Below are 282,265 nucleotides of genomic sequence, written 5' to 3'. Positions count from 1 at the left end.
AGCCGAAAGCACCAGCCTGAAGATGACGAGTGAGACCTCGTCGAAACGTCGCCCAGACACCCCGACTCTTACACGGGAAGACACCCGAAGACACCAAAACCTACATATATATATATATATATATATATATGCAGGTTTTGGTGTCTTCGGGTGTCTTCCCGTGAACGTTGGAGGCTATACACCACACCCCTCTACAGTATTTATAGGAACTCAAACACCAGACTCTGCTCTGTTCCAGTAACAAGAAGCCGAAAGCACCAGCCTGAAGATGACGAGTGAGACCTCGTCGAAACGTCGCACAGACACCCCGACTCTTACACGGGAAGACACCCGAAGACACCAAAACCTGCATATATATATATATATATATATATATATATATGCAGGTTTTGGTGTCTTCGGGTGTCTTCCCGTGTAAGAGTCGGGGTGTCTGTGCGACGTTTCGACGAGGTCTCACTCGTCATATATATATATATATATATATATAAATTGGGTGCATTCTTCTGACCTTGGATCAAACCTATGCTTCCAGGTGCCATAAGAAAGCTGCAGAGATAGCGCAGGATAGTGCGCACCCTGGAAATGATCTCTTTCAGCTTCTGCCTTCTGGAAGAAGGGACAGGGTTATAAAGACTAGGACTAGCCGCCTGAGAAACAGTTTCTATCCAAATGTGATTTTGGTTTTAAACACAGTGTAAGGTAGTCTCTGTGGGAGTATATTGTATTTAATTATGGGGTATCAGAGTTTTTAGGGGGTTAAGCAGGCTGGGATAGCTGGGATAGCAGGCTTGTTGGTTTCTGAATGTCTGATGTAGATTTTTTCAATTTCGTTGTTCTGTATGGGACAATGACAATAAAAGATTATCGTATCGTATATGCAATAAACATCTCCCATTATTCTTTAAATTCGTTGTCGGCTCTTCCTCGTTAGTTTCATTGTCAGCTTTGCCATTTCAGCATATTCCATTAATTTAACTTACCAATCTTCTTCTTCTTTCCAATGTTGTGCTAACAGTGTCCGTGCGGCCGTAGTTGCACACATAAATAAGTTCTTTCGTGATCTTGGTATGTCCGTTCCTGTAATACTTAATAGGAAAGCTTCTAGGTTTTTTTTTAACAAAGGCTATTTTAAACATTATTTTCATTTCACTGTAAATCATTTCCCAATATTTCTTTACAATTTTACAATCCCACCACATGTGAAAGGAAGTCCCCTCTGTTACTTCAAATGGCATTCCTCCCCGCCATCTTAGAGGAACCAAATGTATTTCCTGAGCCCTAAGGTCTCATCTGGGGACGCGGGTGGCGCTGTGGGTTAAACCACAGAGCCTAGGACTTGCCGATCAGAAGGTCGCGGTTCGAATCCCCGCGACGGGTGAGCTCCCGTTGCTTGGTCCCTGCTCCTGCCCACCTAGCAGTTCGAAAGCACATCAAGTGTGTTACGGAAAAATTCTGGGTGCGGGGTTACTCTGCCACCCAGCTCATCGGACTAAGTCCGTGGGTCCCTGCGGAAGAAAATGAGCTCAGCCGGACGCAGGAGCAAACTGCAGAAGATCCAAGTTTATTGCGCAACAGGTTCAAGGCGAGATTGAACAGCGAGAAAGGGGTGGCATGAACTTTTGAGATTTCCCTCCATGTCCCAGAATACAGTGCATGAAACGTCACGAATACATTATGGGAAGGTTGGGTTTCACAAGTTACATCATGAATATACTTTACACGTCATGAATACATTATGAAAAGGTGGGATTACATTAATTAGCATTTTCGGATGAGGGAGGGGGGATATGCGGAGCGGGAAATATACATAGATACACATTTATTGAGTACCGGTGGTGGCAAGACAATGGGCCAGGAATATACATCGTCTGTCACCTAGTATTGCCCGAAGGAAGGATTTGCAAAACTATCTGACAGGATTAAGAAGTTCCTGCGTACGTGACCTGCCGCTTTGGGGATTATGGAAGTAGGGACAGCATCATGGAGTCCAAGGGGAACTGAGTTGAATGGCACCGAGAACGAGCAGATCAGAACCACGGCTGATTTTATATCAATTTTTGAAGATTTCAGTGATTTCTAAGCCACTCTGTACTAGAGAGCAAAAGCAGAAACAGAGTGGATACATTGTAACAGGATTTTGACAGTATTACTTGAGAGATTATGGAGGACAGGGGAGGGGTGATGGAGTCCTAGAGAAATTGAGCAAATATATTGTAGTGAAGAAGACATTGCCCCCCCCCCCGTTCCGTATCAGTCCCCCATTCGGAGATAGATTTGCATTAAAGTTCTGTAAGAACTTGCAAATCTTTTCTCCGCACCCTAAATCTCGGTGAATGGGATGTGTGGCTTTATGCAAACCTGAAAGGGACTTGCAAGCCATGCCTCTTACGGTCATTTGCAAGTATATCAGTGCAGGTAGCTGCATATAGGGTATTATATAAAGAACATCTCTTGTATTTTGTTGCTAAATTACTTGTGGCATTCTCAATAGTGTTTTATGCTTTGCACCTAACAGGAAGGTCTAATTGACTGAAAAATGCAGTTGGTGTTTTGTCCTTCGCCATTTTTTGTGTGTTTCTCAGGTGTCAAGCTAGCTCTTTTGTGGTCTCACTGACATAGTGCTACAGCAACACATCCTGTCTGTTGAATCCCCTCAGGGCTTTCATTTAACCATGTCGCCTGGCATTCACCATAGCTGGCACAGGTTTGGGCATCTCTGAGGGAGATGTCTTCGCCTTGGCCTTTAGCTATGGGATTTTATTATAGGCTGTGGTTTTGCACGCATGGGGGTTGCTCACTTGCACTTAAAGGACCAAAAGGCTAATTGCAGCCTGGATACACGTGTCCAATTCAAACTGAGTCCAATTTGAATTTATCTTGCCCCATGGTTCTCAACTCTTCAAACCAATCTGTTAAAAGAAAACCATTCTTAACAAGGGCAGTTGTCCAAATAAGTCAATTTAAGTCTATAAGGAATCATTCCTGCTAAACCAAAGCATATCCACCTTCATGTTTCTTAGAAGCTTCTCCTTGGTAAAGCAAGTTTTAGCACATTTTTAAAATGGGTAGGGAAGGTTGGCATAGTGCCAGGTGGGACAACGAATTGTGGTTATCTAAACATTGGACTACACAATAGTGTGAGCTATTAGAAAGTATAAAATGCATGAGAATTCTCCACTGGTGTGTAAGGAATAAGATATTAAACATAAAAACAGTTACACACAATAAATTGCCCCCCTTTGTGGAAATCACACTGTCAGACACATTTCAACATTCTTACATAATAACACATAATACAAAACAAAATAATTAAATATCTGTTGCATATCTTGACACCATTGTGATCTTTTACGTATGTATCTTTTGAATCTTGGAGCAGAGGCTTGAGGTTCAAGTGAAAAGATGTCCTTGTAAGTCAACTCCACCCCCCTTTGTCAGGCCCACTTCCCCAGCAGTCTCTGTTGTCTGTTGTTGCTGGTCTTGCGATGGCGAAGTAATGAGTTGAGGGGTTGTTGCTGCTTTTCATCATTGCACATCTGTAGAAGTGATATCCTGTAAGGGGGCAGGGTTTTGGGGTGACTTAAAAACACAGTTAGACAAGGAAAGGGCAAAAGGTAAAAGGGATGTCCTCCAGTTTCCATGGGAAGCTGCAAATAATAACAATCTTAGTGGATTAAACATTTTATTCATTATCACATTTTCATATAATTACTGTGATTTTCTGCTAAGTTTGTTTGCTTTCCTTCACTTAATTTTTGTTGTTGTTCTTTTCATATTATAAAATAAAAAATTACTCCACATGTATAGAAAGAGAACTGAAAAAAATACAAAGGTTAAAAAATAAAAAAGAAAGCAAAAAATTAGATTACCAGTTAGATGAAAATGGACTTGACACAAAGACATCAGATTCAGAAAATAACTATTATTAAATAGTACAAAGATATTATCAAAACCACACATATTACTACTGGACTGGAAAAAATGGAAAAACAATGAGGAAAACTTAAAATTCACCATGTGCTATTCAATAAAAGAACTTCGTGAGACTGACTTTCAACATGTGATGAACATGTCCCCCAAAGTAAAACACAAACACACAAAAATGAGCTATGAGGAACCAAAAATAAATAAATGCTAAGACACACAATTAATAAGTAACCTGAAGTAATCTGTTTTGGCATTCTAACATCCCAAATGAAAATAAAAGTGTTTCTTGATGTGACATCAGCTGTAATGTTAATAGCGGAATACTGGGAAATGAGTTAATACCAATAAAATGAATGGCAATTTAAAGTTGTGCAGGTACCTTGCACTAGCCAAAATGACAGAATTAGTAAGAAATGCTCAGGCCAAAGGTAAACAAGTACCATTCCACAAACAATGTTTGGTTGTGCTTCGATTAACTTCATAGACATCATGGAGAAACTGATTAAATAAATGAAAACAGATTATTTGTAACTTAAAAAAAATGTCAAAGGCACAAAGAGATAGAGGTCACTAATACAGCAGGGATTCAGACTTGTTTCACAGAACAGAAAGAAAGTTGCTGTGGGAGGAAAAGGGACAAACACTTTGTTATCGGGGTTCACATATCCTGTTAAAAGGGAAAATTATTTCATGTGAAAAGCCTGTCAGGAAATGCTGTTCCTAAAATTCCCAATCAGGGGGGAATGCTTTGATATTTACCTGTGAAAAGAATTTTGCATGTTAAGATTTGGAACCTGGAAAGCTCTTGGCTTTTGATGGGCTAGTTTTTTGTTTTTTTTTGTTTTTTTTTTTTTGTAGCCTTTTGTCTTAAGTAGCCCTTGGAGCAAAGACAGATTAAGGGTGATTTCCCTCAATGGTTCTGACTTTTCTTTTACATTTGGAAGAAACCTCCTCTCCCTCCTTACAGTCCCCCCTCCCCGTCCTCTCTCTCTCTCTTCTTTAGCTGATCTAGCCTCTGTGCATGTGCAGAGTTCATGTCTCAGCAAACCTTTTGTACTATTGAAAATGTTGCATCCTTTGGCTAAATTAACATTTGAATAAGGGAAGGGAAGGGTATGGAGTAGATTTTGAAAACAGGGTTTGATTTTAAACAAAAAAGAGAAACTCAGCAATTTAAGTATTTACCAAAGCTAGCGATTTCGGCCCAAGCAAACGAGACTGCTTCCTTTATGTACAGGAAAGGGCTAATATCCCTCTGGCCATTCGCGGAACAATCAACCGCTCTCTTATTTATGAGTAAAAATGGCCAGAGAGTTAGAATTCATAGGAATTTTTTTTTTTTTTAAAACATTCTCAGTCATTTCGGCCTTACCATTTGCAGACAAATGGATTGGTCAAGGCTAATTCTACTTGATTATCCATTTGTATGTGCTTAAACTTTGAGTAGACTTTTAAGTCTGATTTTTGTAAATAATAGACAAAATGATAAACACTGTAATCACTTAAATGCTTGATATCACCAGTTCTGCTTCAAACATCATGGCTTTCACCTCTCATCACACCTTTTAAAAAACAAAGAGCCAACCTGGGCTGAATTTCAACTCATCAGCCACAAATTGGGAAAGTTGAAAGGGACCTGGGGTCATCTAGTCCAACCCTAAAATACAGGGTTCATAGCAAGATTTGTACTACCAGAAACACACACATACCTATAGAAATTATCTTTAAAGGAAGATTGAAGTTAACATTTTCCTAAGATAGGGAGAGGATCTTTTATAAAGCAAAGTTAATTCAATTGATATAACCACTCACAAATAATTACAACAGCCATAGATTTGACAATTTTGTTGAACTTGCAGAGCAATAGTAAGCCTAATCTATGCCCCCCCTTGCAGTTTCCTTTAAAGGAAGCTTACTCAGGAGTAAATTTACCTGGCACAGAATAAGAAGGAGAAGGAGGGGAAAAAAAAACCCTGAAAGAGACAGAATGAAACAGGGGGGGGGGCATTTTCTAAGAAAAGAGGCCGGGAAGTCTTATAGAGACTGATATCAGGAGCCTTACAATAACTCTTCTGTCCAACCAAATCAAAGTTAAAACTGGACTCAGATATTTTCTTAGAAGGAACACCATACTTTCATAGGCATATGCTTAATGAAATACATACACTGCATTTTAGCTTGAGAGCAGTTGGCTCAACTAGGCTTTTGCAGCAGAAACATTAGGTTATCAGCACCTTCCAAAATAAGACTGTAGACTCGCAATCTCAAAAGTTGGGGCAAAGCAAGAGGTGGGGTAAACATTTGCACACTTCATTCTCATTTTCTCTTATTTAGGACTGCTAAGATCCAGCATGACTTCCTTAGATTTAAATTTTGAAGCAAGCTTGCAGTTTAAACTATGCACACTTAAGAAAGGCAGTCTGCCAGAGACAGAAGGAACAGACAACACACATAACGGACAACATGTAAACATACATATTCTCATATATGTATTAACAGACAACACACATAACAGACAACATGTAAACATATATATTCTCATCCTTTAGTTGGTTATTGCAAGGAGATGGGCCACTACCTTTGGCTTCATTAAGTGAAATTAGTAGGAAGGTCCCACATGGTTTTATGAGCCTCCTTGCCTCTTCAAACACACCACCAGGTAATCAGACTGGTAGGGCTCACAACGCTTGGTTGACTGGGTACCCCTTTATAGATGCATGCGTTGCTGTTGTTGCTTTTTTGCTTTTTGCTTTTTTTTTTGGGGGGGGGGTGTGTCTGGGATAGAGAAGGGGAAAAAAAGAGGGGTTGATTAGGATTGGTATGTCTAGGGGTTTGGTACGCTTAGTACAGGGACGTATAGTAAAGAGGAGAAGGGGCTTCTAGTTGCCTGGCAACTTCCTTAGTGGGTTTTAGAGAGCTCTAGCTATCCGGTTCCTTGCGTTCCATTTCCTATTTCCTTATTTCCTTATTTCCTATAACCTGGGGTCTCTTTCCACTCTGCCGGTCCTGCCCAATTCCTCATGGGCTATCCCTCCTGGCAACCTCCTACCTATCGTCACATCTCAGGAAAAGGGGCCCTACTGGACGCCCGCGCCATGCAGTGCCAGATCAGGTGGTCCCTGGATAGAATTTCGGGTCGAAAATCCCCCTTGCTTTTGGAAGCGGGCTCACGCACGGTTACGTGGCACCGACCAGTGCGGCTGGGATTGGGATAGAAAGCAAGACCACTTCCCGCCCCCTTGCCGGGCGCTAGAGAAGTTCGGAAAGAGAGCCCCAACCCCTTGCTTTCAACTGGGATGTCCGTTGCGGAGAGTCGGCTATCTTTCAAGTCGGCTCTCTCCGTCTTACTTTCGGACTCCCAATTGGTGCGGCTGGCTGGGGGGTTCAGAGAAAGAGATAGAGCTCAGAGCCCCCCCCTTTTCGGGCTGAGCAGTGGTCCACGGTCTCTCTCGTTAACCGGACCAAGAGAAAGGTAAGAAGGAGCGATAGGGAGGAGGGCAGAGATTCAGTTGCCAGGAGATTCCACCCCCTTCCCACCAGTGCACTGGATTTTCCTTTTTCCTTATACTCACGCGTCTTCTATGATGATCCCGGGATCGATGAATAAGCCGGCTGGATCCCTCTTTTGCTCCCCGGCTGAACTCCTAGGGCTTTCGATTACCGCCCAGAAGATGGCTGGGGGTCCAAAAGGATCTTCCCAGGCAAAATGGCCTGGAGCCGGCTGAAGATTTCGGGGCCCCCAGTCAGCAGCTTGGGAGAACCACAAGCCCCACGTTGGGCGCCAACTGTTACGGAAAAATTCTGGGTGCGGGGTTACTCTGCCACCCAGCTCATCGGACTAAGTCCGTGGGTCCCTGCGGAAGAAAATGAGCTCAGCCGGACGCAGGAGCAAACTGCAGAAGATCCAAGTTTATTGCGCAACAGGTTCAAGGCGAGATTGAACAGCGAGAAAGGGGTGGCATGAACTTTTGAGATTTCCCTCCATGTCCCAGAATACAGTGCATGAAACGTCACGAATACATTATGGGAAGGTTGGGTTTCACAAGTTACATCATGAATATACTTTACACGTCATGAATACATTATGAAAAGGTGGGATTACATTAATTAGCATTTTCGGATGAGGGAGGGGGGATATGCGGAGCGGGAAATATACATAGATACACATTTATTGAGTACCGGTGGTGGCAAGACAATGGGCCAGGAATATACATCGTCTGTCACCTAGTATTGCCCGAAGGAAGGATTTGCAAAACTATCTGACAGGATTAAGAAGTTCCTGCGTACGTGACCTGCCGCTTTGGGGATTATGGAAGTAGGGACAGCATCATGGAGTCCAAGGGGAACTGAGTTGAATGGCACCGAGAACGAGCAGATCAGAACCACGGCTGATTTTATATCAATTTTTGAAGATTTCAGTGATTTCTAAGCCACTCTGTACTAGAGAGCAAAAGCAGAAACAGAGTGGATACATTGTAACAGGATTTTGACAGTATTACTTGAGAGATTATGGAGGACAGGGGAGGGGTGATGGAGTCCTAGAGAAATTGAGCAAATATATTGTAGTGAAGAAGACATTGCCCCCCCCCCCGTTCCGTATCAAGTGCAAGTAGATAAATAGGTACCACTCCGGCGGGGAGGTAAACGGTGTTTCCATGCGCTGCTCTGGTTCGCCAGAAGCGGCTTAGTCCTGCTGGCCACATGACCCGGAAGCTGTACGCCGGCTCCCTCGGCCAATAAAGCAAGATGAGCGCCACAACCTCAGAGTCGGTCACGACTGAACCTAATGGTCAGGGGTCCCTTTACCTTTAAGGTCCCATCTGCAACATGCATTTGAAACGCTCTTGCCCCACTTTGAGAGTCGCAGTTCCCCCTAAAGTATCCTGGGAACTGTAGTTTGCTAAGGGTTGCCACGAGATCTTTCATAAAACTACTGTTCTCCTCGCCCTGTCAAAACAAGGAATTTGCATGGCGTAAATCTGAAACCTTATTCCCAATTCTTCTGTTCACTGATGCCCACAAAATCTGTGTTGATCTTTGCAGTACAACTTTGACACAATCATGATTTTGTTGGGGTGCGCCCTCCCCCCCTTCTACTTCTGGAACGACCCAAATAAACGTCTGAATCCCGTCCAGTCCTGTTTTCCAAACTCTTCTGATATGTTTCTTCTTCCAAGGTTTCTTTTTTAACACAAAATCAAAACAAGGTCGGAAGGAACCCGGAAGCTCCGATTAAAAAAAGGGAAGCAGGCTGCTCTACACTTTTTGTAACTCTATGTTCTGATCCCGCGGCGGCGGGTTGCGCGACCTCTCCGCTTGTTTCTGCTCGGATCTCGCGAGAGCGCGACGTCCGATCTCGCCGAACGCTTCACGCCTGCCTCCAGTCGCGCGATATTGTAGCCTCAAGCCCCGCGAGATCCTGTTTCAGACGCCTCCTTTGGAGATCCTAGGGTAAAGAGTCATGCGCAGCCCAGTATTCTGTCTCCAACAGGGGTCAGCCATTGTGGTTCCTCACCCCTTGGCAGGAAAGGGGTTATTTTTTTAAATTGCCCTCTTTCTGCTTTGGGGGTATTTTGTGTTCAAATTGGATGTGTGTTTTGTTTACAGCCCTTTCCTTTAAATACTGCTTAGTACAACAACAACAACAACAACAACAACAACAACAACAACAACAACAATAATAATAATAATAATAATAATTTATTTTTACCCTGCCCATCTGGCTGGGCTTCCCCAGCCACTCTGGGCGGCTACCAACAAAATATTAAAATACCGTAATACATCAGACATTAAAAGCTTCCCTAAACATTGGCACTGGCAACGAGAAATGGGGTGCAAATAATTAGTAAAGTTTCTGTGGTCCAATTCATTTATTTATATTTTTCAGAAAATAAAATCTCAAAGCGGTTTGCAGCACATTAAAACAAGTCAGTAAAAAGGATCAAATTGAGAAATAAAAAAGACACACAGACATATACATATATGTTGTTGTTTAGTCATGTCCAACTCTTCGTGGCCCCCTGGACCAGAGCACGCCAGGCACTCCTGTCTTCCACTGCCTCCCGCAGTTTGGTCAAACTCATGCTGGTAGCTTCGAGAACACTGTCCCACCATCTCGTCCTCTGTCGTCCCCTTCTCCTTGTGCTCTCCATCTTTCCCGACATCAGGGTCTTTTGCAGGGAGTCTTCTCTTCTCATGAGGTGGCCAAAGTCTTGGAGCCTCAGCTTCAGGATCTGTCCTTCCAGTGAGCACTCAGGGCTGATTTCCTTCAGAATGGAGAGGTTTGATCTTCTTGCAGTCCATGGGACTCTCAAGAGTCTCCTCCAGCACCAGAATTCAAAAGCATCCATTCTTCGGCCATCAGCCTTCTTTATGGTCCAGCTCTCACTTCCATACATCACTACTGGGAAAACCATATATATATTTAAAATCCCTGAGCTCCTTTTATTCTAGAAAGTAGTTCATAAAATTATACCCGACACAGAGGAAGTGTTTAGAGAAAAGTTTCTCCTCCGTCTCTCGCAACACCAGAACATGCAGACAGCCGGCAAAGCTGAATGTTGGAAGGTTCAGGGCAGATAAACGGAAGGATGTGCTTATTTGAGCAGCGCGTGGTTAGAACTACGGAACTCCCTGCCTCAGGAGAGGACGGAGCGATGGCCACCAACCTGGGTGGCTTTAAAAGAGCAGTGCAGGAATTTGTGGAGGAAAACGGTTTCCAGCCACAATGGCTATGCTTTGGCACCATCTGAACACCAAATGCATTTGAACACCAATTGCTGGCAACCACAGGAGGGCTCGGGGCAGGGCCGGATTTTGATGAAGAGAGGCCCTTGGCTACTCCACTTGTGAGGCCCCTCCCAACCCCCCACCCTCACGACTAGAAGAAAATGGAAGAGTGTTATTGTTATGTACTGAAGTTCTCACCCTGGGCCAGCAGGGGGATACTGTAGATAGTTTTCACTCAGGTCCACGTATGCAAATAAGGGATCGAAAGTGACATTCAGTGATTGGATAGTTACAGAAAGTTGTTACAGTTACGTTGTACTGGAGCTCTGTATAAGCAGGCTGGCTGAACCCTTCAGTTCTGTTCTGACCTGTGAATAAACAAGAGCTGTTTGGAGAATCACTGTGTCATCTGATATGTTCACCCACAACTTATCAGTTATAAACAAAATTGAGTGAAGCCAAGGATGACAACAGATATTTAAAATTCTGCAATTCCCAATTTCTCCTCTAAAGGACATCGGACAACTTCATCAAAATTTGTTTGTCTTAAGTTTGTCACTTTCACTGTACAGTGGTACCTTGGTTTGCAACCATTTTGGATTACAACCACGTCAAACCTGGAAGTGTGTGTCCCTTTTTTTGGATTACAACCCTCTTTTTTGGATTAAAACCCTGATTTTTTTTTTTTTAGGCCCCATTGGCGAAAGCGCGCCTTGGGTTACAACCTGTTTTGGTTTACAACTGGACCTCCGGAACGGATTATGGTTGTAAACCAAGGTACCACTGTACACAATGCTCAGTGCAGACAACCTCTCTTGAGACATCGTGGCGCTTAATTCATTTTTTATTCGTTTGAGTCTTGAAAAACTCCTCTCTCCTGAGCAGTTGGTGACCATAAAGCTAAGAAACAGCCGCAACATTGCTTCCACATTAGGAAAGGCCATCTGAATTTTCCCCTTGTATATCATTTGATAAAGTTCTGTAGGAGACAGAGAGTGCTTTGCTGTGAGCCTATGGCTTTGTCTCACGTACAGGTGAAAGTGCAAAAGTTCATCAATAAGTTTCACGTCCATATCTTCTGGGTCTGCTTCCATCAACAGTTCAACACCATGCTGAATTTCTTGCTTAGATGCTATCGGAATAGCAAGAAAGGAAAAACAATTGTGCAACATCACTGTACACAGCACTTCTTTTTCAATTGGCTTCACGTGCATCTAATATAGGAATAAAGGATTTTATCCTAAACTTATCTCTTGAAGAAAGTGCATCTAAGGCCCTAGGCTTCAGCCTACTTAAAGGTAAAGGGACCCCTGACCGTTAGGTCCAGTCGTGACCAACTCTGGGGTTGCAGCACTCATCTTGCTTTACTGGCTGAGGGAGCCAGTGTACAGCTTCCGGGTCATGTGGCAGCATGACTAAGCCGCTTCTGGCGAACCAGAGCAGCGCACGGAAGCGCCGTTTACCTTCCTGCCGGAGCGGTACCTATTTATCTACTTGCACTTTGACGTGCTTTCGAACTGCTTGGTTGGCAGGAGCAGGGACCGAGCAACGGGAGCTCACCCCGTCACAGGGGTTCGAACCGCCAACCTTCTGATCGGCAAGTCCTAGGCTCTGTGGTTTAACCCACAGCGCCACCCGCGTCCCTTCAGCCTACTTAGCCTATACAGAAATCCTAGCACTGCTTGCGGGTTTCCCTTTTGGGGTATCCTGCAGGGACAGGATCCTGGACTAGATGGGCCCGATCCACCAGGTTCGACTTTTCTTTTTAAGGCTGCATACGCACAAGCAGAATAGCCTCCGCTATTCAGAAGGGGCGTGGGGTTCTCCTCTGCAGATCAATCCTCTTCATGCTTTTCTGGGGTCAGCAAGGTCTCTGCCAAGTGGGAACGTTAACCCAGATGAAGAGCCTTAATCTGTCATAGCGAATAGCCACCCATGACTGTGAAGCCTTTGCCTGAAGCTGATTTGCACTGAAAGCCATAACCCCATCTTAGGACAACGGATTCATTGAGTCAATTGTGCCTCGAATAATATTCCCTTTGTTTGCTCTGAGTCTACAGCCTGTCCGTTTCTTTGGGTGACATTTAGCATTTAGAGAACGAAAGTATTTTAACATTTTGCTGAAAGCCGCCCAGAGTGGCTGGGGAAACCCAGCCAGATGGACAGGGTATAAATAAATCATCATCATCATCATCATCATCATCATAGACTTTCCTCCACTGGAGCAACAAAGCGAGAGCATATCTGAGCTTGCACCAAGTGCTGTTCCCTATTACTTAGAGCTTCCTGCTCTAAAGCCACAGAGTCTGGGTTCAAGACTGTACCCCTCCGCTTCATCTAGCATTTCTTATATTTTAAAAGTTGCCCCCCGTCCCACAAATATGTTCCCAAGGAGGCCTACAATAAAAGATTTAATAAAATAGAATATTACAATACTTTAAACCACAACAGACTGGAAACAGCTCCCTCCAAAATTGGATTCTGGCGAAAAACGGCCTTATAAAATACTATTTCACAATAGTACAATTACACGGACACCTTCTCAGCTTACAAGACTGTTGTTTCATGCAGAAGAATATTCCAAACTGGGGAGAAGGAGCAACTTGACAGCATTTTTCTGCAAGGGCAATTGCATTACAGGAAGCAGAGGCAAAGTTGCAATCCCTGCCTTCCTCCCCCCCCCCCCCAGGTGTGTGGCAGGTAAAACTCACCTGTTACGGCCCTTTCTATTTCTGTGCTAGGAGAAAGGGCTGCACCACTAGCTCATGATCAGTGATGTGGGATTTCTTGAAAACTCTGAATTGTATTCCCCCCATAAAATGTTCCTATGCAAATCACAAAAATTGTCTGGTGCGCTAGAGAGCGGCTTAATCTAGCGTTGTATTTAGTAAACAAAGCCAAAAAAAAATAAATGCTGAAACTGCCAAGTTTTTGCCTATTTGCAATTGGCAGCTGTTTGTGGTTACCAGTGTACTTGCGAAACAGAAAACAAAGCGTTGGGAAATCTTCAACTCCTCATTGCTGTTCCAAATACAAGGAACTGCTGGGGGGGGGGGACAGAGTAGCAAACCTGTTGTAATAAATAATCCATCATAAAAGATACTGCATCACATTCTTCATTAAATTATCTTTCCGTTGATATATAATTTTATGGTATTGCTCCAAAAAAAGTGGTGTTATGAGCCATGATTGCCAAAACAAGATTACACCTGATTGGCTCTCTAAACTCTCCTTTTTCTGGTTATTTGGCTATAACGTTTGATAGGATACAGATAGCTGAACAAACTTTGTTGCATTACACTCTTCATTAAATTATCTTTCCACTGATATATCATTTGATGGTATTACTCCAAAAGAAAGTGGCGTTATGAGCCATCAAACGTCGGAAATACACTTTCTCCAAAAGGGTTTCCACAATTTTGGCCAATGGGTGTAGGTCTTAAAAGGACAGTGCTTTGGCCTTAAATGCAGTGCGTAGCAGAATTGTGGAACTCCCTGCTACAGCTTTGAAAGAGGATGAGACAAATTCCTGGAGGAGGAGAGAGCTATGGCTGGCAACTAGCCAACATGCCTATGTTCTCTGCAGTCGCTTCTGAATATCAATTGCTGTGTTACGGTAAAATCTGGGTGCGAGGCTGCTCTGCCACCCAGCTCATCGGACTAAGTCCGCGGGTCCCTGCGGAGGAAAATGAGCTCAGCCGGAGACAGGAGCAAGATGCAGAAGATCCAAGTTTATTGCGCAACAGGTTCAAGGCGAGATTGAACCCCGAGGAAGGGGTGACATGAACTTTTAAAACTTCCCTCCATGTCCCAGGATACAGTGCAAAATACATCCCGGTTACATCATGAATACATTAAGGAGAGGTTGGGTTACACAGGATTAACATATGGAGGAAGGAGGGGGGAATATGCAGAGCTGGAGATATGCGCAGATAAGTACATCCTGAGTACCGGTGATGGTCCAGGTATGCATAGTCTGCCACCTGGCACTGCCCGGAGGAAAGGCTTGGCAGAGTGATTTGACGGGATTAGGGTCTTCCTGTGTGTACGTGACACCTCGCTTGAGGGATTATGGTGGACAGTGAAGGTGTCATGGAGTCCTAGGGAAATTAAGCAGATTGGCATCAAAAGCAAGAAAATTGGTGCTACGGTTGATTTTCTATGGATTTTTATAGATTTTGGTCCTCTGCAGGAGCGAGCGCATGGTTCTGATTGGGTAGAACATTCCCATTCAAGAGATACAAAACATTAGTACACACGGTTTACCAATGGAAACAATGGGCGTAGGGAAGGGAGAAAGGCACTTTTATTTATGGGGCTTGGGGTTAAATGTGGTGCTGGTGTAACAGTGTGGGGGCTGAGGGGTCCATGTAGGGCCGGGTGCCCTTGAGGTCATCGTCTCGGACCCTCTGGTGACCGGCAGAAGGGGTGAAGAAGACATGCCCCCCCTTCCGTATCAGCTGGAAGCCACAAGAAGGGAGAGCGACTCCTGTGTTCAGGTCCTGCACTGGACTTTATCAACGACTTGGATGATGGACTCAAGGGCATCCTGATCAAATTTGCAGATGACACCAAACTGGGAGGGGTGGCTAACACCCCAGAGGACAGGATCACACTTCAAAACGACCTTGACAGATTAGAGAACTGGGCCAAAACAAACAAGATGAATTTTAACAGGGAGAAATGTAAAGTATTGCACTTGGGCAAAAAAAATGAGAGGCACAAATACAAGATGGGGGACACCTGGCTTGAGAGCAGTACATGTGAAAAGGATCTAGGAGTCTTGGTTGACCACAAACTTGACATGAGCCAACAGTGTGACGCGGCAGCTAAAAAAGCCAATGCAATTCTGGGCTGCATCAATAGGAGTATAGCATCTAGATCAAGGGAAGTAATAGTGCCACTGTATTCTGCTCTGGTCAGACCTCACCTGGAGTACTGTGTCCAGTTCTGGGCACCACAATTCAAGAAGGACACTGACCAACTGGAACGTGTCCAGAGGAGGGCAACCAAAATGGTCAAAGGCCTGGAAACGATGCCTTATGAGGAACGGCTAAGGGAGCTGGGCATGTTTAGCCTGGAGAAGAGGAGGTTAAGGGGTGATATGATAGCCATGTTCAAAGATATAAAAGGATGTCACATAGAGGAGGGAGAAAGGTTGTTTTCTGCTGCTCCAGAGAAGCGGACACGGAGCAATGGATCCAAACTACAAGAAAGAAGATTCCACCTAAACATTAGGAAGAACTTCCTGACAGTAAGAGCTGTTTGACAGTGGAATTTGCTGCCAAGGAGTGTGGTGGAGTCTCCTACTTTGGAGGTCTTTAAGCAGAGGCTTGACAATCATATGTCAGGAGTGCTCTGATGTTGTTTCCTGCTTGGCAGCGGGTTGGACTCGATGTCTCTTGTGGTCTCTTCCAACTCTATGATTCTATGATTCTATGGACTGATCCAGCAGGCTCTTATGTTCTTAAATCAGCCTTCACCAAACTGGTGCCTGCCATGTTTTGGACTACAAAACCCATCAGAGCCAGGGAGTTGGACTGCGCTCGCTCAGGATGATGGGAATTGTAGTCCAAAACGCGGAGGACGCCGTTTTCATGTGCTTTGAAATCATACTTTAATTGGAAAAAATATTTGGCGGGGGAAAGGGCGGGCAGGGAGGAGAAAAGCAACCCTCTGTAAGTTTACTTTTAACAGAACAATAACCAACATTGCAGTACAGTGGATGCTCGGGTTGCGAGCATGATCTGTGTGGGAAGCATGTTCGCAACCCGCAGCGTCCACAACCCGCAGTGCCACGTCTGCACACACGCGGGTTGCGATTCGGCGCTTCTGCACAAGCGCCAAAACCCAGAAGTAACCCGTTCCAGTACTTCCGGGTAAGGCACAGCGCGCAACCTGAAATGGCGCAACCCGAAGCGTCTGTAACCCGAGGTATGACTGTATATCCATCTTAGTTTACAAGACAGTATACGCCGTCCAAATGTCTGAAAAGGTGTCCCAGTGAAAGCGCTGTTTATAGAAAGTGCGTTAAGGTCTTTATGCTGCTGCGTAATAGATACAGTGGTACCTCGAGTTAAGTACATAATTCGTTCCGGAGGTCCATTTTTAACCTGAAACTGTTCATAACCTGAAGCACCACTTTAGCTAATGGGGCCTCCTGCTGCCGCTGCGCCACCAGAGCACGATTTCTGTTCTCATCCTGAAGCAAAGTTCTTAACCCGAGGTACTATTTCTGGGTAAGCAGAGTCCGTAACCTGAAGCGTATGTAACTTGAAGCGTATGTAACCTGAGGTACCACTGTACTGGGTATTTTATCCTCCCAAGCTCGAAGTAGCGACCATAAGGGCTTGGGAAAATCCATTTTTGTCCTTCGCGGATGCCGGGATGGCAAACCCTGCCTGCGACGAAAGTACATGCTGTTGCTCTTATAATCCCGGGGGCCTTGTGTGCTCTCACTGCGGGCCAGGGAAGGCTCTGGCATCTTGGAAAAAGGAGGGTCAGAGACGTCCTTGAGCAGCTCAGCTTGGCCTAAGCTCTTTACCTTGCTTCCTACGACAAATACTAGCTCATCCCCCTGGCCCCCAGAGCGTCTCCCCCATCAGACCCTCAAAGTTCGGAGCAGAACGGAGAGGTCTTTGACTCTGGCTGACTGACACTCTGGCCCCGAAGTCTCTCACGGTGGGGCCCCCCAAGAAGACCACTATAGACGGAGAAACCCCAGGAAGGTCCCGTGGGCGGTCAGGTCAAAGGATGCGTTGAAACGAGGGATGCGGAGATTCAACTGGTCTCCAGGCTGCAGGTGGAAAACCCCTAAGAGGAGGAGGAAGAGAAGGGTCAGGCAGAGACACAGTGGGGCGGAAACCCCTTCCTCTCAAAGGCCTCTCGTTCCCCTGGCAGCGGCTCCTGACAGGGCCTCATCCTGCTGAATTTGACGCTAGCAAATTGTCTTGCAGGATTGGTAGGAATAGGGGCTTTGGAGTATTTCAATTTCAGTAATAATAATAATAATATTTGTACCCCACCTCATATACTAGGTTGCCCCATATATACTGTATATGGGAACTAAAAATAAAGTCTGTACAGTGGTACCTCGGGTTAAGTACTTAATTTGTTCCGGAGGTCTGTTCTTAACCTGAAACTGTTCTTAACCTGAAGCACCACTTTAGCTAATGGGGCCTCCTGCTGCTGCCGCGCCGCCAGAGCACGATTTCTGTTCTTATCCTGAAGCACTATTTCTGGATTAGCGGATTATTATTTGTACCCCGCCCATCTGGCTGTGTTTCCCCAGCCACTCTGGGCGGCTTCCAACAAAGATTAGAAATACATTAAAATGTCACACATTAAAAACTTCCCTGAACAGGGCTGCCTTCAGATGTCTTCTAAATGTCAAGTACGGTAGTTGTTTATCTCTTTGACATCTGACGGCAGGGCGTTCCACAGGGCGGGGGCCACCACCGAGAAGGCCCCTGTAGCTTTGCTTCTCGCAGCGAGGGAACCGCCAGAAGGCCCCCGGAGCTGGACCTCAGTGTCCGGGCAGAACGATGGGGGTGGAGACGCTCCTTCAGGTCTACTGGGCTGCTTAAGGGCTTTAAATGTCAGCACCAACACTTTGAATTGTGCTTGGAAACGTCCTGGGAGCCAGGACCGGTGTTATATGGTCTCGGCAGCCACTCCCAGTCACCAGTCTAGCTGCCGCATTCTGGATTAGTTGTAGTTTCCGGGTCACCTTCAAAGGTAGCCCCACATAGAGCGCATGGCAGTAGTCCAAGCAGGAGATAACCAGAGCATGCACCAGTCCGCGGGCAGTAGGTGTTATTGAGCGTCATTAATTCCCATGGAATATACAAAAGTTGGCCCTGCTTCCCACCCCATCCCCAGTCTGGCCTTTGACAGCTAACTTGCCGAGGTTCAACAGGTCAAGCTCCGGCCCAGCAGGAAGATGCCGGGTGGGGTTTCTGCCCAGGAGAGAGGGGGCAACTTGAAACCGTTCAACGCCAACACCCCATGTATCCTCAGCAAATCCCACTCCCCTTTGTTATAAGAACTCTAAGGTCTCAAATATAAATTAAATGTTCATAAATGTACGAGGCAAACACATACATAAGTATATAAACCATGTGTCTGAAATAGTATCAGAGAGCAATCCTGAAGCCATTTTGACTCTCCCAATGACCTCAAATATTCCTCCGCAGTAAGGGAGGCAAATGGGGAAAGCCTTCCCTTTGTCTTTTTGGCTCACAAATCCTGTCTTAAGGGCATATTTGTGTATGAATAGGGTGAGCCTGTGACCTGGATTCAGGAGCTAAAGTTTTAACTGTCACAAAAGAATGGCCAGGCTGCCCATGTAAAGCAATCAGGGTCCATTATCAGGTACCCTGTCAGACAGGATTTCTGCTGAAGACCGCCTCCTTCTGTGATGCATATATGATGTTTTGTGGGGTGGTCTTGGGCTACAGGGTGGGCAATTTCTAGAGTCTATATAAGTGCTTGCACACCATTGTTCGGGGTCCCTGCTGCCTCCTGCGTGTGGTGAGTGGGGACCCCTTTGCAACAGTTAAAAAAGATCAGGCTTACTAGCCGCTTTGCTTCCCAATATACTCTGGTTGGCCTCTGTTATTTCCTCCTACCAATAGGAGGGCTCTGAAATACCCCATAAATGAAAGGGAGCAGTTTTTCCCCTATAACAATGTTCTTGAGTACCATAAAGCCCTGTGGAATACACAAAGGTTGCCCCCCCCCCTGTCCCCAGTCTGGCCTTTGACAGCTGACTGACTTGCTGAGGTTCAACAGGTGAAGCCCCAGAAAATGACGCCAACACCCCAACCCAAATCCCGCTCCCCTTTCAAGGGAACCCAGGAGTCCTGGAGAGCAGCTCTCCCTCCCGCCAGCCAGGTCTGATTCTCCTCTCACCTCCACTATAGCAGCTGTTGAAGGCCTTTTCTGGGTTTGGAGGCATGCTCTGGACGCAGCGGAACAGGATTTGGCCGGGCTTGCCGGGAGCTTTCCGCCACAGCACCTGCCCCATAGTAAAGGTGGGGTCATGGAACAGCACCTAGGGGGAAGAAAAGGGGTGTGTGGGTCGGTTTCGCTGGCCCAGCGGCGAAGGAGGGCAAAAGGCAGCGGGGTGTAATCCGGACACTTCCTGAAGGGTGCTCAACATCGCTCTCCCCACACACAAATCTTTCCCGCAGCATCTGTGTGGTGCTGTGGGCCAAATTTCTTCCCATCACACATATATTTACAAATAAAGCTGTGTTCGGTGGATGAAAGGACATATGATTTTTGACACGATTGAGAATTGCATAGCCAGTGAAGGAGAACTTTAAAGTGTTCAAAAGGCGGAAAATACGAAAACAATGAGAAGAGGCACGACTGAAGATTTGGAGATATGCTCCAGAGGTCCAGACTATCAGGAGCCCAGAAAAATTAATAATTACAATTTGGACTTTTAAAATTTTAGTTTCTTGTTTTTCATTGGATTATGATGTGGATATGTTGATTGGCTGTTTTTACTGGAAAATCAATAAAAATTGTTTTTTTAAAAAATGTCTTCCCATCACATGTGTACAATTTTTATCCAGTTTTCAGAAGGACAGAAGGGCATTACGATATACAGTGTCGAAAGCCTTCGTCAGGTCAATTAACGCCATACACAGGGGTTGGTTTTGCTCTCTGCATTTTTCTTGAAGCTGTCGAGTGGTGAAAATCATGTCATTGTGAAAACCGTGTTTATGACTGGCAGAATCCGAGACCAGGGAGAAGAGTTGGTGAAAGAAGACTTGAAGAAATTTAAAGACTATTTACAGAAATATTGTAAAATTAATGAATGTTAGAAGGATGTTGGAAAGAAACTAAGGGGTTTCCAGCTGTAATGCTTTAGGAGATACGGGAAAAAAAGGTTTATAAATGGGTAAAAGCTTAATGGTAAGGATTTGCTAACAAAATTGAAGTGGAATACAAAGAAGGGAGGTATGAGGAGGTCTGGGGAAATAAGCGTAAGGAAGATATGTTATGGAAAACTATTTGTTTTTTAATTGTTTTTATGTTGTATTTTGTTTCTTGTTTTTTCATTTTCATTGTTATATTTTAAAAACTTTAATAAATATCTTTTTTTAAAAAAAAGAAAACCGTGTTTATGGAAGACAATCTTACTCAGCTACGAGTGATCGCCAAAGAAGAAGAAAAAGACAAATTTTATCAATTTCCTTATCGATTTCATTTATAGAACACCTTCATCTTCCAAGGTGGGGTACCTGGTTCTCCTCCCACCCACCCCCAGTTCCCCCCCACAACAACGCTTGCGAGGAAGGTTGGGCTAACACAGTGCTTTCCAAATCTGTGTGTCGCATGGACTGCAAGAAGATCCAACCTCTCCATTCTGAAGGAAATCAGCCCTGAGTGCTCACTGGAAGGACAGATCCTGAGGCTGAGGCTCCAAGACTTTGGCCACCTCAGGAGAAGAGAAGACTCCCTGGAAAAGACCCTGATGTTGGGAAAGATGGAGGGCACAAGGAGAAGGGGACGACAGAGGACGAGATGGTGGGACAGTGTTCTCGAAGCTACCAGCATGAGTCTGACCAAACTGTGGCAGTGGAAGACAGGAGTGCCTGGCGTGCTCTGGTCCAGGGGGTCACGAAGAGGCGGACACGACAGTGGCGTAGCGTGGGGGGTGCCAGGGGGGCCGGCCGCACCGGGCGCAACATCTGAGGGGGGGGCGCACTTGCTGCCTCCGGAGTCGCCGAAGAGCCTCGGGCGCAGGCTGTAGTGGAGCCGCATGTCTCGCGGAACCGACAAGCTGTGCGCGCGTCCGGGCTGAAGGCGCCCGGCAGGCAGCGGCTCTCAGCGCTCGCCGCGGAGGACGCGCCAGGCAGCCCCTCCTCACAGCCCCGCCTCTGCCGGTGCTGCTGCAGCTGCTGGGCCGTTGCATTTTCCTCGCCTCTCTGCCCCCCTCCTCCTCCGGGAAAGCGGCGTCGTTTGGGCGGCAGCGCCAGCGGCAACTCGCAGGTTAGGGGTTGGGGGGTGCAAATTACTTGCCTTGCCCCGGGTTAGGGGGCGCAAATTACTTGCGTTGCCCCGGGTGCTGACAACTCACGCTACGCCGCTGGGACACGACTAAACGACTAAACAACAACAAAGAATTGGCAACTGGCCCAAGACCACCCAGGAAGCTTCATGGCTACGCAGGGATCCGAACCCTGCTCCTGGTCTAAACTGACTGGATGGCAGCGACTCTCCAGGGTGGCAGCTCAGTCAGTAGATAGCTCAGTCCTTAGGGTTTGAGACTCTGAATCTCAAGGTCGTGGGTTTGAATCCCACATTGGGCAAAATATTCCTGCAAGGCACGTGGTTGGACTGGATGACGCTCGTGGTCCTTTCCAATGTTGCAAGTCTACGATTCTATGAAATGCCACCGGGGCCTGAAATGATGGTTCGGTCACTGAGCTACGTACCACAGCCCAGTAGAAGAGGGTGCATTTGTGTGATGAGGCCTCCTCCTTCCCAGCCCTACCTAATCCGGGTGGCCCCCACCACTGGCAAACTAGGGTCAGGATCCTGCCCTGCCCTCTTACCTGGCTGTAAACGAAATAAAGCCCCATGTGCCTCACCACCACGTCCCGTCCGCTGAGCTCCAGGGCTCGGCCTTGCTGGAGGAAAGGCTCCCACCATATTTCTGTGGCAAATCCATCTTCTAAAATGCGGGCGACAGGGAAAAGATTATTACCCTGCCATCCCATTTAAAACTCACCCGTGGCAGTCCATCCCCCCCCCCAAATGAGTTGCCAACCTTTTGTTTTCCTTTACGCACGACTCCTGGGTCGCTTCCCAAGCCACGCAGACATTCAAAGGGTAAAGCTTTCCCCATAAACTAAATCTTTGAGTTAACACAAGCGCACCACCCCTTCTTTTCCAAGTGGGGCACTACCCCTGTCTGGTCGTTCCCTTGCCCCATCCTCTGAAATTAGGTTGGGGGGGGAAATGGGGGTTGGTTTTTATAGCCCATCTCTCCATCAAGGAGATCCCCTGTTCGTTGTCAATAGCTGGAGGCAGGAACTAGTAAAATATGAGGCATATTTTTGTTTTCTGTTGCAACAGAGTCTCCCCCCCCCTCTTTGCAAGGAGGTGAGGACCCAGAATGTTATGTACTGAAGTTCTCACCCTGGGCCAGCAGGGGGATACTGTAGATAGTTATGCAAATGAAGGATCGAAAGTGACGTTCAGTGATTGGATAGTTTGTATGCAAATGAAGGATCGAAAGTGACGTTCAGTGATTGGATAGTTTTAGAAAGTTGCTACAGTTACGTTGTTCTGTTCTGGCCTTTGAATAAACAAGAGCTTCTTTGAAGAATCGCTGTGTCGTCTGATATGTTCGCCCACAACTTAACACAGAACAAAAGCTGTGTAACCACCTTTAAAAGCTTCAGAAATTGCCCCAACCCCTTAGCCAAAGATCACAGAAAAAGCATCATTATGTCACAGAAAAGAAACGGTCTACAACAATAAATTTGAGAGATACTTGATCATGAGTGCCGATTGCTTTATCCTGGCCATTCTTTTGAAAAGGTAAATAAGTATTTCTCGACAGACCTACCCCATTCATCTATTTACACAGGATTTGAAGGGTTTTGCAAGTGAAAAGGACTATTGGGAAAGCTTCCCCCTCCACACAAAATACCGTATTTTTCGCTCCATAAGATACACTTTTTTCTTCCTAAAAAGTAAGGGGAAATGTCTGCACGTCTTATGGAGCAAATGTGTGGTCCCTGGAGCTGAATTGCCCAGGGGCGAAAAGCAGATCATGTTTTGTTTTGTTTTTAGAAAGAGGGAGGGGGGTGTTGAAAGGAAGCCGCTGATCGGCAAGTGATTGGGAGCGAGATAAGGGACTCTAGCAATAAAGGAGGCTGCCTGGGAGGGGGGAGGTAAAGATAGCGAACTTGCAAGGAGAGGAGACAGGAAGAATAGAGCAACAAGGAGAGAAATTGGAAGAAAAGGAGGAACAGACACTAAGGCAAACAAGAGGGAAGGGAGTGTTGAAAGGAAGCCTCTGATCAGTAAGATATTTAACAATACTTTCCACCATGTTACGCTAACTCGCCTGTAATTTGCCCCTCGATCTTTTTTTAGGGAAGCTTTTAATATCTGAAGGACTATTGTATTTTAATATTTTGTTGGAAGCTGCCCGGAGTGGCTGGGGAAACCCAGCCAGATGGGCAGGGTATAAATAGATTATCTATTATTATTATTATTATTATTATTATTATTATTATTATTAATTTGGTGTTATATTAGCTACTTCCAGCTAATATAATCTGCAGGCTAATCTGAGGGAAAAGTTACATATTTTTTGTTAGAAGATCAGCAATTTCATGTTTGAGGTCTTTTGAGAGTTATTGCCACCCAAACCCAATAATTTGACAGTTTTTATTTTGTCTGTTCCACCAGGAACTTCATCTCTTGCCACCACTATCTTTTGCAGCGCCTCTGTGCAGGATTTATACGAGACTATCCGTACATTATTCAGATTTATTAATTGTTCTGTGATGCCACGTGAATGCCATTTAGAGAGCAACTCTTGCGCGAGGCTCAAACAAAAATGGCATGAAAAGTTAAAGGAATTTCAGCATGTGTTGGTCGTAAATGAAGCAGCCAGTCCACCCCAAATCTTTTGCAGGCTCAAAGAGTCTTGGAATCGGAACAGCGCACAAGCACAAAACGATCACGATTGCAACAAATAAGAAACCTGGAAGGAGAATTGCAGCAGCTGAGCCAGGAAATAATTATAAACAACGGATCAGTGTTTTTTGAACTGCGAGACTAAAGGGTGATGGTGATAGAGAATGCATTTTCGGGGGATTTTAAAAGTTAAGGATGGCGGCTTTCTGCAGTCTCGTGTCGTTAAAAGAAAACGCGAGAGGAAGGAATTAGAGAGGACTGCACGTTTTTATACTGTGATAAGAATTTTAAAGTCTTAGATATATAATAAATGTTCATAAATGTACCAACCAAGCACGTACATAGATCAGCACAGGAAGGCCAACCTGGAACCATTTTTGACTCCCAAACTGACCAAATGTTTTCTCTGCAAGGTCAAACTGGAAAAGCCTCCCCATTGCCTTTTCCTTCACAAATCCTGTCTTAAGGGTATGTCTGTCTGTGTTTGAATAGGGTGAGCCTGTGACCTGGCTCAGGAACTAAGTATTTATCATTACAAAAGACTGGCCAGGCTCCCCAGGGTATCCAATCAAGTGAACATTAATAGGTAATCTGTCAGACGAGATAAACAACGCACTCAGATTTCTGCTGTAGACCGCCTCTTCTGTGATGTATGTATGATGTATGGAGGGGTGGTCTGGAGCGACAGGGCGGGCAATTTAAAGTGTCTATATAAGGCCTTGCGCATCATTGTTCGAGGTCCTCCTACTTTCCTGCGTGTGAGGGGAGCATCATGTTGCAACAGTTTAATAAAGATCAGGCTTATGAGCTGCTTTGCTTCTCCATATTCTCTGGTTGGCCTCTGTTATTTTCTCCTACCAATAGGGAACCCACGTAAGGACTCTGTATGGGCTCTTGGATACCCCATAAGGGAAAAAGGGCAGACAATACACAGAACAACCAGAAGACACACATTCCACACAAATCTTAACAACAGTCAGAAGATTGAATGACAAAGCCACACACAGATCCATGGAAGAGAGAGACCAAAACTCACCACTGTTGGAATGTCGGAGGGGAGCTAAATGCAGGACGGACTGCTTTCCTGGAAGGTAATAATAATAATAATAATAATAATAATAATAATAATAATAATAAACATTTTTACTATTTATATGCCGCCCATCTGACTGGATTTCCCCAGCCATTCCAGGCAGCTTCCAGCAAACTTTAAAAACACAATAAAGCATCAAAAATTAAAACCTTCTCTGTACAAGGCTGCCTTCAAATGTCTACAGAAGGTCTATTTATTTATCTCCTTGACATCTGACAGGAGGGCGCCACCACCGAGAGGGCCCTCTGCCTGGTTCCCCGTAACTTCACTTCCCGCAGGGAGGGAACCGCCAGAAGGCCCTCGGAGCTGGACCTCAGTGTCCGGGCAGAACGATGGAGGCGGAGACACTCTTTCAGGTATACAGGGCAAAATGTACACACCGCTTGATTGTAAGGAAAAATAACCACATATGTTGAAGTGGTTTATGAAAAGATTGCAACCGTGCTTTAAAGGACACAGAAGTCATAATGCTAAAATAGATTAAAATCACCTCCGCCTTCTAAGCATCTGGGCAAGCTTATCTAGATGATGAATGTTTTTAGCACGTTTGATGTTCTCTCTCTGCTCAGCCATGTCTCCTCAGGAGGGAGCTCTGGATTATTTAAATACGGTATCACTTTCACTTCCCCTCCAACTTCACTTGTGCTTCCTCTCCAGCCTTCCTCTCCTTGCTCTGTGGGGCTGAAAACAAGAAACAGGAAGGCGGAGACCCGGCTTGGCCACCTGTCTAGCCAGCTGTGACCCTCACTGTGTTGTTGCGCACAGGTGTCTGTAAAGCTGGGAGAGTGCGCCCAAATATAGAATAAATATTCATCAAATATAGAGTAAATATTCATCAATGCACACATATCTAAATATACGAACCATGTGTCTGAAAGAGTAAAAGGTAAAGGTACCCCTGCCCGTACGGGCCAGTCGTGACCGACTCTGGGGTTGCGTGCTCATCTCGCTTAAGAGGCCGGGAGCCAGCGCTGTCCGGAGACACTTCCAGGTCACGTGGCCAGCGTGACGAAGCTGCTCTGGCGAGCCAGCACCAGCGCAGCACACGGAAACGCCGTTTACCTTCCCGCTATAAAGGGGTACCTATTTATCTACTTGCAGTTAGGGGTGCTTTCGAACTGCTAGGTGGGCAGGAGCTGGGACCAAACGACGGGAGCTCACCCCATCACGGGGATTCGAACCGCTGACCATACGACCGGCAAGTCCTAGGCACTGAGGTTTTACCCACAGCGCCACCCGCGTCCCTTGTCTGAAAGAGTACAGGAGAGCAATCCTGAAGCCATTTGGACTCTCCCAAATTGAACTCAAATATTCCTCTGCGGTAAGGGGGGCAAATGGGGAAAGCCTTCCCATTGCCTTTTCGCTTGCAAATCCTGTCTGAAGGACGCATTCGTGTATGAATAGGGTGAGCCTGTGACCTGGACTCAGGAACCAAAGTATTAACCATCACAAAACAAGGGCCAAATCTCACAATGGCCTACTTACTGCGGGGACGTGGGGAGTCCTGGGGGGTTCTCCCAGTATCCCTTCTCCTCCTCCTCCTCCTTTCCAGATGTGTGGGAGACCTCTCCGGAAGATCTCCAGGACTCTGAAACCAAACCGGAGAGGAATGGCGTTAACTTGGGTGTTTGGCTTAAAAAGAGTGCTGTTTTGCCTTCAACCATCCTGTCAGTTCCCACGGCCGTGTCCTTTTCGGTGTGGTTGTGTTCAGGTGAGGAGCAAGTGCAAAGAGGGGAGTAGCAATGGGTACCACCCACCGAAATGTCACCACAATAAGGACCTCTAGGTCTGACATGACATCGCCAGATTTGACTGGCTGCCTCCAGGGGGGCAGGCTTCAGTCTCCAGGTGTGTGGTGCTAATAATAATAATAATAATAATAATAATAATCAGAGACATCACCTTGCCAACAAAGGTCTGTACAGTGGTACCTCGTGTTACATATGCTTCAGGTTACATATGCTTAAAGTTACAGACTCCACTAACCCAGAAATAGTACCTCAGGTTAAGAACTTTGCTTCAGGATGAGAACAGAAATCGTGCTCCGGCGGCACGGCGGCAGCAGGAGGCCCCATTAGTTAAAGTGGTGCTTCAGGTTAAGAACTGACCTCCGGAACGAATTAAGTACGTAACCAGAGGTACCACTGTATAGTTGATTTTCCCAGTAGTGATGTATGGAAGTGAGAGCTGGACCATAAAGAAGGCAGATCGCTGAAGAAGGGATGCTTTTGAATTCTGGTGCTGGAGGAGACTCTGGAGAGTCCCATGGACTGCAAGAAGATCCAACCTCTCCATTCTGAAGGAAATCAGCCCTGAGTGCTCACTGGAAGGACAGATCCTGAAGCTGAGGCTCCAAGACTTTGGCCACCTCATGAGAAGAGAAGACTCCCTGGAAAAGACCCTGATGTTGGGAAAGATGGAGGGCACAAGGAGAAGGGGACGACAGAGGACGAGATGGTGGGATAGTGTTCTTGAAGTGACCAGCATGAGTTTGACCAAACTGCGGGAGGCAGTGGAAGACAGGAGGGCCTGGCGTGCTCTGGTCCAGGGGGGTCACAAAGAGTCGGACACCACTAAACGACTAAAGAACAACAACAACATGCACACATCTTGCAAGTTTCAGCCAGGCATGAAATTATACTACAGTCATACCTCATGTTACGTCCGCTTCATGTTATGTTCCGGGTTTTGCTGCTTGCGCATGTGCAGACGCGCAAAACGACGTCATGCGCATGCGCAGACGAGGCGTATCACAACCAGCGCGTGCGCAGACGTGCCGCTGCGGGTTGAGTTCTTTTCATGTTGAGAACAGGCCTCCAGAATGGATCCTGTTTGCAACCAGAGGTACCACTATACAGTGGTACCTCGGTTTACAAACTTAATCTGTTCTGGAAGTCCGTTCTCAAACCGAAACTGTTTTTAAACTGAGGCGCGCTTTCCCTAATGAGGGCTCCAGCTGCCGATGCCCTTCTGTCGTTCGGTTTCCATTCTTAGACCGAGGTAAAGTTCACAAGCCGGGACACTACTTCCGGTTTTGCAGAGTTTGTAAACCAAATAGTGCGTAAACAGGACTGTTCTTAAACCGAGGCACCACTGTACAGACATTCTGGGCAGGTCTGCCCTCCTTCCCAATTAACCTCCATCTCCAGGACCTGCCCTATTGATCAGTTTGGGGCCCTGAAGTTTCAGGGTCTGGGATGCTCCATCCTGACTTGGCGATCCTATTGGCTTTTTTCAGCCGTCTATCCGTTCCCCCCCACAAAAATAAAATAAAATATCCAGGTGAGAGAAGGCAAACCCTTTCTAATTTTAAAACAGGCCTTAAAATCTGGCTTTAAAAAAACCAAACCGTAGCCTTTGTGAGCTAATTAAGTTTTGCAAAAGTGGTTGTTGTCTTTTCCCCAGCTAGATTGTGTGTTTTCTTCTGTAGCATGCCAGTTTTTAAGGGACGCGGGTGGCGCTGTGGGTAAAACCTCAGTGCCTAGGACTTGCCGATCGTATGGTCGGCGGTTCAAATCCCCGCGGCGGGGTGCGCTCCCATCTTTCGGTCCCAGCTCCTGCCCACCTAGCAGTTCGAAAGCACGTCAAAGTGCAAGTAGGTAAATAGGTACCGCCTTAGAGCAGGAAGGTAAACGGCGTTTCCATGTGCTGCGCTGGTGCTGGCTTGCCAGCTGCAGCTTCGTCACGCTGGCCACGTGACCCGGAAGTGTCTGCGGACAGCGCTGGCTCCCGGCCTCTAAAGTGAGATGAGCACACAACCCTAGAGTCGGACACGACTGGCCCTTACGGGCAGGGGTACCTTTACCTTTTTATGCCAGTTTTTACAAAGACACTCTGCGGGGGTCCTCTCCCAATTAACCTCCGTCTCCAGAGGCTGCCCCCCCATGACATCACCAGGGGCAGTTTAGGGACCTGACGTCTCAAGGTCTTGCAACGCTCCTGAACTGGCAACCCTACTCCACACACACGACAAACAGCCCCAACCCCTCCCCACCGCAAAAGCGCCAACATTACTGTTTCCACATCGGCGGTGACTGAGGATGTGTAACATACTGTTTTTTTCATGAAGGGTTTTCCCGCATGAAGAGGAAATCCGGATGATGGTAAATAAAAAGCACAGGCTGGCATCTTGAGAGCAACAAAGGCAAAACGAAAGAAAAACTCTGTGCATGAGCAACACTGATCCCACAATAAGCCTCTGTCTGTCTGCGTCCTTTCTTTCTTCCTTCCCCACAGCAGCAAAACAAGGCTTTTAAAAGCACATTTTAAAAAGCGGCCGCCATGTTTCTAAGAGCAAAAAAAGAGGACACATTTGTCGACTTCTACTTTTAGCTATGGATCGCGACGACGGCTCTCGCCGTGAAAAAGAGGACATTGGCAATCCTAAGTCTGCAGACTCGCTTGAGAGAAGGGTTGCCAGCTTTCTGCCTCGCTTCACTGGCTATGCTCCTGTGCTTTTAGCAGCACAGTTCTCTGACGTGCAAAGGAAAATGGCTTGTGCAATTTTCCCAGGCGTGAAGATGATGGAAAGGCAGGTGAATCGGCTTAATTTCTGCATGTCGGGGTTTGGATAAGAGCGCAGCAGCAGGACCAGTCGGGGGAAGTTGGCAACCTGCTTTAGAGGAGGCACACCTAAGAGCAGTTTCCTGGTCTCAGGATGGAGGGAGAGGCAACCGGGGACTTGTAGCCTTCAGGTTACGGGAACACCTGCTTCCGTCTTCACACAGACAATGTTTTCTGTGTGTGTGTGTTTATTCCCCTTTTTCCAGCGAACTACAGAACAGGAAGTTCAAAAGGGAAGGAGGTAAGATGCGATAAGGGATGGGGTGAGAAGGCAGGCCTACCTCATCTGTACTTTCTGCAACAATATGCATGCTCTCTGAAATTCGGGCCTCTCCAAATTTTGCAGAGCTGTTTGGAATCTTTGCAAAAATGCACCTACTGGGGTAAAGGGTGCGTAAAAACAGGTATAATTTGGTGAGAATCACATGCAAAAATGCATGGAAGAATATTGGGAGAAATTTACACCCCTTTGTCCTGACTTCTCTTGGCACTTGAGGCGTATATTTTTACGACCCACCTTATTTGTGTGATTATTTAAACTGTTTCTAATGTTGTGAGCCGCCCTGGGACCTTAAGGTGAAGGGCAGCTGGTTAATAATAAGAATAAATGATAGGAATAACGATAATAATGACAGCATAGTTGTAATTCTTGATGAATCTCCACGAGGACTAAAATAAATAAGCCGCAGACAGATCAGGGAATGAAACTTAAGACTTGAAACGTGAAAAACTGAGAGAAACAGAATGGATAAAATTCCTCATCTCTGCCCCCCCCCCCAAGGAGAATCTAGTGGAGGGGGGAGGTGACTGGAAGACCGGATTCCTGGGTCCTCTCTGCAAGTTTGCAGTCAGTGTCAGTCACGGAGTCCAAGCCCCAAACCCAATCTTGAAATATGTGGCAGAACAACAACAGTGCCCTTGAGCATGTGCAGAGTGCATTCTCCTCACCCACGCACACATATTAGGAGGCAGGCCACCTACAGCTTGTGAGGAAAGCAGCTTGGAAGAAAGAACTGAAGCCCTCACTCTGCACATGCTCAGAGGGATCTTTCCCTCTTTTATTTACTTCTGACAGCAAGAGCTGTTCCTATAATTGACATATTCCTGGAGGATGATGCTATCTTCTCTCTCCCTTTCCCCAGAATCAGGCATGTCCAAAGTCCGTTTCGGGGGCTTAAATCGGCCTGCCGGTCAATTTAATCCGGCCATTGCAGCAGTTTGTTTCCTGGATTAAAATCCTAAAAAAATTTAAACAACTTTGGGGCAAAATCCTAAAAAACATCAAGAACAGCTTCAATCCTAAAAAAAAGCTTAAGAACTTTGGGGCAAAATCCTAAAAAACATCAAGAACAGCTTCAATCCTAAAAAAAGCTTAACAGCTTTGGTCGGCCCTCACGGCCCTTCACTTCATCAAATCTGGCCCTCTTTGAAAAAAGTTTGGACACCACAGCGCAGTTTCTGGGAATATGTGCCTTCATTTCTGCCCAGACTGGATTTGCGCCCAGTTGGGATTTGAGGAAAACCCCAACAGAATAAAATGTAAGCTTTTGCTGGGAAAAAGAAAGAAATCTGGTTTGCGGGGGGGGGGGGAGGGAACAGGAGGGAAAGGAATGTTTTGGGGAAGGTTTTTAAAACCGAAATTCAATAAATCCACGCCATTTTGCAGGGTTGGGTTGGAAAGTTGGTTCTTCGAAGCCGAGGAACTCCGAAGTTCCCAAAATTTCACAAGGCCATTGTAACACAGAGCTTTTCCATTCTCTCTTTTATTACCGGTATATCAAAATGTTATTAAATTTAAAACACTCATTTTAACATCCTGATAATATCGACGACTTCCCTTCTTCTCTTTCTGTGGTTCGTTTTGCATATCATAAAGCCCTGCATATTTTACAAAAACTAAACCATTCAGTATTCCATTATTAGAGCCACCTAAACTTATTTACACGGTTGGATTTATCTTAATGCTGACAACGTTTTCTGGTGTACACAATTTCCCCCCATATATTCAATAAACATTTGCCAAGCTCTTTCATTCTCCTTCCTCCTGCCCTCAAGCAGAAATCCCTCTTGCCCTCATCCTGTTAAGATACTCTGCCTTGACAGATTCCTGCAGAAATCACCGAATTGTAGAATTGGAAGGGGACCATCGTGGTCATCTAGACCAACCCGCTGCGAGGCAGGAATCTGCAGGAATTGAACCCACAACCTTGGCAACATGCTCAAAACAACAGAGCTCTCCAGAATTCAAAGATCACATCGCTTCTGGCCTTCCGTGGGCCTCGCCTCTCGCCCAGACATTTAGGTCAAAAACAAGCAGACAAAACCAAACCATGGTGTGTGGAAGGCACTCTGCCCATGCTCAGAAGAACTCTTTGCTCCTTGGCGGTTCCCCAGGCACTGAGAAGTTTGCTCCTCAAGCTGAAAATATGAACAGATCCTGGGGAGAGCTTGCTCGGTGGAGCACAGGACAGGTTGTGGGTTCGAATCTTGCATTGGGCAAAAAGATTCCTGCATTGCAAGGGGGTTGGACTAGATGACTCCCAGGTTCCCTTCCATCAGAATCCATTTCCCCTCGTGGCCAGTACCCACCCACCACCTCCCTTCTTGCTGTGCCCCTTTCCGGCTCCCCCCTGCGCCCGTCTCGACTCCCGCTTACCTGGCATGGCCTGGGGGCATCCTCGCCCCCCACCGTCCCGTGAATGGCGGATCGCACCTCCCCTCGCAGCTGTGACAGCTCTCCGCGCAGAGTTTCCAGGCGCCATTGGGTGCAGATCAAAGCGAGCAGGCAGGCCAGGAAGCCCACCCCCAGGAAACACCCACCCACCCAGACCACGGCGGGCAGAGAGGGGTGCTGTTCAGAGGACCCTCGCTGTGACCTTGTCTTTGCCATATGGGTGGCCTGGAAATATAGCCAGACAGTCCCTGCTCTCCAAAAATGGCCTGGCAGGTCCAAAATTGGTGACCCCCTTGACTTCACGCGCCCCAGAGCCGCAGGATTCCTGTGCCCAGATTCTCAGGGGCAGAACCTAGGAAATCTGCGCCCTCTACTGCTCCTTTTCTTGGAAAACCTGGGCTGGCCTTTGGGGGGAAAAGCACACACAAAAACCATCCCTCCTCTTAAGGAGACCCTTTTTGCCTGCCAGGGTCCCCTGGGCACGAAAACATCCCCATTGCATGCCCTCCAAACGCAATATACCCCCCTGGTCTGCCCTAGCTTCTTCGTCCCCAAAGGACACCTGCTGCCAGTTCAGCTGAAATTCAGCCTCTGCCCATCTGATACCCGAATTCTGGGCACTCTCAAAAGCCAGCCCTCCCTGTGCCCGGCGTCCACTGGGGGCTCAAGGCGACGGGGTGCCAATCCTCCACACCCACACCCAGTCTCCCTACCTCCGGCAGCGCTGGCATGCATCAGCATTTGGCCGTCTCTGCCTCTTGTTCCGTCGGGCGGGATCTGAAGCTGTGCCAAGAGCAGCCGAGAGGGTTGTGCAAGATTTTGAGGAAGCAGGCTCACAGACTGCTGCCTTCGGCGCCCAGCGTGGAGAAAGGCCAAGAGGCAGCTCTCTCTGGGTCGTCCGGCACCCAGATCTCAGAGTAGGGTAGTGTGTTGGCACTGCTTGGCACCCTCCCATGCCAGTTTCTCAAAGGGATTCCTTTTCTTTGCAAGGAGCCTCACGGCAAAACTGCAAGGTAGGCCACATTGGCACCATGCCTTTAAAGCGCTGTGGTGCCACCTGAAGCCGTCACGGCTAGTTCTGGGAACTGTAGTTTCCTGAAGTTAGAGGGTGAAGGGACAGGATGCCCAAATCCTGTCTGTGAAATCACCCCAGGCTTCAATAATCACACCAGGCCTCAAAACTGTCCAGAATTCCTTTTGTCTTCTAAAAATCCAAAACAGCTTTTCTCTGCACTATCACAAGATGCTGTGCATAGGCAAAATGTTACAGTGGTGCCTCGCAAGACGAAAAGAATCCGTTCTGTGATTCTCTTCGCCTAGCGGTTTTTTCGTCTTGCGAAGCAAGCCCATTGACGGATTAGCGGATTAGCGCTATTAGCGGCTTTTAGCGGCTTATCAGCTTATCGGATCAGCTGATAAGCGGCTTAGCGGCTTAGAAAAAGGGGGGGAGGGAAAAAAACCCGCAGGAACTCGCAAGACATTGTCGTCTTGCGAAGCAAGCCCATAGGAGATTCGTTTTGCAAAGCACCTCCAAAACGGAAAACTGTTTCGTCTAGCGAGTTTTCCGTCTCGCGAGGCATTCGTCTTGTGGGGCACCACTGTACTTTTAAAGGCTAATGAATAGCCTCTGTCAATGCCAAGAATACTCAGGCCTGAGAAACGAATCTTATCTCATTCTAGTTGCAACATCTCTGGACATGCTGAACCGCTCTCATTCCCCCTCCCTGGGAAGGGCGCCAAGAGTCCAAGAGTCCCAAGACAGGCGCTTTCTGTTCATGCTCAGAGGAACTCGAGGCAGGACTCTGGAAGAAGGAGGAGAAAGGGGGAGGGAACTGGAAGCGTATATATGCTTGTGCACATGACTGTGAACTCGTGCATGCTTTTTGTGACTTATCACACTTGCTCCTTCTACCAGTTCATGGACGGTAGAAATCAAAGCTTTTTCTCCGAAACTATTCCTTGAGTGTCTGTTGACTCCCACTTCCCTTTCCCGGGCGCAATATTTTCCCCACCCGAGGGCAAAGCTTCATAAGGCTACATGGGGCACCCCCAGCTTCCCTTCACAGAGCTACAATTCCCAGAGTGGTTTGACAACAAGTCCCTCTTCTCCAGGAACTGTGAGGGGGGACGACGGGGGTCTCCGAAAAACTCCGGCGCCCTCAGCAAAACTACGACTCCCAGGATTCCTTGTGTTATGTACTGAAGTTCTCACCCTGGGCCAGCGGGGGGATACTGTAGATAGTTATGCAAATGAAGGATCGAAAAGTGACGTTCGGTGATTGGATAGTTTTGTATGCAAATGAAGGATCGAAAAGTGACATTCAGTGATTGGATAGTTTTAGAAAATGGCAACAGTTGCATTGTTCTGGAGCTCTATATAAGCAGGCTGGCTGAGCCCTTCAGTTCAGTTCTGTTCTGGCATCTGAATAAAGAAGAGCTGTTTAAAGAATCGCTGTGTTGTCTGACATGTTCGCCCACAACTTAACACCTTGGGGGTGGGGGGGGGGAGCCATGGCTGTTTTTTAACAGTCCATTCCCAGGGAACTCTAGGAGCTGTGAGGGGAGGGGAAAGGGTTTCCTCCCAATTCTCAGCGCCCTCATTAAACTACAACTCCCACGATTCTTTGTGGCGTTTAAAGGCACCGAATGTGGGGTTTGAATGCGGATTACGAGAGAGTGAGAGGCTCAATGTAGGTGGGTGGGGAGGGGCAGGGTGAACGTTGCCCCGTGAAGGGCTGGGCACAGACGCAATTAATAAACGCCTATTAGTAGGCGGGCAGAAAATCCAGTGGTAATGAAAGAGGAAAGGGAAAGGAAAGGTAGCCTCCGGGGCGGCAAGACCCTGCAGACCCACTGGGTGCAAAGATCAGCAGAAGAGGCCCTCTTGGTAGCTGCAGCTCAGAACAGGGCCTTCTCTTTAAAAATATATATATTATTGGTTTTACATACACTGTAATCACATTATGTAACACCGTCTCCTCTTACTTTATCTTTTTGCCTCAACTGAGCCTGGCGGCTTCCCTCCCTCCCTCCCGTCTGACGGTTTACAAAATTAAACTTGGCATCTTTACATTTCGCTTTGTTTCCTATCCTTGTTATATCGCTACCGAAAATATTGTATTACTCAACCCCGGATAGGTAGCAATTTCATCTTACAAATCTTCAGATAACCCTGCTAGTGATGGTAATTGCTGACAGTTGTCTTTCACATATAATATAAAGAAAGAAAGAAAATCTTTAATTAAAAAAAGAAAAAATATATAATATAAATTTGTTCCAGTCCTTTTGGAATGCTTGGTCTTGCTGCTTGCGAATTCTTCCCGTCAGTTTCGCCAGTTCGCCAGTACCTCTCTACCCATTATCCCCAGTAAAAAAGCCTCTTCTTTTTTTTTAACAAAAGTGTTTTCTTTAGCTCATTATATTATATATATTTCCCAGAAAGCTTTTACCTCTTTATGTGTCCACCACAAAAGTATCTTCCTTTTCCTTACATTTCCAACAGTCATTTTTTGTTCTGTACATTTTGGCCAATTTAACTGGTGTTAAATACCACCTGTACGCCATTTTCATAACATTCTCCTTAAGTGTATGGCATGCCAAGACAGGGCCTTCTCCGTGGTGGCTCCTAAGCTTCAAAACTCCCTCCCCACCATCGCTGCTCAGGATTTGGCAAAGGCTGAAGGCGCCCCTCTTTCCATCTTGGCCTTTGACCCCAGAGATCCTCAGCCTTTGAGGGTCTCAGGGGGCCTGGCGTGTTTTGGTCCATGGGGTCACGAAGAGTCGGACACGACTAAATGACTAAAGAACAACAAACAACAAGACGGCTGAGCTGGCTGTAGAGTGTTACAAGAATTATAAGGTCTCAAATATAGAATAAATATTCATAAATGCGCACATATCTAAATATATGAACCATGTGTCTGAAATGGTACGGGGGAGCAATCCTGAAGCCATTTGGACTCTCCCAATGACCTCAAATATTCCTCTGCGGTAAGGGAGGCAAATGGGGAAAGCCTTCCCGTTGTCTTTTCGCTTTCAAATCCTGTCTTAAGGGCGTATTTGTGTAGGAATAGGGTGAGCCTGTGACCTGAACTCAGGAACTAAAGTATTAACCACCACAAAAGAATGGCCAGGCTGCCCTGGTAATGCAGTCAGTGACCATTATCAGGTACCCTGGCAGGCAAGATTTCTGCTGTAGACCGCCTCCGTCTGTGATGTATGCATGATGTCTTGGGCTACAGGGTGGGCAATTTCTAGAGTCTATATAAAGGGTTGCGCACCATTGTTCAGGGTTCTCCTCCTGAGTGAGGACCCTGTTGCAACAGTTCCTTGAAAAAAGATCAGGCTTACGAGCCGCTTTGCTTCTTAATATACTCTGGTTGGCGTCTGTTATTTTCTCCTACTGATAGGTAACCCACTTAAGGACTCTATATGGGCTCCGGAATACCCCATAAGGGAAAGGGGCAGTTTTTTCTTTAAACAAGAGTAAATAATGCACTCAGGTTTATCCGGAAGAGTTCCTTTCCCCCCACTTGTGGAACAAAGATAGGGTATTCCACCCCTTCGCCATCCTCCAAACCGCCATCACCATCAGGGCAGTTTAACAACAAAGAGGCGTCATCTGGCAGGACAGAGTCTCAAAAGAAGAGTCACAAAGAAAGGTGTTGTAATAAACATACCGGTAAATCTGCCCTTATTCCCTTATGGGGGACACAGGAGCCCTTATAGAGTCCTTTGCAGGTTCTCCATCGGTCGGAGAAAAGAACAGAGGCCAACCAGAGAATATCGAGAAGCAAAGCAGCTCGTAAGCCTGATCTTTATTGATCTGTTGCAACAGGGTGCTCCCCTCACACGCAGGAAAGGAGGAGGGCCCAGAACAAAGGTGTTCCTGCCCTTATATAGACATTTTAAATTGCCCACCCTGGAGTCCAAGACCACCCCCTGAAACATCATACCTACATCACAGAAAGGGTGGTCTACAACAGAAATCTGAGTGTGTTGTTTACCTCCTGTCTGGCAGGTTACCTGTTAATGCTCACTTGATTGGATACCCTGAGGAGCCTGGCCAGTCTTTTGTAGTGACAAATAGTTCCTGAGCCAGGTCACAGGCTCACCCTATTCATAGGCAGACATACCCTTAAGACAGGATTTGTGAAGGGAAAGACAATGGGGAGGCTTTTCAATTTTCCCTGACCTTGCAGAGAAATCATTTGGTCAGTTTGGGAGTCAAAATGGTTTCCGGGCTGTTTTCCTGTGCTGCTTCAGACATGTGGCTTATATATAACCTTAATTTTTTTTATTTCAGTGTGTTCTCCCGAGCCCATGTTCTCAGCATGTTCCTACAGAATGGAAGACGGCAAGATCCCCACCAAGGCGCTCTATGGAGAGCTGGCTTCAGACGCCAGGCCTGTTGCCAGACCAACTCCACATTCCAAAGATGTAAATGGGGAGACTTCTGGGTTAGCGCCTCCGGCAATGGCGGATTTCCTCTGACAAGGAGGAATCCGCTTCGTGAGAACTAGGGTCTGGACCGCCGCGGCGAGGCGGAGACCCACTAAAACCACAGGCGGGAGAAGCCTGTGGATGTGGGATTCGGCTGGCACCTTTTGCGCCTCCCCTACTCGCGGGGAAACCCGGTTTCGGGGATCCGGAGCAACGTGGGGTGAATGGTGCGGTGCTTTGAATCGACTGCTTTTTTCACGGAGTGAAGCCACTTTGCTGTTGCCGGAGAGCGCTGACTTTTTCCTGTGGGCAATTGGATTTTAAACAACTGGCCGTGAGTAGAACGGAAAATTGGATTAAGAAACTTTTTAATTTGGCATCGAAGCGGGAAGGTCTAAACAGGAAGTCCACCTTCCGCTTTTGTAAATAGATTGAAGCAAAGACATTGCAAGCTAGAGCCTGGAAAGTTGTTTGTAAAGGACTAGGTCACCAGGTTGATGGACTAGATGGATGGGACAGAAAGGACTGACAAAACCCGAGACCAGGAAGAAGAGACGACGGATGAAGATTGGAAGAAAGTTTTAAAAATTCATCTAGAAAATCATTGTAAAATTAATGAGTATTAGAAAAATGTTGGAATGAAACTATTTGGCTTTAGTAGAAATGTTAAAAAGAATTATGTATAAATATGTTTTGTTAAAAAGAATTAAGTATAAATAAGATTTAAGTTTTAAGCTTTAGGGTTTTTTATGGTAAGATAAGGTTAAAATAGATTAAGGCAATTCAATGACAGAATATTGTGAAAGATGGAAAGGATTTGCTGAGATAATTAATAACTAGAATACAAAAAAGGGAAGTGTGAGGAAGTCGATGAAACAAGTTAATGAAAGATAAAGATTTGGTAATATTGGATTTGCTTTTTAATTTTTTGTTTATTTTTGTTTTTTGATTCTGATGTATTGTGTGTTTTTTTATTTTTTGACTTTTGTTTTTATTGACTTATATTGTTTAATATTTCTTTTTGCCTATCTTTTTTTCTTTTCTTCTTTCTTGTTTTTTTCTTTCTTTTTCTGTAATTTTAAATTCTCAATAAATATCATAAAAAAACAAAGATGCAAATGGGACAACCAAGGCCGGAAACATCAGCCCCGCTGCGTGGGAAACCCTTGTGGACGACTGGAGACAACCGACCATGAATCCTCCCTGTTGCCCCCTGAAACGTGGGGCTCTGTAATGAGGCGGCGACATGGAATTGCGGCATTTGGAAGGGCCTCAGAGCGCCACCTAGTCCAACCCCCTGCAATGCCCTCTGCCCATGCTCTATAGCACTTGGAAGCTCCAAATCGTGTGGGTCTGAGGCATTTGGAACAAGCTCATTCTATTTGAGTGGTGTCCAAATTTTTTTCAAAGAGGGCCAACCAAAGTTGTTGGCCTTTTTTTAGGATTGGAGTTGTTGAACTTTTTTTAGGGTTTTACCCCAGGAAATAAACAGCCACAGGGGGCGGATTAGGCCCCCAAAACGGACTTTGGCCTGGGGGGGTGAGGTCTGAGAACTAAGCTATGTGTGTTTGTGTGCCCCACTTTGCGACTGAAAAGGAAATACACATGTTCATATTATTTTTTTTAAGAAGGCTTTTCTTCTGTTATTAACAGGTCATTAAAACCCCAGCCCCTCCCACTGCCCCAGGTATGAACAGGTAATGTAACAGCAGCATCTCTTTCCATTCAACAGGATCAGGCCCTCCTCCCCTATCCAAGTCCGGAACTGGCTAGCAGAGATTATACTGTATATCTATCTATCTGCAGGGACAGGGACGTCAACCTATGTGTTGTCCTTTGAAAAATCCCCTTTTGCTCTCCGCGGCCAATGGGAAGCTTCTTTGAATCCCATTGGCCCTCGACTGGCTGGAATGGGCGGGATCCACCAAAGCAGGCCGCTTCCTGTTCCTGTGTGTGTCTATGTCGCCTCCTGCTGGCCGCTGCCCGAATTGCAGTCTCTATGTACAAGATGTGCCTCTAAACTTTGCGTTATATACTGCGCATGGCATGAAGCAGTATATATGTCAGAAGGGCTGAAGCTGGCAGGGTCCTCAGCAGCGACTCTTTCTCTCCATGCTAGCAGGACGGCTTTTCAAACAATCGAAGAATTGCAGAGGTTTTTTTTGGGGGGGGGTCATCTAGCCCAACCCACGGCAAATGTCCAGCAGCTTCCAAGAAACAAAATCGGAAAACGAAACGGAAAACAAAGCAGAATAACATAGGGAACACGAGGCGTCGTAAATTTAGGAAGGCACAGATCCCGGCAAAGGCAGAAGTGTAGCAGCGAAAAATACAATTCCCAGAAGGAAAGGCAGCAACCGTCTAGGGAGCCCATGCAAATGACCCAGTTCCTCTTTCCTTTCTCTCTTTTTGGTTTGTGGCTTCTGTTTTCAAAGAGTTGGAAGGGACCCCCAAGGGTCATCCAGACCAACCCCCTGCAATGCGACGCAGGAATCACAAATCGCAACGGCTGAGGCCCACCTGTTCGCAACAACGGGATCCCAAGCCTGGGACGGGTGGCATGCCGGCGTCTGGCCGCAGCGGGGCCAGCAGCTTTTCCGCGCCGCAAAAATGCACCAAGGCGTCTTTAACGGGAAGTTCCAGATCGGGAGCGGAGGGGGAACGAATCGTCGGCGCTGCTCCGATCTGGGAGCCGGGAAGGCCGAAAGACTGAACGCAGGGAGTCCTACAACCGTAGAAGTGAAAGGGACCCTGGGGGTCATCCAGTCCAACTCCGTACAACGCAGGAATCGAGTCCGTAGCGGCTCCTGCCCCCTTCCTCTCTGAACCCCCACATCCAGCTCCCCGAAGGGCGAGGGCGCACCATCCAGCTCCTCCCTCTCGACGGATCCCCAGAGCCCCTCGTCTCAGTGGACTTGGAAGAGACCGAAGTAGGTGAGGTAACGGTCAGCCTTGAGGCGGACATTGGCAATGGTGCGGACGCGGATGGACTCGTCAGGCCGGAGCAGGACCAGGCCGGAGACTTGGCAGACGCGAAGTTCGGGGTCCTGGGGCCCAGAGCTGGTGGGGGGGAACTGCTCCAGGCAGCGCAGGGCCAGCTCGCCGTCTAACATGATGTCCAGCTTCATGTAGATGGTCTTCCCTTCGTTGAAATGGACCTGGCAAGGGGTGACAGGGAGAATAAGCTCAGAATCGCAGAATTGTCTGGGACCCCCAAAGGCCATCCAGCCCAACCCCCCTGCAATGAAGGAATCTCAGCTAAAGAATCCCTCGCAGGCAGCCGCCTGAACTCTTGCCAGAGTGGTGCATACTCTGGTTATCTCCTCCTTGGAGATAAAATTGAGGTGGAATCCTGACAAGACGGAAGTACTGTTCTTGGGGGACAGGAGGCGGGTGTGGGGGACTCCCTGGTCCAGAATGGGGTAACTGTGCTCCTGAAGGACCAGGTGCGCAGCCTGGGAGACATTTTGGACTCACCGCTGTCCATGGAGGCGCAGGTTAATTCTGTGTCCAGGGCAGCTGTTTATCAGCTCCATCTGGTACGCAGGATGAGACCCCACCTGCCCGCAGACTGTCTGGCCAGAGTGGCGCATGCTCTGGTTATTTCCCGCTTGGACTACTGCAATGCACTCTGCGTGGGGCTACCTTTGAAGGTGACCCGGAAACTACAACTAATCCAGAATGCGGCAGCTAGACTGGTGACTGGGAGTGGCTGCCGAGACCACATAACACCGGTCCTGAGAGATCTGCATTGGCTCCCAGTACATTTCCGAGCACAATTCAAAGTGTTAGTGCTGACCTTGAAAGCCCTAAACGGCCTCAAAGACCCAGTATACTTGAAGGAGCGTCTCCACCCCCATCGTCCAGCCCAGACACTGAGGTCCAGCTCCGAGGGCCTTCTGGCGGTTCCCTTACTGAGAGAAGCCAAGTTACAGGGAACCAGGGAGAGGGCCTTCTCGGTGGTGGCACCCGCCTTGTGGAACGCCCTCCCAGCAGATGTCAATGAAATAAGCAGCTATCTTGTCTTTAAAAGACATCTGAAGGCAGCCCTGTTTAGGGAAGTTTTTTAAATTTAATGCTGTATTGTTTTTAACACTCAATTGGGAGCCGCCCAGAGTGGCTGGGGAAACTCGGCCAAATAGGCAGGATATAAATAATAAATTGTTGTTGTTGTTATTTCCCAAACCTCTGAGTTCAGCTGACCCCTAGATCGGCTTAACCTACACCTTTCACCGGCCCAACCCAAATCCTCGCGAACTCGCAACAAGAAAGAAGTCAAGAAATGTCAGTACAGTGGTACCTCGGGTTAAGTACTTAATTCGTTCCGGAGGTCCGTTCTTAACCTGAAACTGTTCTTAACCTGAAGCACCACTTTAGCTAATGGGGCGTCCTGCTGCCGCTGCACGATTTCTGTTCTCATCCTGAAGCAAAGTTCTTAACCCGAGGTACTATTTCTGGGTTAGCAGAGTCTGTAACCTGAAGCGTCTGTAACCCGAGGTACCACTGTATTTACAATTCACATTAATCACCCGTCGCCGTTAGCTAGCAATAATAAAATGTGTATTTAAAAAAGAAGGTCAAAAGAATGACGACGCTGTATTATTATTTTTTAATCTCACCTAAAGAGATGGGATACGGAGGGTCCTTGTTGGCCAGACAGGGGCACTCTGTACATGCTCGTGCCCTTTATTGCCGAGACCTGTAACCCCCCTTTTGACCTCTAGACCTTTATTTGCCCCTACGCAGCCCACCAACCCCGGGGAGATCAATACTGACAACTTTGGGAAATGTTCTTTCTCCCTCTTCCCCCCGCCCCCCAAGAACCAAAGTTCATCATTTCCCAGGATGCCTTGCTCTTTTTACCCACAAGTCTCCGCTTCCTCCCCCCTGAGAACACCGAAACCACCTGGACCCTCCCTGGCCCCAGATTACCTTTCACGCCCTCACCTGGCAGTACAGGTAATATAGGCCCCTCTTGGCCACTTTGAATTCGCCCCGGCTGCTGTCGTAACGGAGGGGACTCGTCGTGTTGAGTTTAGCTTCCACCCACCCGCGGATGGTCCCATCAGCATCTATGGGGCAGGGTGGGGGGAGAAGGAAACAGTTGAGGAGTTTGTGGCTGGCAAAGCATCTCTCCAAATTGCCCCCCTTTGCCTCGCTACCCCGGTTAGATTACCCAGCGGGGTCCTGATTTTGAAAAATTTGATAAAATATCTACAGTAGTTTTTGCTATGTGAATGGTGCCATGCGCGCACACACGTGTATATGTATGTATGTAACAACTACATACAGGGACATGGGTGGCGCTGTGGGTTAAACCACAGAGCCTAGGACTTGCCGATCAGAAGGTCGGCGGTTCGAATCCCCGCGACGGGGTGAGCTCCTGTTGCTCTGTCCCTGCTCCTGCCAACCTAGCAGCTCAAAAGCACATCAAATAGATCAATAGGTACCACTCCAGCGGGAAGGTCAAAGGCATTTCCGTGCATTGCTCTGGTTCGCCAGAAGCGGCTTCGTCATGCTGGCCACATGACCCGGAAGCTGTACGCCGGCTCCCTCGGCCAGTAAAGCAAGATGAGTGCCGCAACCCCAGAGTCGGCCACAACTGGACCTAATGGTCAGGGGTCCCTTTACCTTTTTTAACAACTGCATATATAAAAAATAAGAACGGATCCACGTGGATCCTCAGGATTTTTGCATTGGGTCACCCCAAATTCACCATCAGATCACATGTCTGTGGCCACAGAATGAACCGCAAAAATCATGCATCCACTGTTTCGTTCAGAATATATATTTTTTCTTGTTTTCCTCCTCTAAAAACTAGGTGCATCTTATGGAGCGAAAAATACGGTAGAACATTTGTGGATATTTAAAAAACTACACACACACACATTCACAGCCGTACATTTAAAGTGCCTTGATACCCCTCTGAACGGCCGTGGCTTCCCCCACAGAACCCTGGGAGTTGTAGTTTGCCAAAGGCGCTGTGATACAATTATCAGAGAGGTTTAGCAGTTAATCCCTCTTCCCAGGGAATTATAGCTCTGCGTGGGGAACAGGATCTCCTATCAACTCTCAGCACCATTAACAAACTACAGCTCCCAGAAACCTTTGGGGGAAGCCATGACTGTTTAAAGTGGCCTGGACGCTGCTTAGGGCCCTCGTATTTAAGGGACCACCTCTCCTGGTCTGCCCCAAAGAGGACCTTAAGGTCCATATATAATCATAGTTTAGAGGGTCCTGAGGAAGTCAGACTATCCTCCACCAGGGCCAGGGCCTTCTCAGTGGTGGCTCCGACCTGGTGGAATGCTCTGTCCCATGAGACCAGAGCCCTGCAGGATTTAACCTCCTTCCGCCAGGCCTGTAAGACAGAGCTATTCCACCTGGCCTTTAATTTGAATCCAGCCTGATATTTTATTTCCCTTCTCTTCCCTCCCCTTCCCCTTTTATGAAGATCACCTGCTCTGAGACCCCACAGCTAATTCTCCCCTTGCCTCCTCGCTGGCCCAAGTAGGACCAATTCAGCCAGCTAGCCCTGGGGATTATCTGACTGATTTTTGAATTTTATTGTTATTCATGTTTTTATAGTGTATTTTATGCTGCTTTTATAATTAAGTGTTTTAAACTGTTTTAAATTTGTTGTTAGCTTCCCTGAGCCCAGTTTTTGAACCAGAAAGGGCAGGGTATAAATAAAAAAATATTATTATTATCATTATTATTATTATTAGGGTGCGGACAGGGTCTCAGAAGCCTTCCCCTCTTCTCCCCACCCAGCCATTAAAGAAGCCCCAGCAGAAGAAGTGTTACCTGCCTGGATCCCAGCTCGTCCTTCTGTGGGCTGCACTGAAATAATAAAAATAAAAGACGGGGGTCAGGCAGGACTCCTGGGTCCCCTAGGGGATCGCGAGAAGGTTACTGAGGGTGCGAGAAGCACCGTTTGGCGAGAAAGAAGACCCCCCCCAAACCAAAGCAGTCCCTCCTAAATAAAAGCAGGGGGGGCTGTGGGAAGGGTCCCTATTTCTTCCCCCGACGGGTGGGCTGAGTGGGGCCAGATCTGGGCGCAAGGCGCAAGGGAGCGTGCCACATGTTCTCTCACCTTCGTAGTGCGCAGCTGAGACAGTGCTGGGTCTCCGAGGCCGGGAGCGCTTGCCTTTGGCTGCTGTGAAATGGGGAGAAATAATAATAATAATAATAATAATAATAATAATAATAATAATAATAACAATAATAAATTATTTATACCCTGCCCCACTGGTTTCCCCAGCCACTGTGGGCGGCTTCCAACAAAACACTAAAATACAATAACCTATTAAACATTAAAAGCTTCCCTAAACAGGGCTGCCTTCAGACGTCTTCTAAAAGTTTGGTAGTTATTCTTCTCTTTGACATCTGGTGGGAGGGTGTTCCACAGGGTGGGCGCCACTACCGAGAAGGCCCTCTGCCTGGTTCCCTGTAACTTGGCTTCTCGCAGCGAGGGAACCGCCAGAAGGCCCTCGGAGCTGGACCTCAGCGTCCGGGCAGAATGATGGGGGTGGAGACGCTCCTTCAGATATACTGGGCCTTTGAGGCCGTTTAGAGCTTTCAAGGTCAGCACCAACACTTTGAATTGTACTCGGAAACGTACTGGGAGCCAGTGTAGGTCTTTCAGGACCAGTGTTATGTGGTCTCGGCGGCCGCTCCAAGTCACCAGTCTAGCTGCCGCATTCTGGATTAGTTGCATTTTCCAGGTCACCTTCAAAGGTAGCCCCACATAGAGCACATTGCAGTAGTCCAAGCGGGAGATAACCAGAGCATGCACCACTTTGGCCAGACAGTCTGCAGGCAGGGAGGGTCTCATCCTGCGTACCAGATGGAGCTGGCAGACAGCTGCCCTGGATACAGAACTGACCTGCACCTCCATTGACAGCTGTGAGTCCAAAATGACTCCCAGGCTGCGCTCCTGGTCCTTCAGGGGCACAGTTGCCCCATTCAGGACCAGGGAGTCCTCCACACCCGCCCACCTCCTGTCCCCCAAAAAACAGTACTTCTGTCTTGTCAGGATTCAACCTCAATCTGTTAGCCGCCATCCATCCTCCAACCGCCTCCAGACACTCACACAGGACCTTCACCGCCTTCACTGGTTCTGATTTAAAAGAGAGGTAGAGCTCGGTAGGGGACGTGGGTGGCGCTGTGGGTTAAACCACAGAGCCTAGGACTTGCCAATCAGAAGGTTGGCGGTTTCAATCCCCGCGACGGGGTGAGCTCCCGTTGCTCAGTCCCTGCTCCTGCCAACCTAGCAGTTCAAAAGCACCTCAAATTGCAAGTAGATATATAGGTACTGCTCCGGCAGGAAGGTAAACAGCGCTTCCGTGTGCTGCTCTGGTTCGCCAGGAGCGGCTTAGTCCTGCTGGCCACATGACCCGGAAGCTGTACTCCGGCTCCCTTGGCCAATAAATCGAGATGAGCGCCGCAACCCCAGAGTCGGCCACGACTGGACCTAATGGTCAGGGGTCCCTTTACCTTTACCTTAGAGCTGGATTGAGCCTTGCTAGGTCAATAAGCACAGCTGTGAATGCACGATTCCAGCCAGCGCCTAGTTATAGGATGGCGGAGAGAGTTGCGGATTCCGGGAACTGTAGTTTACTGGGCGTTGCTAGGAGACCCCTCCTGTTCCCCTCAGAGAGCTACGAATCCCAGAGTTCCCAGCGAAGAGGGACTGGTTTTTATGCCACTCTGGAAACTGTAGTTCCAGCAGGGGAACAGGGGTCACCTTATGTCTCTCAGCAACCTTAACAAACTACATCTCCCTGTATGCCACAACTGCAGCAAGGATTTTGTTAGCTAAGAATTGGAAAACACAAGAAGTTCCAACAGTGGAAGAATGGCAGATGAAGATGGATGATGGACTTTTCGGGGCTAGCTGACCTGACTGGAAGAGTCGGCGACCAGAAGGAGGAGGAGGACCAGGAGGAATGGATGAAATTTAAAGACTATTTAGTTAAATATGTTAAGATAATTTAATTGGAGAAGCTTGCAATTATCCGATAGGCTTAGGATTTAAATATGTAATGTTAGGAATTAATACGTTTAAATTAGAAAGAAAGAAAGATGTTAAGTGATTAAGTTAATTTTATGAGAAAATTGGTTTTGGAAAACTGTTAAAATGAGATACACTGAAATTCAACTAGAGGGAAGCAAGGAAGTCACTTAACAATGTTAAGATTGGTTTAATTACGGTTGAGATTTTTGTTTGTTTGTCTGTTTGTTTAAATTTTTTGGAAAATCAATTAAAAAACATTGAAACAAACAAACTACATCTCCCAGGATTCTTTGGGGGGAGGTGGGGGAGTCCTGGCTGTTTAAAGTGGCGTAGTGCTTCTTTCAGAAGTCCAGTGTGAATGCGGCCTATTTCAGCCTTCGCCGTCCCGTCTCCCCTTGACTTCACCCCCCCCCCCGAGGTGAACTCCATTGTTTTTCAAAACAGGTGGGTTTGAGACCTGTCCCCGACCCTCGCCTGGTTTCGCTGGCCTGCTGAAGCCGTTCCTGGGATGTGAAGGCTTTGCCCCAGAACCCCCTCCAGCCCCAGATGCCCAGCCACGTTGGACTACAACTCCCATCGTCACTGCACGGCGGTGCTAGCTGGGGGGCGGCTGGGAGTTGCAGTCTGAAACATCCCCAAATCAGCACAGACTGTGGAAACTTCACACTGGACTTCAGGCATCTGGCATTGTGTGTCTCCCCGTTCTTCCTCCAGACTCTGGGTCCTTGGTTTCCAAATGAGATGCAAAAGCTGCTCTCATCAGAAAAGAGATTTGGGTGGTGTTGGTCCACTGTGCTTCATTAAGTCCAGGGTCAATGCAGCCGTCTACCAGGAGATTTTGGAGCACTTCATGCTTCCTTCCGCAGACGAGCTTTATGGGGATGCTGACTTCATTTTCCAGCAGGACTTGGCACCTGCCCACACTGCCAAAAGTACCAAAACCTGGTGCAATGCCCATGGGATTACTGTGCTTGATTGGCCAGCAAACTCGCCTGACCTGAACCTTATAGTGAATCTATGGGGCAGTGCCAAGAGACAGATGAGAGACATGAGACCGAGCAATGCAGAAGAGCTGAAGGCTGCTATTGAAGCTTCCTGGTCTTCCATAACACCTCAGCAGTGCCACAGGCTGATAGCATCCATGCCACGCCGCACTGAGGCAGTAATTGATGCAAAAGGGGCCCAAACCAAGTACTGAGTACATATGCATGCTTCTACTTCTCAGAGGTCCAATATTGCTCTATTTGAAGTCCTTGTTTTGCTGATTTCATTTAATATTCTAATTTTCTGAGATTATTAATTTGGGGTTTTCATCAGCTGTATGCCATAAACATCACAATTATAACAAATAAAGGCTTGACATATCTCGCTTTGCATGTCATGAGTCGATCTCATATATTAGTTTCACCTTTTAAGTTGAATTACTGAAATAAACGAACTTTTCCACAATATTCTAATTTTTCGAGTTTCACCTGTACAACTCCCACATTCCCTGGCCTATCAGGGGCCTCGCCTGCTCCCCTCCCCGTCCACTCCATTGAGGAAGGCGGCGACACTCACCCTGTCTCCTCTGCCGCAGCGCCCCCTGCTGGGCAAAATGGTGCAGGAACTTGCCTTGGCTGCTCCAGCCGGTAGACAGCACCACCTAGAGGGAGAGAAGGACAATGCAAGACAGAGGGCAGGCAAAATTACAGGTACAGTATACAGTGGTGCCTTGGTTCTCAAACACCTTGGTTCTCAAACTCCGAAAACCCGGAAGTAAGTGTTCCGGTTTTCGAACGTTTTTCAGAAGCCGAACGTCCGATGCGGCTGTCGGCTATCGTTTCAGGGGCGCCCACACCAATCAGAAGCTGCGCCTTGGTTTTCAAACATTTCAGAAGTCAAACAGACTTCCGGAACGGATTAAGTTTGGCACTTTTGGTTTTGCTATTTATTTCGGGGGGGGGGGGGTTAGGCTTTTTTGGTTAATTTGTTTTTTGGGACTGTGTGGAAGCCAGTTCAGCTACTGACTGATCGATTGTGCGACTGCGGAAATGGGTAAAAGCCCCGCCCCATCCAAACAATGACCATCATCAGTGCAGGTAAGGGGAACAAAATTATTTAAATTTTTATCATCTACAATACTGTCTTATTTATTTTATAGTACAGTACATTGATTATTGCTTTCGTTTTATGGATCCATGGTCTCGTTAGATGGTAAAATTCATGGGAGAGAGAGCCACATACCGGGTCCAGCTCTTCGGCGTCATCCTCGGACAGCAGCTCCTGAGGACCAAAGGGAAAGAAAAGTGAAATAAAAAAGTAAGGTCATATACCGTATTTTTCACCCTATAGGACACACCGTCCCATAAGGCGCACCTAGTTTTTTGGGGGGAAATAAAGGGGAAAAAATTATTCCCCCCCCAGGCGCGGGGCTGGGGCAGCCCGAGCTTCCCCCAACCCCAGCCCCCAAACAGGCAGCTCTCTGCAAGCCGTGGGAGCCCAGCGCGGGCTCCCGCTGCTTGGGGAGAGGTCCGCGAAGCCTGGAGAGCGAGAGGGGTCGGTGCGCACCGACCGCTCTCACTCTCCAGGATTCAGCGAAAGCCTGCATTCGCCCCATAGGACGCACACACATTTCCCCTTCATTTTTGGAGGGGAAAAAGTGCGTCCTATAGGGCGAAAAATACGGTGTGTATACACACACACACACACACACACACACATATATATATATATATATATATACACACACACACACACACACACACACACACAGATATATACAGTGGTACCTCTCGGGTTACATACACTTCAGGTTACAGAATCTGCTAACCCAGAAATAGTGCTTCAGGTTAAGAACTTTGCTTCAGGATGAGAACAGAAATCGTGCAGCGGTGACGCAGCGGCAGCAGCAGGAGGCCCCATTAGCTAAAGTGGTGCTTCAGGTTAAGAACAGTTTCAGGTTAAGAACGGACCTCCGGAACGAATTAAGTACTTAACCCGAGGTACCACTGTATAATAAATGTTCCTAAATGTACCAACCAAGTGCATACATAGATGTGTGGATCGCATGTCTGGAGCAGTACAGGAAGACCGCCCTGAAACCATTTTCACTTCCAAACTGACCAAACGTTTTCTCTGCAAGGAGGGAGGAGGTGGGGGGAGCCTCCCCCTTGTCTTTTCCTTCACAAATCCTGACTTAAGGGTATGTCTGTCTGTGTTTGAATAGGGTGAGCCTGTGACCTGGCTCAGGAACGAAGTATTTGTCATTACAAAAGACTGGCCAGGCTCCCCAGGGTATCCAATCAAGTGAGCATTAACAGCTAACCTGCCGGACAGGAGATAAACAACGCATTCAGATTTCTGCTGTAGACCACCTCTTCTGTGATGTAGGTATGATGTTTCTGGGGTGGTCTTGGACTCCAGGGCGGGCAATTTAAAATTTCTATATAAGGGCGGGCACACCTTGGTTTGGGGTCTCACTCCTTCTCCTGCGTGTGAAGGGGGCACCCTGTTGCAACAGATCAATAAAGATCAGGCTTACGAGCTGCTTTTCTTTATTGCAATAAAGAAAAATCGGCCCTTATTCCCTTATGGGGGACACAGGAGCCCTTATAGAGTCCTTTGTAGGTTCTCCATCGGTCGGAGAAAATAACAGAGGCCGACCAGAGAATACTGAGAAGCAAAGCAGCTCGTAAGCCTGATCTTTATTGATCTGTTGCAATAGGGTGCTCCCCTCTCACGCAGGAAAGGAGGACTCAGAACCAAGGTGTGCCCACACTTATATAGACATTTAAATTGCCTACCCTGGAGTCCAAGACCACCCCTCCATACATCATAGATACATCACAGAAAAGGTGGTCTACAACAGAAATTTGAGTGTCGTTTTTCCTGTCTGACAGGTTATCTGATAATGCCTTATCTGATTGCCTTTCCTGGTAGTCTGCCCATTCCTTTGAGATGGTGATTACCCAATTCCTGAGACAAATGGAAGGTTGCTTCACCCCCTCCCTCCTTGCAGAGAAAACATTTGGTCAGTTGGGGAGTCAAAATGGTTTCAGGGCGGTTTTCCTGTGCTGCTCCAGACATGTGGTCCCCATATCTATGCACGTGCTTGTTTGGTACATTTATGAACATTATTTTTTTTTATTTCAATATATAACCCTACAGATTTAACTCAGGGATGTTAAGAAGATAGCGATGCAAAGTTCCAGGCTGATTTATTGCTCCGTACCTGTGGGAGAGGACGGTTTTGGGAAGGGTTCAAAAATGCAGCCCTGAGATGTAAATTTTTTTTTGAGAGCAGGGAGTTCAGCCTGGAGATGGTTGCCCCGGAAACCCAGAAAACATGTCTCTCCCAACATCCCGGCTGCTAACGCCTTTCTTAAAAGTTGCATTTCAGATCCTCCTCTCTGCTGTCAGGGGGAACATCAGGAAGGGGGGAAATAGCGGGGTGGGGAGTACATTTGGGGGAGAGGAGGTGTGAGAACGGCCAGTCACCGTTTCAGGAACATCGGAAACCATCTGATATTGAGCTCAGCGCTGTCGAGTCTGCAGAACAGACACGCTCAAATTTAAAGAAATGGGAGTGCCTGATCACTTCACTTGTCTCCTGAGAAATCTCTATGTGGGACAAGAAGCCGCAGTTAGAACTAGAAATGGAACAACTGACTGGTTCAAAATTGGGAAAGGAGTACGGCAAGGCTGTATATTGTCTCCCTGCTTATTTAACTTATATGCAGAATTCATCAGGCGAAAGGCTGGGCTGGATGAATCCCAAGCCGGAATTAAGATTGCCGGAAGAAACATCAACAACCTCAGATGTGCAGATGACACAACCTTGATGGCAGAAAGTGAGGAGGAATTAAAGAACCTTTTAATGAGGGTGAAAGAGGAGAGCACAAAATATGGTCTGAAGCTCAACATCAAAAAACCGAAGATCATGGGCACTGGTCCCATCACCTCCTGGCAAACAGAAGGGGAAGAAATGGAGGCAGTGAGAGATTTTACCTTCTTGGGCTCCATGATCACTGCAGATGGTGACAGCAGCCACGAAATTAAAAGACGCCTGCTTCTTGGGAGAAAAGCGATGACAAACCTAGACAGCATCTTAAAAAGCACACATCACCTTGCCGACAAAAGTCCGTATAGTTAAAGCCATGGTTTTCCCAGCAGTGATGTATGGAAGTGAGAGCTGGATCATAAAGAAGGCTGATTGCCGAAGAATGGATGCTTTTGAATTCTGGTGCTGGAAGAGACTCTTGAGAGTCCCATGGACTGCAAGAAGATCAAACCTCTCCATTCTAAAGGAAATCAGCCCTGAGTGCTCACTGGAAGGGCAGATCCTGAAGCTGAGGCTCCAAGACTTTGGCCACCTCATGAGAAGAGAAGACTCCCTGGAAAAGACCCTGATGTTGGGAAAGATGGAGGGCACAAGGAGAAGGGGATGACGGAGGACGAGATGGTTGGACAGTGTTCTCGAAGCTACCAGCATGAGTTTGACCAAACTGCGGGAGGCAGTGGAAGACAGGAGGGCCTGGCGTGCTCTGGTCCAGGGGGTCACGAAGAGTTGGACATGACTAAACGACTAAACGACAACTCAGGAAGGCCTGTTAATTTTACTCTGAGTCGGGCTAGCTTTGCCGCCACTCCAAATTTCTGACGCAGGGTTGTGCACAGCCCACACCTGTCGCCACTCAGCACTCAGAGCATGCTCAGAGGTACCCTTGCAAGTGCCAATGCCACGATTTGCCCGAGGGAATCTCAGGACAAAAAACAGCAGCGTCCTTCATCAGTCAATTAAAACATTTCTACTCCAGTATGGCTAGAAAAATAACACAGTAAAGACAAGCACTGTGTGAAATGTATGTTTTCTTATCGCATCCACGCAAACCTGTCTCTTAATTTTCAGAATGTAGATTCATCTTCATCCCATTAGAAAAAAGAAAAGTTTCCAAAGAACCAGTCAACTGCATTAACTCAGTAGGTCATTCTTGCAAAGTACTACCAGATGAGGCTTCGTAGGATGTGACCTTTGACCTGGAGAAGAATGTCCGTCCGTCCGTCCCCATCTCATGGGCGGAGGATGAGCAAGACGCAATTGCTCTATTTTAAAGTAAAACAACTCTGCGCATGCTCAGAAGCTCTCTCTCATTTGCCATGACGCATCAAGCATACAGAAGAGAAAACATTAAACAATGATTTGAGCTGCTCCTTTTATCATCAGGACAGTTAAACTATTGGGATTCCAAGAGGCAGGGAATGGCCACCAACTTAGAATCGGGAGAATTGTAGAGTTGGAAAGGGACCCTGAGGGTCATCTAGTCTGAAATATAAAAATTAAGGTCTTATATATATATAATAAATGTACCAAGCAAACACGCACATAAATATATAAACCACATGTCTGAAGCAGCACAGGAAAACAGCCTGGAAACCATTTTGACTCCCAAACTGACCAAATGATTTCTCTGCAAGGTCAAAGGAAAATGGAAAAGCCTCCCCATTGTCTTTTCCTTCACAAATCCTGTCTTAAGGGTATGTCTGTGTATGAATAGGGTAAGCCTGTGACCTGGCTCAGGAACTCAGTATTTGTCATTACAAAAGACTGGCCAGGCTCCTCAGGGTATCCAATCAAGTAAGCATTAACAGGTAACTTGCCAGACAGGAGGTAAACAATGCACTCAGATTTCTGTTGTAGACCGCCCTTTCTGTGATGTAGGTATGATGTGTCTGGGGGTGGTCTCGGACACCAAGGCGGGCAATTTAAAATGTCTATATAAGGGCGGGCACACCTTGGTTTGGGGTCTCACTCCTTCTCCTGCGTGTGAAGGGGGCACCCTGTTGCAACAGATCAATAAAGATCAGGCTTACAAACTGCTTTGCTTCTCAATATTCTCTGGTTGGCCTCTGTTCTTTTCTCCGACCGATGGAGAACCTGCAAAGGACTCTATAAGGGCTCTTGTGTCCCCCATAAAGGAATAAGGGCAGATTTTCATTTATTACAAGTCCAGGAATCTCAGCAAAAGCATCCATAACAGATGGCCACCCAACCTCTGCTTAAAAACCGCCAAGGAAGGAGAGAACCCACCACACTGCAAGGGAATCCATCCCTCCATCAAATGGCTCTTGCTGTCAGAAAATTCTTCCCGATGTTTCGTTGGAATCTCTTTTCTTGCAACTTGGACGGATTTAAAAAGAGGATCGGGCAAATTCATGGAGGAGGGGAAGGCTATGGGGTGGGGTGGGGGGCTTCTGGGCCCCACCGTGGAAGGCAGCAATCGTTTTGCATACTAGTTGCTGGAAACCACAGGAGGGAAGAGAGTTCGAATCCTGGACGTTTCCCACAATGGGCATCTGGCTGGCTGCTGTGAGAGCAGGGTGCTGGCCCAGATGGGTCTGATCCTGCAGCCAGGCTATTTGCATGTGCAGACAGGTGGGAGGGCTGCAAAGGAGTCCTGGGGCTTCAGCACGGCCTCTGCGTTTTCGAGGACTCTGCTGGGCCTCGTTCGCGTCTAACAGATGGGAGCACTCAGCGATGGCTTTTTGTTTTTATTTGCAAAGGCCTGGGAAGGGAGCGATCGGGAGGTTGCTACGGAGAGGCAGCCAGGACAGGCCGGCCTCCAGCCTCAGGGGGGCCAGCCCAGCTGTTGGGCGTGTGGGTCCAGCGGGTGGGGTGGGGAAAAGGTGCACCAGAGGCTTCACCTCTCAACCACACGTCACACCCCACTCGTTTGGGGGTTTCGGCTCCATTTCCACAAAACCGCTGCTCCAATCCAGCCTGACTGTTTTATGACTAGTCCATGGCAGAACCATCTGGAGGGCACAAGGTCGTCAAAGGATCCCGGCTGCCTCAAAGAGATTTACTCGGTTTTCAGAGCATGCAGTTCTGGCAAGATCCAGGTTCGAATCTCGGGCCAACGACTGAGTCACTTGGGTGGGCTCGGCCAAGCTGTGAAGGCTCTCCGCTTTCCCCACCTGAAAGGCGGGCTGGGGCCGGGGAGATCTCTCTCGGGTGGCCTCTCCCCACCCGAATCCGACCCCATCCTCACGCTCGGCAGGATTTCTCTGCAGCAAACCCCTGGCAGCGTTAAAACAGAGCCATTTGCACAGGGAACCCGAATGGGAGGCGTCCAGATTCGCATCTGGAACCCTGGTCTCTCCCAGGCCCTACTCCGGTACTCTAACCACTACCCCACCCTGCCTCTCTAAGTAAACGCATCTGTTGTTTCAAACATGGCATGTTAAAGGGGGTCCCCTGCTTTTGCCCGGTTTCTCTCCCCAACGCACCAGCATGCTGAGAAGAGGCTGCACCGGATGAATTCCCGCCTGCAGCGCAGCGGTTTCTGAAAGGTGCGGGAACGTGACCCACTTAGAGCTATTTAAAGGACTTGGAGGAAGTGTTATGCCCACTCTGCAGACCATAATAACTACTGGGCTGCTTCCCACAGCCCAGGGCTCAGCAGGGGTTGGCAGGCATGTGGCGGTCTGTGGTCAGGCGTTGCGTGCCCGCAAGGCGGCAAACAGTGTGCTTTGCCTCAGGGGTCTAGGAATGTTTCCCAGCCATGCAGGGCTGTGCACTGTTTACTGGCTGGGTACAGACCAGCCTGCTCTGCCAACCGGGCACCCTCCAGAGGGGAGTCGTAGCCCCAACCCATCTGGAGGGCGCCTGCTTGGCAGAGGCTGGTCTAGATCTTATGCCCATTGTTCTGCTCTGACCCTGGAGGTGCAGGCAGCCTCGTGACCATTTCCAGAGGGATCAGCTGCAGAGGGATCAGTTAGTGCCGGGGCTCCCAAAATGGGCAGCATCACCCGGGCGGCAGTGGGATTGCCAAGGGGCAAAGGGGGCAGGCGTGGGGCACCGAAGTTGTAAATGACTTCCACCAGCTGGAATCACTGGGTCAAATTAATCACCGCAGTTCAAGAGTTTTAATTGGGTTGCAATCAATCGTTGCTGTTTGGAATCTGAGAATTGCAGAGTTGGGGGGGGCAATAGTCCCCCAAAAAGTTTGGTACCCACTGAGTTAATTTCTTCCTCTCCCACGACAGGATTGGAAATAGCAGAGCAAAGCTAAGAAGGTTGTGCCTTATCGCTAGCTGTCAAACGCTTATCTTGGGCATATTTGAGGTTTGCGTTTGAACTCTTGCCTCGCCTGGCCTCTTGGCCTCACTGTTTACAATCTCCCTCCTCCCTTCCATTTATTTATATACAGGACTGTAGAGCTGGAAGGGACTTCCAAAGATCATCCAGCTCAACCCTCTGCAATGCCATTCAGAATCACTCTTTGATTAACTTCCTGCAACCATAAATCTGCTCACCTTCAAAGAGTCACACGTGTGTGTGTGTGTGTGTGGGTGGGTGGATGTTGTTGGCAGATACGCATCCTGCAAGGCAGGCGCCCCTCCCCTCTGCCTCGGGTCTCATGCGTTTACAGCAGGTGGCCGGATAATCGCCGACTTAAAGTGCGCACAGCGGAGCGCATTCCTCAGCCCTCCCGGACGCACGCCCTGCGCTGCTTTCGCCCAGCCCTGGGTGCGCCTTAGGGGTGCTGCTGGCTGCACCTAAGAGTGCCTTCCCTCCCGCTACTCCCCGCCCGTCCGCCTCGCCGCCCTCGGTGCGAATCTCTCTGCAACTCTGCGATCTGGGGGGGGCCCGAGTTGGGTCCCCCCCTCCTCCTCCCCAAGAACCTTTCCGTGCGCCTCGCTGGCATTACGCGCGGCTTGGAACCTTGCGCGCTGGCCGTGCGCCCCTCACCTGTGGCACCGCGGCGGCGGGCGGCGCTTCTTGCTGGGCGGCGCGGGCGCTGGATCGGGGCCAGGCGGCCAGCAGGAGGCTGAGCGAGGCCAGCAGCAACGCCGAGCCGGAGGCCAGCGCCAGCGCCAGCAGCACCAGGCGGGCGGGCGGCTCCCGGGCCCGGCGGCGCCTCCCCATGGCCGGGGCAGGAGAGGGCGGACCAGGCCGGCGGCGGCGACGGCGAACGGCGATTGCAAGCGCGGAAGCGACCGGGCGCGGAGAGGCGGTGCCGGAGGACGAGCAGGAGGCGGCGGCGGCGGCTGCAGCAACAGCGAGGCCGTCGAGGGGAGGCCGCGCTCGGCCGCCTGCCAGCAGCAGCCCCGGCGGCGAGAGGCCGAGGCGGAGCAGCAGCACCAAAACAGCAGCATCCGGACAGGAAACGCCCGCCGGAGCTGCGGCGCGCCGAGGGCGGAGCAGGCCCGGCCGGGGGCGCCGGCACAGGAAGCCGCGGCCGCCGCCTACTGCTCCAAGCGCGCGAAGTAGAGCCTCCAGCTTCGGTGGCAGTCTATCTTAGGGAAGGGAGACGAAGCCCAGGGGCCGGTGATGCTGGTGGAAAACTATGGACTGCTTGCCTGGCTGCTTTCCCGGCCCAGCTTGGCAGCTTTTGGATAGCCGAATGGATAGGCTGGAATGATCTGCTGGGGACCACGCAGCAGTGAGTTCCGCAAGTTAACGCGTCCCGAAGAAGGAGAGCGCGCGCGCGAGTGTCGCCCTCTTTTTTCCGCAAAAAAAGTTTTTATTGGTTTTCACATTATAAACAAACTAACACATAAGACAAACATAAATCATAACCTTATGGAAAATCACACTTATTGGAAATTACACTTATTAACATTGTTCAGTGACTTCCTCGCTTTCCCTTGGTTGAATTTCATTGCATGTCCTTTTAACGGTTTCCCAAATCACAGTTCTTATGGAATTTAACTTAAACATTAACATCCTTAGACCTTCACATTATGAAATTAAACATATTAATTTGACACTTAACATAAATAAAATCCTAAGGCAATTAAATGTCTGCAAGCTGTTTTCAGCTAATGTAACTTAACATATTTAACTAAGTAATCATTAAATTTAATCCATTCTTCCTGGATTCTTCCAGTCAGGTCGGCTAGCTCCGAAAAATCCATTATCTTCATCTGCCATTCTTCCACCGTTGGTCATTCTTGGGTTTTCCACTTTTTAGCTAACAGAATACGCGCAGCAGTTGTGGCATACAAAAATAGTTGAACATCTTTCTTGGGCAGTTCCAAGCCTGTTATTTCAAGAAGAAAGGCCTCTGGTTTCTTTATAAATGTATATTTCAACATTTTTTTTCAATTCATTATAAAGCTTGGCAGCTTCTGGATAGCCGAAGCTGGCGGGCTGGAATGAACTGCTGGGGACCACGGAGCAGGGAGTTTCGCAGGTTAACGCATCTCGAAGAAGGAGATCGCTTGCCCGAGTGTCGCCCTCTTGGTTGTGTGTAACTCCCGCACCTCTACCCAACACGTACTGTACTTAGATTGCCTGGGGGTGGTTTGCGAGGATGTAGCTTCACACGTTACGGGTTTGGGGTTTTTTTAGCGGCTGGGGTGGGACGTCAATTGAACAAACCCGGGGTTTCTGCCCAAGCGTGTGATCTCACAGGACTTGGGAATCAACGATCGTGCCTTTCCCCGCTCCACTTTTTTTCAAGGTGTAGGTTTAAAGTTGAGGCGTCGACACGTGTTAGCTATGGGCGTGTGAACGTCGCGGAATAAAGCACGGGTCACATCGGAAACAGCGAGGAGTCTTGTAACACCTTGAAGGCGGAACCGCTTAGTGGTGGCAATAGCTTTCGAGGAATACAGTCTGTCCCATGCGGGAAGTGTTACCACGTGTGTACACACACACACGTGTTGCATGGAGGGGAGGTTGTCAACAGTGATGTCAGAGGGGAATGAAATGTCGTGATCGGAACCCGATTACGTCACTTTCCTATGCATCCTGCGAAGTGAGGATTTGGAGTTGCAAATGTTACAAATTATCCTACTTCTCGGTTGAATCTTTCTCTGGGGGCGGACAGCGTGGAAAAAATTAATTCATTTTTAAAAAATGCTTTTATTTCGGATTTTTTAAAAAAATGCACAATTCCTGCGCTAGCACGAACCTAACCCGGGTCAACCCGCGGCTCGGTTCAGACGAGCATCAACCCAGGAGAGAGATCCCAGCTTGAAAAGGAGCAAAATAAAATAAAATCAAGCAGGCAATTTCTTGCTTTCACTTCTGCCCAACTCTAGCAAAAAGACGGAGACATCCCGTGCAAAGGGAGCTTGCAAAAAAAATGTCTTTTGCTCCGGATGTTGCAAATGGTTATTTAACAAAAAACCCCGCAGCTTCTCCTTTGCTCAGCGTGCAAACCAGAAGGAAGTGAGTCCGGTTTCCTCGCACGGCATCCCTGTCTGGAAAGAACGGGGGCATCTGGGTCAACACGTGTCGGCGTGTTCACACGTGCATAGGTGCATCTTCCCCTTTTTTTTAAAACCGCTTTTGTGGTTTCGTCTCCCTTTGCCCTCCCCCCACCCGCCACTTAAGGTAGCGTGGCCGAGCGGTCTAAGGCGCTGGATTTAGGCTCCAGTCTCTCCGGGGACGTGGGTTCGAATCCCACCGCTGCCAGATGTTTTTCGCAGGGTTTTGCTGAGTCGGCGGCGCTTCCCAGGCTTGGAGGGGGGGGGGAAGGCAGCTCGCTGTTTTCCTGGCTGGCTCCTCCTCCCTCCACCTCCGTCGCATTCTTTTCCCCTTCTGCAAAAGGAAAAAAGGAAAGGGGAAAAAAGCACAGGCGATCCTTCCATTTCTGGCTCCCGGCAGCCTCTTTAATCCCAGCAAGCGTTGGTGGTATAGTGGTGAGCATAGCTGCCTTCCAAGCAGTTGACCCGGGTTCGATTCCCGGCCAACGCAGCAGATTTTTAAATTTTTATTTTATGTTTTTTTTAAAAAAATCCACTGCTCCCGTAACCTTGCTGTTGATTTTTTGCAAAATGCAAACGCCCCGCACCCTCCCGAGATGCAAACAAGGATAATCGAGGTTCCCACACGCTTCAATGAAACAATTGGGGGGGGTGCTTATCTATTGTTAAGGAAATGCTAATAATAATAATAATAATAATAATAATAATAATAATAATACCCCTCTTCCCATCGCACCCGCAGACCCCCTGATGCAGCAGAACTAAGCTCGTTTGGCCCAGGATGCAACTTGCCAAAAAGGCACACCATGCAGCCCAATATTATGGTTGCACAGAGTTGGGACACCCAGCGGTCATCTAGTCCAACCCCTTGCGATTCAAGAATCCCAACTAGACCATCCATGACAGATGGGCAGACAACTTCTGCTTAAAAACCTCCCAGGACCATTTGCTCCACTGCCCAGCTGCTCTTAACTGGCAGGAAAAAGTCTTCCAGGTGTTCCCTTTTTACATTTTAAGTGCTGATTTTTAAAAAATTGGTTTTCACATATTGCATTACAATACCAAAGCCAACACTATTTCCTCCCCATCCCCCCATCCATTTCTATTTCCTCAATATTTCCTCATATTCTTCTTTTCTCCTTCCTCCCACTTCCCTCCACCCCCTCGATTTCCTCCACACTACACAATTTACAATAATCTTTGCATTCTGCAATCTTCTCAAATCATCTATATATTCTTTCCTTACTAATTTTTCCTTAGTAATCTTTCCTTACTAATTTTTCTTCCATCCATCACTTCACATTTTAATCTAGGCATATTAGCGTATCTTTTTTAAAGCAATATTTTTTGCCAGATATTCATCAAAACATTTCCACTCCTTTTTACGTTTTTGATTCGACTGATTTCTGATTATAGCAGTGGATTTTGCCGAAATTAAATATTCATTTAGTTTAAAAATCCATTCCTGTCATTTAGTCACATTGAGTCAAAGGTCTCCCTGTCATTTAGTCGCCTTTCTTGCAACCTGAATTGAGAAAGGAGACCATTGGGCACGAGAGCATTTCAGAGTACAAAAAGGACTCTGCCCTCAGGAGCTTACAATCCGCAATTCAACAAGGGAGGTTGCAGAGCAGGGATCAATTGGGAACCGGCCGGAGCGATAGACACTTTGTTGGACTTCTGCGACCACTGGTTGCGGCCACCATGGCTAACGGTTAGCGAGTTTTTGCGCATGGATGTCCACAAATCCCTGTCTAATAGGAATTATAAGAGGGTCATGTTGAGCCAGGGGGCGTTGAAAACAAGAAGAAGGAATCTGATCGCCGGATTTCAGGCAGGGTGTCGTGTGATCAGAGTGACAAGAATGGTTTGGGGCAGAAGACTGAGGGGGGAAAACCACCCCATGTTAGATTATTTGTGTTCCGGGATAGACCGCTCCTGACTTTGAATTCATGGATTCGAAGTTAAATCCTTTGAAGACAGAGGTCCTCTGGCTGGGAAGGGACGATATGGGATTTGGGGGGGGGGGGCAACTCCCATCTCTTGCAGGGGTGCAATTAGTGCCAGCACCGTCCGTTAAGAGTTTGGGTGTAATCTTCGACACCTCCCTTTCCATGGAGGCGCAGATTGCAGCTATAACAAAGGCGGCACTTTTCCATCTCCGCCAAGCTAAGCAGTTGGCTCCTTACCTCGCTCGCCCTGACCTAGCCACTGTGATCCATGCGACGGTCACCTCCAGACTGGATTATTGTAACTCGCTCTACGTGGGGCTGCCCTTGAGACTGACCCAGAAACTCCAGCGGGTGCAGAATGCCGCAGCGAGACTCCTTACAGGGTCCTCGCTGCGAGATCACATTCACCCAGTGCTATACCAGCTGCACTGGCTCCCAGTGGGGTACAGGATCAGGTTTAAGGTGCTGGTTCAAAGCCCTATACGGCCTAGGACCCTCGTACCTACGGGACCGCCTCTCCTGGTATGTCCCACAGAGGAACTTACGGTCTTCAAACAAAAACATCCTGGAGGTCCCTGGCCACAGAGAGGTTAGGCTGGCCTCAACCAGAGCCAGGGCCTTTTCAGCTGTGGCCCCGACTTGGTGGAACGCTCTGCCACAAGAGATTAGGACCTTGAGGGACTTGACATCTTTCCGCAGGGCCTGCAAGACAGAGCTATTCCACCAGGCCTTTGGCCAGGGCACAGCCTGACTCCCTCCTTTGGCAATCTTCACAGAACTTTAGCCTAATGGTTGCCATCAATTTGAGTTGAATTAATTTTATAATGAAATGATTTTAGAATGTTGTACTATTTTATTGTTGTTAGCCGCCCTGAGCCCGGGTTTGGCTGGGGAGGGCGGGATATAAATAAAATTTATTATTATTAGCCTTCCTCAATGAAGGTGTTCAACTCGCTTTTAAAGGCTGCCAGCTCTTGTGCGTATATGATGTTACCGCAAACTCCTAAACAGAACAAGCATGTTAGGAGGAGACAAGCCCAGAGGAATTGGTTTGCAAAGAGATGCGACAGGCACCCTCCTTAGAAAGTGCACGACTCTGCTTATCTGGGCCAGGAGTTAAAGAGATGCTCCAATCTCTCCCAGCGTAGGGATGAAGGGAAATTCGCCACACTCAGGGGCACATGCTGATAGAAAGGAGCAGGGACTTACACAGAGACGCAACAAGCAGCCTCTTCCTTTTGGGGGCCCTTTGTCCTCACAGAAACCATCCTTTATTTAGAATGATTGCCTAGCCTCCTTTATACCCTATACTTGGGGTTCGTCCCATCCTTTTCTCAAAAAGAGCCTGCAGCCGCCTCCAGTTCTTCTATGTTACTTCTGGACCTGATTTCTTAACAAAATAAAAAATATTGGGTTTTTGCACAATTATAGCAAATATCACATAACAAGGCAACAAACAAAAACAAAAAAGTACATCAGAGGAAAAAACAATACGAGAAACATTATCCTACCCACCACCATAACAAATAAACAATAAAAACGAACTTAATCCTTTAAAGGCCCAACTTTATTTACATATTGGTTGACTTCCTCTAGTCTTCCTTTCTGAGTTTCCTTGTATCTGCATGTAACAGCTTTCCAACATTGTTATTAAACAAAAATATTTCCGATTGTAATCTATCTTATTCACTTTTCTTCCTGTTCTGAATTCCATTTATTTAATTGAACCCTAATTTAATCCTAGGCCTATGTGGTACTTTCAAGTGATTTCTAATTTTTTTATATTACAATATTTATTCAAATAATCCTTAAATTTCTTCCAATCTTCTTGATATTCCTCTTCTTTCTGGTCGCGGATTCTTCCAGTCAGGTCAGCTAGCTCCGAGTAATCCATCATCTTCATCTGGACCTCATTTCTTGGCGCTCTCTTCTGAACGCACAAACACAATTTGCTGAACCTAAGGCCAAACAGCTCCGGAAGTTCTGCAAACGCCATCTTGGAAGTCACGATAACCATACAGTTAATTGTTAGTTCTTGTAACCATGAGCCAATGTAAGTTTATATCCCCTTGTTTTGATATGAAGGATAACATCAAAGTCAGCCAATTAGCTTGTCTAGGGTCTTGGGGAACTGGGCTCTGAGCCCAGAGAGAGGAACTATCTGTTACATTTGGGTTTTTGCCAGCAATGCCCTCATCTGGGCAGGTACAGCAATGGGAAGTTCTGGCCAAAGGACATATTATGGTGCTCTGTGCATAATGTACAGATGTTTGCTTTGTCTGTCCCGAGTCTACAAAAACTGGGAAACTTGGCAGGCCGATTTGCTGGTAGATAAAGCACTAGATAATGCGGGTGGTGCTGTGGGTTAAACCACAGAGCCTAGGACTTGCCGATCAGAAGGTTGGCGGTTCAAATCCTCGTGACGGGGTGAGCTCCCATTGCTCGGTCCCATTAGCTAAAGTGGTGCTTCAGGTTAAGAACAGTTTCAGGTTAAGAACGGACTTCCGGAACAAATTAAGTACTTAACCTGAGGTACCACTGTATATGCAGAAAAGGAAATTTGATATAAGAGGGGAACGTATGCCCCTCCACCACTGCTTGGCACCCTCCCATGCCAAATAATAAATAATAATAATATTTTATACCCCGCCCATCTGGCTGGGTTTCCCCAGCCACTCTGGGCGGCTTCCAACAAAACATTAAAATACAATTACCTATTAAATATTAAAAGCTTCCCTAAACAGGGCTGCCTTCAGATGTCTTCTGAATGTCAGGTAGTTGTTTATCTCTTTGACATCTGATGGGAGGGCGTTCCACAGGGCGGGTGCCACCACCGAGAAGGCCCTCTGCCTGGTTCCCTGTGACTTGGCTTCTCACAGGGAGGGAACTGCCAGAAGGCCCTCGGAGCTGGACCTCAGTCTCCAGGCTGGACGATGGGGGTGGAGACACTCCTTCAGGTATACAGTGTACCTCGGGTTAAGTACTTAATTTGTTCCAGAGGTCCGTTCTTAACCTGAAACTGTTCTTAACCTGAAGGACCACTTTAGCTAATGGGGCCTCCTGCTGCTGCCACACCGCCGGAGCACAATTTATGTTCTCATCCTGAAGCAAAGTTCTTAACCCGAGGTACTATTTCTGGGTTAGAGGAGTCTGTAACCTGAAGCATCTGTAACCCGAGGTACCACTGTACAGCTAAAGTGGTGCTTCAGGTTAAGAACAGTTTCAGGTTAAGAACAGACCTCCAGAACGAATTAAGTTCTTAGCCCAAGGTACCACCGTACAGCACTCCAGGGAGACATTTCCAGGAAACTGGGGAAGAATTGAACGTCCTCCTCCAGAACACGAGAGATAAGTTCCGCTTCTCGGTCGCCAGGTCAGCAATATCTTTGCCATGCCACCCACCAGGCCCAAAACACTTCCCTCTTCCTTGGAACAGGGATGATCTCAAGAGATCACTTTTAGGCTGATCACGAGTTAACTGTTGTGTACATTGACCTCTCGAGCCGGGAGCCTTAAAATAGGACTTTGTGGAAGCAAATTGTCAGAAAAAGACTAGAGAAATGCCAGCTGTGTGTTTTGCAACAGCTTGGGGTTTTTTTTGGGGGGGGGCACATTATTCAGGAAAGTTTTTAATGTGTGACATTTTGATGTATTTTTAATCTTTGTTGGAAGCTGCCCAGAGTGGCTGGGGATACCCACCTATATGGGCGGGGTACAAATAAATAATAATAATAATAATAATAATAATAATAATAATAATAATAATAATAATAATAATATCAAATCACAGAACAGGAGCTGAGGCCACCCCCCCAAAAAAACCCTACACACAACTCAACTGGAATGCGAAAACCTAAAAAATATCCTATATGCCACAGCAGGTAGCCCTGGAATCATATTTTGGATTGTAACAGTTTTCCCTCCTCTATTCAAAGTGCAGAAGTGGGAGGGAGAGGGAATCTGTGGTTCTTCAGGTGTTGGGAAACTACAACTCCCATCATCGTCGGTCACTGGCCCCTGTTGGCCGGGGTGGATGGGACTGGGAATCCAGTGCCACCAGTAAAGCCACACGGTCATTTTATAACGCTTGGTAGAAGGATAAAGGGACGCGGGTGGCGCTGTGGGTTAAACCACAGAGCCTAGGGCTTGCCGATCAGAAGGTCGGTGGTTCGAATCCCCGCAATGACGGGGTGAGCTCCCGTTGCTCGGTCCCTGCTCCTGCCCACCTAGCAGTTCGAAAGCACGTCAAAGTAGTACCTCGGGTTAAGAACTTTGCTTCAGGATGAGAACAGAAATCGTGCTCTGGCGGCGCAGCAGCAGCAGCAGGAAGCCCAATTAGCTAAAGTGGTGCTTCAGGTTAAGAACAGTTTCAGGTTAAGAATGGACTTCCGGAACAAATTAAGTACTTAACCTGAGGTACCACTGTATATGCAGAAAAGGAAATTTGATATAAGAGGGGAACGTATGGCCCTCCACCACTGCTTGGCACCCTCCCATGCCAAATAATAAATAATAATAATTTATTTATACTCCGCATATCTGGCTGGGTTTCCCCAGCCACTCTGGGCGGCTTCCAACAAACTATTAAAATAGAATAGTCTGTCAAACGTTAAAAGCTTCCCTAAACAGGGCTGCCTTCAGATGTCTTCTACAAGTCTGGTAGTTGTTTTTCTCTTTGACATCTGGTGCATTCCACAAGGCAGGTGGCACTACCGAGAAGACCAGAGATGGAAACTGACTGCATCAGATCATTCTCTCCTCGAGATTACAGTAATTCTTCCCCAATATAACATACACAGTTCAGCTCTATGCATGAAGAAGCCCGTGAAGACATGCGCAACTTAAAAAGAATCTGACAAAGGCACAAAGCTGGGAGTTTTTAAAAATTATTTTATTTTTTTTCTTTCAGAAAGTTACAGAGTTTTTGAGCTCACAAGAAAAAGCAAGGATTCCAAAACACCCAACAAAATGACAACGGTTCAATTGCCGTGTCCCCGCTCCAGAGGCATACGCGACGAGAGCCAGGGAACAGTTCTGAACTTCCAAACATGCTTTGAAAAAAGGGAGGCAAGTATCAGCCCCCCGACAAAAGTATAAGACTTAAAAACAACTTCTCTCCAGAGGTTCTTAATCATCGGATCTTCCCCTCCCCTCGACCCCCCCCTCCCGCAGAAAAGTGAACACGTTAATGCAATGCACTTTAACCAAGAAACTTTCTCTAAGGTTTTTAAACATAAATAATTCCTGACGGACACGTACGGAAAAAGGTACTATTATCGCCGAAGCTGGAAAGCTGACGGGAGTCGCCGCAGCTTCCAAATCTCGCGTTTTCGCCTCTCCCGAAGCACGGTTTGCGAGAGGTCGCCGGATGGGCTCCGTCTCGCTGGGGGGGGAGGGCTGCGTCCCCAACCCCCCTTCACATGTGAGCTACTCTCCCCCCCTCCGAAACAGGGTCCGTGTTTGCCGATTTCACTAGGTAGTCTATGCGCTTATTTACAGTATTTTCTTTTTAAAGATAAAAACGACAAGAGAACGGAGATCAAAACGTTCTCTGTGGGTTTGCGGGATGAAGAGAGAGAAATAGAGAGAGAGAGATAGGTATTAGCATTGCAGAATTTCCTTCTGCGCCTGTGTGTTTTTTTCCAGGCCCCTTGCAAATAGGAGGTTGCCAGGAGCTCCCGGAGGTTTCCTCCCGAAAGGTTCCGAACGTTTCATCCAATCGCGCCACTCGGAGGTCACCCGCCCACCGGTCTCCGTGGCGACAGGCGCCGCCCGCTCTCAGTTGTCCTCGTCGCTGTCGTCCGGGCTGATGGCCGGGCTGGTGAGGCTGTAGGTGGGCGACGTGGGGCTGTAGCCGGGGGAGGTGGGCGAGTAGGTGGAGCCCTTCGGAGACGTGGGCGAGTAGGTGGGCGAGGTGGGGCTGTACTTCGGGGAGGTGGGCGAGTAGGTGGGGCTGGTCGGGCTGTACTTGGGGGAGGTCGGGGTGTAGACGGGCGAGGTGGGCGAATAGGTGGGGCTGGTCGGGCTGTACTTGGGGGTGGTGGGGCTGTAGGTGGGCGACGTCGGGCTGTACTTGGGCGACGTCGGGCTGTACTTGGGCGACGTCGGGCTGTACTTGGGGCTGGTTGGGGTGTACTCTGGGGAGCTGGGGCTGTAGGATGGGCTGGTCGGGGTGTACTTGGGGCTGGTGGGGCTGTAGCTGGGCGAGCTGGGGCTGTAGCTGGGCGAGGAGGGGGTGTATGTGGGCGACTGCGGGGTGTAGCGGGGGCTGGAGGGGGAGTAGCTGGGCGAGGTGGGGCTGTAGGAGGGGCTGGTCGGGGAGTAGCTGGGCGAGGTGGGGCTGTAGTTTGGAGACGTCGGGGTGTAGTTCGGAGACGTCGGGCTGTAGCTGGGCGATGTGGGGCTGTAGCTGGGCGAAGTTGGGGTGTAGTTTGGAGACGTCGGGCTGTAGTTGGGGCTGGTTGGAGAGTAACTGGGCGACGTGGGGCTGTAGCTGGGCGATGTGGGGCTGTAGCTGGGGCTTGTCGGAGAGTAACTGGGGGATGTGGGGCTGTAGCTGGGGCTGGTCGGAGAATAGCTAGGGGACGTGGGGCTGTAGCTGGGGCTGGTCGGGGAGTAACTGGGCGACGTGGGGCTGTAGCTGGGGCTGGTTGGAGAATAGCTAGGGGACGTGGGGCTGTAGCTGGGGCTGGTGGGGCTGTAGCTGGGCGACGTGGGGCTGTAGCTGGGGCTGGTCGGAGAGTAACTGGGCGACGTGGGGCTGTAGCTGGGGCTGGTGGGGCTGTAATTGGGGCTGGTGGGGGAGTACGACGGAGAGGTCGGGCTGTAGGAAGGCGACGTGGGGCTGTAGCTGGGGCTCTGCGGTGTGTAGGCTCCTGGGGAACGAGGCTCGTAGGCAGGAGACGTCGGGGAGTAGCTGGGAGACATAGCGCCACCTAGAGGAAGGGAAGAGGAACAGCCGTCAGTCCAGGATCCCGGTCTGTTTGTTTTGGATTTGATATCCCGCTTTATCACTACCCGAAGGAGTCTCAAAGCGGCTAACATTCTCCTTTCCCTTCCTCCCCCACAACAAACACTCTGTGAGGTGCGTGGGGCTGAGAGATTTCAGAGAAATGTGACTAGCCCAAGGTCACCCAGCAGCTGCATGTGGAGGAGTGGGGAAGCGAACCCGGTTCACCAGATTACGAGCCCACCGCTCTTAACCACTACACCACACTGGCTCCTTACACACACTGTTTTCCTGACAGCGCACTGGAAGAATGAATTCTCTCGCTCACCTGGTGATGGGATGTACGGGCTGGAGGGTCCTGGAGATCCAGGGGACCCCGGGGTGGGCGACCAGGCGGGAGAATAGCCGGGGCTGAAGCCGCTGGCGTCGGAGGCGGCGCTGGGAGAAAAGCCGGCTGCCCCCGGAGTCATTCCGCTACCTGCACAACCGAGGAAGGAAAAGGGGAGTAAGAAACAGGTCCCATGTCGGAGAAAAGAGTTGCACCGAAAAGTTCAGGTCTGGGCAACTTGTACTACTGCCAAAGTCCTGAGTAACTGCTGGCTGCGGTGGCAATTATCGCAACCCTGCTTTGGAAACTGAAGTGGCAAGCGCAGCCTATAAACAGAAATAATAAATATGGAACCACGTGGTCTTTTTCCCTTTCTGCCTGGGTTTTGACGCCATTAGCAGTTGGGAGTTTGTCTTCAAAGGCCAAACTGCAGTGTGTGTGTGTGTGTGTGTGTGTATGTTTGTGGACCGGGACTATCCATCATTTGCTGTACATAACACCCCCAACAGCCTGTACACACATGACGTTTCCTGCAGGTTATTTCCCTGCCTTTTGCAGTTGGGGGTGCAAGGCCACACGATGCACGTACGCAGCTGAGGAACCGAATCTCCAGTTTAGGAGCCCAGCCAATGTTTGCAAAGCAATGAAAGGTCAAACACACAGAGTTCATCTATGTGCCTTTTCCCCCCCTTCATTTGGCAGGAGAAAGAACATCGCAAGAAACCCACAAAACCTCTTGGGAGAATATGCAGGTCTCCTTACTTCCCCTAATTTGCGATTTCCCACAGCACGGTCCCAGAGATCCTGGGAAGTAGAGATCCCAAAGCAGGGAAGATTTAGCATCATGGGTTGGGAGAACTGGACGTGAGCCAGAGATACCCAGATCCAAATCCCCAATTCAAGCCATGAAAGCTTACTGGCCAACGGCCCGGCCTACACAACAGGGAAGTTGGGACATTAAAACTGGTGCACATCAAAAACAAATGCATGTTGTTCTTGAGCAACTTGGAACAGAAAGCAATATTCCAACCATCTGGGTCAAGCTCAAACCTGCAGCTAATAATTCCAAGAGGGGGCATTTGTGTAGGCGGAATACCTCCCTCCCCGATACGTACCAACGCTAGGAGACCATGCCCCATAGGCTGGTGTTGCGCCTTGGTTCCAGGGGGTCATGGCGGGTGACATTCCTCCCATGGGGCTGGGAGCAGACCCAAAGAACATGCCGGTAGCTGTAAGGAACGGAATGGAGTTAGAGAGGAGAGGAAATCGGCCCCAACAGAGACCCTCTTGCCTTCACTTACCTAAATCTACTGCCCTAAACTCTCGCTTTTACCCTTTGCTTTTTAATCTGCAGAATCCTGCCCTCTCAAACACATATTTCTAAAAGGAAGATGCCCCGCTTTCCTCGACTTTCAGCCTCACGAGCCTGAGCACACCTCCCTCGCCCCAAAGGAAACGGCTGTGAAGCAAAGCGTCGCACGCTTTCAGCTGCCGAGACACGGGCGTCTGTTTCAGGGAAGCGAAGAATTCCTTCAAGGGAGGAAACGGACGCTTGGAGTCACCCGCCCATGTCTGCCTCGCTCCTCTCTACTTAAGTCCTCTGTGGTGCTTGCTTGCGCATACCCTGTTGTGCCAACTCCCAGAATCCCCTGCTCCGCCCGCGTGAAACCTGCCTCTTCCCTCTCAAGAGGACCCCAGATTCCCAGGCCTGCCGCTGCCTCCTTGCTCCCGGACCGGCAAGCACGGCAGGTTGACTTACGTCCGCCCACGCCGAGCCCCGGGATGTTGGTGGGGATCTCCATGCCGTATTTGCACTTTTCGGCGTCCAAGAGGAGGTCGAAGCAGCCGGTGCCCGCCGGTGCCAGCTGGCCCAGCATGATGTTCTCTGAGACGCCCTTCATGGGGTCGCTTTCGCCGTGGGCAGCCGCTTCCATCAGCACGTCAACCTGCAGGGGGCAGCGGAGGGCAGGGCGAGTCAAAGGGTGGCCCGCTAGCCGCCCCAAGTGGCGGGAGGGGGAAATTCTGTTAGAATTCCTGCTCCGTGATTGCAGTCATGGGATTGTTGTCTAGCACATGGCGGGGTATGTTTTGACTCCACAAAGTGGGAAGTGACGGAGACTGGATGTTTGTGTTACAGTGGTACCTCTGGTTACATACGCTTCAGGTTACAGACTCTGCTAACCCAGAAACAGTGCTTCAGGTTAAGAACTTTGCTTCAGGGTGAGAACAGAAATCGTGCTCCGGCAGCAGGAGGCCCCATTAGCTGAAGTGGTGCTTCAGGTTAAGAACAGTTTCAGGTTAAGAACGGACCTCCGGAACGAATTAAGTACTTAACCCGAGGTACCAGTGTACTGTGTTCCGTGAAGTGGGACTGTTGTCCTTTGTTCTTTCTCTTTGCTGTCTGATGCTAGAGAGAGAGGGAGCCGTGTTGCAGTGCTCCGTGTGTGTTTATATGTAAATAAAGTAGATTAGCCAAAATGCTGAGTTGCTGAGGTCTGTCACGCAAGATGAACAGACTCTGTGGATCCCTAAGTGTGCCGATGCCTGTTGGCATCGGTCGCTGTGATGTTTGGGCAGAACAAAGCTTTTGAAGCTCCTGAACAATCGGCCAGGAGGGAGAGAACATGCCAGTCGGGCATGTGTCTCTGCCAGGGTCCTACTCGAGTGTAGGCCGAACCCCTGACAAATTCCTGGCCCTTTCCCTCCCCCAGAAAACTCACCGTCTCTTCGAAGGAGCACTTCATGAGGGGCCCGGTGTCCTGTCGGTTGACGCCGTGCCGGGTGATGGCCATCAAGTGGCCGCGGCAGGTCATGGTGTCGCAAAGCAGCGCCAAGTGGCGGTAGTTGACGTAGGAGCCGTCGAAGGAGATGACGTGGTACAGCTCCCTCTCCAGGGCTTTCCTGACGGCCTCGATGCCCAGCACCTGCAAGGGCGAGGAGAGGCAGGCTGCCACAGTTGCAAAGAGGGGGCCCCCAAAACTGCGCTCCCAGATCCCCTCCCTTAAATCTTCACCTCGGAGGGAGCGCCTTCTCCCTTTCTCTCTCACACACACAAACACAAGATCGCCTTGCCCCATTATGAGCCAACTCGGCCACGTCAATCGGTGGAATTGGCACTGTGCAGGTGGCACCTGATCCCCGTTCCACATGCGCAAAAGAACCATCTTTTAGTGCGCTTCGCAACTCCCTGCCTGTTAACTGCCTTTCACTACACTGCCTTCCAAAGGCTTTCCAGTTTAGATAAGCCTAGCCAGAAAGCTGGTGCGAGAGCAAATCTGCTTTCGATCCACTGTTATTTTAAACACCTTAAATTACTGTTAATTTTGCTCTGCAATTATGTCAACCTTGCATCTTTTCTGTGAACCGTTTTCGAAGTTGTTATTGTTGCTTTTGCAGTAAAGTGGTTGTTATAAGAATTTTAATATAGAATATTCTCAATAAATAGCCTCAAATAAGTATTCATTAATGCACACGTATCTAAATATACGAACCACGTGTCTGAAATAGTATGGGAGAATAATCCTGAACCCATTTTGATTTCTCCCAATGACCTCAAATATTCCTCTGCAGTAAGGGAGGCAAATGGGGAAAGCCTTCCCATTGACTTTTTGGCTCACAAATCCTGTCTTAAGGGCATATTTGTGTAGGAATAGGGTGAGCCTGTGACCTGGATTCAGGAACTAACGTATTAACCACACCACAAGAGAATGGCCAGGCTGCCCAGGTAATGCAATCAGTGACCATTATCAGGTATCCTGGCAGACAAGATTTCTGCTGTAGAATGCCTCCTTCTGTGATGTATGCATGATGTCTTGGGCTACAGGGTGGGCAATTTCAAGCGTCTATATAACAGCTTGCGCACCATTGTTCAGGGTTCCTCCTCTTTCCTGCGTGTGGTGAGCGGGGGACCCTGTTGCAACAGTTTAATAAAGACCAGGCTTACTAGCTGCTTTGCTTCTCAATATACTCTGGTTGGCCTCTGTTGTTTTCTCCTACCGATAGGGAACCCACGTAAGGACTCTTGGACACACCATAAGGGAAAGGGGGCAGTTTTTCTTCTAAGAAGAATAAATAACTGCACCCAGTTCTATCAGGCTTACTAGCCACTTTGCTTCTCAATATTCTCTGCTTGATCTCTGTTATTTCCTCCAACTGATAGGGAACCCTCAAGGTCTCTATACAGGCTCCACAATACCCCACAAGGGAAAAGGAGTTTTTTTTCTTGTAACATGCCGCATGCATCATATAAAATTAATAAATGAATGAACATGCCCTATTGCAGAGGAAGGGCTGCTCCCCCCAACCCACCTCTCGCGAGAAACCCCAGAACGAGCCCCCTCCTAGCCGTATATCCCCGCCCGGGTACCCACCGTGAAGATCTCCACAATGTCGTTGGAGGTCGTGCGCACAGGGTCCACGTCTTTCTCGCTGAGCACCCGCATGAGGCTGACGCCGTCTGTCTCCAGAATCCACTCCTGCAAGGCCTTGAACTCCCCGTCCTCCGTGATTATGATCTTCTTTTTGTTGTCCGTCTGGGGCAGGTGCATGTAGACCTAGGGTGGGAGATAGAGGGCAAAAAGGGGGGGTCAGGGTGCGCTCGGAGTGAGCCCCTCATCATGCCTAGGTGGGGAGGGGATTGTGGCAGCCAGCTAGGATCTCCCGAGTGCGAATCCCGCCGCCCAGGCTCACCTTGCTGATCTGCTCGATGCCCTGAAGTGTCATGTCCGTCAGCATGTTGGACTCAATGCAGCGGAGGAAGACGTCGTCGTCCATCTTGTCCACAACTTCCTCCTCCTATAAGCCGCGCAAGAGGGAGGGGAGGAGGCAGAAAGGGTCAGCCCTGTTGTGTTCTCAGGACCCCCAACCCTGCCCCGGAAAGGCTGCCAGGAGCCTGAGGAGCCACTTTGCACCAGCGTGAGTGCATTTGCGTTTTGCGGGAGCTGTCTCCGGGTGTGTTTTTCGCACAAAAAGCAGTGTATCGAAAAAAGAGTCACAGAGCAATAGCAATAGGTCTGCCCGCCCTTATCCCCCTTGCCAGATCCAGGCCTCGCAGGCCTTGGCAAGGCAGAGACACTGCCATTTGCAGCTGGAGTGGCTTGGGTGCGACTCTGGAGAAGGGCAATCTCCTCGACCAGCCCGTGGGATAAACGTAGGACCCACTGGGCATGTGGCATGCCACTAACCTCGACAGATACTCTCATGTATTTCTGATTATGTAACAGGGCCTTCTGTGGCTTTCCCAGTTCCCTCGATAATAATAATTTATTATTTGTACCCCACCCATTTGGCCTCCTTCCTTCCTTCCATCCTGCTATCACAGTCTCCATTCTTTGATTTTGGGTGGCTCTCTAGTACAGGGGTCTGCAAACTTTTTCAGCAGGGGGCCAGTCCACTGTCTCTCAGACTTTGTGGAGGGCAGGACTATTTTTGGGGTGTGTGTGTGGAATGAATGAACGCATTCCTATGCCCCACAAATAATCCAGAAATGCATTTTAAATAAAAGCAGACATTCTACTCATGTAAAAACACGCTGATTCCTGAACCGTCCATGGCCCGGATTGAGAAGACGATTGGGCTGGATCCGTCCCCTGGGCCTTAGTTTGCCTACTCATGCTCTAGTAGTATTAACTAGATAAAGGGGCGTGGGTGGCGCTGTGGTCTAAACCACAGAGCCTCTCGGTCTTGCCGATTGGAAGGTCGGTAGTTTGAATCTGCTCTACGGGGGTGAGCTTGCGTGGCTCTGTCCCAGCTCCTGCCAACCTACCACCCCACAGTCGAATTCGACTGGACTTAACGGTCCAGGGGTCTTTTACTTCTTACCTATTAGCTAGATGTATGCCTTATTACTTAAAAAATTGTATTTTTGCTGAATGAAGATACGTACAGGGAGCTGTCAGAGAAGAGGAAGGGGCAGTATGAGAGGCAAGTCAGAGGTGTTTTTCTCATGGTGTGTGACTGATTAAGAGGGACTAAGAGGTGGGAGGATTCAGATAAGATTAAAACGCTGACTGAGGGCTACACAGATATATTTATAATTTTGTGTTTTATGAAGATCATTACTGTTGATCATTAATGCATCTTACTTTTTCACTTCTGTTTGATATATTATTTTTCATTACTCTGTTTTGCTTAGTTTGAGTTTTATGGTATTATCAGGTTCAAAACCTTTAATAAAGTAGATTTAAAAGGCTTCATTCAAAGCCATCTTCTACCAGGACCACCCCCCCCTCACCTCTTGCATCTTGTTTTCGTCGCTGTTCATAATCCGGATGCGCAGCACCAACTTCTCTGCATTGTCATCGTTGAAAATGCAGTTGAGGTCGTCCCCAAAGCCTGAAAAGGGAGGAGGGAAGCAAGGTTGACCTCCTGGGCTGAAGATCAAACCGAAACACCTTCTCTAGAATGGGGCTTTTGGGGGGGGCGGGACCCAATCCCAACTCTGCCCTCTCCTTCTCACCAGCATTGATCTTCTCGGCGATCTGCTCCATGGTGAGCTTGCGGTCGGTCATGTGCTTGCGGTCCAGCTCCACGCGCAGCAGCCAGGGGGAGATGCGGGTGACGTCAAAGTCGGGCATCTCGTAGTAGACGTTCACCCACTCCTGGTCCTCGGCCACCACCGTGTTCTGCGGGTTGGGGTCGTAGTAGATGGCGGTGTTGGCAGTCACCTTGCGGAGGGTCGTGTGCTCCAGGCGGCACAGGATGTCCTGGGAAGAAGACAGACCCCCGGGAGAGTAGGGGGCAGGGGAGAGAATGGGGTGAAGACGCCTGGCCATGAGAGAGCCAAGTCTTCCCCTCCAGCCAACCACAGAGGTGCCCCTTCCCACTCAATGCATTTTTTAGGGGAAAAAGCAAGTTATGTGTGTAACAAGCTAAACTTTGGCCGTCTCCTGCAATCCATCAGTTAACCTGCTGGGATCCGAGAGCGAGGGGTCAGGCCCACAGGGAAGCCTCGCTGCCCACGAAACAGCAAATGGATAAAGGGGACCGCACAGAGCTTAGCGATGCTTCGAAATCCGTTGTGCTTAAGATGAGCATCCACAGAAATAAACTTGTACCGATAATAAAAACACATTCTATTTTATTGGGCTGTTTCGGAATGATTCCCCCAACTCTGCTTCTTTCTCTGCTTATGGTAACAATGTATTTCCACCTGTAATGTGGATTCAAACCTGTAGGAGTACGTTTTTATTGATGTAAAGGTAAAGGGTAAAGGGACCCATGACCATTAGGTCCAGTCGTGACCGACTCTGGAGTTGTGGTGCTCATCTCGCTTTATTGGCTGAGGGAGCCGGCGTACAGCTTCCGGGTCATGTGGCCAGCAGGACTACGCCGCTTCTGGAGAACCAGAGCAGCGCACGGAAACGGCGTTTACCTTCCTGCCTGAGTGGTACCTATTTATCTACTTGCACTTGGACGTGCTTTCGAACTGCTAGGTTGGCAGGAGCAGGGACCGAGCAACGGGAGCTCACCCCATCGCGGGGATTCGAACCGCCGACCTTCTGATCGGCACGTCCTAGGCTCTGTGGTTTAACCCACAGCACCACCTGCGTCCCCCTTTTATTGATGTAGACCATTAAAAAATATTTTTTGGGTGACACGGCGGTACTAACAAGTTTCAGCAACTACTAAAGGAACAGGAAGGTTTGCAGCTTCTGCTGGAAAGGGACCCAGGAGCAGAAGGAAAAGACCATGAACGTGAGTGTGGACTTGTTTGAGAAAAAGGCCTTTGGAGAGGCTACAAGGGATGTGAAAAATTTTCAGCCAACAGGCAGGGTCTCCTTTTGCAACACCCCACTCCTTCCCTGCCTTTTCTCCCCATGACCCCTTACCTTGGCCCTCTCGGCATCTCGGGCCGACTGCCCCAGCAGGAAGACGGTCAGCGAGGGGGTCTTGGGCTTCTTGGAGATGTTGATCAGCTCCTTGAGTCGGGGGACGCCCAGGGTGACGTTCTTGGCCGAGACACCGGCGTAGTGGAAGGTGTTCAGGGTCATCTGAGTGGCCGGCTCGCCCAGGGACTGGGCAGCCAGCGCCCCCACCATCTCGCCAGGGTGAGCCTGCGGGAGGATGGGCAAAGAGGGAATGAGCAGCTGCTGACCTCAAGGGGCCGTCCAGCCATGGCTTTATATGGCAATTAATCCAGAATGCTGCAGCTAGACTGGTGACTGGGAGCGGCCGCCGGGACCACATAACACCGGTTCTGAGAGATCTGCATTGCCTCCCAGGACGTTTCCGAGCACGATTCAAAGTGTTGGTGCTGACCTTGAAAGCCCTAAACGGCCTCAAAGGCCCAGTAGACCTGAAGGAGCGTCTCCACCCCCATTGTTCTGCCCAGACACTGAGATCCAGCGCCGAGGGCCTTCTGGCGGTTCCCTCATTGCGAGAAGTGAGGCTACAGGGAACCAGACAGAGGGCCTTCTCGGTAGTGGCGCCCGCCCTGTGGAACGCCCTCCCATCAGATGTCAAAGAGATAAATAATTACCTGACATTCAGAAGACATCTTAAGGCAGCCCTGTTCAGGGAAGTTTTTTAATATGTAACGCTGTACTGTTTTTAACACTGGGAGCCGCCCAGAGTGGCTGGGGAAACTCAGACAGATGGGTGGGGTATAAATAATAAATTATTATTATTATTATTATTATTATTATTATTATTATTATTATTATTATTATTATTATTATTATTATTATGTCAGGACCTGGCAGTCCAGGGTTCCAATCCCCACCCAGCCAAGAAGCCCATTGGGTGGACGTGGGCCAGTCAATCACTCACTCTCAGCTTAACCTATCTTCTAGGGGTTGTTGTGCGGTTAAAATGGAGAGGAGAACCTAGCAGTGATATTCTTATGGTGTGGCCACACGGAGACCCTTTTGGATCGTTTTTCATTAACCACAGTTTAGCGTTACGCCTAAACCCTAAACCACGGTTAACCTAAACTATGTTCAAACAAGCTGCAAAGCAGGGTGGATAAATATCAATTTTTAAAAACATATATATTAAAAAATGGATTTTTTAAAATTTAAATTAAATGCTTTTGGAAGGAATTTTTTTTCTAAAGATAGTTTTATATTTAAGTTACATTATAGTCCAAAGGCTATTCATCAGGAAATAAGGATTTGTTTTAAGTTTATGTGTGCTAAAACACAGTCTTAAGTTTTTTAAAAATAAAAAAAATGTTTAACCACATCAGTTAGCAAACATGGATACATATGCTGTAATATTATTGCTTTAGTTAAATAAAATTTTTAAATTGTAATTAAGGAAATGATTATTTTTCTCCTTCCAATAAAGTACAGCAGAAAAGCTGTCCGAATATAAACTTATTAAACCTCACAATAATTTCACTGTCTATGTATTTCTAATAGCATATGCAAATCAGTAATTTTTGATACAACTGCAAAAACTACTCTGAAAATTTATTATTCCAAAAACGAAACCTTCATCTGGCTGCAAATATTAAGATTATACCGGTAAACATGAGTCTTCCTGTAAAAACTGATTTAAATCAAGTCTTGCTGACGAGTGATTTAAATTGATGTGATTTAAATCAAACCCACCCTGCTGCAAAGCCTTGAATTTCAAACATAGCTTGGCTATAAATCTGAAAACGATCTTGTTCAACTGGTTTGGGTTATGTCCCTCAAGAGTCCCTTTAAAAACATTTAAATTTTTCCCCAGGAGGGAACCAAACATCCAGGACGGTACCCTGCCAGGTACTCACAATGGCCTGGTTGAATTTGGACTCGATCTCTCCCAGCAGCCAGTCAAAGGCTTCCCCGCTGAGGCGGAACTCCTCAATCATGCGCCGGCTGCAGAGCGTGGAGCGCAGGTGGATGTTGAAGAGGAGCGTGGCGTTCTCCTGCGCCTGCTTGCTGAGGGGGTCGTCCCCGTTCACAATCACCAGTTTCTTGCTCAGCTCCTTGACGCCTGTCGCAGGAAGCAGAGAAGGGCAGGAGGGGGTGAGCTGAGAGATTGCGGCTCGCTTGTTCTCGGCAAGTTAATATATCCCGGCCTTGTTCCAGCCGCGTTCTACACCTTTCCCCCCTCTCCCGGGAGACCCGGCTGAATTATTCACGTCGGAAAAGCGTCACTGGATTCGGCAGCGCGGCAAGAAAGGAGCCTGGCCGCAGATGTCCCCTGGCAGGCTGGTGTGTGTGTGTGTGTGTGTGTGTGTGTGTGTGTGTGTGAGATCCACCCCTCCCTGCCAAACTCACCATCCACCACCTTGATAGGATGAAGGTCAGAGGGAAGGCGTGTGTTGATGTGGAAGATCTTCTGCGCGTTCCAAATCATGCGCAGCAAGTTGCATGGGAGAACCACCTGTGTGGGAATAGAGAGTTAGGAACTGGGCACTGCCAGGTGCCGCCATCAACCAACGCTGCCCCCTCCATCACCAGCAAGACTCCTCCTTTTAACCTCTTGTTGCTTTTCCAGCAGGGCGTATCCTATGCCACCAAGCTTATGACGGCATTTCATATAGTAAACTATCTATCCATATTATGCAAATAAATGAAATTATCTTGGTGCTATGCTCCATGACACTGAAATGTCGAAATGCTGCTTTGATTGGCCTTGAATCTTCCTGCCACGCCAAGGTGGAAGACCACACCCTTTGAGAACCACGGAACTAGCACATCCAGGAAGCGGAGAGGGAATGTCCACAAATGCAGGGTTGGGGGGGTCTTTGGGGGGGGGCATCAAAAAAACACCCTGTTGAACCAGACCAGAAACACGATCTGGACTAGGAGTCGCCAAGGGTCTCTTCCTGCCTAGCCTGGAGGTCAAGACAAGGCCCGACAAGCCTCACCTTGCTGTCCCCTGTAGGGAAGATGACCCTCAGCACCTCCCGGTCAGCCTTCATCTTCTCGAACTCCCTCTCCAGCTCATTCTGGATGTGGGCGTTGCTGAGAATGTCCTTCACCATCTCCTCCTGCAGGGTGCGCCGCAGCGCCCGCTCGTTGGTGTAGTCGAATTTGAACCTGGGGAGGGGGGAGATGGAGGAGAAGAGACCTTCAAGAGGACAGCTGCGATGCTCTGGATATTTCCACCCAAAGCCTGGACCGAGCAACAAAGCGAAGCCACGGTCTACTGGGAACAGGGGCTTTTGATGCAACAGAGGGGCGGTGTGTTTGTTTCGCCAGCTGAAAGTAATTCATTGCATGTGCCTGACTGTTGCAGCCCATCTGAGACCGCAGTAAGAAAAGACAGAATTTTGAGAGGCATCCTATAGCTCTGCCTCCCCCAACCTGGCGCCCTCCCTCCCATCAGGCGACTCTACTGACATAGAAGCTGTTTGCACTGAGCTCCCTCGTTGCCCAGCGCAGATCAGGATTCCCCAGCCCCATAAGCAGGGGGGAGAGAGCGCAAATCCCGTGCAATGTGGGAGCAACAGAATAAAGGTCTTGGGTGGGTGGGTGGGGGAGATTCATCCATGCACGCAGAAGGAAACCTCCGAGGCAAGACTCACTTCTTCTCAAAGGCCTTGTTGGAAGGCTTGAGCGTGGCCAGGTTCTGGAACTCCACACTCTCCCCCGCCAGCCCGTCCTCGCCGTAGCGCAGCTGCACCACCTGGTTGATGGAATTGCGCACCGTGGCGTCGTACTTCACCATCACGGACTCCATGGACTTAATCAGCCGCCGCTGGATATAACCTGGCCGTGGAGCAGAGGAGGAGCTTAGCGAGAAACCCGGTGCGCCCCACAGATCCTCCATATCTATCTATCTATCTATCTATCTATCTATCTATCTATCTATCTATCATTTTTATTAAATTTTGTTTTACAATTCAAAACACTCATTTAAACATCCTTAAAATATCAACAACTTCCCTTCCTCTCTTTCCGTGGTTCATTTTGCGTATCACAAATCCCTGCATATTTTACAAAACTAAACCATTCAGTATCCCATTATTGCATCCATCAAAACTTGTGCACTCTGTTGAATTTATCTTAATGCTGCCAATGTTTTTCAAGTGTACACAATTTACCATGTATTCAATAAATGTTTTCCAATCTGTTCTAAACGTATGTTCTTCTTGTTCTCTTATTCTATATGTTAAGTCGGCAAGCTGCGCAAAAGAATATCACCATTCTTCTTTAGTTGGGACCATGCTTACTTTCCATTTTGGGGCTAACGAAACACGGGCCACAGTAGTGGCGTACATAAATAACCTTTTTTGACAGCTGGGAATTGCTGTCTGAATTATCTCCAACAAAAAGGACTTGGGGTTTCTTTTGGAAATGTACTTTCAAACATTTTTTCAATTCATTATGGATTACTTCCCCAGTGCTCTTTTACAAGTCCACCACATTCAAGTCCACACAAGTGCTGCTTCTGTCAGCAGCTCAGACTTCTGGGTGAAGAGGGGAGCTGTTCTTGCCAGTCCTCTCATGGACCACACCTGGGCTACAATATCTGTCCAAGAGCCAGAGAGCCCCATCTCTGGAAAACGAATGCCTGGACATCTCTCGGTTCAGGCCAGTTACTAAGCAAAAGTGTTTTAAGTTTCCCAGATTGCTCTCTGTGTGGCGACCTCTAGTCTTTATCTCCCTAACTGGAACCTGTGCTCCATCTTCATGGGGCAGTGGAATCACTGGCAACGTATAAGGGTTCTTGGGTCCCGCTTCTCAAGTTCCCAAGGGGTCCCATTTTGCTAACAGTATTTTCCTTTCCTAAATGGCTTTCATTCTACCCTATCATTAATCCATCTACTTCTTCATTTTGGGTCTGCATGTTTGGGGGCCTCCTGTGGCGCGACAGGTCAGTGCATTTGGCTGTTAACCAGAAGGTTGGTGGTTCGAGCCCACCCAGGGATGGCCGTGGGGAGAATTCTTGCATTGCAGGGGGGTTGGACTAGATGACCCTAGGGGTCCCTCCCACCTCTAGAATTCTGATGTGGGTTAAAGCCTTGGTTCTAAACCAGTGTCTTGGACACATCTTTCGTCACATCTGTGACTGTATACTTTATCTGCCTTGATTCCCCAGAAGCAGAGAGAGGCAATTTAACTCTTGCTCCTTGTGGAGTTTTGGGGGCGTCCAGAGCACAGCCTGAGATCTCCTGGATCAGACTGGACGAGCAAAAGAAGAGTGGCGTGACAGCTGCCCTACCTAACAGGGCTGCTTTTACCCCCTGGGTGCTGGCGCCCCGTCTAAACCACCAAGGAAACAGTGGCCTGGGTTTGGGGTCAGGTTTTCTGAATTCCTGGATTGAACCCGATTTTCCCAGGCAGGATGGGAGGATGAATCCCGGTTGCTGAAAGAACAGCACTAAACCACCAATTGGAGCCATGTACCCCCCTCTCTTCTCCCCCGCCGCCCCCTCCCTCCAAACCCACCTGTTTCAGCTGTTTTGACAGCCGTGTCGATCAGCCCCTCTCGGCCTCCCATGGCGTGGAAGAAGAACTCCGTCGGGGTGAGACCGGCCAGGTAGGAATTCTCCACGAAGCCCCTGCTCTCGGGGCCATAGTCATCCTTGATGAAGTGGGGCAGCGTCCGGTGCTTGAAGCCAAACGGGATGCGCTTCCCTTCCACGTTCTGCTGCCCCACCACGGCGATGACCTGTGGAGAGCAGGGGGGGAGAGGCGGGGAGGTCACCCAAAGTGCCTGGCGTCTAGCGGAACAGGAAGGCCATCTACCATGCCTGGTGTCCGTCCATCCACCCACCCACCAGGTTCCTGGAAGCGGAGGGGCGAGGCCTACCTGCGAGATGTTAATCTTGGAGCCCTTTGCTCCCGAGACCACCATGGACTTGAAGTTGTTGTACTCGGAGAGGGACTTCTGGGCGGACGAGCCGGTCTTGTCTCGGGCGTCGTTCAGGATCCTGTTGACCTGGTTCTCAAAGGTCTGCCTCAGCGTGTTGCCAGGGGTGGGCTCCAGTTCGTTGTTGTGGGCTTTCTCGATCACCTGGAGTCAGGTGGGGAAAAGAGGGGGAGAGTCTCAGAACGGGCCCCTTCCCCCAGGACAAAGCCAAGCCCACCCACGGCTATGAGACTGCTCTCCCCCTTCCTCTCCATCCTAACCAAACACAACCCTCCCTTCCCTTGCCAGTGTGGTGTAGCGTTTAGAGCGTCGGTCCAGGGTTCAAATCTCCACTCGGGTGTGAAGCTCACAGGGTGGGCCTTGGGCCTGTCACTGCCTCTCTCAACCTAACCTGCCTCAGAGGGTTGTTGTGAGGGAGAGAGGAGGGCTAGGTAAGCCACCCTGAGGGCCTTGGAGGAAAGATGGGCTATAGATACCATGAATAAACAAACCCATCTCTGCTGGATCCCACAGAGCTCTGTGAAAACCATCTCTATAAGGAACAATAATAATAGCAGCTTATTATTTATACCCCGCCCATCTGGCTGGGCTTCCCCAGCCACTCTAGGTGGCTTCCAACAAAATATTAAAATACAGGAATGCATCAAACATTAAAAGCTTCCCTAAACGGACAGTATCCCCCTAACTCCACCCCGACGTACCCCTTGAAAATTGCCAATGGTCTTGGTGAAGCACCTGACAGTTTTTCTATCTGCTGTAGCAATTGTGTGTGTGCTCTGCTAGGTGCTGTGCGACTTTTAACCGCCTTGCTTTCTAACACACGCACTGCAGGCCACCCAGATGAAATATGCGGACCACAGTTTGGGAACCTGTGGTGTCAATTTCCCCCCGGCTCCCGATCTACAGGCCACCAGCCTGAAGCACTGCTGGTGGATTCAGAGGGAAGCACGCCGTGGCCTTCAGCTCAGGTCCTTAACGGCTATGGCGAAATAGTGATGAACCCCCACCCACTCTGCCCTCTTTCCCTGAGAGCTCCTATCCCCCTCGCCATATGCTCGTTGCTTTGGGTGCAGAGTTCTGCTCCCTTCCGTACCTCTATGACATCCTGCTTGGCCTTCTTGATGGTGTTCTGAATGTCTTGGTAGGTCTTGGCATCAGCAATGGAGTCCCCGATCCCAATGGTGTGGCCTGCCAAAGAGGGGGAGAAGAGGCTCAACGCCAAAAAGGGAGCACAATAAAGCCAACATGGCCTAGCGGTTAGCGTTGGGCTACAGCCTGGGAGACGAGGGTTCAAATCCCTGCAAGGCCACAAAGCCCACAGGGCGACTCATAGCCTAACCTCCCTGACAGGGCTGTGGGGATTAAATGAGTACCACCAAGTACTCACCACTTTGAGCCCCTCAGAGAAACAGAGAGATTATACAGGAAATAAATGAGGGTTTCCCAAACTCGGGCCTTCATCTGCTCTTGGAATACGACTCCCATCATCCCTAGCTAGCAGGACCAGCGGTCAAGGATGATGGGAATTGTAGTCCAAAATCAACTGGAGACCCAAGTTTGAGAAATGCTGTTTGAGCCAGAGCACAGCCCTTGTGTGTGACTTTGGAGTTCCAACAAAATAAATACAGTGGTACCTTGGTTTACAACCATAATCCGTTCCAGAGGTCTGTTTGTAAGCCAAAACAGGTTGTAACTCAAGGCGCGCTTTTGCCAATGGACCTCCAAAAAGTATTTAGTTGCAATCCAAAACAATTGGTTGTAATCCCAAAAAAGTTTGCAAACCGGGACACACGCACTTCGGGGTTTGACGTGTTTGTAATCCAAAACGTATGCAAACCAGACTTTTTGCAAACCAAGGTACCGCTGTAATGGCAACGCAGGGAACCAGTTCATGCCTAACTGAGGAGGCCCAAGGTGGGTCTAGTAGAGCAAGTACAGTGGTACCTCAGGTTAAGTACGTACTTAATTCATTCTGGAGATCCGTACTTAACCTGAAACTGTTCTTAATCTGAAGCACTACTTTAGCTAATGGGGCCTCCGGCTGCTGCCGCCGGAGCACGATTTCTGTTCTCATCCTGAAGCAAAGTTCTTAACCTGAAGCACTATTTCTGGGTTAGCGGAGTCTGTAACCTGAAGCGTATGTAACCCGAGGTACCACTGTAAAGAGTTAAATCAGAGCCCCAACCCTGCAACTGGCAGACTCCTCTGGAGGAAGCAGAAACCATGGGGGGGGGGGAACACCCCCCACCAAAACAGACCAAGTTGCACCGTCAAGCTCACCTTCAATCAGCAGCCAGTTGTTGATAACCGTCTGGATGTTGCTGTAAAAGAGGCGGGTGACGTCGTGGCCCATCTCCAGGTAGGAGATGTGGACCAGGGAGCCGGCAGAGGTGCCCAGCGACTTCTTGCAGAGGATGCCCATGATCAGCTCCCCGTTCTCCACGATGACCTGAGGAAGAGAGGGGAAAGGAGAGCGACAGAGGAGCGTGAGGCTGGTGGGGACGGCTAGCAAATCTGGCCACAGGCAGGAAACTAGGGAAGCCCAGCTATAGAGACCGTGTGTGTGTGTGTGTCTGCGGCAGCTTTGCATCTCCATCCACCAGCCTGGCACCCTTTGAGCCGTGCAATTTTGACTTGCAACAGGACTGGGATCTTCTGCTTTGCTCAGTGTGTTGCGCTGTAAACGTTCCACCCCCCACCTCCTCCCTTCTTGTCTCTGTTAGTTCCAGCTGGTGCAAGAGGGGAATTGAGGATCAGGTGGGGAGGTTTTAGGTCTCCACCCCCATCATTCTGCCCGGACGCTAAGGTCCAGCTCCGAGGGCCTCATGGCGGTTCCCTCATTGCGAGAAGCAAAGCTACAGGGAGCCAGGCAGAGGGCCTTCTCAGTGGTGGCACCCGCCCTGTGGAACGCCCTCCCACCAGATGTCAAAGAGATAAACAACTACCTAACATTTAGAAGACATCTGAAGGCAGCATATCCTAGGCCATAAAGATAGGAGGTAACTTTGATGTAGATTTTGTTAATCTTTAGGTAGATCTTAAGGGCCAGGAAGAGCGTTCACAAGGAGATGGTAAATGCTATCTTTCCTTGCCATCCTTCCTTTCCTGTTTACTGCCTGTTTATGAACTCCTGGATTTGCTAAATGCATTCCTCCTCGATTCCTGTTTTATTTACCCTAAAAACATGTATGCATGCTCAAAGTAGTCTTTGTAGTTAAAAGGATTTCTCTGATCTAACTTTGCCCCACTTGGGGTTTTTTCCCTTAATGCTCAGAGAACATCTGATTGGTTCTTACAAGCGCTGTGTTAAGAGTTCTTTTGTTAATAAAAGGGACCTGGGCCAGGGCGTGACAAATTATTATTCGCACTTCCTCCCAGAGTCTTGCTGGTCAAGCCTCGTGTGTATTAATCAGGGTCTGACCCTTCCTTGGCCTTTGGAACGCACCAGGCCAGGCTGGTGAAGAAGAGGAGGAAGAAGAGTTTTGGATTGGATATCCCGCTTTATCACTACCCGAAGGAGTCTCCAAGCGGCTAACGTTCTCCTTTCCCTTCCTCCCCCACAACAAACACTCTGTGAGGTGAGTGGGGCTGAGAGACTTCACAGAAGTGTGACTGGCCCAAGGTCACCCAGCAGCTGCATGTGGAGGAGCGGGGAATCGAACCCGGTTCACCAGATTACAAGTCCACTGCTCTTAACCACTACACCACACTGGTGAAGTCTGCCTTCCCCCTGCCCCACCAACAGTACCTTGGTGTCTCCAGGAGAGATGTGCTTGTAGGGTCCGCTGTCTTCATCATCCGGGTGGGTGCTGTGCGTACGGATGCAGTTAATGTGTCCTGGGATGATGAGGGAGAAGATCTGCTTCCCGGTCCAGAGCGGGCGAGGCTTGAGGATGGCCGGCTGGGGCACTTTGCCGTCCCAGGTGGAGAGGAACATCAGGAGGTTCATCACCTCGCCCTGAAGGGGAGATCAGGAGAAGGGAAGCAGAGTGGTTATTGCCTGGGCTTTCCCCCATGGAAAGGGGACATTTCATGCTTAGACCCCGACGTCTCCCTCCCCAAAACCACCAAGCCTTACTAAAGCAGGACTTGCTACAAGTACAGGAAAAGGGGAGAGACAAATTGCCCCTCTTTGTGCACAAAAATTTGATAAAATGTGGCATGTTTTGGTTCCGACACTAAAACCCGCCGGAAGATTCAGGACCGGTCAAAAGAAAACCCTGCTTTACACAGTGCTAAGTCAAACTATGGAACTCCCTGCCACAGGGGGGCAGTGATGGCCAACTTGGATGGCTTTAAAATAGGATTAGACAAATTCACAGAGGAGAGGGTTACTGAAGACTGCTCTCCACCATCAGAGGCACCAATACGTCTACAACAGCGGCAAGAGTATTGTTAGTCCAGCAACAGAAGCAAAAAGAAATTCCGACAAAAGAAGAATGGCAGACGAAATTAATGGACTACGCAGAATTGGACAAAATGACAGGAAGGATTTGAAACCCGCGGGACCAGAGATTTACAGAAGGTTGGAAGAAGTATATGAATTATTTGAAGAGCAACTGTAACCAACAAATTACGCAAGACGTTTTGTAAGGGGAAATATACAAAATCTTACAAAGTAGAAAAAGAGATAGTGGTTATGAGTTTGAAATGCAATAGGGAAAATAAGAAATGTATACTGAGAGATTAGATCGGAAAATTTTCAGACAGGATTGATGGAAGTCAAGAAAATTGAGTAAGATGTAAAAGTGCCGTATTTTTCGCTCTATAACATGCACCTGACCATAACACACACGTAGTTTTTAGAGGGAAACAAGAAAAAAAAATATTCTAAACGAAACAGTGGATCTATGATTTTTATGGTTCATGCTGTGGCCACAGACATGTGATCTGACGGTGAGTTTGGGGTAGCCCAATGCAAAAATCCTGAGGACCCATGTGAATCTGTGCTTTGTGACCACGTTTTAAGTGGGGAGGGAAGGAAAAGCACTCAAGGGACAAGGAGCATGTGTGAGGTGTGTGGAGAAGGATGCTGCTAATAATGCAGAAGAGGGGTATAAGGGGAGAAGGCTCCTCTCCTCTCCCGCTTTGCTCCTTTAAAGCAAGCAGGCTCTGCTTCTCTCCCTCCTCCCCGGCTTAGAGAGCTGAAAGGTTTTGCTGCTATTTAGCAAGCTGAGTGGGGAGGAGAGAGGGACAGAGAGCACGGTTTAAAGCAGCCAACCAGACAGGAGCCGCTTACACCTGTGTAAGCGGCTCCTCTCCTGCTTTGCTGTTTCAAAGCGAGCCACGGAGGAGGGAAGGAAGGGGAACCATGGATCCTCTGCTCATGACTGCAGCAGATCCCCCCCCCGCCACCCATAGGCATTTGCTCCATAACACGCACAGACATTTCCCCTTACTTTCTAGGAGGGAAAAAGTGTGTGTTATGGTGCAAAAAATACGGTATGTTTAATTACTGTTGAAAACGGTATGTTAAAAAACTAATAAAAATTATATTAAAAATGAAAGAGCCACCAGTGCTTCTGAAGGCCTGTTGCTGGAAACCACAGGAGGGAAATGTGGTCTGGTGCTGGATTGGCTCTGAAGCCATTCGTAAGTAAGGCTGCCTCTGCAAAACCATCCCTCACCCTCTCTAGGAAGACGTCTCTCTTGGTGAACTTGCGGACGGCCGTCAGGGTGTCCTGCACGATGCCCATGACGGGCCTGTTGGACTGAGGCGTGACAATCATACGGGGCACCATGGCCAGCTCTTGGATCTCGGCCCGCGTCTCCAGGGACTGGGGGAGGTGCAGGTTCATCTCGTCGCCGTCAAAGTCGGCGTTGTACGGGGTGGTCACACTGGGGGAGAGGAAGAGAGAGAGAGAGAGATTGAGAACAACGGAGGGCAGCGCTCAGGCTGAGTATCAGGAAGGAAACTGTGCAGATGCCTGCCTGAGTTTGCAGAGAGGGAAAACCAGGGATGGGGAGCAGCGGGGTCAGGCGGTCTTGGAATCCTAGCTGTCAACGTTTCCCCTTTTTTAAGGGAAATTCCCTTGTTCCGAATAGGATTCCTCGCAAGAAAAGGGGAAAGTTGACAGCGATGCTTGGAATTGAGGTTCAATATTGACAAGACGGAAGTACTGTTTTTGGGGGACAGGGGGAGGGCGGGTGTGGAGGACTCCCTGGTCCTGAATGGGGCAACTGTGCCCCTGAAGGACCAGGTGCGCAGCCTGGGAGTCATTTTGGACGCACCGCTGTCCATGGAGGCGCAGGTCAATTCTGTGTCCAGGGCAGCTGTCTACCAGCTCCATCTGGTGCGCAGGATGAGACCCTACCTGCCCGCGGACTGTCTCGCCAGAGTGGTGCATGCTCTGGTTATCTCTCGCTTGGACTACTGCAATGCGCTCTATGTGGGGCTACCTTTGAAGGTGACCCGGAAACTACAACTAATCCAGAACGCAGCAGCTAGGCTGGTGACCGGGAGCGGCTGCCGAGACCATGTAAAACCGGTCTTGAAAGACCTACACTGGCTCTCAGTACGTTTCTGAGCACAATTCAAAGTGTTGGTGCTGACCTTTAAAGCCCTAAACGGCCTCGGTCCTGAAGGAGCGTCTCCACCCCCATCATTCTGCCTGGACACTGAGGTCCAGCTCCGAGGGCCTTCTGGTGGTTCCCTCACTGCGAGAAGTCAAGTTACAGGGAACGCGGCAGAGGGCCTTCTCAATGGTGGCGCCCGTGCTGTGGAACGTCCTCCCAGCAGATGCCAAAGAGAACAACAACTACCAAACTTTTAGAAGACATCTGAAGGCAGCCCTGTTTAGGGAAGCTTTTAATGTTTAATAGGTTATTGTATTTTAGTGTTCTGTGGGAAGCCGCCCAGAGTGGCTGGGGTTTGTTTGATTGATTGATTGATTTTCATTATCTCTTTCCAAAAAGTAAGCCAAACCTTTCCCCCTCTTTTTCAAGCCTGCCCCTTATCCACACGCACAGAAAACTGCGCCTTCTTCCTCACCTGAGATTGAGGCGAAAAGTGGACCACGGCAGGATGCGCACTCTGTGCCCCATCATGGACATCTTGTGCAGCGTCGGCTGTCGATTGAAAATGACGATGTCGCCGTCGCACATGTGCCGCTCTACCTGGAAGGGGAGATCAAGCAGACCACCTGTTGGTTTGCTGCCTCGAAGGATGGGCAGGAAAACTGGAGGGAGCCAGGGGGAGGAAGACTGCAAAATGCACATGGAATCTTCCGCAGCCAAACTTATTCAAGTACTGAATCCGCATCAGCGTGAATTCTGAAAACTTTTGTCATTTGCACAGATGCATGTTGATGTCGCACAAGGAAGCACCAGTGAAATAGGACACAACCCAGCTTCAAGAAGCCTGCATATTTATTAAAAAGCAACACCCTAATGGTCCCGGGTCCTAAGGAAGTTAGATTAGCCTCAACCAGAGCCAGGGCCTTTTCAACTCTGGTGGAACGCTCTGCCTCATGAGACTGGGGCCCTGCAGGATCTGATTTCGTTCCGCCTGGCCTTTGGCTTGGAGCCAAGTTGATTCCGTCCCCCTCTTTCTTTTTCCTTCTCCTCCTGCGAGGCTACATTTTAATATTTAATGTTTCAATATTTTAATGTTGTATTTTAATTTTGTTTTTAAGTTGTAGTCATTCATCATTCAACTTGTTTTTATTATTGCTTGTAAGCCGCTCTGAGCCTGGCCTTGGCTGGGGAGGGTGGGGTATAAATAAAAATTATTATTAATTATTATTATTATTATTATTATATAATGGAGCGAAGGGGAAATATTTTTCCAGACCAAGGGCCATATTCCTTTCTGGGGAAACTCCCAGGGGCCACATGCCAGGGGCAGGCAGGGCCAGAGAAAAGCTGGCAAAGCAACAAATTTAAGTATTTACCTTTTTAGGCTATGCTAGTTTCTACGCTCACTCACTCATCCCTCTTTATCCTCTCTCCAAGCAAGAAAGAGGCATTATCAGAGCTCAAGGGCACCATCCCAGCAAGGCAAAAAGACCCAAGAAGCGTGAGAGGGAAGGTCAGTGACGGGTGGCCTGTGCAGAGTCCTGAGTGCGAGACACCCGAATGCCCGCTCTGCTTGCTGCACTGATTTCTAGCTTACTACGTAATAATGTTAAGGAAAGCCTGTATTCTGGAGCAGGTCAAGGGCCACCGAAGCTGAGCAGTCTGTTCTCACAGTATTAAACCAATGCTTCTTAATAAAATATCAACAACAAACAACAACAACAATAATTTGCATTCTGCCTTTGATATGTAGACCCGGGGTGCAAACCTGAATAAAATATTGGGAGGGCCCAGGTAAGCCCCTCCCTGCATAACTGATTACAGCACCATTTGAACGGTAATGCCTTTCATTTGGGGGGGGGGGGCCTGGCCCCCTCAACTATTTTATTGGGGGAGGGGCCGAAGGAATGTCAGCTCCTGGGAGTTGGCTACTATGCGTAGACCGCAGAGTGGTTTGCAAAACATAAAAACACAACATCAGATGTCAAAGAGATAAACAACTACTTGACATTTAGAAGACATATGAAGGCAGCCCCGCTCAGGGAAGTTTTTAATGTGTGGCATTTTAATGTGTTTTTTATTTTTGTTGGAAGCCACCCAGAGTGGCTGGGGAGACCCAGCCAGATGGGCGGGGTACAAATAATAATAAATTGTTATTATTATTATTATTATTATTATTATATAAAAACAATGCTCACAATGAAAAAGGTAACAAAAACCAGTAACCTCCCCTCCCATTTAAAAAAGCACTGGATGTTAATCAGCCAAAGGCCTGCTTGAAAAGGTATGTTTTTGCCAGGCGCTTAATGTTAATAAAATTATCAGATGAGCCTCCCGGGGGGGAACATTTCCATACCCCGCCTGCCCCACATGGGAAGGTTTGCAAAGAGCAATACGTCCCCAAACCCTTTGGTCTCTCTCTCTCTCTCTCTTCCTCTGGCATTTCCCAACTGTCCCATTTGCTCGAATTTGTCCAACTTTAAAGGAACGCTTGGCGTGGTCACTTACAAAAAAGGCCACCAGAGTCTATCGGAATGGAAGAGGCTACAAGATCTGCAGCTCACACAAGGCCTTTCTTTTAATGCTAGCGGATGAATCAAAGAATTGTAGGGTTCTGCTGGCGGAACAAGCAAGGTAAAGGGACCCCTGACCATTAGGTCCAGTCGTGACCGACTCTGGGGTTGCAGCGCTCATCTCGCTTTACTGGCCGAGGGAGCCGGCGTACAGCTTCCGGGTCATGTGGCCAGCAGGACTAAGCCGCTTCTGGCGAACCAGAGCAGCGCACGGAAACACCGTTTACCTTCCCGACGGAGTGGTACCTATTTATCTACTTGCACTTTGACGTGCTTTCGAACTGCTAGGTTGGCAGGAGCAGGGACCGAGCAACGGGAGCTCACCCCGTCGCGGGGATTCGAACCACGACCTTCTGATCGGCAAGTCCTAGGCTCTGTGGTTTAACCCACAGCGCCACCTGAGTCCCGGAACAAGCAAGAGGGCTCCCCAAATCCTTCTTTGGTCCAGCACCACTGTGGGCTTACTCCGGGGTGGGAGGGGGCTGTGATTCTCCTACCCAACTTTGTGTCCTGTCCCGCCCCCAGCGGAACTGACCTTGTACCCTATCTGCAGGTGGAGGTCGCTGGGCTTTGGGTGGAAGCGGAGGTCAATCCGGTCGCCGTTGTCCCGAATAATGTATTTGGCTCCGGGGTACTGGCTGTTCCCTCTGCGCACCAGCTCCTGCAGCCTAGCGGAGGTGGAGAGGGGTTAGCCGGCATTCGGGGCGCAAGGCACCTGAGCACACCGGATGCGGGGTGGGGTGGGGAAAGGGGGCTCACCTGTCGATGTTGAAGGGCGTCACTATCTCGGCGAAGGTCATGTTGGCCGCGATGGAGCGAGGCACGCCCACCTGGTCGATGGAGAGATTGGGGTCCGGGGTGATGACTGTCCGGGCCGAGAAGTCCACTCGCTTGCCCATCAGGTTCCCTCGCACGCGCCCCTCTTTCCCCTTCAGCCTCTGCTTCAGGGACTTCAGAGGCCTCCCCGATTTCTGCATGGCCTGGAAATCAAGAGGTTGGAGGAAGGAAAGCGTTACTCTCTTGCAAAAGCTGGTGGGGAACATGAAAGTGCAAAGAATGGCTTGCTTTTGCCTGCGGAGCAAGGAGGAGCGTCCTATTCTGGACACTGGTCCTCCCACTGACTGGCGAACCAGAGCAGCGCACGGAAACACCGTTTACCTTCCCGCTGGAGTGGTACCTATTGATCTACTTGCACTTTTACGTGCTTTCGAACTGCTAGGTTGGCAGGAGCAGGGACTGAGCAACGGGAGCTCACCCCTCCCACTCCCACCACCATCAACTCTTAAGACTTCTAGGTAAGGGAAACAAGTCAACTTTCTAATCTAATTCAAGGCAGGACAAGCCGACGGATTAAGAACCGAGTGAAATTCTGCTATCCTGTCCAACAGATATGTGATTTTGCGTGTCTCTGTGTATCAATCTCTTTCCTAATCAACTCAGTGTATTTTTGTGTCTCAGGAGACAATGGAAGAGTTCTGCCTTTAGGGGTGAAGACAAACTTTTGGAGTTACAGCGCTGCTGCGCTACAACTCCATGCCAACTGATGGGAGCTGTAATCCGCATGGGCCATCCCTGCCTTACGCGCTACATATATTCCACGTCAACCACCATCAACTCGGCTTCCCTCCAGCTGATTTGGACAATAACTCCCATCAGCCACACGCAGCACGACTGCGCCAATGGGGGCTGATGGGAGTTGTAGTCTGGAGCGCTGGGAGGGCAGCCAATCAGGTGAAGGCTGCTGTAATGGAGCCTATTTGCTTCTAATAAAATGTGAATAAATAACAACCACCAAATTGAGACAACCTTGGGGTTCCCACTCCCCAGTTCTGTCCAAACCACAGAAAGCCCCTTCCCCGAAATCTTTATCTCATAGATGTTCAAATCTTTATCTCATAGATATTTTTTCCCCGTTTAAAATTTTAGGAGGTCTTGGCTTAGTACTGACCTCCCAGCAGTATAGGGACAAATGTGTTTCTTTTTGTTTTAATATTTTAAATCAGCGGTGAGGAACCCGTGGCCATCCAAATCTCATTGGGCCACAGTGCCATCTTTCCTGATCACTGACCCAATGGCGGAGGCTGACGTGGGTTGAAATCCAACATTATTTAGAGGACCACAGTTTCTTGTAATCAGTCTCCTGTAATCAGAATGAAGGTAAATATCGCTCCAGACCAGCAGACCTGGGGAGGCCTCCGCCAAAAGAAGCTTAACTGCCTGCACTCACCAAGATGGGTTTGCCTGTGGAGGAAGGAGGCATCACAGCCTACCTACGGCTCACTGACTCCTCTGTGAAAAAGGGGCAGCTGCAGATTTCTACCCTGCTAGGGGCAGGCAGAGGCCCCCTAAGCACTTACGCGGGGCAGCCCGGGCAGCTCATTGTCCACCATGGTGGCCACGTGGAACTGCAGCAGCTTGACGTCTTCGGCGATGACGTGGGCGGCCGCTCCGTTCTGCTCGTTCCTCCGCAGCTGGTTGTTGATCTTCACAATGTCAGCCAGCTTGTGAGTCAAGTCGTCCTGAGTGGGGAGAGGAAGGAAGAAACAGCCTGTCAGGGCAGACAAAACCAGCCTAGCTGGACCCCGCAATCCTCACCGGAGGCGCTTCTTCGCGTGCTCCCTCCACAGGAAGTCTGGAGGGTGGCCACACAACAGCAGGCCTTTTCAGTGGTGGCTCCCTGCTGATTGAACGCTCTCCCCAGGGACCAGGCATGATCATTACGTATCTGCAAGTGCCCGGCAAAAACATTTTTTTGTGCTAGGCCTTTGGATTTCATACATGGTCTCTTATAAGTGTGTCGGATGTTATAATCCAGCTTTTTAAACAATGGAATTGTCTTTTCCTTTCCTTTCCTCCACTTTTAATAAATCTGGCTGTTTTTATTTACTTAACATTTCACATTGCTTTAAGAACTACTTCATTTTTTAAAAAGTAAGTAATTGGCAAAAACGAAAGCGGAGGGAAGTTGGCCCTTTGGAATGTTCTCGTTGCAAATCACGGGCGAATGGTCATTTGAATGGCTGCATACGACATACAAAAAAAGAACCCTGGAGGATCAGGCCAATGGCTTATCTAGTGTGGCGTCCTGTTCTTACAATTGCCAACCAGATGCCTGTGGAAGACCTGCATGCAGGATTCGAGCAGAGGTGCCCGCTCCTGTGGTTTCCAGCAAGCAGTATTCGGAAGAATTACTGCAGTTTTCCCCAAACATAAAGGTAAAGGTAAAGGTACCCCTGCCCGTACGGGCCAGTCTTGCCAGACTCTAGGGTTGTGCGCCCATCTCACTCAAGAGGCCGTGGGCCAGCGCTGTCCGAAGACACTTCCGGGTCACGTGGCCAGCGTGACATCGCTGCTCTGGCGAGCCAGAGCCGCACACGGAAACGCCGTTTACCTTCCCGCTGGTAAGCGGTCCCTATTTATCTACTTGCACCCGGAGGTGCTTTCGAACTGCTAGGTTGGCAGGCGCTGGGACCGAACGACGGGAGCGCACCCCGCCGCAGGGATTCGAACCGCCGACCTTTCGATCGGCAAGCCCTAGGCGCTGAGGCTTTTACCCACAGCGCCACCTGCGTCCCGTTCCCCAAACTTAGGTCCCCGGCTATTCCTGGACTATAACTCCCTTCATGCCTAGCTAGCAGGACCAGTCATCAGGGATGATGGGAACAAGAGCGGAGGACCCAAAGTTTGGGAAACTTTGCATTTCTGCCTCTGGCGGTGTGTCTTTTGAGTTGGAACAAAGCTTGCTCTCTTTCCCAGCCCCCCTGCAAATCCACCCTTGTATCAATATCTCTCCTAGTCCACTCAATGTGTTTTTTGTGTCTCAGGAGACAATGGAAGAGTTCTGCCTTCAGACCAACTTTTGGAGAGTTAACAGCGCTGCTGAGCTACAACTCCATGCCGACAGGGGCTGATGGGAGCTGTAATCCGCATGGGCCATCCCTGGCTTATGCGCTACAGATATTCCACGTCAACCACCATCAACCGGGCTACCCTCCAGCTGCTTTGGATAACAACTCCCATCAGCCACACGCAGCACAACTGTGCCGTTGGCAGGGGCTGATGGGAGTTGTAGTCCGTAGTGCTGGGAGGGCAGCCAAGCAGGTGAAGACTGCTCTTTCCGCAGGGCCTGCAAGACGGAGCTGTTCTGCCAGGCCTTTGGTCGGGGTTCAGTCTGACTCCCTCTCCCCTTTCATAAGAACTTGCATGAAAGCGGCCTCCCAATTTTTCCTCACAGGCTCATATAAGTTCAGCACAAACAGTTGGGCCTTGTGAGCATTTAAGGTCCCCAACCCTAATCTGCGGGTTGCCATCTAATTGGATTTTATTCTGATCCTGATCTGATTTGAGGATGTATTTTAATGGATTGTCTGATTTTATGTTAATGTGTTATACATTTGATGTTAGCCGCTCTGAACCCGGCTTCGGCTGGGGAGGGCGGGATATAAATTAAAAATATTATTATAATTATTGGCACATACCTGATTCCTGGCAGAGCCCTGCATGACGACAGCGGGGCGGACGGACAACGGTGGGACCGGGAGCACCGTGCAGATCATCCACTCGGGCCTGGCGAACTTGGGGTCCATGCCCAGGATGAAGCACTCCTCGTCCGAGATGCGCTTGAAGATCTCGTGCACCCGTTCGGGACTCAGCAGGATCTTCTTCTCCTGAGAGTCCTCGTTCACGTGCTTCCACTCGGCATAGAGCTCCAGGCCCGAGCGCCGGATCCTCGGCTGGTAGCGCCCGCAGCCGCCGTGACCCTGGATAAAGAGGCAGCAATGGGGCAAGGCTGTCAAGGTCGATCAGGGGTGCCCTGCAAATGCCACAAGCCTAGGGCAGTACAGTGGTGCCTCGCAAGACGAAATTAATTCGTTCCGCAAGTTTTTTCTTCTTGCGAGTTTTTCGTCTTGCGAAGCACGGTTTCCCATAGGAATGCATTGAAAATCAATTAATGCGTTCCTATGGAGACCGCCTTCAGACCAGGTCCAGGGACAGTCTGTCCCCAGACCTCTTCTGAAGGCTGGCGGGGGGAGAAGGACTTTTCTCCCCACCGCCAGCCTTCAGAACAGCCTTCTGAAGGCTGGCGGTGGGAAGAAAAGCCCTTCTCCCGCCGCCAGCCTTCAGAAGAGTTCCCGGAGGGCTGCCTAGGCTGCGGATAGCAGCCTGCTGCCCGGTGCGAGGCAGACATCTGCAGCTTGGGGTGCCCTTCAGGACTTCCCCGCAGGGCTCTGCAAGCTGCGGATAGGGGCAGCAGGCTGCTATCTGCAGCTTGCAGAGCCCTGCGGGGAACTCCTGCAGGGCTCCCCAAGCTGCGAATGTCTGCCCCAAGCGAGGGGCGCTCTGCTTAAGAGCGCCCCTTGCGCGGGGCAGCATGTTGCTATCCGCAGCCTAGGCAGCCCTCTGCGCGCCTTCCCCTCTGTTCCCGGACCTGTCCTGAAGGCTTGCGGTGGGAGGAGGGCTTTCCTCCCCACCGCCAACATTCAGAATGCTGTTCTGAATGTTGGCGGTGGGGAGGAAAAACCCTCCTCCCACGCAAGTCCCGGGAACAGAGGCGAAGCGCTGCGCGCCTTCTCCTCTGTTCCCGGACCTCCCACCACAAGCCTTCAGGACAGGTCTGGGAACAGAGGAGAAGGTGCGCTGCACTTCCCCGCTGTCCCAGGAGATTTCCCTATGGGCTTTCGTCTTGCGAAGCAAGCCCATAGGGAAATTCGTCTTGCGAAGCCTCCAAAAATCGGAAAACCCTTTCGTCTTGCGGGTTTTTCGTTTAGCGAGGCATTCGTCTTGCGGGGTACCACTGTATTCCTCAAAACTGGGTCTCCTGCTGTTGTCGGACCAGAGCTCCCATCATCCCTGGCTAGCAGGACTAGTGGTCAGGGGTGCTGGGAACTGTAGTTTAACAGCAGCAGGAGATCCACTGCCCCAGTGGCACATTTGAAACTCTTAAGGAACCGTCGGAGGTGGTCCCTTCCAACTCTACAACGGTCCAGAAGGCAGAGAAGAAAAGCGAGTGTTAAGATAACACGCAACATCTTACAAGCTCAACCAACCAAAGTGTTGGTGCTGACCTTTAAAGCCCTAAACGGCCTCGGTCCAGAATATCCGAAGGAGCGTCTCCACGCCCATCGTTTTACCCCGACACTGAGGTCCAGCTCCGAGGGCCTTCTGGCGGTTCCCTCCCTGCAAGAAGCCAAGTTACAGGGAACCAGGCAGAGGGCCTTCTCGGTGGTGGCGCCCTCCCTGTGGAACGCCCTCCCACCAGATGTCAAGGAAATAAACAGCTATCTGACTTTTAGAAGACATCTGAAGGCAGCCCTGTTTAGGGAAGCTTTTAATGTTTGATGTATTACAGTATTTTAATATTTTTTGGAAGCCGCCCAGAGTGGCTGGGGAAGCCCAGCCAGATGGGCGGGGTATAAATAATAAATTATTACTATTATTATAACCCCACTGGGCTTGCACAGCCGATTTGCGGTCCTGACCTTTTCCTTCGTGATGTCCTCGTCGCCTTCGGCCTGCTCCACTCCAAACTTGTTGTCCATCTCCTCCCCACCTTCGCAGATGTTCTTGCCTTTGCAAAGGTCGTAGACGTGGGTCAAACGCTTCTTCGGCTGCCCTTTGGATTTGGCCAGGATGTCTTTGATCTTCGGGTTGTTCTGCGGCAAAAAGAAGAATGGGGCGTTCCCCCCAAATAATAAAGGGTGTGATCAACCGTGCCAGATTTTGGGTTCTTTTGAATGACCGCCCCACCCCAACATCCTCAATACTATGGGGTAATAGAAAAAGTCATTTTACACATACTGCAATTGTAAACTGGACTATAACTCCCATTATCCACGACTACCAGCAAATGTGAGAATATCCCACTATTCGCCATAGCTGTTGGGAAGTAGGCCTCACATCAGAGGGGTCATGGGCAGGCTGGGAAGGGATGCAACGGGCCTTTCTTGCTGCAGTGACAAGAACACTCCACAGATATCAGCATTCTGTTCTCTTAGGATGAATCCATATTATTCTGCCTTCCTGAGCGGTTCAATGTGGGGGTTCGTACACCCAAAGTGTTTGGAGTCAGAATCGGGGGAAACAGAAGACCTTTGAACTCAAGCTGCACAAAGGGAAGGGGAGGGCTGACACAAACAGGGCCTTCTTGGGAGTGGCACCTATTCACCTTGGCCATAAAGGCTCATTTTTCAGAACTAGATAAAAAATGTTTTTATTCCCCCTAGTTCTGGTTCTCAGTGGCTACTAACACTGATTATTTCAAGTAACCCTTAAGGTTTCTGCAGCTGATGGAATTGCTTTCTGAGTTGTAGGTTAGTGTTGTGAGGCAGTTTAAGAATTATATACTGAATGGTAAGATTAAAAACAAAAATGGATGATCGCCCACAAAGAAGCCAAACAAGGCTTTGACTCACAGGCAGGAATCACTGAATGCAGAATACAGAGTTAGAAGGAAAATATATTTGGTCAACCCTAAGGATTGTCAGCATGCACTCACCTGGCCACCTGTGTCAGGTTAACAGAGCCAACAAGATGGGAAATTGTGGACAGAAAATTAGATTATTTCTCTTCTTTGAAAAGCCACACGGCAGCACAGCCAGGAAAACTGGACAAAGCATTCCCAGTGTGGTCTGACCAAGGCAGAATAGAGTGGGACTATTACAGTGGTACCTCAGGTTAAGTACTTAATTTGTTCCGTAGGTCTGTTCTTAATCTGAAACTGTTCTTAAACTGAAGCACCACTTTAGCTCATGGGGCCTCCTGCTGCTGCTGGAGCACGATTTCTGTTCTCATCCTGAAGCAAAGTTATTAACCCGAGGTACTATTTCTGGGTTAGCGGAGTCTGTAACCTGAAACGTATGTAACCTGAAGCGTATGTAACCCGAGGTAGCACTGTAGTAGCTAATGTCGCAGAAGGCAGAATCAGGATTCAAAATGACCTTTTGACAGATTGGAGAACTGCGCCCAAAGTAACAAAATGAATTTCAATTGGAAACATTTGAATTGAGCATCCCCTCAATTCCTTCATAATTTATATTGATGTTGAACAACAACGGGTCCGGGACAGAACTCTGCAGCACCACACTTGTCACTCTCCCCAGATGACCAGGAACCATAAATGAGTACACTTTGGGTTCGGTCAGCCAACCAACTACAAATCCACATAACAGTTCCCTCGTCCAGCCCGTATGTCACCAGCTTCCTTGTGAGAATATCACAGGGGACTTAGTGAAAAGCCATACTGTTTTCGGCTATTCACTGGTCTGAGCTTGTTTCTAAGAATGTCCAGTAGCTCCAGCCATTACTCACAGAGTCAACCAGCAGCTTGGAGCAGAAAAAGCAGACGCAACGGAGAACCTTCATCGTCTTGCCCAAGAAGCCGACGTGGAAGACGGGCTTGGCCAGCTCAATGTGTCCGAAATGGCCGGGGCATTCTGTCATGTTGCCTGCCGGAGAACAGAAGGACGGGGAAATCATGAGCCCCTCCGACTCCCGGATTCTGAGACTGGCCCCCTCATCCCCTTCCCAAGAACCAGTTTTCCTAGTGAGGCCCCAGCATAGTCTGCCCCAGCCTGGTACCGTGGGGCTGGGGTTGCCGGGAGTTGTAGTACAAAGCACCTGGCGCACGGCCCTAAGAACTCACCTGCACAGGTCTGGCACCGCCCTGTCCTTTCAATGACACCCTGTCGAGGGTCCATCAGGCCCCCCAGCTTGGGGCGACCCCCTTCTGTTGTCTCAGGGTATTTGATCCCCCCTTCCGTCACCGACATCCGCTTCTAGAGGGGAAAAAAGAAAGGAGAATCAGTATCAGCCAAGTCTTCAGGGTGTGGGGAAGGCAGACGTCAAGAATGGGGATCCAAACAGCATCAGGAGCCCTAAAAAGAAAAGAATGATATCTAGGTTTGGAGAGACAAGGAACAGAAGGGCAAAGGGCGTTTTAGTATTATTATGTCACGTCCCTAATGGTCCTCTAAAAACCATTATTAGGAAAACAAAGCGTTTTTAAGTGAGTGAAGACTATCAGGAGGATACCTTCCATTCAGGAGAGAATTTACTGCGGGGATAAAACAGCTTCACAAACTTTACAGCCTGCCCTAGCTCTCCACATCAACAAGATTACAGGCAAAAATGAAAGACGTCAGCGAAGCTCTACTACGTACAGCAAGACCCATTGCATCGATTTTCTCTCGCCACACAGAAGGAGGTTTCTGAGATTTTAATGGGAGACAAGCAACAAATGCTACTTAAAATGCAGGATCTGTGAGCAAGTTTTAAGGAAAGTGAGCCTAAGGCCAGCTCAAGCGAAACTTACTTGCCGTGTGTTTTATATGGAAACAAATAAAAACTGCAAAGTTCTTTCAAAATGCAGTTTTGGAGTCAGTGGAGCAAATGTGTGCATGCCTGTAATAGTCTTCAGCATAAAGATGCCAACATGGACTGTGCTGCCACTCCTCTGAAAACAAGTTGGTATCTTTTGCTAAAAGGCGGCATAATAATCAAATTAATAATAAGAGTCCCAGCAGCAAAATCAGCCAATTATTAAGAAAAAAAGATAGGGAAATCCACGTAGGTACCCCGGGGGGTGTCCAAGGAAGAGAGTTTTGTGGCACTTTTAACATCTGCAAACTAGTGGGAAAATTTGTCTTGCAGCAGCGAGCACGCTTTTGGCTGCCTTCTTGCAAACCAACATTTTTTTGGAGTAGGGGGAGAGAACACTGTGCTCCCCCCCTCTCCCAGGAAACAGCAATCGATCTCCCTTTCCCACACAGGAAAGCCAAGCACGCCCGCCTTTTTTTCCTTCTTTATTTCAGCATTGCCCTTCCGAAATCCCAATGCGATAAAAAGTCTGGAGAAAGTTCTTCGAAAGACCCCGCCGCCCACCCGGCACTCTTATTTTTCGCACCACCACCACACCTTCTTTAAATCATAAAAAAGATGATATAAAAACAGAGCGGCGCGCGAACCCACCATCTCATCCGGGCTCAGGATGCCGAATTGCACGCGCTTGATGGTGCGCAGCGGGCACGCGCTGTCCCCGGACGGCGCTCCCCCGTGCATCTTTGCACACTTTTTTTTTCCGCCTCTCTCCGCCTTTTGGGGTGTCACGTGACGCAGACGCGGCGCCGCCTCCGCCTCAGCCAGGAAGCAGCCGCGGCCCCTCCCCCACACGCTCCGGTTTCCACCGAGGCCTACCGAGCTCGCCGCGGGTTCAGGGACTGGGGTCTCCCTCGCCGCCCCGCGGACCGCGAGTCGGGGAGGTAACCGGCAGACTCAGCCGCGTCCCCCAACTCCGCCCCACCCGCGCGCGCGCGCGCCCTCGCGACCACGTCCGGCCGCCTACCCCCTTCCCTCCCTTCTTCTCCCTCCGCGCTCTAAAGCGCGACTGAGCCAGCAGGCTCTCCGGCGCCGCCTTATATAGACTCTCCCCCCTGCACGGGGCTACAGGAGCAGAACGGCAAGGGCGAGGACGCGGAAGTGGGCGGCGCCGCGGCTTGCGTCCCCCTCCGAGCGGAGGAGAGGCGGGAGGGGGCGTGGCTAGAGCGAAGGGGTTGGGAGGAGAGAAAAGCGGGCAGGGAGGCGCCGCAATCGGTGGGGGTGCGGCCATACCAATTGAGTAAAGGGGGGGGAGAGAAAGAGATAAAAGGCGTTGGGTGAATTGTCTGGTTGTTTGTCTTTGGCAAATCGATAGATCGCCTGTTTTTAGTTTGTGCATCTCGAGGCCTTGCATGAGGAGGGCGGGGGGGGGAGTGCCATTTGGTTTCAATGGGGATTGTTCCCGAGTAAAACGGGCAGAAACATCACCTTGCCAACAAAGGTCCGTATAGTTAAAGCTCTGGTTTTCCCAGTAGTGATGTATGGAAGTGAGAGCTGGACCATAAAGAAGGTTGATCGCCGAAGAATGGATGCTTTTGAATTCTGGTGCTGGAGGAGACTCTGGAGAGTCCCATGGACTTCAAGAAGATCAAACCAATCTGTTCTGAAGGAAATCAGCCCTGAGTGCTCACTGGAAGGACAGATCCTGTAGCTGAGGCTCCAAGACTTTGGCCACCTCATGAGAAGAGAAGACTCCCTGGAAAAGACCCTGATGTTGGGAAAGATGGAGGGCGCAAGGAGAAGGGGACGACGGAGGACGAGATGGTGGGACAGTGTTCTCGAAGCTACCAGCATGAGTTTGACCAAACTGCGGGAGGCAGTGGAGGACAGGAGTGCCTGGCGTGCTCTGGTCCAGAGAGTCACGAAGAGGCGGACACGACTAAACGACTCAACAACAACAACAACAACAAAAACGAGTTTAGGATGACAATCGGGGTCAAGGAAATGGGGGAAATTGAAGCTCGCCTCGACGAAAGTCAATCAGAACTTGTTGCAAATGTCAGTGACAGCAGGATTTTGCACTTGAAGGAGGTTCTGTGTCACTCGCTAATGCTTTTTGTTTCCGAAAATAAATGCAAAGCGTTTGCAAAACAAATAAAAGAGTAACCAGCTTTTTCCACAATTTTGAAACCTTACTGCTTCCAGCAGTGGTTTAAACTGGGAAATCTGACCTTACTGAGTTAGAAAGCTTTGTATGCGCAACCTCATCCTTTGCATCGGAATTGATTTCAATGGGACATGCTCCTAAATCGCATTGTAAATCCGAAATATACGTTTTCTTGCCGAATTACTCTCTCCTTCCCTCCCCCCCCCCGCCGCTTCTTGCTAATGGTTCGGTCTACAAAGAAGGCAGAACCTCGCCCCAGTTCCGGCTGCTTTCGCAAGGGACTCCGCGTTCCTCATTGACTATTCATAAGCCCGGGAGGGAGGGAAGAATAAAAGAAGTGGGTGTGGTCATGTTCCGAAACTCGCCGAAAATAGCCGAAGGGGACCGAGGGTGGAGGAGCGGGGTTTCTCTCAGAGCCAGCTTTTGTCGAGAGCGAAGGGGAGGCGGATGGAACGCTCCGGGGAGGGGCCTTCAAAGCGCCGGGCTCGCGCATTTCGCTTGGCCGGGAGGCGGCGCCAGGCTGCCCCGCCGCTCTCCCTTGGAAAGCCCGCGGCTTCGGGGCCTACCTCCGGAACTGAGGCCTTCGTGGGGGAGGCACCTAAAGCAGACTTTGGGGGTAACGAAGGCTGGAACTGACCTCGATTACCGGGGCGGGGGGGTTAGGAACACGGAATTTTTTTCCTGACTAGATGTTGGATGGGGGGTTCATATTTGGGGTCGTGGGATTGGGTGGGGGGCCTTTACTTACGGGGGGGCCCTTTAGCGACATGGGGGGAGCCTGACCCTTGGGGGGGGTCGGTGTGTGGTGGTGAATGGTTTTTAGATTCGGTGTGTAGGAGTGAAAAAGGGGGGAAATAATTGACTGGACGTGTGGTTTTTTTTGGGGGGGTATTTGTGTTTTGGGGGGCCTTGGGAGAGCGAGGGGTGGATCTTTAATGTGTGTGGGGGGGTCAAATAAATGTTTAAAATCTAAAGTTTTTTATTGAGGGACGAAGGAGTATCTCTGGAGATACTTGTGGGGAGAGAATAGGGTGAGAAAATGAGAAAAATCGGGGGGGGGGGAGCCCTGGAGAAATATTGGGGGGGCAGGGAGGGGGAAAACAAGGCAATTTCTCTGTGTCGGTGTCCAAGAAGACTTAAAACTTGGCATTTTGGACTGAGGAGAGTAAGAAAAAATAATTAGATTTCTGTACCTTTTTTTGGCGGGGGGGTAGGTAGCAATATGGGAATTTGTGGTTTTTAATGGGGAAAATTACTTGGGCAGTGATGGGGAAGGGCTTATGTGTGGGTATTGAAGGAGTTCAGGTTGGCGGGGTTTTCGCTCTGGAAGCCAGCCAGCTTTTGGATGCTGCTGCTGGCCCCCCCCCCAAAAAAAAAATCAGGAAAAGGTGAGGTTTAATTGGTAGGGGAATGTACCTGTGGGTGGTGGTGCGAGAATGGCCTTTAAGTTTTTGTGGAGTTAAAAAGGCTCCCTTGAAAGTGAAGGGTGTGTCTTTTTTGGGGGAAGCCAGCTGTGTAAATGGGGATTTTGGAGACAAAAGCTGTGTGTGTAGGAAGCAGACTAAGAACTGCTTGGTGTTTTTGGTGCTGGAAGTGAGTGGAGGAGGGGATATTGGCTGAACATTTTGGATGGGAAGTAACACATCAAGTTTATTTGGATTTAAAAGATTATATTCCACCCTTCAGCAGAGCTGCCTGGGCAGGTTACAAAACTGATAAAATATCACATTGTTTTGGGGGTTTTTAATTACAAAAATACCAACAACAACCCCATACACATTCTGAAAGCCCGGAAGATTTAATAGCACCTTTTTGCATGGAACAGTGTTGGCAGTAGATGAGACTCACTGAAGTAAATTCACTGAATGGGCCATCGCTTCTGAGGAGGTGCTCTGTGGGCAACTGGAGGAGCGTGGAGATTACCTGAATGCACAGACAGGTTCGTAAAGGGGCGCAGGTTTTCCTTCAGGCGCTTGGTTCCTACGCAGGTTTAGCTGAAATTGGTTGTTTACAGAACTGAGAAAACACTTCACATTGTCTGTTTTTGGTAAACCTTTATAATCCTAGCTGATCTTCTGGAACACGTCTGGGTTTGGGGGGGGAAGGAACTCATGGCTAACATACTGAGAATCAAAAGAAGTGGGTTGGTGTTGATGACATTGGAATTAAATATCTGGAGAGCAGAGAGACCCCAGAGGGAAGGAAGTAAAAGACAGGAAGGGGCTAGATCTATGGTTGTGTAACTTGGGTGTGAGTGTTAGAAGCTGGGACTACAGATGAGGTAGGAAGAAGAGAGTTCAGAATGTGGAATGCGGGTGATAGCAGCACTATCTACTTTTAAGATGCTACAAGTCTTTATTTTTGCTCTAACTTCCAGGGGTGGTTTCACTGTGGTTCCTGCACTGCAGGGTTTTTGAACTGGAGGGTCCCTTCCAACTCCACTACAGTGGTGCCCCGCAAGACGAATGCCTCGCAAGACAGAAAACTCGCTAGACGAAAGAGTTTTCCGTTTTGGAGGTGCTTCGCAAAACGAATCTCCTATGGGCTTGCTTCGCAAGACGGAAATGTCTTGCGAGTTCCTGCTGGTTTTTTTCCCTTTCCCCCCTTTTTCTAAGCCGATAAGCCGCTTATCAGCTGATCCGATAAGCCGCTAATAGCGCTAATCCACTAATCCGTCAATGGGCTTGCTTCGCAAGACGAAAAAACCGCTAGACGAAGAGAATCACAGAACGGATTCTTTTCGTCTTGCGAGGCACCACTGTATTTTATGAATGTGACTGCTCTTCTGGAAGAGCTCGCCATCCACTTGCACGCACAGGTTGTGTTCTTGCAGAATGCTTGCCTTTCCCATGTGCCATACTTGTCGTCACCAGTGCAGGTTAGGAGCCTTGCTTGACACACAAATCTTCACTGGGGGAAAAATGGAGACAAACACTCCTTCCCCTCCACATATCCTCTTTTAATCTGTAGGGTGATGTCCTACAAATGTGGTTGGCCTATGTTTCCCATCATGGAGAGGGCGCCACATTAATTTTCCCTCCAATGCAGCAGTGTGCTAAAGGTAAAGGGACCCCTGACCATTAGGTCCAGTCGTGACGGACTCTGGGGTTGCGGCGCTCATCTCGCTTCATTGGCCGAGGGAGCCGGCGTACAGCTTCCGGGTCATGTGGCCAGCATGACTAAGCCGCTTCTGGCGAACCAGAGCAGCGCACGGAAACGCCGCTTACCTTCCTGCCGGAGCGGTACCTATTTATCTACTTGCACTTTGACGTGCTTTCGAACTGCTAGGTTGGCAGGAGCAGGGACTGAGCAACGGGAGCTCACCCTGTCGTGGGGATTCAAACCGCCGACCTTCTGATCGGCAAGTCCTAGGCTCTGTGCTTTAACCCACAGCGCCACCCGCGTCCCTCTAGTGTGTTTAAAGGATGTTATTAATTCCAAACCACCTTGAATATATTATTCGGGGTAAGGCACAATGGATGGGGCCTGTAACAAGAAGCAGGCCTGAGTGGCTTGGATGTGGTGTCAGGGAGTGTGGTGACAAGGGGGCAGGAGGAGGACTTGGGGTAGGAAGGGGGAAACTGAAGTCCCAGCTGGATGCAGTGTTTGTGGAGTCTTGAACACAGGAGCTGCTTTAGTTGGGGAGGTCGGGATACAGGCAGGAAGCTTGCATTCCTTTTAGCAGAGCGGAAATAGCTATATATGTGGTGCAGAAGGGGGTGTTGGAGGGAGCCTAGGGAACAGGTGCCGTCAGTGAGTCTTTGTGATGATGTCAGGGCGCTGAGTTGGCCGTCGACTTCCTTTCAGCCAGGCACCTCCCCTGCATGCTGCCGCCCACTAGGTGGCGCGGCTGCACTGCTTCGCCTCCGTGCTGTGCTCGCGGCCATCCCATCCAGATTGGGAATTGAGCCAGCGAAACCAACGCTGGAAATGGCTGCAAGGCCTTGGGCCTGCCTCAGCCAAAAGCAGGGGGCCGGGCTTCCTCCTTGCCCGAGTGACACAAGCGCCTCCTCTCCCAGGCTGCCTTCATCTAGGCCGCTGGTAACTCCCCAGCTGGCACTGGGGCTGGGTGCCAGCTGTTTGGTAACGCGAGAGGCCGGTGGGGGCGTGTGGAGGCATTTGCAAACAGGGAGGAGGCTAAGCGAGCAAGCAGATCCACAGGGCGGGGCGAGAGCTCTCGGGCTGCAGAGGACTTGCTGAAAGTCAGAAAAGAAGAGGTTGCTAGGAATGGGGGGAATCTCCATGCAAATGTTAATGCTTTAAAGGAAAAACCCTGTTTGGCGTAACGTGGCATGTTATGTGGGGTTGTACATGCTGTAAAAAATGAAATTGGCTGTTCAGCTCTGGAGGGTGAATTCCAGTTCGCTGGACTAGCAAGGTTCTTCCCCCCCTAGAAAAAGAAGCAATGGCCTTAAAAGGTAAGCTCTGTGAAGGGGCAGTCCCCATGCCCTGTTACGTGCCCTTTAAATTAAAGATGGAGTGATTAACCTGTGGCACCTGCAGACACAGGCAGATTCCAACACAACAGTCAGGGATGTCATCCAACAACATTTGGGTTCTCTCCCCATTCCTGACTTACAGGTGATTCCGCAAAGGCTGAATGCTTTTTTGTTCCCTTGAGCAAACTCTTCCCCCCCCCCCGCCTTCTCCATGCAAACTCTTCCATTCTCCTGAGGAGCCGAATCTGATTTGGGCTCATAAATACGAACGCCAGCCATCTGGTTGTCACCGAAGTCTGATGCCTTAAAGTGCCTCTGATTACATTTGCATTTTAATGAGCTGATTGGAGCACGAGAGGCTTCTTCTGGGGCCCCCGCGGTGGCAAAGCCCACTTTGCAGTTGCCCCGCCCGTGTCGGAGTCTGTTTTTATAATCAAATATTGTGAATAAATTGCCTTTAAAAAGGAAAAAAACCAACAACCTGACTTAAGTCTCTTGTGTTTTTGCTTGCGAGTGTGTTTTTGCTGCAGAGAGTGTCAGCTTCCTGGATCACACCCTCAGTGTGCTGCTCGTGTCAGCAGCCGTTGTTAAGAGGCCTTTGAGGTTTCTAGTCCTCACGCAGGAAAACAGTACTGCATGAGGCTCTTGCTGTAAGTTTAGTTCCAGAGGACGGGGAAATGGAGGGCAACTGGAAGCCTTCAGATTCTGTGTTGTGTTGTTTTTCAGGTCTGAGCTGCTGAGTCACTGCTTAGGAATTTAGAAATATCAGCACTTGTGGTCAGCTCAGCTGCCGAAAGCCAGGCCGTTTGCACTGTGCAACCTGCCAGGAATTGTCTCTTAAAACTGGAAAAACCACACACGATTTGCGGTGCATTGTGTTCTTAAGGTCTGTGTTGACTCTCAAGCGACCAGAGATGGAAGAGGGCCTTTGTCGGGCTGCCCTCTTCTGCGTGGGTCAGGGGGCTCTGAGTGGAAGTGGGGGAAACACCTCTCACCCCAACAGCTGCTACGCTCATAGAAGCTAGCCTCAGGTAGCGGTCAGGAGGGTGAGCGGAGCACTCCTCTGTTGCTATAGACAGCCTTAGGCAAGCCACTTGGACATAAGAGCTCTGCAGCTGCATCAGGTCAGTAGCCTATCCTGTTCTCACGGTGGGCAGCCAGGTAACCCCCATGTGAAGCAGATCACCCCCGAAAGCAGGACCTGAGCACAACAGCTCTCTCCCCACTTGTGGTTCCCAGCAGCCGGCGTTCAGAGGCCATTTCCCCCTCCAGCCCTGAAAGTAAAACCATAGATCACATGGGCTAGTAGCCATGGACAGCCTGGTCCTCCACGATTTTGCCCATCCCCTTTTAGAGCCAGCCATAGTTTCACTCTGCACTGTATGAATAAGTTTCTTTCAAGCTTGTTTTCTTCTGCTCTGGAGAGTGGGATCTGAGCCAAGGGATTAAAGCTACAAGGAAGGAGACTCCGACAGCAAGGAAGAACTTTCAGGCGGCAAGAGCAGTTCGCCGGAGGAACGGTCTCCCTCGGGAGATGGTGAACATTCCTCTGGAGGTTTTAAAGCAGAGGTTTGATGGCCCTCCGTTATATGATCTGTTTGGGATTCCTGCATTGCAGCGGTTAGAACAGGGTTCCTTCCAACTCTAAAATTCAGTGACCTGTCCCGAATCTGCCAACATTCTACCTCGTGATCCCCTGAGTTCTCGTGCTAATTTTATATGCTGGCCCTCTTTATTTTACAGTGGTGCCCCGCAAGACGAATGCCTCGCAAGACGGAAAACTCGCTAGACGAAATAATTTTCCGTTTTGGAGGTGCTTCGCAAAACGAATCTCCTATGGGCTTGCTTCCCAAGACGAAAATGTCTTGCGAGTCCCTGCTATTTCCCCCTCCCCCCTTTTTCTAAGCCGCTTATCAGCTGATCCGATAAGCCGCTAAAAGCCGCTAATAGCGCTAATCCACTAATCCGTCAATGGGCTTGCTTCGCAAGACAAAAAAACCGCTAGACGAAGAGAATCACAGAACGGATTCTTTTCGTCTTGCGAGGCACCACTGTATCACATTTACAGTCATATCTCATGTTGCGTCTGCTTCAAGTTGCGTTTTTTTGGGTTGCGGACTGCCGAAACCCAAAAGTACCGGACCGAGTTACTTCCGGGTTTCGGCAGAAGCGCTAAATTGCGCTTTGCACATGCACAGAAGCACCGAATCACAACCCGCACGTGCGCAGACCCGGGTTGCGAATGTGCATCCCGCACAGATCACGTTTGCAACCTGAGCGTTCACTGTATAATGTATCCCACTTTTTATCTTCCAAGGATCTCAAGTCTCAAGCGCATGGTTCTCTTGCTCCCCATTTCACCCTCGCAGCAACCCTGTGAGGTAAGTTAAGCTAAGAGGGGGTAGCTGGCCCAAGGTCACCTAGTGAGCTTCAGGGCCGAGTGGAAATTCGAACCCTGCTCTCCAAGCTCCTAGGGGCCCAGCAATCAACCGCGATCTACCGAAACCTCCCGGGGATCTACCAGTAGATCACGATCGACCCGTTGGACATCCCTGTCGTAGTCCAATACTCCAACCCTTATGCCACACCGGCTCTCTAAACTAAAAAGCCCCAGACCTTTTCCCCCAGTCTGTAATATGGGGGTAATACATACTGACCTCCTTTAAAGAAGGTGCAAAGGGCTCTGAGCCAACCAAATAGGATAATCTGCACGTTCACCCATTGAGCATTTTGTGCTGTGGAAACAGGAAGTACAGTGGTGCCTCGCAAGACGAAATTAATTCGTTTCGCAAGTTTTTTCTTCTTGAGAGTTTTTCGTCTTGCGAATCACGGTTTCCCATAGGAATGCATCGAAAATCAATCAATGCGTTCCTATGGAGACCGTCCGGGGACAGAGGGGACCTGTTTTAAAGCAAGGGAAGGGGCGGAGGGGAGAAGATCGCTTCTCCCCGTTGCCGCCCCTTGGTTCAAAAGGGGTCCGGGGACGGAGGGGAAGGCACGCGTGCACCTTCCCCTCTGTCCCCGGAGATTGTGGGGCTGGCAACGGGGAGAAGCGATCTTCTCCCCGCCGCCCCTTGCTTCAAAAGAGGTGCAGGGGCAAGCTTTGTTTTGCGAAGCAAGCCCATAGGGAAATTCGTCTTGCGAAGCAACTCGAAAACGAAAAAACCTTTCGTCTTGCGAGTTTTTCGTCTCGCGAGGCGTTCGTCTTGCGGGGCGCCACTGTAACTTCCTGCAGTTGCTAGAAAAGAAAAGCAGGCAATGTTTCCTTCTGAGATGACCAGCCTGCCTTACCTAGACCAGTGAGACAAAGCTGCTCTTTTAAGGTCCAAATCACGTCTTGCTGGCAGCCTCCAGACCACATCTTGCCCATGAAGTATTACACTCTCCGTCTAGCCCTGCAGCTCTCGTCCCTGGTGGGCAGTTGCTCTCCAGGGTCTTGAGTGGTGGTCTCCAACAGAAGATACATTTTATTGACATTAACATTGGTGCCATTTTAATACGGATTGGAAATTCAAAGCCCAGGGAGCCAGAACGCCGCTTGCTCAGGCGAAAGGCCAATTTACTACGCAGTACTGTTCTCCCAGTGGCTGCGATTCCTGCATCGCAGGGGGTTGGGCTGGATGACCCCCAGGGGTCCCTTCCCTTGACAATTCTATCACTCTTTACTGGATGCCTATGGGAAGCAGGCAAACAGCACTTGGGCGCAACGGCTCTCTTCCCAGTTTGAGTTCCTTCGCAACTGGTTCTCGAAGGCCTTCTCCCGAAGATATCTCTCAAGGCAGTGGAGGTTTAGGGTCAGAGTTTTTCTTCTCTGACATGGGTGACCTTCCCAGGTGGACAAGCCCCATCTGCCCTTCATTTCCCTCTACAGCAGGTGCAGAAACTTCCTTCTTGACCCACTCCTCTGCTCCATCCGCTGGAGCCTGTCTTTGCATGCAGAGAAAGTCCTTAACTCCCTGAGGGTTTGAAACCCATCGGCTCCCCTCAACTGGTTTAGCCGGCCAGTGGAAGCCATTTCTGTGGTGTGGCCGCTGTCGCACGCTCACAGCTTCTAGGAGCTGCAGGTGAGAGCTGAGGGCTGATGAATTACAGAGAGGTGGATAGTGGAAGCTAGAAAGGTAAGGATGGAAGGAGCAGCAAGGAGGGCAGCAGGGGTGGCCTGGTGGTTATAGATTGTCTGCGATGGCCTGGGATTCGGAGTCGGAGGCTGACTCTGAGGAATCCCAGCCTGCACAGGAGTCCCCGCCTCCAGAACCAGCTGAGCCGGGGCTGGGGCTTGAGCCTGAAGGGTCCTCACCTGTGCTGGATCCTCAGGTGCAGGCACCAGCTGAATCTGCTCTGGTTCCGGAGGTGATTGAGGACCCATTGCCTGCAGGAGCTCCTCTCCCAGCCCTGTCAGGGGAAGGTGAGGCGGCCTCAGTCCAGTAACCCTCCAGCCTCTGCCTCCATACTGCACCCTCGACCTCGGACTGGACTCAGACCTCGCCTCACGGTTAACCCACGGGAGCAGCACATTGTCAGAGAGACTGGGGTTTGGCTCCCCATGTGGCTGTGAAGCTCATGCCATGTGATCTTATAGAATCATAGAGTTGGAAGAGACCACAAGGGCCATCGAGTCCAACCCCCTGCCAAGCAGGAAACACCATCAGAGCACTCCTGACATATGGTTGTCAAGCCTCTGCTTAAAGACCTCCAAAGTAGGAGACTCCACCACACTCCTTGGCAGCAAATTCCACTGGCGAACAGCTCTTACTGTCAGGAAGTTCTTCCTAATGTTTAGGTGGAATCTTCTTTCTTGTAGTTTGGATCCATTGCTCCGTGTCCGCTTCTCTGGAGCAGCAGAAAACAACCTTTCTCCCTCCTCTATGTGACATCCTTTTATATATTTGAACATGGCTATCATATCACCCCTTAACCTCCTCTTCTCCAGGCTAAACATGCCCAGCTCCCTTAGCCGTTCCTCATAAGGCATCTTGGGGAATATAATAAATTTTATTTATACCCCGCCCTCCCCAGCCAAGACCAGGCTCAGGGCGGCTAGCACCAGGTATAAAAACAATTGGTTAAAATACAACTTAAAAACAAGATTAAAATACAACGTTAAAATGCAGCCTCATTTCAGTAGAAACTCAAAATGTTTTTGGGGATGAAAACATCAAATCTTCACCAAGGCCAACTATCCAGACTGGTCCTACGTGGGCCAGAAGAAAGCCAGGGAAGTCCCCAAATAGGAGTTCCATCACAGAAGGAAAGGGGGAGGGGGATCAAGTGGATTCCAAGCCAAAGGCCAGGTGGAACAACTCTGTCTTACAGGCCTTGCGGAAAGAAATCAGATCCTGCAGGGCCCTGGTCTCATGAGAGAGAGCGTTCCACCAGGCCGGGGCCAGTGTTGAAAAGGCCCTGGCTCTGGTTGAGGCTAATCCGACTTCTTTAGGGCCCGGAACATCTAGGGTGTTGCTATTTATGGACCTCAAGGTCCTCCGTGGGGCAGACCAGGAGAGGCGGTCCTGTAGGTACGAGGGTCCTACCTAAACGTAGCAAACGGGCTGTGCACGTAGCCGAAAGCCTTGCAATGCACTTGAGTGCCCTTGAGAGAGAGAGAGTAAAACCAGGCCTGCACATCCCGTTCTCCGCCCCCTTGCTCAGAATCCGGATGCTTTTGCAGGACACCGACAGGAAAATGCCAGCGAGCTCGGCGAGGCAGGCAGGGTGTGTGTGTGTCCTGCCTTGCAGGCTTCCAGGCCTCTGCCTGGCTGGGTCATTGCGAGGAGGGGAGCCCCTTCCCGTCCTGGCAAGTCCTGCTGCAGCCAGCGAGCCGCCAGAGGGCAGAATGGCGGCGAGGCCTGAGCAGAAGGCGAGGGATCCATTTGCACGCAGCTTCTGCTGTGCAAAAACAGCTGCCTCGGCTTTCCCTCTGCTAAAAGTCGGCCTTAACATTAGCAGAGCGAAGCCAAGGGGCCGAGCCTCCTTTAAAGGATCCTGCGTGGGTCTCGTTGCATGGCACAGGTGACACTTTGCCTTGTCCGGGGTGTGCGGTGGGTTGGGGCTGCTGCAAAATCTTCCCTATTCTCTGGAGCCAGCCGGTCGTTCCTTTTTCACTCGCCAGCCGCGTCGGCAGAGGTTTGTTTTCTCCGCCTTCCCGCATCCTTGCAGTTTCCTGTTTTGTTTTTCAGGTTGTCAGAAAAAGCACACAGGCAGCTGGCAAAACACTGCAAATATCACCCCCCCCCAAAAAAAACACACCTCCCCAAGTCACATTTAGGTGGTCCCACGTGAATCGGGATGCGAGCTTGTTTTGCATCGCCTGTTCCCGTCTCGCTGGCAGAACAGGACAGTGGCAGAAAAGGGAGGGTGCGAGGGCACGCAAGGCTTTGCCAACCTGGTGCCCTTGGGCTGCTTCAGGCTCCCACCTCAGCCCTGGCAGGGAGCAGGCCTTTGGAGCTGCTGTCGAAAACATCCTAAGGGCACCCAAGGTGAAGGCAAATTGCAGTATCTGGGGTGGCAGAGCAGGGGAGTCGATTGCGAATGTCTCCCTCCGACAGGATGCCGGCCAAATTCAGAATGCTGCAAAGTTGGGAGGGACCCTCAAATGTCATCTATCCAAACGCCCCACAACGCAGGAACAGGAGCTGCAGAATCCCTCTGCCACCCAGCCTCTGCTTAAAAACCTCCAACGAAGTAGACTCCACCTCCAAACCGCTTTTGCTGCCCCAAAGTCCTTCCAAATGTTTGGTTGGAATCTCCCTTCTTGTACGGTGGTCCCTTGGTACTCGAATGACTTGGCTCCCGAACGCTGCACACCCAGAAGTGTTCAAGTTTGCAAACATTTTGCAGAAGCCGAACTTCCAATGCAGCTTACGCTTGAGTGTACTTTGAATGGGGTAACTGCGCCCCTGAAGGACCAGGTGCGCAGCCTGGGAGTCATTTTGGACTCACAGCTGTCCATGGAGGAGCAGGTCAGTTCTGTGTCCAGGGCAGCTGTCTGCCAGCTCCATCTGGGACGCAGGATGAGACCCTACCTACCCACAGACTATCTCGCCAGTGTGGTGCATGCTCTGGTTATCTGTTGCTTGGACTACTGCAATGCACTCTGCGTGGGGCTACCTTTGAAGGTGACCTGGAAACTACAACTAATCCAGAATGTGGCAGTCAGACTGGTGACTGGGAGTGGCCGCCGAGACCACATAACACCAGTCTTGAAGGACCTACACTGGCTCCCAGGACGTTTCCGATCACAATTCAAAGCGTTGGTGCTGACCTTGAAAGCCCTAAACGGCCTCAAAGGCCCAGTATACCTGAAGGAGCGTCTCCACCCCCATCGTTCAGCCCGGACACTGAGGTCCAGCTCTGAGGGCCTTCTGGTGGTTCCCTTGCTGCGAGAAGCCATGACACATGGAACCAGGCAGAGGGCCTTCTCAGTGGTGGCGCCCGTCCTGTGGAACGCCCTCCCACCAGATGTCAAAGAGAAAAACAACTACTAGACTTTTAGAAGACATCTGAAGGCAGCCCTGTTTAGGGAAGCTTTTAATGTTTAATAGAGTATTGTAGGGTTTTGTTGGAAGCCGCCCAGAGTGGCTGGGGAAACCCAGCCAGATGGGCGGGGTATATATAATAAATTTTTATTTTTGAGTGCAGGAAGCTCCTGCAGCCAATCAGAAGCCGTGCCTTGGTTTTCGAACGGTTTCAGAAGTCGAACAAACTCCCGGAACGGATTTAAGTTCGACAACCAAGGTACCACTGTAATCTGAATCCATTGGTTTGGGTCCTACCCTACGAAGGGAACTTCTGCTGTTTCCTTGTTCAGCAGTGGGGTGAGAAATTTGTGGCCTGGGTGCTGCAGAGTCCGTTTAGTGACGTGGCCTCTAACAGAGTTCCAGATTAATTTATAGACCGTTGGGCTAAGTGAACCCAGACCTGGCCAAGCTATGGCCAAACTGTGTTCTTACGCTAAAGTGCAAACTTTGCATCAGATGTACCTCACCCCAGCCTTCCTCTGCTTACTACTAAAGTAAAGGTAAAGGGACCCCTGACCATTAGGTCCAGTCATGGCCGACTTTGGGGTTGTGGCGCTCATCTCGCTTTACTGGCCGAGGGAGCCAGCGTACAGCTTCCGGATCATGTGGCCAGCATGACCAAGCCACTTCTGGCAAACCAGAGCAGTGCACGGAAACGCCGTTTACCTTCCCACCAGAATGGTACCTATTTATCTACTTGCACTTTGACGTGCTTTCGAACTGCTAGGTTGGCAGGAGCAGGGACCGAGCAACGGGAGCTCACCCCGTCACAGGGATTCGAACCCCAACCTTCTGATCGGCAAGTCCTAGGCTCTGTGGTTTAACCCACAGCGCCACCCGCGTCTTACTCCTACTTGCATGGCAACTCCCATCAGCCACAATAACGTATACGATGCTTGCATACAGATCAGGCCCAGGGGACCCCACTGTGTTCTCTAAGTGGCCAGATGCCCACCAAATGCCCACAAGCAAGACTGGAGCATGTGTGGTGCCTAGAAAGTGGTGTTATTCTGGGGCACACGGCCTTCGAAGCCGCCTAAATGGGTGCCTGTCGCTACGATCTTGTGGGAGGGAGTTCCGCAGTTTAACGATGTCCTTCCTTTCACCTGTCTTGTATTTTCCACCATACAAATTCATGGGGTTCTTATATCACAAGAGGCCTATTCCTTTTCTCCACACATCTCGGTAGTGGCGCCCGCCCTGTGGAACGCCCTCCCTTCAGGTGTGAAGGAAATAAGCAGCTATCCTATCTTTAAAAGACATCTGAAGGCAGCCCTGTTTAGGGAAGTTTTTAATATTTAATGCTGTATTGTTTTTAACACTCGATTGGGAGCCGCCCAGAGTGGCTGGGGAAACTCAGCCAGATTTGGGGGGGGGGAGGTATAAATAATAAATTATTATAAATATTATAATTATTATTTTGACTGCCCTTTTCTGAACCTGTTCGCCAAATGGGAGGCAGAGTTTGGCATAATCGGCTGGGAATTCCAGGCACAGCCTTTCTGCTGATAAGTAACCCACCTCTGGAAAATGCCAAGTTCTTTTGCCGCAACATTTTCCTTGTGGCAAGGAGTTCCATAGTTCACAGTGCAGGCATTTTCTCTGCAGGACAGCCTTCCCATTTCAGGCAGGATTTGCTGATGCGGAGACTGTTAAGTAGAGGAGACCTTTTTCTTTTCTTTTCCATTCTCCCCTTTCAGTGGCCACATGCCTCTCAAAGGTATTTCCACCCGTTTCCTGCAATTTCCTCTCCCATTCTCCTTTCCTTGCACCTGGCCCAGTGCTTTGAGCAACGCTTTTGAGAACTTAGCCCAGAAAAGGGGGTGGCATCCAGCTCACGTTTTTACTCAAAACAGACTCATTGAAATTGATGGGTGTGACTAAGTTATGTCCATCATTTTCAATGGGATTACTCTGAGTAAAACTTAGTTGCGCCCATCCACTGGGTGTGCTTACCACCACCTTTTAAAGTTGGTTGCAGAGTCATTTCTGCCCCACCATTTGGCTCATTTGGGTGGTATAGCCACACAGAATAGGTACCCCAGGGTGTCAGATAGAGGGGGGGCCGTTGTAGGAGCACCCGGGAAGAACAGCACCTTCCTTTAATCCACCGCCTAGGACTTGCCGATCAGGAGGTCGGCGGTTCGAATCCCTGCGACGGGGTGAGCTCCCGTTGCTCGGCCCCTGCTCCTGCCAACCTAGCAGTTCAAAAGCACGTCAAAGTGCAAGTAGATAAATAGGTACCGCTTTGGCGGGAAGGTAGACGGCGTTTCCGTGCGCTGCTCTGGTTTGCCAGAAGCGGCTTAGTCATGCTGGCCACATGACCCGGAAGCTGTACACTGGCTCCCTCGGCCAATAAAGTGAGATGAGTGCTGCAACTCCAGAGTCGGCCATGACTGGATCTAATGATCAGGGGTCCCCCCCCAACTTCCTCTCCCCGTGGCTTCATTAACTATGAACACTCAGTCTGGCCAGGCGCTGTAAAGTGCAGGGGGTTTCACTGCAAAACGTTGCAACGCGATTGCCAAACTTTGGCACCGGTTTGAAGTGACTCGGACGCCGTCGGATTTTGGGGTGTTAACTACAAACCCCGCTTTTACGTATCGATTGCTCAGTTTGCGGGGCACACTGCAAAACGCAGGGTTGCCGCTGCAAAACGACTGCAAAACTTGGGTAACTTAAAAACTTAAAAGACCTCAAAATAATAGCTGGGAAAGAAACTTCTGGAAGCGTCCCGCAAACCAGAAGGGATATACAAATTTGCGTATGATGTCCAAATGTCCCGAAATTCTGTAAGCAACACCCTAGATGTCCTGGGCCCTAAGGAAGTCAGATTAGCTTCAACCAGAGCCAGAGCCTTTTCAACACTGGCCCCGGCCTGGTGGAACGCTCTGCCTCATGAGACCAGGGCCCTGCGGGATCTGATTTCTTTTCGCAGGGCCTGTAAGACAGAGTTGTTCCGCCTGGCCTTTGGCTTGGAGCCAATTTGATTCCCTCCCCCTCTTTTTTCTTTTTCCTTTCTCCTCCTGTGATGAGGCTGCATTTTAATATTTTAATGTTTCAATATTTTAATTGTTGTATTTTAATCTTGTTTTTAAGTTGCATTCATTCAACTTGTTTTTATTATTGCTTGTTAGCCGCCCTGAGCCCAGCCTTGGCTGGGGAGGGCGGGGTATAAATTATTATTATTATTATTATTATTATTATTATTATTATTATTATTATTACTATGCCTTCCAAAGTGCAGGCACTGTCTAGTTTTCATATGGAATTCAGAAAGATTCCAGTGTTGTGGTCCTTTCCCCCAACAAAAAAATTGCTGGAGGCAGCCCCTGGCCACTTCCCTCCTGAAGCTGATTTTTGGGGTGCTGTTCCTGCAGGCGGGGGAAGCGTGCTGCAGTTTGGGGGTGCTCACTTCAGCGCACCCCACCGTTGCTTCCTCTCCCCATCCTCTGCCTCGCACCCATCAGGAAACGGTCCCAGAATCCGAAGGCTGTCTTCTCCTGCGGTTTTGTTTACAGCAAAGTTGTCCTCTGCTCAGCTGAGCTGACTTCTTTTTCCACCTCTAAGAGGCCTAATGGGTGTCAGATGAATATGCGACACCAATTCCCCCCCCCCCATTTCCTGTGTGTGTGTTGCAGCCGGCCTACAAGGCGAGAAAGCTCCTCTTCCACTTTCGGGGATGCGATAAAAGCAGCGCTGCAAAAGGATGTTGACGGCCTGAAGCAACGTCACAAAAGCAACGCCTTTTGCAGGGAGTCGAGAAGGAGACATCTCTCCAGCATTCTTTCCACCCTCTCAGAGGTAGGGGGAAAGACGACACACACCTGCTCACCCCTTGGGTCTCCGGTTCCAGAGGGTTAGGCGTTTCCAAGATGAGGTTAAATGTGACCATCACCTCCAGGCTTGGCTACTGCAATTCGCTCTACGCGGGGCTGCCCTTGAAGCTGTCCCAGAAACTCCAGCGGGTGCAGAATGCTGCAGCGAGGCTCCTGACGGGGTCTCTGCCATGGGAGCATATTCACCCAGTGCTTTTCCAGCCGCACTGGCTACCAGTGGAGTACAGGGTCAGATTTAAGGTGCTGGTTTTGACCTTTAGATCCCTTCACGGCCTAGGGCCCTCGTACCTACGGGACCGCCTCTCCCGGTATGCCCCACGGAGGACCTTATGGTCCATAAATAGCAACACCCTAGAGGTCCCGGGCCCTAAGGAAGTTAGATTAGCCTCAACCAGAAGCAGGGCCTTTTCAACACTGGCCCCGGCCTGGTGGAACGCTCTGCCTCATGAGACCAGGGCCCTGCAGGATCTGATTTCTTTCCGCAGGGCCTGTAAGACAGAGTTGTTCCGCCTGGCCTTTGGCTTAGAATCAATTTGACTCCCTCCCCCTCTTTCTTTTTTCCTTTCTCCTGTGATGAGGCTGCATTTTTATGTATTTTAATCTTGTTTTTAAGTTGTATTTCAGTCAACTTGTTTTTATTATTGGTTGTTAGCCGCGCTGAGCCCGGTCTTGGCTGGGGAGGGTAGGGTATAAATAAAATTTGTTGTTGTTGTTGTTGTTAATGATTAAGTGGGCACAACATATTAATGGAAGACTGGGAGAAATTATTGGAAGTGAATTTAAAATGTACTGGCTGTATACTGTTAAAAGCGAATTATATGAAAACGATGTACAGATGGTATATCACACCTGTAAAAATGGCAAAAATGTTTAGAACAGGCTCTAATAAGTGTTGGAAGTGTAAAGAAAAAGAAGGCACTTTTTTCCATATGTGGTGGAATTGCAAAATAATTAAAAGTTATGGGGAAATGATTTCTAATGGAATGAAAAGAATGTTTAAGATAACTTTTGTTAAAAGGCCAGAAGCTTTTTTTACTAGGCATTTCAGGTTAAGAAATACTGTATTTTTTGCTCTATAAGACTCACTTTTTCCCTCCTAAAAAGTAAGGGGAAATGTGTGTGAGTCTTATGGAGCGAATGCAGGCTGCACAGCTATCCCAGAAGCCAGAATGGCAAGAGGGATCGCTGCTTTCACTGCACAGTGATCCCTCTTGCTGTTCTGGCTTCTGAGATTCAGAATATTTTTTTCTTGTTTTCCTCCTCCAAAAATTAGGTGCATCTTGTGGTCTGGTGCGTCTTATAGAGTAAAAAATACGGTACAGTGGTGCCTCGCAAGACGAAAAGAATCCGTTCCGTGATTCTCTTCGTCTAGCCCATTGACGGATTAGAGGATTAGCGCTATTAGCAGCTTTTAGCGGCTTATCAGCTTATCAGATCATCTGATAAGCGGCTTAGCGGCTTAGAAAAAGGGGGGGGGAAGGGAAAAACCCCCGCAGGAACTCGCAAGACATTTTCGTCTTGCAAAGCAAGCCCATAGGAGATTTGTTTTGCGAAGCACCTCTAAAACGGAAAACTCTTTCGTCTAGCGAGTTTTCCGTCTTGCGAGGCATTCGTCTTGCGAGGCACCACTGTACCTACGAAAGAAGAATGGCAAGAAAAACTGATGGAATACCCTGAAATGGCAAAGCTAACGAAAAGGCTTCGAGACAAGGACAACAGACTTCAAGAAAGACTGGGAACCGTTTGCGACACACCTACAGAAACAATCTAAAGAAATGGACTCGCTAGCAAGTTTCGACCAAACACAATTAACAGAATAAATACGGAAAATATGGTGATGATGCTAAAATGAAAAGAGAACAATAATTATTATTGTAAAAACCTTATAAGCAAGTTATAAGCAAGCAAGAGAAGTTAATATGTAAAAAAACCCCCACGAAGTTTAGGGAAGTCGTGACGGGAGGGGGAAACATGGGAAATGTGTTTCCCCCCCTCCTTTGGATGTGATTGATATTGTGACGATAAAAAATCGTAATACTCAATAAAAAATCAAACCAAAACCACAGGCTTAGGCATTTCCCTGAACCCGCTTTCTGAGAAGCAGGCAAACCCAATAGCTGTCCCAGCCAAGTCCACTGGTCTTTCCTTAGAAAAGGTAATTGGGTTTTGGGGCCGTTTTCCACACCGATGTCCAAAAGGCAACGGACGGCTACCTCGTCCAAAGCCTCACCGCCATCTTGTCCGTTGGGGGCGGGCAGGCGGATTTTAAAGCTGCGACGCCCTCGCTGGCCGGTCCTTTGGAAGGTCCCTGCTTCCGGTCCGTCCTCCTGGAGTCTGCTCGAACCTTGTGCCTCGCCGCGGCTATGTGCTGTCCTTCAGTTGGACGCTGGCATCCTCGTCCTCTTCGGCCGCGTCACAGCTGATATTCTGGGCCGTGATGATGACTATGCTTCCGAGAATGACCCCCGCCCCCATGATGTCAAAGGGCGTGACGGCTTCGCGCAGGACGTAGTACTGGACCGCCAGCGTCACCACCACCTCGGAGTGCAGCACGGCGCACACCAGGGCCGGGTGCGCCTTGGTGACGGCGTAGCTGGCGCACAGGAAGGAGACCAACGCCAGAAAGCTGATGGCCGCCACGCAAGTCCAGGTCAGGGGGTCCAGGGGCATGACGGGTTGCTGGAGGAGGAACATGGCCGGCGAGCACACCAGGCTTCCCACCACGCCGAAGAGGAAGGCCACCGTCACCAGCTTGGCCGGGAAGTCCAGGGCCCGGAAGATGACCAGCCCCAGCGCCAGCGCCATCCCTCCGAGGCAGGCCAGGGCATAGCCGAAGGTGTCGTACAGCTGCGTGCTCTTGTCGAGGTCCAGGAGGTCGGGCACCACCATGATGATCAGGCCCAGGGTGCTGCCCACCAAGCCGAACCAGTCGTAGCCCGTCAAGCTGCCGTTCTCGATGCAGAGCGCCAGCAGGACGGAGCAGATGGTCGACGAGCCCTTGCGGACGGTGGCGGCGTTCCCGCTGGGCACCACCATGAAGGAGCTGTAGGCGCAGCCGATTGAGATGACGTTGATGGAGGCGTGCAGGACCGTCCGCTGCCGGGCCTCCCGCGGCCCGAAGCAAGGAGCCTTCTGGCAACGCAGGTAGCACGCAAAGAGGAGGTGCAGGATGCAGCGGAAGAGAAGGATCTCCAGCGAAGGGATGCCGGAGGCCTCGTTGGCCATTCGGGTGAACGGCGCCACGAAGCCGGCCGGGACGCCACCCCCCAGGAGCGCCACCAGCAGGCCCTTCATGCTTTCCGACAGGCGGTAGCGGTTCCAAAGCGGGCGTCGTGGCGGGGGCGGCGGGGAGCAGGGCGGGGGAGAGAACCGCAGCAGGTCGGCCACGGTCCAGGCCGCTCGGTCGGGGGGCCCCGGGCGAGATGCCATGGGCAGGAGTGCCAAGGGATTGCTGGGAGCCAGCGGGTACCTGCAGGAGAGGGCAGGGAAAACAAAGGGAGGCTGCAAGTGAGGCCAGGCGTCTCTGTCCGAGTGGCATACCTCTAACGCCAGCTTTTATACACCTGCCTGGTTTCTAAACAAGCCCGCCTCGGGGGGGTGTTGTGAAGCCGGAAATAAGTTGCAAGCAAGGAGAGACTAAAGGGACACGGGTAGCGCTGTGGGTTAAACCACAGAGCCTAGGACTTGCCGATCAGAAGGTTGGCAGTTTGAATCTCCATGACGTGGTGAGCTCCCATTGCTCGGTCCCTGCTTCTGCCCACCTAGCAGTTCGAAAGCACTTCAAAGTGCAAGTAGATAAATAGGTACCGCTCTGGCGGGAAGGCAAACGGTGCTTCCGTGCGCTGCTCTGGTTCGCCAGAAGTGGCTTAGTCATTCTGGCCACATGACCCGGAAGCTGGATGCCGGCTCCCTCGGCCAATAAAGCAAGATGAGCGCCACAACCCCAGAGTCGGCCACGACTGGATCTACAGTGGTGCCTCGCAAGACGAAAATAATTCGTTCCGTGAGTCTTTTCGTCTTGCGATGCTTTTCGTCTTGTGAAGCACGGTCTGTTGCAACTGCGCCTCTTCAAGCGGCTTTAAGAAAAAAGCGCAAGACGTTTTTGTCTTTCGAAGCAAGCCCATGGGGAAATTCGTCTAGCGAAGCAACGCAAAACCGAAAAACCCTTTCGTCTAGCGAGTTTTTCGTCTTCCGAGGCATTCGTCTTGCGTGGCACCACTGTAATGGTCAGGGGTCCCTTTAAGGAGAGCCTGGGGCTGTTTTAAGTGATAACTTATTTCCCAAGCATCAGTTTAGGGTTTTAAGCCAGATTCCCCAACTTGTAGTCTGATGAATATCCAAACCTTCCTGCTTGTCTACTCAGATGGGCAGTGAGTCTCAGAAATGGAGTCTTAGTTAACCAAGCAGTGGCGTAGCCATGGGGATGGTTGCCCTGGGTGCAAAGATCTTAAGGGCACAAAATTTCCAAAGGAAAAAAGAGAAAATAGTAATAATAACTAAAAAAGAGCATGCCCCCCCCACAGAAAATCTCCCAATGTTTGTGCGGGCAGAATGAGGAGTGGATATGGGCAACAACAGGTGTGAAGGCATACTCTGCACGAGCTTTTGATAGATACCCGCTCCCGAACATTCCCTCTTCCTGTTCTCCACTGTGCCCAATGCTCACAGGTGCTGCGGCTGCCACTTGTGTAGGTCGCAGAGCTATTGCCCCTTTCTTGCAGCCTATTGGCAGGCAGTGCTGAGGATCCTTGCCTTGCCTCGGGCCCAGGCAACCCACGCTATGCCACTGGAACCGAATGTGAAATTAAAACTTTTTATGTACAGTGGTGCCTCGCAAGACGAATGCCTCGAAAGACGGAAAATTCGCTAGACGAAAGAGTTTTCCGTTTTGGAGGTGCTTCGCAAAATGAATCTCCTATGGGCTTGCTTCGCAAGACGACAATGTCTTGCGAGTTCCTGCGGGGGTTTTTTCCTTCCCCCCCTTTTTTCTAAGCCAATAAGCCGCTTATCAGCTGATCCGATAAGCTGAAAAGCCGCTAATAGCGCTAATCCTCTAATCCGTTAATGGGCTTGCTTCGCAAGACAAAAAAACCGCTAGACGAAGAGAATCACAGAACGGATTATTTTCGTCTTGCGAGGCACCACTGTAGTAGTAAGGAGAGCTGGGTGAGCTCCCGTTGCTCGATCCCTGCTCCTGCCAACCTAGCAGTTCCAAAGCACATCAAAGTGCAAGTAGATAAATAGGTACTGCTCTGGCGAGAAGGTAAACGGCGTTTCCGTGCGCTGCTCTGGTTCGCCAGAAACGGCTTAGTCCTGCTGGCCACAGGAGTGGCTGTACGCCGGCTCCCTCGGCCAGTAAAGCGAGATGAGCGCCGCAACCCCAGAGTCGGTCACAACTGGACCTAATGGTCAGGGGTCCCTTTACCTTTAAGGAGAGTTGAGAGGACCGTTTTCAAATGTTAAGAGGATAAGAGCAGCCTTCTGTGTCAAGCCAATGATCCATTCTGTCCAGCATCCTGTTCCCACAGTGGCTATGCTGTGGGAAACCTGCAATCAGGATTCGAACTCAAGAGTCCTCTGCCTTCCTGCGTTTTCCAGCAACTGGCATTCAGAAGCCCAGCTGCCTTCAGTTGTGGAGACACGGCATAGGCGCTGTTGCTAGTAGCTCCCAAAAATAGCCTTACTCCTCCAGGAACTTGCCCATTCCTCTTCTGATGGGTGGCCATCACTGCCTACTGTGGCATGGAGTTCCACAGTTTAACTGTACCCTGCTGGGCTTTTGGCATAGGTGGTGGATTCTGCAGCCAGTTCCCCAATGCTGTGCCAGGGCTAGGACTGGACCATTGGACCAGCTTTCTCAATTGCTTTCCATCAATGACCCCCCCCCAATTGTCTGCTATCTGCCCTCTTCCTAAAGGTAAAGGGACCCCTGACCATTAGGTCCAGTCGTGACCGACTCTGGGGTTGCGGCGCTCATCTCGCTTTATTGGCTGAGGGAGCCGGCGTCCAGCTTCCGGGTCATGTGGCCAGCATGACTAAGCTGCTTCTGGCGAACCAGCGCAGCGCACGGAAACACTGTTTACCTTCCCGCCGGAGTGGTACCTATTTATCTACTTGCACTTTGATGTGCTTTCAAACTGCTAGGTTGGCAGGAGCAGGGACCGAGCAACAGGAGCTCACCCCATTGCGGGGATTCGAACTGCTGACCTTCTGATTGGCAAGCCCTAGGCTCTGTGGTTTAACCCACAGCGCCACCCGCGTCCTGCCTTCTTCCTAGTTTCCCCTTATAATCTGTTTTTGTTCTTAATACGAGTTTTCTTTATTCATTCCATTTTCATAGCACCTTATCTCAAGGTGGGCCGCATCATTCTCATCCCCATTTTATCACAACAGCAACTTCAGATTCATAGAATTGTAGAGTTGGAAGGGGACCCACGGGTCATTTAGCCGAACCCCGTGCCACATTGTGACGTACGTTAGACTGAGAGACGGGAGGCAGGCCCCGCGGTCACCCACTGAGCTTCACAGCCATGAAGGGTTCGAACCATAGCTGTCAACTTACAGATTTGAAAATAAGGGATCAGCAGCCCCGAAAATAAGGGATCAGCAGCCACAATAAGGGATTTTCCAGGCACAGGTATGTTCAACTTCTGAGCCCCTCTGAACCAAAGGCAGAAAGCCCAGCCAGCAGCCAAATGAAGCCTCATCAATAAGGGACAGCAGCGGGACATGGCGCTGGGATAAGGGACTGTCCCGCCATATAAGGGACACTTGACAGCTATGTTTTGAACCCTGGTCTCCCAAACCACAGTCCGACACTCTAACCATTACGCCACATACCCAGCGGTTCTCTTTGAAGTCTACCTTTCCTTTCTGGAGCTCAACCACCTGCCTAATATTCCTGGGTTGGGTTTGGGGAGCAGTGAGCCAAGGGCATCCTGTGATCTTGCACGGGGCAGGGATTTTCTCACGCAGAAAGCTGCCCAAATTGGACCACAATGGTCCGTCCAGCTCAGTGTTGTCCCTGATTTCAGACAGATTTCACCCCCAGCCCTACCTTGACGTGCCGTCCAAGTCTGAACCCGGGGATTTCTATATTCAACGCAGGTAAACCAAAGAATCGGAACTCTTCCTCCATGTTTCCTTGGGTCAGGAGTGTGTGTGTGTGACTATAAGCAACCCCCTTTCTCTCCCACACTGATCTGACCCTACCTCCCTTCTTGCGGTATCTGTCGTCCGGGTGTCTGGGTTCTATGCCTGGGTTCTAGAAGGGTGGGAATCTAGTACTCTGGGTGCCACAAAGTGGGGGGGCGGGGGGAGAGAGTCACCATTTCTGAAGTCCTCTTTTTTCCCCTGACTCGGAGAGCAGGGGATGGAGGAGGAGGAAGGAGAAGGAGCCCTCCCCAACTCTCCCAGCCCCCACCTACCTTCACAGCCACCGTACAAACAAGCCGCCGCCTCAATCGCCTAGCCTGGCTCCCTCGCCTGGCAGAAATTGTGATGTCATCCTGTCTGCCTGCGCCACTATGACATCACGCCCTCAGGGCCTCTTCCCCCAGGCTGGATGACACTTCCTAGACACCTGCAAGGGATGAACAGGTCTACCCCAAAGGAAGTTATATGGGATGATGGATGAGGGAATGGCTTTTTCCTCCCCTCCAGGGCTCTGCAACGCAATGCCCTCCAGGTGTTTTTGGAATACAAGGCTGTGCTTGCCGGAGGTGTGGGCCGAAACATTTGCAGAGCACTAGGCTGGGAGAAGAAGAAGAAGAAGAAGAAGAAGAAGAAGAGTTTGGATTTGATATCCCGCCTTTCACTCCCCTTCAGGAGTCTCAAAGCGGCTAACATTCTCCTTTCCCTTCCTCCCCCACAACAAACACTCTGTGAGGTGAGTGGGGCTGAGAGACTTCAAAGAAGTGTGACTGGCCCAAGGTCACCCAGCAGCTGCATGTGGAGGAGCGGAGACGTGAACCCGGTTTCCCAGATTACGTGACTACCGCTCTTAACCACTACACCACACTGTTGGAGAGGCTCTCTAGCAAGAAACCACCTGAGATCGCAGCAGTTAACAGCCCTGAGTTAATTTGCTCCAGTCTGTAGGCCCCTGGAATCTGTGCTACTAAGGCCTGGAATATTCAAATGAGGACTAGGTAAAGGGTAAAGGGACCCCTGACCATTAGGTCCAGTCGTGGCTGACTCTGGGGTTGCGGCGCTCATCTCGCTTTACTGGCCGAGTGAGCCGGTGTACAGCTTCCGGGTCATGTGGCCAGCATGACTAAGCCGCTTCTGGCGAACCAGAGCAGCGCACAGAAACGCCGTTTACCTTCCCGCCGGAGCGGTGCCTATTTATCTACTTGTACTTTGATGTGCTTTCGAACTGCTAGGTGGGCAGGAGCAGGGACTGAGCAACGGGAACTCACCCCGTCACGGGGATTCGAACCGCCGACCTTCTGATCGGCAAGCCCTAGGCTCTGTCGCTTAACCCACAGTGCCATCCGTGTTCCTTCCAAATGAGGACTAGAGTGCCTTAAAACATATGCAGAGCGCCTTTTCAATTGTTAATTGAAACTGTCAATGAATCAATTGTTTTTATACCTGCTGTTAGCAGCCCTGAGCCCGGTCTTGACTGGGGAGGGCAGAGTATAAATAATAATAATAATTATTTTTATTATTTTTATTATTTTGCTCCCCTCTGTTGCTGGCATCTTTCTGCCTCCAGAAAACAATGGAGTGTGCCTTCAGGGGTGAGGCCAAACCGCTGCGTTAGCAGCACTGAAGTGACCTCTGGGGCACAAGCCTGGGCAGTGTGTGGGGGGGTCCTGGGCTGCTCAGACGACAAGACCCCCCTGATGTGGTCCAAAGCAGAGCAAGATGATTGACACCAGCTTGGCTGCAGCGGTTGCCGGAAGGAGGCTTACAAGGCCCCATCCAACCATTTTAGGGACTCCGCTCCAGATCTGTTTGGGGCTCAGTCCTGAGACTTTTCTTCTGAAGATATCCCGCAAGGCAGAGGATGTGGAAGATGAGATTTTTCCTTCTGAGGTGGGCTCCCTTGACCCTCGCTTCCCTCTACACCACATGCAGAAACTGCCTTTCTGACCCACGCTTGGTCTCGCCCGCTCAATCACAGCTCATGTACAGCTGGGATAAGAATAAAACAAGGATAAGAATAAATCCATGCTTGAGGGTAGATCATTGTGGTATAGTTGGTTAGGGTGTCGGACCAGGACATAGGAGACCCAGGGTTCAAATCACTTGTGGGTCGTGACATCAGTGTCTCTCAGTCTGTCCAACCTACTGTTGTTGTGGGGTTATTAAATGAGGAGGGGAGAAACTTGGCCAACACCTTGAGCTTCTTGCATGAAAAAATGTGGGATATATAAATGCAATTAATAATAATAATAATAGACTTTGACCTCTGAATTTCCCTTGTTAGACATTTGCACTGTGAGGCTGCAGTTTTATACCTGGGAAGAAGCCCCGTTGAAGGTTGTGCAGCTGGCTGAGTTTTCCTTGGGGCAGACCCATGGCCCCTATTGATTTCAGTGTGCCCATCAGAGTAGAACTGGCCTTGGATAAAGCCCCAAGGGGCCCTATTTGCAGAGGGCTGCCCTAGCGAAGGGGTGGCACCTTCCACAAATCCGACTTACTTCCGAGAAAGCCCAATTTTACACTCACCCCCGTTTCTTTTCCTTTGTATGCGCATACGCCAGACGAGAGTTTGTGTCGTCCTGACGCGTGAAGGCGGAAAGGAACTCTGTACATGCTCAGTAGCCCTACTTGCTTGCGAGTAAGGCCCAATTCACAGTATATTTGCCCCCTCTCCCTCTTCTTTTGCTGGCATCCCCGGGAGAGGTTTATGCGTTGTGGTTATGCGCAAGGCGGGAGGCGAAAAGGCACTCTGCACATGTTCGGTGACCCCTTCCAGAAACCCTACCAACTTCCGAGCAAGCTCCGTTTCACAGCATCTCCCGCCCCGCTCTCCCCTTTATCCCGCTGCTATCCCCGGAGCGCGTTGCGCTTACAGGCGCTCTGCACATGATCAGAGGCGCCTCCCTTTGCAGGTACCAACGCGGGGGGAGAGAGAGGAGAAACCCCGCGTTACGCGTGATTGGGAAGCGCGTGTCTTCTCTTCTCCCACCCCGCACCGCAACCTCCCCAGCCCCGGGATGTAGGCGAGCGCTCCCGACGTGCGCTCTCGCTGGCTGGCTTCTCCTGGGGGGCGTCCCGGGGGCCGGAGGGCTGGCCCGCACCGAGGGCGAAGTTGCGTGCGGCTGCCGTGGCGGCGCCGAGCCTGAGCCGCTCCGATTCGGCTGAGCCTCGGCGATGATGTCAGAGGGGGAGGCAGCGGCGGCGGGTTGAGCGGAGCGCCGGAGCCAGAGGAGAGCGCGGAGCGGCGGCGGCGAGCGAGGGGAGCGGCGTCCCGTGCCAAGCAGGCTGCGAGCATGAATGGCGGGGCGAGAAGACTCCATCTTGGGCTGCCTCGCCGCGCCGCTGCAGCAGCAGCAGCAGCAGACACGCAGGTAGGGGGCTCGCCGACCCGACGGGGGGAGCCTCCCACCGGAGGCGCCCGGGTCCCGTGCGCTCCCCTCGGGGCGCGCAAAACAAGGGCGAGGCTGCCCGCGGGCGCTTGGAGAGGGCCCCAGCCCAGCGCCCTTTTCCAAGGCGGCCTAGTCCCCGGGATCGCCAGCCGGGGTGGGGTTGGGGTCTGTCGGGGCTCGTCCCGGGGCCCCGCGGTGTTTGGGGAGGGGGTGTCCAAACGGGGCGCGCGGCGACGCCACTTTCCTCCCCGCGACGCGCGCCCAAGATCGCCGCCGGGGCGCGCCGCCCTCCAGCCAGCTGCGTAATTGGGCATCCGGATCTCCGGAGCTGGGGAGGGGAGGGAGGGGGTCCGCGCCAGTCCCGGGAAAGAACCGAGGGACACCCCCCAAAAAAACACACACCCAGCCACCCAAGAAAGGGAAAGTTTTTCCCTCCTGCCAGGGCGGGGGTTCTAGAACTCTCCAGGCGCTCGGGAAGAGGTCGGCCCGGGGATTTAGGAAGGGGGGTGCTTGGCTGGGTGTTATTTTTTTGGGGAGGGGAGGGGCGCAGCGAAAGAGGAGGCGAAGCTGCGCATTTAGCATCCTCGCCACGGGTTGCATGTTTCGATCTCTCTCTTTTGGAGGGGGGCGGGGGGAGTGGACGGGAGACCTTGAAGAGACCCCCTCCCCAAACACCTCTTCCGGAAATGACCCCTGGGCGATCCGGGATATTTTTGGGACCCCTGGGTCGAAAAGTCAGGCCTGTGGTGGTGGATGATCTGGCTTCCTTAATTTCAATTCTGGAAGCAACCCTGATATATATATACAGTATATATATAGAGAGAGAATGAGGATTCCGCGGCTTTTCTGCAGCCATCCTATACACTGGATCTGGGATCCTAGCACGCAGAGCTGCGCGCTTGGGGAGGCGAGCAGCGGCGGGTGCCTCCGGCGGTTTGGGGCGATTCCTCTTTGGGTCCTGGGATCGCGCGAGGCTCACGCGCTCCTGTGCTTCTCATGGGTTAACAGAGAGGCGATGGATCTCAGCGGGGGATCCTTTTTTGGAAGTGTTCGGGGCGACCTGGATATTTGGGGTTAGAAAAGGGATCTCCGCTGGCATGTTTTCCATGGCCGCAAAAATACAAAAATATTGGGGAAGGGCGAGTTTTGAAGAGGATCTGTGTTTGGGGATGGGGGTGGGCAGCCTCCAACAGCACCCCCCCACCCCAACATGAAGGGCAGCGGGGAAGGGGGGGGAGAGGCTGTGAGGGTGACCTCATTAGGAGAAGGGATCCTGCTCTCTTCATCTCTTCGCCTGGTCTTCTTCTCCTTGGTTCTCTCTTCCGCAAGGGAACGCTGAGGGTTAACGTGGCCGAAGCTCTGGTTGTTTTCCTGACCCAGCGGCGCTCATCCCATGCCCAAAACAGCGCAGGATTGGCGCACCTCAGGAGTTTGCCTCCCGCCGATCACCGCCGTGGCCCCTACTTTTCAGGCGCTCAGCACCCTGCCTCACGTACATGCCCATGTGCCATTTCTCAGACCTGCCAGTCTGGTGCCTCCCGGATGTTTTGGACTACGGCTCCCACCAGCCCCATCGCTGCCCTCAGACACCCAGAGGGCACCAGTTTGGCAGAGCTTGCCTTAGATCTCTGCGATCCCTGCACTGCAGGAGGTTGGGCTCGAAGACCCTGGGGGGGGGGGCGTCCCTTCCGAGCCTACCACTCGATGGAAAAAAACATTGTCTGTTAATGGCACAGGCTCTTTCCTTCATAATCTCCTGTTTATTTACCTGCAAAAGACATCTCGCGTGTCTTGGATGTGCGTGTCGCTATCCGCTGCCGTTCCTCACGACAACCTCGCCACACGCCTGTCAGAGCCTTGTGCGCACCACAGACCCTTTCTGTTTCCCGTTATCCCCTCTCGCTTTGCCTGCCTTCCTTGTACGTGCCTCAGACCTGTTTTCCCCTATATCCCTTTCTCCCTATATCGAATTTCTCTCGGTGTCTTAACTCTATCCCACTCCTGCGGCGGGGACATAAATACGTGCCAAATCCTAAACAGAAACCTCCGAGCCACACGGGACATTTTTCTAGGCCCGGGGCAGAAAATCCACACTGGGTGCCACGCCAAACCTAGCTAACATCGTCATCCTACAGTCACGTTATTAATTGATTTGTATCCCATCTTTCCCCCTCCCTTTTTTCCTCACAACCACCCTGTGAGGTAGGCTAGCCCGAGAGCCGGGAACTGTCCCAAGGTCACCCAGCAGCGAGCCTTGTGACTGAGTAGAGCGTTGAACCCTTCTGTCTCCAACCACTATACCGCACTGCCTTGCGTGAGGGCCCTGCTGTTTGCAACCGGCTTAGGGCAAGGCTGCCGGCCTGCCGTTTGTTCCTCCTCAGCCGAAAACACGGGACCGTCACACTTCCGTATGCTGTCATGCCCTCCTCAGCCGGGGTTGGGGGAAATACTTCACATTTTTGGTGGCCGATCTCAGCTTTCAGCGGGAAGTAAAGTGGGAGGGAAGATCAGGGTCACATCTAGATTCCTTTTAGCGGCGCCGTTAGGAAACCCCGAGGCTGGGGATTTCCCCCCTCTCAAACTGGCTTTAATAACCCCATATCCCTTAGGCCATCGTTGCAATGTCATTTCCGCACACGCACAGCCACATCTTGCACGCAAGCTTACACACAAACACACAAAATTCTTCCCCTCTCAAATCTTCCCTCTGCTACCGAACACACCCTCTCGACACGCCCCCCTGCCCTCGTTCTCACACGTTTATTTCTCCTGTTTATTCCTTTTTTCCACCCCGCCTTGCCTTCCAAGGAACTCAAACGCGTGGTCCTTCACACCCCCAGTTTATTCACCCCTGCAAGGTAGGGCAGGCTGAGAGAGGCAGTGGTTGGCCCCAAGGTCGCTTCGTGGCTGCGGGTGGCAGGGGGGAAAGGATTTGAACCCAAGCCTCTTAGCCCGTCACTCTATAACCCAGACTTCCTCAAACTCAGCCCTCCAGATGTTTTTGGCCTACAACACCCATGATCCCTAGCTAGCAGGACCCGTGGTCAGGGATGATGGGAATTGTAGTCTCAAAACATCTGGAGGGCCAAGTTTGGGGGTGCCTGCTCTAACCACTGCACCACACTGTTTGTAAGCATGGTCCTCACCTGCGTTCCACTCTCTCCTGCCGCAATCCCTTAACGCTCTTCTCTGCCCCAATTCGATGCCCCTGCACGCTTTCCCCTCTCACGACCTGGCCGTCTCTTTCGCACCCGGGGCTCCGCGCAGGTGGAGAGCGAGGGGCCGTCAAACGCACGGGCGCACGAGGTGACACGTATGAGGATGCGTGTTCCCTCTTGATCCCGTAAGAGCAGCCCTCTGCGCGCGCATGGGAGAATGTGGCTGTGAGCGGATGTCCGAATTGAGCGCATAGCCCAGAGGCTTGTTGTGTTTTCTGGGTGCGCAGAGCTCTTTGGTGCGCACATGCTTACGAACGACGGTGTGCGTTTCTCCCCTGCTGCCAATGCACAGTGTGATTCCGGGTGCCCCGAATGCCGTTGTGAGAAACGCCTGGGGGTCCTGAGATACCGTGTGGGCTTCTCCGTGATCTGAGCATGTGGGGCGGCGAGGAATCACAGCGCGAAAATGGCCCCGTCCCTTGAGGCAGTGCTGTGGAGACCCCAGCTTCTGTGTTTGTCTGTGAGCTTTTGAAGGGTCTGCGATGCGACGGGGGAAGATTGCGTGCAAATCTACACCCCCCCATTAAAAAAAAAGCACTTCGGGTTAGCTTCTTATCGGCAAAGGGTAGAAAACAGCGGCTTGCTTTCCTTCGGTCGAAGGGACCTGTTTTTAAGATGCATGTTGTTGCGAATTTTTTTTCTGGGGGAAGCATGTGGCCCCTGCAGCCCTGCTCCCGGCCCGAGTGTGGCCCACTCCCCGGAGGACTGCAGGGCTGGCGCAGGCCAAGCGGCAAGGAAAGGTTTGCCAAAGCCAGGCAGCTTGGTCGTGAAGCTGGCTGGGTGACCTTGGGCCCGTCCCTCGCTCTCAGGCCAGCCTGTCTCTCAGGGTCGCGGCGAGGATGTCACGGCGAAGAGCTGTCCATGCCAGCTTGAGCTCTTTGAAGGAAAGGTGGGATCTAAAGGCAATGAATCGCAGATTTCCAGAGTTGGAAGGGACCCCCCGAGGGTCATCTAGACCAACCCGCTGCAGTGCCCATTTTGGCCCAGCGTGAGGCTCGAACCCACAATCCTGAGATTAAGAGTCTCGTGCTGAACCAACTGAGCTAGAAAATAAACAGACATGACGCAGCCCCTTTTCAGCCCTTGGGGTTCAATGCGTTTTGGACCTTTTAACATTAAAAACCCACAATCCTTTTAAAAGAGGGAAAGGTATGCTTTAAAAATAAAGAACCGTGCCATAATTCTCACGAAAATGTTGCTGAACCAGACGGATGCGCAGGTGAGGTAAATCACTGTTATCGCTCTTCCCCGCCCGCCCCCATTTTGCAGGTGGGAGGATTGAGGACTGAGAGAGAACGGTTGGGCTAACGCCCCCTCTGAGTTCATGGAAGAGGCGAGATTTGAACCCAGGACCTGCTGATCGTAGCTCAGTCGGTCACTTAGCCGCTACACCGGGTAAAGGATAATAATAATAATAATAATAATAATAATAATAATAATAATAATAATTTATTATTTATACCCCGCCCATCTGGCTGAGTTTCCCCAGCCACTCTCGGTGGCTCCCAATCGAGTGTTAAAAACAATACAGCTTTAAATATTAAAAACTTCCCTGAACAGGGCTGCCTTCAGATGTCTTTTAAAGAGAAGATAGCTGCTTATTTCCTTCACATCTGAAGGGAGGGCGTTCCACAGGGTGGGCGCCACCACCGAGAAGGCCCTCTGCCTGGTTCCCTGTAACCTCACTTCTCGCAGCGAGGGAACCACCAGAAGGCCCTCGGAGCTGGACCTCAATGTCTGGGCTGAACGATGGGGGTGGAGATGCTCCTTCAGGGATACTGGGCCTTTGAGGACGTTTAGGGCTTTCAAGGTCAGCACCAACACTTTGAATTGTGCTCGGAAACGTACTGGGAGCCAATGTAGGTCTTTCAAGACCGGTGTTATGTGGTCTCTGCAGCCGCTCCCAGTCACCGGTCTAGCTGCCGCATTCTGGATTAGTTGTAGTTTCTGGGTCACCTTCAAAGGTAGCCCCACGTAGAGCACATTGCAGTAGTCCAAGTGAGAGATAACTAGAGCATGCACCACTCTGGCCAGACAGTCTAGGGGCAGGGAGGGTCTCATCCTGCGTACCAGATGGAGCTGGTAGACAGCTGCCCTGGACACAGAATTAACCTGCGCCTCCGTGGACAGCGGTGAGTCCAGAATGGCTCCCAGGCTGCGCACCTGGTCCTTCAGGGGCACAGTTGCCCCATTCAGGACCAGGGAGTCCCCCACACCCACCTGCTCCCTGTCCCCCCAAAACTGTACTTCTGTCTTGTCAGGATTCAACCTCAAAGTGTTTTTAACACTTGATTGGAAGCCGCCCAGAGTGGCTGGGGAAACTCAGCCAGATGGGCGGGGTATAAAGGATGGGTGCCAAGCAAGCTGGCCTGGCGAGGGGCGTGGCCTGGAGAAAGGAGGTGTGGCCTGGGAGCGTTTCGCGGGCCACATAGGAGGAATTGGAGGGCCGCATTGCTCTCTCATTTCCACATACTATCTGTTTTAACGCCAGTATTTTGGAGCAAAACAAGGCCTAAGCCCAGAATAGGAAACCAGGGAATGTTACGTGTGTGTGTGTGTGAATATTTTGTAGGGAGAATAGACCGGGTCCCGCAAGATTTGCCCGCGGTTTCCATTTTACACGGAGGGGCCCCTGCGTGGCCGGCCGGCAGCCATCTTGTCCTGGTGCCAGCCCTGGCGGAGGGCATTTCCAGGGGATGCTGTGGCCGGGCTGGGCTCTGTTTTCCCTGGAGGGCTTCCAGACTCCTTCTGATCTCCATTGTTAGGGCTGGCTTCTTGTTGTTTTTCCCCTCGGCCTTCGGTTTCATGCTGCCTCGCTCCTTGCTTGTTTGCTAGCTAGCAGAAACACGCTCTGCCTCTCTCTCCGAAAAGGTCATTCTTCCAGGCAAAGCATCCCAGCTGGGGTGTGTGTGTGTGTGTGTGTGTCTTCCAGGCCTTCGCTCAAAACCGAAACCTTGCATGACGGGCTCCTAGGACAGGAGTCAGCAACCTTTTTCAGCCGGGGGCCGGTCCACCGTCCCTCGGACCTTGTGGGGGGCCGGACTATATTTTTTGGGGGAGGAAATGAACACATTCCTATGCCCCACAAATAACCCAGAGATGCGTTTTAAATAAAAGGACACGTTCTACTCATGTCAAAACGCCAGGCAAGTCCAGTTTCGCAGGATTATGAATCATCTAGCCCAGGGGTCAGCAACCTTTTTCAGCCGGGGGCCAGTCCACTGTCCCTCAGTCCTTGTGGGGGCCGGACTATATTTGGGGGAGGAAATGAACACATTCCTATGCCCCACAAATAACCCAGAGATGCATTTTGAATAAAAGGACACATTCTACTCTTGTAAAAACACGCTGATTTCCCGACCGTCCGTGGGCCAGATTGAGAAGGCGATTGGGCCGCATCCGGCCCCCGGGCGTTAGGTTGCCTACCCATGGCCTGACTCCAGGACATGGAACACAACTTTAAAGATGGGTGTTAAGAGGATTTGATGTATATAAGGCGCTTCCGAACTGTTCCTCCGTGCTCCTGGATGTACGTGCTTCTGAATCGGAGCGCCTATTCCCAGAATCGCTGCAGGGATGGAATTTGGGGGTCCAGCGGGGTCATCTTGTCCAGCCCCCCGCAATGCAAGATCGTTCCCCGCCAGGGGTGTGCCGCTCTTCCACACGCACATCCTGGTTACTCTTAAAAAGTTATTTTAAAGGGGTTGGGTATCACACACACACCCTTCTTGTCATCCGTGTGTTTTTTCCGAGGAGAGAGTTGGGAGGGTTTAATAATAATAATAATAATAATAATAATAATAATAATAATAATTTCTTCATATCCCTCCCCAGCCGAAGCTGGGCTCAGAGTGGTTAACAGCAATAAAAGTAACACAGGTTTGGGGTTCAGAATGGCAAATCTGCTTGCAGGCTTTCCCGTAGGGCGGAGGTTTTGGGGAGACTGTGGGAGACAGTGCCCCACAACCAGTGTTAGTGATCAGCTGGGCGTGTTCTGTGACTGGTGTGGGTCCAATTGCAGCTCCGTGGAGATCTCTAGGCGCTTAGTTGGCGGCATACATCCCCCTCTGGCTGGTCCAAACAGGTGAGCAGAAGAGCTCATTTACTGCTCCCCCCCCCAGCTAAATTAATCCCCACAACGACCCTGAAAGGTAGGCGAAGAGGCTGCGACTGAGTCCCAGGTCCGTCCCCCCCGGGAGCCTCATGACTGAGTGGGGATTTGAACCCACATCTCCCAGGTCCCAGTCCGACACACTAACCCTGGCTTCCTCAACCTCAGCCCTTCAGATGTTTGGAAACTACAATTCCCATCATCCCTGACCACTGGTCCTGCTAGCTAGGGTGCGTGGGAGTTGTAGTCCCAAAACATCTGGAGGGCCAAGGTTGAGGAAGCCTGCAGTCTAACCCATGGGAAGGCAAACTAAGGCCCAATCGCCTTCTCAATCCAGCCAGCGGACAGTCCGTGAATCAGCGCGATTTTACATTAGTAGAATGCGTCCTTTTATTTAAAATGCATCTCTGGGTTATTTGTGAGGCCTGCCTGGAGTTTTTACATGAGTAGAATGTGTGCTTTTATTTAAAGTGCATCTCTGGGTTATTTGTGGGGCATAGGAATTCGTTCATTTTTATTTATTTTTTCAAAATATAGTCTGGTCCCCCCACAAGGTTTGAGGGACAGTGGACCAGCCCCCTGCTGAAAAAGTCTGCTGACCCCTGCTCTAACCACAACACCCCACTGCCTTCCTAGAGTCCTTCTGCTATGGGGCAGCTCTAGAAATTAAGTAGGTAAATGAATATGGGGAAAGCAAAACGCCACTTAGAAAAGATCTGGAATATTTTCCTTGACGCTTGCAGTTGCTTTTATTCCAGATGGTTTTATTTGATGTTTAACGTGCTGCAAACCGCTTTGAGATCGTTTCGTTAAACTGTACAGGGGTATAGAAATGAAATGAAAAACAACAACAGAATTGCTTTGGAGCTTCTGTTTGTGTGTTTACCTTTAAATATTGTCGCACCACTTTAGTGGCTCTCAAAGTAGAAGAGGAGAAAGACGACGGGTCGTCCTACTCTGAGTAGCCCCATATAAATTACTAAACCCAAGTTAGCATTGTCCCTTAATTTCAGCAGGCGTATTCGAAGAAGCATTGACTGCCACCCAAAAATACAGAATGAAGCAAGTCGTTTTTTGACTTTTAATAATAATAATAATAATAATAATTTATTATTTATACCCCGCCCATCTGGCTGAGTTTCCCCAGCCACTCTGGGCGGCTCCCAACCAGAGGTTTAAAAACAACCTCTGTTTACAAAACAACATGTTTTGTTACTTATAGGTATAGTTGTTAATTGTGCATATTCAGTTGTTCAGAGGGGCAATTCAGTGCATTATTGAGTTGTGTATTTTGGCCAGGGGTGTGTGTAACCTGGTCTGGTGGCGTGGGTGGTGCTGTGGGTTAAACCACAGAGCCTAGGCCTAGGACTTGCCGGTCAGAAGGTCGGCGGTTCGAATCCCCGCAACTGGGTGAGCTCCCGTTGCTCGGTCCCTGCTCCTGCCAACCTAGCAGCTCAATAGGTACCGCTCTGGCGGGAAGGTGAACGGCGTTTCCGTGCGCTGCTCTAGTTCGCCAGAAGCGGCTTAGTCCTGCTGGCCACATGACCCGGAAGCTGTACGCCGGCTCCCTCGGCCAATAAAACGAGATGAGCGCCGCTACCCCAGAGTCGGCCACGACTGGACCCAATGGTCAGGGGTCCCTTTACCTTTACTTTACACACCCCTTAGGGACGCAGGTGGCGCTGTGGTCTAAACCACAGAGCCTAGGGCTTGCTGATCAGAAGGTCAGCGGTTCGAATCCCTGTGACGGGGTGAGCTCCCGTTGTACATTCCCTGCTCCTGCCAACCTAGCAGTTCGAAAGCACGTCAAAAGTGCAAGTAGATAAATAGGTACCGCTCCGGCGGGAAGGTAAACGGCGTTTCCGTGTGCTGCTCTGGTTCACCAGAAGCGGCTTAGTCATGCTGGCCACATGACCCGGAAGCTGTACGCCGGCTCCCTCGGCCAATAAAGCGAGATGAGCGCCACAACCCCAGAGTCGGCCACGACTGGACCTAACGGTCAGGGGTCCCTTTACCTTTACCTTTAACCTGGTCTGGAGGGACTGGGAGGTGATGATTTTGCTTGAGGGAGGTGTGGTCCTTGCTATTTCAAGACCCATGCCCTCCCCACCAGCGTCTGGTTGCACAAGGCAGCAGGTTGTAGCTCAGCCCCAAACATCTTTCAGAGCGTTTCTGGGTCACTCTCCTTCCCTTTATTCCCACGCCCAATGATGGAATGCATGTTTCTGCATCCTTATGTGCTTTGCTCGCGCATTGCCGCTGGGTGAAGATTTTGGGTCCTGCAAGCACCTTAAGACATTCCAGTACGCGACAGCATCATCTGCGGGCCCTCGGAAGGCTTTTTGTGGCAGAGAGATCTTGCAATCCCTGGGTTGTTTTTCATTTTTTAGCACATTCTTTGCACTGGGTTCGCTGTGGGGTTTGCCTGTGGAAATGTGCAAACAGGCCTATTGCTGCGGTTTTTATTTTTAACACTGTGTGCATCCGTAGAACGTTGAGTGTGTTTTCTTAGCCAGTTTTTCTTTAGTCCCTGTAAAAAACGGGGGCCGTGGTGGCGTGTTGCGTTGGAGGAGACGAAGGAACTGGCATGACGTCATGGACGATTTGGCCAATCACAGCTCAGCATCGCTTCCGTGCCTTTGCTTGCTGACGTACGCATTGGCCATGGTTGTCATGAGTCTGCGCTGACATTTGCTTTTATTTCCTCCCAAATAAGCAGTTGTGTCAATATCCCCAGGAGCCTTTCATCCCTTTTTCCAGGACCTGAGTTCGAGATCTTGTAGCTATGCAGCAGGACCTCTCCTGCCCCTCTCGGAGCTGTTGGCTTTTGCCCAGGAGGACTCCAAGCCTCTGTCAGGGTCGTAAGCGACTTCCTTTGCCGAGGAAAAAGAGCCGAAGTGTTTGGTGTTTCTATGGCGACGCCTGGTGTTGTTTTTCGGTTAATGATTTGCGAGCGCTCGGCTACTTCCTTTGGCTTTGGAAGCGATTTTCTTGTCTTTGCTTGAAAGGGAAAAATAATCCGTCAGAGTTATTTATTAGCTCCAGAACAGCATCGGCTGGACTCTGCCTGACGCACAGGCGGCTGTCCATCAACACCCCCCTTCCACCTTAACTACAGCTGACTTGCACCCCTTGCGATTTCCCCTCTGATGCATGCAGATGCATACTTGTTTTTTCACATACACCCCCTGATTTGACTCGGCGCTTCGCCAGAATTGTACCCGACTGCGCCACATAGCACGTGCCCTACCACTTTTTCTGAACCCTTGACCTCTGCGCTGCATTGAACTCAGATCTAAGACCTCTCCCATCAGACTGTGGCTGTAAGATGCGCAGAAAAACTCACGACGGCCTTCTTTTCGTGCGGCTCCGATGATGCACATTATTGTTGTTTAGTTGTGTCCGCCTCTTCGTGACCCCCTGGACCAGAGCACGCCAGGCCCTCCTGTCTTCCACTGCCTCCCGCAGTTTGGTCAAACTCATGTTAGTAGCTTTGAGAACACTGTCCAACCATCTCGTCCTCTGTCATCCCCTTCTCCTTGGGCCCTCCATCTTTCCCAACATCAGGGTCTTTTCCAGGGAGTCTTCTCTTCTCATGAGGTGGCCAAAGTCTTGGAGCCTCAGCTTCAGGATCTGTCCTTCCAGTGAGCATTCAGGGCTGATTTCCTTCAGAATGAAGAAGTTTGATCTTCTTGCAGTCCGTGAGATTCTCAAGAGTCTCCTCCAGCACCAGAATTCAAAAGCATTCATTCTTTGGCGATCAGCCTTCTTGATGGTCCAGCTCTCACTTCCGTACATCACTACTGGGAAAACCATAGTGCCGTTATATTCCAGATTTCCTGCAAAATCGACACAGAATGCAACCCTGTCACCCCTCTTTTCCTCCAGTCTCCAGAAGCGCACCCTCCGAGATATCTGCCTGTGCCGGACACACTCCATCCTGGCCGTGGTCATCTCGCGCTCCCGACCACATTGCCCGTTCTGGAATCGCATCATGCCCGCTGCGCGCCAGGCGTAGAAACCCCGCTACTGAGGGCTCCCCGCGCAGGCCGAATCCAACTGGGTGACGCTTCTCGGCCTCTCGGCCTGACCCACATACCGAAACAGCGTCTGGCTTTCTCCCTATGGACACATAACACCCGTCGTTTTGCAGAGGAATGCGCAACCGCGCAGCCCCCCCTTTTTGCAGCTGACACCCAAGACACCTGAAGCCCCTTTCGGCCCGACGGTGTCGGTGTGGCGGATCGCGTCCCCGTCTTTGAGTACACCCTTCTCTAACACCCGACTGCAGATCCTGACACACACAGGCTGACGCAGGCCTGATCGCAGCGATCCCCGCGCCCCCGGCCTGTTGCGCAGCAAAGGTTACGCTGCCTGGACCCGTCAGGCAGTGACTTTTGGAGGCTGTGGCCTCTCTGGCAGCCAGGAAGGGCTTTTAATTTCTCTCTCCTCTTCCGCCCTCTCTGCCTGCCTGCCTTTCTGCATTCTTCTAGTGCTAAGCTGGGGAGGGAGGATGTTAACACAAGGCAGTCGGCGCTGCTGAGATCACAGGCTCTCCGGAAATGGCAGAGGATCGGGTTCCTTTGGCTGCGCAAGCTCGGAGGCTCAGCTCTCCCCACCGCTCGCGGGGAAACATGGTGGGGGCTTCGATTCCGGGAGGGGAAATCTGTGGGCTGGGCAGCACCTAGGATATCCCTTGACTTTGGGGTTTTCTGAAAGCGGAGTCCGGTGGGAAGGGAGCCAGGGCTTGAGATCACACAGCGAAATTTTGCATCTTGTCCTTAGAAGCAGAATTGAACCCGGGCCTGCTGGAGCCGCAGCAAGGCCTTCTGAGGGTTCTGGATTCGAATCCAGGGCTTCGTTTTAGAGGGGCAGGCAGCCGTTTGTGGCCCAAAGCTAGTGGAAAACTGGTGCCCCCTCCTCTGTGAATGCTGCGCAGAAGAGGCAGCAAGAAAGATGGGGAAAGGGAGGACCGAATTCCCCCCTGCTCTGAGCCACACAACCTTAAAAAAAAAAAGTCCGCAAATCTGTGCTCAAAGGGGAACAGAAATAGCAACTCGGCAAGCTGGTGACATCCTTTATTTTATTTTAAGGTTTCTGGATTTTTCAGGAGGCGGAACGTAAGAGCAATTGAGGCGCTTCCAGCCTCTCTCGCTGTTCGCTCCCAGTATCTACCATTTAATTAGACATCTATACGTGACTCTTTTTTTTTAGTAATCTAAATGTACTGAAACCTGTAAGTTTGGGCTGGAAGGTGTTAATCACAAAGTCCTTTTAATTGTGCGAATAGGGGCAAATTTTCCATGATGTGCGTATGAGGAACGGATACAACTTTTCTGCCGAAATGGCGGGCAAGAATTCAGGGAAAGATGATGAAAGCAAGGGTTGATTGTTGTTGTTTTTAAAAAAGAGTGACGCTGTGGAAAAATACGAGCCTTTAAAATATTTTTAAATGCAGTGGGTATTGTTTTCGATCTTATTTCTCTCTTCAGTCAGAAGTAACAGGAACGGCACGTTAAAAAGATAAGTCCTGGTTGATACTGCTAACTGTCATATTTGACAGAGGGAAATCTGAGAATTTCAGACCATCGTAACCTTTTTCTTCCTAGGAAGGATAGTCAGTCACGCACTCGGTTTTCTTGAAAAAATAAAGCAAGTTTCTAGTTCTGATGAATGGGGGGGGCGGTATTTGAATTCATTCCTGCGCCTAATAGACCATGGCTTTGGCTGGGGAGGGTGGGATATAAATAAAATGTTGTTATTATTATTATAGAATCAGAATTGCAGGTAGATTGAGGGCTGGGTGTGTTTTATGGAGGGTGCCAGGAAGTGACTACAGTCATACCTCGGGATAAATGTGCTTCAAGTTAAGTATTTTCGGGTTGCGCTCCGCGGCGACCCAGAAGTAACAGAGCATGTTACTTCTGGGTTTTGCCGCACGCGCATGCACAGATGGTGAAAATGACGTCTTGTGCATGCACGGAAGCGGCAAGACGTGGCACGCGCAGACGCGGGTTGTGTTCGCTTCAGGATGCGAACGGGGCTTTGAGATGGATCCCGTTCGCAGCCCGAGGTACCACTGGACTCCAGGGGTCAGCAAGGTTTCTCTTGCCTGGGCCGGATTGGTCCGGCGGAGATCCGTCCATGAGCTGGATCACGTGTGCTTGTCAGTGCGCGATTTCCGGCACGTGCGCAGACGCAATTTCCGGCACCACGGAAGTGAGTCCCCGTACCGCGCTGCATTGGTTTAGCGCAGCGCGTGAGTGGTCAGCTCAGTTTGGGGGCGGCTCAGAGGCCGGTCAAATGACCTCCGCGGGCCGCTTTTGGCCCATGGGCCTTTGGTTGCTGACCCCTGGCCTATTCTATCCCCTCTTGAGGCCTGGGATCCTGTTCATAGCTGTCAACTTTCCCCTTTTCTTGCGAGGAATCCTATTTCGAATGAGGGGATTTCCCTTAAAAAAAGGGAAGCGTTGACAGCTGTGATCCTGTTTCTGACCCCAAATGCAACAGAGCCTCAACTCTGCCCGCCGTTTGACCATTTCTGCCCTCTTTTTAGAAAAATCCAAAACTGAAACGAAAAGCTGCATAGGTTTTAATGGAAGATTCCTTTTCTAGCGGCAGAATTTAAGGTGTGTTGGGCACAGGGATGACAAACAGTTTAAATTTGGGCTAACACATCGTCTCTTTTTCTCCCCCCCGCCACCCAGACGGTCCTGTTCAGGCGGATTTGGAGACAGCATCTTGAGCAACAGGGACACAAACACCCAGTAGATGTGGTCTACTCGTGTAGGTAAGGCTGACGTCCATCACCCTTCCTTTCTACTGGGTCTCCTTGGGGTGCTGTCAAGAGGGAAAGAGGTGCTGGCCGGGGCTTCTGGGAAACGTAGTCCTAACCCCCAGGTGTGGGGAAGAAGGCCTGCCGTGGGTCTCCATGGAAACGTCACCGCGCTTCCCTCTTCCGGTCGCCATAGCGACAGCGGCTGTATCTAGGCCAGTCACCACCCCATCTGTGTCTCCGCGGCAACGGTGCCTGGATCTAGGCCAGCCCCTGCTTCTAGCTCTGGTCCCCATGGCAACCGCCGGCAGGTTGCCGTGACTCGGCTCGGCCTCTTTCTAGAGCCTTCGCTTTGGCTCATCGCCTCCTTCTAGAACGTTCCGTTTCGCTCGCCATTTTTTAACCCATGGGTTGGTTTCCAAGTCCGCCCGGCCTGAAAGTTGCCTTGCAAAACAGCCTTACCCTTGGCTGGGTGGTCTAGGCCAGATAACTGGCTCTGCAGATGATGATGATGATGATGATGATGATAATAATAATAATTAATAATAATAATAATAATAATAATAATAATAATAATAATAATACTTTTATTTATACGCCGCCCTCCCCAGCCAAGACCGGGCTCAGGGCGGCTAACACCAGATATAAAAACAATGGATTAAAATACAACTTAAAAACAAGATTAAAATACAAATTAGAATTCTGGAATTGGAAGGGACCCCGCGGGTCATCTAGTCCAACCCCACGCAATGCTGGAATTCTGCCCACAGCCATCCCTGGGTGGGCTCGAACCACCAACCTTCTGGTTCACAGCCAGATGCGCTGACCCACTACACCACACGTTTTTTGGTTTCTCTGCCCTGGAGGGTCCCCACCCCAAGTTTGCAGCCTCTTAATATTTATTTGTTCAGCCCCATCAGCATACAAGGCCAGTCTGTTACAGTTGCATAGATCCCTTTCCTCCTGGAGCTAAATTACAAACAGAAATGGACTTTAACAGGAGGAACCTATACAAATTAATTGTTTCGTGTGGGACCTGGAGTGAGGTGTCCACAGGCTCTGAATCCAGTCTCGGCCTTCCTATCTTGATGAGACATAAGGCCGTTTGGCGGCCGTTTCTATTGATCTGTTTTGGTTGTCATGCTGTTGGCTGCAGGGTGGTGATAGGCATCTCAGCCCTTCCCAATTGTACAAAGAGCTTGGCTTTTCCTTTTTAAAAAAGAACGAGACCTTGTTATGTTTGGGAGGGTGACTGCTACATTCAGGGGTTTTTGTTTTGTTTTGTTTTTATTTTTTTATATATATACATTTTTATTGGTTTTTTAAACATATCATTTCCAGCAATCATATAATATAATTTCTTATCTCATACAATGTTTTAGAATTCCATCCTCTGATGATTTTTCATTCTATATCACTTATTCTGCATTTCTTAATTTCTCTGTTACTTTTAGTTATCATTAACTAATAACTCTCCACCCGGGACGCGGGTGGCGCTGTGGGTTAAACCACAGAGCCTAGGACTTGCCGATCAGAAGGTTGGCGGTTCGAATCCCCGCAATGACGGGGTGAGCTCCCGTTGCTCAGTCCCTGCTCCTGCCAACCTAGCAGTTCGAAAGCACGTCAAAGTGCAAGTAGATAAAGAGGTACCGCTCCGGCGGGAAGGTAAACGGCGTTTCCGTGCACTGCTCTGGTTCACCAGTCCTGCTGGCCACATGACCCGGAAGCTGTATGCCGGCTCCCTCGGCCAATAAAGCGAGATGAGCGCCGCAACCCCAGAGTTGGCCATGACTGGGCCTAATAGTCAGGGATCCCTTTACCTTAATAACTCTCCTCCTAGTCTTTCCTGCAATATTTCAAATAGTCCTCCTTACAAAACTTCCTGCAGTCCTACTAGCGTAATCTGTTCATTACAATTACTTTTGTTTTGTTTTTTTAATGGGGAAAAACTGAGGCAGAGAGCGGAGGGAGGGGGAATGAATTTTGAGACGGCAGCAGCGGAAACTTGTCTGAAAGGCTCTTGAATTTACCACCTCCTAAGGCTGCAGGGTGGCTTGTGACGAGGGCCTCTGAGCATGTGTGAATTGCATTTTCCATTTCCACAAGCCTGCGCAAGTCTGGAATTTCTAGAAGGCGAGGCTGCCTCCACCAAGACACTTGGAACAAAATATACAGATTTTTCCTGTTTCATCCTTGCAACTTCCCCTGCATGGCAGGCTTGGCAGAGATAGAGATTCCCCAAGTGGCTGAAGGTCACAAAGCTCTACCTCTCTTTCACATCAGAACCGGTGAAGGTCCTGTGTGAGTGTCTGGAGGCAGTTGGAGGATGGATGGTGGCTAACAGATTGAGGTTGAATCCTGACATGACTGTTCTTGGGGGACAGGGGGTGGGCAGGTGTGGGGGACTCCCTGGTCCTGAATGGGGCAACTGTGCCCCCGAAGGACCAGGTGCGCAGCCTGGGAGTCATTCTGGACTCACAACTGTCCATGGAGGAGCAGGTCAGTTCTGTGTCCAGGGCAGCTGTCTGCCAGCTTCATCTGGTATGCAGGCCGAGACCCTCCCTGCCCACAGACTGTCTCACCAGAGTGGCGCATGCTCTGGTTATCTCCCGCTTGGACTACTGCAATGTGCTCTACGTGGGGCTACCTTTGAAGGTGACCCGGAAACTACAACTAATCCAGAATGCAGCAGCCAGACTGGTGACTGGGAGCGGCCGCCGAGACCACATAACACTGGTCCTGAAAGACCTACAGTGGCTCCCCGTACGTTTCTGAGCACAATTCAAAGTGTTGGTGCTGACCTTGAAAGCCCTAAACGGCCTCAAAGGCCCTGCATACCTGAAGGAGCGTCTCCACCCCCATCGTTCTGCCCGGACACTGAGGTCCAGCTCCGACGGCCTTCTGGCGGTTCCCTCACTGCGAGAAGCCAAGTTACAGGGAGCCAGGCACAGGGCCTTCTCGGTAGTGGCACCCTCCCTGTGGAACGCCCTCCCACCAGATGTCAAAGAGAACAGCAACTACCAGACTTTTAGAAGACATCTGAAGGCAGCCCTGTTTAGGGAAGCTTTTAATGTTTGATGTATTATAGCATTTTAATTTTTTTGGAAGCCACCCAGAGTGTCTGGGGAAGCCCAGCCAGATGGGCGGGGTATAAATAAAATAATAATAATAATAATGATAATAATAATAATAATAATAATTATTATTATTATTATTATTATTATTATTATTATTATTATTATTACAAAATGGGGATTTCAAACCAGGCTCAAGAACCCCACATTTGAGGAGATTAAAATTGGAGCAGAGACTTGCTGGCAGGTCTCAAAACCCGTAGAAACCTATGGATTTTCCAGCCTCGGGACAGAGGTCTTTCTCCTTCCACTGAGCACAGTGACTTTGGTAGGTTTTTAGAAACCCGCACGCAAGTCGGAAAGGCAGATTTGCCAACTTGGTGCTCATCGCGGGGTTCGGACTGCAACTCCCAGCCAGCACAGTGGACGAGAGTTGCAGTCCCAAAATATCTGGTGGGCAAAGGTTGCAGCAGAAGGCTGGTCCAGGTGAGGGTCTTTTTTTCTATCCTGGCCTTTTTCGTTCTCTCTCTCCAGTTCACAGACCCAACATTGCAGTCCTCCTCTTTCCGCCCCCCCTCCAGCCTCTTCCAGGCTGCCGTGCCGTTCCCTGCAATGTGCTGACCTCAGCCTTCGTGACTCAGACCCGCAGACATCCATCCTGCCTCACATCTTGTTTACGATCCGCCAGCCTTTCCCTCTCCCAACCGTCGCAGAGCCCGGTTTCGGTTGCAGCACCCTGGACTGCAGGCGGACAGAAGTGGCGGGCGAGGCAAATAAAGTTTTTTGCTCCCTGCTTCCCTTCCCACGACCGTTCCATTTGGGGGGGCACGCGTTCATTTCCACATTCGGGGCAGAGAGAAAATGCAGTGTCCGTGGAAGGGTCGCCCTCCGGATAGGATGGTTACGGGGACCCTTGTTGTTGTTGTTTAGTTGTTTAGTCGTGTCCGCCTCTTCGTGTCCCCCTGGAGCAGAGCACGCCAGGCACTCCTGTCTTCCACTGCCTCCCGCAGTTTGGTCAGACTCATGTTTGTAGCTTCGAGAACACTGTTCCACCATCTCGTCCTCTGTCGTCCCCTTCTCCTTGTGCCCTCCATCTTTCCCAACATCAGGGTCTTTTCCAGGGAGTCTTCTCTTCTCCTGAGGTGGCCAAAGTCTTGGAGCCTCAGGTTCAGGATCTGTACTTCCAGTGAGCACTCAGGGCGGATATCCTTCAGAATGGATAGGTTTTATCTTCTTGCAGTCCATGGGACTCTCAAGAGTCTCCTCCAGCACCAAATTCAAAAGCATCCATTCTTCGGCGATCAGCCTTCTTTATGGCACGGGGACCCTACTCAACCCTATTGAATATATGGACTTTATTCTCCTCTACCTTTCTCTCTCTCTGATGTATTTAGAGATGTTCTCGGAGCTTCAGGTCTCAGGCTCTGGCAGTATAATGGCATGTTCCAACGGGCATGTGCAGAGTGTATTTCAGCCCTGAAGGCAAAGCCTCCCAGCTCCTGTGGGGCAGGGCTCACGGAGGCAAAGTGGTTCTGTGTTACTCTCACCCTAGGTCTCTTCAACATTATTATTATTATTATTATTAATAATAATATTTCCTGCCCATCTGGGGTGGCTTCAAGGACGTATAAAGAACATAAGAAAACATCAAACCTTAAAAACCTCCCAAAATAATAATAATTTTAAGACCCAGGAGGCAATTTTGATGCCATTTAGAGAACTGCTTCTTAAGCTTTCGCCCACATATACAGTGGTACCTCAGGTTAAGTACTTAATTCGTTCCGGAGGTCTGTTCTTAACCTGAAACTGTTCTTAACCTGAGGTACCACTTTAGCTAATGGGGCCTCCTGCTGCCGTGCGATTTCTGTTCTCATCCTGAAGCAAAGTTCTTAACCCGAGGTAATATTTCTGGGTTAGTGGAGTCTGTAACCTGAAGTGTCTGTAACCCGAGGTACCACTGTATTTGCCAGGTGCTCCTGTTGCGACCCACCTTGGATCAGCCTGCGACCCGACCGTGCTGTCAGTCGAAGGTGGGGGGTGAGGTTTCCCCAAGATAACTGGGATCCCTCTGGGATCTATGCTTGGACGCTAGGGGACAGCAGGATAAATCTGTGACAGCTGTTTTGGCCCCGGTGCCAGGTAGAAAGCGTGGTTAAAGGTTAAGGGACCCCTGACCATTAGGTCCAGTTGCAGACGACTCTGGGGTTGTGGCGCTCATCTCGCTTTACTGGCCTTTACAGGTCACATGGCCAGCATGACTAAGCCGCTTCTGGCGAACCAGAGCAGAGTGCGGAAATGCCGTTTACCTTCCCGCTGAAGTGGTACCTATTTATCTACTTGCGCTTTGAGGTGCTTTCGAACTGCTAGGTTGGCAGGAGCAGGGACCGAGCAACGGGCGCTCACCCTGTCGCAGGGATTCAAACCGCTGACCTTCCAATCAGCAAGTCCTAGGCTCTGTGGTTTAACCTACAGCGCCACCCGCGTCCCTAGAAAGCGTGGTTAGAGTCAGCCTAAAGAGCCATTTCAGGCTCAAGAGATGGGGATGAAGGGGGCTGCCTAAGGACGTCTGGATGACCCCCCAGGTGGGGTGTCCAGGATCTCCTGGCCAGAGAGAGATCCTGGGTGCTGGACCTGTCGGAACGCCATCGGGTGTCTTGACCTTCCCGCACGCCCCCTCTCTGCGTTTACCCACATTCAGCCCGGGCCCACACACGTCTCCCCCTCCTCAAATTCTTGCTGTGTGCCACAGAGCGCTGCCTCTTCCTTCTCCCTCCCTCCCCAACCGTTCTCTTCGTCATCCGGGCTGGTTTCCATAGAAACCCCCTTTCCGTTTCGGTACTCCTGTCGCAGCCGGGAAGGGAGTTTATATATATGCGTGTGCGCGAGAGAAAGAGAGAGCCTCAAGGAATTGTTGCCGCCGTGTTATACGCACTCACGCATGCACACTCACCGTGCATGCAGGCACAAGCCCATTCGCACGCACGCACACAAACACACACACACGGCCTGAAATTGCGTCGTCGGGACGGTCCCACCCAGGTCGAGGGAGGAGGGAAGTTTGCGAAAGACGGGCTTGGAAGAAAAGAAAACATTGTGGGCATCCCTATTGTTCTGTCTCTCTCTCTCTCTCACACACAAGATTTTCTCCCACGTCTCTGCAGCGGGGAGAGGCCAGAGCGTGCCTTCGGGGGCCAGCCCTTGACACGAGGGGGCCGGCCGGGCCAAAGGAGGCGCCCGAGCGTCTGGGGGCAACGAAGCGAGCCTCTTGGAGCGGCTTCCGCGCTGAGCTCCGGAGAGCCGGCCGGGCCAACACATCAGCTGCTTAATCCGAGCTGGCACCGGGAAATTGTTTCCTTCAGCCATTTTAGGCTTGCCAGCTGGAGGAGCGAGCTCCTGGAGCAAAATGGCTCCCCAATGGGTGGAGTGGGGAGGGGGTGGGCGACCGGGGGGGCCCTGTGGGGAGGAGGGGTGGGCTGGGGGCTTCTCCGCTCAAACAGGCCACTCTCTCTTCCCCTGATGGCCTTCAGCCTGCCCATGCCAGCATCACCCCGCTGCTTCCCTCGGGGTGACTCATGTCAACGGCAGCCAAGCGACTTTTCGGGACTGACGGGAAGCAGAGCCCTGTGACTCTCCTGGCTGCCTTCTCCCAGCCCTTCCTACGCGTGGGTTCGAATCCCCACTCGCCGGGGGGCCTCGCTCGCTCGCTCGCTCGCTCTCGGCCTGACCAGCCTCACAGGGTTGTTGTGGAGCTGATAACGGGGAAGGAGCAGGAACTATGCCTGCCACCTTGAACCCGGGGAGGAAGAGGTGGGATTTGAATGTAATAATAATTATTATAATTATTATTTATACCCTGCCCATCTGGCTGAGTTCCTAGCCGTCAGGCAGACCCCCAGAGACCCCCTCCTGAGACCTCTCCCCCAGCTGTGGCACCCCTCTTTTCGAGAGGTCAGGGGTCACGGCTACTAGGCACCATGGCCATGTGTAAGAGCCTGGGCCTTTCCAAGCACAATTCAAAGCGTTTAGTGCTGACCTTGAAAGCCCTAAATGGCCTCAAAGGCCCAGTAGACCTGAAGGAGCGTCTCCACCCCCATCGTCCAGCCCAGACACTGAGGTCCAGCTCTGAGGGCCTTCTGGGGTTCCCTCCCTGCGAGAAGTGAGGTTTCAGGGAACCAGGCAGAGGGCCTTCTCGGTGGTGGCACCCACCCTGTGGAACCCGCCCTCCCAGCAGATGTCAAGGAAATAAGCAACTATCTGATTTTTAGAAGACATCTGAAAGCAGCCCTGTACAGTGGTACCTCGGGTTAAGTACTTAATTCGTTCTGGAGGTCCGTTCTTAACCTGAAACTGTACTTAACCTGAAGCACCGCTTTAGCTAATGGGGCCTGCCGCCGCGCCGCCGGAGCACAATTTCTGTTCTCATCCTGAAGCAAAGTTCTTAACCCGAGGTACTATTTCTGGGTTAGCGGAGTCTGTAACCTGAAGCGTATGAAATCTGAAGCGTATGTAACCCGAGGTACCACTGTATCGGGAAGTTTTAGTGTTTGATGTTTTTAGTTTGTTTTGATGTGTGCTGTGAGCTGTCCAGAGTGGCTGGGGAAACCCAGCCAGATGGGCGGGGCATAAATAAATTATTATTATTATTATTGGTGGCTCCGTTGGTTAGAGCACGGTGCTCACCACGCCAAAGGTGGCAGGTTTGATCCCCGTATGGGGCCGCTGCAAATTCCTGCTTTGCAGGCCGTTGGATGAGATGATCTTCAGGGTCTCTTCCAATTCTACGATTCCATGCTTCTATGGTCTGCCTCCACATTTGTGCTGTGCCAGTGTGGTGTAGTGGTTAAGAGCGGTGGACTCGTAATCTGGGGAACCGGGTTCGATTCTCCGCTCCTCCACATGCAGCTGCTGGGTGACCTTGGGCCAGTCACGCTTCTCTGAAGTCTCTCAGCCCCACTCACCTCACAGAGTGTTTGTTGTGGGGGAGGAAGGGAAAGGAGAATGTGAGCCGCTTTGAGACTCCTTTAGGTAGTGATAAAGCGGGATATCAAATCCAAACTCTTCCTCTTCTTCTTCTACTGTATCATTATCTAGACCCAATCTGCGTCAGAAAGCAATCCCTTCAATGAGGTGTCCTGTTGTCTATGCATATATCTAAGGGGGGCAATAGTAGCATCTTTCCAATGAATCAGTACCAGTCTTTTGACTACGTGGAGCAGTTGTCAGACCCCCCTATAACTGGTATGTTTTTTCAGGATAATAAATTAATAATAATAATTTTATTACTTATGCACAACCCATTTAGCTGGGTTGCGCCAGCCACTCAGGGTGGCTTACAACACATATAAAAACACACAATACAGTGGTACCTCGGGTTAAGTACTTAATTCGTTCTGGAGGTCCGTTCTTAACCTGAAACTGTTCTTAACCTGAAGCACCACTTTAGCTAATGGGGCCTCCTGCTGCTGCCGCGCCGCCGGAGCACAATTTCTGTTCTCATCCTGCAGCAAAGTTCTTAACCTGAAGCACTATTTCTGGGTTAGCGGAGTCTGTAACCTGAAGCGTCTGTAACCTGAAGCGTATGTAACCCGAGGTACCTCTGTAATCGTAATTATACATAGTCATAGAATCATCATAGAGTTGGAAGGGATCCTGGGGTCATCTAGTCCAACCCCCGGCAGCGCAGGAATGCTAGACAGGTGGTCCATATGGGAATCGAACCTTGGTGTTACCAGCACCACATGCCAACTAACTGAGCTGACCGGCCTATCATATGACAACTTTAAATCCCCACCCCCACCCCAATTCATAAGTGTCGGACATTCATAAACACATGTTTCAAAGAAGCAGTCTCTAAATCGAATTATTATAACAATGATAACAGCTCTCTACCTACACTGGCTCCCAGTACGTCTCCGAGCACAATTCAAAGTGTTGGTGCTGACCTTGAAAGCCCTAAACGGCCTCAAAGGCCCAGTAGACCTGAAGGAGCGTCTCCACCCCCATCATTCTGCCCGGACACTGAGGTCCAGCTCCGAGGGCCTTCTGGCGGTTCCCTTGCTGCAAGTAGCCAAGTTACAGGGAACCAGGCAGAGGGCCTTCTCGGTGGTGGCGCCCGCCCTGTGGAACGCCCTCCCTTCAGATGTGAAGGAAATAAGCAGCTATCTTATCTTTAAAAGACATCTGAAGGCAGCCCTGTTTAGGGAAGTTTTTAAAATTTAATGCTGTATTGTTTTTAACACTCGATTGGGAGCCGCCCAGAGTGGCTGGGTATAAATATATTGTTGTTGTTGTTTAGTCGTTTAGTCATTTCCACCTCTTCGTGACCCCCTGGACCAGAGCACGCCAGGCCCTCCTGTCTTCCACTGCCTCCCACAGTTTGGTCAAACTCATGCTGGTCTCTTCGAGAACACTGTCCAACCATCTTGTCCTCTGTCATCCCCTTCTCCTTGGGCCCTCCATCTTTCCCAACATCAGGGTCTTTTCCAGGGAGTCTTCTCTTCTCATGAGGTGGCCAAAGTCTTGGAGCCTCAGCTTCAGGATCTGTCCTTCCAGGGAGCACTCAGGGCTGATTTCCTTCAGAATGGAGTATAAATAATATATTATTATTATTATTTTATTATATAACAATAACAGCAGCAGCAACTAAGCCTGCATGTTTCCCCTCTTTGTTGAAAACCTCAGGCATTACTACCCCCTATTTTCTCTCTTTCTTGCAGGTCTGAGGCAGCTGAATGGCTGCAGCAATGGAGCTCACGGACATTGGCCACTCCAGCTCCCTCCTGGTCCAGCTGAACGAGCAGCGGCTCCGCGGCCAGTTCTGCGACATCACCATCATTGCTGAAGACACCAAGTTCAAGGCCCACAAGAACGTCCTCGCGGCTTCCAGCCCCTACTTCAAGGAGGTGCTGTCGGAGGAGTCCAGCTGCCAGCAGTCCAGCCAGATCCTGGAGCTCCCCGACGTCCAAGCCGAAGTCTTCTCCGACGTCCTCAACTTCATCTACAACTCCCGGCTCTCCGTGCCCAGCCCGGCCGCTGCCAAGGAGATCGGGGCCGTCGGCCGCCGCCTCGGCATCTCCCGCCTCGAGGACCTGGACGACCCCTTGGCGGGCACCAAGATGGACGACTCGGGCGGGGCTTCTTCCAGGCCGTGCAGCTCGCCGATTGACCTCACCTGCCCTTCCCGCTCGGCCGAGCCTTCCAGCCCCCTCAGCTTCCACGATTTGGCCAAAGCCTCCAGCCCGGCCAGCGACGGCCAGCCCGACCCCGAAACAGAGACCGCCAAGATCCTGTACAACCTCAGCTCGGTCGCCGCCGGGCCTCCACCCCAGCCAGACCTAGCTTATGTGCTGAAGGGAGGCGTCAGCTGGGACCATGACGACTCCCCCGGAAACCCCTCGGCCGCCAACGGCGAGGCGGACCACCAAGGGCCGGCCTCCTCTCGCTCGCCCCCGTCCAGAGCTTCCTACCCGGCCGCCAGCTCCTTCTGCTGTGGGAGCTGCGGCCGCTCCTTCACCACGTCGTCGGCGCTCAGCCTGCACATGAAACTGCACCGGACGCGCCGTTCTCTCTCCTGCCGGCACTGCGGCAAGAGCTTCATCCACATCAAGCGGCTGCAGACGCACGAGGTCTTGTGCAAGGAGATGGAGAAAGCCGAGGAGGGCGTCCCCGCGTGCGAGGCGCTGCCCAGTCCCGGGCTGCCTCCCAAGCCGCCTCCGCCGCCGTCTTCCAAGAAGAGTGTGCTGTTCCGCCACCGCGGGCTGCAGCGCATGGACTACATCTCGGACCAAGACCACTTTGTCAAAGTGGTCGACGGGCACATCATCTACTTCTGCACCGTCTGCGAGCGCTCGTACATGACGCTCTCGAGTCTCAAGCGCCACTCCAACGTCCACTCGTGGCGGAGGAAGTACCCCTGCCGCTACTGCGACAAAGTCTTCGCTCTGGCCGAGTACCGCACCAAACACGAGGTGTGGCACACGGGCGAGCGCCGCTACCAGTGCATCTTCTGCTGGGAGACCTTCGTCACCTACTACAACCTGAAGACCCACCAGAAAGCCTTCCACGGGATCAACCCCGGCCTGATCTCTTCCGAGAAGACGCCCAACGGAGGCTACAAGCCCAAGCTGAACGCCCTCAAACTCTACCGCCTCCTGCCCATGCGCTCCCAAAAGAGGCCCTACAAGACCTACAGCCAAGGCCTGGGGCCCGACAACCTCCTGCTCCCGGCTCAGCCCATCCCCATGGTGCTGGGCGACGGGGACTCCTTGGACGGCAACCTGGTCTCCTCGCTGGGCAATGGTGACATTGCTTCCGTCTTCACTGCCAACGGCGGCTCCCTGGAGATGCCCGAGCCGGAACACTTTCCGCGGCCGCAGGAAACTGCGGCGGGCCCGGAGATCCCCGCGCTCCCAGCCGCGGGCGAGAACGCTCCTTCGGACAAGAGGCCGGGACCCCTGAGCGCAGAGGCCGCCTCCGTCATTGCCTACGGGCGGCCCGCCTCCTCGGTCATCGTCCACAGCACGTCAGTGTTGTCGCAGACGCCCTCAGTGATCACCTACAACAGCAAGTCTTCTGAGGCAGGGCCTCTGCCGCCGACACAGGTGCCATCTTCCGCCGTGGCCAGGCCTATCAAGAAGCAAGTGCTAAAGGAGTACATCCAGTCACAGAAGGCAGACGAGCAGGCTATGGAAGAGAGCGGGGGCGAGCCCAGGGCCAGGGGGCCACGGTCCGGGCGGACTATGACGTACATGGCAAAGCCGGCGTACGTCGGGGCCGCCTCCGAAAGCCGCGCTGCGCCGCTCTGCCAGATCACGGTGCGCATCGGCGAGGAAGCCATCGTCAAGCGGCGGATCTCCGAGACGGACCTCATGCTGGACAAGGGCAGCCGCGTCGGGGGCAAGCGCTTTGATTTTGGGAGGGAGCAGAGCAGTGGGAAGGAGGCGGCGCCAGAAGTCCCCCACGGCAAGCACGCTGGCAGGGGGTACGCCAACGAGAGCGGCGAGGAGGAGAGCGACAGGGGCGACGCCGAAGACCAGCTGTGGCGGCCCTACTACAGCTACAAGCCCAAGCGGAAGGCCGGCTCCAGCGCCAACACACTGCCCAAGATGAAAAAGTCCCGGTGGCACCGCAAGCTCCGCTCTCTGCGCTGGATGAAAAGGACGGAGAAGGCTGGGGAGGAAGAAGAAGAGGAGGAAGAAGAGGAGGAGGAGGAGGATGTGGGGACCAGCGACTCGGTGCCGGCGGAAGTGGCCTCCGGCCGCGGGGCCGGCTCCGAAATTGAGGGGCCGAGCCAGCCCCCCAAAGCCGGGCGCGGCTCCGAGTGGAAGCACGAGTGCGGCGCCTGTGGCAAGCTGTTCTCCGCGCTCAAGAAACTGAGGAAGCACGAGCGAGTGCACGGGCGCCTCGCCAAGGACAACCCGCCCCTGGCGCCCTCGCAGGCCCACCGCGTCGGCCGCAAGCCCCTGGTCAAGTTCACCTGCGCCCGCTGCACCAAGGTGTGCAAGACGGCCGCGGCTCTCAGCCGCCACATGAAGCGCCATGAGGGTGAGCTGCCCGAGCCGCCGCCCTTGCCGGCCCTCACCACCGTCATCGCCTACTCCAAGAAGGCGGCGGAGGCTCCTCCCGTGGCTGTCGTGCCGGCGCCCGTCGTCAAAGAGGAGACCATGCAGGAGATGCAGGTGTCGTCCTCCAGTGGCGAAGCGCCCTTGTGCCCGCAAGAGGTCCCCGAGGAGGAGGAGGAGGAGGGGCCTGTGGCGGTGGACATGCAGCCTTACGGACGCCACACCCCGGTGCCAGAAGAGGATGCCGTGCCCCTGGCAGAGGGGAACAAGTCTCCGTTTCCAGAGGAGCTCAGTGCCCACCCGCCCGTTCTGGAGGCGGCCACCAGCCTCGCCGAACTCCCGCCAAGGTTACCGCACTCCCTGCAGGACCCCGTCATCTCGCACACGGGTCTTGCTCTGAAAGAGGCCTTGGCGCCTGAGCTGGAGGAGGAGCGATACCCTGTCCAGGAGTACCCGCTACCCTTGCTGGTGCCGGGCAGCTGTCGGACCCGGAAGGACCTGGAGGACAAGCCGCCCTCATTCCTCGCCTACCCCAGCGCCATCCAGTTCAGCGGCGTGGGCAAGGCGGGCGGCGGCGACGGCGCGGACGGCGGCAAGGTCTGCTTCTACCCGGACCCCTACCCTCTGATGTACGGCCACCAACTGCTGGCGGCCTACCCCTACAACTTCACCCTCCCGGTAGCTCTGAACATGGTCGTCCCGGACGAGAAGGGGCAGCCGCTGCCGTTCCTGCCCGGCGTCTTCAGCTACTCGGTGAACCCGTGCCGTGGCGAGGTCCACGACGGCTCTGCCGCTGCGGCCTCCAGCGTGGCCATGGCGATGGGGGCTGGCGTGGCACACGAAGGCAGAGGGGAGCTGCCCTCCCCGGAGAGGCTGAAGAAAGGGAGCCTTCTCTGAGGGGGAGGACCAAGGGAGGTTGGGGCGGAGGGGGTCAGCCGGGGGCGAGGGGCGCCACCGCTTCCGCCTCTCCCAAGATGGCGCCCTCTCGTGGCTTTGGACAACAGCTCCCACCCAGCCAGTGGAGGGTTTGGGGCGCTCTGGGGTTGTGGAAGGCGCCCCCCTCCTCCCCGAGAAGGGATGTTCGGGGCGGAGGGGTGGGGGCAGATTGCAGTGGCAGCGCTGCGGCAGAGAGAGAGACAGAGCTATGGAACTCAGAGGTGAGCATTGAGTGGCGTTGGGGGGATGCATAGCGCAGCCCCTTGACCCACAACTTCACATCCCCGTGGTTTGTCGAGTGGGCACATCGTAGATAAGACTTTTTTTTTTTAACAGACAAAAAAAAAAAAGACGTAGCAGCGAAAATAGGTACAGGGTAACCCCTCTTCCCCCCCTTCTCCCAACCACACCCCATATGAATGTCTTCTTGCTCCGTATATATATTTTCAGAGTGAACTTGCACAAGCAAATCTTCGTCGTCGTCTCCCCCCTCCCCAATCCTGCTCCCCCCTCCCCTTCTTGGCTCTCCCTGTTACCCCTGCCTGGGAGGGGACGCCTCTGCTTTGGGGGGCGGAGCTCTTTTTCGGCTGGGAGGAGGAGCCTCTGCTTTGGGGGCGGAGCTCTTTTCCGGCTCCTCCCACCAGCCGATGCCCCTTTTATCTCTTGCCTTCCAGGTCTCTTCCTTCCCCAAATCACCATTTCCCCCCCTGCCAAGGGGGAAAAGGTCTCATTCCACAGAACTGTCTCCCCCCTCTCCCCCCTTTTTTGGGGGGTGTGTGCCCTCTGGCCCCCCCTCCTCCGGCCCAGCGCCTCGGATCTCTAGCCTCTGCTTTTGGCAGCTGCGTTATTTCTCCCTGTTCGTTTTTTTTGTTTTGCAGCTTGAAGGGGATGAATCACATTTTCCTTTCGGCTGGATGGAGGAGGAGGAGGAAGGGGTGGGGTGGGGTGGGGGGAGGAGGAGGAGGAGGGCAGGGTGTCCTGTTGAGATGGTGAGGAGGGGAGAGGAGGGTTCTGTAGAATCTGGTCTTCCAGGTTTTTTGCAACAGCCACAAAAGAGCAACAGCAGCTTTGCATCGCATCTGGACGCACTTTGCAGGAGTGGGGGCTGCCAAGTTTGCTGCCACCCTGGTAGCATGCCCTTCTCTCTCTCTCTCTCTCTCTCTCTCTCTCTCTCTCTCTCTTGGGGGGGGGTGCCCTTTCAGCCGGAGTGGGGTGGGCAAGCAGACCGGATTCCACTGTGTACTGTGATTTTAATTTCCGCCGAGCTCATCCCACTTCTGCCGCCTTTGCAAAAAACAACAGCACAGCACATAACCCCGCCCTCCCAGTAACACACATTCCCTCCCACTTCCTCCATACTGGGATTTACCTCCCCAAAACACACACACAAACACACACAACGCCTAAACTCGGCAATAGGGCAGTTGGGTTACATTTCACAGTCCAGGAATTAAAAACCCAAAAGCCCTCTTCTGCGTGCGTTCCTTCTCTCTCTTTCTCAATAAATAAACAAACTAGTCCTACCTAGTGCAAGAAAGCATTTTTCCAGCTGCGGCTTAAGCGAGCTTTCAGCCTCCTGAGGATTGAAAGGGGCACAGGCATTTGTCATGCCAATGAGCATTCTGGACCACTTAGGTTTACATTTGCATCAGGGGGAAAAACTCCCTTATTTTTAGCCAGCCCTGTCCATAAGGCGGCTGGGCAAGTCTTCAAAATGGTTTTAAGATATGGAAATGTTCCCTTCCTCTCCAGGAAGGCGATCAAAACACTGTTCTTCCTTACCCCTCCCTCTTCCCTTCTCTTGCTATGAACCCAAATAAATAAGTAATGGAATATTTTTTAGGATTTAGGGAGAACTGAGTGCGGCTTTCCAGAAGGCCACTCTGCATATTTTGGGGGGAGTGGGTGTATTATTATTATTATTTTAGATTAGAGAATATGGGCAGGGCGGGGTTAGGGATGGCAATCGCCCCATTATTTTAAAAAGCCTTAGGTGTTTTATAAGCCTGGGGGTAATGCCCCCTGTCTACTTCCAAGATGAAAAAACATTTAAATTTGTGGATATTTTTTGGCTTACGAAAGGACCAAAACAGTGGGGATTTTGTTTTTTTCCCTTTAAAAACAAAAACACAATAACCCCTAATTAGTAGGGGGTGGCGAAAGAAAACTCACCCTTCTAGGGAAAACTGCATGAACTTTAAAAAGCAAGCAGAAAGATTTTGAAGAAACAGTATGTGGAGGTTTTCGATATCGAAGATTTTTAAAGAGAGGGGCAGGATTTTGCCTAAAGGCTTAGGACAACGGGAGGAGGAAAGGAGAGTTAGGCATGCCAGATGTTTTGGCGCACCTTTCGCAAAATGGGCCGGTCCCCTCCAGGTTTTTGTGATTCAAAATATCTGAAAAGCCCTAGGTTGGGGAAAAGGCTCATTTAATGCAGAACTCCAGACGATAGCAGGGTCCTGCTGCTAGATTTCTGGGTGCGATGAGCTTTCGGACTTCCAAAGGTTCCTGTTGAACAGTAGGAGCAAAATAGCTTCCGCCCTCCTCCAAAATATAAGGTAACTGAGATTCCTGCATTGCATGGGGTTGGTATGGATGACCTTTGGGTACCTCCGACAATTCTGTGCTTTCGATAAGCTAGCAGAAATGGAGACAGTCAACCCAGGAGTGGAGTTTTCTGCAAAGAAAGGGACATGCAATTCCTTTCTGGAATCGAAATCACTCCTGACCACCCTCTTACTGCTAAAATGAGCTTCAACTTTGGCCCCACCCCTGAAACTTGCAGCCTTCGCTGCGTATTTTTGCTTCCGCAACCTCCTTCCGGAAACTAGAAAGTTCTGGCCAAGGGAGGTCGTTTTTTTTTTTTGGGGGGGGTAACCTTAACCCACCCTGCCTCCGCCAGCCTCAATTCTCAGCTTTAAGTGTTAAAAAAAAACCTCTCTAGACTTCCCTTAATATTTTAAGGGATGCAAAACGCCTCCTCCATTGCCCTCAAAGGCCTCCTGTTGAATTTTCCCGTCTCCCCCCCCCCCAGTGGAACCAAGGCATCTCCATCTTCTGTGGGCCTTGCCAGGCCTGCTCGGAGACTGGCGCTTGAACAAGGGGGGGGGCAAGGATCAGAAGGGCTTCCAAAGAAAGACTGGCTTGCAGGGGGGCGGGAGCTGGTGGCGCCTCTGACCTCCGGTTTGGAGAGTTAAAGGGGGGTCAGGACGGAGAGAGAGAATTGCGGCGTGCAAAATTTCACCAATTGCTCCAGTGCAGGGAATATGCTGCGAGCCGCCTCTCTCGCCTAACCCCCCCCACGCATTGCAGCACAGCTGCCCCCCCCCCAATTTCTGTTTGCAGCAAACCGAGGTCTGCAAAAGGAAACCACAGTCTTCTCTCTGCAGCAGAGCAGAAACACGGCCTTGCAGATTTCTCTTCTCCCCCCCAAAAAAACCACCCCAGTTTTTGTCCAAGCAGGGCTGATAACGCCTCCTTCTCCCCCCCCATTGCAACGCAGAGCCTCCTCTAACCCCCCCCCCTCGTCGCCTCCAGCACTTTAGCGGTGCCTCCCCATGCATTCCACCTGGCCGCAGCATCCCTACTGCGGCGCACCTGCAATGCAGCAAAAAATGCACATTCCTTCTCCGCCGCTGCTGCTGCGCCACCGATAAGAAGGCACTGCTTGGGGCAAGGGGGTGCGTGGTTTTTTTTGGGGGGGTGACTTCCTGACTCTTCCTCTCCCCTCACAACCCCACCCCACATCACGCTCACAAATTCCTCCAGCATCATAAAAGACGCATTATTCTGGAGACCTGGAGTCGATTCCTTGAAAGGGCAGGCCCCTTGCGCTCGCACCCGGCCCTCCAGACCCCCTGTGTAACTCCCTCCCCTTCCGCTATGGGGCTGTGGAGATACAGCACCCCCACCCCGCCGCTCTGACCCATCCCTAGGATGGCAACCGGTCAGCAGGCCTGGGGTCGTTTTTCCGGCCTGCAAAGGTTGAAAGGTCAAGCCGGGCGGCTAAGCAGGAAGAGGCTGCGCCAGGGATTTGCCCCACGGTTTGGCAGTGGGGCACGATTCTGGTTGCGATCCAGTGTCGCCAGCGAGGACCCCTGCGCGCCTCGCAGCAGATGCGTTGAAAGAGGCCGGTCAGGGTTGAGAATGGGGAGATAGAGAGAGCACCAAAGTTATTTTTTGGGGGGGTTGCACTCTGGACCACCAGGGTGGGGAGGGCACGTGGGGCGGTCTTGGTGAGGGGCAGAAGGGCGGTCACTGACGTGTACATAGCTGTCCGTCTCTCTGATCTTTTGCACTTTTTCGCCACTGGGGGGGATCTCAGTGATTGTTGACCGTTTGCTACTGAATGTAAACTTGTCTCCCTCTTTTTGGTTTTTATTTTTTTGTTACTTTCTAGAAGCACCTCTAGGTAGTTTTATGGCACTTTAGAAGATTTGCTGAAACCGTTTTGAAAGGGGGGGGGAACGATACCAAGGGTTTAAAAACAACAACAAATAAATACAGTACGTGGGCGGGTAGCGGAGTGGCCGGATCCGTACAAAAATGTTAAATGACGAGGATGAATAATAATATCTTTTTTTGCCGCTTTTCCCCGGTCTCTGTTCCAAGTGTTCCAAGTGTGAAGAGTCCGTTAGACAAAAAAAAAAAAATACTGTATTTATCTCTCTGCATCTGTGTGTGTAACTCAAATAACTTCTTCAAAATAAAAAGACAATTATACGCTCCACGAGAAACTGTTAAGAAAGCAGCAGCGGCGAGCGCCCACCACGTATTCCAGCTTTGTGAAAACGGGGGTCACATTTAGTCTTTCGTTACCTCCCAATTGGTGGTTGCGGCTAACAATATGTAAAAATTCCACCTTTTTCTATCTGCAAAGAGTTCAAGCTGGGGCGTACATGGTTCCTTGAATCCCCACCACAACAGCCCTGCAAAACAGGCAGTGACTGGCTCCACGGAAGACAGAATTCGAACCCTGCTCTCCCAGTTCCGTGTAACCTGACGCACTAACCCAGGCTTCCTCGGCCCTCCAGATGTTTTCGGCCTACAACTCCCATGATCCCTAGCTAGCAGGATCCAGGGGTCAGGGATGCTGGGAATTGTAGTCTCGAAACATCTGGAGGGCCGAGGTCAAGGAAGCCTGCTCTAGCCACTAACCCACACTGCCACAGTCACATCGCCTCCTGTGGCCTGGGGGGGTTGTTTGCCAGGGTGTGCTGCTAAAAATAGCAGGATTTTTTTTGGGGGGGAAGGGGGCCTTATTTTTCAGAGTTGTTCTTTGCCTGTTTGAGAAGAGTATATAGAATCAGAATTGTAGATTTGGCCCCTAGGGACCTCTGAGGGTCATCCAGACCAACCCCCTGGCCCTCGGGGGGGGGGGTCCCTTCTCCAAAACCTTCGATTCTGTAATTCAGAGGAGAGAGGCTGGAAAGATGTTGTTGCTTTTTTCCTGCTGGGATTTTAACCTTTTGGGAAATAGCAATCCTGTTAAACAGCTAATATCTTTTCTGGATTTCAGACTGACCCACCTTGGGGGGTGTTTGTTTGGCCTTGGCGGAGGGGACTAGTTGTGGGGTGGGTGGACTTCAGCAAGTTCCCCCCACTCCGCCACCAACCTGTCTCTGCCCAGAAAAAATAAATCAGATTTTGGGGGCTCTGTGTGTGTCTGTGTGGGGGGAAACCACCCTCTTTTTGTGCCGTAAACCTGCTCCCTCCAGCCCCTGGTTTTAAGATTGGTTCCTGGCTTGCTGGAGGACCAATCCTGCCCTAGATCTTTGCCCCACTGACACTTAATCCTTTGCTTCTGTTGCAACCGGCAAGTAGACAAACATAGCCTTTTACCTCTGCGGATGATGACCGATTCACCTTGCTGAGAAAGCAAGGAAGGCGTGGGGTTGCTGGCCCAGAGGTGACCCCCCCCACCGGCCCCTCTGTCAAATATATCTCCCTAGAGTTTGGGGGTGGGGGGTGGCACAGCCTGGCCATAAAGGGCAAGACTCTGTCCCTCTGTGTACTTTAGCCCTAGAATCCTAGAGTTGGAAGAGACCACAAGGGCCATCGAGTCCAACCCCCTGCCAAGCAGGAAACACCATCAGAGCACTCCTGACATATGGTTGTCAAGCCTCTGCTTAAAGACCTCCAAAGTAGGAGACTCCACCACACTCCTTGGCAGCAAATTCCACTGTCAAACAGCTCTTACTGTCAGGAAGTTCTTCCTAATGTTTAGGTGGAATCTTCTTTCTTGTAGTTTGGATCCATTGCTCCGTGTCCGCTTCTCTGGAGCAGCAGAAAACAACCTTTCTCCCTCCTCTATGTGACATCCTTTTATATGGCCCTAGGGCAGGGGTCTGCAACCCGCGGCTCCGGAGCCGCATGTGGCTCTTTTACACCTTTGCCGCGGCTCCGGGGCGGATACTAGCGAGGGGAGGAGGCGCATTGTGCGCCCCGACACTCCCCACTGTGGCGGGCGCTGTACTGGCTGTGACGTCGCATGGGGGCAGTGCGTGCGTTAGTCACGCACCGTCGCGATGTCACCTTCCCGCCCGCTGTCACATTGCGTCTCCGGAGATATATTTGTTTTAAACGTCGCGATGGTTTTGCGGCTCCCAGTTTTTTTTTCCTTCGGAAACGGGTCCAAGTGGCTCTTTTTGTCTTAAAGGTTACAGACCCCTGCCCTAGGGGAATCCAGAAAAAGTTAGGGGGAGAGGGAGGCGAAAGCAACATCTGACCGCTTTTGGAAGGATTCTGAATGACAATCAAGGTGCCTCTGGGCATGTACAGAGTGCAGGACTGCACACCTGTGCCAGAGATCCTCTAACTGCGGTTCCTGCATCAGACTGGACTGGATGACTTCTTCCATCTCTACATTTCTATGATTATAGCCAATTGTCCCAACTTCTGCCAAACTTGTTATTTGCCCTCTGCCAACAAGAATAATGTTGGCGCCTTCACACAGCTAATCGGTTGATGGATCTACGCCTTGTCTAATCCCTAACCCCGATCCTGGAGAAATTCCTGAATGGTCCACACGCCTCATGTTTATATAGATTGATTTTTTCTATACCACCCTTCATCTGAGGATGACAGGGCAGTTTACAGTTTGAAAGCACCAAAACAAACAAACGAAAAACATCGTAACAAAACAAAACAGCAACTGCTGCCCCCAAACAGTTTTAAAGGCCATCGGTGGTTTAATTGACCAATGGTCTGGTTGATGATGAATGTTTTTGCCTGGCGTATAATGAAGGCACCAGGCAAACTTCCCTGGGGAGAGCATTCCACAGACGGGGAGCCACCACAGAAAAGGCCCCGTTCTTGTGTTTCCACCTTCCGGGCCTTTTACTGAGGAGGCAAACAAAGAAGGGCCTCAGAAGATGATCTCGGGGTCTGGGTCGGTTCATATGGAAAGAGGCAGTCCTTGAGGCATTGCAGTCCTGAGCTGTTTAAGGCAGGGGTCAGCAACCTTTTTCAGCCATGGGACGGTCCACCGTCCCTCAGACCATGTGGTGGGCCGGACTATTTTTTTTTTGGGGGGGGGAATGAACGAATTCCTATGCCCCACAAATAACCCAGAGATACATTTTAAATAAAAACACACATTCTACTCGTGTAAAAACACGCTGATTCCCGGACCGTCCGTGGGCTGAATTGAGAAGGCGATTGGGCCACATCCGGCCCCTGGGCCTTAGCTTGCCTTTTCCTGCTTTATGGCTTTATAGGTCAAAACCAGCACTTTGAACTGGGCCCGGAAACTGCCCAGTGCAGTCAGACCACGATCGGTGCAATATGCTCAAACTGGCTTGCTCCGGTGAGCAACCTGGCCGCTGAATTCTGAAGTTTCTGAACTGTCTTCAGAGGCAGCCGCTGTGGGTTAAACCACAGAGCCTAGGACTTGCCAATCAGAAGGGCGGCGGTTCGAATCCCTGCGACGGGGTGAGCTCCCGTTGCTCGGTCCCTGCTCCTGCCCACCTAGCAAATCGAAAGCATGAAGTGCAAGTAGATAAATAGGTACCGCTCTGGCGGGAAGGTCAACGGCGTTTCCGTGTGCTGCTCTGGTTCACCAGAAGCGGCTTAGTCATGCTGGCCACATGACCCGGAAGCTGTACGCCGGCTCCCTCGGCCAGTAAAGCGAGATGAGCGCCACAACCCCAGAGTCAGCCACGACTGGACCTAATGGCCAGGGGTCCCTTTACCTTTACCTTTAATGGAGCCTAGAGGTTGCCAGAGCATAGACAACAGTAGTTAGGCTATTCCTGTCCAGATAGGGGTGCAGCTGGGCTACCAGCCGAAGCTGATGGGAGGCCCTCCAGGACATTGAGGCCTCAAGCGATGGCAGAGGATTCATAACCCCATCACAGTCTCACTGTCAAACAGCTCTTACTGTCAGAAAGTTCTTCCGAATGTTTTGTCGGAATCTCCCTCCTTGTAACTTGAAGCCACGAGTTCGAATCCTACCCTCCAGAGCGGGAGAAAACAAGCTTGCTCCCTCTTCCATGGGACAGTGCTTCAGATATTTGAAGGTGGCTGTCAGGTCTTCTCCTTTCCAGGCTAAACTCACCCTGCTCCTTCAACCGTTCCTCACCAGGCTTGATGGACCCTTGACCATCTTCTTCACCCTCCACGGCACACCTTCCAGCTTGTCAACATCCTTAAATTGTGTGCAGAATGGGACACAGTATTCCCGATGTGGTCTGACCAAGGCAGAACGAAGTGGTCCTGTTACCTCCCTTGAGTTCAACACTATATTTCTGTTGACGCAACCTAGAATAGCGTTGGCTTTTTCTGCCACTGCATCACACTGTTGGCTCACGTTGAGGTTGTGGTCCACTCAGACCCCTAGATCAGGGCTCAGCAAACTTTTTCAGCAGGGGGCCAGTCCACTGTCCCTCAGACCTTGTGGGGGGCCGGACTATATTTTGGAAAAAAACAAACAAATTCCTGTGCCCCACAAATCACCCAAAGATGCATTTTAGATAAAAGGACACATTCTACTCATGTAAAAACACGCTGATTCCTGGACCATCCGCAGGCCGGACTGAGAAGGTGATTGGGCCGGATCCGGCCCCCGGGCCTTAGTTTGCCTACGCATGGCCTAGATCCTTTTCACATATATTAACTGGCAAGCCAGGTGTCCCCCACCTTATATATGGCTCTCCTGCCCTGAGCGCAGATTTATCCGTGGGGTGGCACTGTGAGTTAAAACACAGAGCCTAGGACTTGCTGATCAGAAGGTTGGCGGTTCGAATCCCCACGATGGGGTGAGCTCCCGTTGCTCGGTCCCTGCTCCTGCCAACCTAGCAGTTCGAAAGCACGTCCAAGTGCAAGTAGATAAATAGGTACCACTCCGGCAGGAAGGTAAACGGCGTTTCCGTGTGCTGCTCTGGTTCGCCAGAAGCGGCTTAGTCCTGCTGGCCACATGACCCGGAAGCTGTACGCCGGCTCCCTCGGCCAGTAAAGCAAGATGAGCGCCACAACCCCAGAGTCGGCCACAACTGGACCTAATAGTCAGGGGTCCCTTTACCTTTACCTAATCCTAATGGGGGTACCCTCCATTTCCCCCTGAATGGGGGATCTTGGAGTCTCGCACTCACCCCCAAACCGTATGGGAGACAAGAGGGATCTGTGACTCCTGCCCTCGCAATATGCAAGAGGATGATAACTCAGTAGAGCGTGAGAATCTTAGTCTCAAGGTCTTGGGTTCAAGTTTTACACACGCAAAAGATTCCTGCGTTTAAGGGGTTGGGCTAGATGCACGGCGTGTAAAAGGTAAAGGGTAAAGGGACCCCTGACCATTAGGTCCAGTTGTGGCCGACTCTGGGGTTGCGGCACTCATCTCGCTTTACTGACCGAGGGAGCCGGAGTACAGCTTCTGGGTCGTGTGGCCAGAATGACTAAGCCGCTTCTGGCGAACCAGAGCAGCGCACGGAAACGCTGTTTACCTTCCCGCTGGAGTGGTACCTATTTATCTACTTGCACTTTGACGTGCTTTCGAACTGCTAAGTTGGCAGGAGCAGGGACCGAGCAATGGGAGCTCACCCCGTCGCGGGGATTCGAACCGCCGACCTTCTGATCAGCAAGTCCTAGGCTCTGTGGTTTGACCCACAGCGCCACCCGCGTCCCATATGGGGCATGGGGTGAGGTTTGCCTTAAATGGAGCATCTTTTGCTTTTGTTGCGATGCAACCGCTTGCCATTATAAGGCTGCAGTTGTGGGCCTTGCGGCGTTTTATCGCGCCACCGACGTCTCTCCAAACGAGCTTCTTGCAAAGCGCATCTTTGCAAAGGAGCTCTTTGGCTTGCAAGAGGAGAGAGAGAGAGAGAGGCCTTGTTTCTGGTTTGGCCAAAGCTCCCTTCCCTCTTCGCTTCGCTTGTACAAGGCTTACTCTCCTATCGTCTGTTCAGATAAAACAATTTAGAACAAAGGGAAAGAAACGCCGTGGTCTGGAGAGGCTGGCGAACGGAGAAGATGGGTCCAGGTGGCAATTTTTGGGAACCAGGATGGAAGATGCAGGTCAACACCTGGATATGCTGTGGAACTCCAGAGAGCCAGGCTCAGGATCCGGGCCCCCAAATCCCGTCTCCCTGCCCCCATGGATTTCTGCTGCGTCCATGCAAGCCTTGACCCGACGAGTTTATGTCAACAACCTTTCCTGACAGTGCAGAATTATCGCTGTTTGCCCACCGCATATCCTGACTCGCAGCTGCAGTCTCTGCCAGACTCTTTTGAATCTTGACGCCCTCCGGAGAAATGAACCCCATCTGGCCTTGGCTGGTCCTCTTGGTGGTCTCAGGACCCCCTCGGGCGGCCGGGGAGGGGCTGCAGGACATATTGGGTGTCCACGTTCCCAAGGTGAGTTTGGGAGATTTGCCGGGTTGCAGGGAGCAAGCGTCTGGGAGAGGGGTGATGGGAAGATTTCGGGGGGCACGCCTGGGTCCCAGCCGTGCCTGGATTCGGCCTCAGGGCGTTTCACACAGGAGAGCCCTCTGAGCACGTCCAGAGGGCTTGCAGCAATGCCGGAACCAGGGAAAAATCCACCTACGTCATAGGATGCCGCAACGTTTATAAAAGTAAGCCCGGCCTGGAGAATTTCCTCCCTCCCACTAGAACTTGTGGATGTACGATGAAGGTGAGTGTTGGAAGAGTCAGGCCAGGCCAAAGGAAGTCCTCTTTTGCCCAGTTAAACTGTGGAACTCCCTGCCACAGGATTCTTCTGATGGGAGTGGAGGACTCCTCCTCCTTCCCAGACAGGAGACTGGGCTCCGGGTGAGCTGCGTTCAGCCCCACATCTCCCGCTGATGCTTTGGGTTCAGCCTCGGGGGCATTTTGTGCTGGAGATCCCTCTGAGCATGTCCAGAGTGTCTACAGCAGCGCCAGGGAAAACAATGTCCGGCTCGTAGGATGGGGGGGGGATTAAGTTCTCTTTAAAGAAGAGAGGCATGGGAAATAAATATCCTTCGTGAAATGATGGCTTTGCCCTCATAAAATCCCTGGGGCCTTTTTGCAACTGCGCCGCAGGCACGAGCTCAACAGGTGAAGTTTTCCCTGTAGGCTGTCTTCGCAAAGCATCATGGGCTTTGTAGTTTCCTCCCTGAAATGGAGAAGCAGTGGGTGATGGGAAATTACTTCCTTCCACTTTTTACTGCTGCAGGATGAGTTTTTAGAGTTTGGGAAGGGTTTTTTCCCACAGGTTACCTAATATTTTGAAAGTAAAGAACTGAATTACTTGGTCCCTGCCATATTTTTTTTCCTGACAGGGGCTCCTAGCTCCTAGCTCCTACACTGCTGTATCTGAAGATCACTGGGCAGTTTACAATATAAAAAGACAAAAATACATGCCGTCGTAACGAACAAAAACAATACCCGCCCCCAAACACACTGTGTTTATTTTTTGAAATAATAATTGCCTTACAGCTTTGTGCGGGGGAGAGAAGGAAAAAGAGAGGAAGGAAGGAAAGAAGGAAGGAAAGAAAGAAAGGGGGTGGGAAAGAAAAAGAAAGAAAAAGAAAGAAAGAAAAGAAAGAACTAAAAATGTTGAAGTAGTACCTTACCCACTTACCTACATATAATAATAAAAATAAAAGGGTATATATAAAAAAACCTTTGGGAGAATGAGGGGAAGGAAAAATATATTGTTAATAATCTGTTTCATTGTGTGTGTGTGTGTGTGTCTTTACAAACAACAAAAAAGGGGAAAAGAAAAGAAAAACAGCAGTAGCAAAGGCAATAAGGTGAAATACTAAAAAACAGTGATGGTAATGGTGAAAGGGCAGAAGGGACGGACCCCCCCCCCAATTTAATTTTAAAGATAATGATAATAATAATCAATAATAAAAAGAAGAGGAAATCAGGGCTGAAGCAGAGGTCCCAGGAAGTGGCCTGTGTTGGTTCAGGCCTCCTTGGTGGGTGCCGACATTTTAATTCCTAATTCCTGAGAAATTTTGAAGAAGAAGAAGAAGAAGAAGAAGAAGAAGAAGAAGAAGAAGAAAAGTTTGGGTCTTGTGTCCCTCCCCCTATTTCCCTCTCTTCTCTTCCCAACCCAATACTGCTTGCAACACTAATGTCTCGCAACAAGTGAAACTGATCTGTAGAAAATGCAATGCATGTATTTTTGTAAAGTAATAAATTGCGGGTGGCGCTGTGGGTTAAACCACAGAGCCTAGGACTTGCCGATCAGAAGGTTGGCGGTTTGAATCCCTGTGACGGGGTGAGCTCCCGTTGTACGTTCCCTGCTCCTGCCCACCTAGCAGTTCGAAAGCACACCAGTGCAAGTAGATAAATAGGTACCGCTCAGGCGGGAAGGTAAACGGCGTTTCCGTGCGCTGCTCTGGTTCGCCAGAAGCGGCTTAGTCATGCTCGCCACATGACCCGGAAGCTGTACGCCGGCTCCCTCGGCCAATAAAGTGAGATGAGCGCCACAACCCCAGAGTCGGTCACAGCTGGACCTAATGGTCAGGGGTCCCTTTACCTTTACCTTTAAATCTTTAATAATAATAATAATAGCCTTACAGCTAATACAGTATACCTGCTCATCCGCACAGCAGGAAGGGGCTTTGATTGACTTACATCTACTTGCCTCTGTTTATAGGGTCCCAGGGCCTTTCACATCTGGGCTACAGGCAGAAATTCAACAGGTGAAACCCGCCATCTCCACTTCCTACTGACCAAGGCTTTATAGGTTGAAATTGTGCCTACTGCACAATTTAAAAGCGTAGATTCCCCCTTCCGGGTGGGTGGGTAAATAAGGCGTCTATTGCAGGTCCTTATTTATTTATTTAAGGCAAATAGGACGTGATTCTGCTTCCAAGAGTTATTTTTCTTCCCCAGCGGAATTAATCCAGGTTTCATTCCCACGAGACGCCAGCGCAAGAAAGAAACGCCGAATTGACAGTCGCTCGGATCTGCACCGAAAACGAGCCCTGCTATTAATTAATTACAATTGGCTTTCTAAAGCAGTTTACGCAGGGGGAAAAATATGTATTGAATTTTAACGGGGCAACAGCGCCACCTTGTGGCGTTTAGGTGTAATGAACTGTGAAATATTCTTTATTTGCAGCAGCAGCATCACCACCTACCGGTCAGTTCTGGTAATTCACCCGTTCCCTATTTCTTTTCCGGGTCGGTGCTGCCACCTAGTGGTCAATGATGGTAAATGGCCATTATATCTTTTCTCCCCCAGTACGGCCAGTGCTTCCAGTCTGTCTCTGGAGAGGCAGGTGCTTTGAACGTTGGGCAGAGATGGGGAGACCCCTCCCCGACAGCCACATTGGTCATCGATCCGCGCACGGTGACAAGGTAAGCGCCTGAGTCATGCCGCGAGGTCCTGAGAGTCATTGGGGCAATGGCGTAGCAAGGTCAGGGGGTACCCGGGGTGGAAAATTTCTTGTCAAAACCCCACTGCCCACTGAAATTATTAAAATAAGGAAAAAACCTGTTGGATTTCTGCCTGCCTGGGAACAACCCTTCTTAAAAAATAAAACAACAACCAGCAACAACTGTTTTTGTGAAAAACAGAGAAACCAGTAGGAGAACACTTCAATCTCCCAGGACATTCTATACAAGATCTCAAAGTAGCTGTTTTACTACAAAGAATTGCAACTCATTACCAAACTTAAAACCATGGAGAGACCTGGTTTGAACAAAGACATTGGATTCTTATCCCATTATACATGACTAAGCCATTTCTCACCCTCTCACCCCTTGCCTTTTCCTGTAAGACCTATTACAGTCGTTAAGAGTCGTCAACAGGCTCATCTCAGCTATCTGCCAATCTCCCATTCCCACCACCCTTCTGAGTAATACCCCTCCCCACCTTCTCACTATATAGAAGGATCTGGCAACTTCTGTTTCAGTGTATCTGAAGAAGTGTGCATGCACACGAAAGCTCATACCAAGAACTAACTTAGTTGGTCTTTAAGGTGCTACTGGAAGGAATTTTTTTATTTTGACTATGGCAGACCAACACTGCTACCTATCTGTAATAATAATAATAATATTTGTGCCTCACCCATCTGACTGGGTTGCCGCAGCCACTCTGGGCAGCTTCCAACACATATAAAAACACAATAAATCATTAAACCTTGAAAAGCTACCTTCATTGCGGGGGTTGGACTAGATGACCCTCAGAGGTCCCGTCCAACTTTACCATTCTGGGATGAAGTGGGGCCCGGCTGATCTCAGCAGCTTCTGATTCCGTCTCCCCAGTGCCACCTCCTATTTCGACTTCCGCACCTTTGACCCGGAAGGCGTGATCTTCTACGGGGACATGAGCCCCGGAGTCAACTGGTTCCTCCTGGCACTGCGCAACGGCAAACCCGAAATCCAGATCCACAACACCTTGACGAACGTCACCGTTTCCGGGGGGCGGCGCCTCGATGACGGCCAGTGGCACCGGGTACGGGGTGTGGGTGTGTGTTCCTGTGACAGATGCAAAGTTTAGGTAGATGAAGACGCAACTCACTCTACACAAATGCCCCAAAATATTGGGGCAGGACCCATAAATGGTCTCGGACTGGGAGGTGCCAGGGAGGACCTAAACCGCCACTCCCCAAACTATTAGACGCTCCTGACCCCTTGGCTTCATAAACCAACCCCACATTTGTTCAGGTGAAGGTAAAGGACCCCTGATGGTAAAGGACTGAGCTCCCGTTGCTCAGTCCCTGCTCCTGCCAACCTAGCAGTTCGAAAGCACGTCAAAGTGCAAGTAGATAAACAGGTACCGCTCTGGCGGGAAGGTAAACGGCGTTTCCGTGCGCTGCTCTGGTTCGCCAGAAGCGGCTTAGTCATGCTGGCCACATGACCTGAAAAAGCTGTCTGTGGACAAACGCCGGCTCCCTCGGCCTGTAGAGCGAGATGAGCGCTGCATCCCCAAAGTCGTCTGTGACTGGACCTAACGGTCAGGGGTCCCTTTACCTTTAACTCTGGAAATGCGGCATGCATATAAAATGATTGATTGATTGAGCGCTGTTAAACAGGAGGAATATGAGAGCCTTTGTGTGTCAATATCTAAGGTGTAGTGGTTAGTAAAGGTAAAGGGACCCCTGACCGTTAGGTCCAGTCGTGGCAGACTCTGGGGTTGCGGTGCTCATCTCGCGCATGTGCAGCAGCGGCGAATCACAACCCGCGCACCTGCAAATGCAGGTTGCGTTCTGCTCGTGTTGCGAACGGGGCTCTGGAACGGATCCTGTTCCAACCAGAGGTGCCACTGTACTTTTTTGGCGTGCTTTTGAACTGCTAGGTTGGCAGGAGCAGGGACCGAGCAACAGGAGCTCACCCCGTCGCGGGGATTCGAACTGTGACCTTCTGATCAGCAAGCCCAAGAGGCTCGGTGGTTTAGGTGCCACCCATTTGGGGAATCTCTGATCTAAAGGAAGGGTGAGGGCTGGAGTTTCATGCGAGAGCATCTGGGTCCCAAGTTCAGTTCCTGACAACTACAAGTAGGGTTTGGGAGAGGTCTTGGCTGAAACCCCAGAAATCTGCAGTCAGTGTGTAGACAATGATCCGGCTCTGAATAAGGTAGCCTGGCCCTTTGCAAACACCCCAATAAACAGCCCCTTGGCTATTTGCTTCTGCTCAAAAAGCCCCTGTGTTAATTGAGCAACACTAAAGCGCATTGAAGGGCATTGTTCACATTAAAATCAGAGCGCTTTTGTTCCGCTCTTCAGGGGGAAAGGGATGTCTACAAATGTCAGTGGCAAAGCACTTCCTGCTCTCAACCTTACAATCTCAAGCTGATTTCACTTTTTTTGTCTGTTTTAGAGGTGGGATCTTTGCCTTTCACGCCCATGTGTGAATTTTGCGTAATGTCTGCATGTCACAACTGACATTCCAGTACATCCGTGCTTTAATTCAGACCTCCCTTTTTCTGGGGGAAACCTGCTACGTTAAAAAAACAACAACCCGTTTGCTGTAGCTCAGCAACCTGTTTGTCGTATTAAGCCTCCCGTGTGGAAGACACGACACGAGAGGGAAAGGAGTGTGGAGGGAGGAGGAAAACAGAAAACCCCAGCACTCTTCCTGAGCTTGCAGAGCGACGCGCCTATACGATATCAACCGCTGAATGGTCGCCCTTGTTCCTGCCAGAGTAGAGAGACAAGGAAGGGGACATTTTGAGCCTTTCCTGTTCCTAACGCCTCTCTGCTCTGCCCAACAGATCATGGCGAAGAACGAGGGGCACACCGTCCTGCTGGCAGTGGACGGCGTTGACCAGCTGACCCTCAACCACGTCTCCGAAGCCATCGTGGAGGCCCCTGTCTTCGCCCTGCGCATTGGCGTCGGGGGATTGCTGATCCCCACGGAAGAGCTCCTTCTCCCAGTAAGAGAGCCTGTCCCCCTCCTTGTACGCTAGAAGGGGCTGCAGGTGGGGGCTGGAGCTCCTTGGCACAGGTATGGCAGGAGGAGCCAACAGTAGGTGGCGCTAGAGGGCACTGTTTCTGCATCAGGACCCCCGTCTCCGGCAGCATAGAGCGGTTTGTTGGGGCTGCAATATCTGGAGACTGGTCCTCTCGCAGTGCCAAGCATCGCTCTGGAATTGCTCTTGAAAATATTGGGGGGCTGCTGGTGAGCTTGGCTCCCTCTGGTGGTGGAGGTTAGAAAGAACACCAGGTCACTAATAATAATAATAATAATAATAATAATAATAATAATAGTAATAATAGTAATAATTTATTATTATTTATACCCCGCCCATCTGGCTGGGCTTCCCCAACCACTCTGGGCGGCTTCCAACAAAATATTAAAATACAGTAATATTTCAAACATTAAAAGCTTCCCTAAACGGGGCTGCCTTAAGATGTCTTCTGAATGTCAGGTAGTTGTTCTCTTTGACATCCAGTGGGAGGGCGTTCCACAGGGAGGGCGCCACCACCAAGAAGGCCCTTTGCCTGGTTCCCTGTAACTTGGCCTCTCGCAGTGAGGAAACCGCCAGAAGGCCCTCGGAGCTGGACCTCAGTGTCCGGGTAAAACGATGGGGGTGGAGACGCTCCTTCAGGTCTACTGGGCCTTTGAGGCCATTTAGGGCTTTCAAGGTCAGCACCAACACTTTGAATTGGGCTCAGAAACGCAGTGGCGTAGCATGGGTTGTCAGCACCCGAGGCAAGGCAAGTAATTTGCGCCCCCTAACCCGTGGATTTTAGCACTCGAGTCTCTTCCACTAGAGGTGCGAGTGCGAGCGCCCCCCCAGATGTTGCGCCCGGTGCGGACGGCCCCCCCTGCACCCCCCACGCTACGCCACTGCGGAAACGTACTGGGAGCCAGTGTAGGTCTTTCTGGACCGGTGCTATGTGGTCTTGGCGGCCGCTCCCAGTCCCCAGTCTAGCTGCCGCATTCTGGATTAGTTGTAGTTTCTGCGTCACCTTCAAAGGTAGCCCCATGCAGAGCGCATTGCAGTAGTCCAAGCGGGAGATAACCAGAGCATGCACCACTCTGGCGAGACAGCTTGCGGGCAGGGAGGGTCTCATCCTGTGCACCAGATGGAGCTGGTAGACAGCTGCCCTGGACACAGAACTGACCTGCGCCTCCATGGACAGCGGTGAGTCCAGAATGACTCCCAGACTGCGTACCTGGTCCTTCACATGGATAGAGCCCCTGTTCAATGGATGGCTGGAGGGTTTCTAAGAATCCTATACCGTTCTTCGTCCAAACAGATCCCAGGGCAGCGTGCAAGAACCCACCATTCCTGTCAGTTTAATATTTATTTATTTTATTAAACAAAATAAACCCAAGACAAATCGCATGGAGAAATACGGTTTCAGCGCAAGGTTGGACGTTATCGTTGAACTTGCTCTTCCAAAACAGTACAAAAAATACCCCTTTTTCCATAGCTCAGCCAGTGGAACATTTTGGAGTTGTGGGTTCGAGGTCCACGTCGGGCAAAAGATTCTTGGAGTTGGGCTAGATCAGGGGTAGGCAAACTAAGGCCCGGGGGCCGGATCCAGCCCAATCACCTTCTCAATTCAGCCTGTGGACGGTCCGGGAATCAGCATGTTTTTACATGAGTAGAATGAGTGCTTTTAGTTAAAATGCATCTCTGGGTTATTTGTGGGGCATAGGAATTCATTCATACTTTTTTTCAAAATATGGTCCGGCCCCCACAAGGTCTGAGGGACGGCCCCCTCCTGAAAAAGGTTGCTGACCCCTGGCCTAGATGATTCATAATCCTGCGAGACTGGTTTATATGTATTCTTTTGTAGTAGGTCAGCTTAATCAAAGTTCCCATGGACCACATTTTCTCCATCCATTCAGATATAGCAGGAAATACGCGCTCCCCACTGCTCCCCAAATTTTAGCTTTCACAATCGTAGCAGCAGTTGTAAGGTTAAGCATTATAATTGTACTAAAGCGTCATAACAATTCTTCTCACGTACCATCGAAGCAGCAGAAGTCAGGTTTGAATTTCTGTCGCCCCAGCTGCCTCCAGAGAAACAGAATTAGCTGCACCCTCAGGCGAAGAAATCTGAACGGCAATAACATCCCTTAATCTCTGCGGTGCAAACCAAAACACAATTTCCTCCGGCAATTTAGCTGGGTGCGAGAGACAGCTGTCTATCACAGGGGTAGGCAAACTAAGGCCCGGGGGCCGGATCCGGCCCAATCGCCTTCTCAATCCGACCCGCGGACGGTCCGGGAATCAGCGTGTTTTTCCATGAGTAGAATGTGTCCTTTTATTTAAAGTGCATCTCTGGGTTATTTGTGGGGCATAGGAATTCGTTCATTATTATTTTTTCAAAATATAGTCCGGCCCCCCACAAGGTCTGAGGGACACTGATTCCCAGACCGTCCGTGGGCCGGATTAGGAAGGCGATTGGGCCGGATCCAGTCCCCGGGCCTTAGTTTGCCTTCCCATGGGTTAGAGCAGCCTTCCTCAACCTCGGCCCTCCAGATGTTTTTGGCCTACAACTCCCACGATCCCTCGCTAGCAGGACCAGTGGACAGGGAGGATGGGAATTGTAGTCCCCAGGGCCTTAGTTTGCCTAGCCATAACCTGGACACAAAGCTTCTGTTGATGCAGCCTAGAATAGCTCTTTACGCTGTAGCACAGCTGTTCTCAACCTGTGGGTCCCCAGATGTTGTTGGACTACAACTCCCATCATCCCTGAGCTAGCTAGGGATGATGGGAGTTGTAGTCCAACAACATCTGGGGACCACAGGTTGAGAACCGCTGCACGTGGCACCACACCACTGTCTCACGCTCCCCTCGGACCCCTAGATCACCACACACACTGCTGTCGAGTTCATAGCTGTCAAGCGTCCCTTATTTGGCGGGACAGTCCCTTATCCCAGCGCCATGTCCCGCTGCTGTCCCTTATTGTTGATGTCCCTTAAATAAGCTACCGAAGGTAATGGGGCCCTTTCTATGTCCAGCTGTCCTTTGTCAACAACAAATTGTTGCTGTTTTTTGGTGTTGAATATATGCTATATGGTAATTTAGGGACCTAATAGGTACCTAAAGCCATTTGCACGCAACAAAATATGTATTTTATCAAAGTAATTGTTGATCCCGTATTTTAGCTGCGGTTCCCTTATTTTCGAGGCTGCTGGTCCCTTATTTTCAAATCTGTAAGTTGACAGCTATGGTCGAGTTGGGGGGCCCACACCCTATATCTCCACCCCTATGTGCAGAACCTTGCATTTGTCCCTGTCGAATTTTGGTTTTCCTCTCCCTGCCCTTTACCCTCTTCGCTCCCTTTGCCTTCCTTTAAAAAAAAAAAAATTATTGGTTTTTCACAGTTTTTATAAACACAAACAATACAAAATGCAAACAAACAAACACACAAACGAACATGTATAATTTCATATCCCTTTTTCTTAAACCTTACTTTGCCGACTTCCCCATACCTCCCCTTTCTACATCCCAGTTTCCAAAATTATTTCAGCAAATCCTAAAACTTGGTTTTATCAAATTTATCAAATTTTCCCCTTATTCTTTTCTTTTACTTAATCTTTTACAGCTGTAAACCCCCTTTTTCCCTAAAATCTCGACATTTTAGCACTCATTAATTTTACAATGTTTCTTAAGATAAGCTTTGAATTTCTTCCAATCTTCTTCCGCCGTCTCTTTCCCCTGGTCACGGATTCTGCCGGTCATTTCAGCCAGTCCCGTGTAGTCCATCACCTTCATCTGCCATTCTTCCAGAGTGGGTAGATCTTGAGTCTTCCAGTACTTTGCGATGAGTATTCTTGCTGCTGTTGTCACATACATAAAAAAAGTTCGGTCCTTCTTTGGCACCATTTGGCCGACAATGCCCAAAAGGAAGGCCTCTGGTTTCTTAAGGAAGGTATATTTAAATACCTTTTTTAGCTCATTATAGATCATTTCCCAGAAAGCCTTAACCCTTGGGCACGTCCACCAAAGGTGAAAGAATGTTCCATCAGTTTCTTTACATTTCCAATGCTTATCGCTCCCTTTGCCTTCCAGCTCAACCCGGCCATGGACGGCTGCATGAGGCGATGGAATTGGCTGAACAAGAGCACCGAGTGGCTGGAAGGGACGTCCCTGGAGGACAAAGACACCAAGGTCTGCTTCCCCACCATCCGCAGGGGGAGTTTCTTCCCGGGGAACGGACTGGCCACCTTCGCTCTCTCAGGTACCAGCCGGGCAGGACCCAGCAAACGTCTTGCTCCCCCAGTTCCACCACCAAAGCCTAGATCTCTGTTCCCTTGAGCTGAATAGCAAAAGCCACAGACCTTCCATTGCGAGGCAGTCCTGACACCGGTTGCCTTAAGGCCAGGCTGCCGCAGTGCCCTCGCTGTGGGGCATCCCTCGCGGAAGCTGCTGTGAGTGAGGGATGCTGCGGCTCGGTGGCTGAATTATGGGCAATTAGACTTATGAACCTTAGTGGTACACCCAGCACAACTTTGTTGTTGTTTAGTTGTTTAGTCGTGTCTGCCTCTTCGTGACCCCCTGGACCAGAGCACGCCAGGCACTCCTGTCTTCCACTGCCTCCCGCAGTTTGGTCAAACTCATGTTGGTCACTTCGAGAACACTGTCCAACCATCTTGTCCTCTGTCGTCCCCTTCTCCTTGCACCCTCCATCTTTCCCAACATCAGGGTCTTTTCCAGGGAGTCTTCTCATGAGGAGGCCAAAGTCTTGGAGCCTCAGCTTCAGGATCTGTCCTTCCAGTGAGCGCTCAGGGCTGATTTCCTTCAGAATGGAGAGGTTTGATCTTCTTGCAGTCCATGGGACTCTCAAGAGTCTCCTCCAGCACCAGAATTCAAAAGCATCCATTCTTCGGCGATCAGCCTTCTTTGTGGTCCAGGGGGTGCTCTGGTCCAGGGGGTCACGAAGAGTCGGACACATTATTATATAATGCCAAATTAAATAACAATTAATCAAATATCCAATCATGTAATTTGGATGACCTCTCGCTTGCTGGATTACAGGTTCAGCAATTCTTTTCTCTCTTTTTCTGCTTCCAAAATCTTACGTATTCCAGTTGTATTCCAGTCTTCCTCATAGTCCCTTGTTCAACAGCTGCGATGTTTGTGACTTCCACTTGTATTAACCTATTCCGTAATTTATTCATCCAGCAGTGAAGATCTACATCCCTTCGTCCTGCATGCAAGAATTATTTGTCCATCTTTTTTTCTTCCCCCAAAATTCTGTGTTGATCCAGTCATTCTCTCTCCTCTCAATTATGATACAATGAGGACTGTGTAACTCTCAATAAGCTTATTTACACCCCCCCTTTCTCTCTCCCCCCGCAACCCTCACCCTCCAGGCCTCCCTACCGGAGTCATCTCTGCCAACCGGAGCTGGTCCCTGACTGTGGAAATGTGGATCGGGGCCGCCCCGCAGTCAGCGCCCCTGCTGGCTACCTCTGCTTTCCCCCTGCGCTTGAGCCTGCGTCGCACGGTGAGGGCTGCAACACGTAGACCCCTGGGGAAGGTGGGGACAGAAGAGGCGTGGCCCCCAAAACAGCACCACAGGACCCCAGAGAACCTGAAATAATGGAAACAGGGGTGTACAAAATACAAAAAACATTGGGCGCATGTGAACCGCTTGTTCAACAAAGAGTTTTGACGCAGGGTGAACTGTCATGGCTTCCTTCTCCCCCCCAAAGAATTCTGGGAGTTGTAGTTTCTTGAGGGTGCTGGGAGTTGTTAGAGCTACATTTCCCAGAGTTCCCTGGGAAGAGGGATGGGTGATTAAACCGCTCTGGTCCCTGGCCAGCGTGGCCATTCTCCCATCAGCCCTTGCAACACAGGTGTGCTGGCTCGGACTGATGGGAGTTGTAGTCCAAAATGGATGGGAGACCCCAGGTTAGCTGTCGACCAATTGCTCTGGTCTGACCCCACCAAGCATCTCGCCAAAGATGGACGGGAGAGCCTACCCTCCTGCAAACGTGGGTTGGAGGGGAATTTGGTATACCTGAAGGAGCGTCTCCACCCCCATCGCTCAGCCAGACACTGAGGTCCGGCGCCGAGGGCCTTCTGGCAGTTCCCTCCCTGCGAGAAGCCAAGTTACAGGGAACCAGGCAGAGGGCCTTCTTGGTGGTGGCGCCCGCCCTGTGGAACGCCCTCCCACCAGATGTCAAAGGAAAAAACAACTACCAGACTTTTAGGAGACATCTGAAGGCAGCCCTGTTAAGGGAAGCTTTTAATATCTCAAGGACTATTGTATTTTAATATTTTGTTGGAAGCTGCCCAGAGTGGCTGGAAAAACTCAGCCAGATGGGTGGGGTATAAATAATAAATTATTATTACAGTGGTACCTCAGGTTACAGACGCTTCAGGTTACAGACTCTGCTTACCCAGAAATAGTGCTTCAGGTTAAGAACTTTGCTTCAGGATGAGAACAGAAATCGTGTTCCAGCGGCACGGCAGCAGCAGGAGGCCCCATTAGCTAAAGTGGTGCTTCAGGTTAAGAACAGTTTCAGGTTAAGAACGGACCTCCGGAACGAATTAAGTACTTAACCCGAGGTACCACATTATTATTATTATTATTATTATTATTATTATTATTATTATTATTATTGTTATCTTCATCATCTCTGGTCATGGTACCAGCCAACACCCACCTTTGGGGAAACATCAGATTTTGCCACCAGCCTCCTTTTTTCCTGCCTGTCATGTGTCTGTGAGTTCCACAGATCTCTCTTGGCTGGCCAGGTTCCTAACCTCCTGCCCTTCTCTCTCCCCCCATTTCGTGCTCCAGGATCTGACGGCTCACCTGGGGAACAAGACAGTCCTTCAGGTGCCCTTCCCCCTGGGGGGCTGCCTGGATGCCCCCCTACTCCTGAGCATCACCCCGTCCCACGCCACGCTCCGCCTGGGCGACGCGGAGACCTCCAAGCCCACCCTGAAACTGGATTTCGAAAGCCTGAAGCACATCTGGCTGGGGAAAAAGGGGGATTTCGTCGTCGGGGGGCTGCCTGGTACGTGTCCCCATAAGAATTGTGTGTGCCCCCCCCTGCAAAACGGTGGGGAATCTCAGCTCCAGGGTGTGGCCCCCAGACCTCTCCACCTGGCCCTCTGAACCTTCCCCCAGACTGCACCCCTTACCATTCTCCTAGAGAGGTTTTGTTGTTGTTGTTTAGTCATTTAGTCATGTCCGCCTCTTCGTGACCCCCTGGACCAGAGCACGCCAGGCCCTCCTGTCTTCCACTGCCTCCCGCAGTTTGGCCAAATTCATGTTAGTCGCTTCGAGAACACTGTCCCACCATCTCGTCCTCCGTCGTCCCCTTCTCCTTGTGCCCTCCATCTTTCCCAACATCAGGGTCTCTTCTAGGGAGTCTTCTCTTCTCATGAGGTGGCCAAAGTCTTGGAGCCTCAGCTTCAGGATCTGTCCTTCCAGTGAGCACTCAGGGCTGATTTCCTTCCGAATGGAGAGGTTTGATCTTCTTGCAGTCCATGGGACTCTCAAGAGTCTCCTCCAACACCAGAATTCAAAAGCATCCATTCTTTGGCGATCAGCCTTCTTGATGGTCCAGCTCTCACTTCCATACATCACTACTAGGAAAACCACAGCTTTAACTATATGGACCTTTATTGGCAAGATGATGTCTCTGCTTTTTAAGATGCTGTCTAGGCGGGTGGCACTGTGGGTTAAACCACAGAGCCTAAGATGTGCCAATCAGAAGGTAGGCGGTTCGAATCCCCATGACGGGCTGAGCTCCCGTTGCTCGGTCCCAGCTCCTGCCCACCTAGCAGTTCGAAAGCACACCAGTGCAAGTAGATAAATAGGTACCGCTCCGGCGGGAAGGTAAACAGTGTTTCTGTGTGCTGCTCTGGTTCGCCAGAAGCGGCTTATTCATGCTGGCCACGTGACCCGGATAAACTGTCTGCGGACAAACGTCGGCTCCCTCGGCCAATAAAGTGAGATGAGCGCCACAACCCCAGAGTCAGTCACGACTGGACCTGATGGTCAGGGGTCCCTTTACCCTTTGCCTTTTTAGGCCATTGCCTATAAGTGCATATAAGTCATCTTTCCTCCATTGTGATACCCACCCACCCTTTCCATTTCTATTCCGTTGCAGGACAGGAAAAATTCCCGGCGGCCCAGGAGAGGAGTTTCTTCCGGGGCTGCCTGCGTGGGATCCGGGTTCAAGGCCACGAGCTGGACTTTGACGAAGTGCAATCTAGGAGCAACACTATCTGGCCCCACAGCTGCCCCGGAGCCGACGTAGGGCAGGCCAAGGCGGACCAAGAGGATTAGGGAGTACAGCGGCGCATCTTTTCCTGAGAAGCCGCCATCCTTCTCCCAAGCAAAAGCACACACACACACCCATCTCCTGCCCCCCCCCAGCTCACTAATCCCCCCCTTTGCACATTTAACACACAACCAGGCTGCTCTCAACATTCACAGCTTCTCCCCCAAGGGATCCTGGGAAATGTAGTTCGCCACGGGCGCCGAAAACAGGAGAGACAGGATGCTGGTGCGACCTGTCCAGCCCAGCTTCCTGTTTTCATGGTGAGCGGGATCCGAGTGCGAGAGTCGCTATCCCAGCTGTGGGGGCAATGCATAGCCATTGCGGCATTGAGCCTTTGACAGCTCTCTCCTCCAGGAGGGTTGTGAGGCCGTCTATCATGGGCGCTTTAACTGGGAATCCCGCATTGCAGGGGGTTGGTTTGGATGACCTCCGGGGGTCCCTTCCGACTCTACGGCTCTGTGATTCCAAGGAGACCCTGTACCCTTCAGCGACTTACAATTCCCATAGCCGGTGGTTAAACTACTCTGCAAATGGTTCCTCCATAAACAGAAGACTCTCCTCTCCCCCCCCCTTTTAAAATTTTATTTTGACGAAGTAATCATCACAAATAAATAAGGATAAAAATGTGCACCCCAGGCCGCCGAGGCCATTCCGTTGTAACCATCCAACCTCCCAAAATTTCGACACCTCTAGCGATGGTTTGACCCCTTTATGTTTTGACAAATTCTATTAACAGCTTCCCTATCGCCTCAAAATCATTTCTCCTGCGTATTCCCTGTCTCACCTTGAGGGCAGATGTTAATTTATCATAAATAGCTATACCCCACACCTCTTTATAGCATTCTTCCATTTTATTTTCCCCTTGGCCCTTCCGCTTCCCAGCTATCATAATTCGTGCAGCTGTCAATAAATTTGTGAGCAAGTCCTTCGTAGCCTGCGAACTGTCCGCCCCATCGTAAATTGATAATAAGGCTACCTCTGGACTTTCTGTCACTTTTAACCCAGTGATTTCTGTTATCTCCTTAAACACCCATTGCCAAAAAATGGTACATATTTACACATGTGAACATAATTCCCTGTTTCCTGGCAGCCCAGGGGAGTCTCCTCTCAGCACCCTTAACAAACTACATCTCCCAGGATCCTTTGGGGGACGACGGCACACTGTTTAAAACGGTGTGATTATGCTTTAAATGCGCAGTGCAGACGAGGCATCAGTCCGAGGCGCAGTTGTGCGATTGCTGAGTGCCTGGGAACGGCCTGACCAGATTTCGGTTGTGATTGTGGGCGGTTGTGCGAGGTTTTGCGTGTGTGTTGTGTGTAGGGACAGGGCGGCGATTGAATCTGGCAGTCTCAGCTTCCTTTACTTTCATGTTGCTGTTTTTCCAGTCCTAAGCGTGGTGCTTCCCATTTTTACGGCAGTCTGCCATTTTTAAACAGAAAAGAAATCCTTGTAAAAGTTCATCAGCATCTTGGCGCAAATTTATTTCCATGTATGCATTTTTTTTAATGCTGTTTTGCTTGATATAGACATTTTTGCAAAGCGATTTCCCCTAATTTAGTGCAATTTTGGGGGGTATGTTTTATATATATAGATATATATATATATATACACACACACATATATATACACACACACATTTATGTATATGCATTTATATGCACACTTTAGCTTAGTACAGTACGCATGCATTATTTCTCCTGTACACATTTCTTGGCCGGAGACAGCTGCATTGGAAACTCAAAAAGAGAAATACAAATTTCAAAGAATGGATGTGTTTCTGTTTGCATAGTGTTTTTGGAGTAGCTAGGTTCTGCTTTAAATACAAACTGAACTGAATCTCCCCCCAGTCCCTTCTGGGTGTGGGAACTTGCCCCTGGCAAGTCAAAAATTCTCCTGGTTTTGACTGAACTTAGCTTACCCAAGAGAGCCAGACACCTTGTGGTAAGTGGCTTTATAAAAAAGGAAGTAAAGGGCCGCCGGAGATCATCTCCCCCCTATTTACTCAGGAGTAAGCCCCGCTGTTCTCAATGGGACGTGTAGGGTTGCAGCTAGGCCAGGCACCCCCAAACTCGGCCCTCCATCTGTTTTGGGACTACAACTCCCATCATCCCTAGCTAACAGGACCAGTGGTCAGGGATGATGGGAATTGTAGTACCAGAAAAGCTGGAGGGCCAAATCTGGGGGTGCCTGAGGTAGGCAGCGCAATCAGGTTGTCTGTTTGCTCAGAAGTAAACCCTGGAGTGGGGCTTTCACCTAATATTAATAATAATAATTTGGACCACATCCGCCAGTGCTTTAGCACTCTTTGGCCCAAAAGGAGAGAGCCGGTTATAAGTTCTAAGAATGAAGGCAGGCCATAAATGTAAAGGGCGTGCGATGCTCACTTTTGTGGCATGCCTGAATTGGAGTTGGCTGTGTGTGGTAATGTTGTAAACAAAATCTGCCCTTCTTCCCTTATGGGGTACCCAAGAGCCCGTATAGAATCCTTACATGGGTTCCCTATCGGTAGGAGAAAATAACAGAGGCCAACCAGAGACAAACTTGACATGAGCCAACAGTGTGACGCGGCAGCTAAAAAAGCCAATGCAATTCTGGGCTGCATCAATAGGAGTATAGCATCTAGATCAAGGGAAGTAATAGTGCCACTGTATTCTGCTCTGGTCAGACCACACCTGGAGTACTGTGTCCAGTTCTGGGCACCACAGTTCAAGAAGGACACTGACCAACTGGAACATGTCCAGAGGAGGGCAACCAAAATGGTCCAAGGCCTGGAAACGATGCCTTATGAGGAACGGCTAAGGGAGCTGGGCATGTTTAGCCTGGAGAAGAGGAGGTTAAGGGGTGATATGATAGCCATGTTCCAATATATAAAAGGATGTTACATAGAGGAGGGAGAAAGGTTGTTTTCTGCTGCTCCAGAGAAGCGGACACGGAGCAATGGATCCAAACTACAAGAAAGAAGATTCCACCTAAACATTAGGAAGAACTTCCTGACAGTAAGAGCTGTTTGACAGTGGAATTTGCTGCCAGGGAGTGTGGTGGAGTCTCCTACTTTGGAGGTCTTTAAGCAGAGGCTTGACAACCATATGTCAGGAGTGCTCTGATGGTGTTTCCTGCTTGGCAGGGGGTTGGACTCGATGGCCCTTGTGGTCTCTTCCAACTCTAGGATTCTATGAATATTGAGAAGCAAAGTGGCTAATCAGCCTGATCTTTATTAAAGCTGTTGCAACAGGGTCCTCCCTGAAGAGGACCCAGAACAAAGAACTCTATACGGGCTCTTGGATACCCCATAAGGGAAGAAGGGCAGATTTTGTTTACAACAGATGGCGACCATGAAGGGACCAAAAAACTAGTTGCAGCCTGGATACACTTGCCCAATTCAAACTGAGTCCAGTTAGAATTTATATAGCCCCGTGGTTCTCAACTTTTCAAACCCATCTGTGAAAAACCATTCTAAAAAGGGCACTTGTCCAAATTAGTCAATTTAGCTCCATAAGGGTTCATTCCTGCTAAACCAAAGCATATATATACACCTTCATGCATCTGCCGTTTCATGGATTCTGAAGCTTGCTTTGTTGCAACAGCTTGAATAAAGATCAGGCTTACTAGCCGCTTTGCTTCTCAATATTCTCTGGTTGGCCTCTGTTCTTTTCTCCGACCGACGGAGAACCTGCAAAGGACTCTATAAGGGCTCTTGTGTCCCCCATAAGGGAATAAGGGCAGATTTTGTTTACAACAGAAGTCAATGTGCAATAGGAAGTCTTTGTGTGTGTGTGATTGATTCTTAGTGACAGAATGGGAGATTGCAAGGAAGGCATCCCTTTGAAAACCTGAGCAACGGGTGAAGAGAATATGCTGCGTGGACCAGCTCTGGCTGTTGGTGGCGGACAACCCTGCAAGATTGTTGTCGTTGGGACCCAGATGTGCGATTGCGGCTGCAGCCCCTTTTGATTCAAACTTTCCTAGGACTGCAGCATTTAACTGAGCAACCCATGTACGTAATAAAAGTAAAGGTAAAGGGACCCCTGACCATTAGGTCCAGTCGTGGCCGACTCTGGGGTTGCGGCGCTCATCTCGCTTTACTGGCCGAGGGAGCCGGCGTACAGCTTCCGGGTCATGTGGCCAGCAGGACTAAGCTGCTTCTGGCGAACCAGAGCAGCGCACGGAAACGCCGTTTACCTTCCCGCCGGAGGGGTACCTATTTATCTACTTGCACTTTGATGTACACAAGCCCCACTCCCTTGTCCGTCTAACCAATAACTGTCGCTTCCTATCAAAAGCCAGGAGTCTCCAGTGTGTGGTGTGTGTGTGTGTGTGTGAACCTCCTTGCAGACTGAAAATTTAATTAAAATTAGGGAGCGCCTTCCGGGTGCGCTAGGAGGGTTGCAGAGCCTAGTGGTCAGAGCAGGCCGGCCAGAACCCAGTTCGAGTTCCCCATTGCCCCCGCCACGTAGTGAAGCAGAGTCCTGTCTCTGGTAGAGAAAGCGAGGGCCCCGGTGGCTTACAGTGCCCAGCTTCTTTCCACCGCCACCCAGCTCTGGAAGGGCAGCGCAGCCTAGTTGGCATCGCCCGCCAGCCGGAAGCTGGTCCCTGTTGCAAGTCCGGCAATGGCCGCCGCAGCGGCCGGAGTCCTGGTGCCCGGAGACACACCTCCCCGCCTCTCTTCAGAGAAGCAGGCAGGTCCCTGACTTGGTGGAGTTGCTTGTTGGAGGTGCGTTGCGGTCCAGATCCCTGGGGGTGGTGCCCTTGGCCCAAGAGACGTTGAGCTCTCCGAAGACGCCCGTCTCGACCATCTCTTCCTGCCAGGGGATGGGGATGTTGCCCGTGGAGAAGTCGTCGTAGAAGGCTTTGTCCGTCTCGTCAATCACGACGCCCTTCACCGTGGAGAAAGCGCCCACGTCGCCAATGTCTTTGGCGTAGACCACCTTGGGGTCTGGCACGAAGGGGGGCTCCACCAGTCCTGAAGTGGAAGGGGGAAGGGAGTGCGATAGGAATTTGGAGGGCTTAGATATATGGTAATGTTCATAAGTGTACCAACCAAGCCATAGCTGTCAACTTACAGATTTGAAAATAAGGGACCAGCAGCCTTGAAAATAAGGGATCAGCAGCCAAAATAAGGGATTTTAGTCAACCAGCAGCCAAACAAAGCCTCAAGCGGTGGTTCCCACAGCGCAGCAACCCGGCAAAGGGGATGCAGCAAGGAAAACCACTGTCACCTCTCTGCTGGGAAGCGCTGAGCAAAGGCGAGTCCCCAGGCAACGCGGCCGATTTGATCGGCACAAGGCATGCAAGCTCCACCCCCCAGTCGTTCTCAGACTCCTTATTGGGTGAGCAACGCAGCCAAGCAACACAGCTGGAGCCTCCCTCCTCCCTGGCCGGCAGGGAGGGAGGGAGAGGAGCTGCTTCCTTTGAAACCCGGGAAATTTAAGGGACATCATCAATAAGGGACAGCAGTGGGACACAGCACTGGGATAAGGGACTGTCCCGCCAAATAAGGGACGGTTGACAGCTATGAACCAAGCACGTACATAGATCAGCACAGGAAGACCGACCTGGAACCATTTTTTATTCCCAAACTGACCAAATGTTTTCCCTGCAAGGAGGGAGGGGGTGGGTCAGGGAGCCTTCCCATTGTCTCAGGAATTGAGTAATCAGCATTTTAATGGGTGACAGACTATCAGGAAAGGCAATCAGGTAACCTGGCAAACAGGAAAAACAACATTCAAATTTCTGTTTTAGACCACCTTTTCTGTGATGCAGGTATGATGTATCTGGGGGGTGGTCTTGATCTAGGTAAAGGTAAAGGGACCCCTGACCATTAGGTCCAGTCGTGTCCGACTCTGGGGTTGCGGCACTCATCTCGCTTTATTGGCCGAGGGAGCCGGCGTACAACTTCCAGGTCATGTGGCCAGCATGACTAAGCCGCTTGTGGCGAACCACAGCAGCGCACAGAAACGCCGTTTACCTTCCTGCCAGAGCGGTACCTATTTATCTACTTGCACTTTGAGGTGCTTTCGAACTGCTAGGTGGGCAGGAGCAGGGACCGAGCAACGGGAGCTCACCCCATCATTGCGGGGATTCGAACCGCCGACCTTCTGATCAGCAAGTCCTAGGCTCTGTGGTTTAACCCACAGCGCCACCCGCGTCCCTGGTCTTCATCTACAGGGTGGCAATTTCAAAAGTCTATATAAGCCTTGCGCGCCATTGTTTGAGGTCCTCCTTCTTTCCTGCGTGTAAGGGGAGCACCCTGTTGCAACAGATCAATAAAGATCAGGCTTACTAGCTGCTTTGCTTCTCCATATTCTCTGGTTGGCCTCTGTTATTCTCTCCTACCAATAGGGAACCTACGTAAAGACTCTATATGGGCTCTTGGATACCCCATAAGGGGAAAAGAACAGATTTTGTTTACAACAGGAGAGAAAGGAGTCCCTTTTCTCCTGGCCCTCGTGCCAGGGCTGCCCCCCAGGCAGAAACCGTTTAGTAGTCTTTCCGTATGGCTGGGGGTCTCGAAAAAGGCTGCCCACTGACTCAGGCAGTGCCGGATTTACGTATAAGCTAAACAAGCTGCTGATCCCTTATTTCTGAGGCAGCTGGTCCCTTATTTTCAAATCTGTAAGTTGACGGCTATGATAAGGGCAGATTTTGTTTACAACACTTAGAAAGCTGGTGCGAGTTCTAATCTAAGCCTACTGACTTTTAACTTCTGGAAGTTTTAAACCTTGTGCCCTCTGAGACATTTTGGACAGCCCTGGGCTAGCCTGGAGTTCCTTACCTGCCTCGAGGCGGCCCCAGTTTATCTTCTGGAAAACGGGGTGCTTCTTCAACTCCGCGCATTCGTTGTCCTTGAACCCCAGGCGAGCGGCTGGGTCTTTCATCATCAGCCCCTCGCAGCAGGCCTTGCACTCGGCGCTGAACTTATCCGGGTAGGTGACAGGATCGTTCAGGATGCGACGCGTCACTTCCTTGTTCTCTACCTGTGGCAGGAAGGAGAAAGCTGCTGGGCCTTGTTCTAAAAAGCTTTTTTCTGCCTCCCCATCGCATGCAGAAAGGCAGAAAATCTTTATGCGGCATATAAAATAAACACGCAGTCTCGTTTTTTTGTTAATAATAAGTACCATAATATTCGTACCCCTTGGGAATTAAGGTCCAGTGCTTTTTTCTCTGGGCGTACGCATACCCCTAAACATTTTGTGAATCTAAGTTTGGCCTCATTGAGGGGCAGTGTTTCTTTTTTTCAAAATAGGCTTTTTATTAAGTTTTCATTTTATATGCACAAACAAAATACACCAATATTTCATATCCTTTTACATCTATCTTTCTTTACTCTCTACAGAGCATTGACTTCCCTCCCTCCCGCAGGTTTTCTTATTTCGATCTCTGAGTTGCTTAGTGATATCTAGACCATGACATAAGATTTATTTCAGCCCTGCTAACGTCTTCAACGTGGGTGGCGCGGCGCAGTGGGTTAAACCACAGAGCCTAGGACTTGCCGATCAGAAGGTCGGCGGTTCGAATCCCCACAGCGGGGTGAGCTCCCGTTGCTCGGTCCCTGCTCCTGCCCACCTAGCAGTTCGAAAGCACATCAAGTGCAAGTAGATAAATAGGTACCGCTCTGGCGGGAAGGTAAACGGCGTTTCTGTGCACTGCTCTGGTTCGCCAGAAGCGGCTTAGTCCTGCTGGCCACATGACCCGGAAGCTGTACGCCGGCTCCCTCGGCCAATAAAGCGAGATGAGCGCCGCAACCCCAGAGTCGGTCATGACTGGACCTAATGGTCAGGGGTCCCTTTACCTTTACCTAACGTCTTCAAATTTCTACAGTTCTCACTTATATAGTCCATAAATTTACTCCACTCTTTTTGGAACTCTGTTTCCTCCTGATTGCGGATCCTGTGAGTCAGTTTTGCTAATTCCGCATATTCGACCATCTTCATCTGGTTAGTAATTCCTGTGTTTTCCATTTTTGGGCTATCAAAATTCTGGCAGCAGTCGTAGCATACATTAATAATCTTTGGTCAACTTTCTTAATATTGAGGGGCAGTATTTCAATATGGTAACGGTAAAGGACCCCTGGACAGTTAAGTCCAGTCAAAGGCGACTATGGGGTTGCGGTGCTCATCTTGCTTTCAGGCCGAGGGAGCCAGCTTTTCTCCACAGACAGCTTTCCAGTTTATTTGACTAAACCGCTTCTGGTGCAACGGGACACTGTGACGTAAACCACAGCGCACGGAAATGCCGTTTACCTTCCCGCCGGAGCGGTACCTATTGATCTGCTTGCACTGGTGTGCTTTCGAACTGCTAGGTTGGCAGAAGCAGGGACCGAGCAACGGGAGCTCACCCCGTCGTGGGGATTTGAACCGCTGACCTTCCGATCGCCAAGCCCAAGAGGCTCAGTGGTTTAGACCACAGCGCCACCTGTGTCCCTAATTCAATATGAGTAGGAAAATGAGAGTACCCCTAAACATTTCTTATATATAGAAAAAAAAGCACCGTTAAGGTCCCAATGATTATCACACTCTTTGAACACGTCCAAAATCTTTTCTTCTTTATTAACTAGTAATTCATGGAATCATGGAATTGGAAAGGACCCTGCGAGTCACCTGGTCCAACCCCCAAGAATCTTTTGCCCCATGTGGGATTCGAACCCAGGACCGTGAGATTAAGAGTCTCGATCTCTACCAACCGAGCTTTGCAATAAACTTGGCACCGCTTCTCATTTATGGTGGGAATGCAAGTTGGTGCAAGATTTCTGGAATTTAGCTTTGACGCTAAACGTTACTAAAAGGAGCTATTGTTTGTCATCCAAAATCGATGCTGCCAAATATTTTTGATGACACCGACGTAGGTATGTTGTCAAAAGAATTGATCATGCATATATGATCTCGGCAGCTCAAATAGTAATTGCGGCTCAACGGAAACAGACCAAAATATTACAGCGGGCGTTTGGTGCCCCTCACTCTGGAATAGAGCAATAATGGGGGGAAATTATGCACGTTTTGAGATTTCGACAACGGCTGCAGACAATTTAAAGATGGTTTGGCATTCCCTTATCACATATACAAGAGGATCATTTTCAATACAAGCCTGGGGAATCTGGAACTAGACTTGATAACTAGAATAATAAGCTGATAATCTTTACTTGGACTTTGCTATTTCAACCCACGTGCGACTGAACTCGTTCTTCGTGCTTGTTTTTATAGTTTTGTTTTCCATCTGTTGTTACGATTGTCAGCTCTGTTTTATATACATTATAACCTTAAGAAAAATAAACCTTTTTTTTGGGGGGGGGGAGATGCTATTGTCTAATATCAATAATCTAAGCACCCAAACTTTTTCTCTCCAACTCCTCGGAGGAGAACAAGGTATAATAAGCGATCAATAAAATAAGATCTGTTTTTAGCGTTAGTTCAACTTTTCAAAAGACTTAAATTATCGTCTACCAGTCTTGCTATTGTTGTATCCTCTGTGTAAATGGGTTGCTATTGCTATATGTCCAGAATTTCCTGGACTTGTCCGGGATTCAAATGTCGAAATTAGCATCCGGGGGAATTTTTGGGAAATCGGCAAAATGTCCGGGTTTTTGCCAACAGAACCAGGAAGTGTGTATTTGAGTATCATTCTCTGCTCGAATTCTAACTTTTGAGCTCAGCAACTTTTGGGCCATTTCCCAAGAAAAGCTCAATAACTTTAGTGTCCGGATTTTTACTCCTTGAAATATGGCAACCCTAATTGCTTTGATTTTCTGTTTTCCACAGTGTATAAATTTGATTTTTATTTTTATTGATTTATTATTAAATATTTTCTTGTTTTACAGAAGTATGTGTAATGTCTCCCGTATTTTTTCCATGTAACATTTTTACAAATCAGTTTCATTTGTTGAGACATTAGGAAGAAAAGGAGTGTAAATCTGATGACATAAAATAAAATAAATGCCGTACTTTTTCCCCGCGGCTGCGGAAAGGTCCTTTTGCGGCGACCATCTCATAGAGGGTTACTCCCAGCGTAAAGTAATCCACGCTCGAGTCGTATTCCTCTCCCTTAAGGAGTTCCGGGGCCATAAACCCTGTAGGGAAAGGAGAGAGGAAGAACCACAGAATCACAGAACTGCGGAGCTGGGATCCCCAGCGGTCATCTAGTCCAACCCGCTGTGAAGCAGGAGTCACAGCTAAATCGCAGGAACTGCAACTGAAGAGGAGGACCATGAATAATCGTGTGCCCACCTGGCGTGCCCGCATAGCCCTTGGTCTTGTCTTTCCCTTCTGCCAGTTCCACCGCCAGGCCCAAATCTGACAGCCGCACGTGCCCTGGATGGGGGGGGGGTGCGAGAGAAAGAAGAAGCCGTCATAAGGAACCGATTGACAGGCTGGGTGCGGCATTTGGAAACGGAAATGAAAAGTTACACTTATTTGGGAATGTTGGAAGCCTTCCGGGTTGGAGGCCACTCCTGTGGCGGGGAGTTCCACAGTTTAACCACACATGGAAAATTCCTCGCTTTTACCAGTCCTGGATCTTCCATTACCTGCATCATCCAAAAGGACGTTCTCTGGCTTGAGGTCACGGTAGATGATGCGGTTTTGATGGAGGTGTTCGAGGCCGCAAATGATCTGAGCCGTGTAGAAGATCGCCCTGGATTCCGAAAAGCCGGGGTTTTTCTCATCGACGTTATAGACGTGGTACCTAGGAAGGGAGGCAAAGCCCCAAATCGAATCCCGTCGGAAGTTTCCGAAACGCGGAATGCCCACAGAGCAAAATATCCACCGGGATATTTGGGTCAGAACTGAATACAGTGGGACCTCGGGTTACATACACTTCAGGTTACAGACTCTGCTAACCCAGAAATAGTACCTCGGGTTAAGAACTTTGCTTCAGGATGAGAACAGAAATTGCGCCGCGGCAGCAGCAAGAGGTCCCATCAGCTAAAGTGGTGCTTCAGGTTAAGAACAGTTTCAGATTAAGAAAGGACCTCCAGAACAAATTAAGTACTTAACCCGAGGTACCACTGTACAGACTTCCAGAGTTAACACTAAATACATTGCTTCTGGTAAATGAGCCATGGCTAGAGGGCCGTGAAAATTTGTGTCCCTTCCTGTGTACTGTCTGAAACGAAAGAGGTGCGCTGGTTTTCAGACTGGGAGCGGCCCCCGAGACCACATAACACCAGTCCTGAAAGACCCACATTGGCTCCCAGGACGTTTCTGAGCACAATTCAAAGTGTTGGTGCTGACCTTGAAAGCCCTAAACGGCCTCAAAGGCCCAGTAGACCTGAAGGAGCGTCTCCACTCCCATTGTTCAGCCCGGACACTGAGGTCCAGCTCCGAGGGCCTTCTGGCGATTCGCTCCCTGCGAGAAGTGAACTTACAGGGAGCCAGACAGAGGGCCTTCTCGGTAGTGGCACCTGCCCTGTGGAACGCCCTCCTATCAGATGTCAAGGAAATAAACAACTATCTGACTTTTAGAAGGCATCTGAAGGCAGCCCTGTTTAGGGAAGTTTTTAATGTCTGATGTTTTATTGTATTTTTAATATTTTGTTGGAAGTCTCCCAGAGTGGCTGGGTATAAATAATAAATTATTCTTGTTCTTGTTCTTGTTCATAACAATAATGTGACACCCCCACAATCCTACCCCACTAAGATATGGGTAGGCAAATTAAGGCCCGGGGGCCAGATCTGGCCCAATCGCCTTCTCAATCCAGCCCGCAGATGGTCTGGGAATCAGCGTGTTTTAACATGAGTAGACTGTGTGCTTTTATTTAAAATGCATCTCTGGGTTATCTGTGGGGCATAGGAATTCATTTATTTTTTTCACCCAAAATATAGTCCGGCCCCCCACAAGGTCTGAGGCACAGTGGACCGGCCCCCTGCTGAAAAAGTTTGCTGACCCCTGATCTAAGATCTCTGGTGGCAGAATCTGTAAAAATGACCGGCAGTCGGGACAAACGAGGTCTGTGTTGTATCTCTGTGTTGGCCGCACTACAGGCAGAACATCCCGACCCGGTTTGGAGAGCCCGACCCTGACATTTTTGCCCCGCAAAAGGGTCTCCCACCTGAGGTCTCCTCCGTTCATCAGCGTCATAACGAGGCAGAGGTCATTCTTCGTTTGGAAGGCGTACGCCAGGGTGACGATGAATCGGCTGTGGACTTTGGCGAGAATCCTCTTCTCCACTATTGCACCCTGGATGAAAACGGGCGAGAAAAAGACGTTGAAATATACTTTTCCAAAAAGCTAGGCTTGGTGGGAGAAGGTATTAAGAAGACAGACCAAAGATTATATTTGTATGCAACAACAGCAGCTAGAGTTTTGAGAGCCCGAAAGTGGAAGTCACAGCAGAATCCGACTGTAAGGGAATGGCAGATAAAGCTGGTTGAATACGCTGAAATGGCAAAATTGACACACAGAATTCGCAATCAGGAGGAGACAAAGTACCAAAAAGAATGGAGTAAATTCATGGTTTATATAAGTGAGAACTGTAGAAATATTAACACGCTGGCAGGACTGAATTAAGTCTTATGTCACGGTGTAAGTTTTAACCAATGAAACTGTGAATTATAGATTGGAATAAGAAAACCGGCGGAAGGGAAAGACGGAAGTCAACGGCTCTATGGAGCATAAAGTAGGATATATGTAATATGTAATAAGATTTGATGTTTTTGTTGGTCAGTATTGGTGTTCTTAAATCTCAATAAAAAGCATTTGGGGAAAAAAGAAAATGAGCAAGAAACAGGGGGCGCAGGTCACTGAGGGTGTTGGCACATGTTTTGACTCAGACTTCAAGTCTTTGTATTATTATTATTATTAATTTCTTTTTTATTATTCAAAATTAAAACAAAACATATTATCCAAAAACATAACATCCTTATTTCCACCCCCCATTTCCCTTCCTCCCCCCACCCTCCCACAAAGGGTGCGATATAAATAAAGAAATCTATAAAATAAAATAAATAGATTTCTTTATTTAGATCCCACCCTTTCTCCACACCAGGGCTCAAAGTGGCTTATGGGAATTCAAAAAACAATGCAAATGCAATGCCGAAAGCTAAAAACGTAGAATCAAAATGATATTTTTTTATTTTAAAAAATCTGTTGAAATGCAGATAATAGCACAGAACTTTTAAAAGCCGTTTTCTTAAAAAAAGAAGAAGAGTCAGTTCCTGGGGGGATAAAAGCATCTTCTCTTGCCAGCAGAAGGACAGCAAGGAGGAAGCCAGTCTGGCTTCTCTCAGAAGGGAGTTCCAAAGTTGTCTAGGAGGAGCCACCACTGAGAAGGCCCCGTCGCACGTCCCCACCAAGCAGGCCCTGTGAGGGTGGCAGGACTGAGAGAAGGCCTTCTCCGTGGGACCCCAGAGCCGAGGCGGGTTTGTTGTCCTTCAGATAGTCTGGGCCTCAGCCCCATGCGACCCACGGAATCAGGAGGCAAAGGGGGGTGTTCAACTAGTTCCAATAGACTAGCTCCAATGGACTTTGACAGTCACCACTGGGGAAACCCAGCCAGAAGGGCAGGGGTATACATAATAAAATTATTATTATTATTATTATTATTATTATTATTATTATTATTATTATTATTATATCATGGCCACTGGTCCCATCACCTCCTGGCAAATAGAAAGGGAAGAAATGGAGGCAGTGAGAGATTTTACTTTCTTGGGCTCCATGATCACTGCAGATGGTGACAGCAGTCATGAAATTAAAAGACGCCTGCTTCTTGGGAGGAAAGTGATGACAAACCTAGACAGCATCTTAAAAAGCAGAGATATCACCTTGCCAACAAAGGTCCGTATAGTTAAAGCTATGGTTTCCCCAGTAGTGATGTATGGAAGTGAGAGCTGGACCATCAAGAAGGCTGATCACCGAAGAATGGATGCTTTTGAATTCTGGTGCTGGAGGAGACTCTTGAGAGTCCCATGGACTGCAAGAAGATCCAACCTCTCCATTCTGAAGGAAATCAGCCCTGAGTGCTCACTGGAAGGACAGATCCTGAAGCTGAGACTCCAAGACTTTGGCCACCTCATGAGAAGAGAAGACTCCCTGGAAAAGACCCTGATGTTGGGAAAGATGGAGGGCACAAGGAGAAGGGGATGACGGAGGACGAGATGGTGGGACAGTGTTCTCGAAGCGACTAACATGAGTTTGGCCAAACTGCGGGAGGCAGTGGAAGACAGGAGGGCCTGGCGTGCTCTGGTCCAGGGGGTCACAAAGAGGCGGACACGACTAAATGACTAAACAACAACGATTAATTATTCTTCCACAGCTGGAAGAGGTGGGGTACCGTGGCCCGTCTGAATTACGTAGATCAAGAAAACTTCCATAATTTTAATCTGCTTCTGCCACTCACGGGGCGGCGAGACCAGAGTCATCTGAAACCGCCAAATGCTGGGAATTCAACATGGACCCCATTGGAATAGTGGTCTATTGACAGAAGACAAGGGAGGCCAACAGTAGGTGGCGCCAGAGCAGAGCCAACTCATTCTAGTTTAGCCCCCAGCTTTGATAATTCTACAAGGGCAACCCTGAGACGAAGGAAGAGGGAGTTGAAACAACTGGGCAGGTGAATTAAGGAGAGGGAGGTGAGGTCTAGAAACTTGCTTTTGTTTAAGCAAGCAAGTTGAGCAAGGTGACACCTGGCTTGAGAGCAGTACATGCGAAAAGGATCTAGGAGTCTTGGTTGACCACAAACTTGACATGAGCCAACAGTGTGACGCGGCAGCTAAAAAAGCCAATGCAATTCTGGGCTACATCAATAGGAGTATAGCATCTAGATCAAGGGAAGTAATAGTGCCACTGTATTCTGCTCTGGTCAGACCTCACCTGGAGTACTGTGTCCAGTTCTGGGCACCACAGTTCAAGAAGGACACTGACCAACTGGAACGTGTCCAGAGGAGGGCAACCAAAATGGTCAAAGGCCTGGAAACGATGCCTTATGAGGAACGGCTAAGGGAGCTGGGCATGTTTAGCCTGGAGAAGAGGAGGTTCAGGGGTGATATGATAGCCATGTTCCAATATATAAAAGGATGTCACATAGAGGAGGGAGAAAGGTTGTTTTCTGCTGCTCCAGAGAAGCGGACACGGAGCAATGGATCCAAACTACAAGAAAGAAGATTCCACCTAAACATTAGGAAGAACTTCCTGACAGTAAGAGCTGTTTGACAGTGGAATTTGCTGCCAAGGAGTGTGGTGGAGTCTCCTACTTTGGAGGTCTTTAAGCAGAGGCTTGACAACCATATGTCAGGAGTGCTCTGATGGTGTTTCCTGCTTGGCAGGGGCTTGGACTCGATGGCCCTTGTGGTCTCTTCCAAACTCTAGGATTCTATGATTCTATGAGAATGCTGAATTTGGAAGTGTGTCCACAGAATTAGGGACTACACGTAGCCAGGGAAGCTGGCCAGAGCTGATAAGAGCTGCAGTCAGATCTCCCGGAGGGCACCTGGTTGGAGACAGCAGCCATTCTTTTTCCCAGCCTCTTCGCTGAATGCAAATCAAGCCAAATATGACACATTTAGGCAAAGGAAGTGGTCCTTCCCTCACTCCTCCTGCCTCTCCTAAAGTTGCCACCAAGCTTGCCATTCCTTAAAGCAGAACGTTCTTCAGAGCAGGGGAAGGTAATGAAACAGCGCCACCTGCTGACAGTTAGAGGCAGCACCCAAGCAATCCTCTTCAACGCACTTTGGTGCTGTTCAACTAGTTCCAATGCACTTTGACACCCACAACTAGAGTATCTGTGTTGTGGGAGGGCGAGAACTACAATTCCTAGGATTTTTGGGGGGGACTTAGTGCATGCGGCACTGAACGCTGCTTAAACATTCAAAGAGTGCTTTAAACGTATTACCTGTGTTTGCAATTTGCATAATTTGTTAATTCATTTGCGAAAAGGAAGCCTTTTTTGCATGAAAATAACCCTGGAAAGTTTTCTGCTGGGGCTGCACACTGGGTGAACTGCGGGTTAGGAAGACGGTCCGGTGCCACTTTGCAGATGGTCACCTGTCAATCATTCACAACCCAGGATCTGTTCTGGGGTGGCTGGTTCCTCTTTCTCCTGCTGCAATGCTGTCATTTTTGTTGTTGTTGTGAACTGCCATCAGATCTATGGGTGTCTATGGGCACCGCTTGATGGAGCAAGGGTCACGGGTTCGAGTTTCGCACTGGGCAAAAGGGGACCCTCGTGGCCCCCTCCGATTCGACAGTTCCACGGTTCCTATCTCACACACCACCCTCCCCACCGCGAAACCACTGACGCTGATGTTCTCTGACACCTCTTTCGCCAGATCCGCCATCGCGGCCAGCAAGCGGCTAAACGGCAAGCTTCTTTACAGGGGAATAATTGGCCCCGGTGGGGATTAAGGTGGCTAATTTGCTTCATCTGAAAATAATCCCGGGATGGGAAGCAGGCCGGTTCGCCTGAGAGAGGGAGACACGGTTGTCGTGAGCCGGCCGCGCACGTGGCTCAGCCAGGGCTGAACTGATATTACCCTTGCTCGTACCTTTCCCGGGAAAATCAGAGGCTCACTATGTCAGGTTCCTATTGGAAGACCGGACAAACGCTAGAACATTAGCAGTGGCGAAGTTTTTATCGGTGGTTGCAAGAACCAGTGATCCCTATATTCTGAACAAAATGCTTGTTTAACCTGCAAGGTGGGCTGTATGAATTGTGCATTGCTTTATAACAATTTGTTGGGTCTCTGGACTGTAATAAAGATTGATATGATTATATAGGTAAAGGTAAAGGGACCCCTGACCATTAGGTCCAGTCTTGGCCGACTCTGGGGTTGCGGCGCTCATATCGCTTTACTGGCCGAGGGAGCCGGCGTACAGCTTCTGGGTCATGTGGCCAGCAGGACTAAGCCGCTTCTGGCGAACCAGAGCAGCGCACGGAAACGCCGTTTACCTTCCCGCCGGAGCGGTGCCTATTTATCTATTTGCACTTTGACGTGCTCTTGAACTGCTAGGTTGGCAGGAGCAGGGACCGAGCAACAGGAACTCACCCCGTCGCGGGGATTCAAACCGCCAACCTTCTGATCGGCAAGCCCTAGGCTCTGTGGTTTAACCCACAGCGGCACCCGTGTATATATATGATTATCTATTCAACACAAAAAAGTGTCAATTTGTTGTTGACAAAGGACAGCTGGACATATAAAGGGCCCCATTACCTTCAGGAGCCTAGGGCCTTGTCAAACCTAAATCTGGCACCACCTGTGCCGTAATGGCACTGCCCAGCCAAAAACTGCTCTCGCACTTTTTCACAATTGGCTGCACGATGTGACAAAAACAATTATGCATTTTGGGGCTGCAGCTCTGCAGCGGAGCAGTTTGATTCCTTCTCCTTCCTCGGAGAAGGAGGTTGGACGGCCATCTGCCCTGGCTGCTTTAGCTGAGATTCCTGCATTGACGGGGGGTTCGACTAGATGACCGCTGGGGTTCCCTTTGAACTGAAGTTCTACGATTCTATGGTTTCCAGCCTGGTAGGGCTGGGGCAACATCCTGCCTGAAACCCAGTACCCCAGTAGCCTTGGAGGCAGTCTATGCCTCTGAATGGTGGTTGGAGGATGGATGGCGGCTAACAGATTGAGATTGAATCCTGACAAGACAGAAGTACTGTTTTTGGGGGACAGGAGGCGGGCAGGTGTGGAGGATTCCCTGGTCCTGAATGGGGTAACTGTGCCCCTGAAGGACCAGGTGCGCAGCCTGGGAGTCATTCTGGACTCAGAGCTGTCCATGGAGGCGCAGGTCAATTCTGTGTCCAGGGCAGCTGTTTACCAGCTCCATCTGGTATGCAGGATGAGACCCTATCTGCCCGCAGACTGTCTTGCCAGAGTGGTGCATGCTCTGGTTATCTCCTGCTTGGACTACTGCAATGCGCTCTACGTGGGGCTACCTTTGAAGGTGACTCGGAAACTACAACTAATCCAGAATGCGGCTGCTAGACTGGGGACTGGGAGCGGCCGCTGTGACCACATAACACCGGTCTTGAAAGACCTACACTGGCTCCCAGTACGTTTCTGAGCACAATTCAAAGTGTTGGTGCTGACCTTGAAAGCCCTAAACGGCCTCAAAGGCCCAGTAGACCTGAAGGAGCGTCTCCACCCCCATCGTTCTACCCGGACACTGAGGTCCAGCTCTGAGGGCCTTCTGGCGGTTCCCTCACTGCGAGAAGCCAAGTTACAGGGAACCAGGCAGAGGTTCTTCTCGGTGGTGGCGCCCTCCCTGTGGAACGCCCTCCCATCACATGTCAAGGAAATAAGCAACTACCAGACTTTTAGAAGACATCTGAAGGCTGCCCTGTTTAGGTAAGCTTTGAATGTTTGATGTATTATAGTATGTTAATATTTTTGGGGAAGCTGCCCAGAGTGGGCGGGGTATAAATAATAAAATTATTATTATTATTATTATTATTATTATTATTATTATTATTATTATTATTCCAGGGATTCACAGTAAGGGAGAGAGACTCCTGAACTCGAGACCCGCTTGCAGGCTTCTCACTGGGGGGTCTGGGGGGTCTCGGTGAGGACAGGTTGCTGGAACAGACAGGGATCAGGCCTGATCTAGTCAAAGGGCTCTGCTGTCCTCACGTACTGCCTCTCAGCCTGGTCTACCTCGAAGGGTTGTTGTTAGGATAAAATCAGAGGAAGAACACTCTTGGCTCTGAGTTCTTGGGAGGAATAATGATATCACACGAGCATATTTTCTTTTCTTGTGATTTTGGCATTTATGCCCAAAGACAATTACAGTGGTGCCTCGCAAGATGAAAAGAATCCGTTCTGTGATTCTCTTCATCTAGCGGTTTTTTCGTCTTGCGAAGCAAGCCCATTGAAGGATTAGCGGATTAGCGCTATTAGCGGCTTTTAGCGGCTTATCTGCTGATTGGATCAGCTGATAAGTGGCTTAGCGGCTTAGAAAAAGGGGGGGAAGGAAAAAAACCCAGCAGGAACTCACAAGACATTGTCGTCTTGCGAAGCAAGCCCATAGGAAATTCGTTTTGCGAAGCACCTCCAAAACGGAAAACTCTTTCGTCTAGCGAGTTTTCCGTCTTGCAAGGCATTTGTCTTGCGGGGCACCACTGTGTTAGAAGCCTTACAACTCAATAGGCTGAATTCTATGCTACCAATGGTTCAGGATCTGTTTTCAGATAGGAACGATCAAATTACTTTAGTGGCTGAATTTTTGAGTGCTGTCCACGTAGAAAGACTGGGCCATTATAAAGAGATTTAGTGGTTCTTAACTGATCGGTGATGGGGTAGTGTTATATTGTATTATTTACGCAAATTGATTTCCTCCGGAGTTAAAGATCTGACTGGGACAAACCTTGCTATGATGAGCTCGTATTTTGCACAATTTGTATACGGCGTCTGTTTGATAATGTGTGGTTTGCTATGCCTAATAAAGGGCATTTGATTGGAATGATATCACACGCAACATCACACACGTTTCTGGTCCATTAATTCCTCGCCTCTTCTCTCATTCCTGCATCTTTCCAGAACCTTCTTGAATTGAGGTCTGTGGTTGAGCAGTGGAAGGTGAAGGAGAATATCAAAGTGGGTTTTAACATGTTTTTAATTTATTATTGATTGATTGGATGAATTTATATACTGCCCTATACCTGGTGGTCTCAGGGCTGTTATTGCTGGTGTTAATTTTTTTAAAAAATGTTTAAATGGTTGCTTTTAACTGTTTTCACCAATAATGTTATTTATTTTATTCTTGCAAGCTGGGGTGGACTTTGGTAATACGGTGCCCTGAGCAAGGACAACATTTGGCAGCCCCACCCTAAATATTTCTTATTTTTCTAATGATTCCTTTGAGTACAGTTGCTTTTATACATCTTCTCAGTAAGTACCTGTATAAATATGGCGTTGTTGTTTTGCAACCCCTCGACCGCCCTGGGTTCAAGGGTGCCAGCTAAGCCAGCCCCAAACCCCACCTTGCTGATTCCTCCCCACAACCAGAATGGCCACCTTTGGGCCTGACCCAGGATGTATATATAGGGCTCTCAGCCAATCAGAAGGCTGGATGGCTGGGAGCCAATCAGCTTCAAGGGCCTTAAGGAAAGACCCCATTGCTTTCTTTGCTTCTCGGTGGTACAAGAAATGACTCAAAATGGTCACCAAAGAGCAGATATCAGGCTGTGAATTTTGTACCCACTTCCTGCCTGCGGGAAAAAGATTTACCGTATTTTTCGCTCCATAAGACGCACCTGACCATCAGACACACCTAGTTTTTATAGGAGGAAAACAAGAAAAAATATATTCTGAACGAAACAGTGGATGTGTGATTTCTGTGGTTCATGCTGAGGCCACAGACATGTGATTTGACGGTGAGTTTGGGGTAGCCCAATGCAAAAATTATGAATTCTGGTGCTGGAGGAGATTCTTGAGAGTCCCATGGACTGCAAGAAGATCAAACCTCTCCATTATGAAGGAAATCAGCCCTGAGTGCTCACTAGAAGGACAGATCCTGAAGCTGAGGCTCCAAGACTTTGGCCACCTCATGAAAAGAGAAGACTCCCTGGAAAAGACCCTGATGTTGGGAAAGATGGAGGGCGCAAGGAGAAGGAGACGACAGAGGATGAGATGGTGGGACAGTGTTCTTGAAGCTACCAGCATGAGTTTGACCAAAATGCTGGAGGCAGTGGAAGACAGGAGTGCCTGGCGTGCTCTGGTCCAGGGGGTCACGAAGAGGCGGACATGACTAAACAACAACAACAATGCAAAAATCCTGAGGATCCATGTGGATCCGTGCTTTGTAACTACGTTTCTGCACCATTGCGGCCTCATGCAACAGTGGGTGCATGATTCTTTTGGTGCAGGCTGCAGCCATGTACATGCTATGTGATCTGATGGTGAATTTGGGGTACCCCAATGCAAAATTCCTGAGGATCCATGGGCTTTTACCTCCCCACTCCCAGGCAGCCTCCTTTATCTCTAGCATCCCTTATCTCTCTCCCAATCCCACTAATCAGCTGTTTCCTTTCAACACTCCCTTCCCTCTTGTTTGCCTTAGTGTCTTTTCCTTAGCTGGAGCAGTTTTTTGCTCCTCCTTTTCTTCCAATTTCTCCCCTTGTTGCTTTAGTCTTCCTGTCTCCTCTCCTTGCAAGTTTGCTGTCTTTACCTCCCCCCTCCCAGGCAGCCTCCTTTATCTCTAGCCTCCCTTATCTCACTTCTGATGGCTTGCGATCAGCGGCTTTGTTTCAACACCCCCTCCCCTCTTTCAAAAAAACCAGAGCATGATCCACTTTTTGCCCCTGAGCAATTCAGCTCCAGGGACCACACATTCGCTCCATAAGATGCACAGACATTTCCCCTTACTTTTTAGGAAGAAAACCGTGCGTCTTATGGAGCACAAAATACGGTATCGTCCTTTTCTGACTTCACCTGCATGCTTTCAAGGTGATAGTACCCTCCCCGCTGCCTGAATTCAAAGGTAGGTGGCCTTGAGGCGACCTCACGACTATATTCACACAACCAAGTGCAAAATAGAGGACCCTGGAGTAGGTTTGTGGCAGGGATTTTTGCACAGAAGGAGGACGGGGAGAAAGAGCTCGGTTGGCAGAGCACAAGACACTTAATCTCAGGGCTGTGGTTTCACGCCTCGCATTGGGTGAAAGATTCTTGCATTGCAGGGGGGTTGGGCTAGATGACCCTGGGGAACCCCTTCCAATTCTACGATTCTGAGATAAGGCGTTAGGGTGGCATACTAAAGAAGAAGAGCTGGACCATAAAGAAGGCTGATCGCCGAAGAATGGATGCTTTTGAATTCTGGTGCTGGAGGAGACTCTGGAGAGTCCCATGGACTGCAAGAAGATCCAACCTCTCCATACTGAAGGAAATCAGCCCTAAGTGCTCACTGGCAGGACAGATCCTGAAGCTGAGGCTCCAAGACTTTGGCCACCTCATGAGAAGAGAAGACTCCCTGAAAAAGACCCTGATGTTGGGAAAGATGGAGGGTGCAAGGAGAAGGGGACGACAGAGGACCAGAAGGTTGGACAGCGCTCCTGACACTATGTAATTTTAAAAATATGTTGCAAGCAGCCTTTGGCATGGTTCTAACTTTGGAAACCACGGAGCCTAAGGCTTGCCGATCGGAAGGTCGGCGGTTCGAATCCCCGCGAAAGGGTGAGCTCCCGTTGCTCGGTCCCTGCTCCTGCCAACCTAGCAGTTTGAAAGCACGTCAAAGTGCAAGTAGATAAATAGGTACCGCTCCGGCGGGAAGGTAAACGGTGTTTCCGTGTGCTGCTCTGGTTCGCCAGAAGCAGCTCAGTCATGCTGGCCACATGACCCGGAAGCTGTACGCCGGCTCCCTCGGCCAATAAAGCGAGATGAGCGCTGCAACCCCAGAGTCGTCCGTGACTGGACCTAATGGTCAGGGGTCCCTTTACCTTTAACTTTGGAAAGGCGACATGCAAATAAAATGATTGATTGATTGAGCGCTGTTAAACAGGAGGGGTATGAGGGCCTTTGTGTGTCAATATCTAAGGTGTAGTGGTTAGTAAAGTGGCCAACCTCAACATTTACTTCTCTTATTACATCTCTTATTAACTCTAAGGCCACCAAGAACATCTCTTGTTTACTTTAAGGCCACCAGGAACATCGCTTATTTACTCTAAGGTCACCAGGAACAACTGTAAGTTACTCTAAGGCCACCTGGAACATCTCTAACTTACTCTAAGGCCACCTGGAACATCTCTTATTTACTCTAAGGTCACCAGGAACAACTCTAAGTTACTCTAAGGCCACCTGGAACACCTCTAACTTACTCTAAGGCCACCTGGAACATCTCTTATTTACTCTAAGGCCACCAGGAACATCTCTAACTTACTCTAAGGCCACCTGGAACATCTCTAACTTACTCTAAGGCCACCTGGAACATCTCTAACTTACTCTAAGGCCACCTGGAACATCTCTAATTTACTCTAAGGCCACCAGGAACATCTCTAATTTACTCTAAGGCCACCAGGAACATCTTTAATTTACTCTAAGGCCACCAGAAACATCTCTTATTTACTCTAAGGCAACCAGGAACATCTCTAATTTACTCTAAGGCCACCAGGAACATCTCTTGTTTACTCTATTAGGCCACCAGGAACATCTCTTATTTACTCTACGGTCAAGAGGAACATCTCTAATTTACTCTAAGGTCAAGAGGAACATCTCTAATTCACTCTAAGGCCACCTGGAACATCTCTTGTTTACTCTATTAGGCCACCAGGAACATCTCTTATTTACTCTAAGGCCACCAGAAACATCTCTTATTTACTCTAAGGCCACCAGGAACACCTCTAATTTACTCTAAGGCCACCAGGAACATCTCTAACTTACTCTAAGGCCACCTGGAACATCTCTTATTTACTCTAAGGCCACCAGAAACATCTCTTATTTACTCTAAGGCAAACAGGAACATCTCTAATTTACTCTAAGGCCACCAGGAACATCTCTAACTTACTCTAAGGCCACCAGGAACATCTCTTATTTACTCTAAGGCCACCAGAAACATCTCTTATTTACTCTAAGGCAAACAGGAACATCTCTAATTTACTCTAAGGCCACCAGGAACATCTCTAACTTACTCTAAGGCCACCTGGAACATCTCTTATTTACTCTAAGGCCACCTGGAACATCTCTAACTTACTCTAAGGCCACCTGGAACGTCTCTAACTTACTCTAAGACCACCTGTTACATCTCTTATTTACTCTAAGGCCACCTGGAACATCTCTAACTTACTCTAAGGCCACCTGGAACATCTCTAATTTACTCTAAGGCCACCTGGAACATCTCTTATTTACTCTAAGGCCACCTGGAACATCTCTAACTTACTCTAAGGCCCCCTGGAACATCTCTTATTTACTCTAAGGCCACCTGGAACATCTCTAACTTACTCTAAGGCCACCTGGAACATCTCTAACTTACTCTAAGGCCACCTGGAACATCTCTAACTTACTCTAAGGCCACCTGGAACATCTCTTATTTACTCTAAGGCCACCTGGAACATCTCTAACTTACTCTAAGGCCACCAGGAACATCTCTAATTTACTCAAAGGCCACCAGGAACATCTCTTATTTACTCTAAGGTCACCAGGAACAACTCTAAGTTACTCTAAGGCCACCTGGAACATCTCTAACTTACTCTAAGGCCACCAGGAACAACTCTAAGTTACTCTAAGGCCACCTGGAACATCTCTAATTTACTCTAAGGCCACCTGGAACATCTCTAACTTACTCTAAGGCCACCTGGAACATCTCTAACTTACTCTAAGGCCACCTGGAACATCTCTTATTTACTCTAAGGCCACCTGGAACATCTCTAACTTACTCTAAGGCCACCAGGAACATCTCTAACTTACTCTAAGGCCACCAGGAACATCTCTAATTTACTCTAAGGCCACCAGGAACATCTCTTATTTACTCTAAGGTCACCAGGAACAACTCTAAGTTACTCTAAGGCCACCAGGAACATCTCTAACTTACTCTAAGGCCACCAGGAACATCTCTTATTTACTCTAAGGCCACCTGGAACATCTCTAACTTACTCTAAGGCCACCTGGAACATCTCTAACTTACTCTAAGGCCACCTGGAACATCTCTTATTTACTCTAAGGCCACCTGGAACATCTCTAACTTACTCTAAGGCCACCTGGAACATCTCTAACTTACTCTAAGGCCACCAGGAACATCTCTAATTTACTCTAAGGCCACCAGGAACATCTCTTATTTACTCTAAGGTCACCAGGAACAACTCTAAGTTACTCTAAGGCCACCTGGAACATCTCTAACTTACTCTAAGGCCACCAGGAACATCTCTAACTTACTCTAAGGCCACCAGGAACAACTCTAAGTTACTCTAAGGCCACCAGGAACATCTCTAACTTACTCTAAGGCCACCAGGAACAACTCTAAGTTACTCTAAGGGCACCAGGAGCATCTTCCACCACAGAGCCCTCCTCACCTCGTATCCCTTGCGCTTCTTTAGCCTCTTCTTGTTGAGGCGCTTGTTGGCATACATTTTGCCGGTGGCCTTCATCTGGCAGGCGCACACCTCCCCAAACCCCCCTTTGCCCAGCACTCGGAAGTCCATGAACCACTCGTCCGTCACGCTCTGGGCCTCCAGCCACTTGAACTGGAGGAAGCGGTAGAAGAAGAGGCTCTCCTTGTAGGGGGTGAAGGCCTTCTCCTCCAGGTGTTTGAGCAGCTGCTTCTCGGACTCTTTGAAGAGGTCTCCGTGGCTGTGCTTGCTGTCCTCCTTGACCCGCATGATGGCCTTCTCCTCCAGGAAGGAGCAGAACTCCTTCGAGGCCGAGTCGAAGTACTTGTTGATGGTCACCTGGGCGGTGGAGCCCCTCATGGCCTCCTCCGATGTGTTGTACTCCTCAATGCTCTCCCACAGTCCCGCCGCCGCCATGAACTGCGGCGTGTCGTCCAGGAACTGCTGGAAGATCCTCTTCCCGATGGGCTGCCTCAGGCAGATGAATTTGAAGTCCAGGTCCAAGGTGTCTTTGAGATGCTCGCATTGTGTGATGTGCGGCAACTTCAGCTTGGCTCGCATCTTCTTGTCGCGCCCCGAGGACGGGCCGCCGTCGCCCCGAGCCGACACGTAGGCCGAATTGGCCACCACCGTCTCCAGGCCTCCGATATCCATGGCGGCTTCGCGTCACCTAGCAAGGCAAGCAGAGAGGGTGAATTCCAGACCCTCCAATTTTTACGATACGATATGTTTATTGTCATTGTCCCATACAGAACAGTGGAATTGAAAACTCTGCATAATACATTCAAAACCCCCTAAAAGCTCTGAAACCCTATTTTAAAATACAATATACTCCTATAGAGACTCCTTATACGGTGGTACCTCGGGTTACAGACGCTTCAGGTTACAGGCACTTCAGGTTACAGATTCCGCTAACCCAGAAATAGTGCTTCAGGTTAAGAACTTTGCTTCAGGATAAGAACAGAAATCATGCTCTGGCAGCGCGGCGGCAGCGGGAGGCCCCATTAGTTAAAGTGGTGCTTCAGGTTAAGAACAGTTTCAGGTTAAGAATGGAGCTCCAGAACGAATTAAGTACTTAACCCGAGGTACCACTGCACTGTGTTTAAAAGGGACACGGGTGGCGCTGTGGGTTAAACCACAGAGCCTAGGACTTTTCCGATCAGAAGGTCGGTGGTTTGAATCCCCGTGACGGGGTGAGCTCCCATTGCTCGGTCCCTGCTCCTGCCGACCTAGCAGTTCGAAAGCACGTCAAAGTGTAAGTAGATAAATAGGTACCACTCTGGCGGGAAGGTAAACGGTGTTTCCATGTGCTACTCTGGTTTGCCAGAAGTGGCTTAGTCATGCTGGCCACATGACCCGGAAGCTGTACGCCGGCTCCCTCGGCCAATAAAGCGAGATGAACGCCGCAACCCCAGAGTCGGCCACGACTGGACCTAATGGTCAGAGGTCCCTTTACCTTTACTTTATACTGCGTTTACAGCCAGAATTGCATTTGGGAAGAAACTGTTTCTCAGGCGGCTAGTCCGAGTCTTTATAACCCTGTCCCTTCTTCCAGAAGGCAGAAGCTGAAAGAGATCATTTCCGGGGTGCGCACTATCCTGCGCTATCTCTGCAGCTTTCTTATGGCACCTGGAAGCATAGATTTGATCCAAGGTGGGAAGAGTGCACCCAGTTATTCTCTCCGCAGTCTTTACAACCCTGGACAGTGTTGTTTTTCCCCTGACCGTGCAAGTCCCAAACCACATACACAGACCATAAGTTAATACACTCTCCACAGTACAATGGTAAAATGCCATCAACAGGTCGAGAGATTGTTTTTCCGGAGGATTCTCAGAAAAAATAACCTCTGCTGTTCTCTCTTCATCGGGTCTTTGCTGTTTTCTCCCCAGGTTAGGTCATCTCTCAACTCCATTCCCAGAAATCGAAACACCGAGACCTGTTCCACGCACTTCCCCTCAGAAATAAGTGGCTGAATATTCAATTTACATTTCCTAAAGTCCACAATAATCTCTTTTGTTTTCTTTAAGTTAAGGAGTAAGTTGTTTTCCTGCACCACTCCCCCAGCTGCTTAACTTCTTCCTATAGGCCGCCTCCCCCTCTCCAGCCATGATTAAACCAACCACCGTTGTATTATCTGCAAACTTAATGATCTTATTACTGGGGTATTTGGGGGCACAGTCAGCTGTATGGAGCGTATATAATAGCGGGCTCAACACGCAGCCCGTATTCATGATGAGATCCGCAGAGACGTGGGAACCCAACCTGACCCTTAGGGAATGGTTTGATAGAAAATCTAATATCCACAAACACGGTGGAAGTCCCAGGTCTAATAATTTGGGCACCATTCTATGCAGAAGAATAGTATTAAATACAGAACTAAAGTCTACAAATAACAGTCTTGCATAGTTCCCTTGCTTCTCCAAATGAGTCAGGAAAGCATGTAAAGCCATTGCCACAGCATCATCCACGGATCTCTTGTACGCAAACTGGTAATTACTGGGGAATTATATATAATGAAGTGAAAAGGACGTTGAACACCCTTCAGAGGGTGGAGGTACATGGATCCACATGTGGTGGAACTGTAAAAAGATTATAGACCATTTTGGGAAATGATTTACAATGAATTCAATAAAATGTTCCCATGTTCCTTCCCTAAAAAACCCGAAGCCTTCCTGCTAGGAATTATAGGTAATGAAATCCAAAAAGAGTTTAGGAAAATGTACGTTACAGTAGCAGCCAGAATTTTAATTGCAAAAGGTTGGAAGGGAGAAACCATCTCATCCAAAGCAGACTGGCAAAACAAACTAAGAGAATATGTAGAATTAGCAAGACTATCAGCAAGGCTACGCGGTGTCACAGGGGGGAAATTTGCCAGAGAGTGGGATATATACAGAGTCCATGTAAAAGAACATTGTCTAAATAGCAATCCGTTGGCAGGTCTTGACTGAGCTTCTGTGTGTACAACTTGAAAAATCTTTAAGTAGGGTGAAAATAAAGTTAAGTGCATATTTAAGGAATTTGACTCGGAACACAATGAGAAGATCAGGGGTTACGTTAAATTGAATTTCAGAATGATATACAAAACAAGTATCAACCAAGGAATGAATGAATGTTTGTTTTTATTTTGATAACAACTTTTATTGATCATTTCTGCTGTACAGTTTTCAAAACCAATCAAGCATAAAAAAGAAAGAAAAGGATGTTCAAAATAACTTTTGTAAAAACAAACAAACACCAGAAGCTTTTCTTTGGGCAATTACAGTCAAACCTCGGTTCTCTCATACATACATCACATAAGAAGGTCTCCAACAAAAAAATGAGAGTGGCTTCTCTCCTGTCTGTTAAGGCATCTGAGAATGCTCAGCCGTCGCATGACCTGGGCAGGAATTAAGGATTATATAATATCTATTATATGACCCAATACATAAACGCCGTGAAGAAATTTTGGAGGAAATAAAGAAAAGGATGGGATGTTTCCTAGTATTGGAGGTAATGTTGTGGTGTTGGGCTGGATGAGAACTACTGTTAATTCTGATTTGTTGTTTAGTTGTGTCCGCCTCTTCGTGACCCCCTGGACCAGAGCACGCCAGGCACTCCTGTCTTCCACTGCCTCCCGCAGTTTGGTCAAACTCATGCTGGTCGCTTTGAGAACACCATCCAACCATCTTGTCCTCTGTCGTCCCGTTCTCCTTGCGCCCTCCATCTTTCCCAGCATCAGCGTCTTTTCCAGGGAGTCTTCTCTTCTCCTGAGGTGGCCAAAGTCTTGGAGCCTCAGCTTCAGGATCTGTCCTTCCAGTGAGCACTCAGGGCTGATTTCCTTCAGGATGGAGAGGTTTGATCTCCTTGCAGTCCATGGGACTCTCCAGAGTCTCCTCCAGCACCAGAATTCAAAAGCATCCATTCTTCGGCGATCAGCCTTCTTGATGGTCCAGCTCTCACTTCCATACATCACTACTGGGAAAACCAGAGCTTGATTCTTATATACAACAACAATTGGAGAATCTTCTTCTGGACCTCTTGCATTGAAAGTAAGGAATGAACCGGAGAGTCCCAGATTGAAGACCGGGGGAAATGTCGTTTAGCAGAGGGAGGAATAACTGGATATTAATCTACATTGAATATCTGACTTCCTTCTACTGCAGAGAAAATATCTGGGGTCCTTTAAGAGAGTCAAGATGGCTTTGGGATTGTTCTCTGAATGTAGTGTCTATTCCCCTCCCAGGGAATATTCCCTATTTTTCGAAGGGTTAGTTTTTTGTGGAGTGTGTGTCCTTAAAATTTGTGTAACACGCCCATAGGGGGTGCATGTTGTTAAATGCACCCCGCACCAAGCTCACAATGCTCTCACAGCCGGGAACCAACACAAGTCGGAAGCCATGTTTATCAGCTCTTTAGTTCACCTCAGAAACCCTTCTTGCCCCATAGCAGCAGTGCCGGATTTAGGTATAAGCTAAACAAGCTATAGCGTAGGGCCCCACTCTCTTGGGGGGCCTCAAAAAAAATTAAATAAAAAACCCACCTGGATGTACATTTCCAAAATATAAGATAAAAAACAAATCAAATAATATTGGGGAAATGAGAGCCCGAGAGCACCGAAAACTGGACAGCTCCTCGACTCAAAAGAAGATTAGTGGGCGGGTGAGGGCAAAACAGGTGAGAGTATAAAGCTGCCAGGAATATCTTAAGGAGAGGGGGGGTTAAAGGAGGAGAACAAGCTGCTCCAGGATTTAGAAGATTGGCATATTTTCTTACGCTTCCGGGCTTCTCAAAGATGCCGGTCAAGCGACAACTGCATCCCCACTCAAGTCAAGTTTTATTGCGGCCAAAGCCAGTGACACTAAACACCACAAGATCAGACAACAAGAAATCAGCAACAACCTCAGAAAAGAAAAAAAGGTTACACAAGGGAACTTCGCAGTGTGCCATTCGACAGAAGAGATTTACGCTTCCTAATTACTAAAGTGCAAAATTTAGCCACCTCATATGATATTGAGCTTGAGGAATCTTGCAGGAGGTATTTTCGAAGAATTTGGGGGGAGGATTCCAAACAATATTGAAGGGGTATAAATTTTGATAGAAGCGGTAAAATAAGTTGAACTCGTTCTTCACTATAAAATTCGCAAAATAGAAGAATGTGTGTGACAGATTCTACCTTATTAGACATACAAGGGCAGAGACGCGCATGCATTGGGACCCGCGTGAATTTGCCGTACAGCACTGCTGAGGGCATTGTCTCAAAGCGGGCTCTAGAGAAAGCCCATCTATAGGCTTCGTTAGTGATGTTAGTTAAGTAAGGGGCAGCTGCAAAATTAGGCCAAGCTTTTAAACATCTATACGTCTCCGGGAGTAGGGCGCCTTCTTGTTGTAATTCGATATCATAAAGTCTCCGAGTAATAATGCCTGCAGCCCCACTGCGCGCATGCGTTCCGGGGAGGGACCTGCACCGGTTGAACTTCCACCCGTCCCGCAACTTGTCAAAGAAGATCGGAAAACTGCAAATTAGGAGAAATTCTATTTTAAAAAAATAGAATCGCCATTCAGATTTTTTAAAACTCTGGTTTCCACATATGCACGGGTTTGCTTTTTGCCTAAAATGTTGCACGTCGCTTTGAGTCTCAGTGGAAAAAGGGACTGGTGTATTGAATCGACCAACTAATAATGAGAATAGCAATAATAAAATGCTGATGGATGGATTTACAGGAGGATTTTTTAAACTCTTTTTTTTTTTGCAGGAGCAAGAATGCAAATAACTGGATTTAATGTTGGGGGAATGAATATTGGGGGACTCGTCAAAAGCTGCCCCGTACATTAAAAAAGAAGATCGGAGATGGAAACCACAGGATATTCCGACAATTGAAGAATGGCAACAGAAAGTATTGGAGGATGCAGAAATAGCAAGGCTAAGTTGGAAGAATCCAATGGCAGGACGATAAGAAATTCCAACAAGAATGGTCCAACTTTATGGTATACTTACAAGAAAACTGCACATAAATAAAGACACTCGCAGGACTGAAATAAAACTCATAACGTTTATTGTGAACATTTGGTTAGACCGCAAGATGTAATGCTGTAATATAATAAGGAATGTATGTCTAAAGAATAATACAAAAAGTTATGAAGGAATTATAGATGTTTATAGTATGTATATATTGTTGCTGTTTTTGTTTGGTCGTTTAGTCATGTCCGCCTCTTCGTGACCCCCTGGACCAGAGCACGCCAGGCACTCCTGTCTTCCACTGCCTCCCACAGTTTGGTCAAACTCATGCTGGTGGCTTCGAGAACACTGTCCCACCATCTCGTCCTCCGTCCTCCCCTTCTCCTTGTGCCCTCCATCTTTCCCAACATCAGGGTCTTTTCCAGGGAGTCTTCTCTTCTCATGGGGGGGGGCAAAGTCTTGGAGCCTCAGCTTCAGGATTTGTCCTTCCAGTGAGCACTCAGGGCTGATTTCCTTCAGAATGGAGAGGTTGGATCTTCTTGCAGTCTATGGGACTCTCAAGAGTCTCCTCCAGCACCAGAATTCAAAAGCATCCATTCTTCAGCGATCAGCCTTCTTTATGGTCCAGCTCTCACTTCCATACATCACTACTGGGAAAACCAGAGCTTTAACTATACGGACCTTTGTCGGCAAGGTGATGTCTCTGCTTTTTAAGATGCTGTCTAGGTTTGTCAGAAGAGGGGTGGAGGGAAGTTAATTCGGATAAGATTTATCGATTGAAAGGAGAATAATATTGTTAAGCTGTGTTGTGGTTAAGATATTTGGGAAAAAATAATAAAAATTATTGGGGGGGGGGACTGCCTCGGCATGCAGAACTCTTTTCCAGGGCCATGCTAGCACTCTCGCCTTGCCCTAGGTAAAGGTAAAGGGACCCCTGACCATTAGGTCCAGTCGTGGCCGACTCTGGGGTTGCGGCGCTCATCTCGCTTTACTGGCCGAGGGAGCCGGCGTACAGCTTCCGGGTCATGTGGCCAGCAGGACTAAGCCGCTTCTGGCGAACCAGAGCAGCGCACGGAAACACCGTTTACCTTCCCGCCGGAGTGGTACCTATTTATCTACTTGCACCTCGTGCTTTCGAACTGCTAGGTTGGCAGGACACCTTGCCCTGAAAAGCCCCAAAAATGTCACTAGGAACCAGGGCTGCAGCGATACACAGGAGATGGTGTTGCCAAGCTATTGTTCATTTTTGTTTGTTTGTTTGTTTGTTTCTATCTATCCCACCTTTTCCTCCCCAATCGCCTTCTCAATCTGGCCCACGGACGGTCCGGGAATCAGCGTGTTTTTACATGAGTAGACTGTGTCCTTTTATTGAAAATGCATCTCTGGGTTATTTGTGGGGCATAGGAATTCGTTCACCCCCCCCCCATTATAGTCCGGCCCCCCACAAGGTCTGAGGGAGAGTGGACTGGCCCTCTGCTGAAAAAGTTTGCTGGCCCCTGCTCTAAGCACTATACCACACTGCCTACTGGGAGTTCGGAAGGAAGGAAAGACAACACATCACATCACAACATAACAAGGCATCCTGTTATCGCAGGAACGGTCTCCCTTGGGCAGTTGTGGACTCTCCTCGCCTGGAGGTTTTTAAACAGAGGTTTGAGGGCCATCTGTCCGGAGTTCTTCAACTGTGATTCCTGCTTCGTGGGGGTTGGACTAGATGACCCTCAGGGTCCCTTGCACAGCTTAAGAGTCACAGGTTGCTTTGACCCTAGTGGCCTTTACGATACGATAACCTGTATTGTCATTGTCCCATACAGAACAACGAAATTGAAAAAAATCTACATCAGATATTCAAAAACCAACAAGCCTGCTATCCCAGCTATCCCAGCCTGCTTAACCCCCTAAAAACTCTGATACCCCATGATTAAATACAATATACTCCCACAGAAACTACCTTACACTGCGTTTAAAACCAAAATCGCATTTGGATAGAAACTGTTTCTCAGGCAGCTGGTCCTAGTCTTTATAACCCTGTACCTTCTTCCAGAAGGCAGAAGCTGAAAGAGATCATTAAAAAACTCTGGTTTTAACATATACATGGGTTTGCTTTTTGCCTAAAATTTTGTACATCGCTTTGAGTCGCCGTGGCCAGGAAAAAGGGACTGATATATTGAATCAACTAACTCCTGAGAAATCTCTATGTGGGACAAGAAGCTACAGTTAGAACTGGAAATGGAACAACTGATTGGTTCAAAATTGGGAAAGGAGTACGACAAGGCCGTATATTGTCTCCCTGCTTATTTAACGTATATGCAGAAATCATCATGTGAAAGGCTGGGCTCAATGAATCCCTAGCCGGAATTAAGATTGCCGGAAGAAATATCAACAACCTCAGATATGCAGATGACACAACCTTGATGGCAGAAAGTGAAGAGGAATTAAAGAACCTTTTAATGAGGGTGAAAGAGGAGAGCGCAAAATATGGTCTGAAGCTCAACATCAAAAAAACGAAGATCATGGCCACTGGGCCCATCACCTCCTGGCAAATAGAAGGGGAAGAAATAGAAGGGGAAGAAATGGAGAGATTTTACTTTCTTGGGCTCCATGATCACTGCAGATGGTGACAGCAGTCACAAAATTAAAAGATGCCTGCTTCTTGGGAGAAAAGCAATGACAAACCTAGACAGCATCTTAAAAAGCAGAGACATCACCTTGCCAACAAAGGTCCATATAGTTCAAGCTCTGGTTTTCCCAGTAGTGATGTATGGAAGTGAGAGCTGGACCATAAAGAAGGCTGATTGCCGAAGAATGGATGCTTTTGAATTCTGGTGCTGGAGGAGACTCTTGAGAGTCCCATGGACTGCAAGAAGATCAAACCTCTCCATTCTGAAGGAAATCAGCCCTGAGTGCTCACTGGAAGGACGGATCCTGAAGCTGAGGCTCCAAGACTTTGGCCACCTCATGAGAAGAGAAGATAGAAACTGTTGGATAGAAACTGTTTCTCAGGCGGCTAGTCCTAGTCTTTATAACCCTGTCCCTTCTTCCAGAAGGCAGACGCTGAAAGAGATCATTTCCGGGGTGTCACTATCCTGTGCTATCTCTGCAGCTTTCTTATGACACCTGGAAGCATAGATTTGATCCAAGGTGGGAAGAGTGCACCCAGTTATTCTCTCCACAGTCTTTACAACCCTGGACAGCGTTGTTTTCCCCCCTGACCATGCAAGTCCCAAACCACACACACAGACCATAAGTTAACACACTCTCCACAGTACAATGGCAAAATGCCATCAACAGGTCCTGCTAAGACTCTGTTTTTTCACAAGGAAGGAGAATGAATTTACCATCTAGGAAGGCCCACAATGTCCTTCTCAGCAAAGATCCCCTGCAACATTAGTTAGGAGATTCCTCCTTGCATTTTCTATCCCATTTATTTATTTCTCCTGGTTCTCTTGAGAGCAGCAGCTGAATTGCTGCCAAACACCGTCTTAATCATCCCAAAGTCAGTTTCCCTTCTGTTGGAGTTGGGTGAAGCCAGTGCCAGATTTACGATATAAACAAGCTATAACATAGGGCCCCACTCTCTTGGGGCCCCCCAAAAAATTAAAGGAAAAAAAACCTGGATGTACATTTCCAAAAGATAAAAAACATTTTGTTATGTGCAAATGGCTTGAGATACCTATTAGGTCCATAAATGACCATATGGCATATATTCAACACAAAAAACAGCAACAATTTGTTGTTGAGAAAGGACAGCTGGACATAGAAAGGGCCCCATTAGCTTCAGTAGCTTAGGGCCTCATCAGACCTAAATCCGGCCCTGAGGGTTGTCTTGTCGTCTGCGCAGCCCAGAACCTCCAGACACTGCCCAGTCTTGCACCCAAGGAAGTCCTTTCAGTGCTGCTGCTGGTGCAGCAGTTTGACTTCACCCCTGGAAGCACACTCCATTGCTTTACCCCTGGAGGCCCACTCCATTGTCCCTCAAGACAGACAGGTGCCATCTCAACTCCACAAGGCAGCTGCCTCCCCACACCCACCCTGACTGTTTTGATCCTCAGAAACAAAAACAAAAAAGTCAAAATCCACAATCCACACCATGTCCTTGGCTCCCCATATCAGCCCCAGTTTGATCTCCCTGCTTTCTGTGCTTTTATAGAATCGTAGAGGTGGAAGGGACCCCCCAGAGGCCATCAAGCCCAACCCCTCGCTACGCAAGAACCTTGCCCCCAGCCACCCCCAGGGTGGGCTCGAACCACCAACCTTTGGGTTAACAGCCATTCTCCAAAGAACCTATTTCCCTAGGGCAGTGGTGGGATTAATTAAGTCTTTGTCCTGGCATCTCAGCCCCACAAGTGTGGGAATTTCAGGAAGTCGCCTAAATCAGGCATCCCCAAACTTGGTCCTCCAGATGTTTTGGGACTACAACTCCCATCATCCCTAGCTAACAGGACCAGTGGTCAGGGACGATGGGAATTGTAGTCTCAAAAACATCTGGAGGGCCAAGTTTGGGGGTGCCTGGCTTAGATCAAACCTTTCGTTCAGGATGATGGGAGTTGTAGTCCGAAACTACATAGTGTGGCCTAGCGTGGGGGGTGCAGGGGGGGCCGGCCGCACCGGCCGCAACATCTGGGGGTTAGGGTTAGGGGGCGCAAATCCATGGGTTAGGGGGCACAAATTACTTGCCTTGCCCCGGGTGCTGACAACCCACGCTACGCCACTGCGGGTTGGCGAAGGCTGCTCTGAGCCAGTGCTCTTCAGCCTTGGGTCCCCAGTTGTCGCTGGACAACAACTCCCATCATCTGCAACCATTGGTTGATGGGAGTTGTAGTCCAAATCATCCGGAGGGTGCCGGGTTGGCAGAAGCAAGTGGGCAGCTATCCAACTGGGGTGGGTGGGGAATCCTATGTCATTCTGCCCATGCAACAGCTGCACCCGTTTACTTGGGAGTAAATCTTGTTGGAGCTCAGTTAGCGGAGGACGAGACTCCCGGGTTGTGGGTTCGAGCCCCAGGTTGGGCAAAAGATTCCTTCATTGCGGGGGGTTGGGCTAGATGACCCTTGGGGTCCCTTCTGCGCAAGCTTCTGAGGGCCGCATGCCAGTGGTGGGCGGGGCCAGTGGTGGGTGTGGGCGGAGCAATTCATCTCAGCTCCCATGGCCTACTCTGTCCCCCATCCTTGCAAGTAATAAGCAAGATCAGAGATATCAAGGACACATTCCAGCCAGGCAGAAACATTCAAGGAGCAGAGAGGGGGGGTGGCCTGGGAAAAGTCCCAAGGGCCTGACAGAGAGGATTGGGGGGGGCCACATTTGAGGCAAACCATCAATCGGAGACTCTTTTCCACCCAAGAATGGTTGCTTCCGCATCAGCCATTCAGTGGCGTAGCGTGGGTTGTCAGCCCCCGGGGCATGGCAAGTAATTTGCGCCCTCTAACCCGTGGATTTTAGCAGGGGGCAGAGAGCTGCGCGTGTGAGCGCCCCCCCAGATGTTGCGCCCGGTGCAGCCGGGCCCCCCTGCACCCCCCACGCTACGCCACTGCAGCCATTTAATCTGGAACAAATATCCTTCATCCACTCCCCACCAGCGAATCTAGTTGATATTGTTGCCAGCATGTTGCATTCTAGAATTTTCTACCTTCTTTTCCTGCCTTTTCCCAGACCTGATTCCAGTGGCACCCTGTAGACCAGGGGTGTCTAACTCAAATTCATCAGGGGCCGCATCAGCAGTTTGGTCACCCTCAAAGGGCCGGTTGTATCTGTAGGACTTACAGTACAGGAGAGAAGGGTTCAGGCAGCCGTTGGATCTGTCACATCACAGGATGGCATGCGCTCAATATAAAAACAAGTGGAGGGTTCCTGAATGCACGTAAAGTGGAGGTTTCCTGTGTAGAACGGCCGGCGCCGCTAGAGGGCAGACGTTCTCCGGCTTGTAGGCTGCCGCGCATGCGCTGAAGAGGCGGCTTTCTTGTGTAAAAAAAAAAAAAGCGAAAATAAAAGGTGAAGGCTACACGGGCCACATGACGAGGTCTGGCGGGCCGGATTGGGCCCGCGGGCCTTGTGTTTGACACCCGTGCTGTAGACTGTGGGCAGGCAAATTGCTACTGAGCCAATTCATCCCTTCTGTACCTTTAGTTAGTAGCTTCCTCGCCACCCTTTGTCCCCCCCCCTGGAAACTTCCGTTTTATTTCTTCCCGCAAAACAACACTGCTTTTACTATGAAAAGAATTAAAATGAGGGTGAGGTGGTCAGGAATCAAAGCTGCAACCCGCGCCTGTGCGTCTGCGGGTGTGTGGCTCGCGATTCGCCATTTCTGTGCATGTGCGTGACGTCATTTTGAGTGTCTGCGCATGCGCGAGCGCTCTGTTACTTCCGGGTTGCCGCGGAGCACAACCCGAAAATATTCATCCCGAAGCATATTTAACCCAAAGTATGACTGTACAGGGGTAGGCAACCTAAGGTCTGGGGGCCGGATCCGGCCCAATCGCCTTCTAAATCCGGCCTGTGGACGGTCCAGGAATCAGCATGTTTTTACATGAATAGAATGTGTGCTTTTATTTAAAATGCATCTCTGGGTTATTTGTGGGGCATAGGAATTTGTTCATTTCCCCCCCAAAATATAGTCCGGCCCCCGACATGGTCTGAGGGACAGTGGACCGGCCCCCTGCTTAAAAAGATTGCTGACCCCTGATCTAATAGGTATCTCAAGCCATTTGCCCATGTTGCCCTGCAACCAGTCCATGCAGAATGTAGGCACCCTATATATAGAAAGGAGCAAACCAGTGATATTTTAGGGAGCAGGCGAGCAGGCAGGGCCCGTGACTTACATCATAGGAGCCTACACAACACAAAACACTGTTGCTGTATGTAGGTTTTGTTTTATTTATTTTTTATTTTTTATTTTGGAAATGTACATCCGGTTTTCCCCCCTTTAAATTTCTTGCCCCACCCCAAGAGAGTGTGACCCTAAGCTACAGCTTGTTTAGCTTATACAGTGGTACCTCGGGTTACAGACGCTTCAGGTTACAGACTCCGCTAACCCAGAAATAGTACCTCGAGTTAAGAACCTTGCTTCAGGATGAGAACAGAAATCGTGTGGCAGCAGCGGGGGGCCCCATTAGCTAAAGTGGTGCTTCAGGTTAAGAACAGTTTCAGGTTAAGAACGGACCTCCAGAACGAATTAAGTTCTTAACCCCAGGTACCACTGTATGTAAATCAGAGTTTTCCTTCTCTTAAATGGGCTCCCTTCCCAGGCTGGATGAGCCCAACATGCCTTCTAGGAACAAATTTTAAAAATGGGTCCCGAAAATCGTGATGTGAGTGATTGGGGTGATTTTAGACACTTGCTTTTCATAGAATCCTAGAGTTGGAAGAGACCACAAGGGCCATCGAGTCCAACCCCCTGCCAAGCAGGAAACACCATCAGAGCACTCCTGACATATGGTTGTCAAGCCTCTGCTTAAAGACCTCCAAAGTAGGAGACTCCACCACACTCCATGGCAGCAAATTCCACTGTCAAACAGCTCTTACTGTCAGGAAGTTCTTCCTAATGTTTAGGTGGAATCTTCTTTCTTGTAGTTTGGATCCATTGCTCCGTGTCCGCTTCTCTGGAGCAGCAGAAAACAACCTTTCTCCCTCCTCTATGTGACATCCTTTTATATATTTGAACATGGCTATCATATCACCCCTTAACCTCCTCTTCTCCAGGCTAAACATGCCCAGCTCCCTTAGCAAACCTGGTACTTTCTAGATGTTTGGGACTGCAACGCCCATCGTCTCATGGCTATCATATCACCCCTTAACCTCCTCTTCTCCAGGCTAAACATGCCCAGCTCCCTTAGCCGTTCCTCATAAGGCATTGTTTCCAGGCCTTTGACCATTTTGGTTGCCCTCCTCTGGACACGTTCCAGTTGGTCAGTGTCCTTCTTGAATTGTGGTGCCCAGAACTGGACACAGTACTCCAGGTGAGGTCTGACCAGAGCAGAATACAGTGGCACTATTACTTCCCTTGATCTAGATGCTATACTCCTATTGATGCAGCCCAGAATTGCATTGGCTTTTTTATCTGCCGCGTCACATGCTGGACTAAGTGGGTTAGTGGCCACTAGTGTGTTCTTAATATGAAAGAATCGGGCAAATTGGGAAGCCTTCGTACGCCGATAGGTATCAACGCAACTCTCTTTTTTGAAAAACTGCAAATATGCGAATATAGATGCAGTTGCTGTTTTAGATGGCGTTACCATGCGAAAGCATGTAAAACTGCAAACCCCTGTGTCCCAAAAGCTCCCTGCGGAAAAGCAAGAAACCCTGTCCGTTTTGAAGGGAGAGCGCTGGGTTCAGATCTCCACTCAGCCCCAGGGAGCTCACAGAGAGCCGACCTCAAAGGGTTGTTGTGAGAATAACAACCCTTTGTTAATGGAATAATGGAGAGCTTGAGGACGGTGACCTCTCAAGGTGGGATATACCGTATTTCTCGCTCCATAAGACGCACCTGACCATAAGACGCGCCTAGTTTTTAGAGGAGGAAAACAAGAAAAAAAATATTCTGAACGAAACAGTGGATGTATGATTTTTGTGGTTCATGCTGTGGCCACAGACATGATATGTGATTTGCTGGTGAGTTTGGGGTAGCCCAATGCAAAAATCCTGAGGATCCATGTGGATCCGTGCTTTGTAACCACGTTTTTGCGCCACTGCGGCCCCACAAAACAGTGGGTGCGTGGGTTTTTTGGTGCAGGCTGTAGCCATGGACATGCTATGTGATCTGATGGTGAATTTGGGGTGACCCAATGCAAAAATCCTGAGGATCCATGGGCTTTTACTTCCCCCCTCCCAGGCAGCCTCCTTTATCTCTAGAGTCCCTTATCTCCCTTCCCGATCGCTTACCAATCACCTGCTCAGCAGCTTTGTTTCAACACTCCCTTCCCTCTTTCTAAAAAAAAGCACGATCTGCTTTTTGCCCCTGGGCAATTCAGCTCCATGGACCACACACCATAAGACGCACAGACATTTCCCCTTACTTTTTAGGAGGAAAAAAGTGTGTCTTATGGAGCGAAAAATACAGTAAGTAGCCATCTTCCAATACCTGAAGGGCCGTCAAGTAGAAGATGGAGGCGGCTAGTTTTCTCCTGCTCTGGAGGGTAGGACTCGAACCCATGACCTCATGTTACAAGGGAGGAGAGTCCGACTAAACATCAGGAAGATTTTTCGGGCCATAAGAGCCGTTCAACAGTGGAAGAGACTTTCTGGTCAGAAGGTGGGGAAAATCTCCTTCCTTGGCTCTCGGCCAGGACTGTGATTTCTGCACTGCAAGGGGTTGGAGTAGAAAGCCTTTGGGGTGGTATATTACACCAGTGGAATTAGCTAAAATGTGTAAGACAAATCATAAATGTTGGAAATGTAAAGAAAAAGAAGGAACATTTTATCATCTGTGGTGGAAATGTAAGAAAGTAAAGAACTTCTGGGAAACGATGTATAATGAGATGGAAAAGATGTTGAAATATACATTTTTTTTAAAAAAACACCACACCCAGAAGCAACTTTACTTGGTATTATAGGTCAGGATATTAACAGGCAAGACGTTAAATTGTTTTTATATGCAACAACAGCGGCAAGAGTATTGTTAGCCCAGAAATGGAAGCAAGAAGAAATTCCGACGAAAGAAGAATGGCAGACGAAATTAATGACTAGGCAGAATTGGACAAAATGACAGGAAGGATTCGAAACCTGCGGGACCAGAGATTCACAGAAGATTGGAAGAAGTATATGAATTATCTGAAGAGCAATTGTAACCAACAAACTACGCTAGTAGGACTGCAAGAAGTTTTGCAAGGAGAAATATATGAAATGTTACAAAGCAGATAAAGAATAGAGACATTGTTTGTGAGATTTAAAAGTAAGAAATGTATACTAAGAGATTAGATTGGAAAATTTTCAGAGAGGATTGATGGAAGTCAAAAAATTGCATAAGATGTAAAAGTATGTTTAATTACTGTTGGAAATTGTATGTTAATTTCCTAGGAAATGAAATAAACAGAAAGCACTGTAAACTTTTCCAGTATGCAATAACAGCGGCAAGAATATTATTGGCCCAGAGATGGAAACAGGAACAAGTACCTACTTTGGAGGAGTGGAGAATGAAGCTGATGGACTATGCAGAACTTGATAAAATGACAGGGAAGATCAGATACCAACACAATCAAAAGTTTATCGAGGACTGGGGAAAATTTGTTGAATATTGGGGAGGTTTAAGTGATAATGAAATAACGTTTGCGGCATTTAAAGAAGCTCTGTAAAAATCTAAAGAAATATTGTAAGAAAGGAAAACAGGTGTGGACAGGTTTGTCAAAAAGCAATACGAAATGTAGGAAATGTGTAACTAAAAAGTTTAATTCGGATGATTGTCAGAATGGCTGATGGAAGTCCAAAAAAGGAGAAAATTTGTAAAGTGGAAATGTTTGTCTATTTTTCTTTTGCTGAAAATTAATAAAAAATATTTTTTTTAAAAAAAAAGAGGAAATGGTATGTTAAAAAACTAATAAAAATTTATAAAAAAAGAAGAAGACCCTCAACTCTACAATTCTATGAAATTTGTGTTTTTATAGGCCTTGCTCCTTCCCTGTTTCCCCTTCCGAGTGCTGGCTGAGATGGTCTCCGGTTTGCTGCCCCCCCCCCTCAAATTTATTTTTATTCATTTTATAACACAAAGAAAGAACACATACAAAAAACCCCAAACAATATAAACAAATTCTTGTCCTATCCTTATTTTATACATTGTTAAGTGTTTACATATATCATAGTTTCTAACCATCTTTTTTTTAAAGAGAACTTCACATTTTATCACTTATGAATAATACTATTTTAAAGTACACTATCTTCTACTTCTAACACTACAGCCTATATCCATTTCCAAAGCTATCCAAAGATTTAAAGTCTCTCTCTCTCTCTCTCTCTCTCTCTCTCTCTCTCGGGGGGCAGCTGCGGGAGACCCTCACGTGCCAATCTTGGTGCCCCATGGATCTGGGGAAGGGGAGATCAAGGCCACCCCCAACTGCTTCAAGCCTTCTGCACCTGAGTTGGAGGTTGGGAAGGAACTGTCCAAACCCATTATCTTACAGCCAGCGAAACGTTTGATAATCCCCACCCTGTAAGCCGCTTTTGAGGCGTAAGCCTGGCTCACGCCCTCTCCGGGGGATGCTGAAGGGACCCCCCCCCCAGTTATGGGATTGCCTCCCTGGGCGAGGTCTCCTACTGAGTTGGTCTTGCAAAGGGTTCTGGGGGATGCTCGTCTCGAGTCGCTGGCAAGGATGGCCTGCATCCGTCTCCTGCATCTCTCTGTGGCCCAAGTACCACTGCAAAGGCTTCTGGGAAACTCCCTCCCGGCTTTGCATTCCATCCTCAGTCTCTTCTGCGCTCTCTCTCTCTCTCTCTCTCTCTCTACACACATATCATTCCCAACAATCATAGAACATACCGTATTTTTCGCTCCATAAGACACACTTCTTTCCTCCTAAAAAGTAAGGGGAAATGTCTGTGTGTCTTATGGAGCGAATGGGGCCACAAAAATGTGGTTACAAAGCACGGATCCACATGGATTCTCAGGATTTCTGCATTGGGCTACCCCAAACTCACCAGCAAATCACATATCGTGTCTGGGGCCACAGCATGAACCACTAAAATCATACATCCATTGTTTCGTTCAGAATATTATTTTCTTGTTCTCTTCCTCTAAAAACTAGGTGCATCTTATGGAGCAAAAAATACGGTAATTTCTTATCTTATACAGTGTTTTGAACTTCCATCAACCACATCGGAAGATTTTCCAGTCTTTATCACTTAATCTACATTTCTTAATTTCCTTGTTACTTTTAATTATCCTCAACTAACCATTCTCTTCATAACCTTCTCTGAAATATTTCACACAGTCCTCCTTAAAAAACTTATTGCAATCCTACTAGCGTGATCTGTTTCTTACAATTGCTTTTCAAATAGTTCAAATATTTGTTCCAGTCCTCTGAGAATCTCTGGTCCCTCGGGTTTCGGATCCTTCCTGTCATCTTATCTAACTCTGCATAGTCCATTAATTTCGTCTGCCACGCCTCTGCTCTCCCTCTTAGTGGGCAAAAAAGGGGCTGCCCTGGAAAAGGCCACGCTACCCAGCTCTCACTGCCCTGGAGGACTAAAGGTGTATCAGAAGAGGGCAACAAGTGAGGCAGTTGCCTGCTGAGTGGGCAGCACGTTCTGGGTTCGAGAAAAGGTGGCAGAGAGTGAGAGAAAATGCAGATCCGGCTGCCGTCAGGCGCACACACCATCAGAGTTCTCCTTCCCTGGCCTAGTCAAAATTATTTTTCATTTATTTATTGTGATCAAGGGTTCGAACCCCACCTTGGGCAAAAGATTCCTGCTTTGCAGGGGGGTTGGACTAGATGATCACAAGGGTCCCTTCCAAATCTACAGTCCTGTGATTCTATTGCATTTATTTGTTGTTGTTTAGCCGTGGCTGACTCTTTGTGACCCCCTGGACCAGAGCACGCCAGGCACTCCTGTCTTCCACTGCCTCCCACAGTTTGGTCAAACTCATGCTGTAGCTTCGAGAACACTGTCCCACCATCTCGTCCTCCGTCGTCCCCTTCTCCTTGTGCCCTCCATCTTTCCCAACATCAGGGAGTCTTCTCTTCTCATAAGGTGGCCAAAGTCTTGGAGCCTCAGCTTCAGGATCTGTCCTTCCAGTGAGCACTCAGGGCTGATTTCCTTCAGAATGGAGAGGTTGGATCTTCTTGCAGTCCATGGGACTCTCAAGAGTCTCCTCCAGCACCAGAATTCAAAAGCATCCATTCTTGGGTGATCAGCCTTCTTTATGGTCCAGCTCTCACTTCCATACATCACTACTGGGAAAACAATACCTTTTACTATACGGACCTTTGTCGGCAAGGTGATGTCTCTGCTTTTTAAGATGTTGTCTAGGTTTGCCATCGCCTTTCTCCCAAGGAGCAGGCGTCTTTTAATTTCGTGACTGCTGTCACCATCTGCAGTGATCATGGAGCCCAAGAAAGTAAAATCTCTCACTGCCTCCATTTCTTCCCCTTCTATTTGCCAGGAGGTTATGGGACCAGTGGCCATGATCTTCGTTTTTTTGATGTTGAGCTTCAGACCATATTTTGCACTCTCCTCTTTTTTCCGATATTCTTTTTTTTTTAAAAAAGGAAATGTTCAATGCATGCTTTTCAAGCTTTGCATATAGATTTTTACATTAGCAGAACTTTTAAAAGTCACTTGTAAGAAGATGAATAAGGTATAAAAATCGGATAGTTAAGAATACAAGGTGCATGAATAAACACAAAACAATGGAAGCAAGAGGGGGAGTGGAGGGAAAACAAGGGTTTTTTGAAATCCCAGGGTATGGTGATTTGTTTAGTGGAATTAAGGATTATGGTTTGCATTTTTGTTTGCAATGTTGTTGTTGTTGTTGTTTAGTTCTGTCTGCCTCTTCGTGACTCCATGGACCAGAGCACGCCAGGCACTCCTGTCCTCCACTGCCTCCCGCAGTTGGGTCAAACTCATGCTGGCAGCTTCGATAACACTGTCCCACCATCTCGTCCTCCATCGTCCCCTTCTCCTTGCGCCCTCCATCTTTCCCAACATCTGGGTCTTTTCCAGGGAGTCTTCTCTTCTCATGAGGTGGCCAAAGTCTTGGAGCCTCAGCTTCAGGATCTGTCCTTCCAGTGAGCACTCAGGGCTGATTTCCTTCAGAATGGAGAGGTTGGACCTTCTTGCAGTCCATGGGACTCTCAAGAGTCTCATCCAACACCATAATTCAAAAGCATCAATTTTTCGGCAATCAATTTTTCAGCGATTTTTGTTATTAGAAAATTAATAAATTGATTTTTTTAAAAAAAATAGCCCACCTTTTAGGAGCTGACAGTGGCATACATGGTTCTCCTCCACAACAACAACCTTGCGAGGCGGGCCAGGCTAAGAGAGGCAGCAACTATCCCCAAGGCTTGCACCCAGCGAGCTTTGTGGACGAGTGGCAATTGGAACCCCCGTCTCTCCCAGGTCTTACTGCAACATCGTAACCACTGCACCACACTGCCTAGGAAATAGGCGTTGTGCCAGGCAGCGAACCCTCAGCTCACTCTGTTTTGACAGCTAAACCAGTGGGGAACTGGTAGCGTGTTTGGCACATGTTTCAGGCCCCAAATGTGGTGCCAGTAGCGGCACATGATTAGCACACATGCATGCATTTAAATGCATGCAAATTTAAGAAGAAGAAAAGCATTCGTTCGGAATGGCTGCCGCTTCCCTCCTTCCTCGTTTAGCCTTGCTGGCAACCCACCCTCCTCCTTCTCCCCCATTCCCAACAAACCTCTCTCTTTCTCTCTCTCTCCTACTTTGCCCGACTCCTGTCAATGGGTGCCCAAGAAGTCTAGATGGACCCAGGATCTCACCCCGGCTTCTCTCCCCACCAAGAACACAGGAAGAGGAAGGTTTTTGCAATGATGGGGGTTGGGCTGGATGACCTTGGGGGTCCCTTCCAAAGAAGAAGGGCATATTTCAAAGACTCGCCCTGTTTTTGCTATTGCAATTCAAACTGTTTTTAAAAGCGGTGTTTTAACTTGCCACGGCCTGCTCTGGGAACTCAGGGCAAATCAAATTATTATTACTATTACCGTTATTATTATTATTATTATTATTATTATTATTATTATGGCCCCGCAGCTGCCAGCCAACCTGCCAGTCCAGCCTCATTGCACAAACCGTTTTGCACAAGTATTCTCCGAGTTAGCGAGGTTCGTTTGACACCAAAAGAGAAACCGATCTTGCAGCTCCAGCAGAACAGCCTTGTGGAATATGCCACCAAACTGAGATCCAGCAAGCGCCTTTTAAACGCCTGGGGGAAACTTTTCCGTTCTGCCAGGCAACGAAGACTGCATCTTTCCACCCGAGTGAGCTGATTTCTGATTTCAACTTTTATCTACCCATCTATCCGTCTGATTTTAGTGATACAGTTTTACGCATAACGGCCGCAAACCCCCTCTGCTTTCCTTTTATGAACGGCGGCGTAGAATTCTTATTTTATATATATATAAAATGAAGATAATAAAATAACTCTGAGCGGCTTGCGACATCGCTAAAATGTGGCATATATAAACCCAGACATATAGACATGCAAGGTTTCTGTCCAAGGACTCACAAGGTATGCTGGGAGTTGTAGTGCCAGAGGTTTGGAGGGCGCCGGGTTGGCAAAGGCTGCCCTAGACATTCGCTCGCACTCCTCAGAAGTCTGGAGCCTTTTACCAGCTGCCATCCCTTAATTTTGCTAGATTTTGCCCGCAAAGCAAAGCATATGCTAGCATTTGATTGACATTGGCGTGAGACTGAGTTGAGAAATAAGACTAAGAGCACATATTGATATAGGAATGTATTAGATAATACGTGAAGAAATATACAATAATAAGAGTACATTCATTTGTAAGAAAGGAATATACAATGGGAAAGACAGGAAGTCTAGAGTGTTGGTATGTATATTATTTTTTTGGGGGGGGATTTGTTTTTGTTTTTCCTCTTTGATCTTTCTTTCTTTTTTGTTTCATTTCCTTTCTAGGTATATAATTTTTGTATACGTGTTGGAAATCATATTACAGTAAGTCCTGTAATGTAATATGACGTCTACCAATGTAATGTAAGAAGGTTAACAAATAAATAAAATGCAAATTCAAAAAAAGAAAGGAAAAGATTTCGCTTGATTTTGCCAACAACACACCCTTCCCCAATTCCCCAAGCCCCCCGCCCCATTGAAAATACTTGGGTATCCCTCCCAACCCAACATCTCACCTGACCCACATGCAGTGGCGTAGCGTGGGGGGTGCAGGGGGGGCCGGCCGCACCGGGCGCAACATCTGGGGGTTAGGGTTAGGGGGCGCAAATCCATGGGTTAGGGGGCGCAAATTACTTGCCTTGCCCCGGGTGCTGACAACCCACACTACGCCACTGCTCACATGCCCAATAATTCTTCCTGACTTAACCTACCATAATCCTCTCCCCCATAGCTGTCAACTTTTCCCTTTTCTTATTTGGAATAAGGGGATTTCCCTTAAAAAAAGGGAAATGTTGACAGCTATGCCCCCCCCCCAAATCCCAATTCTCCCCAGTGGCCCCCCAAAGTCCCAGTGACCCTGCCTTTGGCAAAATAATCTGCCCCTATCCATGACCCAAATGCACAGGTGAGGGTCCCTCCAGAGAAGAACTGGGTGGGGGGAGTCCCCCAAATTGCTTACCTGTCAGGCGTCGCAGGGAGAGAAAGCGGCCTCAGGTGGGGAGCCCTGCGTCGCCCCCCCAAAACCCCCACCCCGGGGCGTCTCACGCTTTGACAGGCGCCAGGTCCCAAGTGTCAGCCTGAATCCCAGCAGTCGGACTTGGGAGGGTGGGGGCCTTTGCAATCCTCCAGGGACAGGATTAACTCCCCCACCCCACCCCCTGCCAGCCGCTGTGCCAAGGCAAGGCTGGGAAGGAGCGTGGTTTGGGGGGGGCGCGCGAGAGCATGAAAACATCACCAAACTGTCAAGGAGCATTAAGCAAATCCACCTTGCTTTGTCAAAGAGTCAGAGGGCATTTGTTGCTCAGCGGGCAGCTCTGAAATGTTCCCACAGCCCAGGGTACAGGCCTGGATTTGGGACTTCTCCATAGGCCTTCCCCCCCCCACCCCCCACTTTCCGAGTTGGAAGGGACCCCGGGCAATCATCTAGTCCAACCCCCCCCCCCAAAGCAGGGACCGCGGCTGAACTAATAATTATAATAATTTATTATTTATACCACGCCCATCTGGCTGGGCTTCCCCAGCCACTCTGGGCGGCTTCCAGCAGAATACAGCTGTACCTCGGGTTACATATGCTTCAGTTTACAGACGCTTCAGGTTACAGACTCCGCTAACCCAGAAATAGGACCTCGGGTTAAGAACTTTGCTTCAGGATGAGAACAGAAATCGTGCTGCGGTGGCAGCGGGAGGCCCCATTAGCTAAAGTGGTGCTTCAGGTTAAGAACATTTTCAGGTCAAGAATGGACCTCCAGAACGAATTAAGTACGTAACCACTGTATTAAAATACAATAACCTATTAAACATCAAAAGCTTCCCTAAACAGGGCTGCCTTCAGATGTCTTCTAAAAGTCTGTTAGTTGTTTTTCTCTTTGACATCTGGTGGGAGGGCGTTCCACAGGGAGGGTGCCACCACCAAGAAGGCCCTCTGCCTGGTTCCCTGTAACCTCACTTCTCGCCAGGAGGCCCTCGGTGCTGGACCTCAGTGTCCGGGCAGAATGATGGGGGTGGAGACGCTCCTTCAGGTCTCCTGGGCCTTTGAGGCCATTTAGGGCTTTCCAGGTCAGCACCAACACTTTGAATTGGGCTCAGAAATGTACTGGGAGCCAATGTAGGTCTCTCAAGACTGGTGTTATGTGGTCTCGGCGGCCGCTCCCAGTCCCCAGTCTAGCTGCCGCATTCTGGATTAGTTGAAGAATTCCCCAACAGAAGGCCATCCGATTGCCGTTGAAAAATCTGCAGCCAAGGAGAGCCCCTGATCTTCCAAGGGGGTCCGTCGAATGGCTCTCACCGTCCGAAAAGTTTCGATGTTTTTGAGGAGCTGTTGCAAGTTTCCCTCGGTCCGGATTACACTGGGCTGCAAGTACTTAGCTCAAAATACAAAGGCCAGGAAAAAATGCATTTTTAAAAACCACCGGCCTGAGTTTTTGTGAGAGAGGCAAGCTTTTGAGTTCCACAGGACTCTTCATCAGGCAGAAATTGAGTTCTGTGTGACTCAAAAGTCTGCATCCCAGGCGGTCAAACAGAGCAGGGGATTTTGCCTACATTTTCTCTCCTGAGTTTGGGGGGCAAATTCACCCATCAGAGAACAGTGGCTTAGAGCAGGAACCATGAATCCTTGTCTCTCTTCCTCAGATCTTGGTGGGGAAAATAATCCCAGCTGCTTATAGGGTTGCCAATTTTTCCCATCTCAATCAGCTCCTGTGCCTTGATCAGCAGCCTGTTTAGAAGCACAGCAGCAGTTCCAGTGAGGAAAAGCTGGTATTCTTAGGTAGCCACTGCTGAAATTCAAAAGCACCCAGATTTCCCCATTTCTCCCTTCCAATCTCAAAAGCAACCTTGGCTTTTTGAATCTGAAACACTTGAACTCTTTAAGACCTGCTGGCAACTCTTGAGTATGCAGATTTCGGCCAGGTCTGGTTATAAGAACTCACCAGACGCCAGCTTTTCATGCATCAATTGAAATTTCACACCAAGAAAAGCCAGAGACTGTGTGCCATTGCATGTCAACTGTGAAAAGCTAGGTTCCGAATGCCATTGCATGCCGCCCACCAAAGACATGAAATCTCCCTTGCTAAATTTCAAGCTGTGAAATGAAATGGCGTTGAGGATGGAACAGGAAATACCCAGCGACTGTCAGGCTAGATTTGCAAATATCTGACATTGCCATGTGCCATTTTATTCCTCTGGTTAATTATGCTGCTTTAAATGTGCATTTTATATTTGACTTCACGTAGCAATGGTGGGTTGTTCTTTTTAGATGCTTAAGGTTTTTTTTGTTAACTTTGTTTGTGTTAAATACACATTCTGTAGTTGACCTCCTTTGTAATGTTTCATTTTGAAATCTTTTAAGACAATATTTTAGTTACAGATAGGTAGCCTTGTTGGTCTGCCATAGTCAAAATAAAAAAATTCCTTCCAGTAGCACCTTAAAGACCAACTAAGTTAGTTCTAACTTAGTTGGTCTTTAAGGTGCTACTGGAAGGATTTTTTTATTTTGACAATATTTTAGTTATTTATGTTAATTACGTTGCTGTGACCGTGTGCACTCTATATTTGACCTTCTTCAGATTGTTTTGTTGATGCTTTTATATGCTGCAAGCCGCTTAGAGGTTTTTCTTGAAAATAAAAAGCCATAGAGAAATGAAACAAATAATAATAAATAATAATTCCTGCTTCTCCCTGACATCACCCCGTCCTCTATTTATAGGGTGCCATTCCTGCTGCTGTCACCAGGGGGCATGTCGACACCCTGCAGTGGCAGATAATCCTGCCTGTGCCAATCTGTGCCTTTAGATGCTGGGCATGCAAGCGTTTGGCCGGGGAGGGGGCCAGATTTGGCCCTGGCGCCCAGCCCAGCCTGGCACCCTTCCAGGGACAAACAGTCATCCTTAGCGAAGGCAGATGGTTACCTGGGAGCCCGCAGGAGGCTGTTTCTCCCCAGCAGCCTCCTGACAAGCTCTAGGGAAACCCTGTTTTCCTTGGGGCAGGTCCCTGCAGGCAGAAATGCAACAGGTGCGTCGCAGAAACACCCCACCTGTTGGGTTTCGGCCTGCAATGCATGCACCCATGCAGATTCAGAGGACGTCGTCGATTCCCCCCCCCCCCCGTTCCCTTGCTAGGGGCCCGGGCCCAGTCACAGAAACAACAGCCGTGTTGTCCTCAATCTCGGAAGAGCGAGGGAAGGAGACGGAACCAGAGAAAGAGAGAGAGATTTCTCCAGGCCTCGATCTTTCTCTCCTCCACTCCTCTTTCGGATGCATTTCTGAGGCCGGCTGCCCCAAAACCAGCCTGGCAGCAATCCTCAGATGAATCGAAAAGTCTGGGCAAGGCTCCATCCTGTTGCGTAAGAACCTTGCAAGGTGGCGGCAGCGCTTCGCTTTGTTTTTCCTGGGGAGACTTCTGGGAAATGTGCTGATCTATCAACACCCCTCTCCTCTCCTGCCCTTTGGGCTGATTTTCATTTCAGGGGCCGGGCCCAAGCCACAAAACCGGCCTTTGGCAACCCAGCGCCCTCTCCAGATGTAGAAGAGTGGCAGTTTAAGGTTAAGGAGTATGCAGAAATAGGCAAATTCGCAGCAAAAATTCGGCATCAGGGTGATGAAACATATCAAAAAGAATGGGGAAAATTTGTGTTATATCTAGAGAAGATGATGTGAAATGGGGAAACCTCTAGAACTCAAATAAACCTCATAATGGGTAAATACAAAGAAATTTACTGGACAATAATATCAAAATGAATTTTAAAATTACTGTATTTTTTGCTCTATAAGACTCACTTTTTCCCTCCTAAAAAGTAAGGGGAAATGTGTGTGCGTCTTATGGAGCGAATGCAGGCTGCGCAGCTATCCCAGAAGCCAGAACAGCAAGAGGGGTTGCTGCTTTCACTGCGCAGCGATCCCTCTTGCTGTTCTGGCTTCTGAGATTCAGAATATTTTTTTTCTTGTTTTCCTCCTCCAAAAACTAGGTGCGTCTTATGGTCTGGTGCGTCATATAGAGCAAAAAATACGGTATATTATGACCAAGGTTGAACAGTATTTGTAGATGAATACAGACAGACAACAAGAATTGTATATATAGAAAGATTTATTTGTTTACGGACATTTCATGGACAAAAAATGAAGAACAACAACTATATACAAAATGGATAAAGACAACGAGAAAAGTTAAAGACAACACAAAAAAGCTGGAAGAAGGAAGGAGGGAAGTCAGCTCTTGAGAGAAAGAATAAATGTAAAATGTAATAGGCGCTGTGGGTTAAATCACAGAGCCTAGGACTTGCCGATCAGAAGGTCGGTGGTTCGAATCCCCGCAACGGGGTGAGCTCCCGTTGCTCGGTCCCTGCTCCTGCCCACCTAGCAGTTCGAAAGCCCGTCAAGTGCAAGTAGATAAATAGGTACCGCTCCGGCGGGAAGGTAAACGGCGTTTCCGTGCGCTGCTCTGGTTCGCCAGAAGCGGCTTAGTCATGCTGGCCACATGACCCGGAAGCTGTACGCCGGCTCCCTCAGCCAATAAAGCGAGATGAGCGCCACAACCCCAGAGTTGTCCACGACTGGACCTAATGGTCAGGGGCCCCTTTACCTTTTTAATGTACAGTGGTACCTCGGGTTACATACAGTTCAAGTTACAGACTCCGCTAACCCAGAAATAGTGCTTCAGGTTAAGAACTTTGCTTCAGGATGAGGACAGAAATTGTACTCCGGCGGCATGGCAGCAACAGGAGGCCCCATTAGCTAAAGTGGTTCTTCAGGCTAAGAACAGTTTCAGGTTAAGTACAGACCTCCAGAATGAATTAAGTACTTAACCCGAGGTACCACTGTATAGTATGTAATTATAAAAAACCAATAAAGATAATCTTTTTTTTAAAAAAAGAATGTTAGGAGACTGAGGGTGGATAAAACGCCATTTACCTTCCCGCCGGAGCGGTACCTATTTATCTACTTGCACTTCGACGTGCTTTCGAACTGCTAGGTTGGCAGGAGCTGGGACCGAGCAACGGGAGCTCACCCCGTCACAGGGATTTGAACCGCTGACCTTCTGATCGGCAAGTCCTAGGCTCTGTGGTTTAACCCACAGCGCCACCTGCGTCTCTTTATCGAGGGGGGACTAGGCAGGAAAATCTGTTGCTGGACGTTGACCCCCCTTAAGCTGGCTCCAAGGCCAGGTCACCTTTGAACTCCTACGGCCGGCATCTCCTTTTAAGACTTAGGAAGAGAATTTGCACCCATCTGTTCTCTCCACCAACTGTTTATCCTTTAGCCAAGAGCTGGTCTCTTGACCTCTCCACCCCGGCTCCCCAGTCCCCAAGCAGATCCTGTAGACTTTGACCCAAGGAGCCTTCTTCCCTTCGAGACCCCCCTCTTGAACTTTGCAACGGCCACCCGTTTATTGAGGCCGGACTTGTTTACTCTGAGTTGGGGCCGCAGGGAGAGAAGCTTCTAGGCAGGATCTGAAAGGAGAAGCGGGGATCTCTTAGGGAGAAGAAACAGGGAGGGATGGAGGCCCAAAATATGTTGTCTTCGCAGATACTCCTTCGTAGTGGGATGTGCAAAACCAGAGCAGTCTCACCCCTGAGTGCGGAGCTATGCTTATATATACGGTGAGAAGCAGAGAGGGCTGACAACAAGATGATGATAATAATAATAATAATAATAATAATAATAATAATAATAATAATAATAATTTATTATTTATACCCCGCCCATCTGGCTGGGCTATCCCAGCCACTCTGGGCGGCTTCCAACAAAAGACAGTGGTACCTCGGGTTAAGTACTTAATTCGTTCCGGAGGTCTGTGCTTAACCTGAAACTGTTCTTAACCTGAAGCACCACTTTATTTAATGGGGCCTCCTCCTGCTGCTGCTGCTGCGCCAAAGGGAAGACAATTTCTGTTCTCATCCTGAAGCAAAGTTCTTAACCTGAGGTAATATTTCTTAGCAGAGTCTGTAACCTGAAGCGTATGTAACCCGAGGTACCACTGTAGTAAAATACCGTAATACATCAAACATTAAAAGCTTCCCTAAACAGGGCTGCCTTCAGAAGATAGCGTCTTTATCAAGAAATGGAGTTTCTTTTATAACACAGCGCAAGAATAAGGGACAGGCTAATGTCAACCCATTTGTATTACACGGAAACTTGTGGGGTTCATTTGTTGTGGTTGATTTTGGACTGGAAATTTGTTTCGATACAGGATCACAGAATTGTAGCATCAGAAGGAATATCAGCTAAAGCATCCATGTCAAACGGCCACCCATTTGCTTCTACAGTGGTACCTCGGATTAAGTACTTAATTTGTTCTGGAGTCCGTTCTTATCCTGAATCTGTTCTTAACCTGAAGCACCACTTTAGCTAATGGGGCCTCCTGCTGCTGCCGCGCTGCCGGAGGACGATTTCTGTTCTCATCCTGAAGCAAAGTTCTTAACCTGAGGTAATATTTCTGGGTTAGCGGAGTCTGTAACCTGAAGCGTATGTAACCTGAGGTACCTCTGTACTGTCTACCATCATCTCACTTGGCATCTGTTATTATGCTTGTCATGTTATAAATAAATATTTGGCAATTTAAATAAACAACACAAAAGACTTTTAAACATTTTATGGCAGAACTGATGAAAACTGTATTTCCCAACTTTAAAGAATCAGGCGAGGGAACAGTTTTGACTCATCCAAAAGCATATAGCCTGGGGGGTGGGAACTATTATGGGTTCGTAAAGGTAAAGGGACCCCTGACCATTAGGTCCAGTCGTGGCCGACTCTGGGGTTCACAAATTCCTGTATCGCAGGGGGTTGGACTAGATGACTCTGTGGGCCCCCTCCAACTCTGCAAAATGTTTCTCATTGTTGCAGGAATTTATGTATAGGTTGGGTGAGTTGCCCCCCAGCAGATATCATGCACATGCAGCCCACTACCAAAACCAGCACAATCGCTTTTGTGACTTTTGTGATTTGTCCCCACAAAACACCCCATCACAGTTTCTTCCTGTCTATTCAAAGGGCCTCTGCTGCACAATACCAAATGTAAGAATTCACTGATCAAGGTATCTATGTACTGGCTCAATGGAAAAACTTCAGAAATCCATATAGACGTGAGCTCAGCTCCTCAGCAGCCCCTCTGCCTGAGTGATCATTCCTGGCATCCTGATACCTGAGTGCCAGACAGGTAGCCATTCCAGAAAGAACAAACCCAGATGAAGACAAAAGGGTGGGATGAACTTGGCTGGGAAACAGGGAAATGTAAAGATCTCTTTTGTTTCACTTGATGGGTGTTTGGTGGAGGGCAAGGGGAACCATGGGGCAGGGTCCAGGATGCTCAGATTACTGCCACCAGACCTCCCCTTTCATGATGTAACCGTGATGTAGTTTGGGGGGGTGTAACATGGGGCTTAAAGGTAAAGGTAAAGGTACCCCTGCCCGAACGGGCCAGTCTTGACAGACTCTGGGGTTTGTGCGCCCATCTCACATCTATTGGCCGGGGGCCAGCGCTGTCCGGAGACACTTCCGGGTCACGTGGCCAGCGTGACAACGCTGCTCTGGCGAGCCAGAGCCGCACACGGAACGCCGTTTACCTTCCCGCTGGTAAGCGGTACCTATTTATCTACTTGCCCCCAGGGGTGCTTTCGAACTGCTAGGTGGGCAGGCGCTGGGACCGAGCAGCGGGAGCGCACCCCGCCGCGGGGATTCGAACCGCCGACCTTTCGATCGGCAAGCCCTAGGCGCTGAGGCTTTAGCCCACAGCGCCACCCGCGTCCCCAACATGGGGCTTAGCAACTAATAAAAGTTTGGGTTCTCTTTTGTATGGGGCTTCCATCTTGTTCCACCTTGTGGCAGGGGGGAGTCCTGTCGCGACAGCCTTCCATAAATACCAAGCCTACTGGCTCCTGTTTTGCTCTGGTATTCCTGGCTGGTGTCCTTGTTTTTCGTCCAAGGGAGCCCTCAGATTTCTCCGTTAGCATCATCAAAGCTCAGCCTTACAAGGGTGTGGGACCTGAAGGGTTAAAGTTGAGGTGGTGGCCTTGGAGAGCTCTGGGTTCCAATCCTGCCTCCCCTCCCCACCCCCAGGGAACTCCAGTCCCCACAGGGCTTCCTGATTCCTCCCTAAGGGAGAGGAGGGAGGGAGCCAGTTTTGCAAAAAACGCTCGACCCAGATTCCCCAGGAAGGAAGGGAGCTCTGGCTAAATGTGGGTCACCCTGGGTACTAAATGCAGCACCGCTCCAGGCACCCAAAGCCATTGCTCACCTCCAAAGGCCTTTGCGAAAACAAACACCGGGAACCTTTAGGCTTTTTGGCAAGACTGCTTGCGTGGTTCAGAGACCCAAATTCCGGCCTCGGATGCCTGGGTTCAGATTCCTTGCCTAGGCACGTCGGCAGGCAGGATCTGGGCAAGTCTTCCTGACTGCCTCGCGCCGCACATTGAACACTTTTATATAATTTTTTATTAGTTTTTTAACATATCATTCTCAACAGTAATTATACATACTTTTGCATCTTATGCAGTTTTTTTGACTTCCATCAATCCTGTCTGAAATTTTTCCAGTCTAATCCCTTAGTATGCATTCCTTATCTTCCCTATTACATTTCAAACTCATAACCATCATCTCTATCTTTTTCTACTTTGTAACACTTTGTATATTTCTCCTTACAAAACATCTTGTAGTCATACCACCGTAATTTGTTGATTACAGTTGCTCTTCAAATAATTCATATACTTCTTCCAATATTCTGTGAATCTCTGGTCTCGCAGGTTTCAAATCCTTCCTGTTATTTTGTCCAATTCTGCATAGTCCATTAATTTCGTCTGCCATTCTTCTTTCGTCGGAATTTCTTCCTGTTTCCATTTCTGGGCTAACAATACTGTTGCCACAGTTGTTGCATATAGAAACAATTTAACATCTTGCCTATTAATGCCCTGACCTATAATACCAAGTAAAAATGCTTTAGGTTTTTTAAAAAAATGTATATTTCAACATCCTTTTCATCTCATTATATATCATTTCCCAGAAGTTCTTTGCTTTTTTACATTCCCACCACATATGATAAAATGTTCCTTCTTTTTCTTTATATTTCCAACATTTATTATGTGTCTTATACAGCTCATTTCACTGGTGTCTTATATAGCTAATTGCACTGGTGTAATATACCTGTGAACCGTAGTTTAAGGGCGCTGGGAGTTCTCCCAGAGCTACAGTTCCCAAGATTCTTTGGCAGTTTACAGTGGCCTAAGAGTGCTTTGTTTATTACGGATTTTCTTTCTTTGTTGTATTTATGGAATCGTGGAATTTAAGAGTAGTGAGAGACCACGAGCGTCATCTAGTCCAGCCCCCTGAAATGCAGGAATCTATTGCCCAACTTGGAACTCGAACCCAGAACCCTGAGATTAAGAGTCTCATGCTCAAATGGCCAAGTTGCAGCCAAGGAGTTCTCTGACTCCTCATGTCATCCCAACAACAACCATTTGAGGTAGGAGAAGCTGAGAGAAGGCAAGGTCTGGCTCCCAAGGTCACGCAGTGAGCTTTGTGGCCGATGGGGATTCGAACCCTGGTCCTGGCCCAACACTCGAACCCAGCCCTTCTCAACCTTGAGTCACCAGACCTTGTGGTGTCAAAACCCCGGTATTTCCTGAACGTTGGGGTTGTGCAGGCAGATTGGGGCTGATGGGAACATTATTTTTATTATTATTTTCAGTGCTTTTTTCTGTGGAGACAACGCATACCCCTAAACATTTTGTGAATCTTAAGTTTGCCTCGTTGAGGGGAAGAATTTCAAAATGAGTAGGAAAATGAGAGTAAAAACATTTTTTAAAAGAAAAAAGGCACTGTTGTTGTTTTTTTAAAAAAAGAATATTCAATTTATCGAAAGATCTCGTGGCGGTTCAGAAGATAAAAACGGGTAGCACAAAGACACCTGAAGACCCCAGGGTGGGAAAGTCAGATCTAACCGCTGCGCCACACTGCCTCCACTCAAACCAACACCCTAGCAAGACTCCTGTACTCTTTTATAGGTGAACCAAACAGGCATGTAAGGAGAGGAACTGAGCTAGTCTCTCCTCTGTGCCTAACCCCTAATCAGTTTTTCCATTGGCCTCCTGCCTCTCTTTTCCCCATCTGCGAAATGGGTCCTAAGGAATTATGTAGGCGGCAGAGAGATGACGACTCAAGCTGTCTGGCCCAGTGGCCTGACCTGGTTGGAGCACAGTTTCTAGGTGAGGGCGACACAATTGAGGGTTCGGCAACACACGCCTGGGCACTGACTCACCTGCCTCTGAGGAATCCTTTCACAAGGGACACCTGTTAAAATGAAATTATTCTTTTAAACCCTCGCCCGTAACCCAGCAAGGATTCAGACCCAGTCAGCCAGCATTCCACAGTTTCATTGGCAAAATAACTTTGGCCATTGGAATATCCACCTGCCTGTCTCCCTAATCTATCAACTTCCCCTCCAAAAATCTGTTTTATGTAGATTTTTTCAATTTCATTGTTCTGTGTGGGACAATGACAATAAAGAGATCTTATCCTAAGGTGTGAAATTGACTCCTGGGGGAGAAAAACCTGCAGGCGGAATCAGCCTGCAATTTTCCTAGGTGAAATGAGAAACAACATAATAAATTTGAAAATACCCCCCCTCCGCCTTTTAATGGAATGAAATGGGCAGATAAATCTCTGCACTTTGTTTTGATCTTTTTTTTGCCAGACACACTTAGAGTCATAGAATTGGGGGAGTTTGGAAAGGGATTCCCCCAAACTCATCCTGTCTGCAGTGCAAGAATCATGGCTAAAAAAAACCCCACCCAGACAAAAATGGCCATCCATCCTCACTTTTGTAACCTCCAGTGAAGGAGAGGCCACCAGCTTCTGAGGCCACAAAATCGTAGGATTGTAGAAATGCGAGGGACCCCTGAAGGTTATCCAGCCCTACCCCCTTTCGTGGAGAAATCCCAGTGTCAGAGATATATATATATTTAATAATAATACAGTGGTACCTCGGGTTAAGTACTTAATTCGTTCCGGAGGTCCGTTCTTAACCTGAAACTGTTCTTAATCTGAGACACCACTTTAGCTAATGGGGCCTCCTGCTGCCGCCGCCTTCTTGCGATTTCTGTTCTTGTCCTGAAGCAAAGTTCTTAACGCGAGGTACTATTTCTGGGTTAGCAGAGTCTGTAACCTGAAGCGTATGTAACCCGAGGTACCACTGAATAATAATAATAATAACAATAACAATATTATTATTATTATTATTATTATTATTATTATTATTATTATTATTATTATTAATACCCTGCCCATCTGGGGTGGCTTCCAACAAAAATACAATAGTCTAGTAAACATTAAAAGCTTCCCTAAACAGAGCTGCCTGCAGATGTCTTCTAAAAGTCTGGTATTTGTTATTCTCTTTGACATCTGGTGGGAGGGCGTTCCACTGGGCGGGCGCCACCACCGAGAAGGCCATCTGCCTGGTTCTCTGTAACTTGGCTTCTCGCGGGGAGGGAACTGCCAGAAGGCCCTCGGAGCTGGACCTCAGTGTCCGGGCTGGACGATGGGGGGTGGAGACGCTCCTTCAGGTCTACTGGGCCTTTGAGGCCGTTTAGGGCTTTCAAGGTCAGGACCAACACTTTGAATTGTGCTCGGAAACGTCCTGGGAGCTAGTGTAGGTCTTTCAAGACCGGTGTTATGTGGTCTCGGCAGCCGCTCCCAGTCACCAGTCCAGCTGCCGCATTCTGGATTAGTTGCAGTTTCCGGGTCACCTTCAAAGGTAGCCCCACGTAGAGCGCATGGCAGTAGTCCAAGCGAGAGATAACCAGAGCATGCGCCACTCTGGAGAGACAGACAGCGGGCAGGGAGGGTCTCATCCTGCATCCCAGATGGAGCTGCCCTGGACACAGAACTGACCTGCGCCTCCATGGACAGCAGTGAGTAATGTCAAGGTTCTGTTGTGGAACATACAATGCGGAGGGGAATGATCAGAGTGCCTTTTGCTTATCGCCAGTTCACTCCTAACTGGACCGGAGACATTTTAGGGCACACCTGCCACACATATCGGGTGGGTGTCAGAAACCTCCCTTGCACGTGGGCTGGGGTCTGTAAGCAACCAAGGACGTCAGCATAGCCTGTCTGCCGGATCTAAGCCCAGCATCCTTGCTCTCCCGGTGGCCCAGAAGCCCTCAAGGGAAGCCCCCAAGAGGCATTGTCTAATTCCCTTTCGGAGCCACCTAAATGGGCAGCAGCCGTTACTTCCTCTTGTGGCAGGGAGTTCCGCAGTTTAACAGCGCCGAATGAAGAAATGCCGTCCTGAATCTCCCAGCAGTTGGCTTCCGTTGGATTTAGTCTCATGAGGGAGGGGGGAAAGTTCTCTCTGTCTGTTTTCTCTACACACAATGCAATTTTACGAACTGCTGTTTTTCAAAACTATAAAAAACAAAAACCCTACAGATTTTTCATAGCGGAGCTCCAGCCTCTGGGATCATAGAATCATAGAATCCTAGAGTTGGAAGAGACCACAAGGGCCATCGAGTCCAACCCCCTGCCAAGCAGGAAACACCATCAGAGCACTCCTGACATATGGTTTTCAAGCCTCTGCTTAAAGACCTCCAAAGTAGGAGACTCCACCACACTCCTTGGCAGCAAATTCCACTGTCAAACAGCTCTTACTGTCAGGAAGTTCTTCCTAATGTTTAGGTGGAATCTTCTTTCTTGTAGTTTGGATCCATTGCTCTGTGTCCGCTTCTCTGGAGCAGCAGAAAACAACCTTTCTCCCTCCTCTATGTGACATCCTTTCATATATTTGAACATGGCTATCATATCACCCCTTAACCTCCTCTTCTCCAGGCTAAACATGCCCGGCTCCCTTAGCCGTTCCTCATAAGGCATCGTTTCCAGGCCTTTGACCATTTTGGTTGCCCTCCTCTGGACACGTTCCAGTTGGTCAGTGTCCTTCTTGAACTGTGGTGCCCAGATCATATTGCCTGCACCTTTACAATATCCTTTTTTTGAGGGCTAGGCATATTTTGTGGATAACCCTTTGCAGAGCGTCTGTTGGGGATCTGGGGTTGGACTGGATGACCTCTGGTGTTGTTTTCATCTTCTTCTTCTTCCAAGCCTGTGATTCCAAGAGACCAGGAAATAAGAGGGAGGGCATGGAAGCCTTGAAACTGGGGTGCCCAAAACTGTGACTTGGGTCACAGTTAATAGCAAGGACCAGTCGGACTGGCTTTGTATTGGAAAAAATAATGCAGGTACGATGGCTCAACACTTAATTGGAAATAACAACCACACACCTGGAATCCTTCTAATCCCTGAGCTTCTGACTAACTCCAGGAGAAATGAAGGATGGAAAATGCAGGGGGCAGAACAATCGCCAAAATTCCCGGGTCCTTCCCAGTTCTAGGGAAGTGAGTGTATCTCACACAGATTTCTTCTTGGAATAAGGCATAGCAGATCATTTGGGGAACATGCCTTCCATCTCGCTCACTGGTGTGACCCAAAAGCTTGCACACTTCTGCACCAACAGAGGCTGCTCCTTGTTCAACAACCGTCCGTGCCTGTTTTGTCCAGCAGACAGGGCCGGATTTAGGTTTGATGAGGCTACTGAAAGGGACGCGGGTGGCGCTGTGGGTTAAACCACAGAGCCTAGGATTTGCCGATCAGAAGGTCAGCAGTTCGAATCCCTGTGACGGGGTGAGCTCCTGTTGCTCGGTCCCTGCTCCTGCCAACCTAGCAGTTTGAAAGCACACCAGTGCAAGTAGATAAATAGGTACCACTCCAGCAGGAAGGTAAACGGCGTTTCCGTTTCCGTGCACTGCTCTGGTTCGCCAGAAGCGGCTTAGTCCTGCTGGCCACATGACCCAGAAGCTGTATGCCAGCTCCCTCGGCCAATAAAGCGAGATGAGCGCCGCAACCCCAGAGGTGGTCACGACTGGACCTAATGGTCAGGGGTCCCTTTACCTTTACCTTTTAAGCTACTGAAGGTAATGGGGCCCTTTATACGTCCAGCTGTCCTTTGTCAACAACAAATTGTCACTGTTTTTTGTGTGTTGAATATATGCTATATGGTCATTGATAGAGCTCATAGGTATCTCAAGCCATTTGCCCATGTTGCCCTGCAACCAGTCCATGGAGAATGTAGACACCCTATATATAGAAAGGAGCAAACCTGTGATATTTTAGGGAGCAGGCGGGGCCCGTGACTTACTTCATAGGAGCCTACACAATACAAAACACTGTTGCTGTATGTAGGTTTTATTTTATTTGTTTTTTATCTTATATTTTGGAAATGTACATCCAGGTTTTTTTTCCCTTTACATTTTTTTGGGGCCCCCTAAACTATAGCTTGTTTAGCTTATATGTAAATCTGGCACTGCTAATAATAATAATAATAATAATAATAATAATAATAATAATAATATATTATACCCCACCCATCTGGCTGGGCTTCCCCAGACACTCTGGGCGGCTTCCAAAAAAATATTAAAATACCCTAATACATCAAACATTAAAAGCTTCCCTAAACAGGGCTGCCTTCAGATGTCAGCAGATTATTTTGGCCCCGAAAGACGGGAGAGGCAAAGTTCACAAGCTTTTCAGCTTCACGGGACTCTTCAGAAACGGTTTCAGCCTGAGAAAGCGATCTGTGTTCCTAAAAAAGCAACATTCCTACTTCTAGGGCGGGGTATTGTAAAAATGGGAGGGTAAAGGGCAAGATTCCCAGATTTTGCATTCTGATAGCAATATGCCAAGCTAAGCCAGATCCTAATCATTTAACCCCAGGGCTAAATGGGGACTTCAAAGCCCTTCTGCAAACAGACCCTCTTTTAAACCTCAGGCAAAGCACATTCCAGCAGCATTGGACCCTGCCCTCTGGCAAGCGATGGGCAGTGGAACAGTCACCCATGGCAGGCTGTGGATTCTCCTATTTGGAGGTCCCATCACCTCCTGGCAAATAGAAGGGGAAGAAATGGAGGCAGTGAGAGATTTTACTTTCTTGGGCTCCATGATCACTGCAGATGGTGACAGCAGTCACAAAATTAAAAGACGCCTGCTTCTTGGGAGAAAAGCAATGACAAACCTAGACAGTACCTTAAAAAGCAGAGACATCACCTTGCCGACAAAGGTCCGTATAGTTAAAGCTCTGGTTTTCCCAGTAGTGATGTATGGAAGTGAGAGCTGGACCATCAAGAAGGCTGATCGCCGAAAAATGGATGCTTTTGAATTCTGGTGCTGGAGGAGACACTTGAGAGTCCCATGGACTGCAAGAAGATCAAACCTCTCCATTCTGAAGGAAATCAGCCCTGAGTGCTCACTGGAAGGACTGACCCTGAAGCTGAGGCTCCAATACTTTGGTCACCTCAGGAGAAGAGAAGACTCCCTGGAAAGATGTTGGGAAAGATGGAGGGCACAAGGAGAAGGGGACGACAGAGGACGAGATGGTTGGACAGTATTCTTTAAGCTACCAGCATGAGTCTGACCAAACTGCGGGAGGCAGTGGAAGACAGGAGTGCCTGGCGTGCTCTGGTCCAGGGGGTCACGAAGAGTCGGACACAACTAAATGACTAAACAACAACAACAATCAGAGGGTGGATGGCCCCCCCATCGTGGATGCTTTAGATTCCTGCATTTCAGGGGGCTGGACTAGATGGCTGGACTTCCAAGTCTACAATTCCACGATTTTATGAATTTCCCCTCTTCCCAAGGCACCTGGGTTCGATTTCAGATGGTGTGTGGAACCTAAGCACTCAGGATTATGTTGCAAAGGAAAGCAACAGGTTGCTGAAAACATTTGCAATGGTAATTTCCTTTCATGGTATCCTAGCGATGATACCAAGGCTATCAAGGCAGGCCAAACATTCAGCCTTTCAAAAAAAGAAAAGAAAATGCTTTTACCAATGTCTCACAACAAATGTAGCCGATCTGTAGAAAAATGTGAGAAAACGTGTGTTCTTTTGTAAACAAGGGAAACCTTTAATAAAAATTATTTTAAAAATAAAATAAAATTGCTTCTGTGTCTTTGGAACGCATCTCAAATACAAGGGTCTCAATAATAATAATAATAATAATAATAATAATAATAATGAAAATAAATTTTATTTATACTCCGCTTTCCCCGGCCAGAGCCGGGCTCAGGGTGGCTAACACCAATAAAATCACAGTAAAAACATAATGGGGGGGGGGACGGACAAAAAAACACCAATTTAAAATACAGGTTAAAATGCAATTTAAAATGCAGCCTCATTTTAAAAGTAGCTGATAAATCAAGACCATAAGGGGAGGGAAACATAAGGGTCAGACTGAGTCCAAACCAAAGGCCAGGCAGAACAGCTCTGTCTTGCAGCCCCTGCGGAAAGATGCCAAGTCCCTCTTTTAAATCTAAAAGAGAGGGTGGTTGGAGCAGGTGATTTGATATGCTGTGAATACACATATAATTTTATTTGTATGCTCCCTTTCCACAATTCAAAGCATGCTCAAGGTGCCGCAAGGTGGTGGTTCTTGTTTATAATTTTATTATTTTGTTTTATTTGTCGCCGATCGCTCGAGATCTCGACTTGCAATTTAAAAGAAGAAAGAAGAAAACGACGCCAAATGAAAACGCAGCGCGAGGCTTAAAAGCATTATTAGAGAATGGTTCTCGTCCTGTACTGACATAAAAAAAGGGCACAGCCTGGCCCACTCGACCAAAAGAGGGAGACCTACTGCGGGCGAAACCCCTAGGTGAATCAGAACATCTTCACTGGGTGCCTAAAGGTTGATAGTGACGGTGTCACCTCCCTGGCGAAAGCGTGCCACAGCAGGGGAGCCACCACCGAGAAGGCCCCGCTCTGTCTACCGTATGTGGTGGACGTGCAAAATTACAAAAGCATTCTGGGAAATGATATATGATGAGTTGAAAAAAACATTAAAAATAACATTTGTGGTGGTCGTGGGGGGGACAGAAGCTTTTTTTTATTAGGAATTCTAGCTGCAGAAATACCAAAGGAGCAGAAAAGTTTATTTATGCAGGAGACGAAAGTAGCATGGATGCTACCGACCCAGAGATGGAAAGAAGATAAAAGTCCAAACCGAAGACGAATGGTTGATGAAGATGATGGACTATGCCGAAATGGCGAAAATGACTGGGAAAATCAGAAACCAAGACGATGGAAACTTCAATAAGGAATGGGAGGGAAATGTAAGTTGCCTAAGAGCACACTGTAAACAACTGAAAATTTTGGCAGGATTATAGCAACACTTGTAATGTATTAAAGACTAAGGTAAAAAGGGATTTTTAAAAAATATATCTTTATTAATTTAAAATAAATACATTTATGAAAAAACAGATGTACATACAAATAAACAAGCATACAATCAAACAAACAAATCACAGAAGAATGAAATTCTTCTGGTAAAAGGGGATTTTTTTAAGAAAGATGGATAAAAAGGTTGATAATGGAAACCATGGAGGGGTGGAGGGGAAATCCTAGGTGTTTATGATTATTGTTTGAATTCAAATGTATGCTGTAAAATTGAATATTTTTTTTTATTAAAAAAGAGAGAGAGAGAAGGCTCCATTCTCAAGCAGTGTGGAGTTGGACTATGGAACTCCCTGCCACATGAGGCCACCAACCTAGATGGCTTTAAAAAGAGAATTGGGCAAAATTTATAGATGACGGGGCTATCGGCAGCTACTAGCCAGGATGCCACAGTCGGAGGCAGAAATTCTTCTGGATCCTAGTTTTTGGGAACTGCAGGACGGGGAAAAGGGCTCTTGTGCCCTGCAGATCTGATAAGAATTAGATATATAATAAATGTTCATAAATGTACCAAGCAAGCACATACATAGATCAGCACAGGAAGACCGACCTGAAACCATTTTTGATTCCCAAACTGACCAAATGTTTTCTCTGCAAGGTCAAAGGAAAATGGAAAAGCCTCCCCATTGCCTTTTCCTTCACAAATCCTGTCTTGAGGGTATTTGAATAGGGTAAGCCTGTGACCTGGCTCAGGAACTAAGTATTTATCATTACAAAAGACTGGCCAGGGTATCCAATCAAGTGAGCATTAATAGGTGACCTGTCAGACGAGATAAACAAAGCACTCAGATTTCTGCTGTAGACCGCCTTTTCTGTGATGTTGGTGTGATGTATCTGGGGGTGGTGGTCTTGGGTTACACCCCTTCTGTGATGTACGTATGATGTATGGAGGGGTGGTCTGGAGCTCCAGGGCAGGGAATTTAAAATATCTATATAAGGCCTTGCACGCCATTGTTCGAGGTCCTCCTCCTTTCCTGCGGGTGAGGGGAGCATCCTGTTGCAACAGATCAATAAAGATCAGGCTTACTAGCCGCTTTGCTTCTCAATATTCTCTGGTTGGCCTCTGTTATTTTCTCCTACCAATAGGGAACCTACGTAAGGACTCTATACGGGCTCTTGGATACCCCAAGGACATTTCGGACTACAATGCCCATCAGCCAGTGCGACGCCCGAGGTGGACACCGATGCGAATCTCCCCCCAGGCAGTTGCCGTCAGGGGAGTCTCTAGCCCTGCTCTGTTATCCGCCAGAACTTTAGCCTCCGGATGAGGGAGTAATTTCATTTTTTTTTCCACCATGGAAGGTGAGGGGGGTGGGGGGGGGTGAGGACGGATCCTGTCCGACTAGTCCTTCAGGGCTAAATACCTTCTCTGTGCGGCTGAGAGCGGACAGTCCCCTCCAGGCTGTTATCGGGCCTTTCTTTCCACACCTGCCCATTAAAGACGACCTGGCAGCTGCAGGTGAGCCTCAGAGCCCCACTTCAGGGGGTCGCCCCCCTTATCTTCAAGGGCGAGGGGAGGGCAGATCACTTGCGCAGCCCGGGTCAACCCTGCCAGCTTTGAAGGCTTGGCCACGTGCAAATCTCTGCATGCGCCTTGCCCTCAGGACCGCCCCAGGTGACTTTCTGTCCGCAACACCTTTCTCTTCGAAGGCTCTTTCTTTTTTTAAAAAAGTTTTTTTATTAACAATTTAAACATATCAATCAATCAATCAATCAATCAATCAATCACTTCTTTATTCGACCGTCAGTCAGAAAAAATGTATCAAAACATCAAAACATATCATATTCATTATTTCCCCCTTCCCCCCACCTCCCCATTGAACCCCCCCCCCCGACTTCCCTCAGTTTCTCTCTCTGATTTCACAACACATATGGTCCTGAATGGGGCAACTGTGCCCCTGAAGGACCAGGTGCGCAGCCTGGGAGTCATTCTGGACTCACAGCTGTCCATGGAGGCACAGGTCAGTTCTGTGTCCAGGGCAGCTGTCTGCCAGCTCCATCTGGGACGCAGGATGAGACCTTCCCTGCCCGCGGACTGTCTCGCCAGAGTGGCGCATGCTCTGGTTATCTCTCGCTTGGACTACTGCCATGTGCTCTACGTGGGGCTACCTTTGAAGGTGACCCGGAAACTTCAACTAATCCAGAATGTGGCAGCGAGATTGGTGACTGGGAGTGACCGCCAAGACCACAAAACCCCGGTCCTGAGAGATCTGTATTGGCTCGCAGTATGTTTCCAAGCACAATTCAAAATGTTGGTGCTGACCTTGAAAGCCCTAAACGGCCTCGGTTCAGTATATCTGAAGGAGCGTCTCCACCCCCATCGATCAGCCTGTACACTGAGGTCCAGCTCCGAGGGCCTTCTGGTGGTTCCCTCCCTGCGAGAAGCGAATTTACAGGGAACTAGGCAGAGGGCCTTCTCGGTGGTGGCGCCCTCCCTGTGGAACGCCCTCGCATCAGATGTCAAAGAGAACAACAACTACCAGACTTCTGAAGGCAGCCCTGTTTAGGGAAGCTTTTAATGTTTGAGGCATTACTGTATTTTAATATTGTGTTGGGAGCCGCCCAGAGTGGCTGGGGACACCCAGCCAGATGGGCGGGGAATAAATTTAAATTATTATTATTATTAGGAGACCGTGTATGTGTGGAAACCAGGAAAGCCGGGTGGAAAGGAACCAGGGAATGACATTGGCAGGGGGTTAGACTGGATGACCCCTGGAACCCTACAGTTCTGTGATTCTATAAGCAGGTAAGGACATCAGGGAGAGCCCCTTCTCTCCCTTTGATGGAGGGTATTGATTCATCTGGCCGTGGACCAACTTGAAAGTGGCTTTACTCCTCACCCTGTCTGGCTAATGGACCCCCACGGACCCCCGAGCCGCCCCAGTCTTCTCGGCTACCCTTTCCCGTTATCTACACCGCAGACCCCGGAGGCTTTTCGTGGGCTGGTGAAATGGCTGGCATCTTGATTTGCCTCGTCATCCCGCCACCCAACCGCTCCAGGTCCGTCTTGGCAGAGACCTCGGTGCCCGGCTGCCAGCTTCCCAGGTCTTGCTCATCGTCTTTGTTCAAAGATAAGCAAAGAAATCCGGCAAAGGAGTGTGTGGGAGGCCATTATATAAATCTCTCGTCCCCGTGCCGATGGCGTAAGCCGGAAAAACGGGCGGAGTTTCTCCTGCAAGGCAGGCAAGAAGTGGCCTCGATTTCCATAGGTGGTTCGGTCCTGAAAGAACTGTACCACTTGACATATTATTATTACAGTGGTACCTTGGGTTAAGTACTTAATTTGTTCCAGAGGTCTGTTCTTAACCTGAAACTGTTCTTAACCTGAAGCACCACTTTAGCCAATGGGGCCTCTTGCTGCCGCCGTGCCACCAGAGCACAATTTCTGTTTTCATCCTGAAGCAAAGTTCTTAACCTGAAGCACTATTTCTGGGTTAGCGGAGTCTGTAACCTGAAGTGTATGTAACCTGAAGCGTATGTAACCTGAGGTACCATTGTACTGGGAAAACCATAGCTTTAACTATACGGACCTTTGTTGGCAAGGTGATGTCTCTGCTTTTTAAGATGCTGTCTAGGTTTGTCATTGCTTTTCTCCCAAGAGGCAGGCTACAATAAGCCTACTATTAAAATTATGGGCTGGCCATTTCTTCGTCAGAGGGCAAATGGGCAAATTTAGCAGGAGATGAAATACTTCCCCCCCCCTCACTGTATAAGAAAGGAAATTCTGACTCAACATCAGGAAGAACTTTCTGGCAGTAAGGGCCGTTTGGCAGTGGAACGGTCTCCCTTGGGAGATTATGGACTCTCCTCCATCATAAATTTTTAAGTAGAGGTTTGGTGGCCATCTGTCATGGATGTTTTAGCTGAGATTCCCGCCTCGCAGGGGGTTGGACTGGATGACCCTCAAGGGTCCCTTTCAACTCAGCAATTCTATGACTCTGTGAAAGTGGGTTGGCGGTGGTCTGCCCTGCCCCATAGCAGTAGGAATCACAAAATCCTACAAATGTAGCTTTGGAAAGGGGTCCCCCCAAATGTCATTCAGTCCAACCCCCTCCCCCCCTGCAACGCAGGACTCTTTTGCCCAGGGTGAGACTTGAACCCAGGACCCTGAGATTAAAAGTCTCATTCTCTACCCACTGAGCTGCGAAGAAGTACGACGGACTTGTTCCAAGGCGAAAGTCCAGAACGTGGGCAAATGCAAAGTGCTAGCAGGTACCCTGCTGTCTTTGTCTATGGAGTTTTCTTGGCAGGGATACTGGAGTGGCTTGCCGGTTCCTGCTCCAGGTGGATCACATTTGGTCAAAACTCTCCACTGTGACCTGTCCATCTTGGGTGGCCCTGCACGGCATGGCTCATAGCTTCTCTGAGTTATTCAAGCCCCTTCACCATGGCAAGGTCAGTAGTGATGTGTGGGAGTGAGAGCTGGAACATAAAGAAGGCTGATTGCCGAAGAATTGATGCTTTTGAATTATGGTGCTGGAGGAGACTCTGGAGAGTCCCATGGACTGTAAGAAGATCAAACCTCTCCATTCTGAAGGAAACCAGCCCTGAGTGCTCACTGAATAGAAATACTTGTGAGTAACAGATTGGCCTAGGATTTAAATATGTGAAATTGTATAATATCATGGATAGAAGTCAAAATGAAAAGACAGAAAGGTGTTTATTGAACAAGTAAATTTTATATGAAAATAGTGTTGGAAAACTGCTAGAATGAGCTATATGGAAACTCAGCCAGGGGGATTCGAGGAGGTCACTTAACAATGATAACAAAAGTGGGACTATAACATTTAAGATAAATGTTTTTTGTTTTTTTGATATTGTAATGTTTTTCTTGTTTGTTGTGTTTGTTATGATAATGGGAAATCAATAAGAAAATTGATCAGAAGAAGAAGAAGAAGAAGAAGAAGAAGAAGAAGAAGAAGAAGAAGAAGAAGAAGAACAACAACAACAACAACAACAACAACAACAAGCACATTAAGGTCCTGGAGTGGCCTAGCCAGTCTCCAGACCTTAATCCCATTGAAAATCTGTGGAGGGAGCTGAAGGTTCGATTGAGTAGCTACACATCAGCCTCAAAATGTTACTGGCTTGGAGAGGATCTGCAAAGAGGAGTGGGACAAAGTACCTCCTGAGATGTGTGCGAACTTGGCGGCCACCTACAAGAAACATCTGACCTCTTGGTATCTGAAGAAGTGTGCATGCACACGAAAGCTCATACCAAGAACTAACTTAGTTGGTCTTTAAGGTGCTACTGGAAGGAATTTTTTTATTTTGACATCTGACCTCTGTAACTGCCCACAAGGGTTTTGTCACCAAGCACTAAGTCATCTTTTGCAAAGGGATCAAATACTTATTTCGCTCGTTATAACGCACATCTATCTCTGACTTTGGTCTTCTGGGTTTCTGGGGGTTTTTTTCCTCTCTATCCTTCCGTCTCTCACAGCTACGATAAACCCACCGTTAAAATGGTGGGCTGGTCGTTTCTTCGTCAGGGGGCAAATTTAGCAGGAGATCAAATACTTCCTCCCCCCCCACTGTAACTCAAAGCCATGGGTTCGAGTCCTACCCTTTGGAGCAGGAGAAAACCAGTCTGTGGGCCTCCAGATGTTTTGGCTGGGGAAGGGGGGGGGTCTGATGGGCGCGCACCATATTTTTTGCTCTATAAGACGCACCAGACCACAAGACGCACCTAGTTTTTGGAGGAGGAAAACAAGAAACAAAATATTCTGAATCTCAGAAGCCAGAACAGCAAGAGGGATCGCTGCGCAGTGAAAGCAGCAATCCCTCTTGCTGTTCTGGCTTCTGGGATAGCTGCGCAGCCTGCATTCGCTCCATAAGACGCACACACATTTCCCCTTACTTTTTAGGAGGGAGAAAGTGAGTCTTATAGAGCAAAAAATACGGTATTTCAATACAGGGCACCCCAGGCTGCAGGAAGTTGAGCTATGTATCACAGTATTTTATTATTCTTTTGGAAGCCGTCCAGAGTGGCTGGGGAAACCCAGCCAGATGGGCGGGGTATAAATAATAAATTATTATTATTATTATTATTATTATTATTACTATGCATCTCAGACCGTTGAGGATCCACCTGGATCGAGACCGTGAAGAAATCAGAGATCCGGGATGTTGCAATCTAGCATTCATCCCTGAAACCCTTGGTTCACGCCCGGAGCCCGGATGAATGGGCCTCCACCCCGACAGCAACAGACCGTTGACCTCTCTGATTGATGGATGTCAACTTCCTGATAGCCATCAGAAGCTTTCAGGACATCGTGTTCCTATGTGCAGAAACTCAGAAGCCAGCCACAGGGAAATTTGTGTCTGCACAGAGCAGATTCGGCCAAACTGTCGCTCTCAAAACAGAGCGGCGCTCTAAAACATCTGCCTTTGTTACGATGAAACTATCCGTCAAAACAGCCCCGTTGGAAAAATAAAATAAAATCAACAATAAACTTTAAAAAGAGAGAGAGAGATTGACAAAGAATTTACAATCTCCTACTACGAAAGGAAAATTAAAGAATTAAGAAAAAAGAAAAGAAAATACAAAAAGAAGAAAAAAGAGAAAGCAAATTTATGTAGATAGAAAACACACTTAATCTTCCTAATTAATACTTAATTAAACACTTAAATAAAAAAGGCTTCTGCCAAAACGCATCTTCCAATCATTTTCATTGTACTATTTGTAAATTCTTCGTAATTTAAATTAATAAAGATTATTTAAAAATAAAAAGAGAGATGAAAACACACATCAGCATTGTATATTTCTGGGTTGGCTTGTCAAACAAGAATGTTTCCAGCAAGCTCCCAAACGAGTGCTTTGAAGGCGCCGGCTTGGTATCAATTGGCAGGGAGTTCCGTAGGAAAAAGTATTGATTCCTTTACAAATGTCAAAAGGGTATGGAACTGGAACAGAGCCAGTTCCGCAGGTCAAATTGCATTTTGGGGAGTGTGGCAATCTTGCAGTAAAATGATCCCAAGACGCTTTATACACTCATTGAACATGGCCAGGTGGTAAGTTGGCAACCAGGGCAGCTCTCGCACACATTATATAAGGACTGCCAACATTCCAGCAGGAAGTATAGGGAGTCGAGAGAGAAGTGAAACCCGTCAAATTCATCAAAGGATACAAGGAAGGATGAATTGACTTTCCTGCTTGCAAAATCTCCCTTTTCCTCCTAGGAGAGCGTAAGCTGTGTGAGAGAGCAGGTTTATTACTTCATCGCACCGGAGATAATTGTTGTTCAGTCCCAAGATGCTTACAGGACCCACACTTCCTCTGCTGGTTGCGCCACCGGAGAAAGGCCCTCTGCGTATGCTCAGGATACCCTTTCTCTCGATATAAAAGCTCCAAGCACATAATATTAGCCTCGAAGGACCAGGCCAGCGGCCCGTCAAGTCCAGCATCCTGTTCTCACAGGGGCCGGCAACCGTATGCCTCTTCCGGAAAACCCCGCAAGCAGGACCCGAGTGCGAAAGCAGAGCTCTCCCCTCCTGTGGTTTCCAGAAACTGGTATTCACAAATATTGCTGCCTCCAACTGCAGAGGCAGAGCATGGCTGCTGCGGCTAGTAGCCACCGAGAGCCTTTTGAATTTGTCTCATTTTTTTAAAGCCCTCTATTTCATGGCCATTCTGGTGGCAGGGAGTTCCATAGTCCAACCCTGCTTTCTTTCCTCCGTCCCAAATCTTCCCACATTCTGCGACAGTGAATGCTCATTACAACAGAGAGAGAAAAAAACTTTTCTGTTTCCACTTGCCTCGCGCCAGGCGTCATTTTTATAAGCTTCTACTATGTTGCCTCTTCCTGTTCTTTTGTCTAAACCCAAAAGGCCCCAACATGGCCAGATTTCCTCCCGGCAGAGCGTCTCTCCATCCATCCATCCCTGGGATCGTTTGCCCTTTTGCAAAGCATCAAAGCCCATTATGCATTCATTTAAATATTAATAAACTGCACTTCATAAATAAAAAATAACAAGGTGGAATATGACATTTAAAAACAACCGCAACCCAGAATCTTACAATGATAATGTTCAGTTTAAAAAAACATAACCAGCAGCTCCAAGTTAGCAAAAACTGAGTGGTAAAGACAAGTCATCTTCCCAAGGCCAAATCGTACAGATTTCCTATTTGCCAGAACTCGGTCTTTCAGCAAAAGTTACCCTTTGGAACTCCCCGCCAATTGATTATCAGGAAGACGCCTTCAACACACTCTTTTCGACGCCTGCTCAAAACATTGGACAAGCCTACCCAGATGTTTAGAAAGCCGCCGAGAGTTTGAACCTGTTTTTATTTTTATTTTAATTATTTTGGAAAGTTTTAGGTGATGGTCTCTTATTGATAATTTCATTGTTTTATCTTTTATTGGGGGTTTCCCCACCCTTACAACCAAGCGGTATATAAAGCAGTGTGGTGCAGTGGTTAGAGTGTCAGACCTGGGAAAGACATGGGTTCAAATCCCCTACTCAGACACAAACCTCTCTGGGTGACCTTGAGCTGGTTATGGCTCCTCTCAGCCTGACCTGCCTCAAAGGGTTGTCGCGGGGACTAAATGAGGAAGGGGAGGGGGGAGAAGAATGTAGGACAGGGGAATATGCAACATATGTAAATGCAACAATTAAAATGTCAGCGACGTTCCTGCTTTGCAGCGCAGGGCGAAGCATTTGCAATCTGCTTCAGGGCTCAGAGACCAAGCGCGTTTGCTGGGCAGAAAGGAGAAATCTTTTTTATTTTTTACGGCACATCATGTGGCAGGGAGTACCCCAGGCCAGTGGTGTAGCGTGGGTTGTCAGCACCCGGGGCAAGGCAAGTAATTTGCGCCCCCTAACCCGTGGATTTGCGCCCCCTAACCCTAACCCCCAGATGTTGCGCCCGGTACGGCCGGCCCCCCCTGCACCCCCCACGCTACGCCACTACCCCAGGCTCCTGCCCTGGATGACAAGGAGACGGCAAAGCAGGCAAGATGTTAAACTCTTCTTATATGCAACAACTGCAGCAAGAGTATTGTTAGCCCAGAAATGGAAAGAAGAAGAAATTCCGACGAAAGAAGAATGGCAGAAGAAAATAATGGACTTTGCAGAATTGGATAAAATGACAGGAAGGATTTGAAACCTGCGGGACCAGAGATTTACAGAAGACTGGAAGAAGTATATGAATTATTTGAAGAGCAATTGTAACCAACAAACTACGCTAGTAGGACTGCAAGAAGTTTTGCAAGGAGGAATATATGAAATGTTACAAAGTAGATAAAGAATAGAGACATTTGTTATGAGTTTTAAATGTAACAGGAAAATAAGAAATGTATACTAAGAGATTAGATGGGAAAATTTTCAGATAGGACTGAAGGAAGTCAGAAAAAATTGAATAAGATGTAAGAATATGTTTAATCACTGTTGAAAATGGTATGTTTAAAAAAACCCTAATATTTTTAAAATAATGTATATAATAAGACAAGGAGACGGCAAAGTGGAAATGAGTTTGCCAACAGCAGTTCCGAAGGGTGGCAGGTAATGCCATGCCCATGCGAAGGCAATAAACTCCGTGCAATGCAAAGGCAGCAAATTCCACGCAATGCAAATTAAAAAAAAGCGCATTTTCCCACCCACCCCTCTCTAACTGGGGGTTGACCCAAACCCTAGCAGACCTGAGAAACTTGATGGGGGCAACTCCTCTCCCCCTCCTCCCCCTCCCCAAACACCCTCCCCTCTCCAAATGGGTCTCAGCCCAACATCTCTTTCAAGAAAACCGCCCAGCCCCGATGGGAAAATCCTGAATGGGGAAAAGGGGGCGGGGGCGTCGTGCGTGCATATGCATGAGCAGGGGGCGGGGCGAGGGCAGGAGGGGGCGGGGCGAGGGCAATAAATAGGAGCCCTCCCTCTCCTCCAGCCTCTTTCCCTTTGCACCAGAGGAGGAGGCGCTCAGAGCATCCTTGCAAAGAGCTCAGTTTTTGCGCCTGCATCTCTCTCTCTCTCCTGCTTCCTTCTCCCTGGGCATCCTTGTTTTGGGGGGAGACCTCTGAAGACCCAGCCCCCTATTTGCTCCCCTCCCCTTTGCAGGATCTGACCCCCCCCCCACTTTGAAGCCACCATGGCCGTCGAGAAGGAGAAGAAGACCTGCGGGCAAGTGATGACGGAGTGGAAGGAATTTATCTGGAACCCGCGCACGCATCAGTTTATGGGGCGCACCGGGAGCAGCTGGGGTGAGCCTGTTTTGTCTGGGATTTTTTTTTGGGGGGGCGCACGCAGGCAGGGACTGTGGGGGGGGCAGATCCTGCATCTTGAGGCTGCCCACCCGCTCCGCAGCTGCCTCCTTCCCCAGGGCAGGATTTAATGACAAGATAGTTCAAGGACTCCTAGCCAAGGGAGATTATTTAAAGGGGGAGATTAGTGGAGATGGGGGGGGGGAGACAGAGAACAGGGCCACGAAAGGGATTATTTTAGGGAGGGGGGGACCTGTGAGAGCCTGAAAATCGGGGTCCCCCTCCTTGGAAAGGAGATTCTGAATATTCTCATGTCTTCCCCTTATTTTATTTCTTTAATAATATAATAAAAGGGGGCATCGCCCATGAGATTTTCTAACCTTGGTTTTTGAAAGAGGGGGGGGGTGCTTTGGGGAGGGTTATGTAAGGGGGAGTTTTGTGATGGGGCGGTCTTTCTGGAGGGGGGGAAATGGGAAATTTCTCTAACAGATCTCAGAGTGCTTTGGTGGGGGTCTAGAAAAAAAAAGGAGGGGGTTGTGATGGGTGATGCGATCCTGGAAGGGGGGGCATGCAGATATGGCGGACTGCTGGGGTGCCCCCCCCCAAAGGGAAACTGCAGACCTTGAGTAAGATAGGAAATGCAAGGGGGAAATAGGGTTTCGTGTGGATTTTGTTTGGGGAGGGTGGTTAAAATGGAAAGGGCCCTTATGGGAAATTTCAGTAGGGGGTTATTAGGCGTCTATGTTAAAAAAATAAAATAAAAATCTATATATGTTATCGATTAGTGTTTAGGGTGGAAGAAAAGCAGGGAGACTGGAATTCAAACCGGGCCCCACTTCTAAAATAATTCTCAATTTTTGAATTTGAAGGAGCGTGGGTGGGTGAGATGATTTAAGTCCTTGAATAGCAGCCAAGGCCGTACCCCAAAAATGAAAGGGGAAAAAAAACCACATTGGGTTATTTACACCCTGGGCAAAGCACCCCCCCAAAAAAAAACCCATCGCCACCCAGGCCATGAAGTGAAATTTTTGAAGATGGATAAAACTGGATTTCCCCTGGGAGTCTGTTCTGCATTTGTGGGGTAGAATGGAAAAGGGAGAGGATCTCGCCTTTGCAATGTTCTAGAAGGCAGGTTGATAAACAAGGGAGGGGGGGTGTATCTGGTTCTTTGGTCAAAGATTGGCCTCAACCCCCCCAAAAAAAAACACACACACAAACATAACCTACAAAATGGAGAGATACGAGACTATTAGACATGCACGGGTCATGAATGTGGGTGCAGAAGAGAATTAATTTTGGAGATTTTGCTGCAGTCTTTGCGAATTGGGAGGGGGGAAAGCACCCCTTGGAGAAAGCAGATTTGGGGGGGATGTGTGTGTGTATATTTGACAGAGCTAAAAGACCCCAATTTGAAAAGAGATCAGAGCGTGGAGGCTGCCCAGGAAACAAAATCATTATATGCTTTGAAGAAAAAAATTTGGGGGAGCATTTGCTGTGTTTGGGGTGGGGGGGAGAAGTGGGGTACCTAGGGAGTCACTGCATCCCTGAAGATTGGGGGGGCGATCATTTGCTGAGGATGAGAGGCAATATTAAATGTGTGGGAAATGTGGCAGTAATGACAGAGTGGAATAGGCCTGAAAAAGATATATATTTTTGTGGGGGGGGCCTTATAGTCCCAGCGATCAGGTCCTGTCTAGGGTCTGTGTCCCCCCAAAAAGGGCAGAGATTGTATGGGGCTTTCTGTTTCCTGGTTCTCTTGTTTTTTTGGGGGGTTGACAGTGGGCTCTCTCCTCCCCCACCCCCCAATTTTTAATATCGATTGATGCAGGGAAGAAGGGTGTTGTAGGCAACAGCAGAGGCCAGAGCAGCAGGAAAAGTAGGTCATTATTTTCCTTCTGTGGAGTTGGCTTGCGAGGCCCCCTCTCTCCCCCCCCCCACCGCCTGCCCAGTCTGTCAACAAGCTCGCCCCCCCCCCAGTCTCCTGGCACCAGAGAGGAGGGGGCTTCGCCATAGCCTCTGTCGCTTTGTCCTGCTTTGAAAAATAATCAGGCTTGCAAAACGTTGATTAAAATGCCCCCCCTGTCAAAATGCTGGTTTGCTGGCAAACCTTTCCTTGCTTCCCATCCTCTCTGTGTTGCACCCCCCCTCCATAAAAACTAGATGCGTACCTAGATCTGCTTTGAGCAATGAACCCTCCCTTCCAATGGTGATCCCCTTGATCTGCGAGACAGTTGATTTATAGATCTCTCTATCTCCCTGCCCCCCCCCCGCAAGCTGACATTATGAGATTCCTTCTTCAAACCACCCTTCTAAATGTGGCCTGGCCTTTCTAGATCTCCCAGTGCAGATTCTTGAATTCTCCCCTTTCCAGACTTTCTACCCCCCCCCAAGTCTGTATACCTCTTGATTCCCCCCCCCAAAAAAAAATTTTACCCACCTTGCTGGCATCCCCAAGTCGCCTTTTGGGGGGGTAGGGTGGGGATTTCAACAATATGTAGATGGCTGGGAAACTAGCTGGTGGTTCAAACTGGGAATGGGGAACCTGAATCATTTCTGGAGGATGAGAGGGAAGAAAATTTGGTGTTGTGGGGGGGGGGTTGGAGAAGGACTTGCCTCCCCCCTTCGACAGAAGGTCCAACCTTTGGGTCTGTCGCATTGCAACTCCTGAGGAACCTGGCAAGCTCTCCTTCTCCCTTGGAAACCTTGTTTGCCTGTGGGAAAATTCCTTTCCCCAAAGCTTGCAACCTCTCTGTCAGGCTCTGGCCCCCTCCTTGCAGTCCCCCCCTCCCCACAAATCTGCCCCCCTCCCTCCCTGCTTTTGTCAAATCCCACAAGTCTCCCACTCTTCTAAACTCCAATCTCTTGCGGTTTTCCTTGCCAGAAAATTGCAGCATCTGGTTCAACAGCAGCCTTTTTCCTGCTCTGTTTTATTTTGGGGGGGAGGTCGTCCCCTTTGATTGCGAACCAAAGCTGCGTTGATAATCTGGTTCCCCCTTTCCCCCCCTCCACCCCCCATCAAACGGTGGTCTTTCCCTTTGAGTGCAATTTACGACTCTCTGCTTCTGTGCGCTCTGGAGACCCGAAGCGGTTTTGGGGGAACAAGACCACCCCCCTCCCATGATCCTGGCTTGTATTTCACTGCAGAAAGCTGATGGCACCTCACCCCCGCTGCAGTAGCTAATCCTGATCCTGCGTGCGGGGGAAGCAAGGAAACCAGGCCAAGATCTGACAGCACTTTTTTTGTGGAGGGGGGGTGGGTTTCCATCTTGGCTCGGCTCGGGGTTCAGTTGCCTTTGGCGCTGCGGAGCGAAGACGTTGGCAAGCGGTGTGGCGAAGAGAGAGTTGGCGCAGCCTTTCGCCCTGTCTAATACAGTTGGCGGAGGAGACATCGCTGCCTCGATTTCTCCATGGGGCAAAAGGCGGTCTTAAGGGGGGGGGGGCGCGCACCATTCCAAAGTACTTCTTTGGAAAAAAGCATTTTAGCAGGTGGTGAAAGGATGCCAGCTTCACTTGCGGGGTTTATTTTAGGGGGGAGAAGCAGTTATCTCCGTAATAAGGTGAGGGTTCAGGAATCTCATCGGTCACAGATATGCCCCCCATGCCATGTCTGGGGGGGGGGGAAACGGTACCCACTGGTGCCAGGAAGTGGAGGAAACAGCAGCCAGGAAGATGCAGGCAGTCAATATTGGGGACCCCAAAAATTGGGGTTCTCTTTAGGCAAAAGAGCAGGGATGGGTGAGCCTGAAAGAGTTATGGGGTCTTCTCTAGGGTGGAAATGAGGCCTGATATTTCAGCATTGGGTGAAGGAGAGAAAGACCCACACAACAAGCAATGGGTACTCAGGGTTTTAATCTGAGATGTCTAGTTGTGGGAGTTTTTTGGGGTGAAAGGGACTCGGGGGGGGGGAGAACGGTAGGAGGCGTGATCTTGAAGGGCTGGACGTTTCTGGAACGAGAAGAAGGGCAGAGGGGCTGGATTTGGCCAAGCATGGGGAGGCCGGGAGGGGAGACAGGGCAAGGCAGGTGCTTAAATATAGCAAAGAGAGAGAGAACGTGAAGGAAGGGGGTAAAAGGGGGCAGCTTTTACATTGGGGGGGGGGCTGCCTGGAAAAAAACCTGGATAATTTAAAGGGGCTGTTTAGAGGGCGGGGGAAGAGACTGTGGATTCTTCGAGGGAGTAAGAAACCCATCATTTTTTAAATTTTGTGATCTCATTTCTGCTTGTGGGAATATAAAATATTTTTAATTTTTTTTGAGGGGGTGGGAGTTTTTTGGGCGGCAGGCAAAGCCAAACACCAAAAGGAGGAGCAGACCCGTTTCTCACAAAAACTGCCAGGAATGGGGCTTCCATGTTCTGCCTTATATCCTGGGTTCAACAAAGGTTATAAATGCATTAAAAAAAAAAAAGTAAAAGGCTGGGGATCTGGGGGTTGTGTGTGTGTTTTTTGGGGACGGGGGGACTGCCCCCTTGCTCCCCCTCTGTGGATGCCCATATTTCTTTTGTTATAAATGCCTGTGTGTTTTGGAGAGAGAGCAGGAACTCCAGACACAGCAAACAGGATTATCTCTTGTCTGTCAGCTCAGCTTTGGCCTTGCAAGGCCCAGAGGTTCTGGGGTTAATGTCTTGCAAGCTGCAGGTTTTCCAGCTTTGCTGTCTCTCTCTGTGTGTCATTGGAGAGGGTGCTTCAGAAATGCACTTTATTACTTATTTATTGCACAGGCATCCCAACTCTCCTTCCCCCCCCTTCCTCCGGAGAGCTCATCGATTTCCCCCTATCCTCATTCAATTCCACAACAGCCCTGCCAGGTAAGCTGGGCCCAGAACGACAGTGACTGGCCCAAGGTGGCTGAGTGGGGAGCGGATTTGAACCCTGCTCTTGTGTAGTCCGACTTTCTAACCACTACACCGCACTACTTGGTGCCTATGGAGGTGATGGGATATCCAATTCCAAGCTTGGCTCTTGAGTAACTTTAAGCATTGGCTAACGCCCTGGATGTGAGCTTTGCTCTGTCTTGTCTCTCTGTGTTGAAAAAAAACGCCGCAGGATTTGTGCGAGGGTGACCCCTAGACCCCGCTGCCAGGAGTTGCTTATTTTAACACTCAGCTGGGGGGCAGGTTGTGCTGGGGGGCAGCTGGATAAGAATTTGCCCTGAGATTTGTTGAGTTTGTTTCTTTGAATTGCCTGGCGAATTGCAAACATACAGGGATGTATTTTAAACAAAGCATTGGGCAGCTCTGATATTATCCTAACTGTCTCCATATTTTCGTACACAAGTTTGAGGCTCCTGCACACAAACACACAATGTTTCTGTCCCTCCTAGCCTCTGTTTACTTTCTGACTTGTGCCGAATGGTGTCTCTTGATGGTTCCTTCTGATAGCCTACTTATTCCAGCTGCGTGGCCTACATTGAATGAAGGTGTTGCAACCAGGATCTGGGATTCCTGTGGGTTAGATTCTCTCGCCGGGTGGAGTGTCTAGCTAGTCACTTCCTCTTGGCCTCAGTTCCCCAATCTGCGAAATGGCAACAGCGACCCACTTCAGTAAATTACACAGTAAACGGAGAGCTCCACTGACCTTTGGAGTCATCTTTGGGATCAATGCAACTGCTTATTTCCACAAAGGGGCCTGCGCTGGGCTTGCAACGTCTTAGGAGACCTAGGTGTAAACTTGGAGTAAATCCCGTGCGAGTCTAGAGAACAGCTTGGATCCCACCTGGCTTTATATGTCAGGTCGAAGGCTTCACTTTGCAAGCCCACAGCCTGAACTCTGGGCTTTTTTTTCCTTTGCTGACTGTTTTGGGAGACTCCTTGTCTTAAATAATGAGATAAGGAACAGTTGGAAGTTAATAATAATAAAAAAACCCCTGATCATTGGCTCCAGGGGGATTAAAAAACAACAACAACCCGGTTACTTTAATGTTCCACCATGTTGTCAGCAGTATTTTTGCCTTCTGAGTCTTCGCAGCTAAGATTTATGCTACAAATTAGCAGAGTGGCTGTAAAGTTGACCACCTTTTGCACTTTTCAGGGGCTTCCAACTGATTATGAATATTTCCCCTCTTCCACCATGCATTTGCCTAATCTCCTTTTGAAGCCCCCCCCCAAGTTGTTGGCCATCTTGTGGCATTGAGTTCCATAGTTCAGCTACGCACTGTGAGATTAAGGGCCCTGCCCATTGCGAACTCCTTGTGCCTCCTCGAATTTGAGTGGTTCTCCCCCCGCAACTCCTGCCACCCCACACTTTCTCCTCCCTAAAGTGGAAGAATCCCGAAGATTTGAAAAACTGAATAGCTGGGAATCTGTGGATTTAGGGAGGTGAAAGTGCAGGGAAGCAGGAGGGAGAATGAGGGTGAATTAAAGGAAACACAGATGGGTTCATAATCCACATTAAGCAGAAAGGTGCCACTGAGGGAGAGCAACTGGGGCCGTAGTACAAGCTTCCTCAACCTCAGCCCTCCAGATGTTTTGAGACTACAATGCCCATCATCCCTGACCACTGGTCCTGCTAGCTAGGGATCATGGGAGTTGTAGGCCAGAAACATCTGGTGGGCTGAGTTTGAAGTTAGGTTTGCCTAGCAGTAGAGGAGAGGAAGGGGATGATATTAGGGGCAGGTCTGCTTTGGCCGGCGCTGGGACTTTTCAACGAAAAATATACAGTATTTACTTGAATCTGGGATTTAGAGGTTGGGGCCTGGGAAGCCAATGCAATTCTGGGCCTCATCAATAGGAGTATAGCATCTAGATCAAGGGAAGTAATAGTGCCACTGTATTCTGCTCTGGTCAGACCTCACCTGGAGTACTGTGTCCAGTTCTGGGCACCACAGTTCAAGAAGGACACTGACCAACTGGAACGTGTCCAGAGGAGGGCAACCAAAATGGTCCAAGGCCTGGAAACGATGCCTTATGAGGAACGGCTAAGGGAGCTGGGCATGTTTAGCCTGGAGAAGAGGAGGTTAAGGGGTGATATGATAGCCATGTTCAAATATATAAAAGGATGTCACATAGAGGAGGGAGAAAGGTTGTTTTCTGCTGCTCCGGAGAAGCGGACACGGAGCAATGGATCCAAACTACAAGAAAGAAGATTCCACCTAAACATTAGGAAGAACTTCCTGACAGTAAGAGCTGTTTGACAGTGGAATTTGCTGCCAAGGAGTGTGGTGGAGTCTCCTCCTTTGGAGGTCTTTAAGCAGAGGCTTGACAACCATATGTCAGGAGTGCTCTGATGGTGTTTCCTGCTTGGCAGGGGGTTGGACTCGATGGCCCTTGTGGTCTCTTCCAACTCTAGGATTCTATGATTCTAAGCGTTCAAAACATGCCTGGCGCATTTTGCCATCGGCCACTTGCGACCAAATTAAAATCTTCATTTTTGGACTTTCAGGCAGGGAGGTTATCTCCTAGCCGGATTGGGAGATTATCGTAGAATTGGGATCCCTGAGGGTCATCTAGCCAAATCCCCTTCCATGAAGGAGTCTTTCGTCTAACATGGGGCTCGAATCCACAACCCTGAGATTAAGAATCTCTTGCTGATGCTGGGACCTTTTGCAGACGCTGTACCCCTGGCCCTTTAACATGCAACACGCTAAAGGAGTGTTAAAACATGCTAAAGGTGTATCAAAGATTTGGGGGGTTTGGGGTTCAGTCCAAGCCCCCCTTTTTAATTCCCTGGCCCTGAAGCTTGCCTGCCATGGATAGCCCAGCTGCCCTCTTCCTGAACCTCGTGGGATATCTAGCGACTGTGCTGGGGGGGGGGTCATCTCGGGTTTCCTTCGCTTCGTCAATCATCTAATTAAATTGGCACGACGCCCTAGCGAGGCAGGAAGGTGCTGCAGAGGAAAATTTCGGGATGGACGAAAGACGTTACGGTTTCGTAGGCGTTTCAAAGGCAGGGCAGACATAAGGCGGTAGCAATTTGCAGGCTCTTTTTCTGGAGCGGCCTTTGTCAAACTGGCGCTTTTTTTTTTTTAAAGATATTTATTAAGGATTTTAAAAATTCAATTCACCAAACACATATAAAACCATCACCCAAATACAACAAACGAAGAAAAACAGAAAAAAGCAAAACGGAGGAGGATTTGAAATATTTCACTTGAAGTTGATTTTTCTGTTTTATTTTATTAAATGTTACCAAAAATTGAATAGAAAAAAAGAAAGAAACAATACATAACCATGCATAAAAACATTTTATCTACACGGTTTTCCAGAATGCAAACTAGAAAAGAAAGACAAAAGATAAAAGAAAGAAACAAGAAAAAAAAATAGTCAGCTTCATATGAAGTTGCTTTAATCTGGATTGTGTTATGTGACATTTGTGTGTGTTTTTGGGTGACATTTTTGTGAGATTTGTTCTTTAAAATATAAAGCAGTATAGAAATGAAATATAATAATAAAATAATAATAATAAATAAAAATATTCCTTGAGATAACTCGCTGTGGCAACCGAAACCTAGCTTTAAGATTTGCGAATAGCTTATATACCTGAGTTTCTAACACTGGTCATAGTCCAAAATGGCAGTTTTGGGTGGAGTCCCAATAGCCCTGGAGGCGCAAGGTTGGCAAAGGCTGTTCTACAATATTCATTTGCAGGCCTGTCTAAGAACAGCATCCCCTCTGGCAGGGGGGAGCATGAGGTGGGGGCTAATAAGAAAACAGAATGGGGGTCAATTCTAATGGCTACAGTTTTTGGACCTCACTGCCTGACTCTTTCCTCAATTTAATCTATTTTTTCCCCTGCCCCTTCCAGCTCTGATCCTACTGTTCTATCTCGTCTTCTACGGCTTCCTCACGGCCCTCTTCACCCTCACGATGTGGGTTATGCTACAGACGGTGGACCAGTTCAACCCCAAATACCAGGACCGCCTCTCCATCCCAGGTGAGGCCTTGGATTCTAACCTTGCGTGCAGATCACGCGCAAGGTCCCCGCAGGCAGAAAGCAGGTGCAACAAGGAGGGGGGGGTTCTCCTTGAGGTGTTAGCTTTCTGCTTGAAGGGTGGTTTCCCATAGCTGTCAACTTACAGATTTGAAAATAAGGGACCAGCAGCCAAAATAAGGGATCAACAATTACTTTGATAAAATACATATTTTGTTGCGTGCAAATGGCTTTAGATACCTATTAGGTCCATAAATTACCATAGAGCATACAGTGGTGCCCCGCAAGACGAATGCCTCGCAAGACAGAAAACTCGCTAGACGAAAGAGTTTTCCGTTTTGGCGGTGCTTCGCAAAACGAATCTCCTATGGGCTTGCTTCGCAAGACAAAAATGTCTTGCGAGTTCCTGCGGGGGTTTTTTCCTCCCCCCCTTTTGCTAAGCCGCTAAGCCGCTTATCCGATAAGCCAATAATAGCGCTAATCCGCTAATCTGTCAATGGGCTTGCTTCGCAAGACGAAAAAACCGCTAGACGAAGAGACTCACAGAACAGATTCTTTTCATCTTGCAAGGCACCACTGTATATTCAACACAAAAAAACAGCAACAATTTGTTGTTGACAAAGGACAGCTGGACATAGAAAGGGCCCCATTACCTTCAGTAGCTTATTTAAGGGACATCATCAATAAGGGACAGCAGCAGAACGTGGCGCTGGGATAAGGGACTGTCCCGCCAAATAAGGGACGCTTGACAGCTATGTGGTTTTCACATAAGTGGTGCTGTGTGGAGAGGGGCATGGTTAAATGGTTTTGCATGAGGCACTGGTGTCTAAAGAAGTGCCTTCGAAGAATCGTAGAGTTGGAAGGGACCCCTGCGGTCATCTAGTCCAACCCCCTAAATTACAGGAATCTCATCTTAAGCACCCTTGGCAGATGGCCAGCCAGCTTGCACTAGGAACTGCCCAGATGTGCAGAATCTGGCTAGGGTCGTTCATTGAACTCTGTACATGCTCAGAAACGTGGGTGTTCTCAGGGGAAATGTCCCCCTGCCGCCCCACGGTAGCACCAAAATAGAAAAGAAGGCTAACACTTTGGACTTAAAAGCTGGTTTCGAAAGTCGCTCCCTCTTGCATGGAGCCCTGGGAGGGGAGGTTGAAGCTGTTAAACGGGCTATTCTTGGCACACTCACAAACTACAACCCCCAGGATCCTTTGGGGCAAGCCCTGGCCATGTACAGGAATGCGTAAACCCAGTGTGGATATGCCCAGCTGCTTGCTAAACTGGCTCAAATTAGGAGCTCCCCATTGGTCTTTGACACAGATGAGGGGCTTGCTGGGGCCATCTAATAATAATAATAATAATAATAATAATAATAATAATAATAATAAAATTTTATTTATACCCCACCCTTCCCAGTTCAGAAAACTAGGCTCAGGGCGGCTAACAACAAATTTAAAACACTTAATTGATGCAACAAAAACAGCATAAAACACAGTATAAAACATGAATAACAATAAATTCAGAATTCAAAAATCAATTTAGGGGGAGAAATCCATCCAATAAACATTAGATGATCACCAGGGCTAGCTGGCTAAGTTAGTCCTATTTGGCCAGCGAAGAGACCAGGGGAGATTTAGCTGTGGGATCCCAGAGTGGGTAATCTTCATAAAAAGGGGAGGGGGAGGGAAGGAAGGGGAATAAAAGATCAGGCTAAGTTCAAGTTGAAAGCCAGGTGGAATAGCTCTGTCTCACAGGCCCTGCGGAAGGAGGTTAAATCCTGCAGGGCCCTGGTCTCATGGGATAGAGCATTCCACCAGGTTGGAGCCATCACTGAGAAGGCCCTGGCCCTGGTGGAGGATAATTTGACTTCCTTAGGGAAGACCTCTAAACTGATTATTCACGGACCTTAAGGTCCTCTGTGGGGCAGACCAGGCACGTTTCTGGTCCTCAGGGAGGAGTGTGGGCAGGCGGAGCTCTGAAACTCAAGCGTTTCTCTTTTTCTCCCTCCCTGCCTCGCAGGTGTGATGATTCGCCCCAAGACGGACGCGCTGGACATCACTTACAACATGAGCCAGACTGAATCCTGGGAGGAATACGTGAGGATGCTAAATAAGTTTTTGGAGGGTAAGTAAAATGGGGGAAGGAGGAACACCTTTCTCCTCCCCTCCCCAGCCTTTCTGCCTAATGATGCTAATTAACCACTTAATTAGGGAAGGAACGGCTGCACGCCCCCTTTTCCCAAGCTTCTGCAATGTTCCCTTTCTCGTCGCCGGATGTTGTTGGACTACAACTTCCATCATCCAGGGTACTGGGAGGAATGGATGATGGCAGTTGTAGTCCAACAGCACCTGGGGACCCAAGTTTCAGAGGGGCTGGGGCAAGCGTGCGCATCTGAGGCCCCCTAGAGGTGGCAGGTGTGAAAAACGAGCTGGGCGCGTTAACTAGCGGAACTTCTTGCTGGGTGAAACTCCACGATGCCCTTTAAGCCAGGTTGCATAGATCTATATAATCACCTGCCTTCGGTTTCCTCCAAGGGGCTTTCCACTCTCTTATAAAATCATACGTAATTTAAAATATACCGGAATTCTTTGCGGATTGTTAATTGGAGACGGGGGTGTCTGCCTGACGCTATGTGGGGAGGAGGCGGCAGAGCAGAGAGTGGATTTGCAAAGATCTGAGCAGTGCAGGAAACTAGACTCCCAAGATGGTGTCCATCTAGGCCAGTGCTGTCTACACTGACTGCCAGCAGCTTTCCAGCTTTCAGACGAGAAACGAAACCATAAAATAGCTGCATAGAACAAGTGCATTCGCAAGGAGCTTAAAACAGCAAAGTCCCAAGTAAAAGGCTATCTTATTATCAAGTCCAGTTCCAGATTTGCCAGGCATGTCTTGGAAATGACTGTTCCTCTGTTTATCTAATAAAAGAATGCCAAATCTTATTAAAAGGTGTCTGGAGGATGCAGCCCTTGTCGAAATCTCAAATTGTGTGTCATTTTCTCCATTAGATCTGTATGCCAGAGCAATGCAAGGATATTACTAACCTCTGGAGGGTCATTATCAGGATTATAGCTGCATAATTTAGACGTGTGTGTGTGTGCTCTCCTTTTTGAAAAGGGTCTCGCTATAAAAACGCAGTGTGCTTTTTGGAGCTGGCGCTGCAAGCATTATTTAGCCCTTTTTGATCTGTGCTTCAGTAGACACCTGGACTGTCGATTCCCACTTGTTAGTGGATGGAGAACGGCTTCAAAGACACGGTTTCTGCACCACAAATAGCCCCCACCAAACCTCATTAAGATTGAACCTGGCCTATTTGATCTGTCCCATCATGGTTTTTAAATTTTGTTTTATTCCGCATACGTGTGGTGCACCTGTGGTCCTTCCAGATGATGTTTTGCGGCCAGACTTTATTCGCTTTCCCCCATTTTTTACATGGGGAGATGTGGAGGCAGCTGGCCCTGTCTTGGACGTGTTTTTAAAAGAGAGTTTGGGGAAATATTAAATAAATACAATAACAACAATGGCCTACCTTTGCGCTGATAAAATGGAAATTCTGGGAACTGTAGGTTACCCCAATAGAACTACATTTCCCAGCACCATCGGCAAACTACAGTTCCCAAGACTGGGGGGCTGTGGGCATATGAGCTTTAAAAGAAGCTTGGGCCTGCCACTCAACTCTTGCCCTAACCTCACAGGGTTGTTGTAAAGCATAAAACAGGGCTCCTTAGAGGAAAAGTGAGATAAAATGTAAAAATAAACAAAACGGGTTTTTTTTAAGTACCTGTTGCGCCAGAATTGTCTGTTGTGGAGTCACAAAAGGGTCTTTCCCTTTGGAATATATGAAAAAGGATATAATGCAAAGCTGTGCCATAAAACCATGGCTATATAAACAGCATAATGAGAACGATTGGAAGTTTTAAGCATAAGTTTTTATTTGGCGGATATGCTTTGGTATAAATTTTTGGATTTTTCCTTTTATCTCCCCCCCCCCTTTTCTTTTTCCTTGATTTTTCTTTCTGTATTTCTCTCTTTTATATTTACCTTCGTTGTAAATGATCATCTGTATTTGAAACTAATAAAGATTTACCATGGGGGGGGGAATAATCAAAAGGGTCTTTCCCTACCCTGGAGCTCCCTGGGAACTGGGTCAAGGAGATGCTCTGTCGCTGAGCTACGTTTTCCTCCTGCTGCGTCGCCGGGGGTTGGACTAGATGACCCCCGGGGTTCCCTTTCAAACTCTTAAGGTTCCTCCTTCTCTTCTAGCTTATGACAACGCCAAGCAGGTGGCCAGCAACCGGGACTGCATCCCGGGGCAGTACAATGAGCAGGTGGACAATGGGGTGTTGAATTACCCAAAGACGGCGTGCCAGTTCAACCGCACCATGCTGGGCGACTGCTCGGGCCTCAACGACACCACTTACGGGTACCGGGACGGGCGCCCCTGTATCCTCGTCAAGATGAACCGGGTAGGCTAAGAAGCCCTGACTCCTCTCTTGTCAGTTGAGGGTCTGTTCAGTCTGCAGAAGGGAATAATAACAGTTTATAATAATTTATTGGGACGTGGGTGGCGCTGTGGGTTAAACCACAGAGCCTAGGACTTGCCGATCAGAAGGTCGGCGGTTTGAATCCCCGCGATGCACTGAGCTCCCGCTGCTCGGTCCCTGCTCCTGCCCACCTAGCAGTTCAAAAGCACGTCAAAGTGCAAGTAGATAAATAGGTACCGCTCCAGCGAGAAGGTAAACTGTGTTTCCGTGCACTGCTCTGGTTTGCCAGAAGCAGCTTAGTCATGCTGGCCACATGACCCGGAAGCTGTACGCCGGCTCCCTCGGCCAATAAAGTGAGATGAGCGCTGCAACCCCAGAGTCGGTCACGACTGGACCTAATGGTCAGGGGTCCCTTTACCTTTACCTTATAATAATTTATTACCTATACCCCGCCGATCTGGTCAGGCCTCCCCAGCCACTCTGGGCAGCTCCCTGCAGAAGATTAAAAACACAATAAAAGATAGAGTTTTTCATTATTTCCTCCTGCTCCCCGCGGGCAGGCCTGAACCGATGGATCCAAACGGCAAGAAACTAAATATTTGGGAGACAGTGGAACGGACTCCCTCGGAAGGGGGGCAGCCCAGGCAAGATTTAAGAATTGCGAGCCCTCCATCCCCACATCCGAGGATTAGGAGGATAGGTCGCAGGAGGACAGAAAAACCTCAGGCTGCCTAACCTTTCCTTCTGTGGAGATGGGAGGAGTTCTGTTCCCGATTCTGTTGAATTGCAGCCTTCGCCAACCCGGTGGTTTCGAACTATAACTCCCATGGGAGTTGTAGCGCGGACCCACCGGACGGCACCAAGTCGGTGAAGGCTGGTGTTTTGAAAGCAGAATCGTCAGCCTTTCCCAGAGTGGGGCCAATTCCACCCCGTCTTTTTGCAGATGGTGGTGTCGTTTCCCCCCCTGCCCAGCTCAGTTAATTTTTTGTGGGGTAGGGAGGGCAGAGTGAGAGCCACTTATCCTGAGTCCTGAACCCTTTTCTCCCCCCCATCTTGTCTCTCGGCAGGTCATCAAGTTCTACGCGGGAGACGGCAAGCCCATCAACGTCTCTTGCCTGTCAAAGGTAAAAGCCTCTGATCTGCCACTGCTCTGCTGGTTTTTGTCTCTCTCTCCTCCTTCTCTTCTTCCTTGATTTTTTCTTTCTTGTTCTTTTTCATTCCATTTCATTAACGCTCCACTTTCCCCTCTCCTCCTCCTCCTCTTTGTTTCTTTCCAAAAAAAATATTATTATTCTGTGCATTCAGAGACCCCGGTCTAAGCATGAGGTAAGGTCTTGCCAAAGCATTAGAAGATGAATCTAGAACCATGTAGGGAGATGTCCTTTAGTGGATCCTAGAACCCCGACAGCTTTTGCTCCCTGCTCTTCCTGCAATGCTTCGGGATATAGGGGAGAGAACCCATATAGGGGGCTGATCGCCTCTGGCCCGCAAAAGTAGCCTTGCCCTTTGGAAGAACCCAGCAGTCCGCATTCCCGGCTAGATTCCCACTCGCCTCCTCTTGCCCAAAACACTTTTGTGCTTGGAAGAAGTCGCTCCAAACCTTCCTGTCCCGCAATACCTTGTTGGAAGTTTCAGGCTGGGTAAAAGGAAGAACTTCTTTATGCAAAGCAGAGTTAACCTGTGGAACTCCCTGCCACTGGAGGCGCAGGGATGGCTGCAAAATTGGATGGCTTTCAAAGAGGATCAGGCAGATTCCTGGAGGAGGAGAGGGCTATGGGTGGCTCCCAGCCAAGGTGGCGATGTTCTCCCATCACAATCGGAGGCAGGGTTGCTTCTGAATACCAGTTGCTGGAAAATGTGGAGGATCTTGCGTTCGAATCCTGATTCCAGGCATCCCCTAATGGGCATCTAGGTGGCCACTGTGAGAACAGGATAATGGACTAGATGGGCCACAGGCCTGTTCCTGCAATTTTGTCTTCTATCCCCCAACTCGAACCTCTTCGTTGCAATGTGAATATCCCACAAAAGTATTAATATCAAAAGGGGAGACATTCTCCCCTGGCAGTAGCTATGAATATTGTAGAATTCTGTTGGGGGGTGCCCCCTTTTTTATATTTAGCAGGGGTAAATCCATATTGGCTGGGATATTTTTTGGAAATTTCTCCCAAGGACACTTCACAGCCTCCTGTGAAAGAATAATACTAAAAATATATATATATGTAATCATAATAATTTCTTGTACCCTGCCCGTGCGACTGGGTTCCCCCAGCCACTCTAGTTTGTTAGGGCTGGGGGGTTATTTAAAAATGTTGATTTGTTAGCCTCTAAATTCATTGAGCATTGCTATATAGGGGTCACAAAATCACATGTAAACATTTCTCCAGGTCGGTTCCATCATTTGGTATCCCGATAGACGTCTGGATAGCTAGCCTACCAAGGGATGGCTCAAAAAAACCAACCAAGCGATATTTAACAGCTTTGATGATGCATTTAAATACTGCTTGTCATGAAGTTAAGAACATGGAGAACTGCCTTGTTAAGTTCTTGAGCATGAGTCCATCTGGTTCAGTGCTGGCAGTGCCCCCCCCCCCGAGATTTCAGAAAAGGGCCTTTCCCCCAGCTTTACCTTCAGATCCTGTCGGAAATCGAATTCGGGACTTTTTGTATGCAAAGTAGATGCTCTCCCACTCAGCCCCTTTACTTCCTTTACCTCTTGCCTCCTGCAGTAGTTTTTCCCTTTGTGAGTAATCGAGGCAGCGCATACCCTTCTGAAAAACCAGTTCAAACTCTTGCGCCAAGGGATGTTGAAATTTGCCGCGCCTTCATGTTAAGCAATGTCAAATGATTTCCTTGTTTTTGCAATACGAGGAAGAGGCGGAGAGGTAGTCCGGGTTCCTTTTCCCTGTCAAATCATGACTCAGCCCCAAGCGCCCAGCTTCTGAGATTTGTCACCAGATTTGCATTCAGGTTCATCTTCACAGCCTCTTGTTGAATTTATGAAAGCTGGAGCTTCCAGATGTCTTGGGTTTGAGTGTACAATTCAGATTTCCGGATGGTGCTAGATTACAGTGTTTTTTCTAAAACACCCCCCCCCCCGTTTTGCTGCTTTTTCAAAAAGAGAAAAAATTTACACCAACAATATCATTTGATTTCCCTCTTACTCCCCTCCCCGCTTCCCTAACAATACTTGAAGTTGTCCCGTCATCGTAAGGTAATATAGTGGTACCTCCGGTTGAGAACGGGATCCGTTCCAGAGGCCCGTTCACAACATGAAAAGAGCGCAACCTGAAGCGCCGTATCTACACAGGTGCGCGGCGTGATTTGGTGCTCGTGCGCATGCGCGATTTAGCGCTTGTGCACATGCGCGAGCGGCGAAACCCAGAAGTAACCCTTTCCGGTACTTCCGGGTCGCCGCGGGACGTAACCTGAAAGAACGTAACATGAGGTATGACTGTACAGAGATAGTGTAAGAAAAGGATCACAGTCGTGTAAAATACAGTCTTGATAGCCCTTGGTTTTCTTTGTTCCTCTTACGTTTTTTGTAAAAATGGCTGTCTCCCTCCTCTGTTCATTTAGCCTTTCCTTTGTTCACTTTATTTTCTTCTTTGTCTCTCCACGCGTTCACTCTGTCTTCTTCTTCTACGTTTCTGTCTTCAGAAGAAAAAAAACCCTAAGGAAGATCTCATAGTAAGGACAACGCTGGATGTGGTTTGGGAAAAGTGGGGGCAGGGGGTGGCGGCCTCGGAGGCTGTGTCTTAGTGGGAGGGGAGATTTTTGATAATTGAATGCACATAGCGGATGGCAGAAGAGTTGAATGAGGCAGCGAGCGAGGACCGGGAGTGGGGGGCAGAATGACCACTGGCGTAGCCAGCCAATAGGAAAGGGAGATATCACAGTTAGTGAAAGTGAGTTTGGAATAGTGAGCATTAAGGTGAATGGGGGTGGCATGTTGCTAGCTGCATGTCAGGGAGGGGGGGGAGGGATAGAATATATTTTGACACCCGTCTTTTCTCCTCCCACAGAAAGAGGAGGATGCCCAGAAACTGGGGGAGATAGCAATGTTCCCTCCCAATGGAAACATTGACCTAATGTACTTTCCTTACTACGGCAAAAAAATCCATGTAAGTATTGCACGACTCTGGGGTTGTGGCGTTCATCGCGCTTTACTGGCCGAGGGAGCTGGCGTTTGTCCGCAGACAGTTTTTCCAGGTCATGTGGCCAGCAGGACTAAGCCGCTTCTGATGAAACCAGAGCAGTGCACGGAAACGCTGTTTACCTTCCCGCTGAAGCGGTACCTATTTATCTACTTGCACTGGTGTGCTTTCGAACTGCTAGGTTGGCAGGAGCAGGGACCGAGCAACAGGAGCTCACCCCGTCGAGGGATTCGAACTGCCAACCTTCCAATTGGCAAGCCCTAGGCTCTGTGGTTTAGATCACAGCGCCACCCGCGTCCCGCCATCTTTGGCTAAAGGGATGTACAAAGATTGGGTGGGAGGACAAAGGTGTGTCGCAGGCTTGGACTAAACATTTATTGTTCCAAAGTAGAAAGTGGAAAAGCATTAAATCCCAAAATAGGAGGAAGTTCTCCAAGTATTCGGTCATCATATTCAACGATCCCCTTGCAATATTATATTTCAGAGGGACTGTCGCATATCACATTATTTATTTCTATAGTCCTACGTACCATTTTGACCCGATCGCTCCCGCTCACGTTGATGCAGGATGTGTGATTTCCGTTGTATATTTTGCCGTTCCTGTGGCTCATAAACCGCTTTGTAGATAGTGGTACAGAAAGGCTGTGCACAGATTAAAAATGAAATGAGAGCAAAGTTAAAGTGCTAAAGCATGGGTAGGCAAACTATCTGGCCCAATCGCCTTCTCAATCTGGCCCATGCACGGTCCGGGAATCAGCGTGTTTTTACATGAATAAAATGTGTCCTTTTATTTGAAATGCATCCCTGGGTTATTTGTGGGGCATAGGAATTCTTTCATATATTTTTTTCCCAAAATATAGTCTGGCCCCCACAAGGTCTGAGGGACAGTGGACCGGCCCCCTGCTGAAAAAGTTTGCTGACCAGTCTCTCCAGTATTTAGCAGCTAGGCAAGAAATAAAAATCGAGATGAATTCAGTTTTTTTAAAAAATCAGTTTGTGGTTTAGCAAGCTAGGATTTGGAAGCCGCTCGCGAGTCGGACCTCTTAACTTTTGCAAGGACATTTCGGGCTGCCGCTTTAATCCGAGCGCAAAAGCTGCGTTAGTGATTTCGGAGGACGAGCGAGAGATTTGGGGGATGCGAGAAGAGATCCGTGGGTTGGTTCCCCGGCTGATTTTTGCCCCTCGGTCTCCCCCAATTCTGCAGGTAAACTACACGCAGCCCGTCGTGGCCGTCAAATTCCTCAACCTCACGTTCAACTACGACCACCACATCGAGTGCAGGGTCAACGCCGCCAACGTCAACACGAACGACGAGCGGGACAAGTTTGCCGGCCGCGTGGCTTTCAAGATCCGGGTCAACAAAGAATGATAGTGTCCCCCCAAATAAATCCTCGGTCCGTCCTCCCCTCCGCCCCATCCCCTTGCACCCCAGCACCCTAAAAAAGAAAAGAAAGCTAACTTTTTTCTTCCATGCTCAGAAGAGGGTGGCGCATTGATGTTGAAGGAAGAGCAAGGCGGTTGTGGGGTGCAAGGGGGGCACCCCACTTCTGCACATCCTTAACCGTTGCTGTTAGACAATCCCCAAACCCCGAAATCGAAAGCTTTGCTTCTTCCACCTGCACCCCTTCATCTGGCCCGCATTTGCCCCCATTACCTCTCTCGAAATATTTGGGAATGCTGCTTTGGCTCGTTCTAACGACATTTTTCCTCCCCCTTCTCGCCCCACATATGTGGGGAGCTCAGAGGCTGTGATCCCCCCCCCCCAAGCCCAGGTCCCACGAATGTCCCCACCACCACCACCCCTTTCCCATCCCGGAGATATTTCCTAATATAATAATAAATGTATATAGATATTTTTTATATATATTAAAAATTAAGGTACTGCTGAGTCCTCCGTATTTTCATCCTTTTCCAGAGCTCTTTTCCTTCCTTCCTTCTCTCACCCCTCGCCATCTTTTCTACCAGTTTCACTCCTGCCACGAAACCCTTGTTATCAAAATGGCTACGGGGGGCTCCTTGGCCCTATGGGGGTTAGCGGTGGGCCATTTTGGTTCCTAATTTGGGGGGAATTGCTGCGGTTTGGGGCCTCCGACTGTTGACCGTTGGGAAGCCATTTTGTCTCGGCCGCTCCAGAAGCTTCCGGCTGCCGTGACTGCGCGGAAGAACGTCAAAATATGCGTTAAACACGGGTTTTTTTTGAGGGTGTGTGTTGTTCCACTCTCTCAATACACTTAAGGAAGGATTAAACCCAATTATTCCCTCAGAATCTTGGCCACCGAGCGAAATGGCTGCACTTTCTCTCAGTTCTGCATGATGGACAAAATGGCCGCCGCTCTGTTTTTGGATGGCAGCCATTTTGCTGCTGGCCGGTCCTCTCAGTAAATCAGTAAACCCTTCTTCCCGCTTTTAGAAAGCGCAGAATCTGTGGCAACCGTCCAAAACGGCTTCAGGGGTTGAAGCGTCCCCGTTCCCCCCCTTTAACTACTTTTGACTTCTGTGTGGCAATAGCTTGCCATCTCTCTCTTGACTTGCAAGCAGCTCTTTTTTAAAAAAAATGGCAGACAAAAGGCTTTTTTGGGGCATGGCGGCTGTTCTGAGGAAACGGCCGCGGCGGCTGTGAAAAACGAAGCTTGTCAGTCTTAATTGTCTCACCCCGCCATCCCTCTTTTATTCCCTCTCTCTCTTCTAAATAGGATCTACTCTGACCCTGTTCGTCCTTTAGTGTACAGTTGTTTTAATCTGTTATAATAGTGGCACACATTGCACTAAGATGATGATAGAAAAGAAATTTTAAAAAACGAAACGAAACCACTGGTTCTGCCATAGTTGAGGGGGAAATATTGACTGAACCCAATAATGCCTCTTTAGTCACTTTAATTAACCGATGGAGTTTTTTTTATTTTATTTTTGTTTTCTCTTAGATTCTCGCTTGCCTCATCTCTCACTTCCCGTTTAATAATTTGTCGGAAGAACAGAAGCGTTGTTTTAAAACGAAAGCGAACTTTTAATTTTTCGGCAATGGGTCTTCTTTTTTTTTTAAAAAAAAAGAAACCTCCCTTGCTTCTTGTTTTTTCAATAGTTATTAAATCTCACCCCTTTCACCTCTTTTAAGGCTTGCATCGAAGTCGATTGTTACGTGTATGAATGGAAGACATAACTTTAAAATTCTTTGGCTTTCTAACTCTTTTGTTTTTATCTTCGTTTTTATTTGCAGAATTATTTAATTGCCTGTATCAGATTTACTGTAAAGAATGAGAAATAAATAAATAAATAAAAACTTCAAAAACTTTGCTTGCGTTGGGGGTCGGAGTTTTTGACCGTGCATTTAGATAACGCTGAACGTTGCTTGCGATGATAGGATGTGGAAGTGTGGGAAGCATTTCCCCCCCCCCCTCCCTGGAGCGAAGGATAATTATCTTTTTTTCCCTCAGTTTTTGCTATTATTTTGCATTTACGGAGCTCACAAAGTGCACATATTCCTCCCTTCCTCTCCATTTAGCCTAACAACAGCCCTGCGAGGTCGCTTCGGCTGGGAGAAGTAGTGAGTTGGTTCCCCCAAGGTCATGGAATGAGTTCTATGGCCAAGTATGTTGCAGGATTCGAACTCAGGATCTCTCCAGGGTCCTAGCCTTGACACTCCAGCCGCCAAACATCACCTTGCCTCACCTTCCAAGTTGCCCATCCATAGCTGGCAGCAAACTCTGCAGGTTCAAAATGCATTAACCCCCCAATGAAGCAGAGATGCATTTTGCGCTTTTAATCAAAGCACAGCCTTTTCTTCCTAAATGTGCACCTGTCCTTAGAAATCAGCATATGCGCAGCTCCTTATTTTAGCCTTTTCCCTGGCCACGAAATTAAAAGACGCCTACTTCTTGGGAGGAAAGCATCTTTAAAAAATGATGCATAATTTTTCTCTCTTTTTTTGGGTGAAAAATCAGACTGGAATCCAGAATATTACATTGTAGCAAACTGGACCAGAGCTGTAATTCTATGAAATAAGGGCAGGCCTTTTGAACAGGGGGGCATTGAGGGGGGGGGCAAGCAAGGAAAGAGAGGGTCCTTTTTCATTGAACGCGTAGCTTTTTAAAAATCTGGCTGAGTCGAAGCCAGGAGTGGCACAATAAATAGCCCCTTGGTAATTTGGGGCTGCCCTTCGAGGGATGGGCATCCCACCCCCTAAATCACTTGGCACGTCATGGGGGGGGGGGGGAGAGATGTTGGCAGAGGCAGCCTGGTCCCCTCTGAGCCAGACCGAATGAATGGCTTTCATTAAGGCCTTGCCCGTAGCCCTTTTTCTTTTCTTTTCAGTTTGCTGACAGGGAGAGGAGGAAGGGGGGGGTAAGCCATTGGCCTCCGAAAAAAACAGATTCCTACCCCCGCTGCCAATGCAAAGCGAGACTGTGGCAGAAACTGTGCGCGCCAAAGCAAGTGGAGGGAAGTGTGGAGGTTTTTTGGGGGGGTGGGGAAACCCCTCTGCGTTTTGCTAAGGCAAGGGGATCTTGAGTGTGGGTGCCATTAGTTATGGTATGCAACCCCCATTGCCTGTTTGCAAGGGAGTTTGCATGCAACTGCCCCCCCCCATATCCACAAATATTGAAAAGAATTGGAAGTACTCAATTATCTTTTTTTAATATAAAAATTTTATTGGGTTTTCACAATTTATATAAACACACACAATACAGACATACAAACACAAAGACAAACATATATAATTTCAAATCCTTAATTTCTTAACCACTTTCCCTGACTTCCCCACACCTCCCCTTCTTGCATCCCAATTCCAATAGTTAACTCAGCAAGTTCTTATCTCCAACTTTTACTTTATTAATATTTTACTTAATTCTTCTTAATTAACCAAATTTAACTTATAGACCTCGATTAAACCACAATACTCATCATTTACGTCCTTTTCTAAGGTCGACCCAAGTTCCCTTCCACAAATTTCCCAATTTTTATATTAATTACAAAACAAAATAGCAGAAAACAACTTATAATTATACACCCTTTGGATTCCAAAATTCTCGCCCCCCCCCTTTCCCGGTTTCGATCCCCAAAGAATATCCATCAGTCTATCAGTTCTCAGCCTGGATCCCTCACGTCCGAGGCCCTCAAATCTCTCTCAGTCCCTCTCTGCCGGTTTTGTTGGTAGTCCTTTATGTTGGACATCGAGTCTCGGAGAAGCTCTGTCCCAATAGGGTCTATGTTTCTTCCAACCAGACCTCCATATTCAAAAGTGGAGCCCAAATCATGTTTCTTATTCCTTTTAAGTCCAAGTGTCCCAAATGTCCCAAAAGCTCCAACTTTCGTCTTAATCAAATTTGTAATCCATAGGTCTTCCGATCTCCCCATGGGGAGATCTCTCCAATCTTCATTCTCAAATTCAAACCAAATTCTCATCATCCAGGTCTGGAAGTACTCAATTATCTGAGGTTCTCTCCCCACCCCACCCCGCTATTTATGGGCTATTATTACCTTAAAAAAGCTCAACTTTGGCTGCCCCCCCCCAAAAAAAAATCCCGGTACACTCATGCATGCATGTCCACTGGGTTTTCCACTGGGGGGGCTCACAGACTATGTCATGAATTGGCCCCTGTGGAGTGGCTATGCATGGGTACATGTGTCCTATTATTATTATTTATTTAATTTATTAATAATTCCTCTGGGTTTCCCCCAAAGGAGTCCTATTTAACAATGAGAAAAGCATCAGTCAGAAAGAGTCACTTTGTAACAATAATAATAAATTTATTATTATTTTATTAATAATTCCTCTGGGTTTCCCCCGAAGGAGTCCTATTTATTGATGGGAGAAGCATCAGTGATGAAGAGTCACTTTGTAATAATAATAATAATAGTAATTAATTAAAAAATTATTATTTCTGCCCTGCCCATCTGGCTAGGTTTCCCCAGCCCCTCTGGGTGGCTCCCAACAGAACATTAAAAACAGAGTAAAACTTCAAACATTCAAAACTTCCCTAAACAGGGCTGCCTTCAGATGTCTCCTAAAAATCAGATAGCTGTTTATTTCCTTGACATCTGATGGGAGGGCGTTCCACAGGGCAGGTGCCACCACCGAGAAGGCCCTGTGCCTGGTTCTCTCGCTAACCCATAGCCAGTTTTTTTTTGCGGCTGCATTGCTGACCTGAGCACTGCGACAGGAATCTCTGGGCATAAGGCTGGTATCAGCACGCTTGTGGATGACAAAGGATGGGTGAAATGACACTATGAAGCAGCCTTCCCCAGTCTGGTGCCCTCTGGATATTTTGGGTGACATAGCCCACAGCTGAACACGAGGATGTCCACGATTCTGGCGATAAACCTCTGGCTTCTCTCAGGGCAAACCCAGGAGGCTAGAACCTCAGTCTCGTTCTGCTACTGCCTCTCTTCCCCAGCACAACTAGCAATAATGAAATCATAGAATCCTAGAGTTGGAAGAGACCCCAAGGGCCATCGAGTCCGACCCCCTGCCAAGCAGGAAACACCATCAGAGCACTCCTGACATATGGTTGTCAAGCCTCTGCTTAAAGACCTCCAAAGTAGGAGACTCCACCACACTCCTGGGCAGCAAATTCCACTGTCAAACAGCTCTTACTGTCAGGAAGTTCTTCCTAATGTTTAGGTGGAATTTGCTGCCAAGGAGTGTGGTGGAGTCTCCTACTTTGTGGTCTCTTCCAACTCTATGATTCTATGATTCTATGATTCTATATCACCCCTTAACCTCCTCTTCTCCAGGCTAAACATGCCCAGCTCCCTTAGCCATTCCTCATAAGGCATCGTTTCCAGGCCTTTGACCATTTTGGTTGCCCTCCTCTGGACACGTTCCAGTTGGTCAGTGTCCTTCTTGAACTGTGGTGCCCAGAACTGGACACAGTACTCCAGGTGAGGTCTGACCAGAGCAGAAGACAGTGGCACTATTACTTCCCTTGATCTAGATGCAATGTTCCTGAGAATTCCTGCTTAGGGTGCAGGCTGCAGCTTTTGCAATGTACTTCAGGCCTCAAGATTTTCTGGACCAAAAGGGTCGCTGGGCAGAAATTGCTTCCCCCCACCCCGGCGCATCTTGTAGCAGGGAGTATCACAGGCCTCTGGCCCAGCTGACAAGAGAAGGCGAGGTGAAAGAGCATTTGCCCACAGCAGTGACTGAGCTTGGGGGTCCACTGCCCGAGTCAAAACATCCTTAAACCACCTGTTTTTCGCTGCTTGTTTTGGATTACAGAGGCGAGGAGGAACGTTGGGTTCAGAGTCTGGCCTCAGGACTGCCTACCCTGGCTGGCAGTGGCTCTCTGGGCCCGCCTGGCCTTAATCTGCACACAGAACAGCTGCCCAGGCCATAATTTGTGCTGTGGGGCCCTGTGGCGATGGCAACGCGATGCAGAATCCGCTTGAGGCAGCAGCAACAGCACCTGAGACAGCTCCCCAAAGTGATGCGGTTGCCATGGCGACCGGGAGCCTCATCTCTGCAGAAGGGATGGTTGCCGCGGCGACCAGGAGAGCTTCCCAGTTCATTGCAGAGGGAGCAAAAAAATTGTGTGTTTTTCGCGAAAGACCTGCAGGTACCGTGTGTCCCCCCCAGTGCCACTGGAGGTAACAAGCATAAGAGCAGAGACAGTGTCGCATAGTGGTTCAAATCCCTGCTCGGCCCCGAAGCTCACTGGGTGTGGCAAGGCAAAACGACCTCCTTGCACACCTAGCCCCCCTCCTGGGGTCAACAGGAGGCACCCCCCCAGCTGTCGGCACCCATTTCCATCCTGGGGAAACGGGCGCTGCGGTCTGTAGCTGCTAGCTTTCTTGCAGCGGGGTTATCCAACAGTCTCATCTACCTGCATCCATTGCTTTCATCACTGTAGTGGACACTTTTGTGGAAGGGGGGAGGCGGAGAGAATATATCTTTCGCCAGCCTCCTGTCACTTTCCCCTAGTAACCTATATTTGCACAAACCCCTTCAGCTATATTAATTTATCTTCTCGCTCTCCCGATCATTGGTCCTTTGCTGGTCTCCCCCCCGCTCCCTCTCAAGGCCGGATCATCCTTAATCCTTCCCCCACCCCGCCAGCCACGCCGGCCAGTCTTGCATCAGCTGC

General features: G+C 49.2%; 8 protein-coding genes and 3 long non-coding RNA genes across 19 annotated transcripts in view; 6 read left to right on the top strand and 5 right to left on the bottom strand.

The window, feature by feature from the left end:
* Window positions 1–23,656, top strand: part of LOC309518156 — a 350,853-nt gene extending 327,197 nt beyond the window's left edge. The window contains exon 2 of the long non-coding RNA XR_014213371.1: window positions 23,377–23,656. This is a non-coding gene — a long non-coding RNA (uncharacterized lncRNA). The remainder of the gene's footprint in view (window positions 1–23,376) is intronic.
* Window positions 16,689–34,124, bottom strand: TNFSF13 (TNF superfamily member 13). 3 transcript variants are annotated; one of them, XM_082197899.1, is made up of 7 exons: window positions 32,643–34,124; window positions 26,909–27,011; window positions 25,367–25,414; window positions 22,230–22,348; window positions 19,570–19,711; window positions 17,357–17,469; window positions 16,689–17,326 (listed from the first exon to the last, which is right to left on the bottom strand). In XM_082197899.1, exons 1-6 carry the CDS (start codon window positions 32,874–32,876, stop codon window positions 17,360–17,362), a joined length of 756 nt encoding a protein of 251 aa, XP_082054025.1. In that variant the 5' UTR covers window positions 32,877–34,124; the 3' UTR covers window positions 16,689–17,326; window positions 17,357–17,359. The 3 variants fall into 3 exon arrangements, with proteins under 3 accessions (XP_082054025.1, XP_082054024.1, XP_082054026.1); XM_082197898.1 differs by having other exon boundaries at window positions 16,689–17,469; window positions 32,643–34,122; XM_082197900.1 differs by having other exon boundaries at window positions 16,689–17,469; window positions 33,374–33,914.
* A 6,145-nt stretch (window positions 34,125–40,269) lies between these two features.
* Window positions 40,270–57,116, bottom strand: TNFSF12 (TNF superfamily member 12). The gene is made up of 7 exons (XM_082197893.1): window positions 56,852–57,116; window positions 49,345–49,383; window positions 48,679–48,763; window positions 45,196–45,258; window positions 44,907–44,942; window positions 43,050–43,174; window positions 40,270–41,260 (listed from the first exon to the last, which is right to left on the bottom strand). The coding sequence occupies exons 1-7, from the start codon at window positions 57,026–57,028 to the stop codon at window positions 41,009–41,011; spliced, it is 777 nt and encodes a 258-aa protein (XP_082054019.1). The 5' UTR covers window positions 57,029–57,116; the 3' UTR covers window positions 40,270–41,008.
* LOC309518152 lies at window positions 47,368–48,668 on the top strand. The gene is made up of 3 exons (XR_014213367.1): window positions 47,368–47,465; window positions 47,563–47,899; window positions 48,178–48,668. It is a non-coding gene; the product is annotated as an uncharacterized lncRNA (long non-coding RNA).
* Window positions 57,117–66,141: 9,025 nt separating the features above from the next.
* On the bottom strand, window positions 66,142–101,696 carry POLR2A (RNA polymerase II subunit A). The gene is made up of 29 exons (XM_082197469.1): window positions 101,359–101,696; window positions 100,034–100,166; window positions 99,700–99,836; window positions 97,872–98,045; window positions 95,871–96,152; window positions 93,750–93,911; window positions 92,152–92,372; window positions 91,928–92,060; window positions 89,295–89,419; window positions 87,931–88,141; window positions 86,052–86,261; window positions 84,584–84,752; window positions 83,397–83,491; window positions 82,244–82,447; window positions 81,880–82,102; window positions 80,013–80,196; window positions 79,353–79,524; window positions 78,760–78,865; window positions 78,267–78,472; window positions 76,378–76,602; window positions 75,006–75,252; window positions 74,781–74,881; window positions 73,238–73,342; window positions 72,919–73,101; window positions 71,269–71,472; window positions 70,308–70,494; window positions 69,664–69,777; window positions 68,549–68,698; window positions 66,142–68,206 (listed from the first exon to the last, which is right to left on the bottom strand). The coding sequence occupies exons 1-29, from the start codon at window positions 101,446–101,448 to the stop codon at window positions 67,050–67,052; spliced, it is 5,910 nt and encodes a 1,969-aa protein (XP_082053595.1). The 5' UTR covers window positions 101,449–101,696; the 3' UTR covers window positions 66,142–67,049.
* Window positions 101,697–120,363: 18,667 nt separating this feature from the next.
* Window positions 120,364–131,344, bottom strand: SLC35G6 (solute carrier family 35 member G6; the record flags this gene model as incomplete). Of its 5 annotated transcripts, none has more annotated exons than XM_082197759.1 (2): window positions 120,364–122,132; window positions 130,973–131,344. In XM_082197759.1, one exon carries the CDS (start codon window positions 122,090–122,092, stop codon window positions 121,025–121,027), a length of 1,068 nt encoding a protein of 355 aa, XP_082053885.1. In that variant the 3' UTR covers window positions 120,364–121,024. The 5 variants fall into 5 exon arrangements, with proteins under 5 accessions (XP_082053885.1, XP_082053883.1, XP_082053882.1 ...); XM_082197757.1 differs by lacking the exon at window positions 130,973–131,344 and adding an exon at window positions 130,459–130,597; XM_082197756.1 differs by lacking the exon at window positions 130,973–131,344 and adding an exon at window positions 128,917–129,110.
* Window positions 129,049–161,614, top strand: ZBTB4 (zinc finger and BTB domain containing 4). 3 transcript variants are annotated; one of them, XM_082197511.1, is made up of 3 exons: window positions 129,049–129,186; window positions 143,241–143,323; window positions 153,099–161,614. In XM_082197511.1, exon 3 carries the CDS (start codon window positions 153,114–153,116, stop codon window positions 156,837–156,839), a length of 3,726 nt encoding a protein of 1,241 aa, XP_082053637.1. In that variant the 5' UTR covers window positions 129,049–129,186; window positions 143,241–143,323; window positions 153,099–153,113; the 3' UTR covers window positions 156,840–161,614. The 3 variants fall into 3 exon arrangements, with proteins under 3 accessions (XP_082053637.1, XP_082053638.1, XP_082053639.1); XM_082197512.1 differs by lacking the exon at window positions 129,049–129,186 and adding an exon at window positions 141,013–141,170; XM_082197513.1 differs by lacking the exon at window positions 129,049–129,186 and adding an exon at window positions 141,185–141,206.
* A 5,940-nt stretch (window positions 161,615–167,554) lies between these two features.
* SHBG (sex hormone binding globulin) lies at window positions 167,555–183,789 on the top strand. The gene is made up of 8 exons (XM_082197775.1): window positions 167,555–167,726; window positions 170,554–170,669; window positions 171,579–171,768; window positions 173,527–173,688; window positions 177,790–177,958; window positions 179,094–179,227; window positions 180,530–180,749; window positions 181,851–183,789. The coding sequence occupies exons 1-8, from the start codon at window positions 167,625–167,627 to the stop codon at window positions 182,027–182,029; spliced, it is 1,272 nt and encodes a 423-aa protein (XP_082053901.1). The 5' UTR covers window positions 167,555–167,624; the 3' UTR covers window positions 182,030–183,789.
* A 1,422-nt stretch (window positions 183,790–185,211) lies between these two features.
* On the bottom strand, window positions 185,212–207,662 carry GRK1 (G protein-coupled receptor kinase 1). The gene is made up of 7 exons (XM_082197718.1): window positions 206,954–207,662; window positions 194,066–194,193; window positions 192,542–192,699; window positions 192,243–192,326; window positions 191,961–192,085; window positions 188,798–188,999; window positions 185,212–186,985 (listed from the first exon to the last, which is right to left on the bottom strand). Exons 1-7 carry the CDS (start codon window positions 207,641–207,643, stop codon window positions 186,690–186,692), a joined length of 1,683 nt encoding a protein of 560 aa, XP_082053844.1. The 5' UTR covers window positions 207,644–207,662; the 3' UTR covers window positions 185,212–186,689.
* A 3,895-nt stretch (window positions 207,663–211,557) lies between these two features.
* Window positions 211,558–213,112, top strand: LOC309516710. Its single transcript, XR_014212992.1, has 2 exons — window positions 211,558–211,642; window positions 212,722–213,112. It is a non-coding gene; the product is annotated as an uncharacterized lncRNA (long non-coding RNA).
* A 43,262-nt stretch (window positions 213,113–256,374) lies between these two features.
* ATP1B2 (ATPase Na+/K+ transporting subunit beta 2) lies at window positions 256,375–277,477 on the top strand. The gene is made up of 7 exons (XM_082197870.1): window positions 256,375–256,689; window positions 265,430–265,558; window positions 267,572–267,676; window positions 269,813–270,015; window positions 271,101–271,157; window positions 274,056–274,154; window positions 275,392–277,477. The coding sequence occupies exons 1-7, from the start codon at window positions 256,578–256,580 to the stop codon at window positions 275,554–275,556; spliced, it is 870 nt and encodes a 289-aa protein (XP_082053996.1). The 5' UTR covers window positions 256,375–256,577; the 3' UTR covers window positions 275,557–277,477.
* The last annotated feature ends 4,788 nt before the right edge of the window (window positions 277,478–282,265 follow it).

Source organism: Podarcis vaucheri (assembly GCF_965113315.1).
Source record: "Podarcis vaucheri genome assembly, chromosome: 13".
Taxonomy (NCBI): Eukaryota; Metazoa; Chordata; class Lepidosauria; order Squamata; family Lacertidae; genus Podarcis; species Podarcis vaucheri.
This window is presented reverse-complemented; position numbering and strand designations above follow the sequence as displayed.

Excerpts from the sequence above, each read along its gene's own strand:
- TNFSF13 (XM_082197899.1), bottom strand. The coding sequence starts at position 32,876 with ATGGCAAAGACAAGGTCACAGCGAGGGTCCTCTGAACAGCACCCCTCT. Across the intron at positions 22,349-25,366 it reads CCTCCGACATTCCAACAGTG|AAGATGGATTTGCCACAGAA; the intron begins GTGAGTTTTGGT and ends CCCGCATTTTAG. Across the intron at positions 17,470-19,569 it reads CAACAGCTGCTATAGTGGAG|GGGTTTTCCACCTGCAGCCT; the intron begins GTGAGAGGAGAA and ends TCCTCCTCTTAG.
- TNFSF12 (XM_082197893.1), bottom strand. The coding sequence starts at position 57,028 with ATGGGGAGGCGCCGCCGGGCCCGGGAGCCGCCCGCCCGCCTGGTGCTG. Across the intron at positions 49,384-56,851 it reads CCGCCGCCGCGGTGCCACAG|GAGCTGCTGTCCGAGGATGA; the intron begins GTGAGGGGCGCA and ends TTTGGTCCTCAG. Across the intron at positions 41,261-43,049 it reads TATATTACCTGTACTGCCAG|GTCCATTTCAACGAAGGGAA; the intron begins GTGAGGGCGTGA and ends ACCCCTTGCCAG.
- POLR2A (XM_082197469.1), bottom strand. The coding sequence starts at position 101,448 with ATGCACGGGGGAGCGCCGTCCGGGGACAGCGCGTGCCCGCTGCGCACC. Across the intron at positions 82,448-83,396 it reads CCAAGCAGGATGTCATAGAG|GTGATCGAGAAAGCCCACAA; the intron begins GTACGGAAGGGA and ends ACCTGACTCCAG. Across the intron at positions 78,866-79,352 it reads TCCCTACAGGGGACAGCAAG|GTGGTTCTCCCATGCAACTT; the intron begins GTGAGGCTTGTC and ends ATTCCCACACAG.
- ZBTB4 (XM_082197511.1), top strand. The coding sequence starts at position 153,114 with ATGGCTGCAGCAATGGAGCTCACGGACATTGGCCACTCCAGCTCCCTC.
- SHBG (XM_082197775.1), top strand. The coding sequence starts at position 167,625 with ATGAACCCCATCTGGCCTTGGCTGGTCCTCTTGGTGGTCTCAGGACCC. Across the intron at positions 177,959-179,093 it reads GGCCACCTTCGCTCTCTCAG|GCCTCCCTACCGGAGTCATC; the intron begins GTACCAGCCGGG and ends CTCACCCTCCAG. Across the intron at positions 180,750-181,850 it reads CGTCGTCGGGGGGCTGCCTG|GACAGGAAAAATTCCCGGCG; the intron begins GTACGTGTCCCC and ends ATTCCGTTGCAG.
- GRK1 (XM_082197718.1), bottom strand. The coding sequence starts at position 207,643 with ATGGATATCGGAGGCCTGGAGACGGTGGTGGCCAATTCGGCCTACGTG. Across the intron at positions 192,327-192,541 it reads CGTCCTTTTGGATGATGCAG|GGCACGTGCGGCTGTCAGAT; the intron begins GTAATGGAAGAT and ends CCCCCCATCCAG. Across the intron at positions 192,086-192,242 it reads GGGCTATGCGGGCACGCCAG|GGTTTATGGCCCCGGAACTC; the intron begins GTGGGCACACGA and ends CTTTCCCTACAG.
- ATP1B2 (XM_082197870.1), top strand. The coding sequence starts at position 256,578 with ATGGCCGTCGAGAAGGAGAAGAAGACCTGCGGGCAAGTGATGACGGAG. Across the intron at positions 256,690-265,429 it reads GCGCACCGGGAGCAGCTGGG|CTCTGATCCTACTGTTCTAT; the intron begins GTGAGCCTGTTT and ends TGCCCCTTCCAG. Across the intron at positions 274,155-275,391 it reads ACTACGGCAAAAAAATCCAT|GTAAACTACACGCAGCCCGT; the intron begins GTAAGTATTGCA and ends CCAATTCTGCAG.